This window comes from Microcebus murinus, chromosome 11, assembly GCF_040939455.1.
Source record: "Microcebus murinus isolate Inina chromosome 11, M.murinus_Inina_mat1.0, whole genome shotgun sequence".
Classification (NCBI taxonomy): domain Eukaryota; kingdom Metazoa; phylum Chordata; class Mammalia; order Primates; family Cheirogaleidae; genus Microcebus; species Microcebus murinus.
The window spans coordinates 12,786,330-13,074,687 of NC_134114.1; the positions used below are offsets into that span (position 1 = coordinate 12,786,330).

General features: G+C 43.1%; 1 protein-coding gene across 1 annotated transcript; it reads right to left on the bottom strand.

Annotated features, from left to right (window-relative positions):
* Positions 1 to 4,110: 4,110 nt before the first annotated feature.
* On the bottom strand, positions 4,111 to 225,473 carry MYO10 (myosin X). Its single transcript, XM_076007942.1, has 41 exons — positions 224,997 to 225,473; positions 177,116 to 177,214; positions 129,101 to 129,259; positions 110,222 to 110,409; positions 100,614 to 100,748; positions 98,943 to 99,067; positions 98,293 to 98,306; positions 98,082 to 98,166; positions 97,063 to 97,166; positions 89,606 to 89,735; positions 87,815 to 87,933; positions 86,411 to 86,557; positions 86,126 to 86,226; positions 85,953 to 86,019; positions 85,325 to 85,417; positions 84,821 to 84,889; positions 84,442 to 84,524; positions 82,161 to 82,269; positions 79,746 to 79,826; positions 42,518 to 42,642; positions 42,307 to 42,421; positions 36,060 to 36,166; positions 34,558 to 34,791; positions 33,858 to 33,903; positions 32,283 to 33,164; positions 31,300 to 31,423; positions 29,508 to 29,751; positions 24,512 to 24,607; positions 21,902 to 21,995; positions 20,737 to 20,792; positions 18,368 to 18,510; positions 17,560 to 17,754; positions 16,346 to 16,503; positions 14,311 to 14,434; positions 13,431 to 13,728; positions 12,271 to 12,478; positions 10,963 to 11,099; positions 9,988 to 10,108; positions 9,093 to 9,548; positions 7,061 to 7,252; positions 4,111 to 5,604 (listed from the first exon to the last, which is right to left on the bottom strand). The coding sequence occupies exons 1-41, from the start codon at positions 225,015 to 225,017 to the stop codon at positions 5,503 to 5,505; spliced, it is 6,186 nt and encodes a 2,061-aa protein (XP_075864057.1). The 5' UTR covers positions 225,018 to 225,473; the 3' UTR covers positions 4,111 to 5,502.
* Positions 225,474 to 288,358: the final 62,885 nt, after the last annotated feature.

Sequence of the window (288,358 nt, forward strand, 5' to 3'; positions counted from 1 at the left end):
CCTTTAACACATATGCAGATGGTCCACACACTCTTGCTGTGTCAAAAGTGCCTTACTGTTTCCTAGATTTATATCTTTTACTCCCAGCTAGGCTCTGAGCAACTTAATAAAGATGATTGGTGTTGATCCCTGGGGTTATCTGATCTCCTGTTAAGAGGCCTATTAAATTTCCTCCATGCCAAGTCATTCATTCAGTGAACTCACAGAGAACCATTCCCCCGGGAGATCAGATTTATAGGACTTATTCATTTTTCCCCAACATGTCAGAAGGGAATGATGAGAACTCCAATCTAGTGACTGGTTCCCACCATGCAAATGTCTGGGTGGCTCAGGGGTAGCAGACCATATTTATGTCTCAAACTGCGTATTGACTGTAATCCTGCTATTACTTGAGAGGGAAAATAGAAGTCCCTGGGAAAACTAAAGATAGGAACAGATTCTATACTTTGAAGACATCTTCAATTTTCCCACATTATATTTCCCCCCACGCACAGTGCTTAGGGCTTTCTAAGTGTCTTCTTTCCACTTCATTCAGAGATTTTCTTCTGAATAAGCAAATGCAGATTTTTGATTGAAATGAAGGTCATCCCCTCCCCATCACGTGTCTCGTCAGAGGGTGTGCAGGACTTGGCACCTACCAGCTTGCCAGTGGGTCTCGTGCCATCTCCGTATTCAGTGGTACCAACTTGGAGCTTGAAATTGGCCATGGTGGGAATATTTACACCATGCAAATCAGCAAACTCTGCAAAGCAGCACCCCTCTCCCCGGCCCCCTGTCATGCCCCTGGAGAGCCAGTTGATAAACCTTTGCCAGCACGGCACTGCCAGAGCTCCAAGTGCTTAGGAATCACTGCTGTGGTCTTGTTGAGCACACGCACTGGGTGTCACCAGGAAGCATCCGTCACTTTCGTCACTGCTGGGCAGCAGAATACTGTAAGTCGGGGGACTGATGACACAGGGACTCAGCGAAAGCATGACCAAGATGAGGCTGCTGGGCCACACAGGCAGTACGGCTGACATGGGGTGAGGTGGAGACTGGCTTGGGACAAGGTGGGTGTGGCACAAAGGGGCAGAAAACACAGGGCTCTACAGGTATAGACATTTACACTTCCGTGGCACAGGAAGTTAGAGGAATTTTGCATGGGAGAGGGATATATGTTTATATAAAGATCTCTCTGGGTATCTAGGCTGCGGGAAATATATAGGTGTAGGTGGGACAAGGGTGGACGTAAGACTGATGAACACGCTATTTTGGGCTAGGACAAAAGAGCCCTTAGCACAGCTCTGACCTCCCCACTGCCACCTGCCACCTGCCCACCTCCACCTCCATACCTGTGCTGCGCTCCTTCCTCCCCCCAGCCCAAGTCCTGCCATATTGCAAGATCAGCTCAGGGCCTACCACTTTCCACTTTGAGCCCTCCCCTGGCCATCCCAGCCACCTGCCTCAGGCACCTGGAACATTCCTTCCTGATACGCCCAGGACTCCACCTTCTGTGTTTATTTAGCATTGTCATGTGCATTTGTCTGATCACCGTAATAAATCTGCTGAAAGTTGGGGCTGTGGCTTATTCACCATGACTAAATTAAGCCCCTAAAATGTTCCAGGTTGGCAGGATGCTGGATTTCTTGGGGCATGTGGAAGGAAAATAGAATGAATCTCTGTCTTGGAGAAGCTTTACTCAATCTGCTGATGGATCAAATAGAAATGAGAGGTGACACTCAGCCAGTTCGTGCTGACAAGGAAATGCAGAGGGAGGGAGGGAGGGGACTCATTCAAAATAGGGGACAAAAAACACAGCAAGAACCTCAAAATGGGACTATACTCCTTGCATAAAACATGGAATCAAAATTCTAACCATAGCTGGCAATTGGTTATAAAGGAAACATTATACTTCTATAATTATCTAACAGGGATCAGCACTTTCTATAAAGGACCAGAGAGTAAATATTTTCAGCTTTGTAGGAGGCCTCTGTTGCCTCCTACTCTGCCATTGTGGTACAAATGCACCCACAGGCAAACAATGCACAAATACATGGGAACAGATCTGTTCCAATAAAACTTTATTTACAAAAGCAGGTGGCAGGCTAGATTTGGTCTCTGGACTGACCCCTGACCTAAAAGATTACATACCTTGAAAATGTCAAGGCCAAACCTAGAATCCAGGTCCAATATTTTTGCAGCACATCATAATGCTTTCTCTGATCAATTGAATGAAACAGCCATAAATGTGCTGATTGAATTCAGTTTTGTGTATTTTTGTTTTGTCCTCCTTTTATAGTGTAAGCGCTTGATGGGTAGGGATTTTCATTCTTTAAAGCACTTACTTTTACACCCAATTGGCACAAGTATTTCTAGAATTTAGCAAAGACCCCAATGTATGATGTAGTTATTACAGAACTTTATTATGATATATTTTTGACCTCAACTCAGTGTGCTATCTAAATAAAGTCTGATAACTAAATAATTGTTTGTTTGCCTTATTCAATTTCTGAACTATTTTTAGAGAGAAAGTAGGTGGCCTATTTTTTTCCCCACAAATCTGTCCTAGGGACTGTATAATAGTTGAAAAGAATAAGGCAACTCTATAGGTACTAATGTAGAATGAGAGCTAAAATACTATTCTGGGGAAAAAGCAAGGTACAGGAGTTTATGCTTTTATATATACAAAAACATATTTTTAAAAAACAAGGACAGGGATATATATATATATATATATATATATATATATATGAGTATATGCTTGGACAGTTTAAAACATTTCTGGAAGAACATTCAAATGGCGAAAATAGCTGTTTCTGGGGAAGGAAACGGGTAATTGGGGAGGCTGTGGCTGAGAGGAAAAGTAATTTTTTACTTCTAGTATTAGAATTTTTTGAAAAAAATTACTGATGTGGATTCCCTTCCAAAAGAATGAAAAAAAAATGAAATGAAAATACAACTGGATTGTCCAAGTTTGAAGTGATGCCACTGTTTACACTGATGCCTTCCTCAGTAATAAACATTCAAAATTACACTCAACCCTCCTCTCCACAGGGTCTGTACGCAAGTGCACATTGAAATGTTTAGAAAAAATAAAAACAATTAAAAAAAAAAACAAGAAAAATACAAGTTAGAAAAAAGTACAGTATAACAATTACTTCCATAGTGCTAACACTGTGTTAGGGATGACAAGTAATCTAGAGATGGTTTGTAGTATACAGAGGACGTGCACAGGTTCTATGCAAATATGAGGCTATTTCGTCAGGGACTTGAGCATCCCGGGATTTTGGTAACCATTTGGGGGAGGAGGGAGGTCCTGGAACTGATCCCCCATGGATACCAGGATGGCTGTTACCGCAACAGCAATGCAGGCTGTTACCACCTGGTGAGACCAAGCCAGCCTCTTTGTGCATCGTTTCGACTTTCTCTGAATCTGTAATTTCTAAATAAAAGGCTAAAACAAAACCGAAGCTACTGCCACACAAAAGCTCACATGTAAATCTATGTTCTAGCTGTGGTGATTATGGACAGGGAGTGTCCACCAAATTCTCTCTGGGCCTAAAATGAAAACAGGGACAACAACACAATATCTGAGTCTTTGCCTGCCTTCCTTCTGGTCCCCGGAGGCCACAGGTTCCTGGAACGAGCAGAGGTGGCAATCAGTGATTTGCAAGAGAACTGGTGCTCGCTTATGCCTGATGCCTCCACAGGTCCCTAGCTCCTGGGCTGGTCCTTGGGGCAAATTGAAAACCAGACCGCCTACCTGTATGTTCTACTCCACAGGGAGGTTGCGGGCAGGTTCTAGGATCACAGATTTCAAGAGCAGGCACATTTTGGGGATAGGCAATAGGAGACTGTCTGACATAACCACATTTCAAGTTCTCAGATTTGTGATCCATTTATACCAGTCCTTCTTTTACCTTCTTGGCTTTCCTGGAGTCATACTCAGCAGCTAATAGAACAATCGAGACCACTACAGGTCTGTGTTTAGACATGGTGAGCAATTACATGAAATCCAATACTCAGACACTCTGTGAAACCACAAGTATTAACACCAAAACACCAAAAGCAAAACAAGCCCCCATCCCATGGTATTCGCAGCCACCTCTGATCAAGGAAACACACGGCATGTTAGCTAATATCATTTATTGCCAGACTTTCTGTGAGCCAACAATTTCCCATGGTTGTGCATAAGGGATATAAGGCAGATTTCTTTTTTTCTTTGTGGGTAGACTTAGTTGGCCCAAGTCTTTACAACTTTCCATATAAAAATAAAAGTCCAAGACCAGGTTCTTCTTCTTCTGGTCATAAATGCTGACTTATTTACAGGTGTCTTATTCAGACCACCATTATAAACCTGGAATAAAATATGTGTGTATTGTATTAAAGCCTCAGCATTTAATGTCAGGGTCCTTTAAACATTTGCTCGCACGTTATACCTTTCAGGAATGAAGCATCTTTCCCCATAGTCAACATGGTTATATCTGTAACCCATCCAGGGTGATGATACAAGCTAACCTTCGAAGAAACATTTTTGTTTTTAACTTAAATCTTTCAGACATGAAAGACTCCAACATGACTTCATTATTCGTCTAAAAACAGCACTGGAGCCAGGTGTTGAAGAGTGGTTTATAAATACAGTTTATATTGTAGGCCACATATCTGTTTATCATACAGCAGACACAGATCGCAGACTTTGCTACATGTAAAACAAAAGTATGAGTCAAAATATGTTTTTCGAAATACAGCAAAGACAGGAAAATCCAGGATTCCGGGTTGTTAATAAAACCACCTTATAAAGTAACAACCGAGACTCTTAACTCTGGCGCTATTAAAAATATACAGACAGACTGTTTACACCATTGCACATCCTTTTTCCCTTTGCTTTTTAATGCTCATGAAACCATGATTAAAGTGTTGAGTTTATGAACACATGCACGCACAGGCAAGCACGTACACTTAAAAGATGAAACAAAGAAAAATGTCAATACACGTCCGCCAGGAAGGCTGCCAGCAGCACTCCCACTCAAACACACTGTCCCCTCGTGTTCTCGGCCCCCTCCGCACTCCCTCACCTTCCCTCACACTCAGGGAAATCGGGCTGGGAGGTTAGTGCATAATAGATGAATAACGCCCCCCTTCCAAGCTCTGTAAGTCCCCCCAAAGCGGGGGCAGCAGTCCCTTCAGTAGCACAGCGAAGGTGGATTAGTATTGGTTCCACAAGTTAAGGCACTTCTGGCTGCTTTGGCGGCAGCGTGGTTCTCCCCCTCTTTCTTTTTTTAAGGCATGTGTCATCTATGAGAGTAGTAAAGCTTTGGAAAATTGTGCAGACTGTTAAGGTTGACAGCTTAATACAGGATCGCTGAAGTTGGCAGGGCGAAAGGACCCTGGGAGACACCTCCCTCCGACCAGGGGCCTGGCCAGAAAGCCTGGGCAGCTCTGCCCCTGGCTGGGCGCGGCACAGCAGAGCCATCGGAGGGCGACGCGTTGAGACAGCGAAGACACATGGGCGCACCCCTGCCTTCACCTGGAGCTGCCCTGGCTGCTGGCGGAGCGCGTGGTGCTGTAGCGCTTCTTCACGATCATGCTGATGTACGCCTTCATGAGCTTGGCCACGTCCACCACCTGCAGGGCCGAGCAGAACAGACGTGGTCAAGAGCCTCCACCCCCGTCCAAGGGCCCAGCCTAATAACCGGACGTTCTCTGTCCGTCCTCCACGCAAAAGCCAGCGGCCTTTGATGCTGATCCCCAGCCCGAGTTCTGTATGAAGCTGAGTTGAGCTGCTTCTCCCTATCCCTGGCCAGATAGAAGGGGAACTGTGGCTTTTCCAAATAACAGTGTGCACCACCTGGTGGTTCTTGCACACAAAAATGACAATTTTGCTTGATGTGAACTGTCAGATTTTGCACATTAAAAAACAAACCTACCTGAGGACACTAAAGTCAGTTGGTATCCTGAGGGCTGGGATCACTATTCCCACTAAAAATCAATGTGAAACGATGGTCCACAACTTAAAGACTGGACCATCCAATGCTCAAGATGGTGCTGAAACCACAGGGAACTGAGGCCCTCGGGGGCTGGGAGAGCTGTGTCAGCTCCCTGGATGCCAGGCCTCCTCCTGTTCCATACCAGCCACCTCCTTACGCCTGGCTCTCCCATTAGTTCCTTCTAATGATGCCACCATCATGGCCACCCCTTTGGCCCACCCTCCCCATGGCTGGCCTGGGTCCTTGTGAGAGCACCACAGCCGGCTTCCGTTTCCCTGCTTTCTGTTTCCATCCAACCCGCCCCACGTTGCTGTTCATAAAACCACTGTTGTTACATCACGCGTGATCAAAGATCCCATGGTGAATCCCTGTTACCTACTGGATCTGATCAAATCCCGCATCCTGACACCTGGGACCCTCTCGGTGCACATCGCCCGGCCAGCCTGGCGAGCCTGCTGCAGCCACCCTCCCAGCACCTGAACGCCCTCCTTGTTCCCCGAGTCACGTAGCAGGCAGTGGGCAGCTCACTTCCGCTACCACCTGTGCGTGCCAGCAGCTCCCTTTGTGTGGCCACAATAGGCTTCTTGTATTATTGCATTTTTTGAATATTGGAGCTGACTGCCCACATATTTAGAGGCTTTTTTAGTGTGTGTGATTTTGCGACCCAGAATTAGCTATGCCGGGGGTGGCCAAGCCCCTCAGCTCCCTCCTGCTCCGTGGATGCCACCAGAGCTCAGTCTCGGAGCCGCGTCTCTGCCATAACCATCAACTAACTTCCACAGGTTTCGCTGCCAAACTACACACTTCTTCTTGGATGTCTACATCATTTCCCTTTCTCTCCTTTCCTCTAAGGCTCCCTGATCCAGGGGAACCGAATTTCTATGCTGCACAGGTATACAGAAGAAATTTGGTGTTATCGGCTTTTGGCTTTTGAGGAACTGGAACCTGGGGAGGGACAGCCACAGCGTATTTTCATGTTTTAAAGAGAAATATTCAAAGAGAGCGACTTGGTCAAAGGCAAATGGAAACGGGGTGTTGTTTTTCTGTTCTGTCAAGGCCGTGCAAGAAAGGACTACCTCGCTTTTGCCTCTTACCTCGCTGGTTTCAAAGAGCAGCTCCCTCTCGTCAACCACGATCTTGTACGTGTTTGCCAGGGGCGCCCCGAAAGACAGGATGTGTTCATACTGGAAGACTTCTAACGGCCGTCCCTCCCCACGCTTGTAGACAGAGACGGCGTCCGCGCTGACACCCAGCCAGAGTTCCTGGGGGAAGCCGCCTTCCTTGCACTGGTGGGCAGGAGTAAGAGTTCAATCACAAAGCAGGAAGAAACTGACGCATATAAAGAAATTGACTCAAGGCAGGCTTTGAGTCAAGCACAGAGTACCGAATGTAATCAACGTGCACACGTGCTTGGAGGGGATTGGAAATTGAGAAATGGCAGCTCTCTATGTGGGTTGACCTTCTGACTATTTAATTAAATTAGTGAAAGTCTTGCTTTCACTATCCACTTCTCGGTATCATTCCACTAGTCATCTGAATTAGCTACTAGGAAGCGGCCTAGGAGTTTAACAAAGACCCCCAGCAAACCTGGGCCAGGGCTACTCTTCTCTCCCTTGTTCTGCCCCCAATCCTGTTTGGGATGGCTACTCTTCAAACACAAAACCTGGGAGCACAGAGAATTCTCCAAATTGGTCTATGCCGAGTAGTGCTGGCTGCTCTTCGCAAGGACCTTGTGGATACAGAGTAGGGACAGGGATGTCACTGGTTTAACTACAGGCTTCCTTGTGCAGACTGAGGGAAGAAAATAAGAGCCCATTTGCAGGGATAACAACACAGGGCTGATCTGAACCAGTACAAGCAAAAGGGGCGTCAATCAGGGACTCTGAAAAGAGGAGGTGAGTTATACAAAGCACCTGAATTTTTCATACCTAAAAACAAATATAATTGAAGCAATCAGCCGAGCAAACCAAAAATGGCAACCAACGAAAAGTCACTAAGGGATCTTAGAGTCTGTAATCAATATTTAGATTTATACGGAGCCTCAATTTAAAGTCATCAGATAAATGCTGAATTATTGTGATCATAAGAAAAATGGAGCTAATCTAGACCAGGGACTGGCAAACTTATCTGTTAAGGGCCACATAGTCAATATCTGAGGCTTCAATATCTTGGCCCATACAGTCTCTTCACAACTACTCAACCCTGCAGTTTCTGCATGAAAATAGAGAAAACACCTAAAGCAACGAGCTTGGCTGTATCCCAATAAGACCTGATTTATAAAAAAGAAGGCAGGAGAGATTTGACCACAGGCCACAGTTTGCCAAACTCTTATCTAGACCATCAGCAAAATTTCTTTTCAGTAAATGGTCTACTTAAAAAAAAAAAAAGTCAGTAGTGGGTTGATGCTAATGGATAAATTCCCATTATAAAATAGAAATTCTTCCCTTCGAACAGGGTTGCGGGGAAAAAATAAAGAGGTAAAATGCAAGTATATCCAAAGTTTCTAATTTGTATATAGAGTTCTAAAGAGGTTTTATTTATTTATTTATTTATTTTTTGAGACAAGAATCTCACTCTTTTGCCTGGGCTAGAGTGCTGTGGCGTCTGCCTAGCTCACAGCAACCTCAAACTCCTGGACTCAAGCAATCCTCCTGCCCCAGCCTCCTGGGTAGCTGGGACTACAGGCATGTGCCACAGTGCCTGGCTAATTTTTTCTATTTTTAGTTGTTTTGGCTAATTTCTTTCTATTTATAGTAGAAACGGGGTCTCGCTCTTGCTCAGGCTGGTCTCGAACTCCTAAGCTCAAGCGATCCTCCTGCCTCGGCCTCCCAGAGTGCCAGGATTACAGGTGTGAGCCACCGCACCTGGCCTTTATTTTTTAAATGAAGAATAGATGACATCTTAATTTTGCATTCATTCCTAATATTACAGAAGCATTTAGTACAGAGGATAAAAACTCTGGGGAGACGGGGGGGGGTGTCTCAATGGAAAAATGTGGGGGGGCTCTAACGAAAGAGGGCGAGAGAGCAAAGCTCTCCATCTCGCCTGCCCTCCACACGGACCTGGGCGTGAGCCACGTCCTCAGACGCCGGCACCCTGCCCTCCCCGACGACCAGCCGTTCTCACCTCCACATCGAAGAGCGTCGAACCGTAGCCAGGCCACTCCTTGATCAAGGCCATGTACTTGGCCATGGCCTCTTCCTGGTTCATTCCCTGAAATTTCTTCCACTTGTCGACGATACTGGCTCGGGCAGAGGAGACCTCCTCCTTAATCCACATGTCCAGCATCTGCTCCTCCTCCGCCTTCTGCCGGCCCACGGCCGACCCCGTCCGGAAGCTCCGCCGCAGGGTCCCCTCCAGGAAGCTCGTCCGCCTCTTCTCCAGCCGCTCGCACGGCGTGAAGCTTCTGGTGGACTGGCTGACGCGGGCCTTGAGCCTCTGCAGGGAGTAGACGTCCTCCAGAGGCGGCATGGCGGCGTGCGGGGTGTGATCCCCCTGCAGGTACTGCAGCCGCAGGGCAGCGAGGACCTGCAGGTTTTCCTCAGGGGCCGGGTGGTGGCCGTGGATGACAGCTTCGTGGGCCTGAAAGGAGCGGACGTCAGCTTTCAGCTCAAGGCACTGCTGTGCAATGGGATGCCCGCGTGGCTTCCTCACCCCGCCAGGGTTTCTCTCGAATTGTCGCTTTCCCAGACTGCCCTGCTGCAAAGTGCACCCTAACCCCTTTTTGCTGCTTCAAATTTCAATTTCTCCCCAGCATAAATACTATCTGACCCATGTTCTGTATTTTATTCCTTATGGTCTCTCTCCCACCAATTAGAACACCTCCTAGCATGGACGTTCAAATAAAATGTGTAGAAGTTTCATTCTGCAAAACAGTGAAAGAGCAGTCAGCTTTGTTTTTTGCTGGGAAATCTAAGCCACTCCCAACTTCTAAGGAATAGCAGTAAATGTCTAAGGTGTGTTAATGGGATTCATTTTCTTTTGCCGGCAAAGAAACCTGTCTCTAAACGTCTTTTTTTACCTGTTCAAACATAAATGCGAATTCTACACTGTCTTTTGGCACGTTGTCTGTGTCCAGGAAGCAGTAGAGTTTGAAGTAGAATTTCCACGGCAGGTCCCCCGCCTCTGACGTGGCCGCCAGCCTACGGATGAAAGTCAGGATAGACTCAGAAGGCAAAACGAGAGAGGGGCCTTCAGTGACCCGCAGGGAGCTGACTTTCTGTGGCATATTCTCTATAAGGGTACAGACGCTCTGTCCAGGCCAACAGCGTGGACAAGCGGATGGAGGAACAAATGGAACAAGAAAAGGGAGGCTTATCAGAGTGCCCAGAAATGGGACCTAACCTTGCATTCTGGTCTCAACTTAAGAAAACAAACAGGCAGCCTCAGTTAAATGCTGAGCTAACAAGGGCCAGTCTAATTAGCACTAGCTAAGCACTATGCTGAATGTGTAAAAAGAAAAAAAACAAAGCATATTTCTTTATTTCCTTTACCAAGCCTCAAACAAATTACAGTAACATTTATAATAAATGACATGAATATTCTTTTATGGGGGCTGTGTTCACACCAAGCAGAAGTATCTTTTGTGCTACACAGGGGATGTGAAATCGTAGATCAAATAGTGCAGGTCCATTTTACATGGTAGATAAAAAAAAAATGTAGTTTGAAGAGTCTGTTAAGTTGGTTTGAGTCCATTAGCTCAGTTTCAAAGCTAATGATAAGTGGAAACCTAAAAATTAAAGAAATCCCAAGAAAATGAGGACTACGGGAGACTGGGAGAAAGAATGGGGTACAGGACTCCTGACGAGTTAAATCATGATCAACTATCTAGGAATCAACAGAGAGAAACAGAAAATTATATAGGCTTCAACATGCATAAAATAAAACTAACTCCAATACACGATGAAGCCAAAAATGGAACAGAAGTTCAAATTCTCAACCTGGTTGTTAGTTTCTCTTATTTTACTTTTCTGGCACTTTAGGGAAAGGAACTTACTTTTCAAACTTTGCTAAAACATCAGCCACAATGGTTCGGCTTTCAATGGCCTTGTCGACGTGTCCATTGTACTCAAACAGGGCGAACATGTTCCTGCTGTCCTCCATGGCGAGGCCCCGGATCAGCTTCTCCACCACCTGGAAGACATGTGGGGGGTGGGGGTTCAGTGGCTTCTAGAACGTGCCTTCATCTGAACCTAGATGGAGCTGCCGCCACAAGTGAGGCTACAAGCAGTCCCTGAAAACCGTCATATGTGGTCACCCCAGACTTTCAAAGGTTCTGTTTTTCCCCCGTTCCCTTGAAATTAGTCCTATGTCTTTCTTGTCAAGAAAGAACACAGAGTATTTTGCTCATCAGTAGGGGAAGAAGCTGGGCTGATATCTTGCAAACCCATATTAGCAGGAAAAGTAGATGAAGAACTGAAGCCCTGTCTTTTATCTGATAAATTCACAAACTCCAAGAAACCAAAGTGATTTCAGACGACATTTCTTCTACACAAGAAGCCTTTTGGGATGATTTTATTGCACTATTTTTTTCGGTCAGTTAATTTTATAATAATAAGTTTAAATGTAAAAAGAATACGTGCATTCTGATCCAACATTCTAGATAATCATGTGGCAAACCTTGATGCAGAAGCAATACAATGAACTCTCATTAAAGTGGGTATATCCGGGCCGGGCGCGGTGGCTAACGCCTGTAAACCTAGCACTCTGGGAGGCCGAGGAGGGCGGATTGCTCAAGGTCAGGAGTTCGAAACCAGCCTGAGCAAGAGCGAGACCCCGTCTCTACTATAAAATAGAAAGAAAGAAATTGGCCAACTAATATATATAGGAAAAATTAGCCGGACATGGTGGCGCATGCCTATAGTCCCAGCTACTCGGGAGGCTGAGGCAGCAGGATTGCTTGAGCCCAGGAGTCTGAGGTTGCTGTGAGCTAGGCTGACACCATGGCACTCACTCTAGCCTGGGCAACAAAGCGAGACTCTGTCTCAAAAAAAAAAAAAAAAAAAAGTGGGTATATCTGAGTCAGGTCTGCAATCACTACCAGATACTTGGGTGCTTCTCAGATTAGCAAGATTATGTCTCAGATATTTCAGCAGGAGTTTAACTCTGTGTTTCCTCTCATCTTAATACGTACCTCTATCTCTCTATACGTGCGGTTAGTTGCAGGTTACACTTACTTCCTTGTTCACTGAGCAGCTGTACTCTGTAAACAGCAACCGTGCATGCTAGCCCAACAAATGACATGCAACCTTCCTGACTCAGGCGTACAAGCAGTAACGCCCCAGACGGAATGAGCCTGCCTCACCTCCCCGGCCGTGGTGTGGGAGTTGATGGTGATCTTGCAGGAGCCTCCGCCATGGCAATACACCGTGGATGTCATTTCCTGCCTGTGGATCAGAGCTTCTATCTCATCTCGGGAAGGCACAAACTCTCTGCATTTGGTTTTCTTGAGAGATTCGTAGATGAAGAGGGCATATTTTTCCATTTCGGTTCCTGGAAACTGTTCCCGTATCCTAGGAGACAAACACCGGCTGTTAATGGCTAGGTCGAGGAGGGCTGGCTTCCGGGGGCCGGGGGGCTGGGCCGTGTCAAGGTGGTGCAGAACAGGACTGTGAACGGGGCCCCCCCCAGCGGTGAACAGAGCACTAGTGACTTCCTGGCAAGGGCCCAGTTCAGTCTGTGCAGATTCAGTTTAAACACAAAATAAACCCCTCAGAGCCAGTGTCTGACTGAGAGCATTTTCGATGCCAGCTCGCCTCTGCAGCACTGTTAATATTTGAAAGAACCATGCTTCATACTGTCGTATGAACAGTGTCTTCCCAAAGCTAATCAAAATATCAACCAGATTATTTCCACCTGTTTGATTTGGAACAACTATCCAAGCTGTTTTGTTTTCTCCCGGTAATTGAATGTATCCAATGTCCTACACATTAGGATGTTACAACCAGAAGTGACAGGGTCCCTGAAAATAACCTTGTGTGGTTTAAAGAGAAAAAGGGTGTTTGCATTCTCTAAGCTTGCTCAGGTAACCTAGGAGTGTGACCCGGAGGTCCCTGCCCCATTGGAAGTATCTTCTTTTTTTCTTTTCTTAGGCAGAGTCTTGCTCTGTCGCCCTGGCTAGAGTGCAGTGGCATCATCATAACTCACACTAACCTCAAACTCCCAAGCTCAAGCGATCCTCCTGCCTCAGCCTCCCGAGTAGCTGGAACTACAGGCATGCACCACTGTGGCTGGCTAATTTTTTCTATTTTCAGTATAGACGTGGTCTTGTTCTTGGCTCAGGCTGATCTCGAACTCCGGAGCTCAAACAATCCTCCCACCCTGGCATCCCAGAGTGCCGGGATTACAGGTGTGAGCCACTGAGCCTGGCCTCGAGGTGTCTTCTGTTTAAGAGCCTCTTTATCTGAATGAGGACCCATCACACCACCCCTTGCCCAGCTCACCTCACATCCCCGCGTGCTTTACCTTTTCAGGTGAAACTTGAGATACTTGAGAATCCCCCGACTTGGTAGAAAGGTGCAGCTCAGGCACGTCAGGATCTGCCAGCTGTACAGGTTGCCCACACTGCCGGGATGGGGCACTTTGTTGGTCTGTTTGATGAGCTGGCAGTAAAGCTCATCTCGCAGAGGTCGGAGGTCATGCCCCGTCTGTAGGATGCCCTGGATTATTGGAATAGGGTCAGACATGGACTCCAGCTGCTGGAGGGAATTGAATATCTTGATGGCTTCATCCTGCAGGGTTGTGTAGCCTTTGTCTTTGAGCACTAGGACAAGCAAATAAACACAGACGTCACACGAGGGCTTTAGAGAGAGTATAACCTGAGCAGTGGATAAAAGGAAGAATAAATGGGGAAAAACAGCCAGTTCATGAGACAGTGCCCACCCATTCCCTACACATTTAAATCAGCTGAACAAAGCTCTAAAAAGGCAGAGGAGGGTAAGTGACAACGTTTTGTTATATAATTGAACTTTTTACTATATAAAACGCTTACTTACAAGCTAGTCTGTTGCCAGATGGGTTCCATATTTGGAACACAAAGTAGTTTAGGTTCTGGGGGTCCAGTATACTAAAGGCTACTCTGAGTTCATGGGCAGTGCTGATGTTTTCTGACTTCCCTTTAAATCTTTTCTTTCACCACAACAATCAATCCTTGCATGACTGCAACCACACTCTAAAATCCCTGCTTCGGTGATAAATAATAACCATATTTTATCTTTTTCTCCCCATTCACGAGGACTAAGAGAGTCTTTGAATTAAAAGAAATGCTACTATGTTCGAGCTCAAGACTCAGCAGGGAAAAGGGCGTCACAGCCTCTGCAGAGCAGTGCGGGGACCGCGGACTCACAGTTGAGGTTGATGTCCCCATACGGCAGGGGCAGGAGTGGGGAGTGCAGCGGGTGGTGGGTGTATCGGAGGATGGGGTTCCGCTTGTAGATCTGCTCCACCACGTCCGAGTTCAGGCAGTTCTCCTTGAAAATTACGAGCCATTATGAGAGAGAAAGCAAGCTTACCGTGAAAAACCTATACCGACACGAACAAAATCAACTGTATTTTCCTACATATGGATACAAAGTCTCGTGTCCCTAAGCCCGGTGGAGTAACAGCAGAGGAATCTAGTGCTGGTAATTTCAAGCACGAAGATGCTCACAACCTGTGTTTGCAGACAAATCACAAAAATACATTCTTCCCATAGCTCATTCTCTTCATTGCATGTTCATGTATTTCCCTAAGTTATTTAAAAACCCGCCCCACCTCGGGAGGTTTATATATACTTAAGAAAATTTATTTTAACTTCTTTTAGTCAGCAATCACGTCAATCTTTAATTCACTTAAAAAATACATTTTGCCATCTCTTTAACTGTCCTTTTGTGCTCTCTCTACACCTGAAAACTACACATGGTAGGAAGTCATTGGGGAAGACTATTCTTCCGTGTTGTGTGCCTTCACTTCCACCCTTGAAATTTAAGACAGCTCCTCACAGGATTGCATCATGTATTTATGCTCCTAAAATGTTAATCTGGGATATGAAAAAGCCAAAGTTACTTTTAGACCTTTAAATAAACAGAAAAGTTGGAGGAGAGGCAATGAATCATTCTATCACGCTAAGTTCATTTCCACTATAAAACTTTTTCAATAACATCCAATGGAAAGCCAAAAAAAATTTTCTGTTAATTACTTAAAGAAATTTTGTATATCCTTCTTTAGAGTAACTTGACTCATTTCTTAAGATGCAATGTTTCATATTTGGAAAATTCTGTTCACTCTTTTAAATGTCTGAATTTCAATCAAGTAGAAAATACAAAAACAGATAAAATATAGCTTTGAAGAGAAAGTTTGCTGTTATGTGAAATTCTTATTCCTTTCTCAAAAGAAAGCTTCAAAAAATCATTTTTTAAGGGTAAAAATGAAATTGTTTGTATCTAGCGCCTTGGGTTCCATGGAAAGCTCTGGAGTATTGGAGAACCACCGGCTTGCTGGAAACTGGCTCCAAATACCCAGAAAACGTATCACACTTTGGCATCCGGAGGCCAACTTGAATTTGGTGGGAAATGATATACCACTGATATTAGACCCTCTCCCACCTCCACAAAAGCAGGGTTGCCTCTTGGATCTGATTAGCTAATTTTCTTTGATGTCCTTCAGTAAAATACCTGCCTCACTATCATTCTAGTATCTTCTGTCATAGCCTCAGTTCTGTCTTTCGCCCTGAGAAGCTGCCTGCACAGGAAACTTGGGGAAACATCAGCAAGAATAATTCCCTTGACTTGGATCTGCACGGGGACCGAGCTGTGTGAGCAAGACAGCCGGAGTAGCCAGCGTCTCCAGTTCCATCCCTGGAAACCGAGGGCGACACCTCTTTGCTCGTGCCTGCCACCGAGCCGTTCGTTCATTCATGTAACATACACTCACTGAGCGACTAAACTTTCCAGGAGTCTGGAGGTGCCAGACGGAAACCCCAAGTATTCTAGACCCATCTGGGTTCCTTCTGAATCCACTCTCGTGGTCTGGAAACTGTACAGAAGAGTAGAACTACTGTGTGATGCCTAGAAGGTCCCCAGCTGGGGCTGGGGTGAAACCTGCGGCAGGGCAGGTGGCTCCCGACACAATTACTACATCCCCGTGCGTGGGCAGGGCGTCCTACACCCTCAACTGCAGACCAATGTCCTCTCGCCTAACACCTCCGCAGAGACAAAACACTTTTAGTATAAAATTTCACCTCAGTTAGATTCCTAAAAGCAGGGGTACCTCAAGCCCCAATAGAACCAAATACTAGTTTTCATTACAGAATAAAATTTAAGCTCGACTAATGCTGAGGTCTTGATGCTCCAAGGGTAGAATCCAGAGCGCAGGGCCACCCCGGTGGGCTTGTCTTGTCTTACCTTGATGTCTTGAATCAGCTGCTGGGTGGGGGTGTCGATCGGAGCCTTGGTGTCGGTCACGTTTTGAATGGCGCTGGACCACCTGGTGGCCTCGTTGAGCAGCTTGGTGTAGAGCCGGTAGCAGTGCTTGCGCCCGTACACGGTGACGTTCCAATAACCTGCGATGGCAGCACACACATCCATCAACCTTGGCCTCGGGGACCATGGGGATGTTCTTGTACCAGAGTCCCAGACACTCAGCAGCATTAGAAGCCCATGCTGTCTCTGACCTTCGTCCCTTTATGCTAATCATTCAGTTAACAAAAACTTGCTGAATTCCTATATGGGTCCTGCCCTGTACCAGGTATCCTGTGACGAGCAAAAATCAGGTGCCCCTTGCCCTGTGGAGTTTACAGCTGAGAGGGGAAGACAACCCTTGTTACAATAAAGCCAGAATTAGACGTATAAAGGTAAATTGTAAACGTCTGCTCTGCAAGAAAATAACGGATATAAGCTAACATCTCTGTCTCTCTGGGCCTTGGAACAAGAGTGAAAAGTCTTCCCTCAGATTTCTGACTTCCTGTTCCTTCCTTTCCTTTTCTTAGTCTGTCTCTTCAGAAGAAAACACTTATGCAAGGGAGTCCGTGTGTTCTGAGACAGAACCATCACCCATACCTAGCAGGAATGGAGCAACTATGCTAATATGTTATTACCTATGTTAATAAACAAACAGCACTAGCAACAAAAATCAAAATAAACAATCTTCTAGAAATACTTGTATAGTACCACAAATTGAAAAAGAAAAACCCTCTAAGCTCACATGTTTCTTTTTATGCTACTAGGCTAAGTTCACTGACAGTCAGGATTTATCTTCTGTGGGTTGCATACGACCCTCATCATATAATGGTGAAAAAGACAAAAACACAGGTATGTAAAAATAAAAGCCTCCTGTAGGATGACCTGAATCTGTTTACATTTTCCTGTCCTTATAAGACTCTACTTACAACTCCATAAATTACAATCTCTCTACTGTGGTTTAAATACTGAGTGTTCATACAGCTAACCACAGTCAGTCTTGGAAGATAAATCAACAAGGAAAGGGCTTCGCTGGGAAAACACAAAGTGCACACACAAGGTGGGACTCTTAATCCTTTGCTTGGAATAAGCCCGGGCCTTGTAAGATTTGAGGCTTGGAGTCTGGGGCCCAGCTGGCTATGCACACATGGCCTGGTTACCTGTCTCTTTGAATATCTTCTCGTCCGGGGGGACGACCGAGCAGAGGCTGTTTAGGACCAGGGTGCCGAGTTTCAGGGCGTTCTTTTCTGAGCTCTTGTAGTAATCCAGGGAATTGTGGGTTAGTACAAACCACCGTTTCTTCAGTTTCAGGGAAGACATCTTTGGACTGTTCTTTACTTCTTTGTGCAACCATCCTAGAAAGGAAGATTAAAGAGTGAATTAAAAAGTTCAAAGAGGCCGGGCGTGGTAGCTCACGCCTATAATCCTAGCACTCTGGAAGGCTGAGGCGGGAGGATCACTCAAGGTTAGGAGTTCAAAACCAGCCTGAGCAAGAGCGATATCCCATCTCTACTAAAAATAGAAGGAAATTAACTGGCCAACTAAAAAATATATAGAAAATATTAGCTGGGCTTGGTGGCTCATGCCTGTAGTCCCAGCTACTCGGGAGGCTGAGGCAGCAGGATTGCTTGATCCCAGGAGTTTGAGGTTGTTGTGAGCTAGGCTGATGCCACGGCACTCTAGCCCGGGCAACAGAGTGAGACTCTGTCTCAAAAAAAAAAAAAAAAAAGTATGAAGAGAAACCCCAAATATCACACAATCACTTGCATCATGCTTACAGATGGGTTGCATTTCTACCTACTTGCCAGGAAATGGCGAGGATCATTTCTTATCTGATTATTTTTAAAAAAATGTCAAGAGTCTAAAACAGACTTCAAAAAGCTGCTCAAAATAAAAATCCTGCAGATGTCTATGCAAATGAAAATAAGACTTTAGGAAATGGCAGAGGAAGCAATGGGAGCTACTCACCTCTCACTATAAACTCCTGGCCCTCCACCCTGGTGTCCCCCTTGGACCTCTGCAGCAGCGTGATCCAGTGGTGCATCTCCTCCGGCGTGTCTGCGTTGCAGTGTAGCACCCGGTTGGCCGTGATGATCACGAACGAATTGGGTCTGCGTGACAAGGTGGGAAGGAAGCCTCTTAGCTCTGCTGTTGGCATCACCTCCGTCTGAACCAAGACTAAATGCCCCCTTCCAGGGAAAAAGGGTCACGGGGATACACGCTGCTATGCAATTCGTATTTTATATCAAGGCAGACCTTGCTCATTTCTGCAGGATTTGTTTTATGCATCATTAACCTTTAAACTTGGAGCAACACATTCGTTCTGAAGGTCCTGGAAAGGAAAACATTTCTTCATGCAAAACTTTCCAGATGGAACTCAGTTCCCGGAAGGCTAAATAAGGTGACCACAGGGGAAAAGTTTTTTTTGATGTTTCTCCAAAGTCAATTTCTTTCCGCCTTGGATAATATTTCTGTGGGTGGGTAATGAAATGTCTGACACCAGCAATAAAAGAAGATCAGCAAATAGCTATAGGTGGAACATCTTAAACAGCTGATTATGCCTTGTATAAAAAGCCGCCTGGGTCTTTGTTTCCAAAGCAATTTAGCAGGGGTGCATTTCCTAGTCACGGATGACGTGATCATGGAAATTTACTCTCCCTCGCCTTTTTTGTCTGGCACTGGCTGAACTTCTCATGGGCCCTCGTGTGTACTAATTCCTCTATCTAAATGCATAAGCTGGTGAATGTGAACTTTCTTGCAAGTCTTCAAATAGTCAAAAGTCTTGCAAGACTTCAAATAGTCACTATAGTTAAGTGCTATGAAAGTTCAAGAAAAAGAAGAACTGGACCACAGGAGACAGGGAGAGCTATGCAAAAAAATTGGACTTGAGGTGCCCCTTAAAATTATTTTTTTTAAAAAGGGTTTATCTATAGTTGGGAAGGGATAAAGGTGGGCAGTTGAGGATGAGAGCAGATTCTAAGCATGGACCATCACATGCCTGGCCGGGAGGAATGAAGGGGGTGGGAGAAGAAAGATGTCAGGAAGGTAAGGTAGAACTTACATACCAGGATATGAGAAATCTTTGGCTTTGATTATCGACATGACATGTAAAGATTCCTAAGCCAGGTGTAAGACGGTGCAGGCTGACTACTAAAACCAAAGGCTCCATGGGTTGGAAGAGCCTTTGCCTATGGTAGGGTGACAGAAACCTCCAAACCCTAATTCTGCCAAGTAGGCACTAGTTTTTGTTTTCCCTGTTAATGCAGTCATTACTTTCTGGCTATCTTACTGAGGGCAGAAACAGAATTTACAAGCAGGATAGAAAAAGAGAGATGCTAAAGACAAAGCTCACTGGGTATAAAGACTCCTAGACCATCTCTGAAGACGATTTGCCTTCAAAAAACAAAACACAGCTTTTTGGATAAACACATCTTTTTAAAGAAAAACATCAGCCGGACGAGGTGGCTCACACCTGTAATCCTAGCACTCTGGGAGGCTGAGGTGGGTGGATCGTTTGAGCTCAGGAGTTCAAGACCAACCCAAGCAAGAGTGAGACCCTGTCTCTACTAAAAATATAAATATATTACTTGGACAGCTAAAAATATATATAGAAAAAATTAGCCAGGCACGGTTGCACATGTCTGTAGTCCCAGCTACTCAGGAGGCTGAGGCAGGAGGATCGCTTGAGCTCAGGAGTTTGAGGTTGCTGTGAGCTAGGCTGACACCACATCACTCTAGCCTGGGCAACACAGTGAGACTCTGTCTCACAAAACCCCCCCAAAAACCAAACAAATAAAAAACAAAACAAACAAATAAAAAATAAAATAAAAAACCACGCCCAACACGCTATTTTAAGGGCACAGAGAAGGTAGAAATATCAAGGAAAATATGTGTGGTTTGATTTACTAATATCCTGCATATACATTATAATCAAAATCCTTTGCAAGCTCACTATTAAGTTCAGAAGGGGGCACTACACCCCCCTCCCTGCTGCATCACCATTTTCCTAAACAGGCATTTTCTTCCCATGTGAATCCCAAGTTTGTGTATCCAAATAAAAAATATTACTTTGATGCGTTTTTTTTTTTAAATTGTCTAAATTAAGTTTCCACTGTTTTCCCCAGCACTCCAAAGATGCCCGGAGAGGAAGACGTCTGGGTGATGTCAAAGTGAGTCCCGAGCAGGAGGGCTTGGGATCCCCGGGGCTGACGAGGTAAGACACGCGGCCTGGGGCGATTTCACAGCCCAGCGAGTGGGAGTGGGCCCCGCAGCACGGACACCGGGTGGGCACCTGCAGGGGCTTAATCACCTCTGCTCAATGCCGTATCTGAGCTTACCTGTCGGGGCTGTCGGAGGCGCACACGGAATCAATTAGCCCCACGTCCAAAGTACCCTGGAAAGGAGCAAAAGGCAGATTTGAATGCAGGACCACTAAAGTAGGACGTACATTATAGCAACATCTCTAGCTTACAACTCCATAAAAAGCAAACAGAAAAGGCTCTTTCTTTTTTTCAGTTAACTGCAAAATACTAGTTATCTAAGAAAGGTCCCCTTCATTTAGGAACTACAAACAGCCTCCAGACAGGGCAGAATCCACAGTCCATTTATTTGAAAAATTATGCATTAATCATTTGCTCTTGTTCCTAAAATGTCTTCAGTGAAGAGTGTTTATGAACTTCTTTCGATAGGGCAAATTTTCTAATTTATATTGTGACCGTTCATTAGATTTTTATACTTATTCTGCTAAGAAATTTTATTTAAGCTTTTTTTAATGAGGAAATAAAAACCTTATGTCTAAAAGAGAACTTTATGACTTTGTATATGTGTTTTGGATAGAGTGAAGATAGAAAGTATTCAATGTAGAATTCACCAAGTCCTTTGAAGCAAAGTGTAATGTGCTTCCATGACTGCATAGAAACTGGGGGCCGGGCGCGGTGGCTCACGCCTGTAATCCTAGCACTCTGGGAGGCCGAGGCGGGTGTATTGCTCAAGGTCAGGAGTTCGAAACCAGCCTGAGCAATAGCGAGACCCCATCTCTACTATAAATAGAAATTAATTGGCCAACTAATATATAGAGAAAAAAATTAGCTGGGCATGGTGGTGCATGCCTGTAGTCCCAGCTACTTGGGAGGCTGAGGCAGGAGGATTGCTTGAGCCCAGGAGTTGGAATTTGCTGTGAGCTAGGCTGACGCCACAGCACTCACTCTAGCCTGGGCTGCAAAGTGAGACTCTGTCTCAAAAAAGAAAAAAAGAAACTGGGATCTTTTGTTTTCTTTTAAAGGTTTGAGATGGGAGAATTACCAAGTATTACTACTTATAACCTTTTATAATTTATTGTTTTCATGCATGATTTTTAATGCAAATGGTCCTGTTTGTCTCCTTTATCATACTTTTACTTAACAAAAAACATTGGGAATTCCCAGCCCCGTCCTTCTTGCTGTCACCATTCTCCTGCCCCCGCCCCCTTCGGCCGCCCCCTTGCACCCAGCCACGAGCACGCACCACGGCATTCTGGGGGTTTGCCTGCTCGTCGTGCATCTCCCGGATCTCCTGGTCCGTGGACGCGTGGACCTGACTCAGCACGCTGAACCACTGGCTGCGGGAAAGACAGAGCAAGCGACAGTCAAGGAGCGGCCGTCCTCGGGACTGCAAAACAACGCGCCCTTCTCCACGTCCTCTGCAAAGTGAGGTCTCCTCCGAGCACCTTTGCTTTCAATTTGCCTAATTCTCGTGGGTGAGTGTGAGTTCTATATGACCAAGGAGTAAAGTTAGAAGTAGCCAAAGTACCTACAGTACCGTATGTTCCAATGGAAGAACTTGCCCTCCAGGTCCCACAGACCTTTATAGACGTTTGATGATGAAAAGGAGTTCCTTGAGAAATGAGCAGCACGCAAATAATGAAATCCTGAGTTCCACCCAAATACTTACATCAAGAATCTTTACTGAAGATCCTATTTATAACTTAGGGGACATTCAGTCATTTTTTTTTTTTTTTTTTAAAAAAAAAAGAAAAGTAAATTTCAAAGTAAGAAGGTCGACAATGTAAGTATCATCTCAGAACAACCATTTGATGTCTATTTTTCTACGCATTCTCAGGATGGGGTTTCTAACCACTTGACAAAATTGAACAACTATAAAATGTGAGAGGTACCAAATGTGAGAGAGGCTAGTGCATCCTTCTCCTGTGGGGGCTTATAAGACATATATATACATGCCCACTATTTAAGGCAGAGGGAAAGCACTTGGTATGCAATGGGATATTCAAATGAAAAAATAGCACACATATATAAAGGTATGCCATATAAATTATTTATAGCAAAGTGCTAAAATCTATCTCCTGTGATTCCTGAAGGAGAAAAATATGACCAAGAGCTACAAAATATTCAATATGTACAGACTCTTCAGGAGACCAAGGGAAATATCTTATTATGAATTTGCTCCAACAATTCTGGTTAACCAAAAGACAAGACTTCATTGTTTCACTAAGCTCAAAACTATCCCAAATTAAACATACATTGAAAAATACATACATTGAAGATTTGGTCACATGAAATCACACACACAAAGGCATAATATTTGTTGTGCTTTCAATCTGTATAGATTATACTCTTAAATTTCTAAATTTCTTCTCCTGAATCAAGTATCACTCAGAATCTGAAAGATATTTTTAAAAAATGTGTTCTGCTAGTCAGGGGAAAAAGTGCTTAGATAAATATTCCAAATGTTAAATTTAGCAGGTTCATTATGGCACAAAACAGACAGGGCAGCTGCCAAATGCTGGGCCTATAATTCAGCAGAAAAGCTGTGGGCATTCCCCACACCACAAAAAAACCACATGTGGTCTCTAGGAGTCCCAGACGGAATGATGGGCTGTAATTTCCAGGTTTGCTTGTTTTTCCAGTTTGTGTTAGAATTTATGGGCGCAAGCAGGGTTTCAGTTTGCTCCCATGAGAAGAATTATTTTCTGGCGTCTTCACCCTTAACATTGCTACCATGGTGTCGTATCAACCCAGAAACATTCAAAGGGCAAAGGGTAGCGAGAGGTCCTGAGAACTCACAGGAAGGTTCTAATGATTTCTGGGCTGAGAATTGAAGAATATAGGCCATTGGATGTTACCCTCGTAAATCAAAAGATATTCCCTAGAGTTGCTCAGAGCAGATGACTGACACCTCAGATATAACCCTCCAGACTCACAGGGCAGCAGGAACAGACACTCTAGTATGTCATATCCACCGTATGTGTCACACTGAAGAACAAATAACAATCCTCCTTAATTATATGCTGTGTCTCCCTGTACTCCAACATGGAAACCTTAGGTCCGGAAAAGTTAGACACCTTTTCTTCTTAGCTAATGAAGGACCCCATTTCCTTAGTCAAAAATTAAAGCTCTTTAAGAAAGAAATGTAAGACACTAAACGTCTCCACTCAACTGAATTGAGCTTTCAAATTATACTCTCCTTTCTCTGTACTCTAGTCGCCTGTTCTGCAGATGCAGATAAGGGTAATAATATTAACACTTATCCTGTAGGACTGTCATGAGATGTAAATGTGTTAATACATGTGAAACATTTAGAGCATTGCCTGAAATATAGTAAGTTCTAGGTAAGGTAATAAATAGCTCTTCCATTGAATCCTTCAATATTGAGACCCTGAAAACTCTCCAAAGGCCATGTAGCACTGTCGCTTATTTAAACAGCCACCAGTTAATGCTCTCTGCTCTTCTGATCTTTATGCAAATACAAGCTGTCCACTTTCAAAGCTCAGAAGCTTCCAGAGGGTGGGCTTTCAGCTTCCCGTAGCTGCATAGTTTGCACGTGCTGCCAGTGACAACGAGTGCCTGAGCTGAGATAGCAAGGCATCTGTCCAGAGGCGTACGAGGCCGGAAATCCTGAACCTTGTGCTGTACCTGAACACATCTGCCGAGGGGAGTATTCCCCAAGGGACAAGCACGTATCTCATGACCCTCAGTTCTTCAACCTTCCTAACAGAAAAACCCAACTAGAAAATCGATGAAAATCTTTTCAAAGCCAAGTAGGGTAAACAGAGGCGCTGTGTGGAGCTCGAGTCTCTGGAGGATGTGGTTAAGAAGAGGTCAACAGCGCAGACCTCACCTGGCATCTTCGGGAGACTCCGCGATCAGGTGGAAGGTCCTGTCGGCCATGACGATGTCGATCCCGTTCTCCTTGCTGGTGTTGTCTATGATCTCTCTGCGGAGGGGCGAAAGCAACAGGTGCACGTCAGGATCACGGAATTCTGAATAATAGCCAAGGAAGGCAAGTTCATGAAACTAATGACTGAGTTGGAAACGGTTACAAAAGAAATTACAAACAGGCCGGCACGGTGGCTCACGCCTGTAATCCTAGCACTGTGGGAGGGTGAGGCGGGAGGATCGCTCAAGGTCAGGAGTTCAAAACCAGCCTGAGCAAGAGCGATACCCCTTATCTCTACTATAAATAGAAAGAAATTAATTGGCCAACTAATATATATAGAAAAAGTTAGCCGGGCATGGTGGCGCATGCCTGTAGTCCCAGCTACTCGGGAGGCTGAGGCAGGAGGATTGCTTGACCCAGGAGATTGAGGTTGCTGTGAGCAAGGCTGACACCACGGCACTCACTCTAGCCTGGGCAACAAAGTGAGACTCTGTCTCAAAAAAGAAAAAAAAAAAGAAATTGTATATAGTCGGCTTCTGTATCCGTGAGTCTAGCATTTGTGGGCTCCACATCTGTGGACTCAGCCAGCAGTGTGGCAAGATATAAAGCCAAGAAAAAACCCACAAATTAAAAAACAATACTGCATAACAACTACTCACATGGCATTCACATCATACTAGGTCTTACAAGTAATCCAGAGATGATGTAATATACGGGAGAATGTGCACAGGTTATATGCAATTACGCCGCCATTTTATATCTGGGAAATGAGAATCTGAGGATTTTTGGTATCTGGGGGAAGTAGGGGTTGAGGTTGTGGTCCTGGAACTACACAGAAGGAGGACTGAACCTACAATTTCTTCTTTTAGAAATAATGAAGACTCCCTCTAGGGGGAGCCAGGCTCCTCTCTGGCGTTCCCTTGCCTTCTCTAGCGATGGGCTTCTCTTCCCTCATGCTGCCCCAGTACCCGCCCCTGCCCAGGCCCAGAGACACTTGGGGCAGCAGCGCCCACTCCTATGCAATGGAAAGGAAACCCCAAAGGTGACCTGGTCTGGTGTGAGTTCTTCCCCCAACTCATCACAGCTTTCCATCGCAGTTTAAGGCCTTGGCCAGGGTCTGATCTACTCTGCCTGATACACACTCATGATTCTCATTAGGGGCTCTGGGGGTGAAGAGAAGGATTTAGATGTTTCTGGTTCTCAAGACCATCTTGATCTCATCTCAACCCTCCCTAAACACTAGAGAAATAAAATTGGTGGATCCAGTTAACAAAATCAGGGTAAAACACTGGCAGATGTTAGGATCAGATCAGAGACGGTACCGTATATATATATTTTTAATTCTTTTTTTTGAGACAGAGTCTCACTCTGTTGCCCAGGCTAGAGTTCCGTGGCATCAGCCTAGCTCACAGCAACCTCAAACTCCTGGGCTCAAGCAATCCTTCTGCCTCAGCCTCCTGAGTAGCTGGGACCACAGGCATGTGCTACTATGCCCAGCTAATTTTTTCTATATATTTTTGTAGCTGTCCAGCCAATTTCTCCTATTATTTATTTTTTTTTTTGGTAGAGAGGGGGTCTCGTTCTTGCTCAGGCTGGTCTTGAACTCCTGAGCTCAAACAATCTGCCTCCCGTGGCTTCCCAGAGTGCTAGGATCATGGGCATGAGCCACCATGCCCAGCCATGAGATGGTACTATATTTGATGAAGAAGGATCTTACGGATAAAGCCAGCTTGCCTTGATAAGTAAAGTAGTACAAATAGTACAAATGGTCACAATGAAACATTTATAGCAACAAAACTAAAACAGTCTAACCAGCCAGAAAAAATAAATACTGGACTGAGATGAAATAAAATATTTGTTTAAAAAATTGAGATGGAATTTGAGGAGGAATGGTCTGTGGACCTCCTCTGAGTGGAAGGAGGGAGGTGACCCCAGGGTCTGGCCACGAAGCCTCCCGAGCAGGTTGATAATCCTCAGGGAAGACTGTCCTCACTGTGTCATGTTGGACAAGCCACTTTCCCTCTCAGGAACCCGGCACCTCATGTGCAAAAGGAAGAGGCGAGACATTATAATCTAGCCGTAAGGCTGTAGTTCTGAACCACAGTGGCCCTTCAGAATCCAGGGAAGGTCCCCTGGGGCTGGGGCCAGGGCCTTGTATTCATAAAAAGCTTCCCTGAGATAGGGAAGGGAAGGATGATGGCCTTGCAACGGCTACAGCAAACGCATCTGGGCCCTAACTCAGGACTCCTCCCCATGCCTGAAGTTCAAAATAATAAAGCAAACATTCTGGAGATCTGTTTATAGTGCCTGAATCTTAAAAGAAGGTAGGAAACATCTTGTCATATCAGAAAGCAAAGGAGATATCAAAAACCACCAGGATTACGTCGAAAAGACAAAAGAACGTGAAAAGGCTCCTCCTGGCCAAGAATGGGGTTAATGAGAGCATCCCTAAGAACAGCTGCCAGGGCTACACACCATTCCATGTGATAACATGTATAAGCTCCTGGTGATACTTGGAAAAACAAATACATTAAAACAGCCAGGGGGTATGAGGAGAAGTTGATTAATGGGTAAAAATATAGAGTTTGATAGAAGAAACAAGAACTGGTGTTTCACAGATCAATAAGGTGTCTGCAGATTACAATAATCTACTATATATTTCAAAATAGCTAGATTTCAAGGGAAATAAACTAGAAAGAGGAGCATGTTAAACAATGCTCCGATATTCCATCAGTGACGTCTGGCAACCCCTGGATAAACGAGCTAGCATCTTCAATTATAGAGAGCAAGTGAAAGAAAACGTGGAGGGCGCATCTGTAAACAAAAGAGACTTGAGTATCCGAAAATCAATTACTAAGCCTAGATCTTATGTGGATTCCTGAAAAAAGAAACTATAAAACCAACCCAAACCAATAAGAGCGCTACCACCTCCATTTCTAAGGCAAATGACTGGAGTGTGGGTGCTATAAGATATTTACATTATTTTTAAATGTAATGGTAATGGTATTGTGCTTACGTGTTTAAAAGAATCTCTAAATGAATACTAAAATGTTTCCAGATGAAATTACATGATGCCAGAGGCGTGCTGTGAAAGGTTGTTTGCCTGGTTGCCACGCTGGCTAGCACAGCGGATGCCACACTCTTGGCCTCTGGAAGCTGCGTAATGAGTACATGGGTTTGGTTTTGTTCTTCTACCTACTCTTGCACATGATTGAAGTTTTCTGTAATAAAATGTCTCAAAATATAAAATGGAAAAACAAAATCTTAATGGGTAAAACCTGTTAACAACTCATTGCCCCTGTTCCACAGCATGTGACAGCAATGGCAGAATAAGAGCTAATGTCTCCATAACGCAGTGTAATTTTGACAAAGTACCTGGAGAACAGAGCTTTATCAAGCAGCACACAAAGCCAGTTGCAAAGCAAATATACATCAATACACTCTAGTGAGATGCAATACCAATCCCGCCACACGCTGCCTCTTGGCGTTGGTGGCCCCTCTATAGGATGAGTAAAGAGGGCATTACGGGCCGGGCGCGGTGGCTCACGCCTGTAATCCTAGAACTCTGGGAGGCCAAGGCAGGCAGATTGCTGGAGGTCAGGAGTTCGAAACCAGCCTGAGCAAGAGCGAGACCCCATCTCTACTATAAATAAAAAGAAATTAATTGGCCAACTAATATATGTAGAAAAAATTAGCCGGGCATGGTGGCGCATGCTTGTAGTCCCAGCCACTCGGGAGGCTGAGGCAGCAGTATTGCTTGAGCCCAGGAGTTTGAGGTTGCTGTGAGCTAGGCTGATGCCATGGCACTCACTCTAGCCTGGGCAACAGAGTGAGACTCTGTCTCAAAAATAAAATTAAAAAAAAAAAAAAAAAAAAAAAAAGGACATTACGGAATGTGGGCTGAGAGAAGGCGGCAGGAGGTGACAGAGCTGTGCCTCACTGTGAACACGTGTTACTGCAGGATTCAGACCTGACTTCCCACGAACCCACTCCTGTGCCTAATGACCCCACCGGGGCAGCCTGGAAAAGCCCAATACTCCGCTGTCTGCACAGACGTGATCTGCACTTAAAATCAAATACATAAAAGACTTTCCTGTCCTCATTTAACTTTCCAATGAATAATTTTCTGAAGTTGCTGATGCTGGCTGATTAGAAACATTTTTCACTTTTGAGTCTCATGACTTCAAGCATCTCAAATTTATTTTACCAGTTTTCTAAATATTTGTGGTCACTGAGTCTTGAGTAGAGTATGGCTACAGGTTATCTCCAAGTAAGTTTTCAGACTTATTATCTGGGTTGCCCAAGAAAACCAGCTGCTTCTAACTCTAACAATTTTCTGAAAACATCACTTAATTTTTAATAAAAATAATAGGCTGTCAATAGTCCAAAGCTTTGGGATGGCAGCAAAAAGGGTTGTGTTGGATTCAAAGACCAGTCCTGTTTCTCTCACTGCTGGGAGTAGGAGAGGCTACTATAGTTAACATTGGTAGAAGACAAATGATCCTTTCAAAAAACACCTCCAGACTGTCAGTCTGCTTCCAATTTAGCTAATTTATCTGTTGGCAATTGCTGGATTGAGGAATTGAAAGTGACACGTTAACCCGTAAAAAGGCTCTCAAACAGGTTGTTCCATATTCACACCATTTTCTTCCTGCAAAAACATACAATCCCATTTCCAATGGGCTACTTCTGTGTCCAGCTGGCCACCTTCCAAATGAAAGCCACATGTCTATGAGTGTAATCACAAAAAGCAAGTCACTCGCAGATTAAGTTTTGCTTCCAGGTTCCCTAATAATTCAATCCACTGGGCTAAATTCTCAGGACTCGCTGAATACCTCCTCCAGGCTACTGTCGTAAGGAACCGGCGCAGCTCTGTGACCATGGGCATAAATCATAAATGATCAAGCCACCCAGAGCACCACCCCCACGGAGCCACACCCAGGCACCAGCGACATACTTGGCCGTCCGCACTTCTAAGGTGCCCTTGAGCTTCTCCTCGCTGTCGTTCTCAAAGTACATCAGCTTGGACTGGCGGAGGACAAACCAGCGCCTCTTCCAGTTTCTCCTGGACAGTGTGGAGGAGCCGCCGCCTTTTTTGTGAAGCCACCCTTGCTTGAGGGCCTCTTGCTTGGAGCGGAACCACAAGAAGGTTTCGTCCTTGAGGACGCACCAGCGGCGCTTCCAGGAGTTCATCAGGCCACCTGTTTCCCCCAAAGTTGGGTAGAGAGAGGTTTAAGAAAAGTCAATCCAGTCAGATGACAACAACATCCAGAGCAGGTCCTAAGGCCCATCTTTAACTTTCCCCGGTTGAAGCATCACTCAGAGACGCCCCAGTGAAGGATGCACCCCGAGCTCATCTTCAGGGTGCACCGGACAGATAATCATGCCAGGCTGGCTGATCACACAGAATGTTGTCCCTTCCTTATACCCAAGGCAGCTCCTACTCAGTTAGCTGAGACATTTTTGTAAGGAGCTAAAACAGAAAAGAGGCAAGTAAAGAATTGACACTCTGGGAGGCCGAGGCAGGCGGATTGCTCAAGGTCAGAAGTTCAAAACCAGCCTGAGTGAGACCCTGTCTCTACTAAAAATAGAAAGAAATTAATTGACCAACTAAAAATATACATACAAAAAATTAACCGGGCATGGTGGCACATGCCTGTAGTCCCAGCTACTTGGGAGGCTGGGGCAGGAGAATCACTTGAGCCCAGGAGTTTGAGGTTGCTGTGAGCTAGGCTGATGCCACGGCACTCACTCTAGCCTAGGCAACAGAGTGAGACTCTGTCTCTTAAAAAAAAAACAAAACAAAAAAAACTGACACGCTAACCCAGGAATGAGTCAGTCATTTCCATATGTACAAATCATGCATACTTCCAAATGCCCCAGGGAGGGGAAATTATTTTAAAATGCTGTCAAAGTTTATGTTTCCTTCCTATTTGGATCAATGTGGGAATAAGAATTATCAGTGATTCCAGTGTTTAGCAATAAAGCCTAACTTATATAGGAAAAGAAAACACAGCTTTTTGGATAAACACATCTTTTTAAAGAAAAACATCAGCCGGTGGTGATGTTTAAAGAAAAACATCAGAGGTGGCTCATACCTGTAATCCTAGCACTATGGGAGGCTAAGGCAGGAGGATCACTCAAGGTCAGGAGTTCGAGACAAGCCTGAGCAAGAGCGAGGCCCAGTCTCTACTAAAACTAGAAATAAATTATCTGGACAACTAAAAATATATAAAGAAAAACTTAGCCGGGCATGGTGGCGCATGCCTGTAGCCCCAGCTACTCGGGAGGCTGAGGCAGAAGGATTGCTTGAACCCAGGAGTTTGAGGTTGCTGTGAGCTAGGCTGACATCAAGGCACTCTAGCCCGGGCTACAGAGTGAGACTCTGTCTCAAAAAAAAAAAAAAAAAAAAAAAAAAAAACATCATTATCAGAAAATGCTTTATAGGTATAAAGTTTAAGATTGAGATTATGGAAAAAAAAGCAACAGTCTAAACTGCATTGTGATTGGATTAAAAAATAGAAAATTTAGCTGCAATTTATGTGGTGGAAAACTTCTTTCAGTTGAGAGAAATTAGACAGGAATACAGATGTTATAGGATAAAAAATATTTCTATATTCTAAGTGGCCCAGCACGGAGCTGAGTGGTCGGTAACTTTCTCGGTCCCTGTCACTCAGCTCAGGGAAACAACATCTCAGTTTTCCATTGCTCTCTCCCTAACCTGGGCTCAGGGGCGGCTGCAGTCCTACCTTTCATGTACAGAAAGCTGTGGAAGTACGGCAGCGTGACACAGCTGTACACAGAGTCGCGCCGGTAAGAAAGCTCATCGTCCGTATCAAACCTCGAATCAAAGTCCTCTTCGCTATCTTCAAACTGGACAAGAGAGCAAGAACCAACAGTGAGCAAAAAGGATAGGAGGCAAATAATGAGACACCCAGCATATATCACCATTGAAAAAACAAACATAACTGAAAAGAAGCAATATTTCCAATCAGTAACGACACTATAGAGTGTGGCAGTCAAAGGAATTCACAATTACAAAATACCAACCTTTAAGGTCAAATGCTCAGTTGAACTGATACATAAAACACAAGATGCACTTTAATCCAAAGGCTATCTATCCTAAAATACACACTGCTCTTTAAGGCTATAATTTTAATCAAACCATGCAAGAGTTCATCTCTTTTGAACTACTATGCTAAAAACATTTCCAAGTCTTTGAAAGACAAGAGAGCATTCAACGTACGACCAAAGGGAAAAAAATAAAAGTAAATGAACAATAAATAAATCCAGAAACTGGAAAGAGGGTATTTAAGCCCTAAAGATCCCTCCCTTACAACCAGTGTAAGAAATAACATTCTGAGCCATGGATGGTGAAGTTACTGTAAGGAAAGTTCTCCAAGATGCCCTGAGCCACCCAGGCTAGTTCCAGTTTGGTGCGTGCCTCGTTTCCCAACCTGCCACACTGGGAAGCCAAAGGCTCTAGGTAAGGAGCTGACAGGGTCAGGCCATGGGCACAATTCAGTCCTGGGCTTTGTGCTCAATGGGCAAGTTCCACTCACGAATGCGACAGCTTTTGGAAAGAGAAAGGTTATTATCTTAAGATTATCTCCAAGACCACGACTTTGAAACATTTGTACACCCCAGGGCAGATGTCTTAACTCCCCGGGGGTGCAACAGGCGTAGGGAAGACTGACCCCACGTCCCAACCGGGACCCTCAAGGGTACTCACCGAGGACTGCGCGCCCTCAGAGCTGAACCGGTAGGCGCCCGAACTGTTGTAGGTCCCCACGGAGCAGCGGTAGTCGGGGGACCACTGGCTTCCGTAGGAGTTGGAGAAGGTCACGCTGCTGCCAGAGGTGATGGCGCCGTCCTCGTAGTCGTCCTGGTCGTAGTCGCCGTCGGGGGAGGGGAGGTCGCCGGCGCCCTGGGGCAGGCAGTAGGTGGACTCCCCGCCGCTGGACGAGTCGTGCAGGCTGGCCGAGTCATGCGCTGCCGGGGCCGCGAGCACCGTGCCATCCGTGCTGGGGCTGGCGGCCACCACCGTGTCGTTCATGTACGGGTCTTCCTCGGACGAGTCGTCGCTGGTCCGGATGCCGCTGGTGCGCTGGTCCGAGTGGCCGTGCTCGCTGGGGTTGGGGGAGTCCTTGAAGGCGTCGTCGTCGGCCTCGAAGCCCTCGTCCACCTCCTCCTCCGGGTAGGGCTGGCTGAAGTTGAAGGTGGGCTTGTCCCCGCACGCGCTGCCGGCCAGCTCGCCCAGCGCGCCCGAAAACTCGCTGCCCACCGACAGCGAGCGCTCGATGTTGCGCACGCACTCGTCGATCTCGTCGAAGTTGAGGGACTCGAGGAACTCCTGGGCGGCGCGGCACGCGTCCTCCTCCAGCCGACGGAGCTCCTGGTCCCGCAGCTGCTGCAGCTTCTGCAGGGAGGCCTCGGTCAGCGACAGCTCCTGCCGCTCCTTCATGCGCTGCAGGTCCTCGATCTCCTTCTCCAGGCGCAGGATCTCTTCCACCTGCTTGTTCTCCTTCTGCTTCTCCAGCTCGCGGGTCAGTTCCGCTTCCTTCCGCCTCCTCTGCAAGGCTTCCAGCTCTTGCTGCTTTCTGGCTGCTTCCTCCTGCGTCCAAAAGGGAAGGCAGATTTGGAACGCTTCATGACAAAAATGCAACGAGCATCGTTCCCCCAGGCCACCTTTGCAACCGGGATGAGATGGGGCTGCTATGAGCTGAACTGTGTCCCCTGACACTCACAGGTTGAGGTCCTAACCCCCCACACCCCCCCCCTCCGTACCCCAGAATGTGGCTGTATTTGAAGACAGGGCCTTTAATGAGGTGATTAAATGAAGCCATTAGCGTGGGCCCTAATCCAAGCTAACTGGTGTCCTTATGAAAAGAGGTTAGGACACAGACACCAGGGACGCATGTGCACAGAAGACAGACCATGGAAGGACCCAGTGAGAAGGTGGTCTCCTGCAAGCTAAGGAGAGGGGCCTCAGAAGAAGCCAAACCTGAGGACACCGTGATCGTGGACTTCCGTCCTCCAGACTACGAGAAACTCAGTTTCCATCGTTTAACCCACCCAGTCTGTGGTATTCGGTTATGGCAGGCCTAGCAAACTAACACACTCGTTATACTGGCTTAGAGAAATTATGCTATTGTGATTCACACTAAAATCTTAGACATTCACAAGCTTTACCCAATTGCAATGGATCAGAAATTCCACCATAAACATTTCCTCTCCTAGAGTCCATGCATTTGAAGCGGGAATGAAGCAGATAACTGAGAGGCCGAGTTGTCACAGCATTCATTACCTGCCGGGCACGGAGCTCCGCTTCTCTTTGCAATCTCTCTCTTTCTCTAAAAATAGTAAAGAAAAAAAAGTGAATATCAATAATAACAATAATCCTAGAACCACTTTTCAGAGAGATCTAACCTCTTTCTTAATTATTACTTTTTTTAGAGACAGGGTCTCACTCTCACCTGGGCTGGAGTGCAATGGTGCAATCTTAGCTCACTGTAGGCTCAAATTCCTGGACTCACACAATCCTCCCTCCTCAGCTTCCCTAGTAGGACTACAGGCGCATGCCACCACACCTTGCTAAATTTTAAAATTTGTTTATAGAGACGGGGTCTTGCTATATTGCCCAGGCTGGTCTCCAACCCCAGCCTCAAGTGATCCTGCTGCCTCAGCCTACCAAAGTGCTGGAATTACAGGCATGAGCCACCACACCTGGCCAGATCTAACTTTTTAAAACAGCTCTGCTAAAGACAGAAACCATGAAGGTCTAGAGCCTCTTCCTGGGCTTATTTTAATCTACTCATGAATAAAAATATACAGAGAACTTAGTCTTCCAGGCTGCCAAGGAATTTTATATTCTAGCTGCCAAGAGTTACTGTTTCAAATGATAGGTTCTACAGCATCCAATGGGAATTCTTGCTGCATAGACAGATATTGAACATAAAACTCAAAGTGTATCCTTTTGTTTCTTCCAAGCAGGAGATATACTGTACCTTTTTTCTTCCTCCTGTTTCTTTTTTTCTTCTTCCTCCCGTCTCCTTTTTTCTTCCTGCTCTCGTTTCTCTGCCAGCAGCTGTCTGTAAACTCTGCGCCCAATCTGACCTCTGAGTTGCTTCTGGAAAACTATGGCCGCTTTTTTCAGGTGCAAAAATCTCCTCCTCAGAAGGAATGCTCTGTAATTCTTCTGTATGATCACCACACAATAAAGGACCTTTCGGTATTGCTTTCTGAAGAGGAAAAGAAAAAAAACGAGAATAGCTGCTGAGGTAATGAGGCTCTGGGCTATTCAAATGAGCTCACAGCAAGGCCATAAGACAAAGGAAGAGGACCTAGTTTTTGAATGATACCCTCATTATGGAGACTGGAGAAAACAAGGAGGCCCCTCCGGCCAAAATAAAACAGAAGAAAAACAAAAGAATAATAACAAACAAAAACTAAAGTAAGAACCCTATCACTATCTTGGCTAAATAAACACACAACCTCTAATGTGGACTTTGAACAGTCTTGGCAGGAAGTTGGGTAAACAAGACCAAAAGGGATTTGAAATATTCTTCTGTTCATATGAAAAAAAAAAAAAATAAATCACAGCAGGATAGCTTCGTACTTCAGAAAATGTAAGTGTGGGGTTTCACGTGGTATGACGTTCTCTGCACAATGGACAGAACGAAAATGCTAAACTAAAAGGAAAGGAAGCTGCCTCGTTCTGCAAACAACTGGAGAATGGGCCTCTAACAGACAAATGTGAACAGTGGGTCTGCAGCAGCTTCAGTACGTGATGCATAGGAACTACCGTGTTTCCCCGAAAATAAGATAGGGCCTTATATTTATTTTTCCTCAAGAAGACACCCTAGGGCTTATTTTCAGGGGATGTGTTATTTTTTTTTAAGTACGGTACAACAATCTGCATTTATTCAAATAGAGTTAAGTCGTCTTCTTCTGGAACATCATCATCACTCTCCCAACCCCGAATTCCATCCTGAATTTCTTGCGACTCTTATTTCCTTTAGAACCATTGGCCCCAGTCTCTCATGTCGAGCAATAGAGCTCTCATGGGGCAGATGAGAAGGGCTCTCGTCTTCTTTACTGCTCTGCAAGGAAATGCATGGGTTTTGCAGATGCGCTGCACAGCCACGCCTGTCACTAGGTCTTATTTTAGGAGTAGAGCTTCTATTATGCAAATGCTTAGAAATCCTGCTAGGGCTTATTTTACGGGCAGGTCTTATTTTCCGGGAAAGACTGTAGGTAAAACGATTTAAATATCTCGGTAGAGTTCCCGAATGTAATCACTGTTCTAACTGAGGTGTCGAAAAATGCTGAGCACTGTTTCCTACTACTTTGTGCCTGGGTCAGGTTAACTGGGTTTCTGGCTTGGCTACTTAGGAGGCCTGGCCTGGGACTCCTCTCAAAGCAAACGACTCAGGCTACTCTGCTGGGGATACATACGGGAAAGGACCTCCTGGTGCCTAATGCCTTGTCCCCTCAGCGAGGTCCTTACCGTGCCAAGTAGCCTAAGATGTGGGCCCGAATCACCATGGCCGCGCGGGTGACCTCCTCCTCCCGCTGTTTCTCCAGTTTCTGCTCCAAGGATTCTCGAAGGAAGACCTGCCCAGGAGGGAGTCACATGTCAGAAGCTAAGAACGTGGCTGGTAGAAGGAAGGCATTTCTGAGTCAGAGATATCTTTTGGGGGCAAGGCTTTGTTCTCTCCTTAAGTTTGCTCCAAACTCACATAACTATGCTTTCTAGAATAGTGCTTTTTAAACGTCCTGTCTGCCATATGCTAAAGTAGCTGCAAAATCCGATAAAGATACATTACAAGATAGGCCAGGCACAGTGGCTCACGCCTGTAATCCTACCATTGTGGGAGGCCGAGGCGGGTGGGTTGCTCCAGGTCAGGAGTTTGAAACCAGCCTGAGCAAGAGCGAGACCCCGTCTCTACTATAAATAGAAAGAAATTAATTGGCCAACTAATATATATAGAAAAAATTAGCCAGGCATGGTGGCGTATGCCTGTAGTCCCAACTACTTGGGAGGCTGAGACAGGAGGATCGCTTGAGCCCAGGAGTTTGAGGTTGCTGTGAGCTAGGCTGATGCCACGGCACTCACTCTAGCCTGGGCAACAAAGCGAGACTCTGTCTCAAAAATAAAAGATACATTACAAGATAGGAAAAACAAAAAAAGATATATAAAATAAAATTGCCATTTTTTGGTTATTATTATTACTAGATTCAAGAATGCCAAATTGCTATCAAAGTTTCTAAACATTTATCTCATTGTGGGCTGAGACAAATATGAATAGCTCATGGGCCAGTAGTGGTCCTACATTAAGTCTACCTAATAAGAGATTCAGACAGAAAGAAGAGGAAGGAAGGGAGGGAGTCCAGGACATTTCTAAAATGTTATTTTGCTATCACTTGGAAACCCTCTCTTCCTGCCCGCTAAGTGAGCACCATCAGAGAATTCTGGATTCAACAACTTAAAAGTACCTAAAATACTGATGTTAAGAATGTAATTCTGAAAACTGAGTTTGAAATGAGAACTGAACTATTTCAGCCGCATCTTGGTCCAGCTGTGATAAGCACACCAGAACTGGGACTAAACCAATTGCAGCTGTTTGCTTGCCTGTCTCTGGGAAGGGGCACCCCAATCTTATGCCTGTCAAATAATGTAAGTATGTCTGATAATTGGCACTTAGTATCAGAATTCCCAGATTTTGAAAATATGAAGACCCTCCCTTAATCAAGGTAGCTTTTAGGCCAGGCGAGGTGGCTCACGCCTGTAATCCTAGCACTCTGGGAGGCCAAGGCGGGCGGATTGTTCGAGGTCAGGAGTTAGAAACCAGCCTGAGCAAGAGTGAGACCCTACTATAAATAGAAAGAAATTAATTGGACAACTAATATATATATATATAAAAAAAAAATCAGCCAAGCATGGTGGCACATGCCTGTAGTCCCAGCTACTCGGGAGGCTGAGGCAGTAGGATTGCTTGAGTCCAGGAGTTTGAGGTTGCTGTGAGCTAGGCTGACGCCACGGCACTCACTCTAGCCTGGGCAACAAAGCGAGACTCTGTCTCAAAAAAAAAAAAAAAAAGGTAGCTTTTAATTCTGCCATTTCAGATTTAATACATGCATAAGAAGTTTTGAATTATTCCCTAAAAAAAATAGTGACCAATATTTTTGTGCTTTTTTGTTAACAGCATAGAGGCATTTTGGTGCCTCCACAATTTTTTACTTTATGCTCCCGTGAGCTATTGGTGCCTAAGATGGTGCACTATGTTCCATTTTTCTCCATGGCACATTTTTCCAAACTCTCTGCTCTGTCTCCTCCATGACATTGGGCAAAAAAGCAAAAAGAGAGTCCTACCACCTTGTGACTCACAGAAGCCACACCTCTTCCTGCTTTGGGTAAAACTCTACTACAAATAATTCTGCTGGGAAAGCTTTTCATACAATCCTCTCCCTATAATTGCAATTAATATGTTCTGTTGATACAAGTAAAAAGCCTGCTGGGCGTGATAATGATTAAAGATGGACAGAAATAGGAATTCTCTGTATTTATCATAACCGGGTATCAAAAGCAGTTTTCAAAGACTGGACTTTAAAGAAATATGTAAGCCTCTGAGATGATTTTTTGGTATTACATATTTTACTCTAATGCTTTTTGCTCTTGTGAGTGTTTAAAAGGAAAAGAAATAAAGTCAACCTTGGGGAAGAGTTGTGGAGGTGACACAAGGCGGCAAGAGTGTCGATTCCCATGAGCGACACACGTACGAGGTGGGCAATAGAGACCTTTATGAAGGAGGCCATGTGTTCTCTACCAGCACAAGTCAAAAGAGGGTCTTGGTTGGAATCAGAATCACAGAAATACTTGCTTTAGTGTAAGCTCTAATTTACAAGATAGCTCTTCTGCTCTGCCTGTTACGTCATATTCCACACCTTTATCTACAGTCTCCTTCACAGGGCAAACAAGGAGAGAAAAATGCTCTTAGAGATCTGGCCTGGGTTAATTAAGAACATCCATCCTGACCTGGGTTCATTAAGAACAATCACCCTGCATTTGTGCGACAACACGTGGACGGTGTTGCAGTGAGTCCTTGTGTCATGTCACCACGTGCCCAGGACTCGGCCAAGACTGAGTCAGTGTGACCCAGCAGCTGGAAGGAGGCACGTTGAGCAACTTAGGTAAGGGCAGGGCCCACTAGGAGCTGCTTGGCTGAACTTAACTCAATATCCAACCGGAACAATTTTATGTGACTCTTCTTCACCTTCATCTTAGACGGCGTTAACAGCCTATGGACTATTCCAGCACTCTGTCCTTATAAACATATTAACCCTTTGCACTTGTTTGCTTTTTTCTCAATTCCTTTATTCTACTCGGGATTTAATTTTTTAAACACCCCAGATTTTAAGAAGCGCGGCAGAATAGAAAACTGGAGTTACTTTTCATACAAACTTATTTGGATTTTTTTATATTTCAAATTATTGATGCATTCAAAGAGTAATTTTAATCTCTATAATTTTTGCTAACCGTGTTGAGTCACACTCGACATCCGAGTGCAAAGGGTTAATACTGCCCACAGGCCTTACTGCCATAGAATGTAGGAGGTCTGGCGAAGCAGTCCTGAGGGTCAGAAAAGTGAAAGTCTCGAGTCCTGAGGAGTCCCTGAGGCCGAGGGAAAAGTCAAAACCAGGGAAGGAGAAGGGAGCGGCTGCCCACCTCAGCCACCCTAAATGCAACGTCTCAGTGGGGAATGACATCACAATCTCGGGCACAGGCTGTTCCCCTTTTCTAGAAATGCTTCCCAGTCCTCCAGGTACGAATTCTTGCCTTGCAAGGACTATGTAGGTCTGTATCATCCAGCCAATTAGGACCTGCAGCCATGTTTAATTTGCTGCCTTTGACAGGGGCCACATTTCCCTTGGTTGTGTAAATGCCACAGAAATTCCTTAGCCAGAAGACCCGGAAGTTTGTGAGGGGTTAAAGGCCTTAAATGTAAAGACCTTCGGGTGGCAAGCACACTGAAACAAATGCTAGCAAATAATTAAGTGGAATGTTGGTCAAGGTCAAAGCAATCTAGAGGACACAGTTCAAATGCTTTAATGTTTGCATTTACTTCCCAATGTTCCTGGGACTGATAAGCTTCCATCCAACTTCTGCTTTCAACTTTTCACCAGTTAAAACTTAACTCCTCTTTAAAGATTTCCTCTTCCTGAATACTTCCCTGATCCTTTCAAATCCACGGGGATTTCTCTTCTGGGGAAGCTGTCTCCTTACTCCTTAAAGAAATGGTGCTGTATGATTTAGCTGTCTTATCTTCCAGCAACACGGTAAGCCAGGGGTAACACCCATATCTGCATCCTCTGTGCTGGAAATGGAGCTGGATGGGTACTTGGAGCTCAGAGAAGAGACTGTTAATGTCCGGGGTGCGTCATAACGATCTTTGATGTCACTGCACTGTGCAAGGCAGTGAGATAGGAGGGGGGTTATGAGCTTATAGAGAATGCAATTTGTTTTTGATTTTAAAAAAATCAGAGCAGACTATATTGCACCGGCAAGAGCTCTACTTGAGCCATTTCTTTAGAACGTTTTCCTTGAGTGAATAAATATACAACAAACATCCTTGCGTTACCCCTTATGGTTTTTCAGCACTTAACAGATATTGACTGCACTCCTACTGTGAGCACTGTGTAGAACGAACAATTAACTCTATGTTCCCCACTGGGTAACTACAGAGAAGTCGACAGCAAGACAGAATGACAGCATATGAGGTGTTGCAACAGGACTAAGAGGAAAATGGCCTGGGATGACAGAGGGGGCTTAACCCAATTTGGGGGTGCACTGAAGAATGTCAAAAAAGGATTCCTGCCAGGTGCAGGTGGCTCACACCTGTAATCCTAGCACTCTGGGAGGCTGAGGTGGGAGGATTGCTTTAGCTCAGGAGTTCTAGACCAGCCTAAGCAAGAGTGAGATGCCATCTCTACTAAAAATAGAAAAATTAGCTGGGCGTGGTAGTGTGCACCTGTATCCCAGCTAATCAGGGGGCAGAGGCAGGAGAATCGCCTGAGCCCAGGGTTTGAGGCTGCAACGAGCTATGATGATGCCACTGCATTCTACTCATGCAACAGAGAAGCTGTCTCAAAAGAAAAAAAAAAATAGGATTCCTGTCCAAGTCTGTGTCTAACCCAAGACCTGAATGATGAGTTGGCTCAGGCAGGAGTGGAGAGCAGATCCCAGGAGAGCCCTATCAACCTGGGACGCGTACACCCTCAGCTGACCCCCAGTGCCTTCTGCCCTCGTTCAATCCTCCTGAGTGTGGGTGGAACCTGTGACTTGCTTTTAGCCAATTGAATATGGCAAAGGCTATGTGATGTCACTTCTGTGTACATTATATTAAATGAGACTCTGTCTGTCTTGGACTGGAGCAGGAGATTCTCCTGCAGGCCTTGAAGAAGTGGCCTGCTGTGATGTGAGGTGGCTACACGCACAAGCAACTTAGGCAGCCTCTAGGAGCTGCAAGTGGGCCCTGGACGACAACCAGAAAGAAAATGGGGCCTCAGCCCTGCAAACACAAGGAACTAAATTCTGCCCACAACAAGTGAGCTTGAAAGAGCACCCTGAGCTCCCGAAAGAATGAAGCACCAAGATACAGAGACTGAAGGCTCATGAGACCCTGGTGAGAGGACCCGGCTCTGACCCTCAAATACAGTGAGATTATAAATGTGTGTTGTTAGAGCCACAAAGTTTGCAGTAACACTTTACATGGCAATAGAGAGCCAATGCAGTGCGTCTGCATGCCACCTCTACCCTGTGAAATGTTTGCATCTTAAATCCCTTGGCAGCTCAACGTATGCTCTAGATCCTCATGCCTTTCCCTTGCTGAGTGCTCGTGGGTGATGTCTAAGTACACGTCGTCCACCTCATGTTGGTCACACTGCAAGATACAGGTTTCTCTCTCTCTTCCTCCTGCCTTCCTGCTTTTCCTGTCTCCTTCTCTCTCTCTCTTAAACAAAGAAACTCCTTGGTTAAAAACAACATACTGTAAATGAAAACTTTAAAATACTTCTCAGACTTCGCATTACTACACGTGGGGCCCCAAGGATCAGCTCTTGTTTTTCCGGACACAGGTGTACTCAAAGGCCAAGCCCAGCTGCCTGCATTTCTGTGTCCAGAGTCACATTTCTGTCCTTCCCATGTGATAAGTTATTAGAGGTGGCTGGGGAGCAAGAGGGAAAAGCCAAATGAAATTTTTGGTAGTTCCCTGATGTAGGGAGAAGAGGTCACACAACTAATTTTATGGCTAATGCTTGGTGTTCCGGCCAGATTGCCCACTACCCAGCCCCCATCTGGAATACAGGGGTTAGGGGCTGCCGTCACTGCAGCATGTTCAAAAGTGGACTTTACTTCTCACGTTCTGGACTGAGTTTCTGCAACCTCTAGGATTTTAGACTGTCTGCTGGTCTCTCACTCAACAGTTGCTGTGGTTGCAGGGACAACAGCCAGCATTTGAATTACAGAACGTTAGAAGGGTCTGGGTTTTCCCTTCATAGACCTAGGGGGCTGCCTAGTACTTGCACGACACTGAGTCACTCATCTGTTAACACTTGTTGACTGCCCGAACACACATACACACACACACACACCCCAATTAGGATGAGACGTTTCAATGTGTTCCCTAATGCAACAGAGTCCCCGACAAGTCAAGGACTTCAAATAAAACAGTAACCGGCACACAAAAGGTTCGAACCTTGGTCTTCCCCAGCTGCCACTCGCTGTTGGAGGCATCGTAGAGCTGCAGCAGGGCCGTGCACTTCCCCCGGACGTCCTCGGGCAGGGCCAGGTTCCGCATCAGCACTTTATACCTGTGGCACAAAAACACACCAGTGTCACCTTCTGCTACGGTTCCATCTTCTCCAATCCCTTTGAAAAGAGAAAGGATCCATTCAGCTCCCACTTGCCTTTTGTAAAAATCCTGAAAGGGTCTTCGGACCGCATACCCAGCTTTGCGGATTCTCACGGTCTCCAGCATCCCTGAGTACCGCAGCTGGTTTAGCACGACTGCCTGGTCAAACTGGTCTGGCATCTAAACCGTGCAGAAAAGGTGGGACACAAATAAGATGGAATTAGATACCGAGAGTTAATAAGGCCACCCCCACCACTGCTTTAGACCCCCTGGACACGTACAAGAAATCTGAATCTATACAAAAATACAGAACAGAAACTGAATTCCCGTGGACCCATCACCTCCATCTAACACCATCACCCATGGCAACACTTTCCCATCCATGCACCTAACTCACTCCTTCCCCATATATATATATATATATATATTTTTTTTTTTTTTTTTGAGACAGAGTCACTCTTTGTTGCCCAGCCTAGAGTGAATGCCGTGGTGTCAGCCTAGCTCACAGCAACCTCAAACTCCTGGGCTCAAGCCATCCTCCTGCCTCAGCCTCCTGAGTAGTTGGAACTACAGGCATGTGCCACCATGCCTGGCTAATTTTTTTCTATATATATATTAGTTGGCCAATTAATTCCTTTCTATTTATAGTAGAGATGGGGCTCTCGCTCTTGCTCAGGCTGGTTTCGAACTCCTGACCTCGAGCAATCCGCCCGCCTCGGCCTCCCGGAGTGCTAGGATTACAGGCGTGAGCCACCGTGCCCGGCCCCCCTTATATTTTTTGAAGAAAGCCCCAGCCATCACATCCTCTCATCCGTAAATATTTTAGTATATGTCCTATTTTAATATAACCACGCCATTACCATATCTTAAAAGATACCAATAATTCCTTCATATTAATATCTGTGTTCAAACTTCCACCTTACAAATATCATAAATGTATCACCATCTTTAAATAGATTTTTCCAAATAATCTAAAGTGTCATATAAATGTCACTTTATTTTACTTTTTAAGCTTCACTTTAAAGGCATTTTTTAGCTAAAGAATACAGTGCTCCATTGAGGGGTGGAAGGGCACACACACACACACACACACACACACACACACACACTCACACACACTCACACACAGAAGAATGGAGAATGGGGGTAACAGGGCTAGCCCCGGTGGAGAAAAGAGACAAAAATGAAGAATTTAAATTTGCTCAATTTTTAGTCAAATATCCCATTTATTGTGAGTTTCATACTATGATCACTAAATAAAGTGAGCACAAGAACATACACATTGAAGACAGAGGAAATCGAACCAAGACTTAACGTTCTGAAATGTATTCTCTATCTACTCAGTGCTCAAACAAAGTGGCATTTGTGCCAGGACAAAAGTTTTTCAGGGCAAAGCAAAAAAGTGGGCCATTTCCCATTTACAGCTTTTTGGATGGTGACTTGTTATTTTAATCCACTCTTTGATTGATCTGTATTTTGTTATCCTACACAACTGTGAATAAAATAACTGAAAAACAGTGCCAAAGGATGTCACTGTTAAAAAGTACAAAAAAATGCAAAGTGGCTTAATTTGTGACCCTTAAAAATGCAGTCAGTCATTAACACAAAATTAGGCTTAAAGCCATGTCACTCTGCCCACTTTCAACATTGGCAAAAAATAAATTTAAAGAATGCTTTGCAAATCTCCCTCACAACTTTTGATGGAATTGCTGCCATCAGCTCTAGCAGGCTGACTTCTCTCATATTTAATTTCTTCTACAAACACTGTGGTCAAATTGTCTTTACTTAGCAGTATTCTAACAGAGTGCAGCCAACAAAGTAGGGCAAACATCCAAAGAACTGTGGCTCTCTGGTTTTTAAGTCTTGAGCATTTAAACTATCCTTAGAAAAGAAAAGCATAAAAACATGAAAACAAAATCACCCTTGGTGACTCTTACACTGTATCTCTGGATTAAAAAATAGGGATGGGTAACTGTTCTGAAAGTATTTGGTTACAATGCTTCTGTTATATTTATTTGCAAATATAATCTGACCAGTAGCAATCTACGAAGACTAGTGTAGAGCTAATATAAAACGAACACCGAATAAAGTATCAGACTTATTCAACTTTGTTAAATTCATAATATCAGAGAAACCCTCTAAATTTAATATTTAATCATTTGATGCTCAAAGACTTTAATCTACATATCTCCATCTCCAAAGCTTTCGCTGTTCCTCACCCACTCTTTTTATTCCTCGTTTCTTTTCTTCCAGTGTCTATTTAACAGAATCTGCACGATCCCTTAGCCTGACACTTGAGTTCTTAAAACATTCTAAAAGATATTACCAAAAGGGCCTCCCCATCCAAAAAGTTCAGCCACACTCACCATCTTCCCGTCTCTCTGAGGAACATTCCACCTTCAGTTTGGCTCTTGGGCCAAAATTCATATGGAAAACAACTGCCACACTGACCTTTTCCCCACAGCTAAAGACGTGGAACAATAATGAACACCATTCCTGTGCTTTAAAAAGTGCCCGGTCACCATGACAACTCCTTCCATTCTCGGGCTAATTAGTGTGGTGTGGTTGTAGGATTTGATACAGCCCAGGGAGGGGAAGGAGAGAGCCACTGGGAGAGGCCATGAGTTCCAGGCTCCCATTGCGATTGTATGTCTGCCCCTTCCCAGTAATTTAACCAGGGGAAGGGGATCTATAGGCTGATTGTTGCCCTGGGCAACACCCCACCCACCCACCCCCGCCATCACGGGGGTGGGGGAGGACGGACCTGGATTTCCATTGGTGGTTCTCTTTTCAGTTGCAATTTACTTTTCGGGTGAATTGAACGTTTAAAGATGACACAGCTGGAGGTTGGACAAGGAATGACTTAAAGGCATTTTGCTTTTCAAAACTTCGCTAAGGCACTCCAGTCTTGACTGATAACTAGTTTTCCAGAACTCCAATTCCCTCCAACAAAGACTGCCTGCGGTGTGCTAACAGTGAAGTTTTGATGGCAACAAACTAGTTAGAGTTAGATTCTGGAAAGAACAGCCTTAACCCCGGGCAGTTATAGTCAATGGAAACCTGAGCTTGATCAATTTACTGAATATTTATTAAATACCTGCTACATGTAAGGTTTCAGGATCCATGCTCAGGGAAAGATTTAAAAAAGCTTGGGGCCAGATGTTGTTTCCAAAGACCCTGAAGTTTAGGAGGGTGACAGGTACACCAAACATCACTATTTATATGGTAGAAAGCCTAATATTAAACCACATTCAAGATTAAGTTCCTTGAGAACACAGGAGAGAGAAAAATACTGAGGGAGATGGGAACAGCAAGGATTCAGACCAGAGCTTGGACTCTTAAAATGCTGGAAAGAAGAGACATCCCATGCAGAGAAAAAGCAGGACGAAAGCCATGAGGTGGAAAAAGAACCTGGCAGGTTCAGTCCTCAAGCGGGGACAGAACAGGGGGAGGTGGGGGGAGGGCAGAAGACAGACACAGTGCTTGTTTGATGGTCGTTGTGTTCAGAGAAAGAGGCTTGCAGCAGGAGATGCACAAGCTTAAATGAGGAGCCCCTTGGTGGCAAGTGCCAACACTGGAAACAAGACCGTGCCCAGAGGGACGGCCGAGTATATTCCAGTACCACGCCATGAAGTATTATGCAGCCATTAAAAAATAAGACCAAACTGAAGACACATCAGTTGACTCTGGGACCTTTCATAAAGTATTACTCAGTGAGAAAAGCAAGCTACAGAAAAGTATGTACACCAATCTCATTTTAATTAAAAAAAAAAAAAAAAGATCTCCCCACAAAAAGCCCTGCTCTATCTATGTATATGTGTATGAATATAAAGTCATGTGCCACATAATGACATTTCTAATCAACAATGGATTACAAATAGGACAGTGGTCCTATATGATTAAAATACCATGTTTTTACTACACCTTTTCTATGTTTAGATTCACAGACACTTACTACGGAGTTACAATTGCCCACAGTATCGTACAGTTACGTGTTGTACAGATGTATAGCCTAGGAGCGCCATGTAGCCCAGGTGTGTAGCAGGCGATCCCACCTAGGTTTGTGTAAGTACACCCTGGGATGTTCGCATGACAACAAAGAGAACATGGGAGAACATACAGGCTAGGTTGTCACTGAGTAGGGGGGACACTGTTTTGGGTGATGGAGGGGGGGAGGAAGAGCCAGTTCAGAAGAAAGGGAAAAAAATCAGATTGCACTAAAAGAAGGAGGTAGTCACATACATAACATGAAAATGTCTGTAGGACTATATATCTTTGAAGACATAAAAATAATATTTTTATAAGGGGGAAAAAATCAGACACAGAATGGCTTCTGGAGGTCTGCAGGGAGAAGAGACAAGAGGCTGCTGTCTGTGAGGGTGCTTGAAAGTGGAGACCACCCCAAGCCATCAACTGGTGCATGGAGAAAACACATGTGGATATATCCACACCGTGGAATGTTATTTGGCCATAAAAAGCAATGAAGTCCTGATACCTGCTACAACTTGGATAAGCCGTGACATCATCGTGCTGAGTGAAAGAAGCAGTCACAGTCACAAAAGACTACATGCCACGTGATTCCACTCATATACACAACGCCTGGAATACAGAAGTCTACGGAAACAGTAGATTCTGGTGGTTGCTTCGGGCTGCTAGAGAAGGTGGGGATACAGGGCCCGGGTGGCTAAAGGGTGAAGGGGTTTCTTTTTGAGGTGATGAAAATGTTCTAGAATTGACTATGGTAATGGTTACACAAATCTGTGAATATTAAAAAACCCCACTGAATGGTATACATATTTTATTTTATTTACTTATTTATTATTATTATTTTTTTGAGACAGAGTCTCCCTTTGCTGCCCAGGCTAGAGTGAGTGCCGTGGCATCAGCTTATCCCACAGCAACCTCAATCTCCTGGGCTCAAGTGATCGTCCTACCTCAGCCTCCTGAGTAGCTGGGACTACAGGCACGCGCCACCATGCCCGGCTAATTTTTTCATATATATATATTTTTAGTTGGTTAATTAATTTCTTTCTATTTTTAGTAGAGACGGGGTCTCGCTCTTGCTCAGGCTGATTTCGAACTCCTGACCTCGAGCAATCCGCCTGCCTCAGCCTCCCAGAGTGCCAGGATTACAGGCGTGAGCCACCACGCCCGGCCGGTATACATATTTTAAACAAGTCAATTATGTGGTATGTGAATTATATCTCAGAAAAGGTATTAAAAGTAAAAATACAGAAGATTCTAGGTTCGACTCCTGGCTGGCTCGCCAAAAAAAAAAAAAAAAGTAAAAATGAGTATATCAAATGCCAGGCTGACAGTGAGGCATTTAATATGGATGAGAAGTGATGGATGCAAGAGAAAGCTTGTATCATGGAGATAGGATGAAATATATCTCATTTTAATTGATGAATTAATTGATGAGACAGGATGAAATATATCTTGTACACTTTGGATAATTTAATGCTACCAAAAATAATTAGACTGGAGCAGGAGGATCACTTGAGGCCAGGAGTTCAGGGCCATCCTGGGCAATAGAGAGATCTGGTCTCTACCAAAAAAATAAAAAAATTAGCCAGTGTGTTGGCCCTGCCCGTAGTCCCAGCTACTCAGGAGGCTGAGGCATGAGGCAGGAGGATCCCTTGAGCCCAGGAGTTTGCAGCTGCAGTGAGCTATGATGATACCACTACTGCCCAGGCAAGACTGTGTGTCTAAAAAAAAAAAATCCAAAAACCAACAAAACAAACTTCTTTTACTACAATCTGAAAAAATAAGATTTCAGAATGCCTAGATAAAAACCAATGATTAATAACAGGGCATGCAAAAGCTTCCACAAAAATTAATTATGTGTACACCTCACCCACCTCCTGCAGCTTAAAAGTTAAATAAAGGGTAACAAAGGTGATGACAACCAAGGACACAAAGACCAGGGAGGAAGGGCTGTCTTTACAAACAAAGACAGAAATACATGCATTTACCCGTGAAGGAATCCCATTGTCCTGAACTGTTATCTAGCCTTCTATAATTGCATAAATACTTCATGACAATAAGAGGTATGAGGGTGGACTTGGAAATAGCCACCTGTCTGAATGCCAGACATTCAATCTGTGCTTATTTAATTAAGGAAAATAGAGTGAGAGTATCATCTGTGGATCCTTGAAATTCTAAGGAGTTTCAGCATTTGAGAATCTCATAAAAACTAACCAAGGAATCCTGAGAAGAGCCCAGAAAGGGGTGGGAATGGGGGTGGAGGGTGGGAATCCAGGCACTCACACAGGGGTCACTGGGTTTGGCCAGGGCCAGCCAGGGCTTGAGGGAGGAGGTTATTTTCTCCACTCCCTGAAGGCAAAATCATGCACATGCTGATTAGGCCCTGCAGCCCAAGGCAATCCCACACCACAGCTCTGGTGGGAGCTTCTACACATCATGAAGTCTCCTGGAGAGAACAACAATAGTACTGTTCACCACACTGAGCAGAAGTGCAAGCTTAGTAAGGAGGTGAGGCTGGCACATAACTGAGTCTTATTCAACTCTACCATCCTCCATTGCTACATGTCACTCCAACATGGGTCTAGGAGACCAAATTTTTTTTTTTAATTGGTTCGAAGGGAAATAATAATTCTCTTTAGCAGAAATGGCATGCTTTATCTGACTGTGATTTTGTAGACTTAGACCTATGTAACTCTCTGTAATTTACTATGCCCTACCTTCCTTCTGCCAAAGAAGAATGAATTCAGGCAAGATTAAATAAGCCAAAAATAAATACAGTAACCAAAAGTGAAAAAGAGGGTAGAATATGCACCAGACTCCCTTTTGCCTTGGCTGATGGGAAGGAAGCTTACGGTTAAATTTAATTCTCAACAGTAACTATCGTTAACCAGGTATTTAATTAGCCTTCATTTTTGAATCACTTTTTATAGATGTTAATCAATAGATCTCAATTCCTTCAAGAAACATGAGAAATATATATTATCTTTAAAGTCTAAGGTAACAACCATCAAAATGTTTAAAGATGATAATTTTTTTTTTTTTTTTTTGAGACAGAGCCTCATTATGTTGCCCCGGCTAGAGTGCCCTGGCATCAGCCTAGCTCACAGCAACCTCAAACTCCTGGGCTCAAGAGATCTTCCTGCCTCAGCCTCCTGAGTAGCTGGGACTACAGGCATGGGCCACCAGGCCCAGCTGATTTTTTTCTATATATTTTTAGTTGGCCAATTAATTTCTTTCTATTTTTAGTAGGGATGGGGTCTCACTCTTGCTCATCTTTCTGCCCTGGCCTCCCAAAGAGCTAGGATTATAGGTGCGAGCCACCGTACCCGGCCTGATAATTTTTTTTAAAAAAATCATTCTATTATTCTATCGTCAAAGATCTGCTGTTGATTATAGACATCGGATTTCAAAGCCTTGCTTATTAGCAGCCTTGCAGCAATCACATACCCTTTACTCGACAGAGGAACGGATAGCAATCCTTCAGTTCATATGGCATTTTAACACAGAAACCCTTATGGGGTGGCTTAGATGGGTAATATTATTCCATTCTGTAGATGAGGAAACTGGAAGTGAGCGAGTTTAAACAAATGACTTGTTCAAACCAGTTTTAATATTTGCTGAAATAAAGCATGTAGGAAAGTAAGCCACGGACAACTTCACATTCCTGAAAACTAGTATGTGAATCAAACTTGTATGCACCAAACTTATTTTCCTACTGACATAAAAAACTGGGATATTTACGCAGCATATAATTCTGAGGGGAGCGAAAATTTCTTTAGGGAAAAGATTCAGATGGAATCCAGGCACAGAATGTGTTCCACGTGGTATCGTCCCAGTAGTAAGCCATCTTCTGGAAACACAGAGATGTTCTCTGAGTATTTCACTACTAGGAGGGGTCTTCAGAACCAATTTGGCAGGTGCTGGCCTCATCTAATACAAGTGATTTAAAAATCACAATTCTAAGGCCATGGCCACACAGATGAGAAACTAGTTTGCTACATTGTGAGGTCAGCCAAGTATCTGCCTATGGACATGACTAGCAAATGAAGGACACCTAGAAAATCAAGTAGCAAACTCTGAGCAAATCCAACCTTGGTTACTTCATAGACACAGACAATCACAGGCTGTCTAGTTTGCATCTCAATCTCAGATAACTGATCAAGAGTTCAAATGTCGTTTGACCCACTCGGGGTCTGACTCCCCTTGTGTCTCTTCCCTCCTCCTCAGGTGCCTGCTAAGGGGGGTGTCCGAGCACCATCAGACAGGGGACCCATTCACAGCGTGTCACAATGAGCCCACACAGGACAACATATTTCATAGCGACCACTTTTGCTTTTATAGCAAAAACCAAACACAATGTGGCGACTCATCTGGGTGCTTCTGAACATAAGTTAAAATTTATTTCTAGAATGGGTCCTTTCCTACCCATTTTGGAGATAATTTATTCAAAGTCTGAAAACTTGATATAATCAAAATGTCTTGGAGACTATGTAAAACTAAGTATTATGATTTTAATCAATTAAAAACATCCTTAGTACATTTTCTTTAAAATGTTTTAAACTTTGTCTTGTAAGACTTTTAAATGGATCCTGACCTGTTTTACATGAAATACTTTAAACTTTATTTACATGTATATTATTAGGTCTGCAATTGAGAGACTCATTACAGAGTTATCATATTATAAAGGACTAGTCCTGGTATTCTAAGAAATATTTAATATGCTGATTATTTAGTAAAAAGAGCCATTGCACAATTCGTTATCTGGTAAGTTAACTATTTGGGGGGAGGGGTGGGAATTGCAACTAGCCTTACAGAGAGGATTTAATATGTTAGGTATATTTGTATTTGCATTGCCATTATGGGGTATATCTCTACCTCATTCAACTTCAAACACAAACTTTACCTTCTGATAACCCCTCTTCAACTTTGAGAACTTAAAGATTCCATAGGTGCTTACCCAAAGTCAATTATGTTATGCTAATAAAATACCATTCCCAGTCCTACAGTTCCTGAGAAAATCTTACCACGGGACTCCCATGCCCACCTTCTTACTAATCCACAAAGAGGACTCTGCAAGTTATATCAGTCTTTGCTTTCTTGGCTACAACAAACTCTCAAGAGTGGAGCATACATATCACCGGGATAAGAAGTCTACCATGCTTTGGACAGTGTTCAAAAGCACAGTCACTAAAGCAGCAGTACAATTTTCCTGACTTTCAACAGGCAGTAAACAAAAGTCAATAAAACTACTGACAAAGGTTCTTTGTACTTACATCAGTCGTTTCACTCTTGGGCTGTTAAACATTATACACAGTTGTTGCCACTTGCTAATTTTCACAGTTTTAGAAAATAGGCAGAAACTAATTTCTGCTGGAGAAGAGGCAACCCCCCTCGGGTCAGGAACACGAAGCTAAGCAGTTACATGACTTGCCATTCTGGCGAGGTGAGTCAGTTCTGAAGGCCAGATTATATAGAGTGTGGAAATTTCTCACTCACCAAGGACAGCCTTCAAACCACACCCCTCCTGGGACTGGGCACGGTTAGCACCCTAACCAAGGAAAACTCACACTCTGGAAAAGCTGGGAGCTGTCGTGCTTAACCGCAGATCCACACAAACCTCAAATGCTTAATGGGAATGGAAAAATTTGAAAATGAATAGACCCCTCCTAGTAATGAAATACTCAGAGAACCTCTCTGTGTTTCCAGAAGATGGCTTGCTACTGGGACAATACGATATGGAACACGTTCTATGCCTGGATTCCATCTGAATCTTTTCCCTAAAGAAATTCTCATTCCTCTCAGAATTATATGCTGCGGAAATATATCCCAGTTTCATAATATGTCAGTAGGAAAATAAGTCTGGTGCATACAAGTTTGATGCACACACATACAGCGAATCTTTCTCAGGCTTTGCCTTGGTCCTATCATATCCTGTTCACAATCTTCCAGCATATGCTAAATTAAGACAAAGGCTTCAATTTCACATTCGATGTCCCCGAAATATGGCTCCAATTTACCTTTCCCGTCAATACACCCCTACACAAACCCTATGTTTTAGTCCAATTATAGATAATTCTAGTTCTTTCTTAGCTAAAACGATCACGTCCTGTCTTCGCCTCAGCTAGTCTCTCCACTCGAAATGTTCTCCTGCGATCTCTAACTGTTGAGTCTGATGGATCTTTTAGGTGTCCCCCAAATGCTCCTTTTTCCATAAAACTGTTCCTGATGCATCAGAACGGTGCCATCTGTGATGTCCTTCTCCCCTGGGTTCCCAGCACATGCTGTGACAAGCCTTATGATGTGACCCTGATCACTCTCTTCTTCACATCACATATTTCTGGACAGCCATTAGGCATATCCACGTGAACTCCCCATCAGATTACAAATTTTTTCAGGGTAGGAGCTGACTTTTATGAATTTCTGAATTCACTAAATTGCCTGGCATTGGGCTTGACATATTAGATACATACTTATGCTGGTGTATTGCATAAATAAAATTGTTCTGTTTACAGCTGTTTCTAACATATTTGTTTAATTAACATTAAACAGGTTTGCCTCTATTACAGACTTTCAAGAAATGAAAACAGTTTTTGATTTAAAAAGCGCATCTATATAACTATACGTATACATAAAAAACTATAATCAACTGACTTTTGACAAACAAGCAAAGGCAATTTAATTGAGAAAAGATAGTTTGTTTGTTTTTAACAAATGGTGCTGGAATAATTGGACATCAATATGCAAAGAAATAATCCAGACACAGACATTACAACTTTCACAAAAATTAACTCTTAAGTGAATCATAGACCTATGTATGTAATGTAAAGCACAAAACTATGAAACTTCTAGGAGGTAATTTCGGCTACCTTGGGTTTGGTGATAACTTAGCTATAAAACCAAAAGCATGGTACATGAAAGGAAAAACTGTTAAGTTGGATTTCATTAAAATTAAAAACTTTTCCTCTTGGAAGGACACTGTAAAGACAAAAGACAAGCAACAGACTGGAAAAAAATTTGGAAACTATATACTTGAAAAAAGACTATATCAAAAATATACAAAGAACACTTAAAACTCAACAACATGAAAACAACCCAGACTTAAAATGGGCAAAAGACCTGAACAAATGTATCACCAAATAAGATATATAGATAGCTAAAAGCCACATAAAAAGATGCTCAACATCAGTTGTCATTAGGGAATCACAAATTAAAACAATAAGGAGGTACCGTTATATACTTATTAGAATGATTAGAATACAGGAAAGTAATGATACCAAATGCTGGCAAAAATGTGAAGCAACAGGAACTCTCATAGTTGGCGGGAATGTGAAATGGTACAGCCACTTTAAAACACAGCTTCTTACAAAGCTAAACATAATCTTAACATAAGATCCAGCAATTGCCCTCTCAGCTATTTTCCCATTTAAGCTGAAAACTTAGGTCCACACAAATACCTGCACATAAATGTTTACAGCATCTTTATTTATAACTGCCCTGAACTGGAAGCAATCATGATGTTCTTCCTTATAGGTGAATGGACAAAGAAACTATGGTATATCCTTACAATGGAATATTATTCACAGATTTTTCTTTAAAAAGCTATCAAGCCACAAAAAGACATGGAGGAACCTTAAGTGCACAGTGCTAGGTGAGAGACATCAGTTAGAAATGGCCATATGCTATTTGATTCCAATTGTTTGACATTCTGAAAAAGGCAAAACCTCAGAGGCAGTAAGGAGAAAAGATTAGTGGTTGCCAGGGCACCAGGGGACGGATGAACAGCTAAGCACAGGGGAATTTTAGTGTGGTGCAACTCCTCTGTACAAGACTGTCATGGTGAGTGAACACATGATGTTTGTCAAAACCTGTAGAACACTGGTGAAAACCAAGAAATAATACAGATCATCACAAGAGAATCTAAATGTATTATAAATGTATGAGTTCACCTCACTGTAGGGTTTGGGGGGAAAAGATCCTGACCTGTATAACTTTGGGAATGTATGGGGTCTATAAGACTAAAAGCAAAAAGAACTGCAGCTAAGCGTTGTGCTGTATGTCATTGATTAAGTTGTTTTCTCTAGGGGTACGAGTTCATAATTCTGATACTACTGTACACATATACTGTAATTCAACAATTAAATAAATGCATGTCAGATGGCAGGAACCACGTTTCTCTCTGTTGAGAATGAGAATTTTGCAGGAAAACCTAAATGAAACCAATTCTATCCTACTAGATTTGATTTACTTTCATGAAAACGGCAGCAGAAAACGCCAGGGTCCCAAGCCTGGCTCAACTGTAATTCTAAGGGTGCCAGTCGGAAGGTCCGAGCGGTTCTCGAAACATGTTTCTAGAGAACATGTCCAAATCACAGTTCAATACCTGTTTTTTTTGTTTTTTTTTTTCAATTACTGACATGACTGGAATGTGTTTCTATGAGAAACGGGTCAGCTGTAAGACGTAGTAATGAAGTAACCTTTCAGTACAGAGTTTAATGAGGTAGATGCAAAAGAAATTGGCAGACGACAACGATCTCTTTTTCCCCATTAACTAATTTGTTGTTGTTAAAAATCCCACAGCTCTCCTGTAGAAAACCACTCTTACCAGCGTCCTGTGCTTTTTTCCCAGACACATTTTATGCATGTACAGACAACAGTGTGCAAGGTATGTGTGCATACATGCTCACATGTACGTACAGATAAGCACAGTTTTTATAAAAATGCAAATGAAACACGTCTCACATTTTGCTGCTTTCACCTAACAGAATCTTAGCGATAGTTCTCCAGGACATAGAGCTCTCTCACCTTCTTTGTCACAGCTGCACAGTCTGTCATTACCTGAATGCATTTAATCAGACTCCTACTGATACTGAGCATTTAGATTGTTTTCTAGTCTTTGCTATTTTCTCATCCAACTTTTAGTGAATGAAAAGAAATAGGCCGGGCGCTGTGGCTCACGCCTGTAATCCTAGCTCTTGGGAGGCCGAGGCGGGCGGATTGCTCAAGGTCAGGAGTTCAAAACCAGCCTGAGCAAGAGCGAGACCCCGTCTCTACTATAAATAGAAAGAAATTAATTGACCAACTAATATATATATAAAAAAATTAGCCGGGCATGGTGGCGCATGCCTGTAGTCCCAGCTACCCGGGAGACTGAGGCAGAAGGATCGCTCGAGCCCAGGAGTTTGAGGTTGCTGTGAGCTAGGCTGACGCCACGGCACTCACTCTAGCCTGTGCAACAAAGCGAGACTCTGTCTCAAAAAAAAAAAAAAAAAAAAAAGAAAAGAAATAAAAAAGCAGAACACTGTACCCGAGAGTTTTCTGTCAATACCATCCCCTGTCCCCCAAGAATCCTGTCCCGTGGTGAACGCAGTCCTGTACTTTTGACGGCCACTGGTTTAGAAGATGATCACTCCAATGCAAAGCGTTAGAACCTCCTCCTGTCTCCCTCCCACCTCTAAGGAAACGCTATTATCATTAAGGTGCCTCGTGTGGGACAGGCTTTTCCTCTGTAGAAACATCTGCGGGACTCCCTCGGCTCCCAGTTTATCAGGTGTCAACGTCCAATCGATATTAGCTGACAGAGTAATCAATCGGTCAGGAAGTACTTATTGACAATGAGAACACTAGTGATTTAAATCTGACAATTTTCTACTATGTTCTAATAGAACATAATAACATAGCTATCAGTATTTTCATTAAATAGGGTCAAAGAGTATGAGTGATCTGAGCCACATCACACAGCAATTACTAGGACAGAGGAGCAGCACGCACCCAAGCCTTTTAATATCAGAATCCCTGCAAATCCTGCCAAAGCTCCCCTAGAGTGCAATAGTGCCTCTACTGTCTGACAAGTTCAAGTCCAAAGTGACACCATATGACTGGCCCCTTTGATCATCTGTAGATGGTCCATCAAGTCAACATGCTTCTGTTCTGGTACACGGATTGGTCTGTATGTGTGAATCTCTGTGGTGGTGTAGTAACAGCAGTACTACTACTACTAGCAGTAACAGTACAAGAAGTACTTACTACTGGCAGCAGCATTAGTGGCAGAAGGAATAACAAAGGCTAACATGCTCAGGACAGACTACAAGCCACATGCTATGCTAGCTTTTATTTAATTTTAGCTACTCTGTGAGGTAGGTATTATTATCATCCCCATTTTACAGATGCACAGACTGAAGCACAGGGAGGTTAATTAACTTGTCTAGGGTCACAAAGCTCACACTCAGCAGAGCCAAGCTTCAATACCCAGGCAGCGTGCCAGCCAAGGCAGCCCTATACGCCCGCTAGCTACGCTGCTCTTCCTGCAAGGTCAAGTTCAGGAGTGGGGCAGTCTTCCTGCAGTTCCAAAGTACTCGTTATTTAACAATGGAGTTTATTTCCTGGTACATGTTTCCTGTATATTCCTGAATGAAATTCCTCACAATAGCTATGTTGGTAGCAGACCAAAATAGAAATCAACTTCTAAGGAATAAAACCCACGGAAGATAATACCTTTAGTTAGAGCGAGGGTTTGCAAACCACAGCCAGCCAGCTACGCCCAGCCTGCCACCTGTGTTTGTGCGTAAAGTTTTACTGGCACGCAGCCACGCATTGTCTACAACCACTTCCACGATACAGCAGCAGAGCCTAAAACATTTACTATTTTGCCAGTTACAGAAAGTTTGCCAATTTCAAAAACTCAGTGTTAAGAAAATAACAATATCTCATTGATCATTTTGAAATATAATACCTGTTGAAATAACAATATTTTTGGTATACTGAATTTAAAAACCTATTCTGTGAAAACTAATGTCACAAAAACTAATTTCTTTGTATACTTTTAAATGTGGCCCTGGAAAAAATTTAAATTATGTGGCTCACATTATACTTCTACTTAATGGTGTTGCTCTAAGAAATTAGGGCCTCTACATTCTAAGGATGTGAACAGTAAAAGAAAAATGAGGCTTAGAATTATAATTCTATTTGCATTTGTAAGATACCTGGAGCATGCTTCATATAAAGGAACTGTCAAGTTCTCTTTAGAGACTAAAACATATTACTTCTCACCAAAATAGTTATCTATTGCACTCTGGGAGGCCGAGGTGGGCGAATTGCTCAAGGTCAGAAGTTCAAAACTAGCCTGAGCAAGAGTGAGACCCCATCTCTACTATAAATAGAAAAAAATTAATTGGCCAACTAATACATATAGAAAAAATTGGCCGGGCATGGTGGCACATGCCTGTAGTCCCAGCTACTCGGGAAGCTGAGGCAGCAGGATTGCTTGAGCCCAGGAGTCTGAGGTTGCTGTGAGCTAGGCTGACGCCACGGCACTCACTCTAGCCTGGGCAACAAAGCGAGACTCTGTCTCAAAAAAAAAAAAAAATTATCTATTATTCAAAGATGAAAAACAATGTTCACGGAAATAACGTGAAGCAAAAAAGCCCCATGAAGAGTTCTCATGAGGCTAATGGCTCTGAACACATAAATCAGACATGAAGAATTTCCATTAATGTCAAATAAAGTATGAAATAGCTTTCAAGATCAAGACATTAATTCTCAAGCAACATATATTAATTTTATTTTTCATAACGCATTCATATTTAATTTCCAAAAATATCCCAAAGATTCCTAGGACATTAGGTTTTTGGTTTTTTTTTTTTCTTTTCTTCAACTGTCGAAGCAGCATCTTTGGTGCGCGTGGGAACGATGAAAAAGAGCCACGTTGGGCAATCTGTAACAACGCCAGATGAGCTAGACAGGCCCAAATGGGGCACATACACACCGATCCTTTGTTCCCCAAGAACTGGCAAGGACATGCTTGGCAAGGCTGTGCCTAACAGCTCTCCAGGGTTCACTACAAGCCCTTCCCTTGAAGTGTCCGGGGGACACACACTCATTTGAAACTCGGCTACCATTGCGCCCAGCCACAGACTTGTTTCCAAAACCCACAAATGGCCTGAAAATCTAAATACTTGGTCCAATGCTTCCTTGAGCTCCAAGAACACAAGCCCGCCCTCCTCCTACAGTACCTTCTTCCTTCCATTCTTACCCCTCCCCTGTTTCCTGCCTTGAACACCCCTGCACCTGGCTCTGCCTTCCTCTCCCCATGGCCATATGGGGGGACCACAGCTCTCTGCTGGCTTCCCTTCTCCCCTCCCAAGCCCCTTTCTTGGGAAGCCCTGAGTGCAGGCCCCCAGCTTCCCTCCTCAAACACCAACTCTCTCTTTGGAGAGAAGGCACCTGGGGGTTTTCCTGTGGCACCCACCCCTGCAACGGGGGGACCCCTGGATCTCCAGGGCTGGAGCTGAGGTTTAATCTTTGACACTGAAATGAAAGCTCTGGTCTCCTTCCTGAATCAAAAGTGAAACAGCATATCATGGCACCTAATTTTGTTTTTTTTTTTAAAGGCAGGGTCTTGCATGGTCGCCCAGACTGGGGTGCAGTGGTGCAATCATAGCTCACTACAGCCTCAAACTCCCGGGCTCAAGCGATTCTCCTGCCTCAGCCTCCTGAGTAGCTGGGATTACAGGCAAACACCACCACACCCAGCTAAATTTTTAAAAAGTCTTCTGCAGAGATGGGATCTCGCTGTGTTAATCCGGGCTGGTCTCAAACTCCCAGGCTCAAGCGATTTTCCCGCCACAGCCTCCCAAAGTGCTGGGATTACAGGTGTGAGCCACCACACCTGGCCGCACTTAATATCTAAATATGGGTTAGAATGTGCCAAGGATTTTCATTCATCTTCATTAAATCTCAAAGAGCCCTATTAAGGGTAGTGGGCAAGACAGCAATATTATTCTATTACTATGCGGAGACACAGATACAAATGGAGTGGCTTGCCCAAGGTCACAGTAACCCTTGGGCACTAGGACCTGTGTCCTGCTTCCGTGATCTTCGTCCTTGCAGGAAAACCAGAAGAGGACTCCAAGTGTGGCCCCGGATAGGTGCCCATCTATGATGAGTGACAATAAGCACTAAGGAACTTTTACGGCCATCTGACATGGCTGCATTGTTTATTGTATTTTTCAAAAGTACCAGTCCCCCATGAACTGGTAATAAAAAATGAAAAACGGTTCTTTCGCCATTTTTTTGAGAAGTGTTCTAGAAGTTACCGATGTCAACTTTGCGTAATGCTTGTAATGGTATTTCTTCATATTAGTGTGTATACAAATCTACCATTACAATAATATTATTTGGTAATTTTGCATAAAGTACTATACTTCTTTCTCTTTCTGTTAACATAAAATCAGGCTCAATGCATAAGGAAAGTGTATTTATCTAAATCCTTCCTCGAAAGTGTCCTAAGCATAAAATGTCTATTCAGAAAACCTGATATCATGTCCCTGTTAAAAATTCTCTAAATTGTACACAAGATAAAATCCAACATTTTTCTATAGAAATTCTCTTTCCATCTCCCACCACTTCTCTCTTCGTCTGAAGTTTTATTCCCTCGTGGGGGCCACCAGCTGCCCCCTATTGAAGGAGGTACAACTGGACCCAGGGCAGCCGTCCCGGGGACGAGATCATTCCAAGCCAACCCTGCAAACCCATTCACCTGTGCCAGGGATTCGCTTTCTTAGCTTCCTGTGGAGCAAGACAGCCACAGGATCCAGTCCTGGCCCCAGAACCAAGCAGAGAAGCCCAGGAAGATTCAAGGCAAACCTGCAAAGGGGCTCCTGGGAAAGATTTTCCTTCCTCATAAAAGAAGAGGAACCTCCTAGAGGAGTCCCTATTAGCCCAATCCCGATTCTTTCCAGGATTAATGTTTACTCTAAGAGTATAAGATCATTGCTTTACTCAGAGATGTGTCCCAAAAGCATAACAGGTACTCGAAAAAGACTTGTTGAAAAAAACCGAGTGACAGTGTTCTGTGAGGATGTGATGGTTGCAGCTATGGCAGCCACTTTGCAACCTGGAGGAAGGACCAAGAGAAATGCAGATGCCATTGACTTGAAGCCCTGATACTGTGGAGCCTCCAAACACATGTTTCTTATTAAGTGTGCTATACACAGGCCACCGTTGTCAGAGTTATTCTGTCCTACTCCTGAGAGTTGGAGCCCACCCAGACGGAGACTGAGGGTGTGTGTGACATACCCACACAGCCTGTTGGGAGATGGAAGGGGTCCTGTGGAGGAAGCCTTGGATTACCCCTGGGAAGTAGGGGACCCTGTGGTGAAGGAGCTTAGCCCTCAGTAAGATCTAGATCCACAGAGACACTGCAAGGCTGGTGTACAGTTTAAAATTCTTCAGGCCTGGTGCGGTGGCTGCTCACGCCTGTAATCCTAGCACTCTGGGAGGCCGAGGCGGGTGGATTACTCGAGGTCAGGAGTTCGAAACCAGCCTGAGCAAGAGCGAGACCCCGTCTCTACTATAAATAGAAAGAAATTAATTGGCCAACTAATATATATAGAAAAAATTAGCCGGGCATGGTGGTTCATGCCTGTAGTCCCAGCTACTCGGGAGGCTGAGGCAGGAGGATCGCCTAAGCCCAGGAGTTTGAGGTTGCTGTGACCTAGGCTGACGCCATGGCACTCACTCTAGCCTGGGCAACAAAGCAAGACTGTCTCAAAAAAATAAAAAAAAACAAAAAAATAAATAAAATAAAATTCTTCCAGCAGTTAATACTGTGAGCTCAAAAATATTCAGACAGCAAATCAGTACGGAATGAGGTCAGCAGTGGTGACATGAGCTGGTACGTGACACCAGGGCCAGACAGATATCACGGGGCAGTGGGCAAGTTCAAACCCAGGCCGGATAGGTCAGAACCAAAGACAGAATACAGAAGCCCAGGTTCCCTGGCCATGGTGAGAGTCAGCAGGTGATGTGCTCACCTGAAGCAGCCAGTGCCCAGGCGACCCGGGGCGGGGTCAGGAACACAGAGCTCAAATACAGTGAGATCTAACAAAGGGGGAGCACTGAGAGCAACGGGAGGGCGAGTTGGCTGACGGCAGGTGAGGTCACGGGCTGGCGTGGGAAGGCTGATGTCAGGTCCAGGGGTGTGGGAAGGGGCCGGGGGAGTTAATGACAAGTTGGGAGGCCGCCTCCCAGGTATGTCCTAGAATCGATCACAGCGCATTTCTTGGCATTGTCCAGCAAGCCGTGAGACAGAGAGAGCGTGGACGCTGTCCCAGGAAAGGTTGGCAATGGAGGAAACAGAGGCCAGTGAGCCCTGGGATTTTACAGAGGCCGCCAGCTCGGGGCTGTGCGGCTCCCCACACCCTCCCCAACCGGGGACACGGTTACACGTCTGTGTTCACTTTGGGATCATTCAATGCCGGGCACTTAACAACTGGAGCACTCACTTTTTTATGTGTGTGTGCTATGCTGCAATTAGAAAACAGTTCTTGGCTGGGCACGGTGGCTCACGCCTGTAATCCTAGCACTCTGGGAGGCCGAGGCAGGCGGATCGCTCAAGGTCAGGAGTTCAAAACCATCCTGAACAAGAGCGAGACCCCGTCTCCACTATAAATAGAAAGAAATTAATTGGCCAACTAATATATATATATAGAAAAAATCAGCCAGGCATGGTGGTGCATGCCTGTAGTCCCAGCTACTTGGGAGGCTGAGACAGCAGGATCGCTTGAGCCCAGGAGTTTGAGGTTGCTGTGAGCTAGGCTGACGCCACGGCACTCACTCTAGCCTGGGCAACAAAGCAACACTCTATCTCAAAAAAAAAAAAAAAAGAAAAAAAGAAAGAAAGAAAGAAAACAGTTCTTAAAGCTCACCAATAAAGCAACTGAAGCAAGGAAAAAAATGTAATTCCAAAGGGGAGTGATGGGAACGCCAAGAGCACCTCGGGGCTGGGAGGTCCGCGTGAGGAACGGAGCAAGCCCACTCATCCCGGAAGGGTGAGAGGTGGGATCCGAGGGACAAGCTTTGCATTTGGGATCGGCTGTAGGAATTTAAAATCAGGGGTTTAGTAACTCAACATTTAAAAAAATGGACCATAGCATCCATTAAAATATGTTGAGAGAGGCTTTCAGAAAAAAGCCAGAGAAAGAGAAAGGCATGGAGGGACCGAAGATGTGTCCCCAATCAGACCGAAATCCCTGGCCAGACAGCAGATGGTTCAGGCCGCAGCATCAATCCCATCTGGACACCCTCACAGAGCTGCCCCTCCTGGGTGTAATGTGTCACCGTTTTATCTAATGAACCTAATGAGACCTTTCCATCTCGATAAATTAAACCACAATCTTGGCTCCATTCGTCGCTGCTCTATTTCCACTTCTCCGTCCACCATATTGAGCAGGTCACCACCCCCTGTATTCACACTCGCTCCGAAAAACCGTGCTGAGAAATACAAATTAGGAGGCCGGCTGTCCCTCTTTGCAGACACAGGCAAGGAGGCCCAAATCCGTCATTAAAATGCTAAAAAGGGCTGTGGCGCTGACAATCACGGGACAATGTCACCGCAGTAAGGATGCTGGGCGAGCAAAAGAGCAGGAGAGGAGGAGGACAGCCAGAGTCCCTGAGGTCCAAAGCTGGGAGACTCACAATGCTTTGCCAGAACAACTTTTTTTTTTTTTTTTGAGACAGAGTCTCACTCTGTCACCCTGGCTAGAGTGCCGTGGCGTCAGCCTAGCTCACAGCAACCTCAAACACCTGGGCTCAGGCGATCCTCCTGCCTCAGCCTCCTGAGTAGCTGGGACTACAGGCATGCGCCACCATGCCCGGCTAATTTTTTTCTCTATATTTTTAGTTGACCAATTAATTTCTTTCTATTTTTAGTAGAGACAGGGTCTCACTCTTGCTCAGGCTGGTCTCCAACTCCTGACCTTGAGGGATCCTCCCGCTTGGGCCTCCCGGAGTGCTAGGATTACAGGGAGTGCTAGGATTACAGGCCGTGAGCCACCGCCCCTGGCCTGGAACAACTACTTTTATAATGCTACGCTAACGCTAACAGCACTGTGAGATGTGCCCCCAGGGGAGTGTAAGTCTGTGTCTAGATAATAATCACCAGAATTTCAGTTATGACACAGAGAAAAACAAGGGTTCTCCAAGACAGATAAAGAAGAAACCAAACTAGGACTGAGGAGTCTAAATTGTCACAAAAAGTATGAAAATGGCAACTCGGAAAAATATGAGTCCAACACCCAGTCACCAAACGTGTCACATATTAGAAGGAGCACGAGGTCATTGGGTTCTGGCTAGTGGGGTGCTAGAAGGGGCCTGAGAAATCACCCTACCCCATCGCCCCATTTCTACAGGAAGGGACTCAGATGAAGTGGCCACTCTCCATTTGCTTAAAAATATATAAATAAGAAAAGAGTGAATTCTGTGATCACACAGATAGAGTGGATCATAAATATTCACAAATATATACCGAGATACCAGAAAAATTATAAATATTCACAAATATATACCGAGATACCAAAAAAAAAATTGAAAATGGAGAATTTTCCTTGAAAACTGCTCAGTGCCGTCTGCTCTGAGATAAATGATAATTTATTGGCAAGTCCTTGGTAAATTCTGCTTTCCAGAAGGCACGAAAGCCTGGGGGGACGGGGCTACTGGAGAGCTCAGCTTCCTAGGAGTCCTTTCTCTGGTTTATTCATGTAGTAAAGTGGCTGCCTGCAAGTCATAATGGGAAATTAGCCAGCCTTAGATCATGGCCAATATCTTTTAAGTATAAATTAGAAACACCACAGAATATTCCACTGAGCAGTTGGGAGTTGCTAGGAAACGGGAGGTCAGGCGACACTCAAAGGCCAGGTTATTCCCATCCTGGGGGCCCCTCCAGGACTCTTCACACTGGACCCCTGGAGAGGTGGGAGCCGGGCGGTGAAGGCTCAGCTTCCTGGCGTCCAACCCAGACTGTGAGGCCAGGCTTCTGAGCCCCGTGACGCCGGCTGCTTAAGTCTGGGCGCCCCTCCCCCACCCAGCACCCCACTTCAGGAAAGGGTCCAACATGTGCCACGTCACACTGGCTTCATCTGCAGCCTGGCACTTTTCTCCAAGATACTGGAGCCCGAGAGTTACTACAACAGAGTTTTAGGTTTAAGACTATGCAACAGATGAATCACGATGTTAAGAAAATAAGAGGGGTTAAAAAAGAGAGAAAGAGAATGAGGGCGTTTATGCTCCTAAATCCAAGATCTAGGAAATAGAAGGCTGTACAAGTGGTAGTTTTCTCCTCATCTGCCCTTAGAATAACACATTTTATCCACTCCCTTTAGTGATCCAATTTGCTTTATTTAACATTTACCATGTCCTTGGATTTAAAGAATAGTTTTCAGGGTTCTGATAATTCTTTCTCCATGAATTCGTCTTTCCCTACATCTACCCTTAAAAGGGACAATATGTCCCCAAACTCTATTTGAGGATGTGCTGCTGGATTCAGTAAATGAAAATAAGTTCAAATGACAGATCATGAGAGACAATGAACAGCTCTTTTGCTGGGATAGCCACACACTGAGCATCAGGGTTCTCTACCAAGACTCCTGGGTGGCTTCTTGCCATATGATGACTGTGACAACTACTGTTTATCAGCCACCATGGCCGGTCGGTGTGACGACGTGCCAGATCTGAGCCAGGAGTTTCACAGACAAGCTCACAGTTAATCCTTGTACCCACCCCACAAAATGGGTGACATCTGTCCTCACTTCACTGATGAGAAAGCTGAGTACTTAAGTGACAGGCCAATGACCCGTGGCGGGTGAAAGTCAGGCAGCTCTTGCTGTACAACTCCGTTCAGTCTGCCGTGATGCACGGCTTCCAGATACAGCTTCACCAATCACTCTACTCCAGAAATGTTTAAGGGGTAACCTATTGTATCACCTTGTTAACTATGTATGGTCCAAAGGACAGGCGGCTTTATTCACCAGGCAAACAGAATCAACCTGTTCTTTGAGAATTATGAAAATACGCCATTAGCCCTAGAACAGGCTAAAAAACCCCAAAACAGGCCCTGCTAAATGAATTGCTATAGAGTCACCCTGCTAGTGGGGATATCTATAGGGTAGAGTTTAAATTTTGTGATTTACATGACAAAATCTCAGGACAAGCCACAGTAGTGAACACTGTTTGGCAACGTTACTGTGACATATCACACGCTGGTGAATAACCCGGGATCACTCAGTGCATCTCCCCGATCGATGTTTTGGCCTCATGAACCAAGATCTGAGGCCAGCCGGTGACGTATGAATGAAAACCGAACTTAGATATGACCTGCTCAGCAATTCACTCCTGCCTATATTTTTTTGCACCCAACTGCTCGATAGAATTAACTCTCAGCTTAAATGTCTCTATTGATCTACACACACACAGGTTAGGGCCATTTCTAGTTCCCACAGCGCCCAATAGAGCGCGATCTGTGTTTCAGGCATGCAAACTGCCCCTTTCCCAAAATGACCTGCATGAAGAACAAAAAAGGCTTGTGCACCCTGGCTAGTTCCTAAAGGCTCTCTGAATATTTCCCACCCGCTTTCTCAATCATAAATGCTTTATAGCAACATGCTGGAACAAGAAGAGTGGGTGAGCTGTGAGCAGGCAAGGTGAGCAATGAACAAGTGGCAATTGTACTGTGGTTAATTTTTTTAATTAAGCATGGGAAGGAAAAGGCTTTAACTCTGTGGATGTTAGCAGAGCCCCCTAGTTTGTGGAAACCAGGAAATACCTCTAGCACGCCCCAGACAGCAGGAGCAACTGAACAGAAGTGGCCCATCTGCTGATGCAATGAGGCTGCGAACAGCAGCTGGTCTAAGACACAGGCAGTTGGAGCTTTGCAGCGTGTGCACCTCTTTGTTCCTTTGATATCTGGCCTGAGTGCTTGCAGGCTGTGTTAGAACCCTGGAAATCCAAGTGAAATGATGTCACAACCAGGTCCAACCTGCCCTTCCACCTCCACAAGAACCTCATTGCCCTAATTTGCAAGGTACCTCTGATTTAAAAGCCTCTAGGAGCTGCAACTGTGTGTACTTGCAGTAGGAATGTAAACTGACTAGCTCAAACTTTGCTGGAATCATGATGCAGTCAATGAATCGAGTGCACAGGCCAACATTTCAGAGTTAATACCAGAAAAAGGAAAAGAAAAAGAAAGACAAAAACAAAAAATAGGTAGGTTAATTTTCCTTCTGCAATTCCTCAAACCACAATTAACATAGCAACAATGCCTTCCATTTGGCTCTCCTAATCCGGTGGGATTTCTTTCTTTCTTTTTGGCTCAGCAAACTTTGTCTTAGTCCTCTATTTAAGTATTATAATAACCTCATTTAAACTATGCTGTCCCCTAAGAAAACAACACCACAGTATGCCTAAAAGAGTTCATATTCAAACCCTGGTCCTTCCCCTACCGGCTCAAAAACTGAAATCTCAGATATCCAAACTTATTATACCTATTCATACTTCGTGTTCACGTTTATCTAAAGAGATCTAAAACATCTGTTTGCTAGTGAATTTTTCACCAACATAAATGTGGAGGGGGAAAGATGCCACAATATCTTAACAGGACCACTTTTCTTTAATTTTGGAGAAGCAAACTTTGAGTATATCCCAGGATAGTTCCAAAGCTAAACAGTACTCCCTTTTAAGTGAAATACTGACAAATGAAGCATCTGGCACACTTTAATGAGCTGTTTTATCCTTTCAGAGTGGCTGAAACTAGGACAGCCATTCATCTGAGAAAGTGGATAGCACACAGTAATCACACAATGGTGCAAGACAGACTGATAATGCCCACCCCCGATTTTACATTTCCCAACACTACTTACTAGGAAAGGAAACAATTGATGTTTAACCTAATGATTACATACATCTGGAAAATGTTAAATAGTACACAATTTTCTATTTTCATCATATGTTTATTAGTAAAATACATGGTTAAGAGCAGTCACAAATGCTATAATAAAAGTTTACTTGTATGTAGATGCTATTTTTTACTGAGAGCAAATGAAAAATAAGAATAAAAACCATGAAATAATCAGCATTGACACCTTAACCCAGTGGTTTTGAAGAAGGTACAACTTTGCTCCCAGAGGAAAACAAATGGAAACGTCTAGCGACATTTGGGAGAGGGGCTGTTACTGGCATCTAATAAACATCCTACCAAGCACAGGATAGAGCCCAGCAACAAAGAATTCATTCTCCGGTCCAAAATGTCAGTAGTATCAAGGCTGAGAACCCCCTACCTTAACCTGATAAATAAGAAAATGGTTAAGCAAGAATCATCTCTTTGAGAGGTGGCTGAGTTGGAAGCAAAAGGGAGTGAAATTTCATTATTCACATTTCAATTCAAAGGGCCGGACAGGTGAAGCAGACCAGAGCAGAACCAGAAGATCTAGAGGGAAAAAAGTAGGTTACTAATTAAAGTAGGGTAAGAGGGCAAAGCTCAGAGGAGAGTCTGGGGCTGGAAATACGCAGGGAAGAGGCACTCACCTAGCTCAGGGCTGAAGGAGAGCAGTATTCCTTTAGGAGCCGGCAAGGGAGGAGGCGAGGGCAGAAGGAGCCCATGCCCACATCTAGAGGAACCAGTGAAGAGCGGGAAGGGGAGGGGGGGGATTGGTCAGAGAGGTGTCAGGAAGGAGGGGTGGTTGCAGAGTCCCAGGCCTGGGGGTAGGGGGTGGGGATTAAGAGGGCAGGGCAGAGAAAACTGCACTGGGAAGCTTTCAGCAGAAAGGTGGCAAGGGCAGTTTTGATTGCACAGCATTACTGGAAATAAGAAAAGAGTCACGGACTCCTTTTAAAAATGCTTAGCAGTGAAGAGAAGATCGCTGGGGGGAGGGGGAGAACCCAGCCACATTCCTTTTCACCCTGGCTTCCCCTCCCTTTGCAGTAGGGTGTGTGTGTGTGTGTGTGTGTGTGTGTGTGTGTGTGTGTGTGTGTGTGTGTCTATAACTCTGTATTATTTCCCAGAGGAGGCAAGAAAAACTAAAAAATAAAAGGTGAGATTGTCCTTTACAAAAGGCTTCAACAATTTAAACTCCCAGCAGCAGAGTACATTACTGACAGTTTGTTCAAATAGTCACAGGCTCCTAGAAGTATTATTAAAAAGCAACACCGAGCCAAGAGTGGTGGTGCATGCCTGTAGTCCCAGCTACTATGAAAGCTGAGGCAGGTGGATCTGCTGAGCCCAAGAGTTCGAGGCTGTAGTGCACCATGATAGTGTCTGTGAATAGCCAACTGCACACTCCAGCCTGGACAATATAGTATGATCGCATCTCTAAAAAAAATAAAATAAAATAAAAAGGCAACACGAAATTAAAAATCCCTTTCAATCCTCACATTGACAAAATTACCTCACTATTTTAAGTTTCACTTCTTTGATTATATTATTGAGAATGAGAATGGCAGGTTATTTTCTGCTTGCATTTTACCTTTTAAAAATTTCTTGTTTATGTGTTTTACTTACTTTTCTACTAAAACATCTGCCATTTTCTTATTGTTCTGTAAGGGCTCTTTATATATTAAGGCTACATATTCATTGTTATATACACTGCACAAAATGTTCCCTGTTTGTTGATAGCCTTAACAAGAGCAATTTGGCTATGTCTATATGTATACAAAGTCATAACAATGTGTACACCCTGATTTGAAAAATAAACTTTCAAGAATTTACTTGAAAGAAGTAAACAGTATTTGTGCACGTGAATAATACAGCAGCATTGTTTGCAACAACAAATAAAGAAACAATCCAATACTAGAAATCTTACTTGAAAGTATAGCCACTGACAGAATCCTATAGCCATAAAAAATGCATAAGAATGTTGCAAGATATATTAAGCTAAAAAAATAGGTTACAAAATTAAGGTAACTATGATCCCAATTTAAAGAAAAAAGTATATTTACAATAAATGTCAACAAGACTGTCTCTGGATAGGGAAATCATGGGCAACTATAATTTTTTAAATATTTCACATAGTTTCCAAATATTTTTTAAATCAATAAGCCTTTATATATCAGGAAAGAGTGGAGGCAAAACCCAGTAACTATGTGGTGTCATTTTTATTGTTGTTACTGTTCCTTGTAGTGTATTTTGGGGTGTCAGGGAAAGAAGCAGCCTGAGAAAGGAACAAGAAAACTCCCCCAGGTCAAAGGAGAACACAGTGAAAAGTTGAGAAGAGACAGAGGCTGAGGGGACCGTCTACAAGGATGAGAGAAAACCGGAGGGAGCTTTCGACCCTGAGCGGAAGTCACAAGCCCCGCCCCCCCAATCCTACCATCCTTCCTACCGGCTCAAACCTGGCCCCTTTACTCCAGAGGAGTCTTCCAGGGGAATAATACTGGGAGGCTGATGGGGATTTGGGAATTAATTGGTCCTTTGCACAGCTGCTGGGTGAGCAGCACGAGCTTTAGAACAGTCACTACCAGCAATCACACACCTAGGGGGCTGCCAGTGACAATGTTAACGCAGGGCGACTTATGCTGGGGGACCAAAAAATCTCAGTCTGCATGTGACAGAGGGGAGGCGGGGACCGGGTTGGCTCAAACGTGGAAGTGGGGCTGCCATTCCGACTGGACACTATTCCAGAAGTTCGCCACGGTCAGTCACAGTAAAAACACAGCGCCAGGGGCTGCCAGGGGCTGCAGAGACGGGGGACACCATTTTAGCAAGTGGCACCACCCAGGAGGGAGGGGCTGGGGTCTCCTCTCTAATTGTATCATCTTCCCAGCCCCGTCCTTTAACATGCTGTGGCGTTCATCAGAAAGAGGGAACGATTTCTGTACTGTCGCCCAAGCTTTCTTGCCAACAGCAATGGGGTTCTGCACCTGGGGATCCACATATTTAAACAGAAGGGAGGAATGAGAAAACCCAGTTCAGTGCTATCAAGGAGGTAGGAATACATGGTAGGTGACCATAAAATGACTTGCACTTCACCTTTCTCTTAGGAGGGTAATAAGTGTATGTCAGATTAATTACTTTTAAAAACTGATGGCAAAAACCAAAACATTCAAAGCACTTGGTTTTCACTTAGTACCAGAAATCTTATCTATTTAATAAAAGCAGATTTAGCCACACGGCAGTCAGCCACATGATTATTCGTTCTTTCAAATGTAGCTCAATTTCATATGAAAGGCGCCCTTCACAATGAAAACATCTACTCCCTCCCAGGGCACATTTAGCAACTGAATAGACATCAACTGAACGCTGCTCCTGTGTGTTCGGGTAGAGACAGAGATTAACATTTCAGTCACTATTTTGTTCTTTTTTTGGGGGATCTCCACTTTGGGGAGTAAGAGAATCCCAACAAAATGTGCCTCATCAGGTTTTTCCAGGCTGATTACAAAATTCTGACATGTGTATGCATGTGTGAAACAAACCCATAATATTCAACAGATGACCGTTCAACTCCTGCAACTTCTCACATTTCCATACTTGTATATAAACCGGTTTACAGCGTAATTTTAAAAAGAGATTATGCTTGTGCAGATTTCTTTAAAAAGTTTCTACAAAGCACCAGGCAGGGGAAAAGCTCTATGATTATAGTTCGTAAGCTTTTAAAGAAAAATACTATGGGATAACAAGTTCAAACAAAAGAAACCACCACTAATTTCCTTCTTTGACCTGCTAGTAAAAATGATTTTTCCTATAAAAGGTGATTTCCATCTCAAAATACATTCCATTATCAATGCCTTAACTCATCAGTGGATTCCTTCATTTTTACAAAGGATTAGCAGTTCAAATTTGTACAGAAAATCAAAATCAGCACTTACCCATCTGTTTAGAAACTAAACACCTCAGCATCTTAGAGAAATGGCAGTCAGTTCCTCTCATGTTTGATCTCTGCAGAATTTTACTCCACCACGATCGTGGCAAGGTATGTGAAACTTTTAAGTAGAACAAACAAGATAAAAACTCCTACCTTGGGTTTCGTCTCCCCCCTTCAGTTTTTGTCCACTGTAAACGGCTGCATCTTTAGCAGTCGGGGCTGCAAGCATCTAAGCTGACAGACACAAAAACGGGCTTTCTTCGGCTCGCTGGTGATCCCAGCCTTTTATGTGGTGTCTTGGGCTGTGTTTGCTTAATTCATTCCTGATTCTGCTCAAAGGAAGTCCAGCCTGGCAAGGCTGGCGGGATAGTAATCGCTGAAGATATTTTTGACTGTGGGAGCAAACTAAGCATCTTACACACACCAACAAATGTGTGAATACATTTGAGGGCCCTAAGATTCTTGATTTTAAAAGATAATGTACTATTTTTTTTTTTAAAGAAAATGTTCCAGGACAAAATCAAGCAGTTTAGTGGTGAGCTCGGAAAATACACCCCCAGAAGGAGCACAACACTCCGCCCCCGAGCTGAGCTTCATTGATGGCTATTTACCCTGATCTTTACAGAGCTGCTGAATAGTTGCCATGCCAACTCCGCAAACAGGATGGAAGTGACCACTGAGGGGTTGACTGGGATTGTTTTGTTTAGGCAGAAGAATGGTTGCTTTAATGCTTCCCTTGCTAAAATTTCCTCCAAAGGTAAAGCTGCCCTTTTATAGGTTCTGTAGGAGATGTTTTCAAAAGTCAAAGATGATGCTGGTCATGGGTGCTCGAGTTGCAGGACATGGCCAAACCAACTGGGAACTGAAGAATGACCAAAGATTCCTGAATGCCAAGTGGGCACGTTCCAATAAGTTTGCAGAGGAAATGGAACCATTCCAAAAGAGTGAAAGACTCCCTGAATGGGGGAAGGAGTCAAAGGAGCTGACAATCTGGATGATTCTAAAAAGTCTTAGCTCCAAAGTTGATGCTTTTGCCCACCTTGTTCTTCCATTCATCTTTTCTACAGCACTCACATTTCATTGCGTGCAAGAGAAATTTCATTCTCAGTGCTTCAGGCTTTGGCCAATCAGAAACTACCCCCGTTCTTGCAAAATACAACTCCAAATAAATGTTCATCACATTATGAACAGATTATGAACATTTGGCACTTCGACACATCATGACAATATGTCTTTGTCAAAACCCAAAGAGCCGTGTAACACAGACAGTGGACTCCTAATGTTAACTCTGGACTTTAGAAATGATGTAGCAATATTGGTTTATCACTGCTGCAACAAACGTACCACACTAATGCAAGATGTTAATAAAAGGGGAAATTATGTATTGTTTTTTGGTGTGGGTGGGGAGGGCAGTAATGCTGGAACTCGCTGTATTAACACATGCTCAAATTTTCTCTAATATTTTTTATGTTCTAAAAATTAAAGTCTTTAATTTTTAAAGATTAAAATAAAAATGTTTATCTCATAACGATCTCAAAGACTAAAGGAAATTTAAAAATTTTTTAAAAGACTCTTTATGGCAGTCTGTCAGAGGGATATGATTTAAAAACTGAACTCAAAAGAGAAAAGGTTTGACAACAGTCTTGGGTTTTCTTGTGATTCAGCTTAAATTTGAGGTTAAACTTATGAGGATGAAGTAAGCTCTAAAAATGCTGGGTGTGCTATCCACCCTAAACGTACAACGTAAGTATGCATTATTCCATATAGTAACATACAGCTGTTTCTTGTCCACATGATCTCATCTAATACACATAACCATCCTCCTATGTCAGTACTGTCAATATAAGCACATTAGAGACGAGGAAATAATCCCCTGGCCACACAAGGCTGTACACCTTTGATCTGTTTCATCCCATGCTTTATAGGCTTCTGCACCTGGGCAGCTTTGCAACCCCCTTCCCACGCCAACAGGACTATGGTGTATCAGAATGTGCTGGACCCAGAGCACCCCCGACTCCCTGTGCCTTGGTACAGGGCATGAGTGAGTCACCCGGGCTCTGTGAGTCACCTCGAGAGCTCTCCTAGGGAGAGCAGGGAGCAGCTGGGGCTGGGGACAGATAGGGTAGCTGTCAATGCCGCTGTGGGAAAATAGTCACAAAGCAAGAAACAAACAAACAAACAAAATAAACAACGTGAAAAAAAAAACACATTCAGTAAAAAGGCAAGCAAAGCTCTACAAACCCCAATCACTCACAAGAGCCTTGAGAACATATTGCATAATGCACCGTTTGAATGAAAATTCTGAGATGAAATTATGCTCTGGAGGCTACTTATTGGAGCAGGGAAATGTATTCTTATTAAGAGCTTTAGAATAGTTGACACACTCATGTGAATGATTATCTGACATTTTCACTTTAATCTCAAATGGCCAGTGAAAACCAGTGAATGGAAGATGTGGAAGATGCAGAAATGCAGATTTCATTCAGTGCGAGTAAGACCTTTCCCATAAATAGTAAGGGCCTTAAAAAAACAAAGAAAGAAAGCCACAGGCTGCCATTAGGTGTAAAAGGAAGAGTAAATTCTCTGTCTCTAGGGGTATTTAGGAAGAGGAAGGGTGATCCCTCTGTGGGACACTTAAAAGAGAGAACTAGACCATATTTCATGAATTGTTAATGCAAATATGTTCCCACGCGGACATGCCTGAAATCCGACGCATCTCAGACTCGACTCGCTGTCATCCAAGCAGCCACCACTGTCACCCAGCACCTGGATGTGAGTGAATTTCATCACAGCTTTTCATACTATCTTTGCAAATTATGGACACTACCGGAACCACTCACACCAAGTCCGGCTGTCCTTTAAGTGTAGCCAAAACACTACACTACAGATCCATCAGTGAAACAGAAAGTTATTTTATCTGCAGGAAGGCCTGGAAACAGAGTGGCAAGGTGTACATTTGTGGTGGAGGAATGACCTCCATTTCACCCTTTTTGTAAAGCAGCAAGCGAGAGTGATAGGAAAGCACTGTGTCCTAGCCTGATAGGTGGAGCCTTCGCTTCTATACCAACAGGTAAACGACGGTGCAATTTATATTCGGGGAGTTTTAAAGTCAATTAAATACAGCAATAGATAATGTTCGCACTGAGTAAATGATCTATCATTCCAGAATGTTCAAGCAAAATGTTAAAATCCAATGTTTGACCTTTCAGTTCAAGCCCTTGCCAAGTGGCAGATCCTCACACCCAGACTTCCTCACCCGGTCATGGCAGAGAGTGAAGGCCTTCGGGGGAACACCCCATTTAGACATGGGTATATTGGTGTATAAGGCACCAATCCCCGGATGGGATGAAGAGGTGTTTGTGAATGAGCCCCTGGTGCTGTTTAGCTTTTCCAAAAGGGCTTTGACCCCTAGGGCGGCCACATCTGAGAGGAGGTCAGCTGAGGAGGTAGATAGGGCTAAGTTACCTGTTAGCATAAAAAGGTCTGTACAGATTAAGGACATCGTCCCAATACTAACCTGTTGGTATATCCCTAGGGTAACTCCCAACTAAACAAATCAAAGATGATCAAAAGAGAAAAACACACCCAATACATAATCAATTAAATAAACTAAAATGGAACCTGTGGCAGTAAGAATTAAAGACAGGGCACAAGTCTTTATCTTTAGCAAATTGAGCACTCATGCCCCAGGAGCGTCTCTGCAATGTATTAATACCTTTAGGAGCAATTCCGCATCTACTGAGCGCTGCAGCAGCTTGGCTGCTGAGCTAGGCAGCAGGCACAAAGGAAAAGACAGCTCTGCAGAGTCGTACTTGGCCAGGACTTCTGTATTTGTGGAATACCTTATTTACCAGTAGGATTAGGGCAGAGAGACCTAATCCTAATAAGAAATGTGAAGGGTTGCTGAAAAGAAAGCCTAGCAAGGCTAATGAGAAATAAGATGCATAAAAGGAGATAACAATGTCTGGATTACACAAACACAAATCCATAGGATTAAAAGTGCTAGATTCATTAAATTCATGCATCAAGGTTTTTATGCCTGTGGAAACAAAAGGCTCTTGTCACATTACAGAAACACTGTAACGTCTTACTACGCTAAAATGTCTGTGTGGCCAGGAGTCGTCTAGGATGTTGTCGAATGAGGGACTGAGCAGCACCGTGAAGGAGGGGGACACAGGTCTCGTTTAAGTGAAAGGAGCTGACATCCTCTGACGTCCTCGAAAGTGGGCCTCTGTGTGAGACAGTTTACCCGTCCTCCTGTCTTGAAGCACAGCGACAGATGGGGCTTCAAGATCAAAGCCGACAAAGCCCACTGCGGTCTGGCTAATTCCATGGCTCCAGCTTCGTCCCCTCACTTGATATTCCACTTGCCAGCAAATGCGGCTAAAGTGCAACCACAGACCTCCTGGATTCCCGCCTCTGGGGCCTGGTTTGCAGCTCTCCTCAGCGCAGACATCCCACCCTCTTCCCTTAGATCAGCGATCCCCAACCTTTTTGGTACCAGGGACCGGTTTCGAGGAAGACAATTTTTCCTGGGATGGGGCAGGGCTGCTGAGGGGGGAGGTGCGGTGAGCAATGGGGAGTGGCTGCAAATAGAGGAAGCTTCCCTTGCCCGCTGCTCACCTCCTGCTGTGCGGCCCAGTTCCTAACAGGCCACCGACCAATACCCATGCACAGCCCAGGGTTTGGGGACCATAGCCGTAGATAAACCTTTCTCCAAGAGGCCACTTGTGCTAGAAGCCTTCTTCTATTGGCCCCTAGTCCTGGGGAAATTTAGATGACCTAAGCCCTTGAGTTTTCAGAGAAGAGTGAATCTTTGAGGGTCTTGTTATGTCAAGTTAAATATAAACATATATTTATATTGCATGTATATACATATATATACATGTATTTTAATACAGGGTCTCACTCTGCTGCACCGGCTAGAGTGTTAACAACGCAATCATAGCTCACTACAGCCTCAAACTCCGGGGCTCAAGTATCCTCCCTCCTCAGCCTCCCAAGTAGTAGCTGGGACTAAGGTTCACACACCTACACCTGGTTAATTTTTAATTTTTTTTTTAAAGATGGGGTCTCACTATGTTGCCCAGTCTGGTCTCCAACTCCTTACCTCAAGCAATCCTCCTGCCTCAACCTCTCAAAGTACTGGGATTACAGGCGTGAGCCAGTGCGCCTGGCCCTCAAAAATTTAAAGATGCTGCTGCTGGAACTCGAGATATTTCCCTCCCAGAACCCAAGTCCTTGTCATAGCAAACCCAAAGACAGAACAGGGAGGAAAGCCAAGAGACAGCCCTGGCTGACCCTGTGGGAAGCAGGTCCTGGGCTCACAACCGTTCTCACACCCAGGGAGGCTTCCCTGATATTTATCAGTCCATTCCCCTAATTTTATTCTGTCCTGAGCCCCCCCCCCCCCCAGGGCTTTTCTGAGGAATGTTAATGAGAGACTTTTCTAACTAGAACTTATTTGCTAAAACACCAGGCAGGGACGCCCTTGGGGATGAAGAGAGATTCTGAGGCCACAAAGCAGGCTGTCTGTCATACAGAAATCTGCGGTTGGTTGGGGCTCTTCTGTCAGGCTACTGCTACTGCCTAAGCACATCACTATGGAGAAAAGCTAAAAGGCCTCGTTACCAATTAAAACGCCTAATGGAGAAGTCTGCCCTTTGTGAACTCTGAGAATTCTGAGCTTGGAGGATTCCATCCAAGGCCAAGGACTGGCTGCAGACTAGGGCCTCTCAAGCGGAGTGCTTTTCTCTCTGCTTCGTAACCGGTGCCCAGGGACACCCCACTGAGGCCACTGACGTCTTTTATCAACACACAAGATTAGTAAAAGGCTGTTTATAAAAAAAGAAAAAAAGCCCACATATTGTGATGGCTGACTTCACATGTGTTCCCGCATTCCAGGTATAGACTTCCCCTTTGGACCTCCTTTTCAAAACAAAACACAGACAACTCACATAACAACCAAAAAAAAAAAAAAATTTAACAAATAACCCCCAAATAACAAAAAACCACAAAGGATTTCTAAAAGGTTTAGGCCCAGGGCCAGAGGCCCATTCTGGGGTTAAAACAATTCCCAAGGAGAGTGGCAGCCTGTCCTACCAGCCCTGGGGGGGTGTGTTCTCATGAGAGTCTCAGATATGCGTCTAAAAAGCACAAAAGCATCTACAGGTACTTCAATTTTTCTCATGCCACAGTTATCTAGGTCAAGGATTTTATAGCTGCTGTTCTTATCTTTTTGGTCACTGAATCTGAAAAATACAAAAAAAAATCTCTAGAATTTTCCAAAACCCATGACCCATACCTACTTACACACAGATTTCAATACGACCCCCCAAGCCCTCCTGATTAACTAGCTGGAAAGGAAAATGAGGCGAAGAGAGATTGTCGCATTCCTCTATGCCAGAAACAGGCATTTCCCATCTCTGGGGAGAAAGAACGCAAGATTTTCCCTGTGGAATTTCTAGAAGAATCTATTATTGGACTGAAGAAAATGATACCAAACTCTAAATGAGGGTTGTTTATCTACAATTCCTAGCATATCATCAGTAATCCGATATTTTCAATGGAACCAAATGAATGCTAATTGATTCACAACAATATTTCCATATTCTAATTAGCATCTTGACACTTAAAATCACACCTACATCTTAGGCCTCAGACAAGTCGGCTCTTGTTCCATTGCCTTTACTTTCTGAGTGCCTTTAAAATGGCACCAAGACATTTTCTCCACGTCTTCAACTGCCTGTCTCTTGTGTTATTAATTAGCATCTGCCGTAATCAGGAGAAGCAGAGGGGCCAGTACAAATGGAAACATGAGGCTGAACTAGATGGTTTTTAAAATGCAAAACCCAAAGCAATTAGGTACAATCAAATCTCAGCATGGCAAACAAACATCAAAAAGAGGTAATTTCTTCAATATTTTGGCTGCTGAAGTGTTTTCAGGCCAGCTTAACTTCAAAAGCTATTACACTTGACTAAGGAAGAACTACCTCTCTGCCACCCAAGAAAGAAAATAAAAACACTGGACACTGAGTTTTTCAAGGTGGAATTTCCATTCTTCTCATAGCACTGCTAGGGTGGGAATCTAAGATGCCCATGATTGCAAAAACTGCACAATGACATCTCATACCACGAAGAAAGGGGGGGGAAAAAGCTTCCAATTGAACTATGGCTTGCCAGAAACTGTAAGGTGCATCCCAGTACCCAAGACTTTAAATTGAAAAAAAACAAAAAAACCTGTGCATTTGAAGGATGAAACATGGCAATTATTACCCCTATTGTAAAAATGGAAAAGAACATCACCAGAGAGGTACAGCACCCCCACACCAAAAGCCCATTTATATTGCCTGGTAAATACTGCCCACTGGTATTTCTACAGCGCAGCAAGTGGAATATAAACCAGTTTCTGTGACATATTGTTATGTACAGAAAGAGATCTTCCAATTATTAATTTCCTACATTGTGTCAAAAAAAAAAAGCTATGTATTGTTTATATTGCCATTTTTTGTGATAGATAACCTTAAACATTTTAACAGAAATTTGAAAAATGGAACGACGAGGTACTTTTAAAAATACGAGAATGGTGCATATTAAGTCAGCACAGATATTCTACAGAAGACCAGTCTTATCCACTCTATGTCCCACAAATGCCAAATTCTCCCCACCACACCTCACAGTAAGTAACAAACTGAACAGGTCAGTTTTGCCTCTCTGGGAGACAGAGAATTCCCTACTGTGGTTCTTATGAGTACACATCTTTAAATTATAAATGAGGAATTCACGTCCTATTAAGTCAAAGGTAATTAGTAAACAATATAAAATATAAGATCTAACATTAGGGAAGTTGCCAGGATATAACCCAAGTCTCATGGGAACAGCGAAGATCAGATTTCTCATCTTAATCCTTATGAGGGTAGCATCTAGCTCTTCCACATGAGGGAGTTCCTGAAATGACTATTTCGTGGGGGTTTTCTCTCATAAGAAGGATTCCCAAGAGGCTAATGTTTGCCAAGTCAAAATAATTTAAATTTACTAACACTTTAAGGTAAGTTATCCATTTAGGCATGGCTTCAGCAACTGCGTATATCTAATACTATTATTTTGTTTAGGCAGCTTCTCTTTTTTAAACTCACATTGTTTCTAATCAGGTTATGACATTAAAAAGCTAAAATCAAAGAGCCTAGACCTTAAAACTACTACAACTATCTTCTAATTAGTTACAATCAACTATAAAGTACTTAAAATTCAGCCTTACTATTCAGATCAAAGCTTTTTCATCATGGTTAACAACAAATCTGAAAAAGAAAACTTAAAAAAATACACACACAAAAACACACCAAATATTTCTTCTAAAAAGGTATATCACGCTCTGAAACTGGTTCCAAGAATTTTAAAACACAAGCTTAAAAAAAAAAAAAAAAAGTGAAAGCCTCATAATGTTTCCTTTTAAAGTAGATTTCCCTATGGCTTAATGATACCATTCGAAAGCAGACTAAAAGTCTAAAGGGACAAAGGGAATTTTTTCATTTAATGTCAGGTTATAATAATGTCATATCCATTTCTAACCATCTACAATGAAAGGACTTTGGAGAAACCAAGTCTGTGAGTAACCACCCCCCAGGAGGCTGTGTCCTTAAAGACCAGATCTTAGCTGACTGTCATAAATCTTACCTTCTGCATGTTTGGCTTGATACAGCGAACAAAGAAAGGATTAGAGGAGCTTAGTGTTGCCATTAAGGAATGCAGCGAGTCCTATTAGAAAGGAAAAAGTATATGTTGATTTAGTCTCTTACTATGTCATTCTTTAAATTTCTCAGCACCCTAGGCACTTATCAGAAACAAGAATAAAAAACAAAACAACATAAATCATAGGAATAATAACTTAGAGTTTTTCATTTTAAATTATCATTCTTACATAAAACAAAGCAAAAGATATTATAATTTCTTATAATTGAAATTATTCCACAATATACAAAACTCATTTATCACTTCCTTTATATAGTACCTTTAAAAAAACCCATTCTGTTAATAAATGAAAACAACCCTAAGATATTTCAATGTTTAGTACAGAAAACCTGAGAAGTATCCACTCTTTCACTATAATCATTCCTCCTAATTCATTATTTCCATCAAAACGACAGCCTATGCCAGCACTTCATTGGTTTCTGAGCTGTAGTCTCTCACTTTTACCTTCAAATCACCAGGCCCACAGATACCAGATCAATCTATAATACTAGTTTCTTTTATTTTTCAATTTTTTTTTATTATGGAGACTTTTCAACATTTACTAAAGCAAACATAAGCCTTGTCACCAGCTGTGGCTCATGGCTAATCTCATTTCATCTGATCTCTGTCCCCATATACACTACACCTTCACCTCTTGTGGAAAAGCAAATCCCAGACATCATGTGATTTCACCCATCAATATTTCAGTATATATCATTAAAGACAGCACTTTAAAACTCATAACCACAATACCATCACACCTGCAAAGATTTAACATTAATTCCTCAAACTAATATTAAAATGTGCGATGGTTTCACATTTCATATTAAAGTGCTCAACTGCTACAAATTTCCTAATTTTTAAATGGTTTGTTCTTTTGCATCAGAATGCAAATATAGTTCATGAATTGGAGGTGGTCGACATATCTTTTAAGTCTTGTTTAATCCATTGGTTTTCCCTCCATCTCTCTCTTTTTTTCTTCTTATAATTTTGTCACTAAAGAAAACTGGATTGTCTATAACACTACATTGATTAGTTACCTCTTCAGCTCAGAAAGCTTTAGGATTTCTCAGACAACAAAACGTCTTGGCATTCACAGCCCTTCACATTCTGGTACCAACTTTAATTCGCACATGGTGTCCTGTCTTGCTGTTGTCCTGTAGTCTATTGACAGCCCTTAGAAAGGGGACTCGCACTTCTGTCTCTAGACTCTTCTCCTGTCCTTGGCTCTGCCTGGAAGGCCTGCCCACCCTTTGTCATTTCCCTCACCCTCAGCCCAGTTTAAACCTCAAATGCTCACAAAACTCTTCAGGAAAACTCCAGGTAAAACTGACCTTCTAGAAAAAAAAGACTGAACACCTCCACAGGAAGATTAAGAGCCTGGGTTTTAGAATCTGACACACCTAGGTTCATTTCAAACCCTAGATTCAGTTCTTTGTGGGACCTGTCTCTAAACCTCAGTTTCCTCATCTATAAAATGGGGACAATATGTACTCACAGAGTTGTGCGGGAAGTGTGCAACACCATGTGTATCAAGTGATCAGCCCAGTGACTGGCACACAATAAGTACTAATAAATGGTAGCTATTAGCAGGATGTCCTAGCAGGGTCAAGTCACCCTTCATACTGCCTTGTCCAGCACCACCAGCTACGGTGGTGAGACTGGTTCATCTCCCCACACCACAAGACAGGCCTCCCACAGAACGTACCCCCTGAACCCCCGGGAGTAACCAATGACAGACAGCCTCGCAGAGGGCAGATTTAATAAGTGCCTGCAGACGGACATGACTCCGTTTCCCCTTCCTATTGGGATTTTTCACTTGAGGATAAAACAGACAAGTTAGGGAAATGGACTTCTTATGCTTTACCTCTAAACTACATAAAACATTTATGTATTTAAAATGCAAATAAGAATGTTGCTTATTTTCCCTGAATTCTGAACCTCTGGATGAGATAACTGTCATCGATCTATTTAATTACACGCTTGGTCAATATTCCCAGCTATGGCACTATAAATACACCTGGGAAAAATGCAACCCTCCATACACGGTTAGAAATACACCCTGTGAGCTTCTAAATACAAGTCAGAGGGCTCTCAAATGGCCTTAAGAAGATTGTTATTCCGAAAGCTTAGAATAAGTAACTATTTCTTATTTTTTAAAAACGGATCTACAAGTTTTCCTCTGATTCAACAACAACAAAAAAAGTCTATTTTGTATCTGGAGCACTGTCTGGTTTAAAAGCATGCTATAAAACAGAATTAAATAAATATTCTCATAGACCTCACATACACCCAATCCTCTTTTCAGTCTGTAAAATCACAGCAACGATGGATTCCTCAAAGCCAGCCGTGGAGACTAACCTTGAACTGCGAGCTGACCGTGGGCCGCCGATGTTTGCTTCCACATTTCAAGGTGTCCTGGTTGTTGCGGCTTGAAACGTGTTCAAAAAGGTCATAGATGAAGTCGAATCTGTGTGAGGCCAAGGCAGGAGGATAATGAGGTGTACACACCCATCATTAGGTGCCAGGTACTGTAATTAGGGTGCACTTTCCCACTGATAATTGAGAGTAACACACCGAGGCCTGGAAGAACTTAGATGCTTCCAAAGGTTTCAAACCGACCATTGCCAAAGAGCTTCAGGCACTGAAAACACGTGCCAGTGTCAGAGACCAGAGTCCTGCAGGGAAGCAGACCGGCATGACAGTGACCCAGGGTAGCACCCCGCTTAGGAGTGCTGTGCCTCTTAGAATGCCACCTAAGCCTCTGTGGCCTCAGTTTCCTCGCCTGCAGAAGCCAGATATCTGCTTTGCTCATTTCAGTATTGCGGAGATCCAAGCAGTTAACCAACAGAAAGGTGTTTCTGAGGAATACTTTAACTCTGGGGTAGGGAAGACTAGGGTTTAAATCCTGCCTTGCCTATTTCCTAGCTGTGTTGCTGGACAAGGCACTTCATTTCTCTGCAGGTCTCAGTTTTTTCATCTGGAAAATAGGGCTAATTTTCCAATGTATCCCTTAATGCTGGGGTGAGAATGAAATGAGAAAACATATACAAAAGGCTGAGACCTAATATGCCCCAGTTCATAGCTAGCTAAGTGACAGGGTGGCCATTTGGTATTTACATTTATTTCTAAAAGAATTACAGCTTTCAGCCGGGCTCCATAGCTCACACCTGTAATCCTAACACTGTGGGAAGCTGAGGTGGGAGGAATTCTTGAGGCCAGGAGTGCAAGACCAGCAAGACTGAGACTTTGTCTCTACAAAAAATAGAAAAAATTAGCTGGACGTGGTGGTGAGTGCCAGTAATTCCAGCTACTCAGGAGGATGAGGCAGGAGGACTGAGCCCAGAGTTACAAGTTACAGTGAGCTATGATGACATCACTGCACTGTAGCCCCGGGTGACAGAGTTTGGAAAGCCTGTCTCCAAAAAACAAGCACCTCCTCCTTCCCCCAAAATCCCAAGAGCCCCCCAAAACAAACAAAACATGATTACAGCTTTTTTTTTTTTTTTTTTTTTTGAGACAGAGTCTCACTTTGTTGCCCAGGCTAGAGTGAGTGCCGTGGCATCAGCCTAGCTCACAGCAACCTCAATCTCCTGGGCTCAAGTAATCCTCCTGCCTCAGCCTCCCGAGTAGCTGGGACTACAGGCATGTGCCACCATGCCCGGCTAATTTTTTTTTTTTCTACATATATTAGTTGGCCAATTAATTTTATTTCTATTTATAGTAGAGACGGGGTCTCGCTCTTGCTCAGTGTGGTTTCGAACTCCTGACCTCAAGCAATCCACCCGCCTCAGCCTCCCAGAGTGCTAGGATTACAGGCGTGAGCCACCACGCCCGGCATGATTACAGCTTTTCAACAGTTTTTCTACTTTCCCTCCCTAGATACTAAAAATTTGTTTTTGTCATAGATTCCCATTGGATCTGATGCAGATATTGAAAGCTTTAAGGAAAGGGTTTTTTCCAAACTCTCTCTCTCTCACAAAGCCTCCCCAAAATAGGACACTTCCTGGATACATACAAATAGCTAAACTAATCATTAAAAGTTTCTGAATGTTTTCCTTAACTATTGATTTAATGGTGTGATTTTATAATTCATGAATGAATAAATGAATGTTGTAATGAATCTATAATTTTAGCTGAATTTAAGACTTATTTATTTTCCTTGACATCCTTATACAAACTGGAGATGCATGGGTCCTATAACACCAAAGCTAAAATCAATTTAACATATAGTGCTAAGCTAAGCTTTTTATAAAGAAAGTAGGTTATACTGATTAAGACCTTAGGATCATGAGCCAAGCAGACCAGATCAAAACTAAGCTCTAGAGCTCACTGGTCACCAGTTAAGGCTCTTGGGCAAGTCACATAACTGCTCCAAGCCTCAGTTTTCTCATCTGCATAATAGGATTAATAACAGTACCTTACTTGTGAATGTGCTATTTATTTCAGTAGTTCATTAAATGGCAGTCACCATTACTATTATTATTTTATAAATTTGAGTCATTTTATTGATGAAATATTACTTGCAGACCACATCAAGTTTCTCAGATAATAGTAATATGCACTATGTTTTTGAATTAAAAGCATTTGCACAAACATTAATTTGTTTGCTAATGACTTCTTGGCAATGAGGCTGACATACCGGCTTTCTCTAAGCAAGTTGAGCAGGTCATCTCGAAATGTATCTCTGTTCTTTTCCAAGATACCTCGGACATCATACTGCACCTAGTTTGATAAAATAAGAAAGAGGTGAGAATTGATCAAAAGAATAGTTATAGGTCATAAGCAACTCCTTTCAGAGCTAGACCCCTGATAAATCATTTTTATGATTTTTTTTTAAGAGACGGAGTCTCAGTACATTGTCCAGGTTGGACTCGAATACTTAGGCTCAAGTGATCTTCTTGCCTTCAGCCTCCTAAGGAGCTGAGCAAGTTAATAAATTTATGATTGGCCTTTGAAACTACTATTTTCTCCGAATACCAAACAGGCAAATATGAGTAAGTATCGTAATAAGAAGTTACCTCTCCAGCGTAGTGTTTCACTCCAAAATTGTTGATTGCAACTCTGGGTTTCACATAAAAGTGGTTATTCTAATTAAAAAGAAAAAAAAAAAAAGACTTATTTCATTCACTGATTGACTTCCAAAGAAAACTAAATATGAAGGACAGTGAAAACAATTTTAAAACTGGCCATGTATCAGAATTTTAGGATATAGCACACTTAGGATATGGTACACTTTATCAAAACCATGGAACTCTTGACAATGTCATTACAATACATTAAAAATTTAAGCTCTCTGCTCATCCAATAAACTTGGGCATTTTCCGTCCAGTAGCCCCGAATCTAACCCTTTGTTTCAATTTAGCTTTAGTAACAGAGAACAGCTTTGGTTTGGGAAAAAAATTAAATGTGGGAGGCACAGTTTGGCCAACAACACAGCACTGACAACAGCACATCTTGTATATAATCTCAACCCACAGATTTGCTATTCAGACAGGAGTCAGAATTGGCAGGTTTTGACTTACAGCATGTTGACTGTGTAGCTTCTCCAATAAGGTGCTGTCTGTGGCTTGAGGGAAGTGGCTTTCTTCATTGATAAGGGCCAGGAGGCCAAGTTTCTAGAAGAAGGGAAGAAAAGACTAAATGAATTAAAAGGTGAATGTCTGCCTCTCAAAGTATTTTGGAGCTCCTCCTTCACTCTCTATCAAGTGAGTAGTTAAAAGAAAAGGTACAGTAAGTTCTTGGAATAAAAAATTCAAAATGATAGACTCTAAAGAAATCCAATTCATTTAAATGTTATATAAATCTGTTTTAAAAGCTGAACCCACTGCAATTTTGTGGATAAGACTTTTACAACTGGCAAACCTACTATTGGTACTGGCATGGCTTTGCTGTTGACTTAAAATCTAAGGGAAGCCAATTCACACACTGGCGAGTCTAAAAAACTGAGTTCAATGAGACAATAGGCTTGAAGCAGCCAAGTATTTAAATTCAACCTTGCACATTTACATTTATGTTTCCAAATGGCCCATTGTGTTCTAAACATTCACATCTTTGATGTACGTGTTCGCACAAGTTATTTTGTTCCCATAAATATGAATCAGTCCAGCTGGACACCCTTGGGATTGTACCCATTCTTTAGAAATACATTACCTTCTCAATCAAGTCTAGGCATTCTCCATTGTCTATCCAGTCAATATCTTCCCACACTAATCCTTCCCTGTATAAAGATTTAGAAGGGCCGAGTTAAATTAAAAAGCACTTAAAAATTAGGAGACTCAGTTGCTGATTTTTTAAAGATTTGAAATGGAATCCTGAGTGCTTACCGGCTATACTCTAGTTGTTCTAATGAAAAAATATGCTTGTTGAAGTATTCCTGAAGTTTTTCATTTGCATAGTTTATATTGAACTGTTCAAAGTGATTAACCTGAGGGGGGGAAACATTCAAACAGGAATCTTTAGTGCCCTCATAATTACATACAAAAGTGAAGAAAAGACAAAAAGAAAATTATTCTGCAGAGAAAAATATCAATGTTTGCAAGAGATCAGTTTAACAGCAACTCATAAATGGACAGAGCAGAATTCACGTGTCCCAGTCTTTAGAAGCCTACCTCAAAGTTCTCGAATCCGAAGATGTCAAGGATGCCGATAGACTTGAAATCATCTTTGCCTTTGATCCGACTGTTGATCTTCTTGATCACCCACTCGAAGCAGCGTGCGTACAGGGCCATGGCCAAGGAGTCTCTGCTGTCTGCTGCCTGTGGGACAGGAACGTGCAGGCCCAGGTGACCACGGGCACCCCAGGCAGGCAGGTCCATCCCTGCCCTACCTGGGAGACACACATGAAACTAGGGTAGCACCTGGGCCCCTGATGTGAAGTAAATCAATATAGATATCTAAAGAAAGGATAAACTGGAGCTCACTTACTTACGCTCAGAGTCACCATGAATTCCTTTAAATACTGGGCTTCCAAATTCAACTATCTTTTTTTTTTTTTTTTTTTGAGACAGTCTCACTTTGTTGTCCAGGCTAGAGTGAGTGCCATGGCGTCAGCCTAGCTCACAGCAACCTCAATCTCCTGGGCTCAAGCGATCCTACTGCCTCAGCCTCCCGAGTAGCTGGGACTACAGGCATGTGCCACCATGCCCGGCTAATTTTTTGTATATATATTTTTAGGTGGTCAATTAATTTCTTTCTATTTTTAGTAGGGACAGGGTCTCACTCAGGCTGGTTTTGAACTCCTGACCTCGAGCAATCCGCCCAGCTCGCCCTTCCAGAGTGCTAGGATTACAGGTGTGAGCCGGCCCAAATTCAACTTTCTATGTTGAGTTATACGAAAGAATCTGAGCCTCTATATATATATACAGGTATAAATGTTATCAGGTTTAAAACAATAATTAAGAACTGAGTTTTTTTTAATTGTCATCCTCTCAGTTCTGTTTTGTACACATAAAGGTTTTCTTCACGAGAAGGTTAGCATTTTTTACTTATCCAATTAAGAGACATATTAGGAGGGCTCACACACAGAAATTGGCTCAAGGCAGTAGCAGAGGTAAAAATAAATATAACATACTGTTGCATTGTTTCCATTCATTATAATAATGACAATTATTGTAGCTACTGTTTACTTAGTGTTTATTCCATATGAGACATTAAATACCTAGCATGTATTTACTTTTATCCTTACAAGAATCTTATGAATTAGGTATGATAATTTTCCTAGTTTTACAGAGAAAGAAACTGAGGCACAGTGAATAAATAGACAGTAGTAAGCGCAAGGATCAAGAGTCAAACTCAGGCAATCTGCGTTAGACAATCACCCCCTTACACACCAGGTTACACTGTCTCTCAGACCGTAATACAATGGTGTTGTCTATTCCCAATACTGCTATATTTTGATCATGAACCAAAGTCATTGGAACAATTCACCGTAGTTACTTTTTCAGATCCAAGCCATGGACCTGAAAACCCAGGAGTGACTTTTAAGACAAGCTTTGATGACAAAGGGTGTGCACCTGCTGAATGTTGAGGGGCGTGAGGATCTCTTCTCCCCTGAGGAACATCGATCTCTGGGTCAGAGCATCTGTGAGCCGCGCTGGGTCCAGCCCGAGTAACTCCGCAGACCTGCCCAAAGCTGAAAGTGAGGAATAACCAAGGGTGAACACACAGCCCCCAGGAAGCTAACCACACACAGCAACTCCTACAAGCAGAGAACATTCCTGAATCCCTCAGGCAGAATTCACAGGACACACATTTTATTGCTAAGCTATTCACTCCTGCTGTGACTCTAGTTAGTAGCACAGAACCTGGTGCTTGGACAAAGAGTGTGATCTGGTAACCCCATGGGGTCTCCAAGACCCTGTCACAGGCTTGCAACTATTTTTCATTAGTAACAATAAGATGCTATTTGCTTTTTCACTCTCATTTTCTCACCAGCATACAGAAGAGTTTTTCAAAGGCTACACAATACGAGATATTTGAACAGATTAAATGCAGAGGCAGATAATGAGAACCCAGCTGTTTTTGACAATGTCAGGCATTAACAAAATTTGCAAAAAGATAAGACAATCACTATTCTCATTGACTTTTTCTGTTTTGGAAAATAGTCTTTTAAATGAAAAATAATATTTATTTTAATAGGCAATGGGTTTATTATTATTTTTTTAAATGATGAATGAATGTTTTTTTAAAATATCTCAGCTTTAACTTCTAATGCAGTAAACATCAACAGATACGGCCCACATAAACAAAAGTTCTTTGGGGACCCTATGACTATTGAGAAGATTAAGACATACTAAGTGGAACCAACCGTTTGAGAACTACTGACCTACAGTAATGGGTTCCTCTAGAACCATTTGGAACTTGAACTCATCGAATTCTCAGATGCCATGACCTCCTATCTTGCTTCCATCAAAAAAGTTTTAAAAATAAATACATAAGTCACAACTGGAAAATGACAACTGACATAGCCATATGTGTATCAACACATTTTACCTTGACAACAAATCGGTACAGGTGAGCAGTCACTAGTGTCTAGGGGATAAGTAACACAGGAAACAGCTTGTGGCCCGGCTGGGCTATGAACCCAGCATTCTGGCTTGCAAAGCTGAGGGTCTTAACCATTATACTACGCGCCAGCACTCAGTAACTACGAAAAACTATGGCAAAGCACTATGCCACCTGATGCACATTTTTTCTGACATTAAATCCTCGTTGCTGGCCAGGCGTGGTGTCTCACGCCTGTAATCCTAGCACTCTGGGAGGCCGAGGCGGGAGGATTGCTCGAGGTCAGGAGTTCGAAACCAGCCTGAGCAAGAGCGAGACCCCCATCTCTACTATAAATAGGAAGAAATTAATTGGCCAACTAATATATATAGAAAAAATTCGCTGGGCGTTGTGGTGCATGCCTGTAGTCCTAGCTACTTGGGAGGCTGAGGCAGCAGGATTGCTTGAGCCCAGGAGTTTGAGGTTGCTGTGAGCTAGGCTGACGCCACAGCATTCACTCTAGCCTGGGCAACAAAGGGAGACTCTGTCTCAAAAAAAAAAAAATCCATGTTGTTCATATTTCTACTTATTTGGCCCTTTTCCCTTCTTTTCTTAGTAAGAACGAGAACATCGCCACTATCCCAATTCAGGGGTAACTTTTCACATGCTTTGACCCTTTACATCAGATACAGTTAAAGTTCTATAGATCTCTATTCCAGGGGTCAGAAAACTTCTTCTGTAAAAGGCCAATCACTCAGGTTTAAATTTGCTATGAGAAAAAAAGCCAAGGGAGGGAGGGAGGCAGGCAGGCAGCGTCTTACCTGTTTTGAAGGAAACCTGTGCCCCTCCAGCAGTGATGAATTCTATGTTCCCGAGATGCAGTATGCCAGCCAGCAGCCTCAAAACCTCCCGCACCTCCTCCTTGCTGAACTGCATCACTTCCATTGCCGTCTGCAAGAGGGTAAATATGTTTAAATGACAATGAAGAAGATAAAGAATGCTCGTGACAATAAAAGTATCGGGTGTTGTTCTAAAGGCAAGGAAACAAGAACTAGATGCATAACCACTCGCTTTTAAAAAGACTTTATGCAGATAACACAAAAAAAGAGAGATAAAGAGCTGTAGGGTGCTCAGAGATAATCTAAACAATGAAATAAAAATAAGTATCTGCCCTATGCACAAATATATTTATGCTGTAAAACAATTTACTTCAGGGAGTCACTGTAATAGCAGTGATAAAGAAATATTTTTTTCTATAGCTATCAAAACATATGGAACATTTATTATTTTCTTTACACATAAAAATTCGGAGGCAGGGATTTGAGAAGGGGAGAAGGGTAGCACTTCCTGAGACTTATGCAGTGTAAACTTTGGGGTCTTGTCTTGTGGTTAAATGAAACAGGGACCCAAACAGGAGGAACAGAATTCTGTCAGGGACTCCAGGGAAAGGACAGCCTTCTGCTCCTTCTAGAATAGGCGCTGATGGAAAATCTGAATAGATCCGGCTCTGTCTTCCCTAGACATTCATCACAGATCTCTTTTAAATTTCTCCAAAAGATTTTTAAGGTCTTATCTTGGCCTCAGGATACTGAGTGGAAGTTAACATAATGCTGTTCAGGGAAAAATAAAAATAAACAAACACTTAGAGGACTTTGTTACCAACAAGAAGTATGGAAACAACTTAAGCCAGGTGTTTTCTGAATCATATCTAACATTTCCTCATTTTCTATTGTGATGGAGGACACGTTCTTGTGAGGAAAAAAGCTATTAAAAAGAAAAAGAAAGCCACCCACACACAACGGAGGGCAGAATTGTTGGCAATGTTGATGAAAATGACCCACAAAGAGCACTTGCACCCATACAATGACCACAGGAAACTGGGAAGAAGGAAACCATGCCCCACTTTGAAGCAATAGAAATTGCAAAAGGAAACAACTGCAGATTTTAAAATGTGAAAAGTTTAATTTCTTTACAAGGAAAAAGCAATAATGCCAAAAAAGGGGCAAACAATGGAGAGAGAAACAAGTAAAAGCTCCACGAGAAGATGCATGAGCACCAAAAATAAAACAGGCACTTGTCATAGGCAGAAATGCAAATCCACAGTAAATGCATTTCCTTCCTAGAAATCAAACAGTTGCAAATTAAAGTCAATCTGAGATCACTTCGATTAAATTAGCAAAGAACTTCTGAATGATAAATTTAAAGATGGGTGGGAAAGGGACATTTATACACTGGTCAGTACTATAAGTTAGCATAATCTTTTTGGAAAACAACATAATTATGTGACCATATTCTGCTAGGTCACATATATATAAGTTGTAATTTTAATATCTGAAAAAACAAAACAACCAAGGTTCATGGAGGTTAAAATAACTTTCTCAAGGGTTGCCCAACTGAATCAAAATCTAGGAAGTTATTAGCCACCTAAATCTATTACTTTCTAAGGACATAAAAAATAAATCTATAATTTCCAATCATTTCAATGCTGGAAATTTGTTCCAAGGAAAATCTCAATAGCAGAAAACAAAAGCTTTATAAAATATTCACTACAGTGTTAGCCTAATAACACTTTCAAAGGAAAAAACAATTCTAACTATCCTACCACCATAAGACAACAAATATAGTAAACATAAGAATATTGTATAGTTTTTCAAAAGAAATTATGAACATTACATAGAAATAGAATTGTATCTTTGGTAGCTTTATATAAAAAGTAAAAAATTATATTTTTGTCTCTATAATTATTTTACAAATTCAGGCTGGGAAGAAAATTTACAAAATTGAATGTGGTTATAATAGTTACTGTGAGGATTAACTGTGAGTTAATGGTATTGGTAGGCTCGTGAACATTATGGTCTATCACGTCTTTTAATGTTGTTGGCAATAATTTTACAACAAAAAGTGAGACGATTAATGGGTGAATGGATAAATAAACTGCTGTCTATTCAATGGAATATCAAAAAAAGGAAAGAATAGTGATATCTGTGGTGTGGATTACCTGAGGAAGCTAGACGCAGGAGAATACATACAGTATTATTTCACTTACATGAAATTCCAGAGAAGACAAGCCTATACTAGAGGGACTTAGGTCAGTAGTTTCCTTGGGTGGCTGGGATTGCCTGAGAAGGGGCACAGAGGAATTTTGGGGGGGTATAGAATTGTCCTTTATTTTGATCATAGTTGGGGGTATGTGGGTGTATAAATTCAAAATTCACCAAAATGTATACTTTAAATGGGAATATTTTATTACATGTGCTTTATATATCAATAAAGTCAATTATAAAAAATTAAAAGACCATGAATTACTTAATTAAAGGTGCCAGACTATCATTTCATGGGTACAAACAGAAATGGATGCAAAGAGTAAGAATTATTTGTCAAGTGCTTATGAATTAAGAAAAAAAGCCTATGGGAAAAATCATTATTTAAATTTAAAGGTGTTTATCAGTGACTTACTCTAAAAAGCTAAAAGTAAAGAAATATGGCTAAGAAGTATTGAAGAGCATGTTTGACATCAGCGAAATAATTACAAAGTAACTATGTTGTGTAAAAGTTAGTATTTTCCCTTTCCATGATTAAAGTGTTCCTTCTATATGATAAGACATATTCAAAGATAGTTTATAAAAATTTTCTAAGCCGATCTTACAATGATCCCAGAAATGAAAATCTTTACTAAGTTACTGACCTGGACTTTATATAATACTAAAAAGAAATAAGATTTTAAAAAATAAGTTTATAAGAGTGGAAAATTTTTAACTGTCCAATAAAAAGCACTGACACATGCTCCATAAAAAAAAAATATATTGGTTAAGTTCTTAAAAAACATACAAAGCTTGCATAGGGAGATGTGAAAGCAAATGAACAAAATTAATGTGATTACTATATTAATATATTTGTGACTGCTTTGCTTTCAAGTCTAATGCTAAGTGATTGGTTAATTAGTTAGGAGTGTAGTGATAAGTGGTGATTGCATTAATCCTACCAGGGGGTAATTTAATGTCTGCAACCAATTATCACCAGCGCAGGCGTGTGAGCTAAAACCACCAGCAAGAGCCTCCATTTATTGTTTCTTACTGTCCTATTTACAATCTTTTTAGGCAAGCAATCTCCACCTCTTTGGCAAGGGTAGCCACTTTAAGGCTTACTATAATTATTTTACCATCTGAACAATATGGCTCAAGGCTGAAAAAACCCTGGGAAATAATTCTCAGTATGGTTCAGAAGTGCTAAGCAGCAATTTAGTTATAAAACTGGCACAAAGTCATAAAAATATTTGCAATAAACGTCTTTATGAAGCACATAAAAAATAGATGCTTGTGAATGTGTGTGTGTATGTGTGGGGGTGGATTGATGAATGAACATAAGTTTTTATAACAAAACTTGCTTATTATGTTCCCAAGTTTTTCAAGACTAAAAGAGACTGATGTTTCCAAGTTTGGCAAAATTGAAGTACAAACTCAGTCCTTTAAATCTTAATAAAATCTAACTTGTGATGAATAAATTTACACATACACACACGTGGCCATGCACCATTCCAAACCCATGGATACACTCAGTAAGGTCTATGGAGTCCGAAAATCCCAGCCCTGGTCCACGCCGGGGAACACTGAATGTAAACATTCACTATTTGTGGAGTAAGAGAATGAATAGATGATCACTCAGCACACACTCCTGTTATCGCATACACATTTCATCAGCCAGCATCCTGGTGGGTCAAATGCAGGCAATAAAACAAATTCGTTGTCATCCTGACCGAATAACTTATGGTGTGATTTGGAAGGCTGTGTTAAAAATGACTATAAAATTTAGTGTAGGTTTACTGCCTCTGCCCCAGGAAAAACCAGCTTTCTCCCCAAACTGCTCAGGTATCCCAGGTACTTCTATATATTAATGAACTATAGAAATGATCCAAAAGTAGAGTTTTTACTTCTTTATATCACTGTTAATTGTTGCCAATGATGAATTTTAAAAATATTATACATAAAGCAAATTCTCAATGAAATAATCAAAATTCTTAAAAGGTTCTATTACCAGAGTATGTTGATATTAAAATTGATTTTAAAATAATGATTTTTTTTAGTAGCTAAAAATGAACACCAAAAGTGACATTTTCATACGTAATTCACACAAATAATTTATCTCCACTAACATTTCAACATATTCTGCAAACAAACTATCTTTGAGCCCCAGTAGAATGTGGTCTCTTTCCTTTGATTCCACCACATTTGGGAAAAGGCGCTTTATGAAATTTAAGTATGAATACATAAATTTAAGTGCCATTTAATATTAGAAGGAAATATTGAGACAAACTACATAAAACACAACAGTGGAATGTAGTTTAAGCCTTTCCATTTCTTCAGCAGAATGCGGGGATTGTATCTGATTTGTTCACTGTGGTCTCCCAGGTGCCTAAAACAGTGCCTGGTACACAGCAGGTGTTCAAACATGCCGAATGTATTAAAATCAACCTCAGCAGAAGAGGTTAGTGTTGTTTATGAGCCATATCTGTGTCACTCTTGGCTGCAGAACACTGCATACTATAGGCTGGCTGGTATTGATAATGACACTTGTGATTATATTCTTGTACTATGCAAATCATGATTTAAAGAATGTAATTGTATAGTAATCACATAACCATCAAAGTTGATATGTCATTGTAAAAATATTATGACATGGAGATGATAAGGAATAAAATAAAACTCTCAGAATTCTGTCACGAGATAACATGTTAGGCATATATTTGTTCCAATCTTTTTTCTGCACTTATAGTTGCAATATAGACATGATATAAAATGATTATTTTTTAAATAAAAGGATTATATAGTGTTGTCTTCTGCCTTTCTCTCTTCTTACATAAATGAGCAAAGTTTTCCATATTATTAAACATGTTTTAATAATATGTGTTGTACTTGCTACAATGGATTTCATTTTATGAGGATAACAAATTATTTAAACTATTCCCCAATTGTTGATTCTCATAGGTTTGGAAGGAGAGAATCATATTGTACATAGAAAGGGATATTTTTTCCTCCTCCTTTACCAAAAGTTGCTTAGTTATTTTTCTTTCTTTTTTTGCTGCACTGCTTAGAACTTATCATTTAAACAGTACAAGGTTAAATAATAATCGCAAAAATGTCATGCTCAGGATCGTAATAAATACCAGCTAAGTTTTTACTGATATTTCTGGGGAGCCAACACTAAAAAAGTAACTGCAAATTAAATGTTTAAAAATCTATAAATTATAGATCTATAATGTATTCTGTGAATAGGATACATCAACTAGAATAAGTTTGTTAGGTACATTTGTTATGTCAATTTCATGCATAGATCTCTCTTCCTTTCTACATAATTGCCATATCCTTTTGTCATAAGATCAAATTTGAAGTGGCAAAACCTATTATTTCAATTTAACAATAAAAGCTATAGCAATGACCGAATCTAAGCCAAGCTCCAAAAGTGTACTTGTAGCTAACAAAAAGGACAGACAGTTCTGAATTGGAGAATGGTGCCCCAAGAGGAAAAGAGAGTAGTAACACCATCCGGTGTGTGATTCCTCAAGGCTCTCCCAGGACAAGCATCCTTCACTGCCAAGTGCACCCTAGTGGCCAGAGAAGCAAGCTCATGGCTACGGGACCTGCAGTGAGGCAATGCCTTGGATAATTAGTCTTGTCTGAACCCTTTCACCACAAGTAATTGTGTTCAGCTTCAAGAAAGAAACAAGAAAAACAAAATTGGGGAAAAAATCCTGAGACAAGTCTTGTTTTGCCCTGATCATGAAAAATACAAATGAGTATTTATTCTAACACATGATTCTTTTCGGCATAGATAGTAATAAATGAACTGCGAAGGTAGAAGATTCAAGCAGTGAGAGAAGTCTAGGGGGCCAAAATTAAACTGGGGCAGATAATTCAAAATATTTGGAAGAACACTTCATAAAAAAATCCAATTTTGGCCAGGCGCAGTGGCTCACACCTGTAATCCTAGCCCTCTGGGAGGCCGAGGCGGGAGGATTGCTCAAGGTCAGGAGTTCGAAACCTGCCTGAGCAAGAGCGAGACCCCATCTCTACTAAAAATAGAAAGGAATTAATTGGACAACTAAATATATATAGAAAAAATTAGCCAGGCATGGTGGCGCATGCCTACAGTCCCAGCTACTCGGGAGGCTGAGGCAGAAGGATTGCTTGAGCCCAGGAGTTTGAGGTTGCTGTGAGCTAGGCTGACGCCACGGCACTCTAGCCTGGGCGACAGAGTGAGACTCTGTTTCAAAAAAAAAAAAATCCAATTTATAGGGCCAAATTCCACACCTCTTCGGGTATACACCAAATGGCGCTGTCTGTAGGAGATTTTTTGTTAACAGCTTAAAGAGAGGAGAGACGGTGGGATTTGGAGTTAGACTGTGTGTAACTGGTTATGGGGTGAGGGGAGGCTGATCACCAACTTCTCTGAGTCTTAGATAAAGACACCCACACTTCCTATACTCAGTGTTGGCAAGAGCAATCAGAGAGAAAAGTCCACGTAAAGTTCAGAAAAGTACTCAATAAATCTTAGTTGCATTTACGACGATTAGGATTACAATGATGATGAAACAGCCCTGGCTGCACTGCATCCCACTGTTCTAGTAGGACTCTGGCAAAGGAATTAACAGCACAAGGATGAAATCTCCTGGCTACCCTCAGTCAGATGGGGCTGTTAATAATGTTCATGACCAGGCTTCTTAAATGCAGACACCTTGTAACAAAGCCCTCGTGACATATTCCAGAACTGCAAGAGACCGAGGCATGCCGTGCTTCAGAGTCTTAAGATGACCACTGCTCATACGGTCAGAAATGGCTGTCACAACGAGGGCATGAGAACAGGATGAAAACCCAGTGGTCACCTGGTCCAATGGCTAACAGATTTGTTTTTAGCCGTGGAATCCATTTGTCAAAAGAAATCTTACTTGTAAGCTCAAAAATGGAAGATCTGCTTGCTCCAGTGTGAAGCCTGTGATATTTTTGTTTCTTGGGATGGAGGCTATATATTCTGAACACAATGTTCCCAGTGAACTACCCACCTGCCCTGAATGACACAGACATTCACTCATCTTCTAAAAAAGGGGATTCCTCAAATTCCCTTCCAGCCTGGAAGAAATCATGATTTGGAACAAGAAGGAAATATCTATTATTACACACTGGTCTAAATGTAATTAGTTCTGTTTTTTTTTTTTTTTTTTTTTATTTTAAGAGAAAGAAAATGAAATCAGTCACTCTTAATAAGGAAAACTTAAAAAGTAACTTACAATAACATCCCTAAAGGATTCCTGGTCACTGATTGTCTTGTCTTCTATACACCCAGATTGATTCAAGTAGTGGTAGTTTTCTGGCACAGATAAATAAAATTCTTCTACAGAAGGAAAGAAAAATGTAACATCACAGTTGGCAAAGATAAGATGAAATACAAAAGACTTTTCACTCTATCATGTAAAAAAAAGTATATACATAATTCTATACCCCTAACAGCCCACTATTGAGATAGTAAAGTTACCTCTTAATTATCATTTATGTAAAATAGAAAAAATTAAGTTAAACTAAACAGGATGGTAGAAAATATTACTGCAGAAAAAAATCACTGAGGAGGCCGGGCGTGGTGGCTCACGCCTGTAATCCTAGCACTTTGGGAGGCCGAGGCGGGCGGATTGCTCAAGGTCAGGAGTTCGAAACCAGCCTGAGCAAGACCCCGTCTCTACCAAAAATAGAAATAAATTAATTGACCAACTAAAAATATATATACAAAAAATTAGCCGGGCATGGTGGCGCATGCCTGTAGTCCCAGCTACTCGGGAGGCTGAGGCAGGAGGATCCCTGAGCCCCGGAGATTGAGGTTGTTGTGAGCCAGGCTGACGCCACGGCACTCACTCTAGCCTGGGCAACAAAGTGAGACTCTGTCTCAAAAAAAAAAATCACTGAGGATCCAGTTTTATTGTTTTTTTCTTTAAAGATCAAACTTTTAGAAATTAGCTTTAATTGGGTGTGGTTTAACAGTCAAATCAGCTATAATGTATTTTTCATAAATATCCTTTAAATTAAAAATGTACCCAGACTCCAAAAAGTTCAAGATTTTGTTCTATTGATAATTTTCTCCCTCTATTATTTGGCCCAAAAGTGAATTTAGCATCTTGTGGTATTCTCATATACATTTCACAGCAATTGGTGGAATGTCAACATCATCAAAAACAGATGTCTACTTACTTACTGATGTTTTTTAAACGGAAAATGAGTTGCCACTTCATATTTCTCTGCTGTTGTCCCCCTCACTCACCTTTCTCTTCATGTTTCAGCCCTGCCAGCAGTGCATAAAATATGTGATAATTCCTTTCCCCAGGATTTTGTCTTACTACTCGGTTCTGTGGAGATAAATCAGATTTCTAGTCAGCAACGTCTTCTTTGCTTAATTCACACAAACCAGTAATTTCTGAAAATTGTTTTTGTGGAAGAAAGAAATTAACTGTGAATTAATCACATCTACTTACTTTCTCTAATAAATCTTCATGTGAAAAGTAATGGTAAGTCAAGGAACAAAACGAGGACATGCTATGCTCAATTAGTCTTTCATTTTCTATCCTTTGTTACCCAAATAATTATAGCTACTGTTCCTCTGGCACCGAAACTTCCAGAGTCAGAAGACAAACAAATCATAGACTATTTCATCTAAATCCAAGCCCAAACATGACACTCGGTACCCTATCAGCTGCCAAACTATTTGACAGAATTGATTACAAACAAATATCTGACGTTAATTGAGGCATTCAATTTTTCAGATTATGGACATGATATCAGAGATATCCAAAAGAAATATGGTTTCTTTGTCTCACAGAATCATTTTCAAATATTTTTATTTTATTTTTTCAGGAGACAGGGATCTCGTTACGTTGGCCAGGCGGGCCTCGAACTCCTGGGCTCAAGCTGAACTACCGCCTCAGCCTCCTGAGTAGCTGGGACCACAGGCGTGCGCCACCATGCCCGGCTCACAGAACACCACACAGGTCAAGTACACTGAGATCAGAGCACTAACTGGGCAGAATTAGGCACAAAGAAACGTTTCACGTTCTTTTTCGGTCCTTATGATAAGCGAGCATAGTTTCCCCGTAGAGAGTCGCAGGAACTAAATGAAACAGGATACAATCTACGATCTTCCCGCCCTGGATGTTTCCCTTCTGACAGATGTTCAGCTGAACGAACTTCCCGAAGCGACTGGAGTTGTTGTTGTACACCGTCTTCGCGTTGCCGAAGGCTTCCATGACGGGGCTGTGGAGAAGCGGGGGCACACACCGCGTTAGTCAGGGCGAAGGGAGGCGGCAAGCGCCTTTCTCACTAACGTCAAATCACACAATTGCGGGAAAAACCCGAAACCAAAGGGACCTAAGGTGACCACTTGTGATTTCTGAAGAGACGGAGTTTCAAAACACTTGCCAAACGGGCTTATCCCGTGTACCCACGTGGCGAGAGAGCGAGGCTGTGCGGGCAAAGGACGTTCTCAGTCAAGGAGGCCGCGGCGGGGCTCCCCCCCACGTGGGCGATCCAGGATCAGCACAGAAACAGCCCCTACCCGGATTCTAGAAACCGACCAAGTCCCAGTCCTGGAAATGTCACCGTTTGCTCTATGCCCTGGGGACACCTTATTTAATGCCTCTGGGTCTTTTCCAACTATAAAACGGACTCAGGCTAGATCAGGGGTCGGCAGACACGTTCCGTAAAGGACCAGAGAGCGATGGCTTTAGGCTTTGCAGGCCACGCCTCTGCCGTAACTGCTCAGCTCAGCTCTGCCGCCGCAGCTCGGGAGAGCTGTGAACGCCACACGTGAGTGTGGCTGGGCTCCGACTAAACTTTACATACAAAAACATACAACAGGAGGGAGATGGCGTCCCATAGATGGATGGCAGCGACAAAAACATACAACAGGAGGGAGATGGCGTCCCAAAGATGGATGGCAGTGACAGCTGCACAACTTACTGCCACTGAGCTGTACACTGAAGAATGGTTAAAATCATAAACTTTATGTTGAGTATATTTTATCACAATTAAAAAAAAAAAAAGAAGTGTCTGAGTGTTAAAAACAAACGAATAACAGGATATAGGATATAGGCACCAGGCTGTAGTTTGCCAGCCTCCAAACGAAACTCTGAATAACAGAATCTGTTATTTAGGTAAGTCTCTATCGGTTCTAAAGTATTATAAGGCACAAACCATGTATCAGGCAAGTATATATTTTAAATAACAACTCAGACAATACCGAGTCGTCTTTGAAAAGCTCTGCTAGATCGTTGAAAAGATCTGCTAGATCGTTGACCTTCTGCCGTGTGAGGCCACCCTGCTCACATTAAGCCTCCAAATGGCTGGACGGGGAACTGAGCCCGGCTGTCTCCACGCTGAGCCTTTCGTGTAGTGGCCAGGGTCGCATTCCTGCTGCCGCTGGGCCTCTGGTCAGCTTTATCCCTTCCCACTACCTCCAACAGCAGCATTCAATCTGACCCCGGCCCTACAAGCGCACGTGACACTGCAGTCAAGGGGTCTCGGGTGGGGGGAGGCTGCAGACCACCCCTGGCACCACTCAGCCCCACCTTGAACCCGGCCCAACGAGGAGGGGTCAGGGCACCTCCAACCGCAAGGAGCTGCTGCTGAGGCTACTAGAAAGTGCTATGTGCACGTCGAGACCTCTCCTTTAAAAACCGTAAAAGAGAAATCCAGAAAAAGAGAAACCAGACCGACTAATTTTAACTCCTCCTTAAGTAAGCCATGCCGTGAGGAACGTGACTACTACCAGGTGGAAACAAGAACACGGATAAAGAAATACCTGCTCTCAAGAATAGCTTGTTCAACACAGGACGTCTTCTCCTTTAGGGACAATTCCAAAGACTGTTGACTGATGACCGAGAGAAACTTGAGGATCAGTTTAGTGCTTTCGGTTTTGCCTGCCCCACTTTCACCACTGAAAGACAAAACACAGAAGTTTGTGCTTCTGAGTATAATTAAAAACAAAACAAAACACAAAGACATCTTTGGTCAATGGCACTGTAATTCCTCAATAGAACAACTGTTGAAAAAAAGGAAAGGGGAAATAAAAATGCCTGTTGTAAAAGAGTGGAGTTAACCCTTTGCACTAATTGCTTTTTTCTCGATTCCTTTATTCTACTTGGGATTTAAGTTTTTAAATACCCCAGATTTTACACAGCACAGTAGTAGAATAAAAAACTGGAGTTTTTTTTTCATACAAACTTATTTGGATTTTTTAATATTTCAAATTATTGATATATTCAAAGAGTAATTTTAATCTCTATAATTTTTGCTAACCGTGTCGAGTCACACTCGACATCTGAGTGCAAAGGGTTAAAAATCAAGTAAAAGTCTTTTTTCCTGTGGGCCACCCCGTTTCTGGCCTCCCACATACCTCTTCTGGCAAAGGGGGAAAACAGAATTACTAAGGGAAGCTTGTGGGACAGATGGAGCCACCCGTGGATGACAAGCCGGGCGAGAGTCGGGGTCTCTGTGCGTCCAGACACCTCAGCGGTGCCCGGCTGGTGGCAGGGACTCGGCAAACGTTCGTTAAAGGAACAAGCACATTCACAGCATCTTTCTGGGAGACTTAAAGCAGGTAAACACCTGTGAAAATGTGATCATTCATAAACATGACTGAGGGCACGAGGCAATGAACCTGCAGGTAACATAATCGCACTAAATTATTTCATTCCCGCAATAACCCGACGAGGGAGGCAATGACTGAGTATCCAGGTCGGATCCTAACACCAGGTCCGTCTGACTCTGAAGTTCTGCAGAGATCGAGCATTAGTGATAGTTAAGGAAAAGTGATAAAAGCAACTCAGAGGGAAGGGAGTCTAAGGAGAGACATAAGGGATGAGTTACACCTTTAAAGACCAGCAAACATCAGTCAGGCAAAGGGGAAGGGGAAGGGGAAGGGTTTTAGGTAAGGTGATAATGTGAGTTAAAGCAAGAAGCCAGATAAGCTGGAAAGACCTTACTGGAGAATGAGATCTGTGGCTGGTTAGGTCGGTGGGCTGGGCTTAGAGGCAGCAGAGAGAGATGGGCTCAGATTGGGATGGATGGTTCAGGGGCAAGTGCAGGAGGCAGCAGGCTAGGACTGACCCCACCCAGGTCCGCTGTAGAGAACGCAGCTCCTGGGTAACACTCTAGGAGGACCCCAGGGGTCTCCAGTGGATGCTATCATCTAGGGCTATGGCGGCCGGGTCCTGGGCACACCTAGCCGGGCTGGAGAGAAAGATGTGGGCACGCGAGAGAGTTGGAAAGAGAAACCCAATCAGTTTCACAGTGCCATGCTCCGTACTATGAGGAGAAAGAAGCAGCAAAAACAGCAGGAACTTACAAGGAAAGTGAACTGATGGGATGAGCAACAGCATAGCACGCAAACACCATCCCCGGGGAGCACGTTAATAATTGGCAAGTGGTGGGAGAAGCAGACAGGCCCCGTGAGTCCTAAAGAGAAGGAGCTCTGTGGGGCTCCACGCCCTAAGATGTTATCAGTAAAGAGGAATTTTACTGAAAATGTGGTGACTGATTAATCGCATGTAATAAAAGAGAGAAAATGACTCAGAGATGACACCGAACATGCCAGGCTGGGTGCCAGGGGGCACATGGGTATCTCTGCCAGTCTAGGCCAACCACAGTCATTCTCTGTCTTCCTGCAAGCGACAGGTGTGGCCCTGGGCTGGTGTCAAGATTCCAGCTAGAGAGCCGTAAGTCAAGGGAGCTGTGGGCTCCCGGGGAGGTTTGTGTGCAGATACCTACATGCACATGCTCCCACACAGACCAGGCAAAAATGTCCCCTTTGCGGCAGGCAACCGATACTGGAGAATCCACACCTATCTTGAGATCATAAAGCAAAAGCCAAGAAAATCAGAGACAAGCCCAAGGGGAGTGGCTGAATCCACAACCCTACAACTGCCCTGCCCTGTGCTGTCTGAGATGATATAACCATCTGGCCTGGGTAAGTTAGGCCAGCTTTGGTTCGAGGTTTCCCTTATCAGCAACCAGAATCTTCCTAGCACAGGGCTTAGCTCTCATCTTTCAATAACCTGTACTGGCACAGCCTGGCACCTGGCACACAGAGGGACTCAACAACGAGGCACTCTATGAGTAACATCGAAACTAACAGAGAGAGTTTCAAGGACAAATTTAAATAATTCTCCATATTAAAAAAAAAAAAATATATATATATATATATACACACACATATACCTAGCAGTTGTTGGTCACTGAATTGTTCAACACAAAAATGAAAGGGGCAAGTTCTGCCGGGCGTGGAGACTCACGCCTATAATCCTAGCACTCCGGGAGGCCGAGGCAGGCGGATCACTCAAGGTCAGGAGTTCGAAACCAGCCTGAGCAAGAGTGAGACCCCAAATAGAAAGACATTAATTGGCCAACTAAAAATATATAGAAAAAATTAGGTGGGCATGGTGGTGCATGCCTGTAGTCCCAGCTACTCGGGAGGCTGAGGCAGAAGGATCATCTGAGCCCAGGAGTTTGAGGTTGCTGTGAGCTAGGCTGATGCCACAGTACTCTAGCCTGACCTACAAAGTGAGACTCTATTAAAAAAAAAAAAAAAAGAAAAAAAAGACAGGGGCAAGTTCTCTGGTTAAAACGGATGAGGCAGAAACACCGTTATGTGTTCCCCAAACCCAACTCTGTACCCCGAGGCACACAGAGGCAGACCACGTTCCAACCTCCTTTGCAGGAGGGACAGAGCAGTGAGGAACAGGGGACAGGATGTGGCCAACTGGACAGCTGAGCAAGAAGGATATAAACCACTTCTATGTCTGGTGGCTGAAATCCCTTCATGGTCCTCTGGGCTCTTCACCTTCCACACGACTTCTGCTTGCCCCAGGGATGGCACATCTCCCAAACAAAGAAGCCTGCAGGGCAGAATCAAGTTCCTCCACTCCCCACCAGGGGCTGCTAGAGGAACAAGAAACAGCCATTCCTCTGTTGTGCCCCTGAGGTCTGGGGCTGTTTGTTACAGCACTTAGCCTACCTTGACTGACTCAACGTGGATAAAATACAATCTTGGAGAACATAGTGTTCAAACTCTACAACAAAGACTTGATCAAGGGAAAGAAAACCCAGGATTCTCATTGACATAATAAAGATGTCCCTAAAGCAGATGCTTGAAGAACGTATGATACAACGAGAAAAAGTATGGCTGGGGATGGACAAAGTCATGGATATCAGCCCCTGCCAAGCTCTCATACAGGCTGAGTAGCCCTTATCCAAAATGCTTAGGACCAAGAGTGTTCTGAATTTCAGATTTTGACTATTTGCAATATACAAATTGAGTGCCTCTGATCTGAAAAGTCGAAATCTGAAATGGTCCAAAATCTGAAACATTCTGAGTGGCAAGATCATGTTCAAAGGAAGTGCTCATTGGAACTGCTGCTCTGGAAGGCAGTTTCACATAATTCAGATAAAATGGCACCAGGAAATGAATGGTGACTACCCATATACTGGGCCATGGAAATGTCACATAAACAAGGCAAAGAATAGAAATAATTAAATAACTTACAAACTGCCAAAACCTAGAAATATACCAAATGTCCCAGACGTTAAGGTCAAGGTAACAGGACTCTCTGCGGGCAGCACACTTTCGTCTAACCTTACCCCCTCTTCCTCCTCCCCTGCACTCTACCTCTTTCTCATCAGCCCAAGGCAATTACAGCCCTACGCCTCAGGGCGCCAATGGACAAAAACCAAAAGGAGCTTATACGGTATTAAAAAAAACCAATCTTTGTAACTACAACAATGAAAATGGAAAAGAGAAAGAAAAATAACCCAAAGCACTGATGTGGGGCCTCATAGGCCATATTAAAATTTTTGAGACTTTTTCATAGGCACGAGGGAAAGTCACAGGACAGGTTTTAAGCAGAAGAGTGTCATGAATGGGTTCAAGGTTTTTATACTACATGTGGAGAAGGGACAGAGGGAGACGGGGGAGGAGCCAGGGAGCGCAGAAGGGTGATTCAGGATGGGGTGTGAGACGACAGAGAGCAGGGACAGGCCAGGAAGACAAAGGGAGGATGGGCAGGAGGGTGGTCAGGGAGTGATGAGGTCCGGGACGACTCCTGGGTCCTCAGAGAGCCTGTTGGCATGACGACCCAGTGTCAGTAGCACAGGTTTTTGCACATGTATCAAAACTCATAGAACTGGACACGTAAGATCGGCACACTTCACTATATCTAGGTTTACCTTAATTTGAAGAAAAAAAGAGAATGAATTATCTTCCAGATCAAAGAATGACTTCCAGACCTCGGGCTTGGGGCAGGGCAGGCTGCGGGGCCCACTGGCTGGGCACAGGAAGCACAAGGCAGGAAACACATTTCTGGGATAAAATTACGCCGAGTGTAGAACACACCACCCTTGAGGTGCCTGTGACACGTCTCCGTGAGGGTACCTCAGGGGCCTGTGGACATGAGTCTGGGACTGGAAGAAGTTGGTATATTGGGGGAGGGCACATAAATTTGGGGCATCAGGCAAGCTCAGAGGAAGAAAGGGCAGGTTGGTCAGAAAAGGCAGAGGTGAAAAATAATCAAGGAGCCAAGGAGTGGCCAGAGAACTCGGACGAAATCCAGAAGCAGAGCGAGGTGGGGTGAAGGAGGTGGGGGCAGCTTCCTGAGACAAAGGGTGTTTTGGGGGGTTTTTTTTACAACTGTGCAAAAAATATTCTTTATGTCCTTATATGAGTTATTGCAGAAGGCATTGTTATCATGGGAAATGTCTGCTCTATGCATCTTACTGCCCCAAAGAACTTCCAGTGGGACAAGGTGTGGAGGTGGAAGACAGTGATATTGATGATCCTGACCCTGTGTAGCTAGAACGAGGCCAATATGTGTGTTCCTTACTTTGCAAAGCTCAAGGAGTAACATTCTGGGGAAAGAGAGGGGCAGTCCAGAACATACTGGAAGGAAAGGGCCTCTGATGTGAATGGGGCATTTTCTGCACCGGACAGGCTAGTCTCCTAGCGGTTTTCTAGATCCAGTGCAAGTGTCAGCAAACCATAGCCTTCAATTCTGACCTGTTGCCTGTTTCTATAAATAAAGTTTTATTGGAACACAGTCCAGCCCATCGCCTGCATACTATCCATGAGTGCTTTCGCACTGCCAGGGCAAAACTGAGTAGTTGTGACAGAGGTAGTCTTGCCACAAAGCCTAAAATACTTATATTCTCTGGGCCTTTACACAATACTCTCTGTTGTCACCCAACAATCAAATATTCCTCTTCCTGTGAATCAAATTTCTGTGGTTCACATGATTTTTTTTCAAAATATTAATATAAATTAGATCACTCTCTCACTTGCTAGAAGACTTAGGAAACTTCTCTATTGCCTAAAGGACTAAGTCCAAAGGTCTCAGCAAGCCAAACAAAGCTCTTACGGTATAAAGCTGTACCAGGAAGTAGGAATCTGTTCTGAAAATAAAGACTTTGCTGTCAGAGAGATTGAAGTTGAAATCCTGTGTTTATTAATAACAGCTAAAGTCTCTTTAGCAAGTCATTCGAGAGTTGTGCCTCAGTTTCCCCAAAGAAAATGCTTCTTGGGACCTCCCTGAGGATTAGACATGAATGAGTCACTCAGTGAACTTCAGTGCCCCTTCTTTGCCTTTCCCACACCGTCTCCTTCATCTGCTGTTTTTCAGGACAGCCTGAGCCTGTCCCATGCCTTGTTGTGCTCAGTACCTTTCTAACTGAGGACCTAAGTTTTGTTTAGTGTTCCAATGCCATCACTACTAAATATATTTCTAGAAACAGAAAAAAAACCAATACTCAATTATTATTCCAGGGTATAAAAGAAGAAATTGCTCCAGTTTTGAAGAACCTAAACACACATAGCAAGCAGAGATTCTAAACCAACAATCACTCTATATATTTGCCCTTTGATTGGCAGCTGCTTAATGCTGGTCCCCTGCCTGACACTGTCCTGGTACCGGGCTGCAAAGACTTATTAGTCACAAGCCTTGCCTACACTGTGTACCTTAGAAGGTCATATATACTGAAACGACCATAGTAAACTAAACCCTGTCTACTCTAGACAAGGTATGAAAAACTAAAGTCAATGTCAGATATACTAGATCAACAAAATACTGACCTTATTAGATAGGAAAAAAATTCTCAAGTGAGTTTTAGCTTTCTATATACTTATATGTTTTATATATTTATATTTGAAACTATAATAGCATACGCATGCATTTACGTGAGCACAAAGTGATGAAATAAAATTAGAGCTTAAGAGGCTACAACCTTGAAAACGAGATCAAAGACAGAGGCTTAGACTAGAAGCCTAGAGACCTAGCATTGCCACCAAGCAGCTAGAGACCTTAGCCAAGTGATGTGTGCTCATAAAGTGAGAGAAAAATTAATCTCCGATGTCCTGCCTAGTTCCAAATAGGCTTATTTTCTGATTTTAAAGGCAATGGCCTAAGAATGTTTTAAAAGTAGTAAAACACATTGTATCCACCAGGGGGCAGATGATTCCCAAGGAAATCTAAACTGGGCCCCTGTTCCTGGCAACTCTTACTTTTACACTCAATTTTCTCTTAATTCCCACAGCCCCAACCCCCACTAAAAATAAACTACTGGAGAGATATTTTAAAACCAAAACACAATTTAATGAGAAATCTATTCTTAAAGTCTCTGTTTCCTGAGTTAAATTAGATAAATACAGCTACTCTTCACATGAATGTTACATATAATGGGGACTTTCTGTTTGGGATTCACCCTGCCCCCCCTTACTTTTAAATACCATGAAAATGCCAACCCTCTTCCGTTTTATTACACACATATATATATTCACACACGCACAATGATCTCATTTGATTTTTCACTTTCTTCCTAAGCTGCTCTGTCTAGCAAGTGATATATTAGTCATGCTCACATTTTTTCCACTGAATGTAATAAACACAAGCAATTATCAACGGCAAATATCAAGTACCTTTAAGTGTGGACACCAATTTGATCCTCTTAAAATAGATTAAGTTCTCCCTCCCTCTGTTAATCTCGTTAAATTATATTCTGTATGCTGAAATAACAACCTTAAATTCTAACTCCTGAACTTTTTATGAAGTCTTCTAAAAGAGCCCACAAATGCTGCTTCTGGTCATAAATCAAGTTATTTTATTGGGCATGTGAGTCTTAAAAGCTCTGTTTCTATATTAAGCAAGTAGCTTCGTTTTGATTCATTGCAGGTTTTAATGACCCCTATTTGCTTAACAGAATACACTGACAATCCCATCAAGTTGTTTCCACATCCCAACATATTAGCACCCTTAAGGTGATGGAGTAGTGAGTGCACTGCCCATGTTTCCCTCCCCTTAGAGAGAGAGAGAATTCAGCTATCCACATACATGTAATTGACATTTGTTAAAAAAGCAAGGAATCATCCAAAGGATAAACTGCCAATAAGAAGAACACAATCGCTGAAAACTGTTTTCTGTGTGTGACGCCTGTAGATATCATAATAGAGCACCCACATCAAAGGGCTGTCAGAAGGTTTCCGGTGGCTCACACCTGTAATCCTAGCACTCTTGGAGGCTGAGGCAGGCGGATTGCTCAAGGTCAGGAGTTTGAAACCAGCCTGAGCAAGACCCCGTCTCTACTATAAATAGAAATAAATTAGTTGGCCAACAAATATATATAGAAAAAATTAGCCGGGCATGGTGGCACATGCCTGTAGTCCCAGCTACTCGGGAGGCTGAGGCAGGAGGATTGCTTGAGCCCAGGAGTTTGAGGTTGTTGTGAGCTAGGGTGATGCCACGGCACTCACTCCAGCCTGGGCAACAAAGTGAGACTCTGTGTCAAAAAAAAAAGAAGGTTTCAATACGTTCATGCCTGAGAAGTTGTTGGCACAGCGTCCAACACACCATAACCCTTCAGCAAGCCTTAGCCATTTTTAAATAAAGCCTAAGCCATTATTTCTTACCCATCTTCAATGTGACACCATATGGGACTGTGTGAACACTCTCCACTTCTCCTCCCAGGGTTTCAGCGAGGGGCTTACTAGGGCAGGTCTCCTCCACCACAATGGGAGGGGGGGCTTCTCTAAGGGGCGCTGGGAAGGAAGGCTGAGCAGGCTCACTTGGACCCTTCCGGCTTGCTGTTCGCCATCTGGGAATTGGTTTCCCACAGTGATTGTGGCTACAGGTTACCTGGCTGTCCCCATGACTAGGTGGGTCTTTGTGTCTATCTAATCTGGGCTGTAATGGTTGTCAGCCCACTTGGCTGGAAGTCTGAAGTTGACATATGGCTCCCCATATGTCTTCTGTGCCCTCCTTCCATGGAAGCAGAAATCTGGAGGGGACATAGGAAGGGTCTTTTTTTTATTGTCCTTCCCCAAATCCAAACAACCTTTTCCTCTTGAAATAACATGACAATTATTTTGCCAGAAGTTGGAGTAGAAAGCCATCTAGATCAGATGTCAAAATCTTCTTTCACACCTGCTTTGAATATCATCCAGGGGTGTGATAATCATCTCTAGAACATGATTCCAATATAAATAATTAATAAAAAGATCCAATAGGATGTCAACTGGAATATATGTGATGAGGTCAATTTGAATAATAATAAAAATTAAGAAATACTTAAAAAATACATATTCTATTATTTTTTAGATAGTTCCTAGTAATAAAGGTTTTGACAGTGGGGGCTTCTAGTAGTTTATTTTAAAAACTGAGTAAGACTGGGCTAAAATAGACATGCCAAGTACCTTTACCCTATCAAAAGGATTAACTGAAATAAACACACCCATATATATATTCCCTTTACTATATACATAAAAAGCTCCTGTTCTGTAGCTCATTCAAAGGAAAACTTCTGGAGCACCCAATTATTAAAAAGTCTTAAATCTGAGAGATTCTATCTAGAGTAATTTTATTACATTTAATACTAGTGAAAAAAGAAGCCTTGTTCAAATATACAAGTGCTTTGACTGGCCTTCTAGAATATACAGAACATTTAAATTTGAACGAACTGCTGTGCAAGCTTTCTTTAAATAGACAGAAGGACCTTGCTTCATAATCGAACAAACCGAAGAATAACAACTAATGCAAATGAAAAAGTTGTTTAAAAAGGAACAGAGTGGGGTCATTATTCTGAGGACAAGAGCCAACCAAGGCGGTCCACCTGCTTTGCTAAGAGGGGGCTCCTGGTGTCTTCTGAAAGCTATCCAAAGGGACAACCCCCTCGGAGAAATTCAGGCAGCTATTAAAAAAAGCAAAAAGCTTTTTGTCACTAATGCTCTAAAGCAGGTTCAAGCTGGGAGTGGCGGAGGCCTGGGGGACCCCCGGTCTGCAGCAAGTCCCAACCCCCACCCGCCGCTGCATTCGGCTGTCGCCACCGTCCCAAAGCGCCCCTTGCAGCTCCGCGCCTGCAGGCGGCCGCGGTTACCTGATGAGGACGCACTGGTTGTCGTGGCGCTTCCACAGGCAGCGGTAGCACTCGTTGGCCACGGCGAAGATGTGCGGGGGCAGCTCGCCCAGGTGGCGCCGGCTGTAGCGCTCCATGGTGGCGCGCTCGTACAGCCCCGCGATGGGCTGGTAGGGGTTCACCGAGGCGATGATGGAGCCGATGTAGGTCTGCAAGCACAGGGGGACACCGGGCTGGTGACACGCGCGCCCCGGGCAGGGGCCTCGCGTCACCGAAACCCACCCACCCGAGCGTGCACGGGCGGGAAAGGGGAGGTCGTCGTCTCTTCCCCCATACGCGCTGTCCCTGCACCTCTTGGGTACGAACTCTTTGACATTCTGTAGAAATGAATGGAGCCATTTCAAAAAAGGCCCTTGGGGAGAAGTGTGTAAGAGAAGGAAGATGGCACGGCAGCCCCGGGCCCAAATCCCTGCTCCACGCTGACCACCCTAACCCTAATCCCTTCTCTAAAACAAAGGGCTGTCCGGTTCTGTCTCCTTCCTCAGCAAGGGGCTATGATGAAACAGTAGGGTTAAAAAGTGACAATAGGGCCGGGCGCTGTGGCTCACGCCTGTAATCCTAGCTCTTGGGAGGCCGAGGCGGGCGGATTGCTCAAGGTCAGGAGTTCAAAACCAGCCTGAGCAAGAGCGAGACCCCGTCTCTACTATAAATAGAAAGAAATTAATTGGCCAACTGATATATATATAAAAAATTAGCCGGGCATGGTGGCGCATGCCTGTAGTCCCAGCTACTCAGGAGGCTGAGGCAGGAGGATCGCTTGAGCCCAGGAGTTTGAGGTTGCTGTGAGCTAGGCTGACGCCACGGCACTCACTCTAGCCTGGGCAACAAAGTGAGACTCTGTCTCAAAAAAAAAAAAAAAAAAAAAAAAAAGTGACAATAGGCCGGGCATGGTGGCACACTCCTGTAATCCCAGCATTTCGGGAAGCTGGGGTGGGAGGATCGCTTGAGGCCAGGAGTTCAAAATCGGCCTGGGCAACATAGCCAGAGCCCATCTCTACAAAAAAATTGAGAGAGAGAGAGGGAGAGAGGGAGAGAGGGGGAGAGAGGGAGAGAGGGAGAGAGGGAGAGAGGGAGAGAGGGAGAGAGGGAGAGAGGGAGAGAGGGAGAGAGGGAGAGAGGGAGAGAGAGAGAGAGAGAGAGAGAGAGAGAGAGAGAGAGAGAGAGAATGAATGAATTAGCTAGGCATGGTAGTGCACTTATAGTCCCAGCCACTCTGGAGGCTGAGGCATGAGGATCATGATCCTGTGAGCTCAGGAGTTCCAGGCTACAGTGAGCTATGATGGTACCACTGTACTACAGCCTGGGTAAAAGAGTGAGGCCCTGACTTAAAAAAAAAAAAAAAGTGATAGGAGAGACAAATTAGAAGAGAGATAAGCAGGGGTGGGGGGAGGACAAAAGGAGAGGTGTGGTTTAATGGGTACAGAGCTGCTGTTTTTGGTGATGGGAAAGTTCTGCAGGTGGTTAGCAGCCATGGAGGCGCAACACTAAATGTACTTAATGTCATTGAACTGTAAGCTTAAAAATAGCCAAAATGGCAATTTTTATGTTATACAGAGTTAGCTACAGCTTTTAAGACCATTTTGAAAATGCTAAGTATTCTTTCAGTAATCTCAACAGCCCATGAAGTACCATATAATTTATCTGGAACTTAAGATGACTGACAATCTTACTGATCTGGGACAAAACCAGGCTAGCAATTAAGCAACATCTTCAGAGCAGCAAAACCAAGACAACAGAGTTACCAAAGCTTAATGCCTGGGTCCCTCTCCATATGAACATAACTATTAGCTTGTACTTCTGCAAGAAATGTTAACTCGGTCTGGATACCTGGTTTCTAGGCTCAAACACAACTAAGAAAGTAAATGAGAAGGGTAGAAGCAGAGTGCTGCAACCACCAAGCCACCTTTTATGGAGCTCGTGCACTGTGCCAAGGGTCTTGCAGGGAATGACAGGCTGATGTGTGTTCCCCAAATTTGCATGTTGATGTCCTAACCCCCAGTACCTAAGAGTATGACTATAATTTGGAGATAGGGCATTTGAAGAAGTAACTAAATTAAAATGAGGCCGTTCAGGTGGGCCCTAATCCAGTCCTTATTAGAAGAAGAAATTTGGAAACAAAAAGATACCAGTGATACACATAGGGGGAAAAGAAATCAAAAAGCAAAAGCAAGCAAATGTAGACAAAAAGGCCAAACATCCTGTGAGTATCTGTCCCATATTATAGCCATTTGTAATAATTTATACTCATAGTAACTGCCAGGAACATCAAGCAAAGTACTATATCTTCAGTATAACTTTTCAAAATGTAAATAAGTCTATACAGGTTGAGTATCCCCAATCCAAACATCCAAAATCTGAAATGCTCTAAAATCCAAAACTTTTTGAGTACCACCATGATGCTCAAAGAAAATGCTCATTGGAGTAGTTCAGATTTTCAGTATTAAGCATGCATAACCAGTAAGCATAATACAAACATCCTAAAATCCGGAGGGGGGGGGGACACACCCAAATTCAAAATGCTTCTAGTCCAAGCATTTTGTATAAGGGATACCCAAAGTGTAATATGTTTTGGAAATAATCTGAACCCAAAAAAGTTTAAATACATAAAAGATATCACCATATGACCCAGCAATTCTATTCCCAGGTATATACCAAAAAGAACTGAAAGCAGATACTCAAAACAAATTCTTGTATGCTTGTGTTCATAGCCCCACTATTCACAATAGCCAAAAGGTTGAAAGAACTCAAATGCCCATCATCAGATAAATGGATAAGATGTGACATATCCACATAGGGAAATAATATTTAAGTGCATAAAAGGAATAAAGTACTGATACATGCATGCTACAATATGGGTGAGCCTTGAAAACATACTAAGTTAAATAAGCCAGATACAAAAGTTCACATACCCAGAATATGTAAATCCATAGAAACAGAAAGACTGCAATTGCTAGGAACAGCTGGAGGAAGGAATGGAGAGTGACTGCTTAATGGAGAGAGGATTTCCATTTAAGGTGATGAAAACATTTTGGAACTAGACAGAGGTTGCTATTGTTTGAATATTTGTCCCTTCCTAAACTCATCCTTAAATTTAATTGCCATTGTAACAGTATTAAGAGATGGAGCCTTTAAGATGTGATTAGAGCCCTCATGAGTGGATTAATGCCATTATTGCAGAAATGGGTTAATTATTGCAGAGTTGGCTCCTGATAAAAAGATAAATTCAGTCCCCATTCTCTCTGTCTCAAACCCTTCCTTGCCATGTGATGCCTCTTGCCATGATGCAGCAAGAAGGCCTGACCAGATGCTAGTGCTATGCTCTTGGACTTCCCAGTCTCCAGAACCACGAGCCAAACAAACTTGTTTCTTATAATTACCACTGTGGGTATTCTGCTGTAGCAGCAGAAAATGGACTAAGACCGAGGTCCTGATTATACAACATTGTGAATGTACTAAATGCCACCGAACTGTACACTTTAAAATGGTTAATTCTATGTTAAGTGAATGCTACCCTAATTAGGAAAAAAAATGTGATACTTTCATGAGTAAATGTTCACGTCCTTAGAAACATCCATTCTCTAGAAAGACTATGTCAGAGCACTGTGGGGAAGACTTAGCCAGAAACAAAGAGGGAAGCTGCTCCTTTCCCTGCAGAAGGAAAGTGTCCTACGCTTGAGGGTACCACACACCCTCCACTGATGCCTGGACACATATATTCCAATACCTCCTTTTATGTCAACTCTTCTCAGAGGTGAGGGGGCAGGCAGGCAGTGCTTGAATACTGGCCCCTTCCTCTACTTTGTTTAAAATGTCAGGCTTGTTTTCTCTCTCTTTAATAGTTGTATACGTTATTATTGTTTTTATTGTGTTAATGTCAAAAATGTTTCTTTTTACTGTGAAATATATTATTTTTTGCCCTACTGTAGCAGAAGTCAAGACAGTCTGGACTGTCACTCTTTATACCTGGTGTCCTCAAACTATGGCCCTTGGACCACATGTGGGTCTCCGGGTGTTTTTGCCACCACTGCCTGCCATGCTTAGCAGCCGACTTGTCCCGGGCCCACAGTACACACTCTCCAACGGTCTGAGGGACAGTGAACTGACCCCTGTTTAAAAAGTTTGAGAACCCCTGGTTTATACAGACAGGTAGGGCAACAGTCAACAAAGCCAACAATCAATGTGGTGATCTGAGCTACGCACACCCCAGGCCTCATCCTAAGTAGAATGTAAGAGCCACAGTTAAAGACATTAAGTTGACTATTAAATTTACTTAATTTAATTTAGTATTAAGGATATTCACTCATCACTAACACATTTTTTTTTTTTAAAAGATACACCTATGCCTTGGAAATTTTGCATGCCCTGTTCATAACATGTTTGTATGGTTACTATAAAATTCTGAGATGAGCCCTTTTTTCTTAACATATTGATTTACCCATAAAACCGTCATTAATTCTAGACTCCTTTTTACATAAGTCCTCTTTGAAAGAATGATCACTTCGGTTAAAATCTCACAGCCATGTTACCTCCTCCTAACTGGGGAAATTCAATACCTGCAGAGTAGCCTTTTAAGACACTGCCGATAATGACAGTGTGGGTGGCACAGGTTCTGAATGTGGGGAGCAGACACAGTGGCATGAAGCTTGTCAGCGAAGGTGAAGATGCAACATCCAAATGGTTGCACACCTAATTTCATTTTTTACAGTAATTCGCATTGCACCTTGCCCAATTAAACAGTTTTGAAGCGTTTCAGAACGGCAGCTGCAGACACAGCCCAGAAACCAAAGTCCACGTGTCCTCTCCACCCCATCACGGTGCTACCAGGGCAGGGAGGAAGCCGGGCAGCTTAACAGCAGAGGCTCTGTGTGGAGGTGGCTTGCAGAATTTGTACTTGGTAGCGGCCATGCATACTAGACCCCACGAAAAACTTCACGATGCTCTTCCCTGCTGAGTCCAGTCACTGCCACACTGCACCAGTGCCACCAATCTGTTTGGCAGCAGGGGCCAGTTTCATGGAAGACAATCTTTCCAGGGAACAAGGTTGGGGATGGCTGGGGGTGCAGCTCAGGCGACGATGAGAGCCATGGGGAGCACCCACAGACGAAGTACAGAGAAATACCGATGAAACTTCGTTCTCTCCATCACCAGCCCCTCATCTCCTGCCGTGCGGCCCCGGTTCCTAAGTTTCACGGGAGAATATTTTTCCGTGGACCAGGACTGGGGACTGGGGGTTGGGGACCGAAGTACTAAGTCACTATCTTTCAGAGGAGAAGAAAACCATGCGTAGCATGAAACGGAACACTTTAACAAGCGGGCTCAAAAAGCACATAGCTTGAGGGTGAAAAGACCAAAACTATCAAAATTGGATTAGTTATAGGAAGACGCTGGTTCCGGCCAACGAGCACCACGCTCCGGCGGCCGGGCACTTTTCCTAAACAGCACTGACCTTCATGTGTGGCTCTCACTATAAGATGTTGAAGACACATTCCTCATCTGCCAGTCAGTCGAGTGAGTGGCCATGAAGAAAACACAGTCCCTTATCATTACACATTGTCAAGAAATTAAAACTTGCACATAAATATTGTCTATAACAGACTTTTAGTGCTTTATGTAAGAAAGCCTCAATTTTGCTCATTTTGATGGGAAACTTCTGAAGGGCACAGCACATGCCCTTGAGTTCTTAAACTCAGATAGGTGTGCCTGATTTAATCTTTTTTGAGGGCTGTGGACTCATCAGGCTCCCAGCCCATAAACACGACGCCACACACAGCAAAGGAGGAAGGCACTGTCTTCTAATCTATGCTAATTCCACCCCAGGTTCCTCAGCTTCTGCTGTTCTCCCATCTGCCTCACTGTGCCTCACTGCTCCTTCTCAACCTTGCCTGTATTCTCCACCATGGCAATGTTTGAAGAAGGCCCCAAATCTCCTGTGGAATAAAAGGCTGAAGGCTTTTCCTCCTACGGTCTGCTCTGTCAGGGCAATGGCTGAAGGCATTGAAAGTGTTTGCAGATGAAAGGTGGTTTTGCTGCATCATTTAATGGATGGTCCCAAGCCAGGCTTTTACTTTATTTTTCATTTTATACACCATACAATGTATCTAATGAAAAAACATTTTTTCCCAAAATGATTTGCATTTCAAGTTTTAAAACGTATCACCTTTCAAGCTAAGTAATAAAGTATGAGCACCTTAGAAGATGCCTGCCTTAAATTCATGACAATCCTTCATGTCCCATGATCTACTTTTATAGCTTTAAACCAGACCATGAGTTGAATTTCCCCAAATTCCTTAAAAACATTCAGGATACTTCTCCTTGTTGGGTAGAGAGACAGCACTTTTGTATAAAATAAACAGCTGCACCTGATTTTAAAAGATCAAGCATTTAATGCTATATGGCTATATTCCAACATGACTCTTCCAAAGAATGTAGGTGCTAATATTGTGGTCCTTCTCATTTTGTGACTGGGGCTTCCAACATAGAAAACTCATATTCTTAAAAAAAAAAAAATTCTAAACCTGTAATTTAGACCATATGTAATACTCTAAACAAAGTAAAAACTAACATACACTCATAAGATGTCCTGGATCTGTTGTTTTCAAGGTTTTCCTTAAATCCGTGTTCTCCAAGCATTTTCTTGTTCTCTTTTGCGTATTTCCACTTGAGCCAAGAATGCTTTCTCAAACTTTCTACAATGTCTAAAAAATATTCTGTATAAAATAGCCAAAAGGTGGAAGCAGCCCAAGTGCCCATTGAAAAATGAATGGATGAGGCCGGGCGTGGTGGCTCACGCCTGTAATCCTAGCACTCTGGGAGGCTGAGGTGGGAGGATGGCTCAAGGTCAGGAGTTCGAGACCAGCCCGAGCAAGAGCAAGACCCCCATCTCTACTAAAAATACAAAGAAATGAATTGGCAAACTAAAAATATGTAGAAAAAAAATTAGCCAGGCATGGTGGCACATGCCTGTAGTCCCAGCTACTCGGCAGGCTGAGGCAGGAGGATCGCTTGAGCCCAGAAGTTTGAGGTTGCCGTGAGCCAGGCTGACGCCACAGCACTCTAGCCCGGCAACAGAGTGAGACTCTGTCTCAAAAAAAAAAAATGAATGGATGAATAAAATGTGGTATACCCATACTATGGAATCATTCAGCCCTAAAGGAATTGAAATCTAGACACATGCTACAATAGGGATGAACCCTGAAGACATAACAGTAAGTGAAATAAGCCAGTTACAAAGAGACAAATATTGTCTTATTCAAGGTATCTAGGCTAGTCAAATTCATACAGACGGTAGAGTGGCACTTGCCAAGGGTTGGGGGAAGGAGAATGGGGAGATATTGTTTTTTTTTTTTTTTTTTGAGACAGAGTCTCACTTTGTTGTCCAGGCTAGAGTGAGTGCCGTGGCGTCAGCCTAGCTCACAGCAACCTCAAACTCCTGGCTCCAGTGATCCTTCTGCCTCAGCCTCCCCAGTAGCTGGGACTACAGGCATGCGCCACCATGCCCGGCTAATTTTTTTTTTATATATATATCAGTTGGCCAATTAATTTCTTTCTATTTATAGTAGAGACGGGGTCTCGCTCTTGCTCAGGCTGGTTTTGAACTCCTGACCTTGAGCAATCCGCCCGCCTCGGCCTCCCAAGAGCTAGGATTACAGGCGTGAGCCACAGCGCCCGGCCGGAGATATTGTTTAATGAGTATAGAATTTCAGTTTTGCAGAGTGAAAAGCATTCTGCAGATTGTTACACAATAATGTATATGTGCTTAACACTACTAAACTGTACAATTTAAAATAGGTAAGACCATAAATTTCATGTTACGTGTATTTTACCACAATTAAAATTTCTTTAGAAAAAGGAAAAAAATTACTATTAAGTAATACTGAGAACTTTGGTACTGGATAGAATACATTAATCTGTTTTTATAAGTGTGAAGAGAGATTTAAAAGCAAGCACAGGCTTGAAGGGTAAATAACGAGAAGCATTACGCTTCTTAACCTTAATAAAAAGTTTTAAGATACATACTTCCAAATTTTAACTCAAATTAAGAAACAAGAATGCTCTGATGACAAATTATAGACCTCTCAGTACTGGGGAGAACAAAAGGCATTGAGATTTTCAGGGAGAAAATAATCTTATTAGAGTTTAAACAATTTCTAAATGTTACATCAATGGCTAGCATTAAATTCAACAAATGAACTTCCACATACCAACAGGGACATCAACCAGACGTAATTGGAGCTAAAACTCAACAATCTGAAATCTCTTCTTTATAAAAGACAAAGACTAATGTAAAATGTGTGGCTGGTATGGAGAGAAAACCTGATTTTTTATTTTTATTTTTTAAGATTATAGGAAACTTTGCCTCCCTAAGTAATTAAAATGTCTCCCTTTAGAGTATGTACCTATTATTTACTACTGGGGGTAAGTAAGGCTCTTAAATCACGAATGCACAAAGTTTTGCTATTTCACCTTCTCACTAATGACCTAAGTCACTGCTTAAAAGTTTCTGAGCTTCAGAAAGTTCTTCCTTTTCACAGGATTTTAAATGATAATTAAGCCCACAAGCTTCCAAAACAACTTTAACTGACAGTTGGTAATCCAAGAGGATTGTTTACAGACCAGCACACCCCTCATTCGTTCCTCTTTAACCCTGTGATGGGCAGGCAGGGTCACTGCTGCTGCCTCAGCTGACAAAGGAACACAGGGACAGTAAAATGCTGTCCCTACAAGTCCCAGAGCTGGTGGGGAGCGGGAGGGCAGGAAGCTGGACTGGACAGTGAGGCGCGCCGTGAATGCACGCTGCACGCCTTCACCACCCACCCACCCACCGGCCCAGCTCTGCCAGGCTCCTCGCCAGAGGCCAGTGTCGTCCGAGTCCTGTGTGCTAATCTGGAGCCCAGCCACCCTCTCCCTCCATCCACGCTGCCCTGGTCTGCTCAGGGCCTCGCCGACCTTCCGCTGGATTTCCACAAAGCCTGTTTCCTCCACGATCTCCCTCATGGTCTAGCCACCTCAATCCAGTCACCAAAAGGGGTGACAGAACAGCGTACGTCCTAAGCAATTATTCTCATAAACAGGTTACCCAAGGGGGTGGGGGGAGCCTCAGCCCATGTTAGGATCTTTACTCACTACTGAGTTTTTGCTGTGTGTGCCCAGTGGCACTTCGGAACCTGCTGAAACAGAGGTCTAAAATAAAAACAGCAACCACAGGAATAGTTCCCAGTAGAAAGGACAAAAAATAAGGACATCTTATTCCCCCACCCCCTGCCTGCCCCCACTATCCTAAATATCCCACCTCACCCTTCACTTTGCATGCGTGACTCTGTCACTAAAATGCAGGCTGCATGTTTAGGGGGCTCGTGGAATCACAGGCAAGTTCCACACGCACCGTTCAGCAGCAGTGGCAGTTGGGGAGGGGGAGGGGCGAGCCCGGCTGTCAAGTACCAAGTGAAGGGAAGATGAAGTGTGGTGACAAATCCTAAGGGCTTGTAAGACAGCATTTGCAGTGCGCTTACATCATCTCTCACTCTATAAAAAGGTATTATTACTGCTCCACAAATGGCCATGGCGACTCCATGCAGCTCGAGACCGCCGGCACACGCGGCAACCCAGCGCGAGGCGGGGCCAGGTACCGGTTTCCTCATGTTGCATTCCAAATTCCACAAGAACAAATAGCCCGGTCATTTCAACGGCTTTTCTCAGAAATAGGAAGCGCATTCTATTTTGAAGCACATTTTCTAGTCAGAAAAGTTCCACATAACTCACCCAAGAATACCCATTTCCTTGCCCATTTTAATAATTTGGAACAGCTGTAGCACGTACTGCTTAAAAAGGTTGGGAGAAACTCATTGCACTTCTTCAATCCATAATCCACCCATTCAAGGTTTTCAAAGGGGGGATAATATCTAGTATCTAACTTAGTATCTAACTCCCTATCAACCCCACCCCCAAAAAATCAAGTATCATTTGACTTCACTATGCATATGTATGCCAAAACACCATGTTGTACACCTTAAATACCCATGATAAAAATTTTTTTTTAAATCAAGTATAACTAAGAAAACTTAAAATGACCCAGTGGCTTCTGAGACAGTCTAATTGTGACTATAAAAGGACCCATAATGCCGGTGGGACGTCACATTTCTGTCATAGGAATAGCTCACCTAGACGTGGTTTGGTCTGCAAAGTCCTCAGCCCTCAAACTATTAATAGCTCCCCTGGCACACGCTGGGCCCACGATTCTGATCAGTGGTTACAAGGCATCCTCTGTTACCCTACATGATTACTATGCCAAAGTGCCACATAAATCAGAGGTATTTATTATTGTTATTGTTAATGAAGATAAAACCACAACTGCTTTTCATCATGTGGTCCTGAAAAGCTAGACACAGATAAGTGACTTGAAATGCACTAGGGAAACTGATTATTTAAAGTCAGCGCCATGGCAGACTTTCCTAAGGGGAAACATTGTTAGGAAGTGGGAGTCACAGTATCCAGATTTATCTCCCACCCACCATTCCCCTCTTTCCTTCTCTCTCAATCATCTTAGTTAAATACAGCAATGACGGATTTCCTAAATCATTACCCTGAGTGCAACTTCGGCTTTAAGTTACAGATCCGTATAGTCGATGGTCCACTGGACATCTTCCCTTGCTTGGATGTCCCTTAGACAGCTCAAACTCAGCATGGCGAAGACTAACCTCCCCCAAACACCTGTTTCCTCTTGACAAATGGTCAACCCAAATGGGTAATCCAGTAATCCTATAGAAATTCAGCCTATTTGCCCCCCAAACCCAATAAAACACATGGATTCGACCTCTTAATGTCCCATACCCTAACTCTCCCTGGCTGGGAACCTCTCATTTCCCACATCCTGGTTTACTGGTCACCTCTCCTCCCGGACCCGATTCCTCCTGCACTCATCTACCATCATGCGGCCGAGCGAATTTCCCCAAAACTCATGTGTAAGGTTGTCCCCTACAGCTTTCACGACCCAGCTCAAGCTCACTAACTTGCACAGAGCAAGTCCTTCCTCTCTTGTTCTCGACCACCTTACCAGTGGCCGGCATGCAACCTTCGTTCCAGCGTCCACAGTGTCCTGCACTAGATATTAAATAACAATGCATCGTGTTGTTTCATGTCTTTCCACAAGACGGTCTCTGCTACCAAGAGAGACACCCTCCTTCCTGGCCAAATTCCCCCACAAAAGCTCAAAACTCATAACTGCTAGTGCCTTGGCCGGAATCATTTTCTGCCCCTCTCTTCCCTTCCTCATTCTGATGTTCATTCTTTGTGCTCCCAAGTAAGTATTTTTATCACACTCACTGTTACCCTGAGCTATTGTCAAGGGTTTACTTGCGTCTGTGTTCACCAATAAATTGTCTTTCATTTATTCAATCTTTCCACAAACTATTACTGTGAACAAGAGTAACTCTGCATCCTTGAGCCTCTCCTAGCATGAGCCCGGTACCAGGCAAGGCAGCATCGGTGTACCTTATAACAAAATTGTTTGCCATGGGCCAATTAAATGATCACAAACATTTTTAAACAATTTTTAAAAAGCCATTAGGCATTCGAGTTTGTTGAAAAGAAAACCATCACAGCAGATAAGCTGTTAGCTGAAGTCAAGCTCTTAAATTTAGAAATGTTGGCATTTCCATTTCCTTTGAGTGAATTTCTGACTAAAATTTCCTCCTTGTTGAAAGGAATCTGAGCCCAAGGAGAGACAAGAAAGAAAAAAAAAAAAAGAAAATCCACAGAAAACAAAGTTCCTAATTGCCACTCTCGTGTGCTGATGTGGAAGTCACCACCCCAGTGCATAAATGTTTGGTAAAGTTTAAAAATACGTGTAGTCAGACAGATGGTTACAATCATCCTTTGGCAACACGAGTCTTGATTTCATGTGAAAAAAGAAAAAAAATCCCAAAAAACAAGAACCCCCTGACAAACCGCACGGCGTTCAGCTGTTCCCGGTACGAGTCCCAGGCCAAGACTGCGCTAACCAACCATCCAGACTCCAGGCCATCCTCCAGCCACGAGAAGCACGCTGTTACCTGACACTAGCTTCGGAAAGGGATGGAAACGAACCAAAAAAAGTCTACTCTGGACTCAACCCAAGGAAATGAGACACAGATTTCGATTTGCATGGCCCGCACACAGCACACTCCAAGGCAGGGGTCTATGCCCAGGCTTAACCCAGCCAGCAGCCCACGATTTCCCCACAGGTGAACTCACTCCAGCCGCCTGCTCAAATCAATAAGCCTCTGGCTGGCTGGGGCCCGCTCACACGTTACGCTCGACAGAGGCGGCCTTCAAAGTTAATTTAGGAACAACATCAAACACATCTGCAGATTCGGGCTGGGATGCCACCTCACCAAAGGAGGATATTTTTGAAACACCTAAAAATACTTGAGCTGTGAAGCATCCTCTGTGCTTACAGAAGCATTTATCTTTAGACACAGCCCCAACTGCTTAAAAATGGGCTCCTTTGATTCCGATCTCTGCATTGTTTGTTCCATAAAACCAACAAACTAACCAAAGGGCTGGGTGGAACAGAGAACGGCTTCCTCTGGAGCCATGCTCGACACCATAATTGCAGGCGAGCTCTGCCGCTCCCTGCGGCTCTCCCGTGATGTGGTTTGGAGCCAGTCCTTGGAGACTGGCACAGGAGACACACGCAGCTGACCCGGAGCTCGACGATCCCCGGGATGGAGGGAATGCGCTTCTCCCTGCCACCGGGCAGGAAACAAAGCTGCCACGCCTCGGAGGTTGGCAGCGCCCGCACTCTGGACACGGAGCTTACCTTCAGCACAACAGAAACCTCATCTGCCCTTGTCCACGCTATGTTGAGATGCTGGGCACATAACAATTTGAGACGATCAAGACGCCACAGAACACAGGCACCCAAAACGCACTCGTTTGTCTCACGCCCCTTAAGAGCGACCAGGTCCGTAAGAAGCTTGTTTGCATGGCCACTGGGCTTGGCAAGGCCAGGCACGAGCAAAACTAAGCGTCTTCACCCCCCTCCCCACCTGCTCACGACCTGCTCTCTCACTCCTCCCATCTCTGCCCTGGGCTCAGACCCCCTTCTCCTCCCCACGGAATCGCTGTGACACTCTCTTGGCCTGTCTGCTCCTTCTAGTCCCATCTCCTATCACCTCCCTCTTAACTCTTCTAAAATTTTCTTCAGGAAAGTTCTCCCTTCAAAACCCTTGAATAAAGACAGTGGGATCTCTGTACTGTTAATATCAACCCCAAACTTTCCAGATTAGGTAAGGGAGAGCTTCTCCACCCAGCTACACCGACATCCTGGAATGGAGAGTTCTCTGTCGTGGGGTTGTCCCCAGGCACTGCAGGACGTCCGGCCGCGCCCCGACCTCTACTCGCTGGACGCCGTTAGCATCCCGTGACTCTGGCCATGACAACCAAAACGTCCTCAGATAATGCCAAATGCCCACAGGGGGCAGAATCATTCTGGTTGAGCACCAAAGCTTTAAGGTGTTCTAACCCCACTCTGCCCACTCATGGAAGGTTCCCCCAAAATCGTCTGATTCCATGAGCAAAGGCGACCTTCTCCTAAAGCAGTGGAGCCATCACACCAAACTCACAATCTCCATCTTCGTGGATGGGGTTCCACTGGCCTCTTCTCCTAACCAATTCTTTTTTTTTTTTTTTGAGACTGAGTCTCACTTTGTTGCCCAGTGCCCAGGCTAGAGTGAGTGCCGTGGCATCAGCCTAGCTCATAGCAACCTCAACCTCCTGGGCTCAAGTGATCCTCCTGCCTCAGCCTCCCAAGTAGCTGGGACTACAGGCATGAGCCACCATGCCTAGCTAATTTTTTCTATAAATATTAGTTGGCCAATTAATTTCTTTCTATTTATAGTAGAGACAGGGTCTCGCTCTTGTTCAGGCTGGTTTCGAACTCCCGAACTCGAGCAATCCGCCTGCCTCGGCCTCCCAGAGTGCTAGGATTACAGGCGTGAGCCACCGCGCCCGGCCTCCTAACCAATTCTTATCCCGCCTTCGTAGTGTCATCACTGTCACCCCCTCCACAGGACTTTCTGACCCACTTATAGGCTATGTCTTGGCACCACAAACACACACCTGCCCCCCTCTCCTTACGTCTTTAGGAACTTGCAGGTGTGAGCACTGGTCCTCGCCAGGTCTTATCAGGTCGCGGGAAGAAACAGAGGAGGCTGGGACCCTCGTCAGATCCTCTCCAGGGAGGGGCACAAAAGGAGAACCTACCTCCCCTCTGGCAAGGGGCTCAGGGTGGAAGCCCGGGGTTGGGGCTGGAAGCCGGAGTGCTGAGCTGGGCTCAAGTCGGGAAGTCCCCAGAGGGTGGGAAAAGTGGACAAGAGCCCGGGGCTGCAGGAAGGGACTCCCGCTGTAGGGCACAGGCAGTATGGAAAGAGTGGCGCTGCTCTAACCCTGGTTGTTGGATCCACGCTGGATCACTCGGCCCTAAGACTAAGACGCCAACATCAAAGTCTGCGTGGCATCCGTCCCCTCAAGGACAAGCCTGGGGCAGGGGTACACCCATAGCAACAGCGAAGGGCCCAGCTGCAAGGTTTCAGGGCTTCACGGGCAGGGTCACAACCACACCTGTGTCACCCTCGCACAACTTGGCACTCAGTGGGAGACTTTCTTCTATTGTTCAAGGCTATGTGCCGGGAGCTGGCCTTGGTTTTATCTCGATGCTAAGTTGAAAGCTTTGAAGGAGACATGATGTTATAAACCTGTGAATCCCCCTCAACACGCACCAAAGCCAAGCAGAAACTTTCTAAATAAGCTCTAGTTGGTATGAGATGAATAAGATGGAGAGAAAGGTAGAAAAGGTTAAAGTTTCTAGAGCAGGCATCCTCAAACTACGGCCTGCGGGCCACATACGGGCCGCCTAGCACATTTATCCAGCCCTCCGGGTGTTTTTGCCACCGCTGCCTGTCCTGCTTAGCAGCCCACTCGTCCCGGGCCCACAGTGGCACTCTCCAACCGTCTGAGGGACAGTGAACTGGCCCCCTGTTTAAAAAGTTTGAGGACCCCTGTTCTAGAGCTTCCACTTATTTTAAAACATCCTTGTCAGGTAGTGGGGTTATGGTATCTGACCTTTTAAAAAACATAAATTTAGCCGGGCGCGGTGGCTCACGCCTGTAATCCTAGCTCTCTGGGAGGCCGAGGCGGGCGGATTGCTCAAGGTCAGGAGTTCAAAACCAGCCTGAGCAAGAGCAAGACCCCGTCTCTACTATAAATAGAAAGAAACTAATTGGCCAACTGATATATATATAAAAAATCAGCCGGGCATGGTGGCGCATGCCTGTAGTCCCAGCTACTCGGGAGGCTGAGGCAGAAGGATCGCTCGAGCCCAGGAGTTTGAGGTTGCTGTGAGCTAGGCTGACGCCACGGCACTCACTCTAGCCTGGGCAACAAAGCGAGACTCTGTCTCAAAAAAAAAACAAAAAAAAACACATAAATTTAACAAACAGATTTTCAGAAAGATTACATTATTAACACAGAGCCAAAGAGGAGGTTAGGAGAGAAAAAAGGCAGATCGACTCTGATTTGTTTATTCTGAGTGCTTTTACCTTTCTATCACTTTTTATCCCATTTCAACGGAGGATGCCAAAAGCTAGGGAAAAAAAATATATTTTACTAGGTTCTAATAAAGTCCTTAGACAAAAAGACTGGCCCTGAAGGAGAAAAAGCTAATGTTCCTTCTTAGGAGAGGACAGGAGACCGCTCTACCTGGTGATGAGTCAACTCACCAGCAGCCAGCTCACGGTCCCCCTGCAGAGACACCCACACTCAGCCCAGAACCTGTGACGAGGTGCTGTTACGAGACCAAGAGATTTTACAGACACGATCAGGTTATGAACCCTAAGTTGGGGAGATTACCCAGGCCGCCCAGGGAGATTGCCCAGGTGGGCCCATTCTAATCACCTGTCCTTAAAAGCTGATAACTTTTTTTTCTTGGCTGCAGTCAGAGAGCAGGAAAGAGGAGAAGGAAGAGAGATTTGAAGCTATAAGAGGGACTAGATCCATGGTGACTAGCCCTGGAGATGAAGGAAGGGATCCATGTATCAGGGGACCAGGGAATACAGGTGGCCTCTAGATGCTGGGAATAGGCCTCAGGTGACAGTCAGCAAGAAAACAAGGACCTCAGTCCTACAACGGTGAGTAACTGAATTCATCCAACAACCAGAATGAGCCCGAAATGGATCCCACCCCCAGAGCCTCCAGAAAGGGACGCAGCCCTGCCAGCACTTTGATTTTGGCCTCCAAAGACCCCTGTCGGACTTGGGACCTACATAAGTGTAAGAGAATAAATTTGTTGTTTCAAGCTGGTATATTTATGATAATTTGTTATGCATCAATAGAAAACTAATACAACACCTCTAGTACCATGCAGTTAATTTTTGTCTTGTAAAGATACAGACAGGCATCACTCGGAGCCGGGATACGAGGTGGGGAGCTGTGGCTCCTGACAGGTGGCAGTCTTGTTTCCATGCCAGCAGTGTCTGGGAGGTACTGGCAGACGCAAATACCCCTGCAAATAGCTTCAATGGTCATAAGAAAATCGTGGTGGCTGCTCCATAGATAATAATACAATTATGTACGTCTCAAAAGGAAGGCACGTCTCAGTTCATAATTAACTGAACTGAGCTGCAAATTGGATGCACAAAATTCCTGTGGTTTTACCTTAAAAGTGAGGAAAAAGACTATCACCCCAAGACCAAGATCCTATTCATAGTATTTATTGGGCAATTTAGCTATCAGGTTTAATTTAATAACATTATCATGGAAAGAGGAAAAGCAAAAATTTTTTAAAAGGCTCTGTCTTTTAAACTCAGTGAGTAGTTGTTATCCTTCTAATTGACTTTTTCTTGATTACTGAAAATATATAATAAGAACTTGTGTCTAGCTGTGTGTGGCACTACACACTTATAGTTCCAAATACACAGGAGACTGAGGTGGGAGGATCACTTGAGTCCAGGAGTTTGAGACCAGCCTAGACAACATAGTGACACTCTCTCTCTCTCTCTCTCTCTCTCTCTCTCTCTCTCTCTCTCTCTCTCTCTCTCTCCTCAAAATGTTTTGGATCCTGCAGCATTTCAGATTTCGAACTTTTGCATTAGAGATACTCAACCTGAACTTACCTACAAGAGACAAATACCAACAAACATTTTTAAAAATCTAGCTTCACATTTTATTATCAACTACAACAGACTATCTGTTATACGAAAGGCATTTATTTTACGAACATTTATTCCATAACTACCAGGCACCTGGCATTGTCCTTGGCTCAAAGAAGACAAAGTAAGTCCTTGACAAACCTAGCAAGGAAACTGCTATGTAAACAAACAGTTACATGACACTGTCAGATTCTTAATAATAAAAACACACACACAGGGCGGTGGTAACATGGATACCTGTGTACTGGGTGTTCTATGGGAAGAAGATGGTTAGTTCACTAGTCACGTACAAGGAGATTTTTGAGATGGAAACAGAGGAATAAATAAGGCACATTCTGCCAGCACATGCAAAACACAGAATACAGAGCCACTTTTACATAAACATGTATAAACATTACCTTTTTCGAACATATGGAAAATATTTTAATCTAAAGACTTAGGGTAAGCAAACTCAGCATGTCAGAGGACTACAACACGATTGAATTTCTCTCGACAGGGCTGTTTGAAAACATTTGGCAAGCATTATCTGGCAAAAATGACATTTTCACAATGTCAAAAAAAAAAAAAAAAGGCAACTACATTCTCTTTTTTAAGCTGAGGAAAACTAAGCATCAAACCCACAAATATCTAATTTTTCTTTTTGCCTAACTCTTCTTTCCCAGTCTAAGGGGAGATAAGTTGGAGGCACCTGAACACTAAGCATGCCCTGAGTTTCAGCTCCTACTATTCAACTTTGAGGCTGATATTATTATTAATCGTAATCACAAACACATTGGCAAATCTAAATGTAACTCCTAAAGCATAAAAATTACTAAAAGATCAAGGGTTTTGAAAGTACTGTAATTTTGGATTTTTAAGAAAACTATCGGTTTGAACTTGACAAGAAAAATAAACCTATAAACAGTTGCTCCAGTTTATTATAAAGACTTGCAAAACAAGCAGATGGAAAAAGGGATAGAATGTGCAGATCAATCCATCTCGACAGGGAATGTAGTATCTGTACTTTAAAGTCAAACGGGTTATTATGGAAGTGATTTTTAAATGTGACTTTATAATATAGGTATGGTCACATTTCATAAAAGTTGAGAGAAAAATGTGCATGGCCACTTTTTATGGCTAGTTCTCCACTCACCTAGCAAACCAGGAATCCCGTGACTTAGAATGACAGGTTTCCTTGAATGCAAATATCTCCCAGGGTGGGCTCCAGAGCCAGAAAAATAAATGAAAATCCATAAAAAGAGAAAAGTCAAGAAAAATAAAAAAGCTCAAGCTCAGGTACTCATGTCTGCAAGTCAACATTTTCCCTGAAGCTCTAACTTAGGAAATCAAACAACTCCACAGGACTTCTTTGTGTCACAGAACACTTACAAACGCAATACAACAGAGTGTATTCACAAGAAGAAAGTTCCAATTACCTTTAGGTGCAGAAGAACCTTCAACAGAAAGTAAATCCCCTGTAATGAAATCTAGGCAATAAACACTAGGAAAACATGAGTTATTGAACCAAGTTCCTAATTTGGCAAAACTCTTGAACGCATAGTTTTATTTAGATTAACTTGAGGTTCTCGAAAGGCAGGAAGTACTCTCTGAATCCAAAAATATGCATTCACTCAAAACTTCAGGGATTTTTTTTAAAGGCGTTACAAAGGGAACTTACATAGATTTGATTTCTCTTGTATCTCTGGAATAAGTTATACATGATGGAGCCACCATGCAGCTCTGTCAGGGAGGCCATGTTGTCCACGCCCTCCTCGTCTGTGGCGTGCATGGCAGTCACCTTCTGGTGGGTAATCGTGCTCTGCTTGTAAGTGAATACCTGAGGGAGAGAAACGAATTCAATTTATTTAGTTGTTAGCCGTAAGTGATTCTCCTAGAAGTTTCCCAAACTTGACGATATAATCTCAGTATAATCTCAGCAAAAAGATCCTGAATTGGGCAATACAAAATATACTGCAAAGAACTTTTTCATTTTCTTTATGTCACCTATATATTTCTTTTTTTTATTTTTATTTTAGCGTATTATGGGGGTATAAGTGTTAAGGTTACATATATTGCCCGTGCCTTCCCTCTCCCCTTGAGTAAGAGCTTCAAGCGTGTCTATCCCCCAAATGTTGCACATCTTACTTGTTGTGGTTGTATATATCCATCCCTTCCTCCCTTCTCCCACCCTTCCGACATCTGATAAATGTTACTCCTATATGTCCACCACTTAGGTGTTGATCCGTTAATACCAATTTGCTGGTGAGTACATGTCGTGCTGGTTTTTCCATTCTTGAGATACTTCACTTAGTAGAATGGGTTCCAGCTGTATCCAGGAATATACAAGAGGTGCTATATCACCATTGTTTCTTAAAGCTGAGTAGTATTCCAACTGATCCACTCATGAATTGATGGGCACTTGGGTTGTTTCCACAGCTTTGCAATTGTGAATTGTGCTGCTATAAACATTCGAGTGCATGTGTCTTTTTCATAAAGTGACTTTTGATCTTTTGGGTAGATGCTCAGTAGTTCACCTATATATTTCTAAAGGAAGAAATTGTTTTGACAATAATTGTATGTTCCTAAAAGACATTAGTTCAAAGACTAAACATCATTTGAGAATCGCAGAAATTATACACTTCTAGTTCACTTCTCTGACTATTTCTTCAATTTACATAAATCATTAACAGTTAAGAAAGTGGTCAAGTTTTTAGAAAGTAATTTGGTTTCCCTACATGATGTTTCACATTGGATCATATGATAATTTCAAAGTTTCATGACAAAGTTCTACAATTTAAGGGTTAAATAATTTAAAAGCATTAAGCATTTTATTACATAAATTCATATTTATAGTAGTCCCTATATCTGCTCAAAGGCTGGAGCACATCATCACAGGAATGTTTAGAAAATATCCTTGAACAATATTCCCTCTCAACTGTGATACACAGCATTCACGTATGTGCTCTTCAAGTGAAACAAATCCTTTTTCAGATTTAAAACAAAATTGGTTTCTTTGTCTGCTCGACAACTTATCTTCCTTAAAATTCCGAACACCACCAACGAGCGCTACATACACGCTGCAGCACGCACATGCAGTGACTCCAATACTGTCGGATCGATTACTGAACTTAGCACACTCTTTTGTTGTCAGTGATTTGGGACAGGATTAACCATATCAAGTGAAGCTCCATCTGGTGACCAAGCTTTACATCAGGGGTCCTCAAACTTTTTAAACAGGGGGCCAGTTCACTGTCCCTCAGACCGTTGGAGAGTGCGCACTGTGGGCCCGGGACGAGTCTGCTGCTAAGCAGGACAAGCAGCTGTGGCAAAAACACTCTGCGGGTCGGATAAATGTCCTCGGAGGGCGGCATGTGGCCCGCGGGCCGTAGTTTGAGGACGCCTGCTTTACATACAAACTGTGCAGTGACAAAATCATTTGATTATAGAGTTCTACTCCTTATTTACTTACTTACTATTTGGTAGTTTTTCAACTAGTTGGATTATAATTATCCTTTAAGTAAAATAAAAATGCCAAGAGGTTAAAAAAAGCAAGGGTATAAATAATATGAAAAATGCTCCACCTTCACACACACACACACACACACACACACACACACACACACTTGTGTGTACATATGCGCACACAAAATAACTTTCTGGAATCATATTTGCAGCACTCTTTGATTGAGGATTCTATTTTTAAATATCGCCCAGCTGCCTACATGGCAACAAATGGTATGTTATTGCAAAGGAGAATGACACACCAAGCAATGCAAAAGTACCAATCCCAAGGTTTTCATAAGCCATGACAAATGGCATATTTTGTTCTTCTAGAGAAAAATTAAAACTTCAGCAGTGGCATTTCTGCCACATAAACCACAGGAGTTGTCAAAACCAACCCTGAGAAACTGCTCAAGGCCAGGGCAGGGACACCCGCCCATCTCTTCTGTGGAAGAGCCACTGTCCCCAGCTGCTTCCTGGGCTCAGACACCCTCCAGGAGAGGAGACAGCCCCAGTGGCCTGGCCTGCTGGCAGAGAGGCCCAGAGCCCTGCAGGGCGGGGTGGAGTGCAGGTGGGGGTACCTCACCCCTAGATTAACAAGGTGTTAAAGAAGAAGGCACAGGACATTCAAGAGTGAAGAAACACACAGACCTTTCCTTTTACTTAATAAACACAAAGAGAAAAAGTTAAACAGAAACTCAGACCGAGAGCAGAAGTAGCCTGGGGCAGCCTAGAAAGTCCCAGAAGCCAAAGAACTGAAACCCTCGGCCCTTCCCCAGCTAGCCACATTCCTGGGATGCCAATCCAGGTAGGTTTTTTTAGAAGCAATACAACTGGGCAGGGTACTTGGGACTTCATAGAAAGGGCTGATGAGAGTGGGCCAGAGGCAGGTCGTGCCTGGCCCCGCCAGCTCCTGGGCAGCTCGTGAGCGTATCCCAGGGCCCATGTGGCCTCCCTACTCCTGCACGCACCTGGAGGGTCTCGTCCTACCTGTGGCTCAAAGCTCCTGCCAACACAATTCAAGCTCACCTCCAAAATGTTCTTCCAGATAAGACAGGGCACCAAAGCTAGCACAACTATCACCTGGCTCAAGTCTTTACCAACGTGAAAACAAACAACTTCTACCAGCATCAGTCACTGAGTATACTGAGAAATCTAGAATTTGAAGACAGAAATGATTTAGAATATTTGTCTGTACTTATATTGATTCTGCTTTCTGGAAATAATCACACACATCCTATAATACTTAGACACTACTATATGGTACGTATGGGTATGACTTAATATTTATGTGATTTGTGAACATTTCATTGTCTTTTTGAATGCACTTAGAATGGCAAAACGATGCATAAACCCAAGCAGACAGCTCAGAACTGGGCACACAGTCACTGAAAAATATGGCTATAAATAGAGTTCCCCACCTTCGTACATTTGACCTCCTTTCTGTACGGCTGAAAGGTGGCAGGCCTCCCTCCCCTCCCTAGATCAAAAAGAAAAGGCTCACAAGACCAGACCCGCCAAGGACAACTGCCAGGCCCCGCTGAAAACAACAATACCTGGATGTGCACCCTGATAATAAAGTTTTCGTTTCCTGGATTCCGCAAATACCGCCAGCCCCTCCTATTTCTCAGTGACCACCAAAGTGACATCTCGGCACCCCCCCACCTTGGGACCCTTGAACCTCAACCGGCAGCACACAATAAAGCCACGTTGTTTGGCCCCACTCTCTCTCTCTGTTTCTTTCGCCGCCGGAAAACTTTACACTTTCATCCTATTTTCAGGAGCGCACTGCATACAAGATGTGGGCAAGTGCCCATTCCAGAAGTGGGAAAAATCAGGAGAACTACAACCATTCCCTCTCATGGCCTTGTGGAGACAGAATCATGATGGGAGATAACAGTTACGCCAACAAAACAGGAGACTATGAACAGAAAAAAGAAACATTATGTCAAGATGGATATAGGATTGCAGCTGCTCGAAAACAATGATTATTTCAAGGAAAACGACTGGAATAGTGGAGAAAAATGCATTTGTGAAGGAAAGGCGAGGATAACCATCCGTGCAGTGATGGCCTCTTGTTTGTAAAGATATTCGAATAGTGTCTGACACTCAGAAGGTGCTAAGTAAGCGTCTGATAAATTTAAAAATTTAGAAAATCCACACATTCAAGCAAATATTTATCATGCTAGTGTATTATGGGCATTGGGATAGAGCTTACATTCCAATTCAGGGGCAGAAAGTAAAAGGCAAATATACAAGTAAATACAAAGTATTACAGGTGGTGATGAGTGTCTATGAGAACCTATAATGAGGGTAAGGGGTGACTCAGGACTACTGGGGGAGGTGTTTTTATACCAGGTATTTGGGGACAGCCTCACTGGCAGGGTGACATCAAAGGAGAAATCGTGCAGAGGTGAGGGACAGAACCAGCCCCCTGCATTCTAGTGTCTTGGCGCATTAGTGGTCGAATGAACACCTGATTTAATTTGGGATGATTTCAAAGGATTAGTAAGACCCACAACCTTACTGAAGAATTTTTAAAGAGAGCCTCTTAAACTATCAAAAGTCATTTTCATGTGCAACAATCAACAGGGTATTTGTTGTGCAAGATTATTCCCAAAGAGCAGGGAAGAAAATTCTAAGTTTAAAGAGCAGAATTCTTTTCACGGGACTTTTCCTAGAAGAAGCAAGGGCCACAATACTAAAGTAAGATGTCTTTCTAAAAACCGAACTCGGAAAAAAAACTGGGTTACTTCAGTGGAGCACATGCCAGGCAAAAGGAGGCAAAGTTTAGAAATGAGCAAAATATGCAAGATTAATACACAGGAAATCCACTTGGAGAAGGGGGGGGGGCTCAGAACAAATAGCTCCTGTTCTAGAAATACAAACCACTGATCACAAGGTGGATGGATTAGCGTGGTCGGGGAGGGGGCAGAACAAAGGAAACCAATCAACACCAGGGAAAAACAATGGGAGAAGGCATGACCAACAGGGGGGTCCACTTGTATAGGAAAGATGAAAAGACACAGTCAATTAATTAGATTAAAGAAACAGCCAAGCCATCATCAATCCCTGGTTATTTTATTTATTTATTTTTCCGACAGGGTCTCCCTGTATCACCCAGGCTGGAGTGCAGTGGCTGCTCATAGCTCACTGCAGCCTGAACTCCTAGGTTCAAGTGATCCTCCTGCCTCAGCCTCCCAGGTAGCTGGAACCACAGGCATGCACTACTCTGCCTGGCTAATTTTTCTATTTTTTGTGGACATGGGGTTTCTCTCTTGCTCAGGCTGGTCTCGAACTCCTGGCCTCAAGTGATCCTCCTACCTTGGCCTCCCAAAGGGCTGGGATTACAGGCGTGAGCCACTGCACCTAGCCAATCCCCTTTTGTTTCTAACCTTAGGATAGTACGTATGTTGCAAGGAAACCCCCACCACGATTATGAGATAATACTGAGTGATGTATGTGAATTTCATTAAACTTAACAGAGAAATAAAAATGAAAAAAAAAAAAATCCTAAGATGACCAACAGATGGGAGACAGAGTGTTCTCAATCGAGGCACCTTCGTCTCACATTAGTCTGGAATTTCTTCTAGAGCAACACTTTTCAATTTTGCCCCTCAAGAGTCATTTGGCAATTTCTGTAAACATTTTTGGTTGTCACAACTTGGGGATGAAGAGGAGGGTGCTACTGGCATTAAGTGGGTAGAGGCCAGGAATGCTGCTAAATAAACATCAACGTACTACCCAGCCCGAAATGTCAACGGTGCCAAGGTTGAGATATCTTGTTGAGAAATGCCCTGACATGCCAAAGAGCAAGATGTCTATGTAGATATTAGAAAAAATGATAATAATAAGCCAGTGCCTATAAGCAAAGCTTTATATAAAACATAAAAGCATGTCTTTTAAAAACAATCAAAGACATAAAAACACTGACTAGAGGAAAATAAAAATCACCATGACAATATTATGCAGCTTTTGATTCTTATTTGATCCAAGTTAAGAAGGGTGGTGACGATGGTGATGATTTCTAGGCAACCAGGTAAGCTTACACTTTTGTTAGTATTTTCTGTTATAATTACACTGCATCATGCTCAGGCAATATGGTCCCTACTATTTCTGCTTCTGAGAATACCCATTTGCTCCTTCCTGGCTCAGGCCCTTGCACCCTTTTCTGGGCCACTGTGATCCTGCTACTCTTCAAAGTCTCAGCCCAAATGTTGTCCTCTCAGAAGACATGAGTGGTCTTGCCCAGGACTCCCTGCCACTCTCCTCCTTATTAATGACAGTTTGTAATCACTTATCCATTATCTTGTTTTAAAACCATTGCATCCCCCCCTCTGGAACCTCAGGCTAAGCATCTTTCAAACTCACACCCCAGAGTGAGAAGTATGTGTTTCGCTTTGAAATACTATCGTTTCATAAAAGTTTCCTACCACTTTCACAATGGCCAAGGCATCCCCCTGTTTCCCATTCTATTTCATGTCTGTTAAATGCTGGCTGTGACCCTCTCAACTGATGTCACACCTCCCTACTCCACGGGCAGGAACCACATGCCCACCTTGTCCTCCGGTGCCCAGCCCTGGCCCCTGTACAGACTAAACACATGCTGAAGAAATGGTTAGCAGATTACATGGATAGGCAGAGGGGAGTGAGAACCAAACATGGCCTTAGGATCTTATCTAGCTGGGCTCATTTCTTCTAGATCTATGCTGTCTGTAACTCAGGGACAATGAACAAGACACTTAACTTCCCTGGCCTGCAATTTTCCCCATCTGTAAAATGAGGATAATGATCACAGATAATTCAGAATTATTATGAAAACAAAGAAAATAACATAGGCAAAAGTTAGCCCCAAGAATCTGATGATTAAAATCTGTACCCCCATAATATGCCAAAAAAAAAAAAAAGAATCTGATGAGAGTGCCATAAAAGGTAGCTATTCTTATCAGGGGGGCATACTGCAAGGAACAGCACAGAACATTCTACAAGGAAATAATCAAGAATCTTCAGGAGGGAGGAGCCCAGGCTCTCTAGATAAGAGAACACTCCACATCTGCTGTGCAAGAGGAGGAAATGAGCAAAGGGAAGGGTGTGTATTCAGGTCTACAATTTTTTATGACGATCTTGCCCTTCTAGTCGATGAAAGACTAATTGATGTTACCCTTTCTTCCCCTATTTTAATCCCTTTTGCACAAACTTGGCTGGCCTAAGTTTATATTTTCTCTGGAATTCTACATTCTTTCTTTCATTTATAGGCTTGTTCCTTTATGAATTAAAGTAACAATCAATGACAAAGGTTGTTAAGACATTTGCCTCCTGACACGTGGCTGAAATGAGCAATCGTGGAAACAGAAATGAGCTTCCTTATGTTAAGCTTCACTGACCCTAGGCTCTCCGTGGCTCCTGCTGCACCCTCAAGCTCCGCCATAACTCTGCACTAAGTAATGCACACGTTTATTATGAACTCGGTTTCTTTGCAACTGAGAAGAGTCCAAGAAGACAACAACCCACTTAACTGAAAATCAGCCTTGTCCTGCTGTTTTTGCTGCTGCCTCATGAGACTTGAGAAAGTATTTGGGGCACGAACACGTAAAGTCCGCCAGAAAGTTGCATTGGAACCTCATTACAAACAAGCTCATACACGTCTACTCTCCCAGTGTGCAAGGGAAAAATGCAACAGCACCTTGCTTTGAGCTCGAAGTTGTCAGACATTTCGCATTCTGATTACTGTGGCACAGGGCATTGAAATTGTCTTTATACAAATAAATGCTCTGTTACTTTAATCTCCCTGGGGTGAGTTTGTTAGATAACCAACTATTAAATGTAGGTAGATAAAACAAAGATTGTGATTTTCTTTTTCAAAGACTCACTTAGCACGTGAGACTAAGTCATTTACATTGTCATCGGGTTTTCAATGCCCAGTGTGGCATTTGGGTACCAAAACAAAATAAGAGGGCCAGGTAGAGGAAACGGGCACCTTATTAAGTGCTGGCTGCATGCATCAGGCACACTGCTTGTTGCCTCATTTGAACCTCACAAGGGGAGGAAATACTGTTGCTCATTTTTTTAAGGATGGATTCACAGAGGATCAGAGATGTTAGGAAACTTGCCCCACGGCACACAGCACAGGCAGCATTCGATTCCTTGGTGCCACAGAAGAGCATGTGTGTTGGAATTAGACCCAAGGGGTACACCTGTTCAATGACAGCCTTTTGAATTCCAGCTCTGCCACTTACTGGCTGTGAGCCCCTCGGCACATTTCTCAGCCTCTGAGTTGATTTGCAAATGTGTACATGAAAAGTATTATTATTCTTTCCAACTGCAGAGATACTATGCAGATTAGAGTCCATGGGGGGAAACTCAGCTCACCCAGGGCCTGGCCCGCTGGGCTACTATGCAGTTAGTCCTCCACTTTTCTTCTGAACTGACAGGGAGAATGTGGTGTGATGAAATCACAAACATGGGGGACAAGAGATCGCCCAGGGTCAAGACCCTGGGAATGGAGTCAAAGGGGAAGAATGCCAACGGCCCTTTGACAGAGAGAGAGGGGAGGGGAGGGGAAGAGGAAGCCCATTCTGTGTCGCCTTTCCGGTGCGCTAGGCTTAATCTCACTAAGTTGTCCCATTATTTTTCATTTATTTATTCTCTTTGAAGTTCCCTCAGCCATTTGTGCCAGGCTGGGAACTGGACCCCGGGAATGAGAAGACGAAGAATTAAACGGCCCCTCCCTTCCGAGAGTTGACAGTCCCAGAGGGATCCGAAAGACAAGCAGGCCAGCCTGACGGCGTGCCAGGGGCTGTCAGGGGAGCCGTGCCCAGGGTACGCTGGGGACGAGCCTGGGGGACAGGCCACGCACGGCCAGGAGGACAACAGATGCAAAGGCGAGTGGGTGGCGCGGGGCATCCTGGAGCGTGGCCGCGGCAGGGGCGGGGGCGGGAGGGACCCCTGTGCCCTGCCCTGGCACCCAGCCTCTGACCTGAAAAAAGGGAAACCCACATAAGCGGTTCAGGAGGGGACATCTTCTTCTCTACCTGCTCATCGCCATGGACAACTGTAATGTCACAGCCACAAGACTGAGACTGTTTTCCTAGAGACACCATATAAAGAATAAATCTCACTGAAAAATGCAGTTCAATGAAACCCACTTGCTACAAACTCCACAGGAAGGCATCTTCTCGACCCCTTCTAAATGCAATCACGACAGACACTGTGGTCCCCCAAATGGAGGGTTTCTCCCTGAGGCCAATAACACTGATACGACAAAGGTATCAGTGATGACACGGGTGACACCATAACGCTGCTGGCAGATCAGTCACTAAGCCGTGATTCTGAACCAAGGATCTCAAACCTTTCTGATGACACTGCAGGGTTTGCAGGCAGGCAGACTGATAGGATTAGGAGTCTGAGACGTCTACAACACCCAGGAAGCTGACGTGGGGGCAACCGTCTGCCAGCGGAGGTGCAGAGCCGTGCCACGCAACACGATTTGCAGAATGCAACCAACTCACTTGCTTGGCAACTGCTCGCGGACCAGAGAGATGATCCACAGGCCCTGACCACTCTTGGAGAGTTTGAGAAAAAAGTTAGCTGTTACGACTTGGCACAGTTGGAAGGAATGATTAACACATGTACGCTAACATATTAAAGAATATACGAGGAAATTTGTATATTAAGGAAAACCAGACCTCAAATCTGCATTTATATGCAAGGCCAGGAGTTGTAATTTTATGGGAGGCTTGGGTACAGATCTCTCTTCAGTGCTAAACTACTTTTTTATTCACAAAAGAAAATTATATGTGCCATTTTGGGGAGGGGAAATCTACTACACAAAGAAAATCACCCTTGTTGTTCCAGTTCTGCTAAGAGGTATTATAAAAAGCTTTCTTGTTCCTTATACCACTACGTGGGCCAAAACTATCAAGAAAAAAAAGATTTTCAAATCCTTTAAGCCAGTCTTTCCACATTTAAGAATTTACTGTGCAGAAAATGATCACTATATATAAAAATGTTTTTTCATTACAGACCTACACTAAAATAAATTTATGGTAAAATTACACTATGCACACACATAGTATAATCCTAGGTATATTTTTAGAAATACACACACACACACCACCAGTAGTTGTGCTCTTGGACATTCATTCTGGATAAATGAAAACTTATGTTTATGCAAAAACTTGCACATGAAATGTTCTTGGCAGCTTTATTTGTAATAGTCAAATGCTGTAAAGGCCAATTCCAGAAAATGACATTCTAGGTGATTCCATTCATATAATATTCTTGGAATGACAAAATTACAGAGAATGAAAAAGAGACTGGTGGTTGCAGGAGATTAAAGAGGGGCTTGGGCAGGAGGGTAAGTGGCTGTTTCAGGGACACGGGAGGGTCCTCTGCTGATGGGAATGTTCTGTATCTCCACTGCATCAATGTCAATATCCTGGTGGTGATATTGAGGTCTACTTTTGCAAGATGTTATCATTGGGGGAAACTGAGTAAAGGAGACATGGAATCTTTCTGTATGATTATTTACAAAGGCATGTAAATCTACAATTATACCAAAACAGAAAGTTTAATTTAAAAAAGTTTTGAAATACACATAAACAAAGACTAGAAGAAAACACACCAACATCCAATAATGGGTTGCAAGTTTGTAGGTGTTAATAATATTTTACATTTTTCTATGACACTTTCCCTATTTTCGAAAGCTTTTAAACATTTCTAGGCTTAAGGGAAATCGGTCCAATCAAAATCACTATCAATGAATATATCTGGGCAAGTATAAGAGAATTGATAAATTTTTAAGAAATAAGCATTGTAGAACAGCTTTGAAGAAAACAACAAAAACAAAACAAAACAACCAAGAGTCGCAAACTCTTAGAAGTAAAAACAGGGCTTCTCCTGTAATCCGCTGGTTTTAAACATAGTAATAAGCTTCAACCTAGTGAAATTCTACTAAGCAAGAAGCAGGGACAGGACTGAGTCATCCCAGGAACCCCGATTCTTGGCTCCTACCCCTTAACCACTGGTGGATGATCTCTCATTTCTGGGGCTCCTATATCACCGTCCCAATATCCCAGTCCTTGTTCTAATTTTAAGTTTCCCTTTCAGATCCCTCTCTTCCCAATCACAAGCCCAGGCTCCCTCACGGAAGAACGAAAATAGCATGAACTTGAACTCTGCTATAGAACCTCTATTCCTGTGACGCCTATAATTCCTATATCATCATTCTTTGAAATCAAACTGAACCTTAAAGTTCCACAAGCGTCTCAAAACAAACAAAGGAGCAAACAGAAACAGAACTCATCTCCTCTTCTTCACCCTGGAGCTAATTCAGGGACTGACACCTTCACTCTGAGCTCCCCAAGCCAGAAATGGTCCAACCTAAAGTCGTTCCCCTTTGCCAGTCATCTGCTTCCCCGGTCCTGGTGACCGGACAGCCAACACCACCGAGAATCCATCTTCTCCCCCTTTCTTCCTCCTGCCTGGGACGCGGCTGGGGTCCTCACGCTTTCCATCAGGACCCCTACAACTGCCTCCAAATTCGTTTCTCTGCTTCCAGTTTCCTGTGGAATGAATCCAAAGTTTCTCAAATTCAAGTCTAAGATAGCTTTTTTAAAAAGTTTTTAATTTTAAATGACATTTAAAAAAAATATTGCACTAGTTTTAATGACAATTTTTCTTGGCACTAATAATTTAGAATGGAAAGGTATTTCCAGAGATGAGAATGGTCTCTTTGGCTAGTATTTCCCAAAATGGGATCCACTGGAAACTCTTCCCTTTTAATCGGAAACTGCTCAAGTTCATACAACATGAGCTTTGATGGCAATGAACTCCACTCTGAGCCTCACCCGCTGAGCGATCTTAACTTGCCCCAGTTACTCCGTGCTCCAATCCTCAGCGTCATCATCTATAAGGATAAGCAAAATACCCATGCTTCGTAGTGACAATTTAGCACAGTTCATGGTAGTGAGTAAGCAACTCAAGTATTTCAGTTAGTTGAGTTACTGTCATTAGTGATGGAATCTGATCATACACTGAAATTCTATCACAGTTTGTTCCTAATCACTAGTGCTATAAAGTACCAATTCTCCAACACGGTTTCTCTACAATGCCCTCTCTGGGCAGCCCTGCAGCCTCTCTGGCCAGGCTGACTCCGGCTGTACCAGGCTGACTCAGGGCCCTGCAGAGAGAGACTCTCCTGGGGTGACCCCACCCTTCTGTGCCTTAACCCCCCCAACACCTGGCCAGAGCAGGGCACCCTTCTCCCCCACAGCACCTTGGACAGAAACCTCTCAGACCATTTATCACCCTATATTGTACTTTTGCCTGATAATCAATCAGGGGAGGCAAAACGTTCAGCTCAGGTATCCAAGTGGCTGATTTCCTGGGCAGCATGCATGATGAGGATCTCGGGCTGCACCTGGGCCGAGGGGACAACAGGCACAACTGAATCCTGGTGTGCAGCAGGCAAGGGGACAGAGGACGCCTCTCGCTTGCAGTCCTTGCACTGGTCCAGCCCAGTCTGTGAGGACCAGGACGTGTTTCACAAAACCCTCTGGGTCCTCACTCCCTCCTCAAATGCCTCCAACCGGTAGCTGCTTAGTATTAACAATTGTCTGCTAAAGGGATGAACATCAGCTGCTCATCTATGGTGCTGAGATCATAGAATGTGGACCTTCAATGCATCATCTAAAACTTAACTCCAGGCCAGGCGCAGTGGCTCATGCCTGTAATCCTAGCACTCTGGGAGGCTGAGGTGGGTGGATTGCTCGAGGTCAGGAGTTCAAAACCAGCCTGAGCAAGACCCCGCCTCTACCAAAAATAGAAAGAAATTAATTGACCAACTAAAAATATATATACAAAAAAATAGCTGGGCATGGTGGCACATGCCTATTGTCCCAGCTACTTGGGAGGCTGAGGCAGGAGGATTGCTCGAGCCCAGGAGATTGAGGTTGCTGTGAGCTAGGCTGATGCCACGGCACTCACTCTAGCCTGGGCAACAAAGTGAGACTGTCTCAAAAAAATAAATAAATAAAAATAAATAAAACTTAACTCCAAAGGCTGAGTTGTAAATCGAACATTTTCCATTTACTGGCTGCCTTGAAATTGTCTTAAACTGAGCAATAGCACAGTAATTCCTTGGCTGCCCTTGTGTAACATGAAAAATATATATTCAAACCAAATATGCATCCATATATCTTTGACTTTTAAACCAGAGTCAAAAATCAAGCTAGGCATAAACCCTGGCTTTAAGCACTATGTTTTCCAGGCCACCCATGGCAGAGGAACACATTTCCAAATGTCAAGTAAGAACAAAGAGATAACATGCACGGTATTTATTAATCCAGTGAACAAAAATAGAATCCGAATGATTCTGGATTCCAAGCTGAAACCAAAAGTCGTATCTGGCTGTTTGGTGAAATATATACAAAACTGTCAAGAGGTCAGCTTGGCTCAAACTAATGACATAAAAACTAGGAGAAACTGTTATCCAGGAGCTAACCAAGCACAACAGCTTAGAGTATGAAATAATTGTCTCCCACATTTTCCTTGTCCACCAACCCCATTCCCACTGCCAGGCATATCTGTAGAAATATCAAGATAATGCTACTTGAATTAATGGAAGAATTAAGAAAAGGCAGAAGGCTGGAAAGAGGAAAGACTGAAAAAAAGTAGGTTACTATGTAAGGAGGGTAAAAGTCTCTTTTTTAAAAAGGGTATCAGTATGTTTAATAAAGTACAAAAAATGCACTGAGACAGTTTTCCTAGGACATGGACCATGATCAACATAAGCTTGTATGGTGCCCCTCCTCACCACAAAAGTGCCAACAAGGAATTGCTATTTCTCTGTGAATATCTATGAATGCAAAGGATATAAAAGCTCTGCACACCCTGCACTGGAAGTCCAGTCTAAATAGCTAACAAACAAAGTACTTGCGTGTTGAAGAAACTGATGAGAATGCTGTTGAAACCTCCTAAGAGCAAAGGTTAGGAGAGATAAACAGGGGCATATTTTCGTCAGTATCATCATTCTTTGCATAGCTTCCCATCCCACAGGGAGCTCTCCCAAAGGGAGTTTGAAGACCCTTTCCTTCTGGTGCACCCTTATGAGATTCTATCTCTTCAAATTTCCATTTTACATTGCGACAGAATCAAAACACAGTACCAGGACAAAAGGACTTTTGCACACTCTCTCACTGGCTACCAAATGGTCAATATTCAGATATTGGTCAATATTCATCATCAGAGAGCATCTCCTCCTCCACTGTCGAAGACAAGAAATGCTACACATTCAACTCCCCGCTACTACTTTCGTTATAACACACCTACAACGGTTTGCATCTTCATCCATCAACACTGCCCCACCTTCACTGACTTTCCAGGGTCAAAGACAACGAGGAAGAAGACGTCATCTAGGACTTTCGTATCTAGAGGGGAGGAGAAGTCAAAGCCTGGCTTCAAAGTTTCAAAGGACAGGCTGACTCTCTTACCGGGGGATAAAGCAGTTAGTGACCTTAAGTTGAAGCAAATGCTCATTTGCCATTCAGAAAATCCTAGGGCCCTTGAGAATTATGCTAAATCTACTCTGCCTGTGCTTTATAAATGGGGCATCAAAACCTAGATGACAACACAGTTTACTGAATATTTTAAGCCCACTATTGAGACTTACTGCTCAGAAAAATGTTACTGCTCATTGGTTACCTTGGGCACCTGCTTTCCCAAGAGCTCTGTACAAGGAGATTCATGCTGTTCTCATGCCTGTGAACACAACATACATTCTGCAGCCCTGGGAATAGGGAGTAATTTCGACTTTCCAATTATATTGTTTAAGAAATACATTTCACGAGGCTATAACTAGTGCCATAGATAGTGATTCCTCTAATGGATCTGGGCAAAGTACATTGAAAGCCTTCTAGAAAGGATTTGCTATTCCAGATGCCATTAAGAACATTTGTGATTCATAAAAGGAGGTCAAAATATCAACATTAACAGGAGTTTGGAAGACAACGATTGCAACCAACATGGACGACTTTGAGGAGTCCAAGATTTCAGTGGAAGTAACTCCAGATGTGCTGGCAATAGCAGGAGAACTACGGTCGGAACTGGAGCCTACAGATGGGGCTGAATTGCTGCACTCTCGTGATAAAATTTGAATGGATGAGGAGCTGCTTCTTATGGATGAGCCAAGAATCTCAGGTTTCTGAGATGGAATCTACTCCTGGTGAAGATGATGCGAACATTGCCGAAACGACAACAAAGACTTGAGAATATTCTATAGACAGTTAATAAAGTGGTGGCAGAGTTTGAGAGGACTGTCTCCAATTTTGGAAGAAATTCTACTGTGGGTGAAATGCTATCAAACAGCACTGCATTGACTCTTCCTTTCATGAAACACTTCTCATGAGTCAATCGATGAGCAAACTTCATTGTTGTCAGTCTTATTTTAAAAAATTGTCACAGCCATTCCCACCTTCAGCATCCGCCACCCAGATGGGTCAGCAGCCATCAATATTGAGGCAAGACCCTCCCCAGTAGAAAGATTATGGCTTACTGAAGGCTCAGATGATCTTTAATATTTATTTTAGCAATAAAGTCTTTTTAAATTAAGGTATATACAGTATTTTTTAGACATAGGGTATTTCACACTTAATGGACAACAGTATAGTACAAACATAACTTTATGCACTGGGAGACAAAAAAATCTGTGTGACTGTAAACCTGCAGTATCTCTGTGCCTGTGCTGAAACTCACCAGCTGGAGTCCCCCCAGGTGTCACGCTGATTGATACTCCGCTGATAAAAAGGCAGAGGCCAAAGGGGCATGAAGGAACCAGAGCAGAAATTAGGCAGAACTAGAACTTCCAGAATGAGGAAGGTCAGCTTGAGTGGGAAATGAATCTGCCTCATAAAAATCAGAGGTTCAGCTGATCAAGATCAGCTCAACCCAAGGCCAGGAAGGTGGGAGTGGACGACAGGTGGCGCTGAGAAGAACAGGCTGAGACGTCCAAGTTCACCTCAAACAGGACAAGCAGTGTCACTTCCACTGTGCTCCTCTAACTTGGGGCCTTCCCTGATTCCTTGGTCCCCTGCTGGTCTTCTCTATTAACCACTGATGCTCCACCATCTTGCCGCAAACCCAATCCCTTCTGTTTTTGTACCTATTTGAGTAAAGAACTGAAACACTAACAAGGGAGCCTCCATCTGGAGCACCTATTCTGAAATACAAGTGCACTTCTAGCGTCAGGACAAGGGAGTTCTTCATTGCTCATATGCAGAAGCCAGGCCCCGGCACCCAAATGCTGTTGGCCTCAGTTTTTGAATCCCCCACACATTTCCAAATGCCCTGGCCTAAAAGCTGTCAGCTCAACAAACATGGGTGTCTTTAGTGTGGCCAAATCAGGGGGGTACACAAGGCTACACTGCAATGTAAGCAGAAAACTTCGAAGTCTTAATAAGTCACTAGTAAATCACTTGCTCAACCTACAGTATATATAGTAACTGTGATGAGTCAACCTCATAGCTAGGAGGTGGCACATGCCCACCATCACTGTTAGGACAAGGGTTGTTGGCATCCCACTGAGTTCATATCAAAGCTGCGTGGCTTTAGGAAAAATGCCTCTCTGCTCTGTGCCTTATGCCACATCTAGAAGGTGCGGAAAATACGAGGACCTGCCTCTTGGCTGTTGTGAGCTAAGTCACGCAATGCACTCAGCACAATCCCTGCTGCACAGAAAATGCTTGCTGAACTCTTCCTATTCCTGACAGCAAGAATGTCTCATTGGGCCAAAACAAGAGCAGTCTGCAAGACCTCCTGCAATTCAAAGTCCATGTTATAATACAATAAGTGTTTTGCAGAGTCAAACTGCTTATGAACCTCAGGCTTCATGTAAATCAGGCCAGCATTCGACACAAGTGCAAATCAGTGCAGGTTACTGTTGTCCCGTGTCACCCAGGCGTGAAGCCACAGTGTTCCATCCACCACTTTTCTATTCTACACGCATGGTCTCGTGACATCAAGAGGCAGGAGGCAGAGACCGACGGATGTTCAGAACGTAAGGTGAATGTGCACCGCTACAGGACTTCTTTCAAATCGCCCCAGCACTCTGACTCTTTCTTTCCATAATGCTACTCCGTGGAGACAAAAATGCAAAAAGGGACCACAGCAGGAAAGGAAGTCCGTGCCAAACAAGTAGCAAGCGTGTCTCTCCACCCCAGGAACATTTTCCCTTGAGGCCACTGGCAGGAGTAGGCGTGGGGTCCAGCCGCTGCCACTGGAAGAGTTTATCCTGAACCCACTATCAGGAGAAATCAAGAGGGGAAAAATGGTGGATTAGAAGCAGCCCACGAACCTGCAGCTCCCAAGGAAAGAGGATTAGACAGGAAGCAGGTGCCAACCTACGGACAGCTATTCTTGCAAGGAACACTGTGGACCCACAGAGAAGCTGCGTGGGACTCTCAAGTGTGTGTGTGTGTGTGGGGGGCAGGTGACAGGGCAACACATTTGGTAATATCAAAGCACTCTTGGGGAAGATCAGCAGGATCGAGCGCTGGGGCACCACGCTCAGCCTGCAGGCACCGCGACCAAGTTGTGAGAGGTCACTCTCTCCGTTGCCACAGATCGGGGACCTGCCTGGAGTCTGTGCAGAGTCACTGTAGCAGACAACAACAGGTGCAGTGGGGATCGGGCAGCAGCGAAGGCCATCCTGAGCTTGCGGCTGCTCGGTGCCAGATCAGCACGGGACTTGGCTTTGCAGCCGTGGCCTTCACGTTGCCCCCACCGGGCTGGGGAGGGAACGGACCAACAGAAGCCCCCTCTAAGCTGTACCTGGTGACTGGAAGCCAAGCGCCCCTCCCCCAAAAGCGCAACAGAATCTAAGAACGTGCACTCTGGCCAGGGAGGCTTTGGGCAATTGCTTCGGTGGGCCCGGGGTGGGGTGGGGTGGGGTGGGGGACAGGGAGAACTCCGTGGTTCCTGGGCAGCTACAACTGACCCCTACCCATGTGACTTGGCACCCGGTTCCCCAGCCTTCAGAACAGCCTGCCACCTGCTTGGCCCTGACTCCACCCTCCAGGTCCCAACTGCCTGCTGCCTTCTCAGCCTGACCCCACCCTCCAGGTCAGATGAGCCCCGCCGCTCTCTAGGCCGGCTCTGAGGCCCTGGTCAGAAGGACCGCTTCTCGCTCCTTCCCAGTCCCGGCTCTGAGGCTCACACACCAGAGCCCAAGTTCTGCCTCTGTGTCTCTAGAGCTTCTGCCAGGCCTGGGACCCCGGACCCCCCCCCCCCCGGGATTCCAGTGCTGCATCTGGGCCCCAAGACCCCACCCCAGATCCTACACCACTGCCGCAAGAACTGCTCCAAAGTTCAATGCCTGCCAGGGACCACACCCTGTCTCCCCAAGCCTTGAGCTGCCAGTACACTGGGACCTGATTTGAGCAAATGCCCACAGCCCGGGAACTAACAACCACTGCCTGGATAGCCTCGCCCAGCTGCTGCTGTCACCTACAAATGGTAGCTATCATTAGTCCTACTGATGCTATGCTTAGGTACTCGGGTGTCAAGGGTCTATGAATCAGTTGTCATGGGCAAATGTGGATCTGAAGTTAGGACACAAGTCAGTGTGAAAAAAAAATAGTATTTGTAGGATATTAACCAACAGAATATCAGAGAAGAAGGGTTTCAGGATTTATGTGCTGGGTGACTCAGCAGTGCATGCGAAGAAAAGAAAAAGCCTAGGAGAAGGGTTTTAGGTGGCTATCTAGGTACTGACAGTCCTTCACTTACAATGTTTTGAACTTACATATTTGCCTTTCTAATAGTACCAAAACAATATGATTTTAAAGTTTTCAATAAATAGCAGGGGTTATTCAACACTTTATTATAAAACAGGCCTTGTGTTAGATATTTTGCCCACCTATAGGCGAAATGTAGGTGATCTGAGCATGTTTAAGGTAGGCTAGGCTAAGCTATGATGTTCAGTTGGTTAGGTGTATTATTAAATGCACTTTCAACTTATATTTTTGACTTAATGAGGGGTTTGTCAGGACAGAGGCCCCATTGTAAGTCGAGGGGCATCTGTACTTTAATTGCAAGTTTAGTGGAAAAGGAAGGAAGAAAGTAAAAGTCTGGACAGCCAGGCAAAAGATGGGCTGAGCTGTACACATACAAGATGAGATGGGCTAGGGGTGGTGGTGGATCATGCCCATAATCCCAGCACTTTGGGAGGCCAAGGCAGGAGAATTGCTTGAGGCTAGGAGTTTTTTTTTTTTTTATTTTATTTTATTTTTTTTTTTTATTTTTTTTGAGACAGAGTCTCACTTTGTTGCCCAGGCTAGAGTGAGTGCCGTGGCGTCAGCCTAGCTCACAGCAACCTCAACCTCCTGGGCTCGAGTGATCCTTCTGCCTCAGCCTCCCGGGTAGCTGGGACTACAGGCATGCGCCACCATGCCCAGCTAATTTTTTATATATGTATCAGTTGGCCAATTAATTCCTTTCTATTTATAGTAGAGACGGGGTCTCACTCTTGCTCAGGCTGGTTTTGAACTCCTGACCTTGAGCAATCCGCCCGCCTCGGCCTCCCAAGAGCTAGGATTACAGGCGTGAGCCACAGCGCCCGGCCAAGGCTAGGAGTTTAAGACCAGCCTGAGCAACAGAATGAGACTGTCTATTAGCTGGGCATGATGGAATGTCCCTGTAGTCCCAGCTACTGGGGAGGCTAAGGGAAGAGGACTGCTTAAGCCTAGGAGTTTGAGGCTGCAGTGAGCTATGAAAGCACCACTGCACTCCAGCCTGGGTAACAGAGAAAGACCCTGTTTCCAACAAAAGAAAAAGAGAGAGATGAAAAGGAAGAGGGGTAAGCACAGGTCTGACAATCTCTGGCCAGGTTTCCTACCAGTAGACTGTAACATGGCAATTAAAAATAAAGAACAAACAGAAGAGTTTAAGCATACCTACTTTTTATGAAATCCTTTGCTCTTCAGTTTACTAGTAACATTTGCATCTTTCCATTCTCAGAAGCCTTCGTGCAAAATACGAAGTTCTAGCACGTATGACTACCAGGAACAGAGAAGCTACTGGAAAACTGTTCACTCAATCAAATATATAATCAATGCATATGCATCTTCAAAGTGGATGTTATAATTGCTTATTTAGTGCAACAAAAACAAGCTGTAAGCCCTTTTGGGGGCAGGTAAGGGGACAGGATCTCACTCTGTCACCCAGGCTGGGGTGCAATGGCACAATCACAGTTCACGGCATCCTTGAACTCCAGGCCCAAGTGATCCTCCTGCCTCAACTCCCAAGTAACTGAGACTATAGGCAGGCACCACCATACCCAGCTAATTTTTTATTTTTCATAAAGATGGGGTCTCACTATGTTGCCCAAGCTGGTCTCAAACTCCTGCCCTCAAGCAATTGCCCAGCCCTGTAAGCCCATATTTAAAATGACTAGTTCCTACAAATAAAGCTAAAACCAATATATAGGGGTGGGGGGGGCGGACAGAGATTCAACATACAGAGGGCTATCTTTGTTCAAAATTATTTAAAAAGTAGCCAGGCACAGAGGCTCAAACCTGCAATCCCAGTGCTTTGAGAGGTCAAGGCAGGAGGATTGCTTGAGGCCAGGAGTTCCAGACTAACTAGGGCAACATAGCGAGATTTTATCTCTACAAAAAATTTTTGAAAATTAGCCAAGTGTGGTGGCCCCCGTCTGTATTCTCAGCTACCTGGAAGGCTGAGGCAGGAGGATTACTTGAGCTCAGGAGTTCAAGGGTGCAGTGAGCTCTGATAGTTCCAATGTACTTCCACCTAGGTGACAGAGAGAGACCCTTTCTCAAAAAAAAAAAAAAAAAAAAAAAAAGTTTTTTAAAGAGGTGATTTAGAAAGCTGCTTATATAACCCTGAAGACAGATTCAGAAAAAAAATATTCAGAAACAATGCACATTTTCGAATGAATTCAGTTTTATAGTCATTAAGGCCTTTTCACTGTGTTAGAAGAACTGAGAGATTAACAATAATTATTTTGTGAGTCAAGCTACTCCTATTAAAATGGAGGCAATATTTCTGTACAAAGATCAAAACGAATTACTAACAACTTGAAAAATTCTGTTAAGCAGGCGCAAACTCGATAGTTTGAAGGATTTTCCAGATTTAAAAAAAAAAAGGCTTAAAATGTCTTTTACTTAATACTGACACCCAAATTTGTCTCTGCAAATTTAATACCCTTTAAATTATGCATGAAAGAGCATAAAACAGCAAAGCTGGAGATTAATTTTCATTTGAAAATGTTTAATTTTTAACATTTCTCCGAGATAGAGAGGACGGTTATGTTTCACGAGCTCCGTAGACCATCAAAACTCGGCAGCCTTTGTGGTCTGAGACACTAATAACTAATTCAGACTCTCCTTCAACAAAGCCACGTTCTATTTGAACTTTTAACAATGGCAGCTGACTTGTTTGCCAACTCTTCTCGCAAACTGTTTTCCATTAATAAGCTTTCTTGTAAGTGTGTCTAATAATAAAGCCCATGATCTCTTTGTCCTGGCTTCATTATTCCAGACTCGGGAGGGTTCGGGGGCTTGGAGTTTCTTCAAACATATTAGCTTAAGTTCCCCACACCCAGGCCCAGCCATAATATTTCCTGCTGAGATTAGCACAATATCTGATAACTGGACAAAGAGGACTCGATCATAAAAAGCATGACACTAGTCTTGGGGAGGAGGGGTTGGAGGGATAATAGTAAGCAGAAAAGCAGGTGGAAAGAATGTTCTTGGTTTCACGGTATAAAGTAAAACTTCAGAAAACAGCTCCTTATAGAAAACCTTTCACGTGGATAAGCACATTTAGATAATGCGTTTCCAGACCTGTCGAAGTTTAGGTAAGAATGTGATTTTTTGACTCTTGTGATGGGGGTTTATGTGTCTGCATGCCTGCCTTTTGCTAAAAGCTCTTTTGTTCAAAATGTACTGACTCCAGGCAGGCACTGCGGGTGAGAAGCTATGGACATAGAGACAAAGGAGAAACAGCATTGAGAGGGAGTCCAGGAAAAAGCGGATGGGGAAACTGATCCTCGAAAGTGCCTTTAAAAGATGCTGCAATCAGGCCGGGCACGGTGGCTCACGCCTGTAATCCTAGCACTCTGGGAGGCCGAGGTGGGAGGATTGCTCGAGGTGAGGAGTTCGAGACCAGCCTGAGCAAGGGCAAAACCCCGTCTCTACCAAAAATAGAAAGAAATTAAATGGCCAACTCTAAGAATATATAGAAAAAATTAGCTGGGCATGGTGGTGCATGCCTGTAGTCCCAGCTACTCAGGAGGCTGCGGCAGGAGGATGGCTTGAGCCCAGGAGTTTGAGGTTGCTGTGAGCTAGGCTGACGCCACAGCACTCACTCTAGCCTGGGCAACAAAGCGAGATTCTGTCTCAAAATAAATAAATAAATAAAATTAAAATTAAAAAATAAAAGATGCTGCAATCAAAGCACAGGTGCTCCAGGCAGAGGGCGACCAACTCTGCCCGGGAAATCAGCTCCGAGTCAGCCCCCGGCTGCAGCAGCAGCCCGTCACTGTGGGATAAGGCCTGCCACACCGCAGACCTCTTCTCGGAACCTTCTTTTTCCCAAGCTGTCCGAGGGAAGTACGGCTAACTCCCTGTTCACTTGTTCATAAGGCTGCCGTAAGCAGCAGAGGAGTGGTCACAATGCCCAGGGATAAGGACCTTAGAGACGCAGGCTGCTGTCAAGACGAGACAACTGCCTCCCAGGGGACAGTCAGCCCGCTGGTTCCATCGTGAAGCTGTCAAGGCTTGTTTCCTCGGAAATCCTGCTATGGGTTCTGCTGGCCCTGCTTGGTCCTTCCTGTTCCCCTACACTCTGAGCCCCTCACCACACTCTCACCTGCCCCTCCCCTGCCTGGCCTCGCAGCAGCCAACACCACCCCCGGCTAGCCCAGGCCTCCACTCAGCACAGAATCTACTTTCTAGCTTTCCAGGGCAATAACCTACTCCAATATTTTTGTGTCTTGTACATGTGTGCGGGTGTCTATATATACATATATGCATAAATACATACATACATGTAATTATGGCAATTTATTTATTTATTTATTTATTTTTATTTTGGCATATTATGGGGGTACGTAATTATGGCGATTCTTATCTGTATAACCTGGCAAACACCTATGTTGTATCTGGCAAGCAGTCTTCTGGGAAAAGGTGCTAGTCTTCTCCCAATTTTATAAATGGGAAAATTGAGGCCCAGAGAGCCTAAATACCTGGGCCAAGGTCCCACGGTCAACACGTGGCAGGCAGGGCTGACAGTCAACCGCCCATCTATGGGCATAGGCCAAAGTGCAGGCCAGTGGGCACCTCCAGTGCATGTTACAGCTTCCTGCTCCAAAATACGTTTTGCTTGTTTCCGTAAGGTCCTGGACTCCCCTGCCTAACTTACAATATGAAGTCAATCACTCTTGCCTGTCCATTGTTAAAAATCCAGTTAAAATGTAATAGTACTTTTTAAACTGCATTAAGTATTTGGACTCTGGCACAGCAGTTGCCAACCTTTTTGGCACCAGGGACCAGTTTCATGGAAGACAATTTTACCACGGAAGGAGGACACGGGGTGGTTTCAGGATGATTCAAGCGCATTACACTTATTGTGCAGTCAAACCTCTCTGCTAATGATAATCTGTATTTGCAGTCGCTCCTCAGCGCCTGAGCTGCACCTCGGATGACCAGGCATTAGATTCTCATAAGGATTAAGCAATCTGGATCCCTCTCATGTGCAGTCTACAGGAGGGTTTGCACTCCTACCAGAATCTAATGCCACTGCTAACAGGAGGCAGAGCTTATACGGTGAAGCAAGTGATGGGGAGTGGCTATAAATACAGATGAAGCTTCATCATTCCAGGCTTGGGAGGATTCAGGGGCTTGGAGTTTTTTCGAACATATTAGCTTAAATTCCCCACACCCAGGCCCAGCCATAATATTTCCTGCTGAGATTAGCACAGTATCTGATAACTGGACAAAGAGGACTCGATCATACAAAGCATGAGACTAGGCCAGGCGTGGTGGCTCACGCCTGTAATCCTAGCACTCTGGGAGGCCGAGGCAGGCGGATTGCTCGAGGTCAGGAGTTCAAAACCAGCCTGAGCAAGAGTGAGACCGCGTCTCTATTATAAATAGAAAGAAATTAATTGGCCAACTAATATATATAGAAAAAATTAGCCGGGCATGGTGGCACATGCTTGTAGTCCCTGCTACACAGGAGGCTGAGGCAGCAGGATTGCTTGAGCCCAGGAGTTTGAGGTTGCTGTGAGCTAGGCTGACGCCAGGGCACTCACTCTAGCCTGGGCAACAAAGTGAGACTCTGTCTCAAAAAAAAAGCATAAGACTAGCCTTGGAGGTGAGGGGTTGAAGCTACACATGAAGCTTCACTTGCTCTGGAGCTGCTCTGTGCAGCCTGGTTCTCAACAGGCCTTGGACTGGACCAGAAGGCTGGGGACCACTGCTCCAGCAGAACAAGCACATCAAATATACAGTAATGGGTAAATTACAGAAAGATTTTTTTTTTAAAAGAAGTGACCCACAATCCTGAGAAATGGAAAGGTAACACTTCACCAAAAAGCTTCTAGGTCTTCTGAAGTTCGTTAATAGCATTTGCACACGTTAACCTGGGAAGGTTAAGTGCAGACACTAATAAATGATTGCATAAAGAACTTCAAATACTTAACCTATATTAAGTATAGGTTAAGTATAGAATGGTTGCATAAGAACTTCAAATACTTAACCTATATTACATCATTATAATTTAGCCCAACAAGCACAAAGACTGACACACAAGTGGGAAAAGTAGGCACAAGAAGTAGTCCTGACACTCAGTGACTCTCCTGCTGACTAGTTAGTGACATATCACCATCAACTCACTTTTTCTTCCTATGCCCACGCCTGCCCCCGCCCCCCCAATTAACCTGGAGAACTCTGTTCCATTTTTCCATCCTGCGTCACTAAGTATCCCTAAATCTCATATTACTAAGTAAATAATTTTCTTCCAAACAATTTTTATCCACTCTTCTTCCTTTGAAAAATCTTCTTCCTTTGAATTATCTAATTCAAGATAAATCTCCGAGGATTTTACATGAACCACAGGATGAAACTATCATTTCCTACTCTCAGGTCCACATTACACGCTAGCACAGACCTTTAATGACCTCAAGATCTATCCAGGAACTTTCTTCAAGAATGTATCTGATTGGTTCTTCTCTTTTTCTACAGTCACAAAGTAAAAAGGCAAAGAGCCAGTTGTGAAAGTAATTATAGTAAGAAAAGAAGAATATTAAAAAATTAAGCAAAAAAACCATATTCAACGTAACTCTTTACTAATTAAATTAACCTACCAGAACTGAATGTCTGGCTGTTTTCTGAAAATCAAAGGTGGCCTTGGAGCGCCTTAGAACACAAAACTGGGATAAATAGGATTCTAGTACCTAATCCACATGCAACTCCAGACTCTAAGTTTCACTTTGTATACTAATTTTTGTTCTTAAAACTGTGTAAAGTCCACTGTGATATTAGGTGAAAGTCACAGCAATGTGAAGAACCAATGCTATAGATTATTCTCAAGCAACAGTTTTCAAACCCAGACCTACAGAACTCTAAAAGTTTCACAGAAACCACAGGTAAGAAATATGGGGTACACGGAGGGATTTCTGTCCACTTCTTCCTACACTCCCTGTAAAATGTGTAAACTCTCCAGCAAGATTTTATGCAAACAAAGGAATTCCAGATACACATGTATTTCGTTTTTCAAATACAACTGATCTAAATTATCTTATCAAAACCGATTCCCTGACACTTTAACTTGATGTATTAGAATGCTCAAAAACCTTATCCCTTTATTAAAGTGCCAGCTACAGAACTAAACCCTTCCCTGAGACAAGCCCAGGACCTGTACCTAGAGCTGGGAGCTGGGAATATATTTTCTCCTGGTAGGAGATAGAGCCTATATTGTTGAATTATCTGCAGCAGAAATTTCCCAATGCTTAACTGAGACTTATTTTCAATAACCAAATGAGAAATATAAGACAACAAAGAGAGCTTTTCATAAAGTTCAAAATTTCTTCAAATTTAAATGGTCGTCCTTTATTATTCTGAGATTATGTACTTCCCAATTTCAGGGTGTTAAAATTGTCTTTTAAAATTAAAGTGATGGAGAGAGTTATTAAATGCCTTTGCCCGATAAAATTAAGAATGGGACAGCTCTGTATTAGTCTTCTAGAATTTCTGGATGCAGGAATCCAAAGGTCTGGGAACCACGAAGCTATGGTATCCAGGTGTTGAAGAATATCAAGTGCTGACTGATCTTGGCAAACTGTTTTCGCGGGCTGGACATTGATTTTGTTTTCAAAGTGAAATGAGACCAAACAGGAAGACAAGCTACTGGCAAGACAAGCTACTAATTATAACATGACTGTCTTCAAGTGTCATAAGACTAAACAGGATTTGGATGAAGTTTCCTTCACGCCAAGCTTTCTGCAACATTAAAAACCACCTTGAACTCGCTCAAGGGTGACAGTCATTTCTGGGTGTGAGACAAAATGTTCTAGAATAGACTTGCCAAGTCCCTTTTCTTCCTTCTCTCCCACACCCAAGCATAAAGGCTAACACCTGGCTCCACAAAGTCTATCATCATAAAAAGAAAATCTCCCAGATTTGGGTCACCATGAAAGAGCTTCACTGATTAACGCCCAAAGCCTATATTATCTTGGTTCTTTGCTGTCAAAAGTAGCTAGAACAGGATGGAGAGAAGCTGGATAGCCATGAACAGGTCCATAGCATGGACCTGTTGGCACAGTTGGTATCAAAACATGGGGAAGGTCATTCTCACTGTCTAGTGCCTGCCTTTGGATGGCCAGTCCTGACACATGGCAGGTGGTGTCTTCACAACATCAAGCACATTCCTAAGCACTCTCTTGTGCTTCTATCCCCTATCCCTCAAACCAACCCCAAAGGGTATTACCATCACATTTCACAGATGTAAAATCAGAGCATTAAAAGTTATTTAAACATCGCTAGGCACAGCGGGGTGAGCCTATAGTCCCACCTACTTGAGTGGATTGCCTGAGCCCAGGAGTTGAGGCTGCAGTGTGCTGTGATCATGCCTGTGAGTGGTCACTACCCTCCAGCCTGGGCAACATAGCAAGACCCTGTCTCTAAAACGATAAAAAATGCTATTTAAAAATAATAAAACATTTAAACGGTACTTATATAGGAGTCATATCCTAGAGAAGACAATGTTCGCATTAGCTGATCAATCTTTTTTTTTTTTCTTAAGAAACAGAGTCTCACTATATTGCCCAGGCTGGTCTTGAACTACAATCGATCCTCCGACCTCGGTTCCCTGCCCCTCCCCCAGTGGCTGGGACTATAAGCACATGCCACCAAACCCAGCTTAGCTGATTAACATTGATAATATGAACCCAAATGAAAATAACCACCACAAAAAAGGAAGCATCATCTAGCCCAGTATTTTCTAGAGTGAATGCATGTTAATGGGCATTAATTTTCTGAACAGCTTCTCTTGCCATTTGGAAAGCATGATTAAGCAAAGAAGTGAACACATTTCTTTTCTGATGAAATTAAGGTTAAATTCCTAAAAATAAAAATGATGATGATGATGTAGCCTTTCCCAAACTTTACTTAACCCACCCCCACCCACTTCTCCCAACATCATTTGGGAAGCACTTGTCTTTGGGAAGCACTAGTAGCTGTGGCTGCCATTAGTGAAACACCTGGAGTTGATACGCCCCAGTTAAGGACAGAAGGGCCAGTCCCCGGCAGACAATTCAAGAGGCAAGTGTCTACATCAGCACCATCCCTGCCACTGTTGGTCGCAGGTCCCACGGTTGGTAATGCTGCCTTAGTTTGTAAGTCCTGGGGCGGGGAGGGTTCAGTTTTGCTACATCAGCATAATTTGTGACCATGTAAGTTTTTTCAACTACACATTTGGAAATATGAATATTACTCAGGAAGGTCAAAATAACAGCAACTAGAAAAGCAGCAAATGATTCTTTATTTGGTTTGATTATTTTTAAAGTATATATTCCCCTACCATTTTGAAACCGAAAACTAGCCTCAGTCCATAATCTGCACATGACATGCATTTACCGATTGCTGCAGCCTGATCTGCTGCTGGACAACAGTAGAGATGTAATCCTCCCCATTTCTGTAACGTAAGGGCTTTTCCTGCAGGTAACTAAAAATAAATTCAAAAGACGGTTTCTAGGCACACTCTTAAGAGTAGCAGAGTCACGAGACAGCCAGTTATGACTAAATGCTTATTAATCGCAGAGTCTGCGTCTATGCTGCCAGAACAAAGTGCATTTATCTACAAACGCACAGGTTAGCAAAGCGAGGTAAAGCGGAATTAGGAGGCTCCATTTCCAGAATTTGTTGCAAGGTTTTGTGATTGGGAGAGGAAACGGTATTCCACGACGTTATCCCCCATCTCACATTAATATAATGCCAAGATATTTCAGGTTCTGACATTCTCTTCTTACATATGCTGAAACCAAATCCCAGCTGCACGATTCAGATGTAAGAGAAACATCTGGCCAAAGAAACGGATTAACAACAAACCTGGAGAAACATCCGAATGATATTAAATAGATGCACTTATTTCAGAAGATACCTGTTTACAGAATATTTGAACTAATACCCTTAATTATGGGGGAAAAAAAAACAAAAAACTCATCAATTTATTTTGCTCTTCCCCATCTTGGCCTGAAATCTTTTCAGCATTTCAAGGCAGCTAAAATACATGCCAACCCATACAAAAGACATTAAGATGGCAGGCTGTGTACATCTGCTTTGACCCAAAAACAAAAGCCATTTTGCCCTGTCTGTAGAGCCAGCACAATAAAAGCACAAAAAGCCCAGATGGCTTAGATTTTCTTTACACAAAGTAACGTAGAGGACGGACATCTAAACCATTTATTCAGCGAGTCTGATCCTAATGGCAATTTTAGACCCGGAATCTCCATAAGACAAAAAGGAATGCTTTTAGGCAAGTAAAAAATTAATTGGTCTACACGGGTATCCCTCAGCTTATAGTCTGTTCTGCCCGGCCCAGCAATATTAGAGAAAATGTCTTCATCGAAGAGCCCCATAAATTCATACGGCTACTTCTTATTTATACTGCCTTGATGTATTCAATCTGACACTCCAACCTCCAGCTGCTCATGTATTTTTTTTTTTAATTTTAGAAAGAAAAAGAAAACATTTCTCAGTTAAAGAGTATAAGACAGGAAGTGGATGTTGGCAGGAGAAAGGGAGGAGGAAAAGGCCATGTGTCGGTAAGTTCCACCTAATGGCAATTCTGAAGCTTTCAGGTGATCTGGAGGCTGGGGAAACCGAGTAAGTAGCTCACCCTAGGTTTTTCCTGCCATGGAAACTGTCCTCTAACCAAAACAGCAGATAGCATAAAATCTTTATTTTTACCCTGGGTGCAATTATACATTTCCAAACTTGAAGTCCTTCAGGGAGAGAATGAAAAAGTAGCCATTATGTGCTAGTGGCTTTTTTTATTGTTTGTTCTTCTGTAGGATTTCACACTTTTCAAGAAGAAGTTGTACTTAAATCCAGAGCCCTGGCCTTGAGAATGTCACCCGCAGCCACGCTACTTAGCTTCAGGTTTTGCGCTGGGCAGTAAGGTCTCCGGCACCGAGGGATCCTGAAATTGCCTGTCTATGCAGCAGAAAAGTGGCAATCAACAGATCTTTACAAGTAACATTTGAAAACTCAGAAACTTGGGTCACATGGTTGTGAGGCGGATCAAAATCAGATCAAACAAACGAAAAATCTTACGAACAGCAGAGAATTCTATAAATGTAAGGTTTAGGAGAAGCGCTTCTATACAAGTGATCTCCTTTTAGTGCTCAAGAAGTAATTTGGGGGTCAGTAACCCTTTAAGACTATTCAGATACGCAAAACTGTCCTCCCAATTTCTCTTTTATTTGCTACATTGGGTCCACTGGGAAGAGCAAACCACATAATGCAAACTTAAAAGAAAACAATATCAATTAATAAGTGAATGATGATATTCCTGGTTAATTTAGTTGAAGAAACCAGGAAAGATTTGCTGATCACTGGTGTTAGGATGGCTGGATGGATGGATGGACAGATACGCTGAACAAGCCCAGTAGAAAGAAAGTCTGTACATAACTTAAAAGGATAATACAGTTGAAAGCATAGGTTAAAAAAAAGTCACAAAGTAACAAAAAGCTTTATTCTCTAGGTCACTGTGACATTTATTTATTGCTGTCTATGAATATTGTGTACACTGCCTTAATCATGAATGTATAAAAAAAGTCCTGTTCTTTATGCATATGTAAATTAACTCATTCATTAGTTAGGGTCTTATTTTCAGTTTTATCTGAAATGCATTCATTCACAGGAGTTTACTGGGATGCAGATACAAGAAAATTAACTTACTTTTTTGCCTCTGGCTTTCAGACACTAACGAAATTTCTTAATGCTATTGTGAATTCCTGTCGGGATTCCCTAAGCAGCTGGCTGACTAGGAAGGTCTCTCGTTTGTATTATTTCCCAGGCATGGACTAGCTGGTCCTCATCGCCCTCCAGCAGAAGGGAGCCCACAGAACTGAACAAGGCCCGATGCATAAAGGAAGAGACCTCATTTCTCCCAATTCTGTTTTCTCTCTCATGTGACCTGGTTCAAAGTGCTCTGGACCAACTCCGGTCACATGTCAAATGACATAGCAAAACTAAATGATCTGGCAAGTATTTTCCTGCCCCAAATTCCCCGAGTTCAACAGATACCCTATAAATCCTTCAATTAAAATGACCCAAGTAAATCTCCCGGGAATTTCTTCCAGGAATTCTTCAAAAGCTGTTGTGAGGCAACCATCGAGGAGCCATGGAGTAACAGCAGTACACTGTCCACATGGGGACCAGCAAGGGGAGACTAGAAATGAAATGGGATGATCCTCAGCCTAGACCTGGCATAAGCCGCCACTAGACACCAGTTAAAAAGAGAGCTTCAAAGATCCGCTATAAAAGCAATTCACGGCTGGTGCGGTGGCTCACTCCTGCGAGCCTAGTATTTTGGGAGGCCAAGGCAGGAGGATCCTTTGAGGCCAGGAGTTCAAGACCAGCCTGAACAACATAGTGAGACCTTGTCTCTACAAAAAATAGAAAAATTAGCCAGGTGTAGTGGTGTGCACCTGTAGTTCCAGCTACTTGGGAGGCTGAGCCAGGAAGATCGCTTGAGCCCAGGAGTTTGAGGCTGCAGAGAGCTATGATGACACCACTGTACTCTAGCCTGAGTGAGACAGCAAGACCGTATCTCTTAATAAAACAAAAAAAGTCATGATCATACATCATGTCATTCTCAAAGTTATACATTCTCTTTAAACACTGCTACATTTCTGAAGTGTTGCCAAATAAATGTTGAAGCAACCTGCAGTGGTCACCATCTGTCCCTCAGGGATCAAGATGATAACACATAGTCTCACCCATGCAAAGAAATATTCATGACAGTTTAGAGAGAAGAAGCAGGAGAAAAATGAGCCTGCTTAGACAGAAGAGGCAGGAGAAAAATGAGCCCTGGCAACCCTCAGGTGTAAAACCGATGGCATTACTCTTTTCCCAAACAGGTGAGAGGCTAGCTATTTATCGTCAAAGGCCGTCAGCCCATTTGCTGTCATACCATCCTGTACTTGAGGTCCGGGAGTTTGAGACCAGCCAGAGCAAGAGCAAGAACCTGTTTCTACAAAAAAAAAAAAAAAAAAAAAAAAAAGGAAAAATTAGCAGGGTGTGGTGGCACACCCCTGTAGTCCCAGCTACGCTGGAGGCTGATGCAGGAGGATTGCTTGAGCTCAGGAGACAGAGGTTATATATAGTGAGCTATGATGGAGCCACTGTACTCTAGCCTGGGCAACAGAGTGAGACGTTGTCTCAAAAAAAAAACAAAAAAAAAAAAAACCCTATTCCTTTTCATTGCAGACCCCAGCTCAAATTTACGGAAGTTATTAACTAATCAAATCTTAGGTGCTAAAATGTGGCTTCAGCTGCTTTTGCTCTTGTAGCTAAGAGTAACATCTGCAAACTATTTTAAAATCTCCATCAAAGATAGCAATGAGCCAATAACGTATCCTTTGAGTATGGCTTTCCTCAAAAGGCAGGAACTATTTTCTCTATGGTATTTACATCCTCCTACCATTGCAGAGAATGTCCCAAACATGGAACATACAAGATACATGAGGGGACGTGGACGCTGACACCTACATTCCCTAGTGCTGCCTCCAAGTGTCCACAAGGCCCAGGGACCATTTTCCAAGGCAAGTTGTGACCTTTTGGGGGTGGAAAAATAAATAAAGCAGAATGAATGTTTTAAATGAACCGTTTTCAAATTTTAATTACAAATGTCTTATATCATAAAAAAAAATGCTAAAGTTGAAATGGCTGCAATTTTAATCTCCTTGGTTTATCACTGCTTGGGAAAGGAAATTAGGTTAATCGGACAGGATTTGCCCTTTACAAAGGCATGCTGGCAACATTCCCTGGAGGGCTGATCTCTTTTGCGTCCTTTGCTACAAAGGCTTCCTGAAACTGGGGGCAGCATATGCTTCAGCCCATTGTCACAGGAGTGACTGTCTCTCTGCTCAGCCAGTTAACATCTGTCATTAGCTCTGTTTGCACAAGCCAAAGCAGATGCTTGGAACAAGGCAGGATGAACTCTGACATGGTAGGAAGATGGATACATTTCAGAACAGCAGATCATTCCAGGGGACTGAAATACTTGCTGAATTCTCAAGGGTTAGCTACCCTGTTACCCTCGCTGGAAGACTTGAGACTCCTATTCATTATTTCAAAATGATTCCCAGAACCATTTGGAACGCTCAGACAGCAGCTAGATGAAAGACTGATTTCAGCCTCTGAAATGAAGCAACTGCACTGGGAACTTCTAATACAGGCCACAGGCTGAATTTACACACACACAGGATTATAGTTTTCTGTGCGATTGCACAAGCCTGCTATAAAGTCTTCTTCTTTTTTCCCCTCAAAAATTCACTGGAACAATCAAAGCCATCGTATTCCACGTGGCAAAGAGCACTGCAGCCTTCTCGTCCTAAACACGTTCACGAAAGTGTGTTGACACAGATATCTGAAAACATACCAAAGACAGAACTGTTTAAAATGAGTCCTTCCTCAGACTATGTGTTGCAGGTATGGGTCTAAACGTGCAAGCAAAGCGAGTGGAACAGGCGAGCTGGGTTCCTCAGATGGGGCCTCTTATCCTAGGGAGTCTTGTTCAAGCTTCCAGGTTCTGATGGGCAAGGACCTAGGGTGAGGCACGCAGGTGCAAACACCCACAATTTAAAGATGCACGCACGCTGGGGGTAACTCTGACCCTCAAGGAGTGTTTCTTTACATTTTCCGCCCTATGGCCTCACTTGCCTCGCCCTGGTATCCTGGGCCCCTCCCTGGTTCCTTTATGCCAGTTGGTCCAGACAAAAGAATACAAGAGCATATTGCACACCTATGGCAATTTTGGGAGTTCCAACAGCAGCTTCTAAATATTAATAGAAATAAGGCTTAAAAAATGAGGACTGTGTATTAGCCTAATACCGAAAATGATAAGTTTACCATTTAACTGCTCTTCCATACTAAAAATAAGCATTATGGGCATCAGCATTTCTGCAGCAACTTCTGGAAGTGCACAAGCACCATCAACTCGCTCTCTGAAATACTTCCAGAAGGCGTAGACCTTCCTTGGAAACGTGTTGGGCTGCAATGAACACACAACACACAGGCTTGTCCTATTTTTGCTGTGCCTGGGAGCGGCTCCCCATTAAGCCAACCCAGAAAACAACACCCGGTTACAGACTAAACCATTGGCAGGTGTTGGTATTTACAACTAAGCTCTCTGTTCTACGTCTTGTTCCTGACACACCAGCGCCACCCAAGAACGATTCCTTTAAGGCTGCGGCAGTCGAAAAGGTACTTGGGCTGTGTGGGTGACCCTCTGTGTTCTCAAAGAATTTGCTTTGGGAGGAAGACGGTGTATCAGATGTTTTTATTTAGAACATGGATTTAAAAAAAAAATCCACACACAACCTGCCAAGCCCTACAAACCCGTTTTGAAAGTGTGGCTTCCAGACCAGCAGGAAGCACGCACCTGGGAGCTTGTCAGGAATGCAAATGTGCAGGCTCCACCTGAGACTTGCTGAATCAGAAACTCTAGGTTGAGGCCCAGGACGCAGTGGTTTAACAAGCCTTCCGGGGGTATTCTGACCTCAGCTCCACTTTGAGAGCCACTGCCCGACAGGTGGCTCACCTGTAAGAGTTTTGCCACTGACTGCAGACTACTTTCACCCTCTTGGGCAAGGCACTGCCCCTCACTGGGGAAACAAAACAACAGGGCTTAAGAACGAGTGGATCATTTAGCAATCCATTCCGGTTCAAACACAGACTCCTGACGGCTGGTTGCACTGGCTGCAAAGACATCACTGGGCTCACCACCAGGGAAGTTGTGCCATGTGGCATGGCACAGTGGCCCAGGAATCTCACTTAGTAGCTCCCCAAGTGATTCCAATATGTAGCCCAGACTGGGAACCCTCTGCAAGGCCCCCTGCAGCGCTAAATATCATCTCAGAAGTAAGTGGGGGAAATGAGACTTTAGCTCAGGCTTGGCAAACCTTTTCTGCAAAAACCCAGATGGTCAGTACTTGAGGCTCTGCTAGTCCTCAGCTGTGTGCAATAGCATTTGGGGGACACAAACACTCAGGCCCTAGCAAAGCCCTTCTGGAAGACACCAATGGATGTGAACGCAGTCTCAGACAAGAGACCAATGAATGGCATGGCTGTGTTCCAATATGACTTTATTACATTTGAATTTCATATAGTTTTCATGTGTCATAAAATCTTCTTGTGAGTTTTTCCAAATAGTTAAAAATGTAATAAACCATCTCAGCTCGTGGGCTGCACAAGTCAGGCTGTGGGCGAGGGCTGTGGCTCGCTGCCCCTGTTTCGTTAAACACTGGAACTGTGACATAAACTTTACCCAGGGACCTATGCTGGTGACATGTGTCACTTCACAGACAGCTGCCTTCAGAAAAGGTAGATGTTACTTTTGTTTTAAAGGGAGGTTTCATCTGCATACAGGAAAACCTACAGCCTTGATGCACCACACACAACAATACCCTGAGCATTTCCAATACCTGTGAAAGTTTAGTCCCTCCAAAATAACCACTGAGTTCAATTTTGTACACGTCTGTTAGCTTTAAAATGGCAGCACAATCAGATGGTGTGAAGTAAAAGCCATTAAGTTCACACTTTCCCTGCAGTTCTAAGTAATGTACACTCTCTGAGCAGAAGTTACCAGAATGGGCATCCCCTGGGCTTAAGCTTCCTTCCCTCCCCAGTTTGGGACTGCAGCCTGGGATTTACACACCAGTTCTCCACCCTGCACCCTCCTTCGGCCCACAGTGGGGGCTTTAAAGCCCAGGAGGGCAGATGCACCACGGGAAGAGAGTGGAGGAAACAAGTGGGCCTTCGTCTGTAACAGATTCCACAGACTGGTGGCTTCTCCACAGCAGAAATGCATTTCTCACAGTTCAGGAGACTGGGAAGTCCAAGAACGAGGAGATCTGGTGTCCGGGGAAGGTTGATTTCTGGCTCATAGATGGCACCTTCTAGCTGTGTCCTCATGTGGTGGGAAGACAAACAAGCTCCCTCAGGCATTTTTTGTAAGAGCACGAATCCCACTCACGAGGGGTCTGCCCTCATGACCTAATCACTTCCCAAAGGCGCCACCGCCTAAAACCATCACACTGGCGGCCAGGATTTCAACACGAGAACTTAGGGGGACGCAAACATTCAGACCACAGCAAAGATGCCACCCTCGCCTACCACCCTCAGGGCCCGTCCTCTCCTCAACAGTGTCCCCGTCCCACCTGCGCCCTAGGCCTTGCCCTTCCTTTGGGCCCTAGTCCCCTTTCTCTCCTTGAGACACAAGCAGGCCAGGTTCCCCTCAGAAACACGGATAGAACTTCACCGAGTTACCTGAACCCAGAGACCACCCCACTGGTGGCCGGCCTTTGGGAAGCTACTTCACCACATGAAGTAGGGATGTCTCTAAACACAAATTGGGAAAACCTTCACACTCTCTCCCAAGACAGAAGAAGTGTCCAGACATCAAGTCCTGTTTCAGACACAGAAAGAAAAGGGGGCAGGACCCTAAGACAGAGAGGGGGAAAAATGAAAGATTCAAACCTCTCTGATTTATACCACGGGGAAGGCTGGCCTCCTCCCAGAGCCCCCACTGCTCGGGCAGGGAGGAGCCCAGTTTGAAGTAAAAGCAAGTAAGTGAGAAGCACGGCTGAGAAGAGGAGGGAGAACTTTCCAGTTCACCTCAGATCAAGGTACCCACTGAGTCAGTGTGAATAAAATCTGGGCAGCTTGTTGAATCCAGGTTCCGGGACCAAATTTACCAAGAGCTGGATTCGGGCAATGGTGAGGGGCCAGGAGACTTTTCAACAAGGGCCCCAGTTTTTCTGACGCAGCAGGTAGGAGACTCACACTTGCAGAAATAACACTACGTTAGTGTCTGGGACACTTAAACCCAAATGTCCCGCTCAAACAGGGTCCCATGGGAAAGTGGGAGAAGGAAGGGGGAGATGGGAAGATCAAAAGCAGGCCGGGGCTCTGAAGAGAAACACGGATGAACGCCAGGGCCCCTTGCGGACTAGAGCCCAGTGATGGATGACAGATGGAAGGGTGGGCTGGTGGACAGACAAAAGGACAGACAGAGCTATTTCACAGAAAAGATGGCCAAGAAAGAAGCTCCCCGGGAGAAACCAAGGCCTAGCTATTAAGCAATGATAGGCACTTTCTAAGGCCAGCCTGCAAAAGTTGTGCTTTTTCAACAATTTTTAAGGTCATGTTTTGGTACAATGATCATTCAGTCTATGACACAGTTCTGCACCTGGCTGCTCATTAAACAGCACCCAAGGAAGCTTTTTTAAAAAACACACCATGGCCTGAGTCTCACCTGAGATTCTGATGTTTTGGTTCTGGGCAGGGCCGAGGCTCTCGGGAAGAGTTTCCCGGTGAATTACAACGTGCAGCCGGGGCTGGGAACCACATGGTGGATGCGAGATCGTGAACACAAGCCTGCGGAACCCTTGTATTTCCCTAAAGCAGGGGTCCTCAAACTACGGCCCACGGGCCACATGTGGCCCACCAAGGACATTTATCTGGACCGCCGGGTGTCTCTGCTCCCGCTGCCTGTCCTGCTTAGCAGCCGACTCGTCCCGGGCCCACAGTGCGCATGTGTGGAATGTGCACCGCACTCTCCAACGGTCTGAGGGACAGTGAACTGGCCCCTGTTTAAAAAGTTTGAGGACCCCTGCCCTAAAGCAGTAAAACAAAATGAAGGGGAAAAAAAGCTACCACCAAGTAGAGGGAAGCAGGGAGGTGGCATGGGAACCTGCCAATCTTGAAGTGTAACTTTGAAAGAGTATAAATGTCATGACAAGAAAGCACAGGACGAGTACACTACATGCCTGGGGCCCACAGAGAGAAAAGGCATGAACACGGCAAAGGAGCCAACAACCGCCGTCAACAGTCTGACCCTGTCTCACTCACACCCATCCTTAGGCGCGAACGTGATCAAGTGGCGATGACACACTCGGGATGCAAACCCAGCTCGGTCCCTGACCGCTGCTGGCCAAGTGTGGACTCTTGAGACCTGTTATCACACCTAAGTTCAACTGCTATATCACTGCAGTATGGCTGGCTCAGAGGGTAGTTCTGAGGATTAACAGGACAAACAGACTGGCACGGTGCCCGGTGGAACAATGTCACCCTGCAAATATCATCTTCTTCCCTTTCCCCATCTGAAATGCAAACCCCGACGAGGCCTTCATCCTCATTAACTAGGAGGAAGATATGGTTTAGAACTGGGGTGCCCCTTTTCCCACTGCTCATCAGGGAGGGCGTCATGGCAAGGAGGGGATTCCTTACTGTCACACGGTGTCACCCCAGGCTGGAATCTGAACAGGGTTAAAGTTGGAATCAGGCAACAGAAGACTCTAGCATCAGCCCTCCCCGGGCATGTTGTGGATGCCCGAGGAGGTCTGTGTAGACCAGCTGGATAATCGATTCATCATGTATATCTGAGTCTTTGGAAAAATTTGTTCCAAATAACAGGCCTATAAATGAATTTTTAGAATGGAATGCAACTCATTCCCAAACGGACAACTGCCGAAATCTAACAAATTGCCTCTGCTTTTTCTACTAAAATCACACCCAGCAGTTGGCAGTAAACGATGCCATGTCTGAGATACTTTGAGTTGGTTCTGTTTCCAAACAAGGTCTTCACAGTTATCACAAAATGGTATTTATAATAAAGGTATAGTATTTATTTAAACATTCAAAATAAAAGACTTGAGTTTGATTTAACCAGTTTTCCATTTCATGTCTTCCAGTCATAAAGTGCTACCTGGCCTGAGCTTAGCACCCAGCATTAATTAGCTGATTATTTTCAGTATTCCTGGGTACTAAAAATACATGATAGTATCCCACTTCCTTTCACATGTGGGCAATTTAATTTTTGAAACTAAGCACAAAATCAAAAACAACAATAGGACCGATGGCACCAAACGTCAGTGCTTCTCATTGTGCCTGGACACCAGCATTGCAAGACCAGGCATCTCGCTGGTTGCAGGAAAGATCTGGATGTACCACAGGCCGACAAAGGCATGAGTGGGCCAAGCTACCCACAAGCTGAGCCTGGGATCTGGACATCAAACAAAGATGGGAGGCTCAGGCAGGTCAGAGGCATGCTTGAGTCCGGATAAACAGACCAACCCCTAAGGTTGGGAAGAAGAGGTGCATTCAATGGACGCAGGAAGGAAAAAGGAGGCCAAAGTCCAGGAAAATGCACTAAGGAAAAAAATCAACAAGTGGGTCCAAAGGAGGGCAGGAGGTCAAAGAAGGTCACGACCCAGGGCAGAGGCCATTTGCTCTCCTTGCAAAAGCAGCTAATGTGTGTGTGTTCAGCTAGATCCTTGCCCGGGCCAGTAAACACTGCCAACAGAGATCTAATCCCCTTCCCCACCCCATCCACCCAACCCTCTGGGGAGGCCAGGCAGGGAAGAACCCACCTGTTCAGTCCAAAGGGACTGAGATGGGAAGACAAAAGCCATGTTCTGGAAGAAAGGTCAAAAATAAGCTGGATTCACTTAAAGAAGCAGGGAAACAGACCCCAGAGACCAGGAGGTCTTACCAGTGGGTTTTTCAGTGGTGCTGGGAATACAGTGTGCATCTTTGGCACGCTAAGGTCTGCAATACCTCGCACAGCCACATTCCTTAGGACACAAAGGTAACTTACAATGTTTGTCACTGTTTCCCATTTCCATGACTGTTGAAGTATACGGAATAGCAATCTCAGGTTTTGAAAATGCCAAACTTTGAAAAATGACCCTGAACCAAAGTCAACACACCCTCTCACTCCCCCAAGAAATGAAAATGCAATCTCTATGTTCCAGAGTCTATCAAGGAAAAGAATCCCCTTGAGAAAGCTTTTCTTCCACTCTCTTTATTTCCTTCTGGTCCTGTGGTCTGTGGCGGTCTACACACTACTAGGATAGAAATAAGGTAGTGAAACTCTCACCATGATTCTTGTGATATGCAGCTTTTTTTTTTTCCGGTCATTTGTGGTCCCCTAAGACTTGTTAACTGTTTTATCAAAATGTCATATGATAACATGCTTAACAAAGCCCACAGCATTCCAATGACTTATTTGGCTTCGTGCTGATTACAAATGGAGCTTCATTCATCCATTCAGTATTTACTGAGGGCATTCCCGGGCCAGGCTCTGGTCCTGGGTGCCAGGAACATAGCAATGACAAGTCCCCTTTCTCAGAGGCCTGAGTGAGGAGAGACAGAAAAAAATCAAATAACCACATGTGATGAGGTGGCTCTTTCAAGTGGAGGTGGTTTCTCTGAGAAGATCACATCAGCACGTTCATCCCTGAACGAAGGCCGGGGAGATGGACCCACCTTTGCAAGAACCAGGTTCCCGGTGGGAGAAAGAACAAGGGCCTGGCCTGCTTGAGCTAAGTCTCCTCCCAGATCGCATGAAGCGAGCTTTTCCATGCAGAGCCGCGCAGGGATTTGTAAACACGCACGTGTTTTTCCTGGAGCTAAGTACACTAATAAACAAGCAAACTTTTTTTTTTCTATAGTCCCAGAGTGAAAATTAATGGAAACATTGACTTTCCATCTTTGAGCCACAAAATGCCAAACCAAATTCTTGGAAGAGGTCTAGAGAGTCAGAACCACATGGATTTCAGAGCATAAAAAACATTTTTCAGCTCAAAACTAAATTAGTTGGACAAGCTGCATGTTAATTGGTCTTGAAAGCAAGACTGAAAGTCCCAGTGGTGGTGTCAGTCTCCGGGGCACAGACCTCTGACTCTAAGAAACTCCACAAGCTGGTGTGTAACGTCCATCGCAGAAAGGGTATTTCCAGGAGCAATGGCGAAACGTGGGAAAAACAGAGAATTTAAGAGCTTTCACAGCTCGGTGCTATCTTTTTAATACAGCTGCACTGTTTTGATTGAAGTGAATTCCAAGGAAACAGATGGAGCCCTACTAAAGTTTCAACAAAAGAAGCCAAAGAGTGTACATCGAATTTTTAAAAATTATCTGTCACAGTCCGGGCGCGGTGGCTCACGCCTGTAATCCCAGCACCCTGGGAGGCCGAGGCGGGCAGATCCCTCAAGGTCAGGAGTTCGAAACCAGCCTGAGCAAGAGCGAGATCCCATCTCTACTATAAATAGAAAGAAATTAATCAGCCAACTAATATATATAGAAAAAATCATCCAGGCATGGTGGTGCATGCCTGTAGTCCCAGCTATGTGGGAGGCTGAGGCAGGAGGATTGCTTGAGCTCAGGAGTGTGAGGTTGCTGTGAGCGAGGCTGATGCCACGGCACTCACTCTAGCCAGGGCAACAAAATGAGACTCTGTCTCAAAAAAAAAAAAAAGAAATTATCTGTCACTTGTCACCAGCATGTCCCTCTTTCCCCTTGCTTTTAGGATGGCTGTGCAATCCGCTTTCCTCTAGAGAAAGACTCCTCCATCCACCCCCATATGCACAGCAAGTGGCCGAGGCTGAGCAGCAGGGAACCACCGGATTCCCCATCCCAGGAATCCAGAGCTGGGTCTCAAGTGATCTTTCTTGACCTATTCCTTAAGAGAAGATACAAACCAGAATTTCCAATGTGCTGTTATTTTTAACAGCAGCACAAGAAAAGACATGCAAGAGAAAAATAGTTTAAAAATAAATTACAAAGGGAGTTATTGCTTAATGAGTTCAGAGCTTGTGTTTGGAGTAGTGAGAAAGTTTTAGAAACAGTGATGTGATAGCACAACCTGATGAATGTCATTCATGCCGCCAAACTGTAAACTTAAAATGGTTAAAATGCTAAGTTCTATGTAATGTGTATTTAGCCCAATAAACACACACAGAACAGTAGAGGGAAACCCAAGTTCCAGTCCAAAAAAATTGTGTATTTATTCGTTTGTCTTTCAACTCAAATTTGGGTATTTGCAGAAGAGACTAATCATAGCAAATCCTTTAGACGCCCACTAGAAAAAGTGAAAACCCCAGAAGGAATACCAAAGTTGCAGCTGCCAGCAAATGTACACACACAATAGCAACAGCAACGGGATGAAAGCTGGCATACTATTTTAGGGATATGCTTTGCCACTCAACTAGACTGCAAAAAAAATCTGCTACTTTGTTGAGCGTTCCTGTAAGCCATCAGAAAAATCCCATCTTTAAATCATAAGCAGATCAATGATAAGCTAAATCACAAAGTTAAAATGAAGGGCCATTAACATGCTATGAGGCTGAACCACACATAACCGCCGACATCGAACTCTTCAAGACCTCTAGAAGCTGCAATTTCGCACGGTCCAGGTGAACCCAGAAGTTAATTTGATTGGAAGCAGCAACTGCCATATATGGGACACCTGAGACTTGAGAGGCACCTTGAGCCCAAATGCAAATGATCCCACATTCCCTTCCTCTAAGAAAAAAACGGGTACGATGTCCCTAATAAGTGAAAATATTTCCCGTCACATACACAAAAAAAAGGAGATTAAGAAAAAGCTGAGAAGGGGATAGAATATACATTTAAACAAACAAACAAAACATAAAAGCCAAGAAATTATGTCCAGGCCAGCTGACTAGAAAGAATCTCTCTCTTCTGTGCCAGAGCTTGGTTCTAAAGAGCCACTATATCCTAGGGACATTTCTTTCGCATTATAAATGTTGCCCCCAAATTCCTTCTCATCCATCTTCACCAGTTTAGCTGCCCAGATGCTGGTTCTCCAATGCCCTGCGCAATTCAAAGCCCAGCCAATCTTCCCAGGAGTTGGAGCTCCCCTCTGGACCCCAGGTGGTTGGTCCCCTCCTGCTGGCTGCCCGACTTGGGGGGTCAGGGCAGCTGCTTGCTCGCTCCCCCTTGGGATCCACGCAGGAGTTGGTGGGATTGTGCTTCCTCCACGACTGCCCACCCAGCGGCTTTGCATGACAAGCCTGGAAGGCAGCTTCCCCGGCTGCTGGGAAGCACAGGCCTTCCTGGGCTTGCTCAGATGCGATTTTTCACTCTGCTCAAATATCTAGGATCCACCACTTCCCCTCAGCAGTCAGATCTAGCTTCTCTGGCCACTTAGAGTTGGGATGTAAAAAGTCAGGTTCTAGTTGCCCAATTCCTGATGCTTCGGTGGGCGTCAGCTCTGAAGCGGGACGCGTGCTGGGCTGTCCCCCACTGATCACTCTCCTGCGTTCAACGCGCTCGGGACTTCTCCAGAGACAGGAGTGAGCAGAGGGTAGATTGAGACGGCCGTTGGAAAGAGGTCAAAAGGTGGCCTGCATGTACGTGACATTCAAAGGACAAAAAAGACACCACTGTGGGCCAAGTGGAAGGAGGGGGGAAAAAAGCCAGAGAAAAACAGCTGGACAGGGCAGAAAGTGTGTGTAAATGACCAAAAAAAGCAACGAAAAGTGAAAAGTCACCACACTAACTAACCCCTTATCAAGTTTCACCAAATTTGGCCCATGGCATTAACTGCCACAAGCCAAAACCAGAATGTCAACCCAAAGGGGTCAGAGATGGCTCTAAGCAGGAGATGTGACTAAGTAACTAGGACTGTGTTCCCCGTGTGGCTTGAAAATATCTGACTTTCTTAGGGGACGGGGACAAGTTGAAAGTACGGGGCAATCCAATGGCCTTTTTGTGAATTAATAAAATGAAAAGAACTTTTAAAGCTAAGTTTAGTTGTACTCGTTGCAAATAAAAAAGAGAAGGGCATGGAGAAGGACGATTAAATTCCCAACCAGTAAATATTTTGGAAGACCCCATATAGAGAAAAGTCAAACAGAAAACCAAATGGAACCATTGTATGCTGTAATCGCCTTGATTAAATGTACTGTGGTAAATTGAATAACCACTCCTTAAAATACAATTAGGTAAATTGATATCATTCTGAGGCTGTTTCAGAGCAATCAAATTAGACTCTTTCCAGAAAAGGATAATAAAATAGTTCACACTCTCAACGTGAAAAGTCTAATGTAGAACTTATTACTCAATTCTACAAAGTTCTTAAAGGGTGCTACAGTGATTGTTCGTGCACCTCCTGAGTGTTTCGGAAAAGACAAAAAGTTCGGTGCTATCTTCCCTTTCACAAGAGTTGATCTGTCGGCTGTGTCTGCACCCAGCAGAACTATGTATGGTGCTTTTAAAAAATCTGCTCTTCACCCAGGCATGGTGGCTTATGCCTGTAATCCTAGCACTCTGGGAGGCCAAGGCGAGTGGATCGCTCGAGGTCAGGAGTTCGAAACCTGCCTGAGCAAGAGCGAGACCCCCATCTCTACTATAAATAGAAAGAAATTAATTGTCCAACTAATATATATAGAAAAAATTAGCCGGGTATGGTGGCACATGCTTGTAGTCCCAGCTACTCAGGAGGCTGAGGCAGGAGGATTGCCTGAGCCCAGGAGTTTGAGGTTGCAGTGAGCTAGCCTGACGCCACGGCACTGCCTGGCAACAAAGCGGAGACTCTGTCTCAAAAAAAAAAAAAAAAATCTGCTCTTCTAAAACTCTGTCCAAAGGGTGTTGTCCAAGAAGACAACTAATCTCTAACTTGCAGGACATGTGCTGACCTGCCTGTGTGCTGTGGCCTTCGGATTACCTACAGAAATTTCAATTTCAGAGAAGAATAAAATTTTAAATTAACATTAAAACTTAATTGGATGTGGATGTGTAAAATTCTCCTACAAGACTGAATGGAATAAGAAAGTGTGCCCTTTTGTGATCTCATGCAAAACAAAACAAAACACTATTATCTCCTGCCTACCTGGTATCCCTGCAAATCCCCTTATACTTCAGGATTTTAGTTCTGCATAGCTCTGCTGGACCTCTAACTCTAAAAAGGATTTTTTTCTTTCTTTTTTTTTTTTGAGACAGAGTCTCACTCTCTTGCCTGGGCTAGAGTGCCGTGGCATCAACCTAGCTCACAGCAACCTCAAACTCCTGGGCTCAAGCGATCCTCCTGCCTCAGCCTCCCGAGTAGCTGGGACTACAGGCATGTGCCACCATGCCCGGCTAAGTTTTTCTATTTTTAGTTGTTTGGCTAACTTCTTTCTATTTATAGTAGAGATGGGGTCTCCCTCTTGCTCAGGCTGATATCAATCTCCTGAGCTCAAGCGATCCTCCCGCCTTGGCTTCCCAGAGTGCTAGGATTACAGGCATGAGCCACTGTGCCCAGCACCAAGAGGATTTTTTTAAACTGCTCTTTAATGCACCTGAGAATTATTATATTGCAGTTAGTCCAACCCCTGGCCACACTCGAGATGAAACAGTCACTGGCAGGGAGGGCACAGAGAATGGGAAAGAGAGGAAAAGCTTCGAAAGGCCAGAAAAAAACTTTCAAACTTTGCCCAAAGCCCTCCTCCTTGTGGTTATCTTTGCTTCCTCCAAAGCAGAAGTACTGGTGATGTATATAGGGATTGAGTGCTTCCTACTCTTCACTTGAGGTAACCATGACCCTAAGGCATTTTCCAGGAATATCTCCTAAATCCCCACTACTCCAGTGTGGTTTATCCAGGCACATCAATGCCACCAAGAGCTTGTGAAAAATGCAGACCCTCCAGCCGAACCTCAACCTGCCTGTCAGAATCTGCACCTTAACAAGTTCCCCGGGTGATTCATGTGCACTAACATTTCAGACGCACTGCTCTAAATCAAAGGAAAATTACACTAATAGTTTTGTAAACCCGTTATGGAATCTAAGAGGTCATATTTGGGTAATGTAAAAACTTCACAGAAATTGTTTTTAAAGACACAAATAGCCATTTGACAATTTCTGCCAGTTACCATTTGACCTCAAACCCTGACTGACATCCTATAGTGAGTCTGTGGGAGGCGGAAGGAGGTAAAAAAATACATATACTAACATAAAAATGTATCAGGTTAAGCATGTTTCGGTGCACAGTTTAGTGGCATCAAGTACAATCACACTTTTGTACAGCCATCAATACCATCGTCAGAGATTTTTCATCTTCCAAACTGAAACTCTGTACCCATTAAATACTAACTTGCCATTCGCCCCTTCCTCCAGAAATACTAGTATCTTAACATCCTTTAATAATATACCAAACTGAGTCAAAATTAACCAATATTTCAAAAAGTAACCAAAGATGGGCTTGATCAGAGAACAAGGCCATGCTCTAAATCTTTGACCCCGATTCCCTCAAGACTCTCGCCCAGTTAAAGCACAGGTGTTCCTGTCCCAGGCACCAGGACCAGCTATTGAACTTCTCCTCATTCTGTATGTTCTACAGTGAGCGTGTGAGGTAAGTAGGGAAGGACTATGCAGGTCAGTAGAAAAAGAAACTAGGGTATTTTGGCCAGTGCCAGTTCTTGATCCAAGCTTGACCCCGATTTTTAAAATCTGGCCTCATTTTCCCTCTGTAAACCCTGTAATTCCTACACGAATCACCAGGCTGATTATTCTTGTTATGTTTGGAAATGACAGAGTGGACAACATGAAACCAAGTATTGGATGACCAACTGAAGATTAGAGGTCAAGGTTCAGTGCTGTTTTTCAAGTACATGTTATTCCGGTTTAGTTCTTCCCAAAGCCACAACCTATATATATAATACTGTTGAAAATGAGCAGAACTACTGACCTAGCCATCTCATTCCACTCCAACCTCACTGAGAGGTCCCATCGACCGTGGCCAGTGAGGGCTTCACGTGGCGCAGGTGGCTGACCGAGAGGAAAAGGCAGTTGCACTTAGGGACTGGTGGAGTCGTTGCATTAGGAACCTCTGCCAACCAAGGCTTAGACAGAAATAGAAACCCTAAAGGACACAAGGACACAAGGCCAAATCCTGTATAACGCCACCCATATGAAGTATCTAAAGGAATTAAAATCATAAAAATGGAAAGAATTGTAGAGGGCAGAGGGAATTAGTGTTTAGTGGGCACAGAATTTCAGTGCTACAAGATGAGAAAGTTCTGGAGATCCACTGCACAACAATGGGAACTATACGCTTAAAAATGGTCAAGATGGTAAAGTTAATGTTGTATGTTTTTTACAAAAAAAAATTTTTTTAAAGCAAAGTTAAAAGAGTAAGAGGAAAGGCTCTGGGATTAAAATATTATATAATTCAACAAGAAAGGAAAAGAATTCCATTTAAAAATCTATTTTACAATGCTTTGGGGAACACAATTTTGTTGCATGAATTATATCGTTATATATTGTGTTCCCTTTTATTTTATTGTTATATACTGTGTTCCCTTCACGTTTATTTTCAGGGAAATGGGTCTTCATTCGTTTTACACAGAAGAGTGGGAACAGGAGCAGTGTCCTTCCCATACAGAAGACACTTCCTCAGCTGCTCAGCAGGGCATATAGCTGAGCTCAGCTTAACTGGGTGAGTCAGTCTTGTTGTGACAGTGATCAGGATGCCACCACCCTAAAGTCCACTGGCATGCCAGTATTTCCAAAATTCTGTGTGATGGACTGAGTGTTTGTGTCCTCCGCAAAATTCCTGCGTTGAAATCCTAATCCCCTATGCAACGGTATTAAAAGGTGGGGGGCCTTTGGGAGGTGATTAGGTCGTGAAGATGAAGCCCTCACAAACGGGACTGGTGCTTTTATAAAAGAGGCCTGGGAAAGCTCCCTGGCCCCTTCTGTCACACGTGAGGGAACGGCGAGAAGTTGGCTGTCTGTGAACCAGGAAGCCGGGCCCTCACCAGCCACCACATTGCCAGCGCCTTGATCTTGGACTTCCCAGCCTCCAGAACTATGAGAAATAAATGTTTGCTGTTTACAAGCCACGCAGTTTATGGTATTCCGGACTAAGGCACTGACTAAGGCACTATGGAAGTTTAAGAATTTTAAAAGAAAGTGATAAGGTATAACCCTAGCACTCTAGGAGGCCGAGGCGGGTGGATTGCTCGAGGTCAGGAGTTTGAAACCAGCCTGAGCAAGAGAGACCTCATCTCTACTATAAATAGAAAGAAATTCATTGGCCAACTAATATATATAGAAAAAATTAGCCGGGCATGGTGATGCATGCCTGTAGTCCCAGCTACTTGGGAGGCTGAGGCAGGAGGATTGCTTGAGCCCAGGAGTTTGAGGTTGCTGTGAGCTAGGCTGACGCCACGGCACTGGCTCTAGCCTGGGCAACAAAGTGAGACTCTGCCTCAAAAAATAAAAAAAGAAAGTGATAAGGTAATCGATTGGCAATTATCAATATATTGGAACTTTTTCTCAAATGACTTGCATCCTACACTTCTGATTCTTGAAAAAGGTGCAAGAAGGTGGAAAAGATACCCAGGGAGGAAACCAGGCTGGTGTGTGCTCTTCTGTCCCTACTGGCTGGAGCCCTTGCTGTGCTCCACTTGGGAGAACTGCATTGTATCCATCTCACACTCACAACATGTGCGTCCTACGTTCCCACTGGGATTGTGATTTATCACTTAGAAACACGACTTAAGGTATTTGGGGGTGGGGTGGGCAAGCACGTGTGCCCTTGGGTAAGACCGTCTACAAGGCAGAGCACGGATGTCAGGAAGCTGCAGGGACTTGCTCTCACCTGACCATAGTCCGTCCGGAAGACGACGACGCCTTCTGCACAGGAATTTACAGTACTTGGAAAATGCTGGCCATTTTCTCTCAGCCAGACCCGTGTTCCCTGTAAACAAAACAAACAAGATTTCACTATGAGTTTGGATTGCATTCTGTGGCAACACACCACCCTCAAAATTATCATGACTCCTACATTCCTTTTTTTTTAAAAAAAAAAACATTTTGAGAAGCAAATGTCTCTCTCAAAGAAACAAAGAACAAATCTTCGGGAAGCATCATCCACAGCCTTTATTTACTATCCACAAGGGTGACACAGAGAGAGCCCCACCAGACAGAGAAAGCAAAGGCAGGACTAAGAAGATAGTAGCCCCTGTGTTCCTGCTATGTAACCATTTTAAGTGGATCACTCATTTGAGATAGTAAGGCAGGCACTATTATCACTCCCATTTTACAGATGGAGAAGCAGAGGCCCAGAGGTAAAGTAACTTGCCCAATATCACCAAGACTGGGCAAGAACTTGAAGGTGAATAGGCAGGTGGGCTCCAGAAGCCACAAGTCTAACCAGATCTCTGCACAGTGTCACCCTCTTTGAGAACTGTTTGGGACCTGGTGGCTCCTATCCTCCCAGGTCAAAGCCCCATACACTTGTCCACCTGGCGGACATTAGATCAAGTCCACTGACATCCTACTGTACCAAAATCCACACGGCTACTGGAATCTCCAAAAGAGAGACTAAAGTTTCTAACAAATATCAGAATTCTGTCTGCCAATATGAATGAGCTGTGCTAGGATTGATTATGCCAGACACCTAACGACCTTCCAAATTTAGGACTATAGCCCAAAAAATATAATTTCAATTTCGAGATTGCACTGTTTTAACCCTGGGCATATTTTTTTGGCATTGATTCTATTTCCATTTTCCACTTCTTCACTGAACAGTGAGATATCATAATATTTAGCTTTTTGATGCTCAATTTCCTCTTTCTTTGGCTTCACAGGACGAAACCATTTTTTCCAAAGACAAGTGATAAAGTTTGAAGAAATTGCGGGGTGTTCACTGGTCATTTGAATTATCAAGAATTACCTTTGAGACACCTGACGTATACCCATATGATGGAATGCAACACCGAGCTTTAGTATCTCATTAAACTACTTCTGCTCTGCACAATTTCATCAACTCCAACAAAAAGGACCCTAACTGAGCATATCCTCATGAATCAGTGTATCGATGTGGCTGTATTATAACAAAATTATCACTTGAAATGGCATTTCGATTGAACTCATTTTTTTTTATAATTTTCAACTTCATTTCATTTATTCCTGTTTTATTTCCATTTTCATTTGAAATGAGTGAAAGATTTGAAATGTAATGGTTATGTTCCATTTCTAGTTGAAAAGTCTACCACTGCACTCTTGACGTAGAGTGGCAGGTGAGAAATAACATATGAGTAAACCCATCACTTTATGGGACTTTCCACTGTGTTGATCAACAGCAAAAATAGTAGCTTCCAGTAAAATGAGCTCCCAGGATGTATCACACTCGTGTGTTAAGAGCCTCAGCGACATTCTATTGAACACTAACCTTCACTAAGACAGGAACACCCCACCTCCATGAGGAAACTGAAGCTCAGAGCTTAGCCTTGCCCAACGCCCCACAGGCAGTGAGGTGGGCAGGTCTCTACGATTCCTAATCCCACATTCTTTCTACACATCATGCTGACTCTATTTGTCTCCTGGAAATAATTCATAAATAAATGCATTCATACATCAGTCAACAATTAAAATCTAACAACACAGAGGTCACTTTAAATGGCCAGTTATCACACACACATCATGAATTTGCTCCCTCTCATCCTCCCAGGAGGGAAAATTTAAGATGATATAAAAATGTGACTTAAAAGTTACTCCGTCAGTGCCGGTTACTCCCTCAAATCCACCAGCCAGGGCTTCCAGCGCTGGCTGTCCCCCCTTGCTGCTTGGGAACCCCTAGTAAGTCGACCCTGAGTTGGATGAAAGCACTTGGGGACAGCCAGCTAGACGCTGTGGCCCCAGAAGGAGGTCCTACAAGCATTTCTAAGATCAAGGTGGCTGGAGACCCCAAGACTGAAATGGAACAGACCCCTTTCCCCCACTGAACAACTCAGGTTAACTTCCCTGCAGGTTCCACAGCTCGCCGAGCAGCCCCATGACAAAACCCTATACAAGGCCCTCTCCACGTGCACTCATTTCCCCCACATCATGGCGATTTCAACTTGTTGACCCCATCCATAGTTCTTCAACCATGTCCCCAAAGTGGAAAACAGCATCAAAGATGAATATGAAGTGTTCTATATAAATGCTGAAGCCGCCTATTTAAAGAACACACATCAACACCACCAGGGGCCAAGTTCCCTTTCTACACAAGTCCAACACGATCCCTCTGACTCCCACTTTGGGAAGAGATGCCGGTGGCACATGGAAAGAGTGACACTTAAAACCGCCTGTCAGTCCTGATTTCTTTATTAGCAAACAGCTGCTTCCAAAAAGAACATCGACTTCAGGCATCCGCCAAGATTGGTCTCTCAAATATAATTCCATACCCAAACCACATTATTTGTAATGCTCTAGAAAAAGACTTCCGGGTGCCTAATGACTTTTTCATCTTCTTTTTAACCATTTCGGTACGGCGCTCACTGGCCGTGAAACCTTGCCCACGGCCGGCACTCACAGTCCCCACGATAGTTTGTGCTGTGCATTGACGACGAGTCCGTTTTGCTCTTGTGTGATGAGGAAAGCTCTAAAGCACTGGAAGCTTGTTTTACTTTACAGGCAGCTTTACTTGTAATGTAAATCAGACTAGGTAACATATACATATATGTTATATGTTTTCATTACGTTATTTTTTAAATGTTCACAATTTTATTTTGATAAATGAAAGATTAGAAAAGTCATACCACGGCTGTCAGCTAAAGTCGCTGTGTGTGTTCATTTGTGGCTATCGACTATAGTCTACACTTGTACCGAAGTGGTTAATTCACTTATCAGACTGCGACATTTGAAAGCTTTGAAATATGTACCTCCAAACATAACATGGGCACACACACACCAATTCAAATGAATATTTTCAAAGCCATATAAGGTGAGAATTTTTACTCATTAGGTTAAAATCAGAAAAAAAAAATTCCCAGTGTACCTCCACTCCAGAATCCTGAGCCCAAAGCTTTCTGTTCTTCCACTAACAACACCCCTGTCATTTTCATCAAAAAGGATTTTGATAAGAACATTCTTATACTGCTGGTGGGACTGCAAACTAGTACAACCTCTATGGAAAATAATATGGAGATACCCCAAAGAACTAAAAATAGAACTACCATTTGATCCAGCAATCCCACTACTAGGCATCTACCCAAAGGAAAAAAAAAGTCATTCTATAATAAAGACATCTGCACTTGAATGTTTATAGCAGCACAATTCACAATTGCAGAGATGTGGAAATAACCCAAGTGCCCATCAATATGTGAGTGGAGTAATAAAATGTGTTGTATGTATACCATGGAGTACTACTCAGCCACGAAAAACAATGGTGAACTAGCACCCCTTGTATTATCCTGGATGGAGATGTAGCCCATTCTAATAAGTGAAGTATCACAAGAATGAAAACCAAGCACCACACGTACTCACCATCAAATTGGTACTAACTGATCAACACTTAGGTACACACATGGAAGTAATTTTCATCGGGTCACGGGCAGTTGGGAGGAGGGTGGAGGGGATGGGTAAATTAATGCACAACCAATGGATGTGGAGTGTGCCGTCTGGGGGATGGGCATGCTTGTAGCTTTGGCTTGGGAAGTGCAAATGCAATATATGTAACCAAAATGTTTGTACTGCCATAATATTCTGAAATTTAAAAATAAATAAAATAAAAAGAAACAGACAGAAAAAGGATTTCAAGTACCTGTTTCCCAATTTATTAAAACTGTTTAGTAAAAATGAAATTAGGATTGTGCAACATTACCGAATTAATATGAATTGTCACCAGGATTAATATGAACCTCCCAACTTCCAGAGGCCACCCAGAGCATATTTTCACTCCAGCATGCAGTTTCTTTGACTGGCTTAGTGTCTAGTTGGGGCTCTCTTGGCCTTCTCGTTTGAAAGTACTACAAAGCCCTTTGTTGACACAGTGCTGCATGATCAAACACACAGTCCAGCTTCTGTAGTCCAAAGGTCTTTTCCAACAGGTGTGAAGAGCTGCTGATAAGCGAGTTTTACAAAATCCAGTCCAGATTTCAAATCTAGAGGCCACGGGCCAGTTTTCTTAGATCTGTAATAATCAGCTGTCTTCTACAGGTAAGAAGGGAAATACATTCAAAACACTTCCTTTGTTCTTTGAAAAAGTATAAACTGGCAATTTTCATAGAATCAGAATTGCAAAATAAAACCGCTGACATGGATATTTTTACATAGATTGTCCTCGGCGGTTTCTCTGAGCCCCCCCATCTTTCTACTCCCATTCCATTAGAATAGAACACATGTGCCCAGGTCCAAAAGAGGCCACCCACAGGCATCTGAACACAAATCACAGGCAGATATTTACCAGACCATCCAAGTTTGAGAGGGAAAGAAAAGTTTACCCACCATATGCAAACCATTATATTCTGTCATTGTTAAATAAGGCTGATAATTTAATACACAATATAGGCAACCTAACATATGGAGAAAGCTCACAATTTGATTAAAAATTGCCTTTATAAGCAGGTGGAACACGTTTGATCAAAACATACACATTATATTAAAACTTGGACAAGTTATCATCTTATTCTCAGAGTTGGAAACGTGGGTGTTAAATTTCACAGCTAAAATTTTTTTTGCACATAATCACCGTAACATTTTTGCAATACAAAGCACTTGCACATAAATTCCCATCTCCTTTGATCTTTAGAGCAATCCTATAAGACAGAGAGGAAAGTAATACCATCCCTTTCTTCATAAATGAGGTTCATAGAGGTTCCATTTTCTATTGCCAACAAATGATTTCCTGACTATAATAAAAAAGGCTGACCCTACCAAAGGTTGGCGAGGACATAGAGAAACAGGTGGGAATGTAAAACGGTACATCCGCTTTGGAAAACAGTTTGGCAGTTCCTTAAGAAGTTAAACATAATTTTACCATATGTCCCAACAATTCAACTCCTAGATATTTACCTACTCAAAAGAAATTTTTTTCTAAAGTCTTGTATGCAAATATTCATAGCAGCATTATTCACAGTAGCCAAATACTGGAAACAATTCAACTGTCTATCAGCTGGTATAGAGATAAGCACAATGTGGTAAATCCAGACAATGGAACTCTTCAGTAATGAAAAAGTGAATCACTGATACCTTCACCTACAAGAAAGAACCACAAAGACATCATGGTAAGTGAAAGACGCCAGACACCAAAGACTACAAATTGTAGGGTTTCTTTTATAGGAAGTTTCTAGAAAAGGCAAAGCCATGGACACAGAAGGTAGATGAATGGTGGGGCATAGCTAGGTGCAGGGACACCAAATGGGGAAGAAGGCACTTCCGGGGTGCATTGTGGCGATGGCCGCACAACTGTATAAAAGTACTAAAAATCATTCAGCTGGGCACCGATAATGGGTAAATTTTACTATATGGAATTACACCTGGATAATGTCAAATCATTTAAAAAACTTAAAAACATTTTTCAAACATCGATTTTCCAGCCTGTATGCTTCTCAATTGTACACAAACATTCTTAACCATTCCACAGTAGGAAAATCCAATCACATGTCTATAATTGTTTTGATCGATGGATGTGTCAAGAAATATACCTTCCTAAGTCCCCCAAAACCCATAATGATTAAATGGAAGGGCCAAATGCTGTGTTAAAACTCTGAAGATCCTTGTTAAATTCATCAAGTTCCTGCTCTCCTTGAACAAGACTGGGGGGTCTAGGAGACCACACAGGAGACTTGCCCAAGCCAATCCAAGGGTGAGGTTGTGGTAGATGGTATCATGGTGCTCAACGATCCCCCTCCCTGGAAGAAAAGCGTAAAACCCCAGGTCAGGCAGCGCCACCCCAGCCTGGCCCATTGGTCACCTACTGTCGGTGGCTCCTTCCCACCCAGGAGCAAAGGGAAGTCACTGCACAAAGCCTAAAATACTGACTTTGTGGCCTTTTGCACACAAGAAGGTTGCTGGCCCTGCTTCAACGTAAAGAGGATAGTATCATCATCACAGATTTCAACCTACTATTGTCCTTTTAAAAACTATTACATTTCTCTTCTGATTTTAAAGTTGATTTTCTTTCCTGAACTCTGACTGAAAAAACCTGAGTTCAAAAATAAGGTAGAAAAACAACTCTAAAAAGACACATAATGAAGGACTTTAAATACTGTGCCGCAGGGCATGTTCTAATTACAGATTCACGAGAAAGAGAACATTGTTTAGCCGAACACACAACTCCGGTCTCGGCCCCAGAACAGGGCACCATGTCACCTCCCACGACAGCTAGCCACCGCGCCTCCCTGAAATACTGCGGTTTGGGATGCTGTAGCCGCCCACATGACAAGATCACAATTTGCTCCTGAAATGTGACCTGCTTTTTTTTTTACTCTTTTTTTAAAGACACAGTGGTAAAATAATTTTGCAACGCGTAAGATACATTACCACGGCTATTTAAATCTGCAGTAAACTCACCAGCCAAAGGTTAAGTTTTCCTCTTTTTGCCTGCTGTTACTTAGTAAAGAAGTCACCTGTCTTAGAAAATCTGCTGTAGAAGCCCAGGGAGTGTGGGTCTTTGTTCTTGATGAATTCCAGAAACGAGATAAGGATAATATAGCACCAACGATTTAAACAGTACTTTTTCTCCTACTTTACAGTCTTTTTTTTTTTTCCTGTTGGCAATAGAAGAGCCTTTCCAACTTGACAGATGCTATTTTTTCTAATTCTTATTGCTGAAGCCCACTTGAAGGGATGCATGGCTTTTATAACACCAGGTTCTAATACAGGTCTTTCCACCTCGGTGCTATTGACATTTTGGACTAGATAATTCTTTGGGTTTGGGGGGTGAGGGTAAGGGATCATCTTAGTTGAGAACCTCTATTCTAGAGTAACACAAAGTTCTAGAGCCATGTCAAACTTCAGGAGTTTTCCAAAACCAATCATTGGCAGTGACTTAATTAAGTGCAAGCAGACTCCATTATCTAAATTCTATGAACTTCAAGAAGTAGAGGCCAGGTGCAGTGGCTCACACCTGTAATCCTAGCACTCTGGGACGATGAGGCGGGAGGATCGTTCAAGGTAAGGAATTCAAAACCAGTCTGAGCAAGAGCAAGACCCTGTCTCTACTAAAAATAAACAGATTAATTGGCCAACTAAAAATATATAGAAAAAATTAGCTGGGCATGGTGGTGCATGCCTATAGTCCCAGCTACTCGGGAGGCTGAGGCAGGAGGATCGCTTGAGCCCAGGAGTTTGAGGTTGCTGTGAGCTAGGCTGACGCCACGGCACTCTAGTCCGGGCAACATAGTGAGACTCTGACTTAAAAAAAAAAAAAAAAAGGAAGTAGAATCAATCCATATAAAGTATACCTGGGACAGACCTAGTTTCTGGAATCATTAAAGCTGGGTGTGCACGGAAGAGAGGGAGTGGCCTCTGTGGCATGACTCAAACCGTCTGACAAACATACGGGAAGAGGTCGCAGAGGCCGTGGCTTGCCAGTGGTGCCACAGGAACACTCTTGTTTTTCTCCTCTCTGTCCACTGTATTTTTTGTTTTTTTTTTTTTCTTTTAATGGAGAACTGACTTTTACAGTTTTCATGCAGATGATTGCAACTGTACAGAACCTGTCTGCTGTGCTCTTTAACCTCAGGTGCTCTTTCAACCCCCAAATGCTTGCAAGCTCCGACACAAAACTTGTCAGAAAGCCTGGTCACTGTGAGACCGGAATGCAGAGAGGAGCAAAGAGAAGGATAAATTGCTGGGGTTCTCCCCTGCAGAGACAGACACTCTCAACAGGGGACCTGGAAATCAAGTGAAGAGGTGACAGCAGCCACTCTCTCCAAAGCATGCCTGGACACCCAGGCATCTCACACAGCCTTTATATGCCCTTGCCATGCAGCACGCAAACAAAGTGGGGTCCACGACAGCTAATGAGCCCCTCTGACTCATCTCCTGACTACAGGGTTTTTACACCTGAGGCTGGCAAGCATTTCTGAACAACTGTAGCAAGTTCCAACAGGGACAGCTTACACTCTGCCATGGCCACGTAGGCTGTGAATGGAACATGGGCGGTTTCAGTATGTGTTTGTTTTCTACCTAGGCAACCCCAAGAACAACTACCCTGTGCCCACCAGAGCTGACGCCACCATTAAATTTCAGTAGAACACACGTTGCTGCCTTCCTGCTTCAGAACTCGGATGCGATTTTCCCTCAAAGACTGTGCCACAAGTGTAGGGTAACTACCAAGAGAAGATGACAGACTTTAAATACCTTGCTGTTCTAATTACAGATTCATGAACAAGAGAACATTTGTGAGTTCTCTGGCCTACGGAAGACTTTAATGGTACTGCTGAAATACTGTACATTTTTATAAGAAATGTATTTCACTATTTGCAGCTATAACGTTATTTGTAGCTTTCAGCTACATCATTGTCATTTCTTGAGTTGCCAACGGACTTAAGGATCATTTATAACACTATTGCCACAGAAGGTGTGTAGTGTTCCAAACTTACAAACATGGCTAAAAAAAAACCACCGTATGTTTGTAAATTGGGCCTGCCCGCATTCATTACTAAAGTTCACAGACAAATTTGTCCCAGGTCTTTGGTGTACATGATGAGAAGGACCACATGGCAACCCCATTCTTCCCCATTGTCCTGCCCATAATGTCACACTCTGTCACCACTAGGAAGAGCAGCTTCCATCCAGAGGATAACATGAAAAGTTTATGAATAGTAGGAGGTGGAAAGGGAGGGGGAAATGGAACATAAATGGTAAAAAGTGTCACCAAGAATAAACTAACCTTTGGTCAATGCTCCACAGGGAAAGATACAAAGATCCACTGGCATCCACACTCCCAATCAAAAGCAAAAAGCAAAAATAACTGTGCTAAGTGCCAAGATGCCTCAATTATGAATGCGTGATTTCGTAAAGAGTTTATTCCAACTTCCCAACTGACTGATTCAGCCCTGATTTTTATATTCTGATTTTCCCCACCTTCCTCGCAATTCCTTAAAACACCTTTTCAGTTACTCTTAAACTATAGTAACTAGAAATAATCCCAGATATAATTTAGCACTGAAAGAAATGAGACATCTCCAGGTTGCCAAGACCATCTCAAATATTGTAGAAATGTGACCATACAAGGAACAAAAATCAAATTATTAAACCTATTAGTGAACCATCATATAGCCAACACATATGTGTTTAAAAGAAAACAGAAAATGGAACTAAAGAATCAGCCAACATACCTAAAATTCATTTGTTCATCTGTAAATTGCTCTACCCAGCTACCCAGCCACCCATCCATCCCTCCATCCACCTACCCATCTATCTATCCATCCACCTAACCATCCTTCTATCCACCCACCCATCCATCCCTCCATCCACCTACCCATCCTTCCTTCCATCCACCCACCCACTCACCCATCTATCCATCCACCTACCCATCCTTCCATCTACCTACTCACCCATCCACCTACCTATCTACCTATCCATCCATCTACCCACCCATCCATCCATCTACCCATCCATTCTTCCATCCATCTACTCACCCATCCACCCACTCACTCACCCATCCACCCTCCCATCCACCTATTTATCCATCTACCCACCCATCCACCCACCCATCCATTCCACCATCCACTCATCTACCCACCCACCCATCCATCCACCCACCCACCATCCATTCCTCCTCCATCCATCCACCACTCATCCATCCATCCATCCTTCTATCCATCCATCCATCCTTCCATCCACCCACCCACTCATGCATCCACCTATCCACCTACCCATCCTTCCATCCATCTACTCACCCATCCATCCACCCATCCTTCCAAAGAAAATTTTTTAACACCCGCCCCCATCATGTACAAGGCATAAGAGAAGATTTGACAGCATATAAAATAGTTCTAGCTCTAAACATCACAAAGGTAAACTAAGCCTATTCTCCTTCCTTCCCTATCTGGTCCTTTGTTCCACAGGGAATAATTATGTAACATAAGAAGCAGTAGAACAGGCAAGAAAGGGAAGCACGTAAACAGGCAATGGCATACAGATTTTATAAAATGCATTAAGAACTCTCAAAAACTAGTGGGAAACTCTCTTTAAGGGACACAAAACAAAACAGCTGGTTTTAGAACTGCATTCCACTCTTCCTTTTAGTGGAAGCAGTAGGAGGTAAGAAACAGAAAGGGCAATAAAAAGCCCTGCACAAGATGTTTGCACTCTGCATGAAATGTAATGCCAGAGATCCTCCACCTCTTATTTCCTACAGTTTATTGTCCTTTCCTACTCTTGACAAGAATAATGTTTTTTGGGGAAAAAACCCTGCAAATAAAAAAACTGATAAGATTATCTTTAATGAAATGCTGGTTGTGTTCTGGCTACCATCTGTTTTTAGAAAAAATACACAAACTTACTCAGAACAGGAGTTTGTTGTTACTCCATAAAAATGAATGACCCAAGAACACAGTAGGAAATAAATATACTTAAAACAACTATTTCTCATTTCTGTCATATCCATATTAACTCCTTTGCAGAATTCTATTAAATTTCAAAAACAGTTAATGTTTTTTTCATAAAAATCACACTCCTTGAATTAAAAGGTGTGTGGAAGATAATCAAGCCCAATCAAAACGACAGATAATGTGTTGGCAAGAATGTGGAAGAAACTAGAACCCTCTTATATTGCTGGTAAGAATGCAGAATGGTACAGCTGCTGTGGAAAACAGTTTGGCAGTTTCTCAAAAAGTTAAATATAGAGTTACCATATGACCCAGGAATTCCACTGCTAGGTATATACCCAAGAGAAATGAAAACATGTCCACACAAAAACTTGTACACAAATGTTCACCGCAGCATTGTTCACTATGGGCCTGAAAGTGGAAACAACCCTAATGTCCATCAACTGATGAAGAGTTTTCTGTAAGTTCTGCAGTCCATCCATGCAACGGGCTGTTATTCAACCATAAAAAGGAACCTAGGATGTGGATGATCTTTGAACACATGCTAAGTGGGAGAAGCCAGTCACAAAGGGCCACATATTGTATGATTCCATTTCCAGGAAATGTCCAGAAGGTCAATCCACACAGACAGAACGCAGACTGGTGGCTGCCAGGGGCTGGGAAAGGGAAGAATGGGGAGTGACTGCTAACAGGAATGGAGTTTCCTTTTTGGGGTATGAAAATGGGATGAAATTAGACAGTGGTGATGGCCATACAGCTTTGTGAAGATGCTATACAGACCACTAATTTGTACACTTTAAAAGGGTGAATTTCATGATGTGTGGATTATACCACAAATATTACAAAGAGAGGGGGGAGAGGGAGATAGATAGACAGACAACAATGCAGGAAAACAGACACCTGTCTGACCTCATCCCCTCCCTGGATTCAGTTATCCAAGCGCCATCTTCATCCCTGATCTTCCTTCCGCATTATGTTACTATACGCCCACAAAGTCCTCTGTTCAGTTCACACTAGTTATGGTTAAGTGTCCGTCATTTACAAAGGACTATCAGCTATTTTTTTGTCACACACAAATATTACGGCTTATCGGCTATTTTTTGCCACACAAATATTACGACTTTCAGAAAACATCTGGAAAGCAGTTCACTCTCATCAAGAGACCCATTTGGAAGGCCCACAACTAGTTTTTAATATGTTTTGTTGAGAACACCAAAACAAGTTGTTTCAGTGCTTGACTGTATGTTATACTAGTATGCAGATCATGTTTATGTCATTTGTACCATGGGAGGCAGAAGTGGATTTGTTTTACTTGCTGTTGAATCCTCAGCACCTACCACAGGGCCAGGCACATGAGAGGGGACTAAGTATTTCATTCATTCATTCTCAGTCCCAAGTCTTATCTCGGTCTCCCCTGAATGTCGTCTAGTGAATGCTTGGGATCATCTATAGGAATCGTGCTGCTAACACACAGACAGAAAGATTTCAGTATGAGGTTGTGGAGATGGCGCTGGGTGTTCCTTCCAGAAGAGAGGTACTGAAATTCCAGATCTACTACCTATAGCTCAGCACAATTATTAATTTTGTAAGACCTCTCTGTACAAAAGGAGGTGACACCTAGCTTGTCTGACAAACAAGCACACGAGGATCACATGAGATGGGTATCACAGTGCTTCAAAGCCGTAAGGCTCTTCAACCCAAAAAGGCGGTATCTATATTTGGGGTCTTTTGCCACTGGGAACTTCTTGTGTCACACCCAGATGGCTTTCAGCCATGACATTGCTTTGAGCTAACTTTCCTCCGAATGCCTTGCTACAGAACGAAAGAATGCACGGGCCTCGTTTAACTAACCGCATGCACCAACCTTTCCTTCAAACCATGAGAAACTACAACCTCAGCTGCTTTCCAGACACAAAGCATTCAAAAATAACGTGCACATACAAGCCACCCCCAACAGGAAGGTTGAAGAGGATGGCAAACATTTAAATGACATAAATGCCTGTTTGCTCCTCTTAAAACCTACCAAGATTTTACCTACATAAAATCATTTCATTCCTGCACCAACATTCGTTTTCACTTCTCTCCATAGTCCATCTCCTCTTGGGGTCTACAGAGATTTGGGGACAGACTGACGCTGCTTTCAATAAAAGGCAGCACTTCCAACGGCCCCGTGACTATCCCTGGACGTCTCTCTGTCACTAAGGTGCGCTGGCATCCGAGACTCTTCTCCAAGGACATGGCCTCTCTGAGCAGGAGGACACCCAGAGTGTGACAGTGAGGTACAGGGGGTTTGCGGTGGTGTCACTGTTGTGAAGCAAACATTTCATTTCTGAACGGTTTCAGATTTTACAGAGAAGTTGCAAAGATAACACAGAGAGTCTCCCCCATCCCCCCTTCTCCCGGGTTCCCCTGTTGTTAACATCCTACGTTACTTTAGCATGTGCATCACGCTAAGGAACCCCAACGCACAGGCATGTTTATGAACTCAATGCCAGGCCCCTTTCCAGGACATTGCATCTAATCATCATGCGCCTTAGGTCTTCTCTGGTCTATGACAGTTTCTCAAACTTGCCTTATTTGATAGCCTTGATGGTTTTGATGAATATCAGTCAGGTATTTTGCACAAGGTTTTTTTCCGGCTAGACTGGAGTGTGGTGGTTTTCAGTGACGGCCCAACCCAGGGGGTCCCACTGCCTGGCTTTACTACATCGTACCCGTGTGGCCTTGGACAAATTAACCTCCTTGGGCCTCAGTTTCCTCTTCAACCAAAGGGAAACATGAATACAGTCTACCACTTGGAATTATGAAGGTTAAATAGGCTAACCCTGAGAAGGAAGGTGAGTGGACAACCAGAAATTCTTCATGGAGACCAGCGGTGGCCACTGATTCCCAGGTGAGCAATATAGATGCTGTGCCAGAGACACGGCTACAAAGATTCATAGAAAAATCTTACTTCTAGAGTACTGCAGTCTGATGGGGATGAAGTTTAACAGATCATTTAAATGTGATCCCAGTAATTTGGGGCTCCGTACAGAGTACCAGAGCCTGGGGGTGTTGGCGACGAAGGAAGGAAGGACTCCCGAGGGCAGGGTGCAGGGGTGGGGGGTGAGCGGGCAGAGGAAGGAAGCCTCACAAGGAAAGGTCCAATTTTCTGCAAATCAGTACAGTGCCGGCGTAGGCTGAGACACACTGGGAACTGGCTTATGCAGCTCTACTTAATCACCATCCATAAACTATTAACAGCTCTACACAACTAAACAATGAAGGCATTCACCTTTGTCCAGTCCAAGAAAAAAACCGTCTCAGCCATGAACCCGCCAAGCTCTAGAAACCACTAAGGACTGAAATCGCCTCCACCCCTACCAATAAAACGTGGGCAAAATTATTTCGTTTTACAATCCAATATACCTTTTTCAAATTAGGTTTAAAAACACACACACATTCTGGTGAGTTTGAAGAAAGCAAAACACACACACACACATACACACACAGCGTAGCCGAGTCATTTTGAAGGATCAATTTTTAATTGTTTCTCAGTTCAAAAGACCCTTAGTCACTCAAAATTTGGAAATGTTCAAGTAGAATGGATGATGGAGGCGAAGCAGAGGCCAGGGCTGCTGTTAGACTCCACTGGGGTGAACAGAGAACACACGGAGCCTGGGGGTGGAAGTCTGAGGCATGTCCCACAAATCCAGCCCAGCCCGGTGGCAGGAGGTCCAACAAGTGCAGCCAGGTCCCAGGAGGCCCTCAGGCCTGAAGCTGAGGAAGGAGAGCTCCTCCCTGCCCCCTCCCTCGGGCTTCCCTCAGCCTCTCCCCCACCCCAAGGACAGGCCCCCTCCACACCACAGTGGCCGAGGCCCAAAATGAATCAGGCCTCTACTTCCCCTTTCTTGATCCCACGAAGCCTCTCACCACCTGAGGACGTGTGGGAAGAACTAGGAGCACACTCAAGCCAGCAGGGGGGCTCTTTCCCCAGCAAGACGCTGGGGAACCCAAAGAAATTTCCTCAGGGTGGATTCTAGCACCCCCAGCCCTCCCTCCCACCCCACACATCCTTCTCAAACTGCCCTAGTGGCAATTTAAGCCACACGGCCCCAACACGCATGCACACACACTAACTACCCCACTCAGTAAGAAGCCTCGCTGAAGGCCTGCTGCAATAACCTGTAACCCCCTCCGGTGGGGCCGGGGAGGGGCCAGGAGCTACACACCAGCCAGCAAGAGCTCCGCTGGGGAGTCAGGACTAGCTGCTAAACCCAGGGACTGCAGTCCCTGCTCCTGACCCCTGCACCTCAATACCTCAGGGGAGACGTTCTCTCCTTCAGAGGCCTCGTGGAAGGAAAGATGCCACAAACAGAGTAAGGTCATGATTCAGATGCTGAAATCACTAGTGGCCAGGCATACTTCCAATAAACTCTCCGGGGACAGGAATGGTCTAGAAGGGAGGCTTCGTCCCTTCTTTCACCGCAGAATCAACAGTACCCAGGGACCAGTCCAGGTGGGCATTAGTGGACTGACAGGGGCTGGGTCTCCAGCAGCTCCTCCACCGTCCTAGGGCCAGTCTGGGTAGAAAAACATTCCTTCACTGAGCATTCTGGTGTCACCCAAATGAACAAGGAAGGAGAAGAGGGGAGGGGAAGAAGGAGAAGAGGGGAGGAAAGAAGCAAGAGAAGGAAAGGAAGGACAGGAAGGAAAAAAGTAAATCACATACATCAGGAGTCCCCAACTTTTTTGGCATCAGGGACACATTTCACAGAAGACATTTTTTTGATGGGCAAGGGGCAGGGCGGGGATTGGTGAGCTCTGCAGCCGGGTCCCTAAATGCCACGGATGGTACCACGGGTTGGGGATCACAGACACGGATTTTCTGTCTACAAAAGAGAATGCACTGTTTCTGAGTAATGTACTACAAAATGCTGGTATACACCTCTGTGGTTATGATTTACTCCGATAATTAGTGCTCACTGCAATCCCAGTATTTGTTTTGAAATGGCTTAGTTGAAAGGCCAATCATTTTAAAACATGTCATTTAAAAATTATTTCAGACATTCCTACAAGAGTACACTTATAACAAGACGTGTGCTAAATATCATCTGAAATGTACCCTTTGTAAGAGGAAAATGTCCTTTACAAGCATGATTTAGGGACTTCGCCATATCACTACAAGTATTCCAATAAAATACCATAACATCTTACTCCAAGACATATGCAAATGTGCCCTACTAGAGTTGGAAGCAAGCTCCCCAGAGGAGTCCACTGTAAATCTGTGTGTAAGTCCACACCTTGGCTTTTCAAAGGGCAATAAATCTTCTTTGCAGACTTCTATAGAATGCGGATGTGCTGCTCTTTCTTGCTAAAACCGGCAAACTGGAAAGCCTCTTAAGTCACAATCTAAACTTCTTTGTTCTCCATACAAATGCCACAGGGGTCTGTCAACAGACCCTGGAAATCTAGAGAAAGCACCACTCATCTCCGTGGCCTCAATCTATAGGCGAGACTGACCGCTCTCCCTGGGGACACTCTGTCCTGGGCTGCCAGATCTAACATGATTTTAAAAGGGCAGAGCCTAAAAGGGTTGAAACCCCTCGTGTTGAGGAAGCCCCCAAAAGAGGTTTAAAATGAAGGGTATCACAGAAAAATGAGCAACAACAAACACCGCGTAGGTGGCTAACAGAATTCAGAACCATCCTCAGCGACTACCCACTAGCTTACTGTTTGGGAGCATTTCAAGGGTGTGATTAAAACTCCACAGGCCCTTATAATCTCAAGAACTCCTTGAACTCTTTTTGTCCTAAGAAAGAGCTGACCTACAGGCGTGTGTACCCTCTTGCTGTCATCGATCTCAGACTGGGAGATAAACTGAATTCTACAAAGCACTGCTGGCAGGCAGGGAGGCTCCCAGCAGCTGGGCCAAGTCATGAAGGAAGTTGTTCTCCTTGGGGGAACAGCAGCTCCACTGATTACAAGCAGCTCCCAGGGCCCCGGAGATAAAACTTTCTGAAGCTCCCTGCTCAACACTTATCAGTTCCCTAGGAACCCTCCTTGTCTGCAGAGTAAATGCATCTTTAGACCAGCACTGTCTGGCAGAAATAATGCAAGCCATGTAGTCATTTTAAGTTTTCTAGTAGCCACATTTTTGGTGAAAAAACTACAAAGAACAGGTAAGATTACTTTTAATATGATGTTATTTAACCCAACAGAGCCAAAATATGATCACTTCAATGTGTCATCAATATAAAAAAAGGTATCGATGAGATATTTGACATTCTTTCCCCCCCTACTCATTCTCAAAATCTGCTGTGATTTTCCACACCCTGCACATCTCCATTCAGACTTCAAAAGTGCCCCCAAAGCCTCATGTGGATCATAGCTCAAGTACCGTGCAGCTCAGATCTAGACTCTAGAATCTAGAGATGCACTTTTGTGAGCAAAGGCGGCAGTGTATGAGCAAACATACCAGCCACAAATGCAATATTTTCATTATGTTTGCTTTTCTTAATTTTAGGGAACATTTGTACAAAATTCCCCAGTGACAACCAGTAAAGATATATATGAATTACTCATCCTCTTGCCTGCCTCACCCTCATCTACTTTAGTTTAACATTCACCTAAGGAGAAGCAGAAAAACCTTGTCCCTACTTCTGAAATAACAAAAGAATGTGATAAATCAGAATTGCCCCAAGAATGTAAATTCTACATGTCCACTGTATAAGATGATTTAAACAGCTCTGGGAAACTCAGTACATAAATTGCCCCGTGACATTTTTCACCAAAGGGAGGCAAGAAAACATACATGTTTACTGCAGTACAAAACTTATAGCCATTTAAACAGAAATGGTTTCTAAAATTCTTGAACTCTCAATTGCACACGTCAGCTCATTATCTGAGTTACTGGTGGTTCAAGGTTAAGACAAATAAAACTAGACAATTAATTATATACCAAGCAGCAGAATATATGTGCTTTTCACCTCTATACTGCCCTTTCCTCCTCCTACCCATGCTCGGATATTTTTAATGTGATACCAGAAAGAGGAAAGGGTCTTGCAGACTAAGTAACAGTGGTCTAAGGCAAATGTGTTTTTAATTGGTGTTTCCACGGGCTAGAGGTTAGACAGCGCAGTGTGCCTGAACAGCAGAAAAAAAACCACTCTGGAGCCCAGAATGTGGCTGATCTGAACACTGATGGCAGAAAAACTTGTAAATTCCCCCCAACACCCAGCAGGGAGGTGGGCAGCTTTGAGAGAAGCAAATTAGCTTTTCAAAGATGGGGGCTGCTTCATCCGGTGACAATTGGCTGGAGTCTGGCTGGAGTCGCCAGGCCAGCCAAGCCATCTGTTCTCACCAACTTCCCAGGTGGAACCCCTACCCCAGGCCCCCACACACACCCCATCCTGCTTCAGTCTCTGCCACCAAGCCTATACACACCTCCCTTGCTGAAAGGCTTTTTTTATTCTAACCAGGTCCCTCCAGAGCAGCCTATAGACCGTGCAAGACCTGGTCCCTGCACACCCCTCCAGCCTGGTCACAGCCGCCCTTCTGGGGACTTTTCTTAAGTCTCACCCAGGCTGAGCTCGTTCTCACCTCCTCTGGGAGGTCCTTGCTGGCCTGCTGGGCTTCCCACCACAGTGGAGTTGGCTTGCAGCACCTCTGTCTCCCGATGGAGAAATCGGCATGTAAATAAATAACTCCTTTGATGCCAGCCCTCCCTGCTGAACCACCTCTGCTAGTTCGTCCCTCCTCCCTGGATGCCAGCACACCGAGTAGTGCCTAGGGAAGGAAGGAGGCAAGAAGGGAGGGGGGAGAATTTATAATGAAGACCCAAGAACCTGGTGGACTTTAGTATAAACTCCACCCACTTCCGCACTCAGCCAGGAGAGGGTATTAGTCTTTTACCAGCCCTGCCCTATTAACGATGACCTTGACCTTTCCATGTCCAACTCATTTCCCCAAGCTTACCTCTACAGCATTTAAACAGGTAAGGAGACTCCTATTACAGATTCTAAGGCTCACATTTATAAAAACCAATAATAAAGGTGATAAGAGCTGCACCTTAAAAAACACACCCTATCCTGAATTATCTACTGACATCCATTGTCTTTAATGGGTTCCCTTCAATACATACCGGCAGCTGATTCACTCAAGCCCTGCCCTCCTCTGCGAACCCCAGCGCAGAATCTCATTTTCTAGATGCAGAGAAGGCAACAGGAATTCCCACCCCCACCTCTGCTCCTCGGTTCCCTGGCAGCTTCTAGAGCCAGACCGTCATGAAGCCACATTTTCCGCACAGGCATGAGTTAATTTAAAACGACTGACGTGAGAAGCTGTTTGCTTTTTCAGCCCAGGCTAAGGTATGCAGAAGTATTTTCCAGAACTCTAACCTGGGATTCTGCTTCTTTCTTCTTTCATGCATCCCAAGGTGTGTTCTTCTCTTTCAGCAAATTCATTTTACCTGGAGAACCACCACCAGCAAAAATTCCAAATGCATTCATTCATGCTACAAATATTTACTTAGCCCTCATGGCTGACAAAGCACAATGCCAGGGCCAAAAAGGACACAGAAATCAGTGACATGGACGCGGGCTTCAGAATCCAGTAGACCAGGCTCCTAACCCCCACTGGCTGCATAACCTTGGAGAACAATAGTAACAGCAGACACGCGTGTAAGCCACTGTCCTAGCACTTCACACGCACTAACTTGTTTAATTCTTACAATACCCTACAAGCAAGTAACTAATAATGCTCCCATTTTACAGGTTGCACAGAGCAGTTAAAGAACTTGCCCAAGGTCCAGAGCTAACAACAGGTGGTAGAACAGGTTTGGTTTTTCTTCAGTTTTTTCAAACAGCTTTATTGACGCATAATTTACATACCATGAAATTAAATGAACCCAGGGAAGTCCGTCCTCACAACTCAAGGCAGTTCCATCTCTCCCATCAGTTAGCTCTCCTGATTCACAGCTTTCTACTTCACAAAACACAGACGGTAAGCAGGAATCCAGTGGTTAAATGAGGAAATGAAAGTCAGTGAGACCTCCCAGCCCAGAGCCTGGTGCAGGGAGCTAACGGCTCAACTGCCTGCAAAGTGAACAGAGGCCAGTTCTGCTCTCAAAGAGTTTAATATAATCAGAAACAAAACTCACAAATACAGAAAATAGCCATAATAAAATGCAGAGAGAGAGAGAGAGAGAGAAATAACACAAGAAGTACACGTAAAATACAAAGGGCAAAACTGTGTGTTTAAATGGGAGTGAGGACCTATGTTCCTTGAGCCAAAGTATTTGAAAATGATAGGCTGGGTTGTCAGATATGGTGAAATAAATATTTGGTCTACCTCTCTTTCTCCAACTCCTAAGATCCTTGGAATCTTCAAAGTGGTGTCTTTGTGTGCTAATGAATGGCCAATGTCTGGCAGCCCCCAGGTAGCTTCTGGGTGGGGATGGTCACCGGAAAGACCCAGGCAAGATTAGAGATTGGGATCCTCCAGCCCCACCCCCAACCTCCAGGGAGCGGAGCAGAGCTGAAGGCTAAGCCATGGCCAATGATTGAATCAACGGTGCCAGCGCAGGGAAGCTTCCATAAAAGCCCAAAAGGTCAGAGTTTTTGGACAGCTACACACGTGGAAGTTTCTGGAAAGTGGGACACCCAGAGAGAACTGGGAACTCCGCGCCCTGTGCACCTCTTCAGCTGGTGTTCATTGGTATCCTCTGTAATATCCTTTGTAAGAAACCAGTAAACGTAAGTCAGTGTTCCACCGAGTTCTGTGAGCTGCTCTTCAAATTCATCAAATGCAAGGAGCAGGTCGTGGGAATCGCGATGTACAGCCTGTCAGTCAGAGGCACAGGTAAAACAACCTGGGACTTGGGATTGGTACTGGAAGTGAGGGGCAGTCTTAAGGGACTAAGCCTTCAGCCTGCGGGATGTGACTCAAGATAGACAGTGTCAGAACCGAACTGAATTAGAGGACACCAGCTCGTGTCCACTGCAGAACTGATTGCTTGCTTGGCTGCTGCAGAAACCACGCCCATATCTGGTGTTGGAAGCATGTTGTGAGAGAACAGCAGGAGAAACTGAGTCTATGTATTCCTCTATAGTCTCGGAGTTGAGAACGCTGAGTTTAATATTGGGCTAAATCCCTCAAAGTACAGATGACATCAGTACAGTTTGGTGCCTCTATCAACAGGGTGAGTCCTGCATGTGGGGCACACAGAAAGCATTCTTCGTCCTTTGTCCTGGAGATGGTTTGATGATCTGTAAGTTAACCCACACACGTGTGGCTTCCAACCCCACCCGCGCCCCCAGAAACCCCTCCAAGAATGGAATTAGTGTTCTCGGCAGACTCAACCTCACATCCTAGTCTTGTCTCTTTCTGCAAAGCTTGCTGCTTATCTTCTACGGGTAATACTCTCCCCCTCACTGACCTTGAAGCCCTCTTCTCCCGAACCATCTCTGTGTGGGACTGAGCATGCTCTAGGAAGCAGGGCCCTACAGCCCTCGACAAGAGATAGGGCAGGGGTGCAGCTGCAGGGAAGGATAAACAAAAGGAATATTCTCCCACCCTCAAGCCAGTGGCTCTCCCTGCAACCGCCCCTCCTGCAGGAACAGCACCCCAGCCTGCCAGGGCCAGGGACCCATCTCAGACCTCCACTGACTCACAAGTGCCACAAAACTAGAAAGTTCCATTCTAGGGTCTGCCAAAGAAAAAGATGGCTGGATAATTCGGGCTGCATAATTCTTTGTCGTGTCCTGTACACAGTAGGAAGTTTAGCAGCATCCCTGGCTTCTGCTCACTAGCTAACCCCTGCCCTGAGCTGCGACAACCAAAAATATCTACAAACATTGCCAAATGTCCCCTGGGTGCAAAATCACCTGGTACAGAACCAGGTCTAAAGAAAAGATGGCTGCCTCTTCAGGCTCAGTGACACCCCACCTGGAAACTGTTAAATCATTAACTTCCTAGGGCTGGATCAGAAGCCGGAAGCCAGCTCCGCCAAAACCACCTCATTGTCTTCTCTCCAAACGTCCTCCTGCTCTACACCCATCTTGGGGTCTCCACCCACACTGGGTTGGCCAAGCTAGAAAAGGGACATTCTTAACACTCCCTTCCCCCACACCCAAGAGGTGCCAGATGCTGTCCATCCCATCATTGACGTTGTCTCCTGATCCGACCCCTCTCCTCTCAAGCCCCTTGGCTAATGTGAAGAAGAAGAAGAAAAAAACACCGACATTCAAGAACCCTGAAGAACGCGGCCATTTCTGACAGCCATTTGAAAAACCTCACTTCTTCCATTTCTGTTCTTTATTTGCCTCTTTGTAACTTTTATTTATTAAATGGTAGAGCCAGGATTCCAAACAGAAGTAATTCCAGGGCACATGCTCTTGTGATTACGCCAGGCTGCCTCTCCATGAGAGACACAGGATGAGGCAACAAAGGGACCCAGAAAAGGACGCTGTCGTCACGGGAAGCCCGACAGGCTCAGAAGAGCCAAGGAGAAACATCAAATGCCACCGAGAGGACCGAAGAAAAGACCACTGATCGCTAAGTCTGTCACTCAACAGGTCACCAGAGACTGCATTTTCATTTAGAGTGATTTCTTGAAAAAAGAAAAAACAGAAACCGAATAGCTTACGCAAGAGGACAGTTTCCTCCGCCCTGAAATGAGCTCCAAGTACTCCATATCCAAAAGGATTATGCAGACGATATTAAAAAATACTTTGGTACAACATTTACATAGGAAAGACATACTTCCTCTTTAAAAAGCAATCCACAGAATACACAACTCAGTGTGGGAAAAGGCAAGCAAAGTATCTTTATGGTTTGGTTTTGAATGTAACTACTATGGAAAAAATGGGAAATCTATGCTTTGGCATTTCCAGATCTCAGCTGTTGAGAGGGAAATGAGGGTGAGTACAGTGTACACTCAGGTGACTTCCTTTTTCTCAGCTTTACATTTTACTTGAAAATGTATTATAATAACTTATCTTTTATTAAAAAAGCAAAACAGTGGTGATCACTTCAAACCAAAGCAAAAAATCATCTCTGAATGTTCTCTTAAGTTGTTTCAAGAAGAGAGTCTGGCCGGGCACGGTGGCTCACGCCTGTAACCCTAGCACTCTGGGAGGCTGAGGCGGGCGGATCGCTCAAGGTCAGGAGTTTGAAACCAGCCTGAGCAAGAGTGAGACCCCGTCTCTACTAAAAATAGAAAGAAAATTAATTGGACAACTAAAATATATAGAAAAATTAGCTGGGCATGGTGGCACATGCCTGTAGTCCCAGCTAATTGGGAGATTGAGGCAGAAGGATTGCTTGAGCCCAGGAGTTTGAGGTTGCTGTGAGCTAGGCTGACACCACAGCACTTTAGCCCGGGCAACAGAGTGAGACTCTGTCTCAAAAAAAAAAGATTGTCTGTATATTCTTATCAACTGGCACACAGTGAAGGTGAATGACGTAATCAACACAAAGCCACGTGATGGTGCGTGTTAAACCACACACGTGCACATCCAGTTAAGCTGGCCTTTGGAACATGAGCCTCAGGCTCCAGTGAACAGAATTACCATTAAGTTTCTAAAGATAAGGTTATGTAAACTGCTTTTACTACTGGTGTATTTGGGGGGCGGGGGGGGGGGGCAGAATAAACTATTTAAAATAAGTTTGTTAGGTAAACCCATTGCAAATAGAGGTACAAAGTAGAGCCTTTGGAAAAGGTACCATGACATTAACAAAAATAGATCTTTTCCAATCTCTTTAAAGGCGGGTCTTTTTGCCAGATAAAAGTCAACATAAATATTAAAATATATACATTATATACATCAAATGGATAAATAAATATTTTCGTACAATGTGTTTTACACACATTATATAAAATTAGAGCCAACCCTGGAATACTATTCAACTATAAAAAGGAATAAAGTTCCAACTCATGCCACAGTGTAGGTGAATCTTGAAAATGTTATAGTGCTAAGTAAAAGACACCAAGCACAGAAGGTCACCTGTCCTAGGATTCTACTTATATGAATATCCAGAACAGGTAAATACACAGAGAAAAAAGCAAACTGGTGATGGCCAAGGGCTAGGAGGGGGAGTGAATGGGAGTGACTGTTTAATGGGTATGGGGTTTTATTTTGGGATAACAAATTGTTTTGAAATTATTAATAAAGGTGGTAGCTGCACAACAATGACAATGGGCTAGCTGCCACTGAATTGTACACTTGGAAATGGTCAATTTTATGTTATATGAATTTCACCTCAAAAAATAAATAAAGCTTTTATAAATCAGAACTGAAAGCATTCTCAGAGACGATCGAGTCTAGTTTTTCCATTTACACACAGGAAACCTGGGTAGGGTCCAGGAAGACAGTGACTTGTCCGGGTCTGGACAGCTGGTAACTGACAGATCAGAGCCCTGCCCATCTTGCCCTGTGTTCTTTCCCTATAAAAACTAGCGTGACATCTGTAAAATTGAGATAATAATTTGTTCATTTAGTTGTAAAGATCATGTGTAAATGATGTGAAAATGCCTATGACAATGTCCTACTCTAAATGGGCTCTCAAATATTTTATTAAAATATTATTATTATTATCTTTGAGACAGAGTCTCACTTTGTTGCCCAGGCTAGAGTGAGTGCTGTGGCATCAGCCTAGCTCACAGCAACCTCAAACTCTGGGCTCAAGCGATCCTCCTGCCTCAGCCTCCCAAGTAGCTGGGACTACAGGCATGCGCCACCATGCCCGGCTAATCTTTTCTTTCTCTATATATATTAGTTGGCCAATTAATTTCTTTGTATTTATAATACAGACGAGGTCTCACTCTTGCTCAGGCTGGTTTCGAACTCCTGACCTCAAGCAATCTGCATGCCTCGGCCTCTCAGAGTGCTAGGATTACAGGCCTGAGCCACCATACACGGCCATAAAATATTAGTAGTAAAAGCTAATAATATCAATTCCTAATACTTTTCCAGTGCTCACTATGTGTCCATCCCTTCTCCAAGCATTTTAAATGCATTCATTATTTCATTTCCCATCAATCCTATGGTGTGGGTACAGTTAGGATCAAACCCACTTTGCAAACAGGAGCACGAAGCACAGAATCGGGACCTGGCTTCCCCAAGGCCACACACCCAGCAAGCATTCAGGCAGGGTTCAAACCCAGGTGCTCTGCTTCTGGAACCTTCTATATCTATGCTACACTTTGTCAGAGGCACTCTATGGGGGAGGCACTCAGTTGTTAAAAGAATGCCAAGTCATAACAAGTATGGGACAGAATCTTAGAATCACACCCAGTCTTCCAAACCTCACAACTCTGCAAACAAAAAGCTTGAGTAAACTTTTAAAATAGAATAAAACTTACCCCCCTTCAAAAGATGAGATTATCCAACTTCTATCTCAAATTCTATCCCAATTTTTATTACCCAATCAAAAACATAAATGGGCCAAAATACCAAAGGGACCTAAAAATGCAAAAATTTAACCTAGATACCACCCTCTCAAAATGGCTTTACACTACAGTAATTATTTTTCGAAAGCAGGCTAAAACTAACCTAAACTAACCCAAAGGAAAATATAAGCCATTGCACTCCCTCCCTGTGCTGCAAAGCTAAGAAGCAGTATTTCTTCACCATCTAAAGAGAGTTCAAGCCCCAGCCAAGTTTTGTTTGGCCCACTCAGTAAAAACCAAAACATCTTACGTTACTTGTCAACATTTCACAAATTGGAACATTTCACAGAAATCTAGATTTCTGGTCTCTCTTTAAAAATGAGGTGAAGCCTGGCAACACCAAGCCCTAATTCTCCCAGGCCTGTGAACTCCAATTAACCACAATCCCCTCTACTCCCTATCGCCCACAACCTGGTTCAATGCACTCATCTTGCTTAGCTGCTGGCCCCTGTGTAAAAAAGGTAACAGTGCCAGACTATGCAAGTGTAAAAGGTCACAGTGCCTTCCATAGTCTGGGTCTCCATATTGGTTTTTAAAAAATGCATTATTTTGTACATAATGCCTCCATTCAGAGTAAGCTTTTGAAAGGAAGTTTCAGTTATTTAATGGGCTTGTCAAGCAGCGCTCTTGATTAAACTTGGCTCAAATCAAAAGGAAAATGAGTAGGTTTTCAGGCCAGTCTTGGACATAATATATTGAATCATACCTTAATTCTGACCAAATGGCAGAATAAAAACCCTAGCCACCCAAGTAAGTATTCTATTTATAGCTGCCAAGGGGCAAGGTTTCCAGACTTTGTTCACCTACTACCCTGCCCCCACCACCTACACACACACACACACACACACACACACACACACACACACACACCATGTCACCTCCTCGATATTGAATTTCAGCCTCCAGCAAGTCAGACTTTTTCCGTTAGTTTGGTTTGGGATGATTCCTAAGCCATAGGCATGCTGTCTGGCCACCTGCCAACCCAACACCAGAACGCGAGGAAACTCAGTGCACTCCTCAAAAAAATAAAAAATACAAGCTGATTCTATCTCCCCGTAGGTTTTCAATAAAGTTCACCAAAAAGGAGCTTACGCTTCTCACAGTGCTTTCCTTCTTTTGTGATTGACGTCAGACACAATATAAATCAATTTCTTTCTCCCCAGTTATAAAACAAACCATTTCCATACTCAGCATTCAAAAGTGCTAAAACCTCATTAAATCAAAGAAGTACAAGCAGCTATCAATATTCTCTTAAAATTTGTGTCAATTGATTTTTTAAAAAAGCCAAATCTGGAGTGACAGTCAAGTCTTCTTTGACTGGCGACAAAGCAGAGGGCTGCACACTCAGTTACTCTGAAGGAACCTAGGCGTTTAGAATGCGAGTTGCTTGCGAACATCGCAAACTACAATTCTCTGCTTCTCCTCGTATGGCTGTCTGAAAGTCAAGACTGAATGATCAATTTCAAGTTCCACCCTGGTATTGGAGAGTCTCTTTCTTTACCGGTTTGTAAAGGAAATGATCTTTTAATTGCATCTGCAGGGTGATCGTTTAGCTGTAGAAGGACGATGAGAAGACATGTCATTACCAGGACCCCAGGGTGGCAGCAAGTCACAGACTGTAGAGATGACCAGGGTGGGGAGTGCCAGGGAGTAGAGGACAGTCTAGCACAGAAGCAGGGTCAACCCCGGGCAGTGACCAGTGTGGCCAGAGCAGGGCAGGTGAGCGATGTGAGCTCGGGCATGGCCAGGGACCCACAACACCTTGAGTCAGAACAACAGAGTCAAGTTAAAACTATGGTCCACAGGTACACATTGAAGTTCAGAAATAAAGTGGTCAAAAATCAGGGGTCCAAGTACAACAGGAAGGCAGAGCCTAGACTCCAGGGGAACAAAGGGTGCAGGGGTAGGGGCTGGGAGGAGGTTAGGGTACAGTTGCTCAAAAAGACAAAGGAGAGAGAACCAAGAGGCACCAGGAGAAAGAATGGGGACCTTGATCATGTGGGTTACTACTCTCTGTACCTTTTATAAGATTTCAGTACAGGTAAGAAACAATACAACACCCTCAGCTAGCATGAGCTCCTCCCCGGAAGCCAGCACCTGGGGACGCTGGCTTTAGTGGCAAGGAGGGTCAGGAAAGGCAAAGGCACATGAGCATTCTGTCTGATCTTGACCAAATGATAAAGACCTGAATGTTCCAGCGTGGTATCGTGAGCTGGGCCACGTGTTTAAGATGACGCTAGGGGAAGCTGGGTGCAGACCCAGGTGCCTAATCAGACATGGGGGAACATTCGGGCAGCCAGCCTTAGGGCGCCCACTCCTTGAGCCGGCTATGCTGAACCTACCTGCTGGCCATGTGGCCTTCCTTCAGTGCCACTCCATGTGATTCCAACCTGTGACAACCTTCCCAGGACCTTTAGGAGCTTCTGCTGGAATACCCTATGAAGCCCGCAGGACCTACTCTCTTATGAGAACCTAATATCCATTACTGATAAGTCTACATCATCAAACAGTAGCCACCAGAAGAGCAAATCAATACATCCCATAATTGTCACCTCACTGGGACCAGTGACGTGCAATAAAACCAACATGGCCCACCTATGCCACTGGTAATTCTGCAGACCTGTTCTTTCTGCCGAGTCTATTTTTCTTTTTCCTGTGTATAAATAATGAGTTTCTGGCCCAAGACATGTCTGTCCTACATTTGAGGGAATTCTAGACAAAACACGCCCTCAATTGGGTACCCAAGCCATGAAAATAACCTTGAAACATAATTGCTGCCTAGTGTGGGATCAGAGAGCCCTAGAAAAAGTCCAAATATAGGCACCGTCAGGCCTCGGGACGGACAAGCCACACACCCATGAGAGCTGTGATAAGCTCTTGAGATATCAACCTGGGAAAGGAGAAATGAACACACAGGTGCAAGAGGAGCCAAGAGAACTGGAGTCCCATCTAGCTGTGGGACTTTGCAAGGTACTTACAGGTTGTTCAATTTGCACGGGATTAACGATGTTCCTGACATGCTGAGGATTCGACGGGATACTGTATATCTGTATAAATAGGGCTCATTTTGCACACCAAATAAGTGCCCCATAGGTGTCCTCTATTAATCATTGTTGCTGTTATTTGTTTTAGATGTTTATAGTTTCTAGATAAATCTGAGGGACTTTCCAAGGTGCATCGGTTAATCAATTGCACTTCCTAGATGTCCGGCTCCCTCTCCACGGCATCGTAATGTCAGAGAAGGCAGGGGTGAGCGTCCTCCCAGCTGCCAGGACAGCCCTGGTCTCACAGCACACCAGGTCCATCAGAGGTCCCGTGGCACAAGTGAATCACAGCGAATGCCATCAGCATCGGTCTTTAATGAGCAGTGATCGCTGAAGCACAGAAATCACTCGCCATACTCACATTTCTTATCATTAATCTGGATTAACAGAGCTGGTGATAAATACTTGAGGCATGTCCCTTATTGGCAGAATCACTCAGTCCCCTGAGTGTTAAGTCCAAGCCGTGGTAAAGCTGTCATCACTGAGCCCTCATTACCAACCTACCAAGCCCAGATTTCTATCGTGAACTGTCTCTGGAGACCTTAATTCTGCCACATCAGGGTCAGCTAATGTTCAACAAATCATCCACTTAGCAAATTAATTTCACCATGCATGGACAGTATGCAGACTCTTGTTCTAACAAATTAAATATCCCATTTGGAGTCCTAAGGGGTCTTTCTATTTAAATTTTTCTCAATCAACAAAGCGTGTGTGACAATAAAGTTCACCTAGAAAGATGTCTCATTTTTGGTATCTTCCAATGTCAAAAAGCCATGAAGTCAAAACAAATCAGATTAAATTATTTTCTTTTTTTTTCCTCCGCCTGCTAGGAAGGGAAAACTAGGCAAGGAGAAACATGGAAAAGAACTCACTCCTAAATCACAGATTAAATCCAGGAACTTTAAGATGGGCCGACTTCATTTCCCTCCTGCCAGAAGATTTGATGAGAGCAATAAAGGTGTGAATTTATAAGCAGTCGTCAATTTATTTGCAGCAAATAAGAGTTTTGCCTGCTGATTCAACTGCCCTTACCAAGCTTTTAGAGTGATTCATTACTCTGGCTGGCAAGAAAACAACGTGCTTGGTGAAGATTAAGCAGAAAGAAAAATCATACACTTACTCATCAAAATTGGGAGAAGAGAAAAAGAAAAGAGAAGGTGTGGAGCTATGTTGTAAAGATTCACTTACCCCATTCAAAGAGGCTGTCTCTTATATCATCAGGGCGGTGCCCGAGTATTTGGTAATTAACTAAAATAACCAAATGACACGAAGAGGTGCAGAGAATAGAGTATAAGATTGCTAATGCCGGCCGGGTGTGGTGGCTCACGCCTGTAATCCTAGTATTCTGGGAGGCTGAGGAGGGTGGATGATTTGAGCTCAGGAGTTCAAGACCAGTCTCTACTAAAAGTAGAAGCAAATTAATTGGACAAGTAAAAATATATAGAAAAAATTAGCCGGGCATGGTGGCACATGCCTGTAGTCCCAGCTACTCAGGAGGCTGAGGCAGGAGGATTGCTTGAGCCCAGGAGTTTGAGGTTGCTGTGAGCTAGGCTGACGCCACAGCACTCACTCTAGCCTGGGCAACAAAGGGAGACTCTGTCTCAAAAAAAAAAAAAAAAAAAAAAGATTGCTAATGCCAGCCTTCTACTTTTCTTCCATCTCAGAAATATACATATCGAGTTTCTATTGTCTATTCCTTTGCTTCTTAGGATAAGTGAAACTTCATATTCAAGAAGGCCTGGAAAAAAATAATAACTTTATATCCCAACTATTCACTAACGTCACAGAAATCAATGTTGGAATTAATAAAACTAAGAAATATCTACATCTAAATACACGACCATGTTATGCTAAATATAATGAAGATATTAAAATTAATAAAAATCAGATGAATGTATCATTCACACACACACTTCTAAAAGTACACTCCAGGAAATTACTTTGGGAGTAATGATTTTACTTGGAAAACTAAAACAACAAAATACAATAGGGTAGCCTGCTATAGAAACAAGTCAATCTTCTGTGTCAGGGTTTCTCAACCTCGACACTATTGACATTTTGGACCGGATCAATCTTCGCTTCGGGGACTGCCCTGTACAATCAAGAATGGTTAGCAGCTTCTGTAGCTTTCACACTTAGATACCAGCAGCGCCCTCCCCACGCCAGTGGTAACAACCAAAAATGTCTCCAGGTATTGCTAAATGTTCCCACTGAGACAAAATTGCCCTCACTTGAGAACTACTCTTCTATATAAAACATAACTCTAACCCCATCCGTAATGAGGTACCCATCCCTTAGCAACATCCAGGCTACACACTTTAAGGCAAAGAATACACCTGCAGATCTAACCATGCTAGCCATTTGCTTTTTAAATTAATCCATCACCTCTTAAAATCGTACACGGTTAGAAGGCGAGTCCATTTCCAAAATGGCTTCTTAAAATTTTTATCACTAAACTCGAATGAAAATAGTGCGCTTTTATCCATCTTGGGTGAGGAAGATGTGAACAATCCCAAAGCCCAAAGCTGTGACTAGACAGCTGAGTGTCACTTACATCTTCAAGACAGACAGAAGCGACAGCTCAGCAGATTACAAGCAAAATTAACAAGCTGTTCACAGATTCCAAAGCAAACACACTTTCTCTTAACATCACTTCATGGGAATCTGGAGTTTACCAGAAACAGAAAAAGTCCAGAAAAATGATTTAGGACATTCTATGTGACCTTAGCATTCAGAAGGGGTACTCCCAGGAAACATACAAAAATTTCATTGAAAGTCTTCCTTGAATCTTCACCCAGAACAGAATTCATTCCTACTTATTCCGATCACTCGGGAGGAGTGTGCAGTTGCTGCCATCACAAAAACAAGCAGAAGGTCTGTTTTTGCTTTGTCTAATTATAGGAAAATTTCTATTCCTTGTTCTAGTTGCTGGCAAAAACAGATAATTCCTCTTGGGCTTATATTACATGACTTTAGTCTGCTCCATATAGAGAAACACACACACGTTCCTTAAGATTTCCACACAGATAGAATCTTCCCCTCTTTCACAAACCAGCAAGAACCCCTGCCGTCCTCCCCAAATGAAGCCATGCTCCCTAGAGCCAGACCTCTGTGGTCCCTATCCTGGTTCTGCCACTTCCCAGCTGTGCGAACTTGGGCAAGTTACTCAACTTCTCTGCAACTCTGTGTTCTCATATGTAAAGTAGAGATGAAAACAGTATAATTGTGTAAAGACTGCCAGGCAGATTAAATGAATTAATTCACGTAAAAAAAACTCTGTATAGTCCCAGCCTGTGGTAAGTGCTCCATAAATTTGCACAAGTTAAAAAATGGATAAATGAAAATGCAGATGCATAGAGACTGAATGAACAGCACAAGGCAGTTCCACTCATTCAAATTGCTACCAAAATCCCATACTGTATCAAATCCTAAGTGTACACCGTATTTCCTTCCCTTGACAAATAAACCATTAACCTGAATTAGAGAGTACTGCTAAAATACAAAAATTTTATTTTTTTATTTTTATTTATTTATTTATTTTTTTGAGACAGAGTCCTGCTTTGTTGCCCAGGCTAGAGTGAGTGCCGTGGCGTCAGCCTAGCTCACAGCAACCTCAAACTCCTGGCTCAAGCAATCCTCCTGCCTCAGCCTCCCAAGTAGCTGGGACTACAGGCATTCGCCACCATGCCCGGCTAATTTTTTGTATATATTAGTTGGCCAATTAATTTCTTTCTATTTATAGTAGAGACGGGGTCTCACTCTTGCTCAGGCTGGTTTCGAACTCCTGACCTTGAGCAATCCGCCCGCCTCGGCCTCCCAGAGAGCTAGGATTACAGGCGTGAGCCACCGCGCCCGGCCAAAATTTTATTTTTTTAAAAAAAGGTAATTTTTCCTAAGCTGAATTATGATAAAGACAGGATACACTATCTCTTAAAATATGCTTCCAAATTCTGCTTTTCATGAGGGAATAGCTATTCAACTTCATCAGCCATTTTGTAACAAAGCAAAAGAAAACCCTCACATGGGCCTTTAATTCTTCTGAGGGTATCTCATTTCATTGTTTCACAGGCACATGCCAACTCTAAAGAGTCACATTTAGGGATCTGGTGGAGGTTTAAGTGACAGTGGAGATTTTAAGAGACTCGGAGGACATAACAACCTAAGTTATATTTCTGACCCCGTCATTTGATGGCGGATCTTGGGTAAAGTAACCTTGCTCAGGTGGCTCAGAGTAAAAGAAATTTACTTGAAAACTCAAAGATAACATGAGAAGAAAGATAAAGTTACATTCCCTTAAGAGCCCTCTGAACTCCTTAAAAGAGATTTTTTCAATTTCAGAAGCACATTTTCTTAACACTACATACAATCCACAAGCCTAAGGCAGCCGTGCTACAACTGTTTTTGCTTTCCATTTTCACTCTTAGAACTGATGACTCATGTTTTAATTTTTTATGGTAAAACACAGGAAAATAACTATGGTAGAATGACAGCTACAGAAATACCTTTCACAACATATGCAAAATATCATATGGCAGAATCTAATTCATTTAATTTTACAACCAAGAGCTCATTTCATCAGATTTTTTTTTTCTGATTCATACTTTTAAAAACAACAGGAGATTCTATTTTTTAAATATTTTACAGAAAAGATACACTGGCCTTTTCTAAGAGAACCTTTAAGTGGACATGGTTTTAGAAACTAAAATATAGTAAACTAACCTACCAGATCAGCCCAAAGGCAAGAAGGAGATTGTTATAGTTGAAAAGACACCATGAGAAAAATTTCATTGGTGAATTCCATTGGTTTTCAAGCTCTGAAAAAACTAATGCCAGAATTTACAGTCTGCACTTGAACTTCATATCCTTGAAGCTGTACTTGACACCTACTTTTGAGAGAATTCCTAAAAATGAAAATCTTTTGTAAATGCAGTTCCTAGGACTGACAAAGCAGTATTCTCATGACCCTATCCTAATATGGCAAGTGTGTATAAAAAGGTAGAGAGGCTGCTTCTGTCTTTTAGAAAACCATAAGCAACTCAGAAATAATGACTACTAAAGACTCTGTTCACTTCTTTACAGCAAATAGTGTATCTACTAGATGTGGGCAAAAACCCTTAGGCAACATGGCCTTGGTAAGAGACTTCATGTCCCATGCCAACAGCTGTGACTGCCTCAGCCAGGCACCCTAAAACCCCAATGCTAAATCCAACGTGTATGTGTGTGTGGGTGCATGAGGTCTGTATGAAAGATATCCAGCCATTGTTAACATAACAAGAACATATCACATAGCCGGATATAGACAGATCTCGTATACACACACACACACACACACACACACACACACAAGATATATATTAGACTTATCATAAATATACAAACTAGTTTAAACAAAAAGTCTGTATCTCTTTTATACTTGAGAGAACAGCTCACCTACTTGTCGAAACACCAGACACACTTTATACACATGCTCAGTGGAAAAAGACAAGAGCAAATAGGCACGTTTTATATAAAACAGGGAGTTATTAAGAAAGAAAAGCGTGTGGAGAAATTCTTTGACTTGACTTTGACACATAACCTAGTGGTGAGAGCAGAAGATAGGATGTCTCCCCCTAGGGCTCGAACCAATCTCAGCTTAGATTTTAATTATGAAGGGAAAAGGAAGCAAGATGAGGGGTCTAACAGAGACAAAGGAGGACGAGGCTGGTGCAGAAATTGGCAGTGAGGTTAGGGTCAGACAGAGAGTTCCAGGACTGGGACAGCTGGGACAGCCAATCCCTGGCTGGGCAAGTGGCCCCCACCTGGGGAATTTAAAACGTTAGAGTTCTCTTGAGTGGGATGGGTCTAAGTTTTTGTTTTTGTTTTTTGCCCTGTGCCCAATAAACAACTCTCTTTTTGAAGGCATGGGCCAGAAGCAGTCAGAAGTAAGCAATAAGAAAGTGCCCCTGCCCTGTAAGAAAGAACTGGGAAAAATATTCCCCTGGCTTCTACCCCAGGCTCCCGTTCACTGGGCTTTCCTCCCAAGCAGGCAAGTCCCAGGACCAGAGTGACCTAAAGAATCCAAGGGACGTTTTTCCACGTCTCACTTCATAGAGCATCTTATCCTCACGTTCTGCGGAGGCTCCTTCCCAGAGCAGCACATGTTCTCAGGACCGAGTGGCACTGCTCTTTGCAGAGTGGCCAGCCTTTGGGCAGAGTCTGTCCCCTTGCCTACTCTAGTTTTTCTTGTCACTCCTTTTACCGGGATGATCCCCTCACTGCCACCACCACTACAACTAACTCAAAGTCACTTTTTTTTTTTAAATTTCAAAATATTAATTTAAGGGGGTACATGTGTTTTTGTTACATGGATATCTTGTATAATGCTTGATTCAGGGATTTTGGTGTGTCCATCACTAGACCAGTGTTCATTATACCCAATAGGTAAACTTTTACTACATATCCACCCTCCTGCCCCCCATACTCTTGGTTTCTCACGTCCTTTATATCAATTCGTGCCCATGTGTACCCACCTATTAGTTCCTACTTAGTGAGAACACATGGTGTTTGGTATTCCATTCCTGAGATACCCAAAGGAATGAAGTCATTACCAAAGACACCTGCAACCAAATGTTTATCACAGTACAAGTCTCAATTGCAAAGATGTGGAATCAACCTAAATGCCTTTCAATTCATGAGTGGATAAAGAAAATGTGCTATATAAACGCCATGGAGTACTACTCAGACATAAAAAGGAATGAAATAATGTCATTTGCAGCAACTTGGATGAAACTGGAGATGAAAGCCACTTTGGAAGTCCTTAAAAGTCTTGGCTTACGACAAAGAAATCCACTTTCCACTGGGTCCTGCTGAGAAAGTGACAGCTAGAGTATCTTGTCCCATCTTTGTTCGGCATCCTAAGAAGTCTTGGTTATAGTGAACTCCAAAGTCCGTTTGCTCACCTGGCTATTGCATGTGGGGCCGTAACAGATCAGGGTTGTGACATCAACAGCATTAAATGACCTCAAGCCCAAGAGCCCAGCTGTGCAGGCGTCATTTTATTTCACAAAGTTTCCATCTCAGGTAAAGAGACCAGGAATAGGAATCCGCTCACTGGTACAATGATGAGCAAGAGTCCAGATGCACCAGATCTGAACAAATCTACCTCAAAGTGATGGAGAAAAAGAGTCACAGATAAAAAAGCTCCTTGACAACAGCACTAAATTTGCTGCAAGGAGTAAACAAGGAGGGCTATGAGAATTTGCGCTCTTAACAGCAATGGGACAAAAATAGAGTTGTTCATTATGCAAGTGATTGTTAGTCTGAGAAGGACCCTGGGCGTTAGGAAAGGTACTGTAAGTATAGCTGAACAACAGAATAGTACTCAGCCGTAAAACGGAACAAACTTCACCCACCCAACAAGGTAAGCTGGGTTGCAAAGGCACTGACTGAAAAGAGCCAATCTCGAAAGGTACTGGCTGGTCCCGGTTTTATAGTTCTCTCAAATGACAAAATGACAGCAGAACAGGCAGTTGTGGCTGGAAGTTGGAGGGAAGGACAGAGGCTAGGTGGTGAAACAGTTCTGCATGGAGATTGTCCTGATGGTTACACAACTCCATACGTGTGATAATTCCATACATGCATATGTAATTCTAATTACATATGCACACACACAAAGTGCATGTATGCCAAACAGGTGAAATCCGAATAAGGCCTGTAGACTGCACCAAGGTCAATCCTGGTTTCGATACTGCATTACTGTTATGTAAAATGTACCACCAGGGACACTGGGTGACAGGTACACAGGAGGGACCTCTCTGGAATATTTGGGCAATTTCTGAGTCTATGTATTTTTTTGAAAGTATACTGGAATAAAATTATACAAATACACAGAGGGAGGACAGTAGCTGTGACTTACCCTGACATGCCCCCAAAGCTTTATGAGAGAATACAACCTTCTTTTTCCTAGTGGAAAACAACTGTCAGTTTAATTATTCAGAGAAATAAATATTTCTCTAACGCTCTAGGGAGAGGATCTCAAAGAGCACTTGCCGGGTGACGGGTGCCAGAGAGGGGACCAATGACAGCCTTAGGGCAGAGGGTCCAGCTAGGAATATTTTAACTAGGCTGAACAATGTAACATGACTAGGGTAAGTAAACAAGGATTGTCAATGCCGAAACCTCATGGAGAGAGTTTGGATCCCTAATAGAATAAAAATTCAGCACTGACAAATGTGTGGTGTCCCACATATTGCCTAATGTGAAAGACTTGTTAGGAAAGGGTAGAGATGAGAAAGCATAAAAAAGTCCTGTCAAGATCCTAGTTTAATCGGCAGCCCTTAGAGTGCAGACATAGCACAATGTTTCTTAACTGGTGGCGACTGGTTGCCACAACTGGCGGTGGGTGAAGGGTGTGCCTGGCATCTAGTGATCAAAGGCCAGAGATGCTGCCCAAAATCCTACGATGCACAGGACAACCCATCCCTACCCCCACCAAAGCCACAGCACAGACTGACCCAGATGAAAATGTCAAGGGTTCTGGGGTTGAGAAGACCTAAGTAGAGGGCACGCTTGCCCACGTTCAAAAATCTGAGGTTAAAAACTACCAGAGGGCTGCACACCTTGGCCCTCAGCTCTGGCCTCCTACCGTAATCAGACAATCAGATGTAAAGAGAATCTAGCCTGTGGCAGCAAAGGATCAGAGGGACAAAAACAAAAAAACAAACAAAAAAAAACACCACCCCCAAATTTTGGAAGCTAGAAGTCAAGATCCAAAACAATAGGTGGCTGTTTAGAATATGAAGTACAAAGAGAAAGTTGAAACAGCTCAACTTGTTGTCAGTTTAAAAAAAGGTGTGCAAAAGGCCACTTGTTCAGTGGCCTCCATGGTCAAGGACAGAGAGTATGAGCTGCAGCAGGCAACAGAGGAACCAAAGCCAGCCAGCGGGAACCTGGTCACTGTCTTCAGGACACTGTGCCAAGGCAAGCGGTTACCGTGTCCACTCTGGGGTTGCAGTTTTGCTTCTGAGAATAGTTAGCTCAGCCATACCCATAGCAGGGAGGTTTTGAGAACTTGTGCTCTTTTCTGCAACCGTGAGTTCTAGTTTCTTCAGCCTTCACGTTGCTAAATCCCCCACAACACTATAACAATATCACAACAATATCACAAGACTACAACAATACTTGCTTTAAGAACAAAACATCAGTGGAAATAAAAAGAATCAAATCTGTATTAAACGACAATGGTACATACGTTGTCAAAGGTGTAATAAACACTTTCATTTCAAAGTCCATGGACAAATTTCCAGGGTTAATAAATAATCAGCCTAAACACACCTTTACCCACACCCCGTCCCCCCAACTGTTGTATGTTACTTAAATCCCCACAGTGAGAACATCAACCACACACCAACTGTTGTTGCCCAGGCTCAACTCACAAGGATACTACTGTGTTTCCTCGACAATAAGACAGGGTCTTATGTTTATTTTTCCTCAAGAAGATACCCTAGGGCTTATTTTCAGGGGATGTGTTATTTTTTTTAAGTACGGTACAACGATCTACATTTATTCAAATATAGTTAAGTCATCTTCTTCTGGAACACCATCACAATTCTCCAAACCCCGAATTTCATTCTGAATTTCTTGTGATTCTATTTCCTTTAGAACCATTGGCCCCAATCTCTCATGTTGAGCAATAAAGCTCTCATAGGGCAGATGAGAAGGGCTCTCTTCTTCTTTACCGCTCAGTGACGAAATGCATGGGTTGTGCAGATATGATGCTGGGTCTTATTTTCGGGGTAGGGCTTATATTGCGCAAATGTTTAGAAATCCTGCTAGGGCTTATTTTACGGGTAGGTCTTATTTTCGGGGAAACACGGTATAATGCAAAGAAGCACAAATGAAAAGAAAAACCCCTACAAATAATTCTCCAAATAAATGTCCAATGGCTCCCCGGGCAATGCACAGCTGAGCCCCCTGAGTGTACTTTGGCCTTAAATGAATATTGTAACCACTCTGGGATGGGAAGGCTGGGGGTGGGGGGGGTGCAGAGTATGTGGATCAATAGCCTTGCTTGTAATTAACAGAAAAAAACTGCCTCTCTCCTCCACTCTGCCTCACAGAAGACCTAAAAGTAGAAGTATAAATCTAGTGTTGTAAGCTAACTTCCTCCACTAATCAATGCATTTCATTAAGATTCTAATAAGAAGTTACAAAATCCCTGAGATCTTAAATAAATCATGATGGGGGTATCTCAGCTGTGCCTACTACAAGCTGCGCTGACAGCTCTCATGAAACTATTGCTACCAAATAATCCAAGTAAACATCTGCAAACTCTTTGATCAAACATTTCCACTCCTGGAAAATTTTATCCTCAAGAAATAAACACGTGTGCAATGATCTAGGTACAAATATGTTTGTGTGCAATTTTTTTTTTCTGGCAACAACCTAAAATTGTCATATAATTGATGATATATTCCCAGGAAAAATTCACCGAGCTACTCTTAAACCCGGACACCTGGACCTTTGTCCTGGGCTGAAGACTTCAGAGTGCCCCACACATCACAAAGACAAAAAAATAAATAGATAAGCATAAGTTCTTCAAATAAAATGCAAATCATGGTCTTTGGTGGAAAGTGATATTAATTTTGAATTTCCGCTACAAGCAGTAATTAAGTATGAATTACCATTTACTATTAATAATATTGGCAAAAGCTTCCCAAAACCCCAAACAGAACTAATTTGGCCATTTCGCTTTAAAAACATGTTTTTAATAATTTAGAGAAACCTTTTGCCACAATCAAATCAAAAAGGAACTGCATGTGAAACATACAACAAAAGTGATATTTCAAAAAAATAACAAAAAGTCAGAATAAAGAAACAAAATCATCTGCATGACTAGGAAGGAAGAGTCACACAGACATAAGCACAAAACATTTTCATATCGACTGTTTTCTAGTCAATAGGCATTAGGGTATAGGCTCCTCTGAAAACAGAGTTTTAGTGAATTAACTTCTGTTTTCAGTTTTCTTTATAATGTACACAGCCCTGAAAAGTATAAAGAACTCAGGAAATATTTGCTTTAGGAAATGGTGAAAAATTGCATTATAAATGATAGAGACTTACACAAGCTGGGTATCTCTTATCTGAAATACCTGGGACTAGAAGCTTTCAAATTTTGGAATATTTGCATGATACCAGGCTCAGCGTCTCTAATCTAAAAATCCAAAATCCAAAATGCTCCAATGAGTAATTTCCCTTGAGTGGCATATCAGGTGCTCAAGAGAGTAGCTGTAGCTGACATTAATCAATTGTACATTTCCAAATACCTACTAATAAAAGAGAGTAATTTGAATATACCTAGCATGAAGAAAACACAAATACTTAAGGTGATGGATATCCCAAATACCCTGATTTGACTACATGAATATATCAAATCATCACATGTACCCTGAAAATATGTACATCTAATATATATAATCAATAAAAGATAATTTTTTTTTAAGTTTCAGATTTTAGAGCATTTCACATTTCAGATTTTCCAATTGGGTTACTCAATCTGTATAAAGAAATTAAAATATTTTATAGTAATTCTTACAATCAATAACCTCTCAGACACAGTCACCCTTTACTTTTGAATCTAAACATTGCTATATGAATTTTGCTGACAATATCAGCAACTACTACTGGTCTGCCTTAGAAAGGCAGGCCTTCTCAAGACTTAAATTAATAAAAGAACAATCTAAGAACCACAATGACTTAAGAAAGGTTTTTCACTTTGGCATTACTGTCCATAAAACATAAATTATTGTGAAAATCTTGACGATAGTCATATAACTAGTGATTTTGCTAAAATAGGGCAATAAAAATAGATTTATGGGAAATATATTATGGAGTACATATGTTTATTACTCATGCAAATATCACTGGCTCATCAACAGAACAGCCAGACATGTGCAACTATAATTACATTCATTCATCTTTGATATTTGCTGACATTCAGCAATAAAATCCATAACTTTAAACATGTTTTTCAATTCTATCCTAAAGAAAGTTTATTTGTCAAGGTAGAATAGAAAACAGTTTAGTTACCAATTTGTGAGCTTGGTTTATAACTTTTAAATATTTAGATATGTGATATAGGGCCCCTGGCCCCACCAATGCCAGAGGCTGCCTATACTTCTGCAAGTTTCTTGACATTTAAAGCTTTCTCAATCAACTATTAAGGGAAAAACATTGTAAGTGTGTTTCAACAGAAACATACATACAGAGGCATAGAGTCTCAAAGCATTTTCCACAAAACTTTAAGAGCAGGACCAAGAAAGTTTCTTTTTTTGTCTTTTGCTTATGGCATTTTCTCAATTTTCTAAACTTACTACATAGTCTTTGCAGGATTTATTAAGGTAAGAAAAAAACGAATTTAAGAATGACATGGAAAAGTATAGTGAAGAAAATATAGTCTCTGCAGTCTCTTGGATGAACTTTTAAACAGAATTTTAACACACAAAGTAGATCTCATAAACAGAGCTTCTTCACAGAGATAAATCCACCTCCCTCCACAATGTATGCCATTGCCAATGGCTACCACTCACATATTACTGACTGATCGCCCCAAAAAACAAACAAACAAAAGACATTTTAAAAAATAATGAGGCCGGGCGCTGTGGCTCACGCCTGTAATCCTAGCTCTTGGGAGGCCGAGGCGGGCGGATTGCTCAAGGTCAGGAGTTCAAAACCAGCCTGAGCAAGAGCGAGACCCCATCTCTACTATAAATAGAAAGAAATTAATTGGCCAACTGATATATATATAAAAAATTAGCCGGGCATGGTGGCGCATGCCTGTAGTCCCAGCTACCTGGGAGGCTGAGGCAGAAGGATCACTCGAGCCCAGGAGTTTGAGGTTGCTGTGAGCTAGGCTGACGCCACGGCACTCACTCTAGCCTGGGCAACAAAGCAAGACTCTGCCTCAAAAAAAAAAAAAAATAAAATAAAATAATGGAATACTACTGGAAGCCAAAACTGGGTGAAAAGCCAGCTAAAAACCTCCATTCTATTCTAGCATCCCCAAATCTTGTCTTATCTTGGCCCTTAAAGCACCGACAGACAGTAAAGGCAAACATCCCTACCCCAAAGTGCAAAAATTCAACCTTGCCTACCTTTTCTAACATAATCATGTCATTTTTTAAATTACCATAATTTAAAATGCTTTTATATGGAGGAAGTTTTAATCCCTAAGAGCAGATATGGAAGACTGGGTGAGGGAAGAGCTGTTAGTTGTACGCCTCCCACGTTACTCCCCTGCTCTGGCTAAAAGTCAACAGACGTGTCCTAGCTCTGCCCCAAGAACTCTATCACCTTTGCCTGTAACTGGCAGAGTCAGATGACACGATGTCACGTGACATGAGCTGCTAGATTTACTTTAGGCCCAGCAGACATACTTGCTGAGTATCTCTTAGCAAGGCAGCAAAATGTTTTATGCAAGGAATGCTCTTTGAGAAACAATCCAATGGGCTGTCATGATTGCTCCACGGGCATTAATAAACTGACTGATAAGAAGAAACTGGCAAAGCAGTTAGGATCTTTAATTGAAAGAGAAGATGCTATCAGAAAACCTCAAAGAATACAGGAATAGCTGATAGAATTGGGGAGACAAATGAGTCCTACCTTGTCTCTTAGTAAAATAAACACTTCTCAGAAATCTAGTTTTCTAAGTGCCTTATTATGTAAATCTTCCGACTATTCTCATGAGGTTGGAACTACCAACTTTAGAAGCCACAGTTTAGAAGGAAACAGAAGGTATTTATCTTCCCTAAGTAAAAATCAAACCAAATAAAACTTAATGGCATGTTCAAAAGCAGAATAACATTTTCCTGCTGGGTTCTCAGTGTTTCTGGGGCATGGACAACTTGTTTTCCCAAACCCCTATGCCGTTCTCAACTTGAAAATCATTTATTGTTCCTGAATATCTGAAAAAAAAATCATTTATAATACTAACTGCCTACTGTATAGGGGACTTCATCAAAGAACCTATTAATACAAGAGACAATGCATGTTTAAGGCAAATGACACCAACAGGACAGAAAAGCATGGCAGTGAAGAACTTCCCATGGCTCTGGAAACAGCCTGTCTGGGTTCAAATCCCATCATTTTCTAGCTGTGTAACACCAAGCCAGTTACTTAACCTCTCTGTGCCTCACTTTCTTCATCTATAAAGTGGTTATAATCATAGAGCCTTACTCACAGGGTTGTTAAATAGATTAAATGAGTTACTAAATATAAAGTGCTTAGCAAGGTGCCTGGCACATGATAAGTACAGTTGTCCCTTGATATCCCTGGGGAATTGGTTCCAGAGCCTCCCCCAGATACCAAAATCCTCAGAAAAAGTCTGTATATGTTCAGTACAGGCGAGTTGTTTTCCAGTTATTTTCAATCCAAGGTCGGTTAAATATACACACATACAGAACCCACAAATACGAAGGGCTGACTGTACCCAGTAAACATTAGCCATATTTATGATTTGCCTTCAAAGAACTAGAAAATGTTTCAAAATGAAGATTAAAAGCATCTTTCCTCCTCCCATAAAATAATCTGGACTTTGGGGCAAATAACTGTTATACAAGGATTGAATCCCAACCTTGAGGACCTTTCAGTGCAAACAGGGTGATAAAACTTATTTATAAATGAGATATTTAACTTTAATTTACTCATTTGAAATGTAAGGGAGAGGTCTGTAAAGTAAATAAAGCCTCCAGCTAACAGTGGTAAACCCCATCTAACAAGACCAAGAGAGAACAAGGAAAGAGTATAGGGGTCACTGTGAACTAGACCTGCCAGAGACAGTTTCAAAAAGGAGCCAGACAGGTAGGACACCCGATCTAGGGAGGACGGCAGGCACAAAGGATGGAGCGGGACTGGGTAACAGGGCCTCGGGACAGGATCATGTGTGGGGAGACAATAAAGAGTGAGTTATGGGATCAGGAGGCCTTGGAAACCAGCCTAAGGAATGTGAGTTTGATTTCATAAGCAATAAGAACATGCTTTAGACAGAATTCTGGAATACAAAAATCTGCCAGAAGTATACAAAGCGGAAAAAAAAAATAAATGCAATCCAGCACAGCAAACAATCCTGGGGAACAATTGGTCGTAAGGTGGAGACTTGCCTGCACCCACAAGTCCTGGTATTTCATTCACCATCAAAGGCCACTCAGTCTTAATTTCTAAGTACAGTTACCATAACTAACCTTTCATTACTACTTACCTAGTACGTGCCAAGTGTAAATCTTATCTTACATTCTGCTAATAACTATGCAAGGTAGACACTCTCGTGCCCATTTACAGAGCAGAGAACTAAAGCCCAGGAAGGTCAGATAACCTGGCTGTGATCCCACAGGAGGTGAGCACGGAGCCTGGCTCTTCTGCTAAGATTGGGGGTGGGGGTGGCGGGGAGGGGTGCTTTTAACTCAGCCTAGGGCCAGTTAGGCTAGGGGCAAAGCTTAATATAGATTTCACCGGTGCCTCATGCTTGAAAGTCACCTGCAAATTTGTGACATGAAAATGTTACATATCAGTTACTCTGAATCCAAACTATTGAAACTCATTAATAATAAGGTACGCCATGTCCCATCAATCACAACAGCCAAGAGCACATTCAAGGTTCATGTCCTCAAAGGTGAAGCCGCTTAAAGCCAGTGGAGCTGGAAAAGCAAATACTCAGCTCTCTCCCTCCACCACTCTGGTTAAACAGTGAAGGCTCTGCCCATGCCGGTTTGTGCCTGATTCTGCGAGAACAGCAGGCCACATATGGGGGAGAAGCCGTCCCTCCGTGCCTGCCCTGGCCAGGAGCTCATCACTCTGTGCTAGCAACAACTGTCCTGCTGCAGCTGCTCCCCCGGCTTTGCTGTCCCCAACATAGCAGGGGTAAAAAAAAAAAAATGAGTACTTGACAATAGAAATCTTTAGAACTACACAGAAAAGGCAAGGCACTAAAGCTCCATTGTGAGAAAAGGAAAAGGGACCCAGCTAATTTCCTGATAATGACTGTATAGGCGTCAAAGGGGTTGCCTTCAGGATTTGGTGGGACAAGGAAGTCCGTAGCAATTCCCCTCCGTACCTGGAGAGCTGATTGGAGGAGGGGCTGCCAAAAATGACAATGTCTCCATTTTTTTCTAACAAGAAAAAAAATGCCAATAAATCACAAACAAAAAATATGCTACAAAATGGAGAGAAAAATATGCTTGGAAACTCTGTTTCTTGCTTAAAAAGCTATTTGAACAACTCCAGGTAACAACCAAAACCAAGATCTCTTCTCAAATTAAGTGGAGGGGGCACGTGTTTCCACTTAACATCTGTAGAGTTGAGTCTGTTCCAGCCCAGAGTGAACCAGGCTGTAAGAAATAGGTACATCTGGAATATTTTCCACTGACAATTTATCCCTTAAACACTAATACCTGCTTTCTAATTTGTGTTTATGAGTATCTATTTGTGTACATTTTACATATTCATCCTGAATATCAAAGAGTTTATGTCTCACTAATAATCCTCATGTGCTCGAATTAATAATAATTGTGTGCTGGAATAACCATTATGCCATACCTATGCCTAAAATGGAAAACAAAAAAGTCAAGTTCATTTGGTACTTACCGGCCCCTACTGTGTTCCAGGCACTGTACTTGGCCCTGAGTATGTGGGAACAGTGTCCACTTCAAAACCTCAACAAGTTTGCACAGTCATCTTGCCACTTTGCTGGTTGAGTCAAACAGAAAAGTTTGCTTTTTTTTTTTAATTGCTTCTGGTAATTGACATATCTAAACTCAGTCTCTGCCTGAAGTAAACTTTTTAACTTGGAAATACTGAAAAAACAAGTTTTCCCAAAGTGCACACACAGTTAAGTCAAGAGAGGCCATAAAAATCTAATGAAGACCATGAAGAAACTGAAACAGGAATCTGGCACCCTCAGTTTCTCCAGTCCTGGAGAACATTTTGAAGTCGGCAGGCGTCAGCTGACTGGCACACGCCTCGAAAGCTCCCCACTGGCCAGCAGCGAGATCCTATTTAAAACAGGCAAGTGCAGACAAGAAGGCAGTGTCTGCAACATGCACAGGAATTGATACCATGAGGCAACTGCTTCATGGGTCTAGCTCAGTGGCTCTCAACTGGGAGCGATTTCGCTCCCCTGGTTCATTTGGCAATGTCTGCAGACATTTTGGGTTGTCACCACTTTTGGAGGTGGGAAGCATCTCATGAGGGATGTTGCTCAATGTCCTACAATGCACAGGACAGCCCCTCTCACAACAAAGAATTATCTGGCAATGGTACCCAGTTTGAGAAACCCTGGTCTAGCTCTACACAGCAGCTGCAAGTTGCAAGTAGTTTCCATTTCCTTATCATTTGGCTATTCATGCACAAAGCTAATACATGCAGCATCTTGTTCACTACTTCTTTTTCCCAATTGTTAGCACTAGTTTTAAATTGTTGTCCAACAAGCAACAAGCAACTCATGATCGCTAAACCACAATGGGGAAAGTCAGCAAAGAACAGTAAGATACTGCTTAGTGATAAGGAGGCCCTACAATTTAGCTGTCCTTGGGAATACTTCACTTCCATGCTCACTGTTTCTATTCTAACAGGACATTACAATCTTTTCTTCACTGGACAATTTAACAAAAGGATGCTCTATTATAAGATATTACAGAGAGAGAGAGAGAGAGAGAAGAAAGGGGATCTATGTTAGCAGTATGTGTCCAACACCAGTTTAGCAAGACCTGCTTGCTTCCCCTTGAAAGTGATAATGTTTGAGGGTGGAACTTTGGAGGCTGATTAGATTAATACTGTAATACAAATACATCACAAAATTAAAAGTATAACTTAAATAAATGAAACCTTCCCAGAAATACCAAAATCACCAGCGTGGAAGGAAACGGGCTGTGGATTGAATAACAAGCTCTTCAACACCGGGCAAGTGACTTAACATCTTTGGGTTAAGATTCTTTGTCTACAAAATAAAGAGGATAGAGTAGATGATCGCTAACTCAATATTACATTAATCAGTGAAGTAAAATCTAACAACCAGGTTTCATACTAAACTACTCTATTGTGCAAGGAAAAAAAGAGTACTTTGAGACTTCAAAGTCCAACAGGAACGTGAGGTCAGGACGGTGCAACTGCAGCACGTTATCCTGAAGTTCCCGCCACTTGCACTAGGGGGCAGAGTTCTTCCCGAGGGGAGGCCATGGCCCCCCGCGATGCTCAGACCGACCTCAGAAGGACTGGACCCCAATAGACTGAATCCAAGCTCTACGTTTTCATCAGAGTTTCAAAGGGGCCCAGAACACAAAAACAAACTTAAGAATTACTGCCCTAGAGGCAGAACCTCAGTTTCCTTACAGATGCAAGCAATTAAACACCGGAACACACTGGAGCCCCAGGGTGCTTACCGTTAGTCAGCCAACCTGCAACCCTTGCAGAAAGTTCTGGTGCCTTCTTACAGGCATAAAACCAAAGCTCTATGGATTAGAAAATACTAGCGTCTCACAATTATATATATATATATTTTTTTTTAAGAGGAAATATATATTGATGGATGATTAATTCCTTTCCAGGCTTCCACAATGAATGTGGATATCACATCTGAAACACCACTTTGAAAAACTGGGTATTACTATTACACAAGAATATATTTGTTGCTTTTGCCATTATAAATAGTTGTCTGAGAATACAGTACGTGGGTATCCAGAAAGCAGAGTTACCTGAAATATTACACCCCATTAAGAGAGATAAAGCAAGTTGGCTAGCACAGGGGCAAACCCTCACCATCTGATTTGCTGGGAGACTCCAAGACTCTTCTGGATTCACAAAACATTCCCTGGCTTTCAACGAAAAGTCACATCAGACTCTCTAAGTCAACTAGGTTTACTGTGAGCCACTTCAAACCTCAAACTTAAACAGAATTTATTAAATAAACACAACCTAGAAAGGAAAGGGAGCCAAGAAACCACAGTGACTCTCCAACCCAGGGGAGAAAAAAGCGCTCCCAAGTCAAGTTTCGGTGTCCCGCGCTCCAGGACCGTAAAGAGGGCATCAGTTTCATCTTCTAAAATAACCAGTTTGCCATAAACGAATTTTCTTTCAATTCGAATTCAAAATCTGCCAAGGCCAGTCAGTACAAATGCACGGTCTTTTGGTACCACCCTCTGGAATCAGCCCAAACCCTAAAGGCGCACTTCTCTGGCGGGCACAGCACTTAGGCTCCGAGGTCCGGCAGGCGGAGAAATCGGTGACTGATTGAACCCCAACCTCCCTTTCTCACACTCCATTAAGCCGTCTCCTCTGGAAGTGTTTGAACCCCTGCACAGGAAGCCGGCACGGTTTGCAAAGGAAATACCAGACCAGACCTTTCTTGGAGAAAGGCACGTCCCCGTCGAACATTTTATGGGGCTTCCTGCTCCGGGGCAGCCGGGCGGGCAGACGTGCCCCGGCCCGGGCCCCGGGCTCACCTGGCGAGGTGGACACCCGAGACCAGCCACCCCCGCAGGAGGAAACGCACCTCCCACCTCGCCGGGCAAAGTGGGAGCGCGGGACAAAACAAAACCTGCCTCGGCTTACTCATCGGAGACCGCGGGGAGGGGAGGGTGGATTGCAGGCGGCTCCCAGAAAGTCGAGCCGTGTCGGGCGCAGGGAAAGGGACCCGTGCGCGCGGCGCGGAGGGCACATGCCACCCTCCCTCCCCGGGCTCGGGACGCCGGGTCGGGCCGGCGGCGCACTCACCTCGGGGAAGAAGTTGTCCATTGTTCCGGAGCCCCCGCAACTCGCTGGTCCGGCTCCCAGCTCGCGGGAGGCAGCGCGGCGCCAGGTCCGGGGAACCACGCGTGTCACGGCGCGGGCCCCGGGAACGCGAGCCCGCGGGGCCGCCCCGCTGCCATCGCCCGATGCCTCCTCCTCCTTCTCACCTTTTGTTTGCCCAAACCCCAGTCTCTAACTCATCCGTCCCAACTGCAGCCTTTGTCTCTCCTTCCTCCAAGTTCCCTCACTCCTGCGCGCAGCGCTCGCGAGCGGGGAACAGCTGGTGGCACATTCTTCCCCGGGCTGGGGGAGGGCGGCGGGAGGCTGGCGGGCGCGCCCCCTCCTCTGCGCTCCGGCCGGGGCACTCGGGGCTGGCAGGGGCACGGCCGGCCACAAAGCGATCCCGAGGCGCTCTCCCGGTGCGAGCGCCGCCAAGCCGAGCACTCCCGCGCCGCGGCTCAGCCGGCGCTCGCCCGCGGAGACTCGCAGCCCGGCGCCCGGCCCCGCCCCGCCGGGAGCAGGCCACGCCCACCAGCAGGTCAGCCCCGCCCCTAGGAGCCCCGCCCCGCCCCGCCGGGAGCAGGCCACGCCCGCCCGCAAACCTAGCCCCGCCCCCAGGAGCCCAGCCCCGGCCCGCGCCCGGCCCCGCCCCTCCAGGAGCAGGCCACGCCCACCCGCAACCCCAGCCCCGCCCCGCTCGGCCGGCGCGCGCCGCCCCCACCTCCAGCCGGGCCCCGCCCACTGCGGCTCCCTCCCGGCGGGTCCGGGACCAGCGGGGCGGCCCCGCGCGGCGCCGCAGGGTCCCCCGCCTTCCAACCCGCCGCGCGGAGCACTCGACTCTTCCTCTGCTGACAGAGACCAAACAGTCACTGGAGGGGAGGCCTGGGGGCTTCGTTCGAGCCGCCGGTGTGCAGCCGGCCCTGGCACCGGCGCCCCGCGGATCTCGGAAGCGCGGGCCGGTGGACGACGGTGCCGGGAGGGACGCGCGGGCCGCGGGGCCAGATCACAGCCGCCAACGGGGCGCATCGGGCTTTGGGGAAGCGGCCTTCCCGGGTTGAGTTTCTCTCCTGCAGCCGTCTTCGTAACAGCGGGGACCTGTGGGTTAGTACGCTGGGAGGGGACATGGGCCATAGCACCTTTAAAAACGTGACCCTTCTCCGGAACCTCCAGGAAGCGGAGGTGGCAGATGGCGTCGAGATGGATGAATGATCACCCCCTGGTGCGCGTCCTGGCCGCCCCTGGGTCAGTGCTTCGAACTTACGGTGCACAGGAATCGCCTGGGGTCTCGTTAGACCGCAGACTGGGATTCGGTAGGGTGAAGCTTGCTATTAATAACAGGCTTCCAGGTGCCCCTCGGATGGTACCTGGCCCATAAAGCCTGTCTGTAACAGGTAGAGAAATTAAAGAGTAAAGGTTTAGAAACTTTGGTAGCGGTTTAACAATGCCACGACATCCAAGCACATGATCAGTGGACCCTTTGAACCTGGTATAGACCAGTTTGGGTGTTGTCAGACTCGCGTCGGTGAGTCATACCTGCCACCGCAGTATTTTGGTACCTGGCAGATGGGGAACAAAAATGACTGGTTCTTTACCACAAATGGTTTGAGACGCTCCCTCTAGGGGATTTGCCAACTACTGTTCAACCTTTAAAACTCAGCTCAGAAATTCACATCTTCCCTGGGAGACCTTCCCAAAGATAATCATTCCACTCGTCCTACCACAGGCTCCACCTAACCAGTGGGCTGTAATAGCCCATTCTTTGGGGTTTATGTCTAAGACTGTCCAGGAAACTATATCATGTCTTTTTCTTGAAGAATAGAAACCCCATGAAGGAAGGAACTGTGCTTTAAAATTTGTATTCCCAGACTCTCAGGACATGAATGAATAAGTGAATCACCCTTCTGTGTTATTTACATGAAAATTCAAGCATATTTGTAACTTATCCCAGTGCATGTCGTCTGCATTAATATTGGTGCTCCCACCTCACTTCCCTTTGGAAAGAGTCAAGGTGTAAATTAGTTTATGATATTATGCAACACTATTGTTCTGTTTCACAGGTTTACAACACTTAAAGCTCTCAGCCATTAAAGCTTGTGTCCAAGGTTGCAGGGAAAATAAAGATGGAGTCAGGATAAATACTGAAGATCCCAGGCACCAACCAAAGTGCTTAGTCAAATGAGTCCTGCTGCCACTTGTGATCAGATACTGGAGCAGAACAATTACAGTCATTATGGTATTAATCTGCACACAACATCTCTACAATAAAAATTGCCTGGGAGCTTGTTCAAGAGAGTGTATGGGTGTGGCCTCATTCCCACCGGCAGCCCAGCCACTGGTGTATTGGGCAATCTTGCCTGGCGTTTCAAAAGTCTGTTTCCAATATTGGCTCATCAATTGTAACAAATGTACCACACTAATGCCAACATGTTAAAAACAGGGGACACTAAAAACGGGATAAAGCAAGTCTAGGAGCTCTCTGTATTTTCCACTCCATATTTCTGTACACCGAAAACTGTTTCTCAAAAAAGTCTATTAATTTTTAAAAAGTCACTTTCCTGTCAAATAAGATATGCCCAATAATTGCCCCAATCTTGGCTCACATAAAGAATTGTTAGCCAGAGCCAATATATAAAGGTTAAATTTTACTGAATCATTTTATTTCTTTAAAAAGTTTACATCAGGCTGGGCACCTGTAATCCTAGCACTCTGAGAGGCCAAGACAGGAGGATCGCTCAAGGTCAGGAGTTCAAAACCAGCCTGAGCAAGAGCGAGACCCCATCTCTACTAAAAATAGAAAGAAATTAATTGACCAACAAAAATGGCACTCAAGCCCTAGCAACAGAGTGAGACTCTGACTCAAAAAAAAAAAAACTTTACATCAATGTTTTACAAGTTATAGTCCTCAGATCACCTTATCAGGATCCCTGGGGCAACTGTTAAAAAGACAAAACAAAAAAAACCCTAATTCTGAATTTCTGGGGCATGTTGGGTGCCTAAGAACTTGCATTTTAATAAGCACAGTTTGAGAATGGCTGCTTTAGGTTATCAGAATTCATCAGATTTTCTGTATACACCCCTGTTCTCAAAAAGGTGTAAAGATAAACTGTAGCAGTAAGATTCTATTTGCTGAACAAATGCTAAAGTGCATGTTATTTTAAGCACTCTAAATAGAGTATCTAACCCTCGGAGTATTTGGGGTTGAATCAGTTGTTATAAAGAACTATGTTTAAAAAGAAAAGAAAAGGACTGTGAAATTTACAAGGATTTTGACAAGATCGAACAGAGACAGGGGAGTTTTTTAAATCAATAAATTTCTAAGAATATCCACTCTTGTTGCCATTTTTTAGAAGCAAAGTGCTTCCTCCGAGGGAGTCGTGCTACCCACAGGACAAAGCAGTTTAGCCTAAAATGGTTAAACCCTGTCCTCTGAGAGTGACAAAGACACAAGAATGTTAATGCCAGGATGGGTACAGTCCTCTGAGGCAAAGTTCCTTCTCAAATATCCTACTTACTTATCTTTCAGAGATACCAGGCTAATGAAATGTTCCATTTTCAAAATAAAACACTCAAGTTTTCTTAGTTAGTATCATAAATTAATCTATAATTGACAAAATTTAATTTTAAGATAGATTGGATCATTTCCCCACATTAAAGAAGAGTTATATATGTATATTTATGAGTTAAGTAATATAATCTTCCTCTGTTTTTATTCTCCACCAACAGTTTGTTTGTTTTTTGTTGAAATGGGCTGTCTAATTTTCTTCCTAGATTCAAATTTAGTTCCTTTGTTGTTGCTGTTATTGCTGCTGCTGCCATTCCTAATCTTGATGTGTATTTAGGGTGTAGAGCCTTTTCCCTTATCTTTTTTATTAAATACTCAGCTCTTAATTGCTCCAGTCACACTAATGGGTTAATTACTAGCTACAGAAAGGGAAAGTTTTGAAAGTTTCTTTCACACAAATTAGAAGTTAATAACTGACCATTCTAAAATCCTTTCATGCTTAACTAAACATCAGTCCATCCTTGCTGCCCACTTATAGTCTTAGATGTTTAAAACATCAAAAGGTTTTGCCTTTTTGGTTTTCTGTCTTATAAGGATGGCTCTCACCATGTTGCCCAGGCTGGTCTCAAACTTCTGGCTTCAAGTGATAGTCCACCTCAGCCTCCCCCAATGTGGGGATTACAGGCATGAGCCACCACGCCTGGCCTTGTTTTTGCCTTTTTGAACAAACAAAAATGAAGGGACCTTTTTAAATGTTCTTTAAATTTTTAGACAAATATATTTTTACCTCTTGTAACTTACAATTCAAAAATCCTCAAGATTTTTTTTCCTGTGAAACTGAAAACAATTGTGAATGATTTCTATAGAAAGAATAAATTTCAGGGGGAAAATACCTGAAATGTTTCACATTGTAATAGAATTAATTAAGCACAAATTGTAATAGAATTAATTAAGCACAGAAAAATAAACACAGAAATAAAACAGGGATAAGACACTCAAAGAACTCATTTTGCTAACAGTCATTTTTCTAAACAAGACGAGCTTAGGCTAGAGTGTAACTCACCTCATCAGAGAACATTCAATGAGTAGTTAATTCTAACTAAATCCCTGTGCCTTCAAACTACAACAAGAATGCTTTCTAAAGTGATATCCTACACAGGCATGACATGTTATTGTCATAAATTAATCCACTCTGTGCTTGGTGCTGGTCCTGTTGAGTTTAATAAATAAATAATATAAAAACTCTTGAAACACTGAAAAGCTCTGCATTGATATATATTAAGCCCACTTGGAGCTATGTGTGACATCTCCCTTCTCTCCCGATTTCCTTGTGTCTTCATGCCCCTCTCTCTCCATTACTCCAGAGTGATTCATAGCCTATCATCTCTCCACCGCCATTGTTAATCTTGTTTGCCACTTCCACTTGAATGTTTATAGCAGCACATTTCACAATTGCTGTGGAAACAACCCAAGTGTCCATGGATTCATGAGTAGATTAATAAAATGTGGTATATGCATACCATGGAGTACTACTCAGCTTTAAGAAACAATGGTGATATAGCACCTCTTGCATTTTCCTGGATAGAGCTGGAACCCGTTCTACTAAGTGAAGTATCTCAGGAATGGAAAAACAAGCACCACATGTACTCACTAGCAAATTGGTAGTAACGGATCAACACTTAAGTGGACATATAGGAGTAACATTTATCGGGTGTTGGGAGGGTGGGAGGGGGGAGGAGTATATACAACCACAACGAGTAAGATGTGCAACGTTTGGGGGATGGACACACTTGAAGCTCTTACTCGAGGGGGAAGAGGGGCATGGGCAATATATGTAACCTTAACATTTGTACCCCCATAATACGCTAAAATAAAAAAAATCACGTTTGCCACTTCTAAAACTTGTGCCATCATTTAGTCCCCTTGCTTGCATCTTCAATCTTTCCCGCTCTTTATCCAAGCCAAGAAACATGACTGTGACAACTCTTTTGAAAACAGCTGTTCCTTAACCCAATTGCTCTCTGAGCTGCCAGACCATACTTCTCCAAACTCCTAACTTTTCACAGTCTACACTTCATCCCCCAAGCAACCAACCCTTCATCCACTCATAATCTGATTATTGTCCCTACCCCACTCTCTGGAAGGTCACTGTGATCTCAAAATAATCAAATTCAACAGCCTGGTCTCAAATTTCATCCTCCTTGGCATCCCCTTGTTCAAAATTCTCTGACTTCATAGCTTCAGGGCCAACCTCATAGGTGTGCAACCACATGGTTAGTTGCACAGAGCCCTAAGCTCCCCACACTTGGTTTAATACTCTGTTGCTACTTTCTTAAAACACTGAATAATTGTTGAACAAAGGGCCCTGCCTTTTCGTTTCGTACTGGGCCCCACAAATTACAAAGCTGGTCCATCTTAGCTGTTATTTCTCATGCTGCATTTTGTCCAGTTCTCCCATCTCGTTGACATCTTCCTCTCATCTCTTTGCCAGGCTCCTCTTCTCCCTCCCTCCTGCAAAATGTGGTCCATCCCCAGCATGTGTTCGCTCCCCATCTTACATTCTGCCTGTGACTTGTCTGTACTTCAACTGCCTTCTCTCCATACATGATTCCCACATCGATTCCCTAGTGACGTTCTGCTCACACTTCATCCTCTTGAGAGTAAACTTTCTTCACCCCTCCATCAACTTCTACCAACTTCCCTATATCTATTAACGGAATGATCATTATTCGATCATCTTGAGGAGAAAGATGTCTGTCATTCAGAACTGCCCTAAATCTTGTGATGATCTTATCCACATGCGACTCTATCCAAGAACTGTGAATCCCTTTCACCCAAGGGACAATTTCCAAGCCTCCTTTGCTCCAAGTATGTGACTTCAGATTTATTGATTGATCCAGACACTCAAGGTTTGATCTCCAGAACAAACTACATGAGGAAACGGGAGGCTCAGAGCACCAACTTTAGTGGTTCAGGTCATGGCAGAGGCGTGTTTTGTTATGTTTCTTAATCAGATTATGTCTGTCACCAGGTCCCACACACTCAAAGGGAAGCCATAAAGAACAGTACAAAAGAAAACAACAAAATGCTGGCCACTCAAGTGAGGCACCAGGGGGTATGATTCATGGAATACACCAAAGGACCGATTTTATGCAAACATTTTCTTTTTTTTTTAGAGACAGGGTTTCACTCTGTCACCCAGGCTGGAAGGCAGTGGCCCAATCATAGCTCACTATAACCCCAAACTCCTGGGCTCAAGCGATCCTCCCGCTTTAGTCTCCTGAGTAGTTGGGATTACAGGCACACACTGCTGCACCTAGCTAGTTTTTAAAATTTTTTGTGGAGATGTGGTCTCACTGTGTTGCACCGGCTGGTCTCAAACTCCTGGTCTCAAGCGATCCTCCCACCTCAACCTCCCAAAATGCTGGGATTACAGGTGTGAGCTCCTGCACCTGACCTTCTGCAGGCTCTTTTAAGCAACCTGGCAAGGCCTTATTTCCCCCACCTATAATTGCCAGAAATCACCACTATTGATTTTACTTCTTGAATGAGTTGAGAACACGTATGGATTTTCTTTTTCCTAAAGCTTCCATCAAATGTAATTGTGCCGCTGCTGAAGGCATTAGGGGGGAAAAATCAGATAAGTGCAGAGCTGTTTATATAAGAATATCTAGGACAGAACTGTTTAGAATAGCCAAAAACCTAGACACAACCCAAATGCCTCTCTGAAGGAGGTTGGTTAAGTAAACTACGGTAAATGTGCATAGCAGTATAAACTTTGTATTAATTTTTCTGTGTAACAAGTCACCTAAAACCAAGTGGCTGGAGACAACAATGACTTATTATTAATATTTCTCAAAATTCTGTAGCTTGACTGGGCTTGACTGCTGTACTGGGGTCTCTTGGGCGGCTGCCATCAGATGGCCTCTCGCACGGGGCCAGAGCCTTCTGAGGACAGCTGGGACAACTGGTCCACTCTCTCCACGTGTGTCTCTTCACACCATGGAGGTCTCAGATTTCCATTAGAATCTTGCTGCAAGAAAGCTGCAAGACCGTTGAGAACTTGTGCAGAAGTCACAGGTGATTTCTGCCACCTTTAATTGGCCAAAGCCTGACATAAGGCCAGCCCAGATTCCAGACTCTCTTGAGGAAAGGAGCTGCAAAGAATCAGAGAGTAAAATTCACATAACACCAAAGGCACCATTCTAAAGTATGCAGTTCAGGGGCAGTTCGTACATTCACAGTGTTATGTGAGCCATCACCGCTACCCAGTTCCAGAATGTTCCCATGACCCTAGCAGAAAACCCATACTCATCACTCTGATTCCCATCAGCCCTCCAGTAACCACTAATTTCTGTCTATGTGGATTTGCCTATTCCGGACATTTCATACACATGGAATCATGCAATAGGTGACTTTTGTGACTAACTCCTTTCCTTCTGCATAATGTTCTCAAGCTTCATTCATGTTGTAGCATGTATCCCTTCCTTTTGATTGTTCAATAATAATATTCCATTATGTGAATATACTTCATTTTTAAAATCCATTTGTCAGTTGATGGACATATGGGTTGTTTCCACTTTTTGGCTATTGCGAATAGTGCACCTATGAATATTCGTCTAACCTGTTTCTAATTCTTTGGGGAATATACTTAGGAGTGGAATTACTAGGTCATATGGTAATTGTATGTTTAACTTTTTGAGGAACTGCCAAACTGTTTTCCTTCGTGGCCATTTTTAATCCAACCTATCAAGCAGCTAAAATGATGCAGTACATCTACATGTATTGATGTGGAGATATGAATAAGTGAAAGAAAAGTGACAGAATGACATGGTTCATCTGTACCTTACAGAATTTTTTTTTTTTTTTGCAGCACAGTGGCCTGAGGCAGACATTTATTTTTCTCTTACAAACAAAACTGGGGGGACTGGATGTCCCCCAGGTGCTCAGGGACAGCGGCTCCTTGCAGGCTCCCAGCAGTGGTTCCTGTGGGTGTCAGCCCCACAGTTCAGGAAGGTTCCGTCTGCTTCCATGGCAGCAGGAGGGACAAGCCGAGAGAATTTGTCACACCTCATACCTACTCATGTTCTCTTGGCCGGGGAATACCCAGAAATGTAATATTCTGAGTTTTTATTTACTCAGCTACAAACTATTACTTAGAAGAAGGAAAGAAAAGATATTAGGAAACAACTGGCTGTCTCATCCCATATGATAAGATTAAATATGTAGAGAGCTTGAAGTGAGAACACACAATGACTAACAAATGTCATCTCTCGATGGTGGGGATAAGTGCAATTCACGTTTTATTTTTTACCCTTTTCTCTATTTCTCATTTTTTGGTGATACCTATACAATCATAAAGCCATTTTTATTTTGACAATTAAAATACACATTTCTGGCCGGACGTGGTGGCTCATGCCTATAATCCTAGCACTCTGGGAGGCCGAGGCGGGCGGATTGCTCGAGGTCAGGAGTTCAAAACCAGCCTGAGCAAGAGCGAGACCCCGTCTCTACTAAAAATAGAAAGAAATTAATCGACCAACTAAAAATATATATACAAAAAATTAGCTGGGCAAGGTGGCACATGCCTGTAGCCCCAGCTACTCGGGAGGCTGAGGCAGCAGGATTGCTTGAGCCCAGGAGTTTGAGGTTGCTGTGAGCTAGGCTGATGCCATGGCACTCACTGTAGCCTGGGTAATAAAGTGAAACTCTGTCTCAATAAATAAATAAATAAAATACACATTTCTTCTCTAATAGCAGAACTTCATCTGTCTATTCTTCTTTTCAATAATTAGAAAAAATATATTCATTTTGTGTCTATGATGTCAGGCATTAGGAAATACAAAGATGAGTTATACAGGGTCTCTACTATGTTCTTTTTTAGAGACAAGGTTTTGCTTTGTTGCACAGGCTGAAGTGCAGTGGCCCGATCATACTCACAACAGACTGGAACTCCCGGACTTAAGTGATCTTCCTGCCTCAGCCTCACAAAGAAGCTGGGACTCACAGGTGCACAACCGCATGCCCGACTAATTTTTATTTTATTTTTTTGTAGGGAGGACATCTTGCTATGTTGCCCAGGCTGGTCTCAAATTCCTGCCCTCAAGCAATCCTCCTGGACCTTCTAAAACGCTGAAATTATAGGTGTGAGCCACTCTGCCTGGCTGAGTCTCTACTCTTAAGGGAATCGAAAGACCAACTACAGAGAGGTAATTTTAACATGACTATAAACATTTCTGTAATAAAAGTAAGCACAAACATAAGGGATATCAAAATAAAAGGTGATACCTGGTAGAATTTTATGGGCTAAATTGTGTTCCCCAAATTCACATGTTGAAGCCCTAACATCCAGTAGAGCCTTTAAAGAAGTCATTAAGTTAAAATGAGGCTGTTAGGGTGGGCCCTAATCGAACTTGACTGGCGTCCTTATAAGAAGAGGAGATGAGGACATACAGAGTGACACCAGGGATGCTCGTGCACAGAGGAAAAACCATGTGGGGACACATAGAGAAGGTGGCCATCTGCAAACCAGGGAAAGAGGCCGCAGGACTAACCAAACCTGCCAACACCTTGATCTTGGACTTTTAGCCTCCAGAATGGTGAGCAAGCTAATTTCTGTTGTATAAGCTATCAGGTCTGTGGTATTATGGTATTATGGTATTTTGCTGGGCAGTCCTACCGAAGCAATACAGGCAGTCAGAAAGAAATTTCCAGAGAAAGTTGCATTCGAACCAGGGCTCAGTGGATGAGGAGGAGTCCACGAGATGAAGAAGAGAGGAAAGCACATTCTAGGCCAAGGGCATATGGAAAGACTCAAAGATACTATTCATATAAGCGTTTGCAGCAAAGGGTACCAAGATCTGAGAGTGTAGGGCAGAGTGAGCGTGCGTGAAGTTATAGGAGACAAACCTGGAAAGTTTGCTATAAACTTCCATTAAGTTAGTTTACAATTAGTAGTACACTGGGAAATGTTTAACAGCTGACTCTTTGGGGAGGATAGCTCTGATTTACAACATTACCAGTTTCTTTAGGGTAAATACTCTCACCATGGCTGATTTCAAGCTAGCAACAAGAGTCACCAAACACAGGGCTGGGAAGAAATGCACAGTTAGCACACCATCATTTAGCATTTCCATCATAACAGATGCAACAGACATCATAATGTTGACTGCACAGATAATAGCAATGGGTACCAGAATAATTTGCAAACAATGAGTTTTGAGTATTTACAAACTTTGGTTTTAATAGAATTAATTTAACTGTAAGATTATGTAACATAATTTTGAATAATGGCTGTGTTTACCAACCAGCTTGCAGAATTCCTGGAAATTTAACAGTCTGTTCTCATGAGTTGGTATGAGCACACACCTGTTTACATCTACTATTTCGTGGGTTATTGTGCTCGTGCTTGGTGGGTTAGGACTTAAAAAGCATTTGCCATGCATTATTTATCTGGTCAAAGAGATCTTTCTCTCTCACACAACACACACATACAAACACACACACACATGCTAAAAAGGAACTTGATGTGATTGTGATTGTAGTGTTGGTTTCAACCATTACAGAGAGGAGCCTTCAGGAAGAGAGGTAAGAGTAATTTGGGGAATGCAGGAAGAAGATAAGAAAGATGTAGAGCTCCAAAGAAGTAGGGAGAGAGGAGATTGTGAGATGGAGAGAGAGATGAATGAGGGAGTTTTCTAATTGGATGCCCCATATGGTCTCAGCTTCTTAGTCAACTAGGAGATAAGGTGATTTGCATAATTTGCTCGGATCAGTGTACTAGGTTAACTAGTTGTTATCTTGAAAGCTAGAGTAATGCAGCCTTACAGGAGTAAGAGAAGAAAGGATTTCTGAAGTACAAACCACTGGCTGAGAGGGGTGGGGACAGGAAAGAGAGTATCCTGGTGATTCAGGACCTGGTTAGGTACAAAAGGGAAGGTCTCAAGATAAGGAGAAGCAGAAAACCCAGCTGGGGACCCCACACTTCCCTGAGTTCACAGAAGCACCCAGATGGGGGCTCCTCCCCCCACCTTCCCTTTTGAAGCTCCACCAGACACTGAGTCCTTTCTCACTCTAGCATCATCTTCTGCTCTACCATTCTGAGCAGCAGGCGACATGCTCTAGCGGACCCCATCTTTAAACCTCTCAACCAAAGCGCTTCACCCTCCAGCTCCCACCACTGTCTTCACAGCGCGCAGTTCCAAAGTGTTTCCTCTCCCGGCTGTCTCCACCGCCTTCCTGCTCTTTCTTCCTCAGCCCTCCCTCCTCTCCACTGCCAATGGGGGTGCCCCAGGACTGCCACTGCCCCAGGACAAGCAATGATGTCTTTGCTCCACGGCACCTAGGGCGATCGTTTAAAACATGAACCAGCAACACGTTACTACTGCACTTAAACCCTGTAAGAGACTCCCTTGCATTTACCATCGAATGCCAGCTCTTTTTGAGGCTGGCCAAGCCCTGCAGGACCTGCCTCCTGCCTCTGTCTCCTCCACTTCCTACCCATAGAGCCTGATCCTGCCTCGGGGCCTTCGCACAGGTGTTTCCTTCACTTTTGAGTGGGTGCTCAAAAATGTCAGTTCCCTTCCCTCTTTGTTAGGACAATGAGTAGGAAAAGTTTTCCCTTACGCAGAAGGAGTTGTTGAGGCAGCTCTCCTGCCTGGCAGAGGGGGTGTGCTTGTGTCTTCACAGCTGGGCTGGAAACCTAGCCACCTTCCCCCCACCCCAAGCTTTCTCCTTTTTCACCCTGGCCACTTTGATTGGAAGCAATCTCACCTCTTCTACTGCTTTGCCCTTGAAATACAGAGCTCTGTTGAGACTTCTGCCTCCACCTTCCCATAGGAGTACCCTTGCCCCAATCACTGCCCCAGGACAAGCACAGAAATGTAAGCAGAAAGCCATACCAGCAGGCCATACAACTACCTGTGGTCTTGGCACTGGCCTTTGGATAAGTGCAGGGAATGATACAAATGGGGAAAGTCTTGATGAGTTTTGCAGAAATCCTAAAATGTTAAGAATGTAATAAATTTGGGGTTGCCAGCAAAGACTATTGAGTGGGGATGGGAGGGGTTGTGGTAATATATTATGGGTAATATATTATGGGTTGTGGATTAGTCATGGGCTCTTTGAATTATAAGCAAGAAAAACCAACCCTGGCAAACTTAAGCTGGGAGAATGAATGGACGTGCAGCACAGTGGGCAGCTTACAGAACAAGGCTTCCTTTCCCAGCACCATATTGAATTATTAGATCGCACCTCTTCCCGAATACATCTTCATGTGTTGGGTATGACCAATAGGCATCCTTTAAACTTCACATATGTGCACAAATGCGCAAATTGAGGGACATTCTACAAAATACCTGGCTAGTATTCCTCAAACTGTCAAGGTCATTGAAAATAAGGAAAGACCGAGAAACCATCCCAGACCGAGGAGGCTAAGGAGACTGGATGAGTAAATGTAATGTGGGATTCTGGCACAGAAAAAGGACGTGAGTGGAAAAACTAGTGAAAAAAACTAGTAAAATCTGAATAAAGCCTGGGGCTTAGTCCATAGTAACATGCCAATGCTGCTTGCTTAGTTTTGACAAATGTACCAAGGTAATGTAGGATGTCAGTACAATAAAAAGAACTCTCTGTACTGTCCTTGCCACTTTTCTGTAAATCTAGAATCATCCCCCCCAAAGTGTGTCCTTAAAAAAATCCATAAATCTGCTCACAAGAAGGTAAGGGGAATCTACAAAGGCCCAAAGGGAGTCACCACAAAACCCGAAAGGGCGAGTGGTTCCCCAGATGACGAGGAGTGAAAGACCAGCCGGGGCTGAGGTTCCAGCACAAAGCAGGGACCCTCAAGGGACGATGACATCCCCAGAAACTCATAGCACCGGCTTTTCCAACTCTTGTCAAAGGTCCTGACAAGAAAATTTGTCAATGTAGGCCTTGATTTGGTATAAAAAAAAATGGAATCTCCCATAAGAACTCATAAACATAAGCAGCTCTTATTTTGGTTTAGAGCTTGAATTTATACTGTTATGGGCTGAGTTATGTTCTCCCACTCCCCCAAATTCATATGTTGAGCCCTAACCTATAGTACCTCGGAATGTGACTGTATTTGTAGATAGGTCCTTTAAAGAGTGATTAAGTTAAAATGCAGCTGTTAGGTTGGGCCCTAGTCCAATCTGACTGGTGTCCTTATACGAGGAGGAAATTTGAACACACAGAAAGACACCAGGGGTGGCCGGGCACAATGGCTGACACCTGTAATTCTAGCACTTCGGGAGGCCAAGGTGGGAGGATTGCTTGAGGCCAGAAGTTTGAGACCAGCCTGGGCAATGTAGCAAGACCCCATCTCTATTAAAAAAACACCTAAAATCAAAAAGATATGAGATATATATATATAGCCTGTAGTCCTAGCTACTCAGGAGGCTGAGGCAGGAGGATGGCTTGAGCCCAGGAGTTTGAGGCTGCAGTGAGCTATGATTGTGCCACTGCACTCCAGCCTGGATGACAGAGCAAGACCCTGTCTCTTAAAAAAATAAAGAAAAAGAAAAAAACCAGAGTAAATTTCTATTCAATGATCCTGAGATATCCTAAAAACAAAAACAAAAACAAACAATAAAAAAACCAAAAAAACAAAACCCAGGCATTAAGGGTGCTCACACACAGAGGAAAGATTATGTGAGGTCGCAGTGAGAAGGCAGCTGTCTGTAAGCCCAGGAGAGACACTCCAGGAGAAACCAACCCTACCAACACCTTGATCTTGGACTTCCAGCCTCCAGAGCTATGAAAAATAAGTGCTGTTGTACCCAGTCTGTGGTACTTTGTTGTCACAGCTGTAGCAAATTAATATACTACCAACGGTCCCAGGAAAACTCAAGCAAAAAAAAAAATTAATTTTAAGTACGTATAACCCTTTTAGGGGGAGGTCCTCTGGGGAAGAGTCCATCCTCATCCCAATGTCCTGAGGATTCTTCACCTGTAAGAATCCTCAGGAAGAATCCTCACCGTACATGAACACACAATGAAGCAGAACACCCAAGTAATCAGGGCTTCGAGAAGCCGAACCCTATTTCTTCTCTCCTTACGATAAGGTACTAACCATCTAGGGTTGGCGCAAGGGCTCCGGGGCTCTTGGGGCGCTTCTGGTCTTTTACTTCCTATCAAGCTAATTGGAATGGATTTAAGAGACACTGGAAGAAGAAGACTGGACGGCGTTGAGTGCAGATTTGCAAGGAGTTTGGTTATAAAGGGAAGCAGGGAAATGGGGAGGTACCTGGAGAGAAAAGTAAACACAAAAGAAAGGTTCAATTTTAAGGAAGAGAACCCACCCGTGTTTGGGTGCTGATGGGAATGGACTAGTTGAGAGGGGAAGTGGGTAGAGACAAGGGGGAGAAGCATGGGGGGAAGAATGCCTTTGAGTGGGTGAGAGGGAAGAGGATTTGGCCCCCAGACCGCCCAGGGTGTGACCTGTCTAGGAGGGAGGGCCTCAGAGAGGCAAATATGGCCCCCCAGCTTTGGAGGTGGGACAGGATGGAAACTGAACAAGGAGCTCCCCTGCCTTCAGCTCCAGGGCCTCTCCCTGGTACAGTTGCTGCCAGGCAGGGCCTTAGGAATGTGTTCCGATGGTTTTGTAAATCTTTTATGAGCTATTTTCTTTGTAATAGATTTACCTTAAGATTGCTGCATCTTTCCACTCAAAGTTCACCCGCATCCTGGGAGCGCTGGAGTGGGCGGGAGGATTTCGGAGACCTGAGTGAGGGGGAGTTTAGTGGCATATTAGTCAGGGTTTTCCAGAGATGCAGAACCAACAGGATGTGTGTATATATATAGAGAGAAAGAGGTTTGGTTTAAGGAATTGGCTCACACGATTGTGGAGGCTTAGTCAGTCCAAAAACTGCAGGGTAGGCCAGCAGGCTGGAGACCCAGGGAAGAGAGTTACAGTTCGTATCCAAAGGCCCTTGGCTGGCAGAATTCCTTCTTGTTCCGGGAGGCCAGTCTTTGTTCTAGTAAGGCCTTCAACTGATTGCATGAGGCCCACCCCCATGGCAGAAGGCGATCTGCTTTTCCGGAGTCCACTAATTTAAATGCAAATCTCATTCAAAAACACCCTAATAGGTACATCCAGAATAATGTGGGACCAAATATGTGGGCACCGTGGCCTACCCACATTGACCTATAAAATGAACTATCATAAGCAAGATATATTTTTGTGTTTTAGAATATTTTGTGTTTGTATTTAAATGAATGTTAGCTGAGTGTAGGATTTGCTTCAGTGAACATTCCCACCTGGTACATCAGTGACTCTCCCAGGGAGAAGACCTTGGGACATATGGCCAGAGATCTCACCAAGACAGGCACCAGAAGCGGAGGAGAAAATAGTTTGAGATTAACAAAGCAAGTCTGCCGAAAGTTCTTCCAAATCTGACAGCTCCTGTATAAAAGAAATTTGAATGAAGTCTGCCCAAATTTGCCAACCATCCTAAAAATGTACATGACATCCCTATTTATTCTTTGCAGAGAGAAACTCTCCTACACTATCAACAACAGAAAGCAAATTTCTCTTCATTGTGCTAGAGGCAAGACTGAATTGTCATTCTGTTCTCTCTGTAGAAAATGTTATTACAAAACAAGCTATCGTTTGAAGAAGTGGTTAAGGAATATGCAGCCAAAAAATTGTAGGAAAACATTATTATAGATGAGTGTTCATTAGTAACAAGCTTTTTAAAATTTGCCATTTGTGGTGTTTTCTTTATTCATTCTGCATAATACTCACTTTTGAACTAATCTTGTAATTGTGTATTATTTTTTAGAAAGAGTTCCCCAAATTGCATGGTGTGGCTGTGGGTCCCACAAAACGTGGATCTGCCCTGCATAGGGCTGAAGAGGAGGATCCAGTGAGGAATGAGAGAAACCAGCAGGACACATGGAAGCAAGAAAGAGACAGAAACAGATGGAGACAGAGACAGAGAGAGAGGAATATTTTGAGGAACAATGTTGCTCTGGGACTTCATCGAGATGCCTTTCAGATCCACTCTCGTCAGAGACATTACCGTCAAAAATCTCAAATCTGCCTATCAGAAGCTTTCAGGGAGTGGTTAAGGAATGGCTCCATCTCATGAAAACTTAGGATTTCATAGGCGGCCCATCTGCACCAAAATTAGTAGGGATTGAGTTGCGAGATTTAGCAAATAAAGATTTAATGTGTTGAGTTACATTTGCACTTCAAATATGCAATGATTTTTTAGTATGAGTTGATCTCACTCATGCCATATACCTTTCTGCTGGACACAGTGGCGCACACCTGTAGTCCCAGCGATCAGGAGAGTGAGGCGGGAGGATCGCTTGAGCCCAGGAGTTGGAGGCTGCAGCGAGCTGTGGTCACCCCACCACACGCCAGTCTGGGGGACAAAGGGAGACCCCATCTCAGAAAAAAAAAACCCAAAACAAAGACTGCCTTTCAGCAGGCTCCTCAGGGGATTTGTATTAATTTGTATGCATGTTAAAGTGAGTGAACTTTCTCTAGACTTGAGAAAGTGTTATTTTAGGCACTTAAGTCACTGTTCGAAAACAATCCCGTGAACTATCAAAATTGATCTCTCCAAATTTGTTTCCAATCCATGTCCACAAACTTGTTGCACACAAGTCATAACTGGGATGATGAAACTGTGGATCACCTTCCACCTACTCAGTGTCCTCATTCTCTTTTCTTTTTTTATAGTCCTGATGTTCTGCATGAACAGCCACGGAGCGCCAACATGACAGCACCCAAGGCTGGCTTCTTGCCATGTGACTTGTGTACAGGACTCTAGTTGATGAGGGCCCCATGCTTGAATTTCTGTATGGTTTTATCTCTGAACTTGCATTTTGCAAGTGAAGTCTGATGGGGCGATGGAACATGTGAGCAGAGGAGAAATGCACAGCGTGTGTGTTTGCAGCCACCCCTTGCTGCCCCATTTTTTGTGTGGCATCCACAATGCCCGCTGAGCATGGAAGTCAGAAGGACCCAGGGTGCCAAAAGTCAGTTAGGCAAGGCTCAGAGTGAGCACAAGGTTAGCAGGTGATGCCTACGGCTAAGCAGGGCTCTGCCCCAAGACACCCTACTTTCCTGTTCAGATCAAAACTGCTTTGAATGCCTAAAGAAGACACTGGCATTTTTATTAGCAGAAACATGAAAAACCAAAGAGCTTCATCGCATCCCTTTGTAATCATGCTGCTTCCCTGTGTTAGCCAACTGCAGGCTTGTGCTGACGGTGGTATGGAAAGGAAAGATAGGGCAGTGCATGGTTTCTTGTCCTCGAGTCCTTCCTTCCTTGCTCATCCGTAAGGTGGAGAGTGGTGGGGAAAACGTGCGAGCATCAGGAAGTGAACTGAAAAGGATCCAGTGAGTTTTGTGTGGCGCCCCCACTGTTCTTGGAAGAACAAAATACATCCCCTGCATAGACAAGGAAAGGAATACGAAGTGTGTAATCTTGGTGATTCCACATGAGTTAAACGCTCTGGTATTTTCATTTAAAATTGGCATTGCACGCTACAAAGATGAACGATGAAATTCCTGCTAATAACCTAAAGGTTTGTTTTTTCTTTACTTGGAATGACATTAAAGAGCAAATAAAGAACACCATGACAAGGGAAGGGAGTCAGTGCAGAAGAAAGGAAAAAGCTTTTTATTTATAACAGTACTTTTATTGGTGACGTTTCCCCCTGCATTTTGAACAAGGGGTCACGCACTTTCATTTTCCACTGGGCTCTATAAATTATGTGGCGGCCGTGACAACACCCTGTCCTCAGATACAACGACACAGTCCTTTTACGTGCAGTTAGGGTGGTGGGGGAGGGCTGAGGCAGAGTTTGAAGTGCCACAGTGTTATTTTAGGAAAGGTGGGGCTGAGTGGGATTTGGCAAAGGATTGCACTTCAGAAAATAAGTACAAAGATGAAAGAGCCGGGAGACTCAGGCTTTCATTATGAACTGTCTCAGCATTCTCCTACCCAAATGAATGACAGATATCCTATACCCAAAAAAAAAAAAAAAAAAAATTATAAACCAGAGAGCAGGGGACTATGTCAGATGAAGTTTCTTTTTTAGTAAATATAAAGCATCTCACAAATATAATTAAATAATTGTAAATGAAAATAATGATGGTAGACTTTAAATCGGTGATATTGTTAGATATGAAAGATTATAGATATTTCTTTCATCCAAAAATTCAGCACCAACTTTAGTCTGTAGGATATTTAACAGGACTTTATTTTGATGAACTGATCAATGAAATAAAAATAAACTCAATTATCATGTCTCATCCTTTTAGATTTTTTTAACATAAATATTTTATAGAAATTTAAGTAAGCCTACAAATATCAGAAATAATAGTATTCTGCTCCTTTGACAATTTTTAAAAGTTTGTTTTCTTTAAAGGTACTCTAAAAGTAACAATGAACTATCTTGGATTGGTGACTTTGAAAGTTCTTTTTCCTCCTCTTTCTTTTGGAATCCAAAATATGTCTTTACAGAGAAAACTTGGATTCCCTAGAGAGAGAAAACGAAGAGAAATGGGGAGATTTACTGGATTTCTGCAGTGATGGCTACTCTTGATCTCCTATCAATTAAGATAGCCAGGGGACACCAAAGCAAATAATCAAAATGTCTTTGCAACCTGGGTAATGTTGAATCAGTTCCATTTGTCAGGAAGAAAGAATTGCAAAGGCATGCAAACTCACATTTTAAAGGAATTTGCAGCCAAACTCCCTAAGCACTAAGCAACATCTAGACTTAACTCTTCATTATTTCGCTTATATCATGTAACAGTTTGGCAAGAAATAGGTGATCATTTTGTATGTACTCTTGATCAGTAAATTAATTTAGCGATTATCTCTCTCCATGCCCTGCAATACAAGAGGAAACCTTACATAGCATTAAAGACACTTACTTCATTTTGTGCAATTTACCTGGGACATCTAATTTAATCCTCCCAAAACCACTGTGAGATGGGTTTTATTATTATCTTTTACTGATGAGGAATCTACATGTTAAAGTTTGAGCAATTTGTCCAAACTCACAAAACTTGTGAATGGTAAAGACAGAATTTATACCCTGGTACTTTGATTCTAGAGCCCATTGAATTAATCATTGTGCCACACTTGCTCCTCCAAGAGTCTATTAAAGTAGCATAATTCTTTTAGCTACTATATATGGACATTAAGGTTAGAAAAAGAGGGTTCTGCATGGATCTCTCCTCCTTTTCTTCACAAGGGTGACTTTGCCTGGGTACCTTCTATGTTTGAATTGTGAAAGGCAGTATAGAAGAAGGTAGATATGGTAAAGTATGACAAGTCCAATGTCATCTGCCTTTGCTCAAGATTTTTTACTCAAGCGAAAATCATTGGCAAGAACTAGAGTGGAACATAATTTCACTTTGCTGTCCCAAGTCTTAAGAAATGGTCTTATGTACTGTACAGTGGTAAAATTTAATAAATAAATAAATGAAAATAAAAATAAAGAACAACACAAAAGAAATGGTCTTATAATACCTGATGTTTTAGGTAGTCTCAGAAAATACAAATTAGTAATATTTACATGAACCCCTATATAATTTTAGAATGATTATTTAATCAGATGCTCCAAGAGCACTTAGTAAAATATCAGAAACATATCGATTGCTATGAGTTGGCCTGCATTTCTAAAGAGCAAAATTGCCATGCTAAACTAATTTTTTAAAGGGCTACTAGAATGATAATGGAAATATTCTGCCAAACTTTATCATTTTGTGATAAAGAATTTGTATTAAGTATTTTGAAAATCCTGTGGTTATGGCTAAGAAGAAGAAACAGGCCAAATGACAATGCATCCATATGTACCACATCATAAGAGTTTTATTTATTCATTTATTTATTTTAGCATATTATGGGGCTACAAGTGTTAAGGTTATATATATTGCCCATGCCCCCCTCCCCCCTCGAGTAAGAGCTTCAAGCATGTCCATCCCCCAAATGTTACACATCTTACTCGTTGTGGTTGTATATACCTATCCCCTCCTCCCCCCTCCCACCCTCTTGACACTCAATAAATGTTACTCTTATATGTCCACTTAAGCAGTTCAACCTTTGTGGAAAGCAATATGGAAATACTTCAAAGCGATACAAGTAGATCTACCATTTGATCCAGCAATTCCACTACTGGGCATCTACCCAAAAGATCAAAAGTCACTTTATGAAAAAGACACCTGCACTCGAATGTTTATAGCAGCACAACTCACAATCGCAAAGCTGTGGAAATAACCCAAGTGCCCATCAATTCATGAGTGGATTAATAAAATGTGGTATATGTATACTATGGAATACTATTCAGCTTTAAGAAACAATGGTGATATAGGACATCTTATATATTCCTGGATAGAGCTGGAACCCATTCTACTAAGTGAAGTATCTCAAGAATGGAAAAACCAGCACCACATGTACTCACCAGCAAATTGGTATTAAAAGCTTTATTTTTGGATCATTATCAATCTGGGAAGAGTTCTCAAGTGCCATAAGTTAATGCATTCAGCTTTGTCCTAATAAGCTTTTTTTCAAATGAATAATTTTGATAAAAACACAGAGACAATATTTAGCAGATTTTGAAATGATAAAAATATCCATTGTATGTAGCATAATTGGATCAAGATTCCTAGACATTATGAAAGCCTTGAAGCCTTGGTCACTACAAAAAATACGAAATTTAATGGGAATAAATGGGAAATTCTCTGATTTTTAACATTGACTTATCTATAGAAAGAGTTTGTATCAGCCAAGATAGGCTAGATTATGCAGTGGTAACAGACAACTCCCCAAGTTGCAGTGACATAGGCAATAAAGTTTTATTTCTAATTCACCTTACACATCCCAGAAGACCCTGAGTGCTCTGGAACTTTTGCTCCTTATTTTCCTCACTCTAGGGTCCAGGCTGATGGAAAGCTATCATCTGAACGTTGCTGCTCACAGCGACAGAGGGAAATAGCCACTGAGCAAGTCTCACATGAGCTCTTAAAGCTCCCTGTGAAGTAACACAATTCATCTCACATCACATGGGCCGAGCAAGTCACATGGCCACACCTAACTCCATAGGGAGCAGGGGAAGTACGCTGCTCCCCTGTGCCCCACAAGAGAGAGAGTAGCCCTAATGATCATCAAAGGTTAAACCAGCACAACAGCTGTTCATGTCAAAAATAGTGTGGAGGGTTTGGTTTTAGTTGATGGCAAAAACAACATAGTCCATGAAGGACTTGGTTGATGAAAATGGTAATGCAGTCTTAGAGTGCATTGACTGAAGTATCTATGGTTGGTTGGGTAATGTCCCCAAAGATATCCAAGTCCTAATCCCTGGAACCTGTGAATGGTACCTTATATTGAAAAAAGATTTTGCATCTGTGCTTACCTTAAAGATTTTGGGATAGGACCATTACCCTGGATTATCTGGCTGGGCCTTAAATGTAATCACAAGTGTCCTTATATAAGAGGGAGACAAATGGAAATTTGAGTGATGTGCTTTGAAAAGGAAGGAAGGGGCTGAGTGTGGTGGCTCATGCCTGTAATTCTAGCCCTCTGAGAGGCTGAGGCAGGAGGATCACTTGAGAGGATCACAGGGGATCAGGAGTTCGAGACCAGCCTCAGCAAGAGTGACACTCCTGTCTCTACTAAAAGTAGAAAGAAATTAGCCGGATAACTAAAAGTATTTTTTAAAAAATAGCAGGGCATGGTGGTGTGTGCCTGTATTCTCAGCTACTTGGGAGGCTGAGGCAGAAGGATTGCTTGAGCCCAGGAGTTTGAGGTTGCTCTGAGCTAAGCTGACTCCACGGCATTCTAGCCCTGGCAACAGAGTGAGACTCTGCCTTAAAAAAAAAAAAAATAAATAAAAATTGAAAAAAAGATGAAAAGAAAAGAATGAAGGAAACTGCCCTACTGATACCTTTATTTCAGCCCTGTAAGACTCATTTCATACTTCTAACCTCCAGAACTGAACTCAAAACAATGCCTAAAACATATTAGACACTCAGTCAATGTAAGCTATAATCATAGCACAAACATACTAGGTACATTCTCTTGTTTTTGGGTTGACGGTACTCATCTATCTTTTCCATGCTATGCCTCTTACTTTCTTCCTGTAGCACATTGGCCTAGTTGTCTTCCCATGCCTGCTCCTTTTGCTAATGCCTAATTTAGGCAACTCTGTTCAGAGCTCTCATTTTTCTGATATAAAGAAGGTAAATTCTCTGTGACTTGTCTTCTCACCTTTTCTGAGACTTGTTTGTTACATGTCCTTGGAGCTACCAAGGTCTCAATGTTATGCTAGTGAGATGACAGTAGGAAAGAGAGTTCAGTTAGAGCTGACCAAGTGGGTTCTGCTCTCCTGAGTTCATGTTAAATGTCCCATGTCAGGTTCACTCCACCCATTTGGGGTAGCCTATGTTCATGGAGATTTCTGCAGGATGGAGCTCAGCCCCACTGTTCAGTAATAAGCCCTGACAATGGAAAAACCTGACATATCCTTGGCTCTCTGCTAATATCTAGAGTGGTAAGGTAGGACCTTGGTTCCTGCAACTTCTCTCTTATTTTTTCCTTGGACCTACCCTTTCCATCCCCCTCTTTCCAAATTGGGAAGGCTTAATGAACATTCTTAGTGGCTTAGCAAAACTATTCCAGAATCTTCTGTCCCCTTTCTTGGCCTGAAACCTCATTGTGAAGGTAATGGCACGAAGCTATACTTTTTTCCTTATTTGGCTGTTGGCAGTACATTTTTTTTTATTTGTTGACTTTTATTAATTTTCATCCATTCCATGAGGAAATGGGTAAGAGAAAGATTCTGTGCTCTGAGTTCACTACTCCATCTTTCCTAAAACCAGGTTCTTAATTCACTGCTGGACTGGTTGTGGTGCTCTGTAATACAGAAGATTCTCTTCCTTTGATTTCTGTCATCAACACCCATTGTCTTAGGTTGGGCTGCTACAACAGAATACCATAGGCTGGGTGGTTTATAAACAAAACAAATTTATTTCTCACAATTCTGGAGGCTGGAAGCCTGAAATCAGGGCGAAGCATGGTCACCTTCTGAATAATTAAGTCAAGGGCTCTGCCCTTATGACCTAATTATCTCCCAAAGGCTTCACCTCCTAATATCATCACATTTTGGGGTTAGGATTTCAAGCTATGAATTTTGGGGGACACAAACAGTCCACAGCAGCCATGATCTCCCAAATAGACATTAAGATTATTGTCAAGGAGTGGAGTACAAATTCCAGGAGGTGTCTTTCAGAATAGGCAGAAAGTTTAAGCAGTTGCATCCTCCATGGAAAACTGGCAGTCTTAATTCTTATTGAATCTAGTCACATTTAATTGCTGACTCTACTGAATAAGCACTTTCATCATGTACTGTAATACTTCAATGCTTGACCTACTGTTGCTATAAACTCTAAGACTTAATAAAAAAAAAATCTCTCTCCTGGTTTGAAGCAATTAGATATAGAAAGTTTTATGGAAAATTGAATCTTCAAATAAGATTTAAAAAATTATACAATAAATTTCATCTATCCCAAGTATGGAAGAAGAAATAGGATAAATTATGACACCAGAGACCTTGGTAAGAATATTCAAAAGCTTCATTACTTGACATTCGTGCTAGGTAGTCTCTGTAATACCCTCAGAATGGAAATGTTCTAGGCATTTCCCTGAAATCAGCTCTGATGTTGATTGATTAACTCTATAAACAAGGATTTATTTAGCAGCTTCTATGTAACAGACTCTATGGGTGATAATACATTTTTGTTGGTTTAAGCCATTAGATTTGTGGTAATTTGTTATAGCAGCAACAGAAAACTAAAACACTATCTTAAGCAAGTGTTCTTTTGTTTCCAAATGAGACAAGTGAATGATGAAGAGGCTCAATAGCACATCATATATGGAGCCACAGGGGCTGCTGGAGATGTCCAACCTAGAATTGTAGAGCCCAGTTGGTCAGCTCTAGCTGAACTCTCTTTCCTACTGTCATCTCACTAGCATAACATTGAGACCTTGGTAGCTCCAAGGATATGTAACAAACAAGTCTCAGAAAAGGTGAGAAGACAAGTCACAGAGAATTTACCTTCCTTATATCAGAAAAATGAGAGCTCTGAACAGAGTTGCCTAAATTAGGCATTAGCAAAAGGAGCAGGCATGGGAAGACAACTAGGCCAATGTGCTACAGGAAGAAAGTAAGAGGCATAGCATGGAAAAGATAGATGAGTACTGTCAACCCAAAAACAAGAGAATGTGCCTAGTATGTTTGTGCTATGATTATAGCTTACATTGACTGAGTGTCTAATATGTTTCAGGCACAGTTTTGAGTTCTTTACTTATTATATCCTTGCACATGCAAATAAGTATGCTTACCTTAATTTTATAGTTCAACTAAGATTAAATCACTTACAGGCAGAGGTGGTCAATTAACCTACATAGTCCAATCTCAGAGGCCTGGTTTTAAACATCTTTACTATGCTGCTTTGGAATAATTTAAGTAGTTGAATAAGTTGTCAAAAACATAAACACTGAATAAAATAAGGGAGACTACAGCACTGATAAGACAAATTGAGGATCAAATCATTACAATTACAGCATCGATGAATAAAGTAGGAATGAATGAAGAGACCAGGTTGAAAACAAAATTAGATACATGAAGGAAAGTCTTGTGATAATCACATTGAGTGTGAAGGGAGAAGACATACCTTTAAGATTAGTAAAAGAGGAGGTAATAGATACAGAGGACAAACATGGTTCAAAATAAGAATAACTAGTGGCAGAGAACTGAAAAGTGTATAGAAAAAGTATTCAAGATATAACAAAAGAAAATATTCCTGAAATAAAGGAAAAACTAAATCTATAGCTAGGAAAATTACTCTGTTTGCCAGGAAATTTTCATATAAAACAACTAACTCTTTAGAAAAGTTTCTGTTCATGTCCTTTGCCCACTTTTTGATAGGGTTGTTTGATTTTTTTCTTGCTGATTTTCGTGAGTTCTAAGTAGATTCTAGTTATCAGCCCCTTATCAGATGTGTAGGATGCGAAAATTTTCTCCCATTCTGTAGGTTGTCTGTTTATTTCACAAACTAGTTCAACCTCTATGGAAAACAATATGGGGATACCTTAAAGCAATACAAATGGATCTACCATTTAATCCAGCAATCCCATTACTGGGCATCTACCCAAAAGATCCAATGACAGTTTACAAAAAAGACAGCTGCACTCAAATGTTTATAGCAGCACAATTCATAATTGCAAAGCTGTGGAAACAACCCAAGTGCCCATCAATTCATGAGTGGATTAATAAAATGTGGTATATGTATACCATGGAGTACTATTCAGCTCTAAGAAACAACAGTGATATAGCACATCTTGTATTTTCCTGGATAGAGCTGGAACCCATACTACTAAGTGAAGTATCCCAAGAATGGAAAAACAAGCACCACATATACTCACCAGCAAACTGATATTAACTGAGCAACACCTAAGTGGACACATAGGAGCTACATTAATTGGGTATTGGACAGGTGGGAGGGGGTATGGGGGTGGATAAATACATACATAATGAGTGAGACGTGCATCATTTGGGGGATGATCATGCTTGAAGCTCAGACTTGTAGGGGAGAGGGGGCAAGGGCATTATTTGAAACCTTAAAATTTGTACCCTCATAATATGCTGAAATAAAAAAAAACCTAACTCTAAATAATATCTTGATTGAATCATTGCATTTAAAGGATAAAGAAAGGGTTTTATGAACATCCAGGTAGAGAACAAGTCCCCTACAAGGAAAAAATATGACCTGATATTTCTTGACAGCAAATGTAATGTCAGAAGACACAGGAGAAAATCCTGCTAGGTTCTGAGGGAAGGAAAGTAAGACACAGATGTTTTCGGCCAAGTTGTTATTGAAGTCTAAAGGAAGAAGTCTTTCTCAAATATGAAGAATATGCTGGCCTATAAATCCTATGATTAGCATTAAATTCATATAAAGATAGGACTAATACTAAATAATTGTGGAAATTATGCTTACAAAGGCAAAAATAAGTATTTTAAGCCTTTACAAAACAAAATATAATTGTATAACTATGAAAATCTTGGGAGGGGAGGTTGAAGTTAGCGTTTCCCTTTGTTTCATGAGAATCCCTTTTTCTTCTACTAAACTCATGCAAAATACTTTATTATTGTAATCTAATTCGAATAACCATTTAAACCTGCACACCCTTTTCATCGTTTATTGGATATTTCAATAAATGAATACACGAGTCTAGGGTTGTCTGGAATGAGGGCCACCTTCATGTTAACAGTAGTTATTTCTGGGTGTTGTTGGGTGTTAAATGATTTCATATTTTAATCTTTGCATTCTTCTTCATCACTTAAGTGTTTTACAACGAGTGTGTGCCTTTAAAGAATAAAACAATAAAATTGTTCTTATTTAAGAGAAAGAAACATGCCCATAAAAACCTGATCTTGAGAAAGCCCCTTTTTGGCTCCGTAGGAAATGGATCCTAGCTTGCCAATCAAAAAACAAAGCTCTAGCTGGTGTAGTGGTTGATGCCTGTAATACTAGCACTCTGGAAGGCCGAGGCGGGAGGATTGCTTCAGCTCAGGAGTTAGATATCAGCCTGAGTAAGAGTAAGACTCCGTCTCTACTAGAAATAGAAAATATTAGCTGGGAGTCACGGTGCATGCCTGTAGTCCCAGCTACTCCTGAGACTGAGGCAGGAGGATTGCTTGAGCCCAGGAGTTTGAGGTTGCTGTGAGCTGTGATGATGCCATTGCATTCTACCCAGGGCAACAGAGTGAGACTCTGTCGTGGAAAAAAAAAATCCTAGTTCTCCCATGGGCTAATTTAAGTGACTCATCACCATGTGAGTTTTCTTCCTCGTAAAAGAGTAAACAGAGAGTATGCTATCACTTGTCTAACTAACTGAATACCTCTTTCAGAGGCTCAAGCGATTGGGAGTGAGAAGTGATTAATGAGGCAAAGAAGAACTTACACAGATTTTGGAAAGTACAAGGACATTTGGGAAGGGAGCTAGATTTTTCATACTGTTGTAGCCTTGTTTTGATTTCTTCCTGGACTGACAAATCCTCCTAGCAGCTTCATTGCCAAAGTAAGAATTCCTCCTGGAAGTTTAGACCGTCCCTTCCCTTCCCTTGGAACCTCAGTGGGAATTGGCTTGGTGGAGTCCCTCATGTCACTTTTCTGTCTGGAAGGCAGCCACCCTCAGGCATCAGAAGCATTGCACAGCCCTGTCCCTGATTCTGGCTGCGTGGGGCTTAGATGACAAAAGCATTTACATAGGAGAAAATGCTAATGTGACTGTTTAAGACTAAATTCTATTCATAGATAATATAACGATACCATTCTAGGTGGTAGGGTGGATATTCTTTACCTTTTTCTTTGTCTCGCAAAATTTGCAAAATGAACAAGTATTATTTATATGTCTGGGAAAAAATATATAATTTAAAACTAAATCAGAGATTCTGCAAGGGATTTAAAAAAATATTTATATCCCCTGACCAGCTCCTCCCACCCTATAACAACGAAACAACGATGGAATTAATTTTTCCTTTAAAGTTGTTCCATTATAGGAGGCAAACGGGTTAAAACGGAAATTTAGAACAAATGAAAGGAAATAACTTCTTCTTGTGTCTTGTGGTCAGCAAGAGGAATTTGCTGTCACAGAAGGTCAAATGGTCAAATGCAGTCCTTGGGTGGCTTAGAAGGCCAGGGAAATGAGGGCGTTTTCAGGTGGTGATTGCTGGAGGAAGGGAATGTCGCCTCGGGTGGCAGGAAGGAGCCACCCTAATTGTCATCTGCTAGAAAGAACAAAATGTCCAGTTTTAGAGCAAAGAAAAGTTTTAGCTTGAATTGGTAACAGAAGCATACCCTCAACCTTGGTTTGGATATTCAGAACAAAATCTTACTGATGAATTGCTCATTCCAACTGAAGCTACTTTTGTTTTAATGCCACATTTGACCTTTGGTCAGCCCGATGGACTCACACTCATGGGTGGCCATGTGGTGGTCGGGGTTATTCATATATGCACTTGGGCATTTATCAAGTTACCAGGCAACACAAAAACAAGTCAACAGGGAAGAGTCCATCAAGGAAAACCGATACATAAAATCATGCTCATAAGTGCTAGGGGTACATACATGCAATTCATTTTGCTGAGTTGGGGATCAGGAAATGTATTTTCCCAGACTTTCTTAAATTAAGAATCATCCTTAAGCACTTGCTGGAAGAACACATTCCTTAGCTCCAATTCAGATTTACTGAGTAAGTTCCCAGGGAAAGCCCAGAAATCTGCAAACTTAACAAGTACCCTGGGGAATTTTGACCCTGAGGGCCATTTGAGAAACCTGAGTAGGTTGGAGTTTGTCACTGGAAATGGGGTAGGGTTTACCCAGGATAAAGAAGCTTCTCAAACTTCTATGTGTAGATGAATCACTCTGGGGTGTGTTAAAATGCAGATTTTGATTCAGTGGGTCTGGGCCATGTGCATTATTCTGTTTCTAACCAGCTCTGCCAAAGGTGCTAGTTATGCCAAAGGTGCTAGGCAGCTGACTACACCGAGTAGTGGGCTTATACCTCTATAAGAGGACTTCTCATGGTCTTCATCATAAAGTACAAACACTTAACTGGTGTACATAGGTGATACAACTGCTCTCTCCTTTGTTGTCTAATCTTTTGCAACTTTCACCCTGCTTTATGTGTGAACGAACTCAATTATGTTTTTTGTCCATGGACATTGATATGTGTCTTCTTCTACCCACTCTCTTTCTCTTTGCTCAGCAAACTTCTGGTTCCAGATTTAGATCCCTATGCATTCTTTAGCTCCCAGCGTAATGAAGACTTCCTCCAGGATACACTTCCTGACCCCTAGATCCGGGGTAGGCACCTCTCCTGAGTGTGACAGCACTTTTAACTCTCTCCAACACACCAAACTGTAGCTGTGTGTTTTCTTATCTGTCTCTCTCCCACCCAGGATCTTGGTCTCTACTCTGAGGACACACGCATGCCTGGCTGAGAAGGGCTGTTTCATAAATGGTTGCTCATGAATTGAATTGGATTAAATTGCAGGTTCATGTCAAACAGCTTGGAGAGCATTTGCAAAGGCTCAGGGACAAGGAATTTGTGCAAGGTGTTTTGGGGACCCAGATAATAGTGCAGTGTGAGCAGAGCCCATAAATCACAGGGAAAAGTAACTAAAATGCAGCAGAGTGTGAGGGTCCTTGTGTGATTTCACCCTGCGGGCAGCAGCCGGTGTGGGAACTGTGGGTCTCGGGTTTAACCTTTTCTGAGTCACAGAATCTTTGAGAATCTGATGAGAGCAACAGGCCCCACCCACTGAAAAATGACCATACAAACAAAAACATGTATAAACAAAATCTTGCAAATGATTTCAGGCAGAGTTTAGAGACTCCCTGAAGCCTATGGACCCCATGTTAAGGACTTTGACATCAAAGGAGATCTTGTAGAGATAATAGTCTAACCGTGTGCAGTAGAGGGTGGATTAAATCAAGCCCTCAGGCTGTTTTTTAAATAAAGTTGTTGGAACACAACCATGCCTGCTCATTTATGTATTACCTGTGGTTGCATTTGAGCTGAGTAGTTGTGGCAGAGAGTTTATGGCCTGCAAAGCCTAAAATGTTCCCTAACTGGCCTACACAGAAAAAGCTCCCTGACTCTTGGATTAATGTGCAGAAGTGTGACCAGACAGGCAGCTCCAGGCATGTGCAGGTCCAGTGGGTTTTCTACATATATATTCTGCTGTGAAAGAAAGAAAGAAAGAGAGAGAGAAAGAGAGAGAGAGAAAGCAAGAAAGCAAGAAAGCGAGAAAGCAAGCAAGCAAGCAAGCAAGCAAGCAAGCAAGAAAGAAAGAAAGAAAGAAAGAAAGAAAGAAAGAAAGAAAGAAGGAAAGAAAGAGAGAGAAAGAAGACTTCATATAGTTCAAACTGCTTTTCCTTTTCCAGGTTAAAACAAATAAATTAACCAGAAACAAACAAAAACCCAGAAAAGCCTAGTGCCAAGTAGTGGCATGGTCATTTTAAATTTTAAACATCAGAAATTTAAAATTATCTAAGTACTTTATTATTTTTTTAATTATTTATTTATTTATTTTGAGACAGAGTCTCACTTTGTCGCCCAGGCTAGAGTGAGTGCCGTGGCGTCAGCCTAGCTCACAGCAACCTCAAACTCCTGGGCTCAAGCAATCCTCCTGCCTCAGCCTCCTGAGAAGCTGGGACTACAGGCATGCGCCACCGTGTCCGGCTAATTTTTTCTATATGTATTAGTTGGCCAATTAATGTCTTTCTATTTATAGTAGAGACGGGGTCTCGCTCTTGCTCAGGCTGGTTTCAAACTCCTGACCTTGAGCGATCCTCTTGCCTCGAACTCCCAGAGTGCTAGGATTACAGGCGTGAGCCACCGCTCCCAGTTCTAAGTACTTTAATTGGGTTGCTTCAAGTTGGATTGAAAGACTAAAGATCCAGGATCTGGCCTTTCTTCACTATTTCCGGCAAAGAGGTGAGTAGCAGTGAAGGAAGGCGTGGGTTGTGTCAGACACAACGGGGGAAGCTGCCCATGTGACGTTAGGTAAATTACTTAGCAATCCAGTGCCTCAGTTTCCACTTTTGCAGCATAGAATAACAGATGCTCATTTTCCTAAGGGTTGCTATGAATATTAAATGATAATGCAGATAGTTCTCAAATGTTAGTTACTGGCAATGCTGGATTTATTCTTAGCATGGATTTTATGCAACCCAGGTCTCCATAAAAAAGACTCTGATTATAACGTTAATTCCAGCCCACAGCACAGAGCTTGGCATATATGTGGTTCTGTATAAAAGCTTGTCTAATGACGGCACCTTTGGAAGTTTGGTGAGAGCCTTCCAAAGATGACCGTCTTTTAATAAGTTACATGAACATGGGATTTGTGCATGAATGCATGGAATTTGGGGGTGATCAATACAGGAGCAATCCTGAATGAGATTATATTGAGGTGAGGAACAAAATAGGCGAAGGAAAATTAGCTTCCAGGCCTTAAATAAAAAGGGAAAAAGAACTCACTGGCAAGGCGAAGCGGGTGGGGTGGACAAGGAAATGCCGCACTTCCATTTACCTGACATCTGCCCTTTCCGTCCTCCTCCCCCTCTCGTTAGCCATAATTCATTTCATTCCCATCAGAAATGTTTAAAGAACCCTTTGTAACAACTCTACAGTTGTAGATCCGGACACAAGTCCTCTTAAATCCTTCATAGGGCCCTTTTGTTCTCTGCCCGCTCATAATCTCTCAGCATGGATGTTGAAACAATTTATGGGATGTGCTTGCATTTCCTTTTTCTTGTTCTTCTTAGACCCTTTATCCAAGGTTCCCAAGCACTTAACATATTAACTCTTCTTAGAGCATTTTTTTTGATGACACTAAAATATTGAGAGAATAAATAGGATTATTTATTCCCCAGGGCATAGGGAAAAGAGAAAGAAAGTATCAGAAGACAATCGGTCTATTTTCCGAAAGATTCCCTCCCTCCCTCCCTCTTACGGATACATTGCATATAGTTGGGGAGTAGGAGAAGCCTTCAAACTTAAAAGTTACAAGGAAATACAGAAAGAATCACAAAGGCAAGCAAGGCCCTGAATTGCAAAATGCAGACTGAGATAAGGAAAGAAAGGAAAAAGTCCTTCAGGAACCCAGTGGACTGAGTTTCAACAAGCCTGGGAGTCCTGTGTCTCTGAGATTTCCACTGCCAGCCAGAGCGGTTTTCCTGGGAAACTTTCTGGGTCATTCTTCTCTGTGCTCAGAGAAGGTGGGTGGGTGGGTGGGGGGTGCAGCCTGGCTCATTTCCTAGTAAAAGGAAAGAGTGGTCTTATCCACCACCTTCTTTCCAGCACATTGCACAGTTCTGAGGCCACCTGTCACCCTCTGCCTTTACCACTAGAAAGAAAACAGAAAGAAGAGAAAACCAACATTTTGCCTGTCTGTAAGCAAGTATGGTTTTTTTTTCACCTTCAAAAAGCAGATTTGTGAGGCTTAGTTTGTTCATCTCTATAAAGCACTTTGATTTTTTGAGAAGGAAAATGATCCGTGAGTGGGCTTAATCTGGCCTAAAATGGAATTATTTAAAATGTCGTAGTAGTTCAGGATTAATACTTGCTGTTTCTCTTTGGAGACATGGCTTTTTAGAAAGTCTGAGTTACCACCAACTACAGAGCGGGGCTCCTTCTGGAGCACATTCAACTTTCTCCTAAGATTTATTTTAATGTAAACACTTTAGGAAACAGAGGGTCAGTAAAAAGCCTAGCCCAGAGTACAGAGTAATGGATAAGAGTGTATGCCTTCCATGAAAATTTGTTTTTCGGAAGTTAGTGTCATCATTTGAAAACTTGTAAAGCTGCTATAATTTTTTTTTTTTTAAGTGGCAATCAAATTCATGCTCTCCCTGGAAGGAAAACACTTGAGAAATTGTATGGAGCCCATGGTCTGAGTCTTTTGGATATTACAGAAGAGTAAAAAAAAAAATCTATATCTATATATATATAGATAGATAGATATAGATATAGATATAGTTGGGGTGTGTATATGTATGTGCCATAGAATTACCAATTTTTATCTTTATTATGCCAAGAGAAAAGGTTTAAATTAATGAATTTTCAGAAAGGACCTTATTTACTTATTTTCTTGTTTCTTCCTTATAGGAAAAAAAAATGGAGACACATGAAAAAAAATGGAGACTCACTTCAGTTCTTTCCATTCGTTCTTCCTTTTTCCATCTCTCCCCTTAATCTCATCCCCACCACAACCTACATGGGCTCATTTTCAGTGGGGAAAGGCAGGATTTTATGGCTAGATGTGACCACAATGACTCTAACTGTCAGTGGAAGGGAAAACCAGGCCTCCTGGAATGCATTTTGCTTGTTGGCTTCCCAATAGGCTGGTGTTCCACTGAGCTTTGTGACTAATTTGGGGTGTGGTAGTGACATACAGGCAGGACAGGCAGAAATGACCCTTGACACCTGGTACTGACCACTTGTGGGACTGCCCAGGACATGAAGACGCAACAATACATTAAATTAAAAAACAGTTGCATTAAAATGAGAAAACGAAAGAAAAGGAAAATAGATTTTCCTCCCTGGACCAGGACATAATGCTTTTGCTTTGGTAAAACACTCGTGTTTCTCAGTCTAGAACATTATAACATCTGCTCGGATCGTTGGATGTATACAGGAGGCACCTGTGTGGTGGTGGCCTCTTGGCTGCACGAAGTGATTTCATTCCCAGTTGGGGCACTTCACAGAAGTCCCTCTGTTGGCCTTTTGGCCACCGCGCTTGCTGTCTTCGTAGCCCAGGTTGCCCACAGAAGGCTCTTGCTAGCCCCTTAAGCAGAAGATCACCAATTTGTTCCAATTGATGAATGAGTTTTTCCTGGAGAGCTGGCAACTTTTGTTTGGCGTATAACCATTTTTTCTGTCGTTTTTATTTTAGGGACTTTTTCTTATGCACTTGCTCATTTCCTGCAGCTGGGCATGACTGGTCCATTATTTCAATAAGGCAATCCACTCTCTTCCTCTTTGTGCAGGAGAACAGGACAGAGGGGAAGTGCCCAGTCTTCTCTCCCAACAGAATTCCATGTCTTTCCCAAGAGAAGTCCATTCCTCTTTCACTTTTTAGCTACTTTCCCCCTTATTCTTCTGTCTTGGGTCTAGGAGCAGACTCGGATGTATGAATGGATGGCAATTTCATCCACCCGTCAATTCCTTCAATAAGCACCTGCTGGCTCTCTCATAACTAGTCAGATCTGTTCTGAAAGCCCGAGATAATTCTAGAAGGTAGTCAGCTTGTGAAATACAGATTGAAGGAAAAGGGGAGAGGGAGGCGGATGTGAATGAGGAGGATCAAAGGAAGACAGAAAACAGGAGGAAGAACTATGAGATGGAAGGAAGAGAAAAATGGAGAAAATGGGAAAGAAAAGGAAAAGGTTTACTTTGATTTTCAAGAAAAGGGAACAAAACAAAGATTGACTTAGAATACACTATATGAAAATGTTTTTGGCAGTACCCTACAGACCATACAGATCAATTAGTTTGGGTCTCTATCCTTCAAGAATTTATTTATTTATTTTTTAATTGATACAATTTTTACTTTTTTTTTTAAGCAAAGGGTCTCACTCTTGCTCAGGTCTTGAACTCCTGAGCTCAAACAATCCTCCTGCCTTGGCCCCTCAGAGTGCTAGGATTGTAAGTGTGAGCTACCACGCTAGGCCAAGAATTTAGAATTAAGAGTAGAAATCAGATGAAAAAATATAGGAAGACACTTGTGTCTCTGACTAGCCTTGTTTCTTGAGACACTATGAAGAGAGCTTCTAGAAGTGGTTAACATTTTACTTCTCTATTAACGTGCTTCAAGCGAGTGGAATAACTTAAAAATCAAATATGTCTAAAACTTTTGCTTTGTTTCGTATAAATCCCTTTTCTGTCTTGTAGCTCAGGCTGGGGGCTTTGTGAAGATACGAGGGCTTGGGAGACAGTCACTGGGCACTGCTCCCTCCTCTCCAGCCAGAAGGCAGAACGTGTGCTGACAGATAGGGGGAGGAAGAAAGGACATATTTTGTCCTCCCTTCCAAAGCTGTTAATGTTCTGTTCTCCAATAAACTGTTGCAAAAAATCGATCTCTGTGTGGTGAATCAGATACTCATTACATCTTGCTGAGCAAGACATTTAGCAGGATTCCTTTTCCAGTGACCTCTTCTCTCCTCTTAACGGGGCAGTCTTCCCTGAGCCACAAGGGCTTGTTGTTGGCCCAGGTCACGGGCTTCCGGCCTCTAGTGACGCTCACAGTAGTTGGAGCAGGAAAGAGAGGGACGTTCCTCCATAAAAGGCCTCAGTGTGCTCTGCGTGTGGCAGGCAACTGCACGCAGGTCCTTGATGTACTAAAGAAAGTCAGAGAAAGGAAGTTTGCCCGAGGGGTGCTTGTGATATTTTTGGCAGCGATTTTCTCACTACCTGCCCTGTGTGTTTGTGTCTATGACGATGTTTACTGCAGATTGCAAAAGAATAGCTACTAAATTGGGATATGATGGACTTCTCAGCTGGAGAAGAGTGCTCCATCTTTCAGGGAAACAACATTTGGGATTTGAGATGTTGTGTTCTCTTTGTGGTTACATTTTGATGTCAGGATAAGGAAGGAGGAAAAAGAAAACAACAACCACTTCCAGAAGGCAGAAACAGCTTAGCTGCGTCCAGTGTACGGAAGAAACATCGACGTGTTTGAAGTGATGTTTGCAGATGTTTTGTCTAGTGGATGAAGGGCTCTCAGTTTTGTCCACGTTCACCATCAAAGGTTTTCATATTTTTAGTTTGGTTGTTGAGGTTTTTTTTCCTCAAAATTCTGCTTCATTTCAGCCAGTGTTTGGTGGTGCTGGGTAACATCTTTACTCTTTTTTTTTTTTTTGAGACACAGTCTCACTTTGTTGCCCAGGCTAGAGTGAGTGCCGTGGCATCAGCCTAGCTCACAGCAACCTCAAACTCCTGGGCTCAGGCAATCGTGCTGCCTCAGCCTCCCAAGTAGCTGGGACTACAGGCATGCGCCACCATGCCCGGCTAATTTTTTCTACATATATATCAGTTGGCCAATTAATTTCTTTCTATTTATAGTAGAGACGGGGTCTTGCTCTTGCTCAGGCTGGTTTCGAACTCCTGACCTCGAGCAATCCGCCCGCCTCGGCCTCCCAGAGTGCTAGGGTTACAGACGTGAGCCACTGCGCCCTGCCCATCTTTACTCTTATAAACTGTTGGATTTTCATCATTTTTCAAGACCAATGGCTTTTTTGTTGTCACTAGAAAGGAGCTTGGGGGCTCTATACCATTGCTTCTCCTCTCTGCCTTTCAGGGATGGTCACACCACAAATGTGATTGTTTCTGGACTTGTTAAGAGCCCTGAGCAATACAATATGACACAGTCTGGGCCTGGGCATGAAAGAAGTGATGAATGCTGTCCTCAGAGGGAAGAAACTGGGGGTCTGGGTGGAGGGACCTCAGGCAAACCCCACTCCCTGGAAGGATAATTAGTGTGTAGAAAGACAAGCAGAGACTGTTCTGGTAGAGAGTCCCTTGTCATTACCCCATTAGGAATGTGCTCAGGACATCTTTTCCCCTTTATTAAAGGGGTTGTGGGACCGTTGATTGATCAATGTTTGGCCTCTTATCGTAAAGAGAATTTTCCCAAGGCCCAAATTCTCTTTCTTCATATTTTGCATATCAAGAGAGCAATATCCAAAAAGCAGCGGTTCATTTGTTCATGTGTTTGAAGCGATCACGTTTCAGGTCTTTCTTTCTCTACCCACGCCCCATATATAACATGTGTATTATATTTAATGCATTATTTATGCATCATACTTAATGCATTTAATAACACAAAATGCATAGAAAGGTTGTTTAAAGAGTTTAAGCATGCGCATGTACTGTCACCCGGATGAAATGTGGGGGTGAAACGAGTTTCTAATTGTAACAAAAGGTATTTTATTAAATTAGGCTCTTGAGAACTCATCGGAGAGCCACTTCCCCACTAACCCTAGGTGACCTAGGTGATTCTTTTTAAAAGATTTCTACTCTCAGAGAGTTGAGGGGGTGGGAATAGGGATACATTTTACTATTTAAACTCTATTTTTCTCTATTTGCATCAGAAGAAAAATAATGACTCTTTCTTGTGACAGTTGATCCTCAGGACCAAGGTGACATGTGTCCCACTCTGCCTGCTCTTCACCTGCCTGCTGGGCTCCCCCTTCTGTCAGTGCGGCTGGGGCTCCTCCTGAGCGCTCTGCTTTCTGCCCGTGTAGCTCTGAAAACAGAGCTGGAGTCTTTTCTCCCTCGGCACCTATCCTTGGGTGCCGAGAAGTCGCTTTTTTTTTTTTTTTTTGAGACAGAGTCTCACTCTGTTGCCCAGGTTAAAGTGAGTGCCGTGGCGACAGCCTAGCTCACAGCAACCTCAAACTCCTGGGCTCAAGCGATCCTCCTGCCTCAGCCTCCCGAGTAGCTGGGACTACAGGCATGCGCCACCATGCCCGGCTGATTTTTTCTATATATATTAGTTGGCCAATTAATTTCTTTCTATTTATAGTAGAGACAGGGTCTCGCTCTTGCTCAGGCTGGTTTCGAACTCCTGACCTTGAGCGATCCGCCTGCCTCGGCCTCCCAGAGTGCTAGGATTACAGGCATGAGCCACCTCGCCTGGCCTGAGAAGTTGCTTTACCAGTTGCTCATTTTTGGCTTATGTCATTCTTCCTGCCTATTTCCTTCCCAGTTTCACCGTTTTGCCCGTTTTCTGATGTGCCAGCTCAGAGACACCTGAGAAAAAGAAAAGTTTATTATTTTTTTAAGTTGATAAATGAGTAAAAGCTTTTTTTCTGCTGGAGATCAATCAACTGCCTCAAACTTAGAAAATCCTTAATTATCTATGGTTAATAATGTCCACGAAGAGAGATGTCACCAAAATCCATATAATTTTAAAGCCCTCGGTAAACTGATGGTGCAACGTGTTTCTCTAGTGCACTTTAAATTTATTTTTTTAAACTAGGGGCCCTTCCTTTTCCTGCCCAATACTTGATTATATTAAGAACCACAAAAAAATGTACCTAAGCTAGTCTGGCAGACAAATGGATTAAAACAGAGAATAAAAAGTGAGGGTCATTTACAAATTTAAAAAAATTAGAAGTTTAAAAAAATTGAAATTAAAGATAAAAAGATATAGATTTCTTTGTTTTAGCAACCCACCATCCTTATACTGATTATCATATTTATTGAAACCATCAAAAAAGCAAAAGACAAATTCTTAGAGGTGGACAGTAGAATGGTAGTTGTTTTGGACAAGCCCCCAGGGGTAGGGGGATGGGAAGCTAGTGTTTACTGGGGACAGAGTTTCAGTGTGAAAAGAGAAAATAAGTTCTGGAGATGGGTGGTGGCCATGGTTATATAATGAGGTGAATGTACTTAATGCTACAGAACTGTACAATTAAAAGTGGCTAAAATTGTAAATATTATGCATGTATATTATACTACAATAAACACAGGCAAAAAAAAAAAAAAAGAAAGAAAGAAAAAGTAATGCTAGAATTGGCTACAAGAAGCTGCCAGTTGAATTAACTAGAAAGTTTGTTGTTTGAGATTTACTAGAAAACAAGCAATAATCCTCTTGAAAGAACTGTCCAGGCCTATCTCTGCCGAAACAAATGAAAAACGTCTCAACAGCTTAGCATTTATAGGGCATGCAGTTGGGAGTGAAACACATGTGAAAAATATCATGATAGAAGGCCTTTATTTAAAATGTGGTTGAAGGACGCTGACTCATTGGATAACTGAAGTATTTGTGGCTTGAGTAATGGCTGAGCCAAGAATCCTGGAGTCAGTGAGACTCTTTCTTCCTTGGAAAAAGAAAAAAAAGGAAGAATCGAGTAAATCCTGTTCCCTTCTGCTTTGGATATTTTGTTCAACAATGATTTTGGCCAACCCCAAATTCCTCAAGTAAGGGAGGAATGTTCAGTGTTTTTGTAACCTTGACTAACTGTGCTATTATTCCAAGCAAGAAGGAGCACCCCAATGGGGACAAGAGGTGAGAAGGGAAGAGCTAAGTCAGGAATCCATTTCTGCACCCAGTCAGACGATGGATGTCCTATGCACGGGGCCAATGCCACATCTGATCTCAGTGTGAGCAAAGACACCCTTTAACCAGCTGGGCAACATGTCTGGACTGAAGTAGGAAGCAACTTGATTGGCTAGACGCTGGAAAAAATCTTAAATTATTCTGATACGGTATACTGATTTACCTTCCTAAGGATGCCTTTATTTCTGAATGTTTTCCGGGAAAAAGGGATAATTGATAAATCAAGTGCTTGGAACTGACACAGCCCAGAGTTGCTGTTTTCTGTGAAGTCCAGAGTTCCTCTGTGAGCAGGGATCTAGTTTTCTTAGGCCTGCTGTTGAGCATGGTTGAGCAAAGATGTTCTAGAGCCAGACATTGGGCATGAATCCCAGGGCTGCCTCTATAAGATGAGACCCTGGACATTTGCCCACATCAGTGTGCCTCAGTTTCTCATCTCTAACTTGGAATGATCATAATAGGTCTCACGTCATAGGATTGTAGTGAAAGTATTACTTAAAACATGAAATACTCAGAACAGTGCTTGGTATGTAGGAAGTGGGCTATAAAAGTTAGTTATGGTGACTATTGTTGCCCTTTTGGAGGAAGACATGGCTAAACCAGTAAGGGTGAAAGCTGATGGCACAGTTCTATAACTTGTGAATCAGAGAACATTTAGCATTTGCATCGAGGAGTTCAAAACTCCTGGTTGCTATAAGTATGTAGAGTTGAAAACAAAATATTGGTTTTAATGGATTATTCCTGCATTCATTCATTTATTGATTCCCTATGCTGTCAGGCAGTGGAGACATCTAGTCAGTTATGGCATGATTATTGACCTTATAGTGCTCAGTCTAGTGGTAGAGCCACTCACAGAAAGAGATTATTACACAACATGCAGGCGCAAAGATGGAGGTATGTACAAGGTATTACTGAGACACTATGGAGAGGTACCTCAGCTTGGAGTGGGATAAAAGAGGGAAAGAATAGTCAGAATTCCTAGAGGAAGTAATCCCAGAATATATCTGTTTTGTCAAATAAAAATTAATTTAAAAAAACTGTAAACGTTTCAGTCTGTCTCTAAAAGATAAGGATTTTCTCTCTTTTAGCATAACCAAAATGCTGTTATTACTCCTAAAACAAATAACAATTGTTGCTTAACTATAATAAAATTTCCAGGAAGTTTTCACTTATCTTACATATATCATATTACCTGTTAGTTGGTTTGTTTGAATCGGGATGCATATAAGGGCACACCTTGTGATGGGTATACGTCTCTTAATTGTCTCTGAATCTATGTAGATTTCTCCTTCATCTTTTTTTTTTTTAATTCCTTGTAGTTTATTTGCTGAGGAAACTGTTTTGTTTATCTTATAAATTTTCCATAGTGGGTTTTGCTGATTGCATTTCCATGGTGTCATATAACATTATCTTATCCTCTATTTCTCATATTTCTCATAAATATCTAATTAGACCTAAAATCTTGTTCAGATTAAGGTTCAATTTTTCTGGGCAGGTTGGGGAGGATATGGCAAGGCTATTCCATAGATGATGTGGGGCATTGCCATATGTCTGGTGATTTCTCCTTTGGGGATGGTCTCAGCCCTTGGTGTTCAATGGGCCATTCATTTATTGGGGTTGTAAAGTGGTCGTACTCAAATTCTCTCATTTTTTTTCTCTAGCTAGAATCCTATAAAGAGAAATCTCCCTTCCTTTACTCTTTGTTTACTCAATGGTATAGTACTTCCAGGAAAGGCATGACAGTCCCCAATTGAAAATCCACATTAACAGTGGCCCTGTGACACATCAAGACTCATGACTTTTATTTTTGTTTGTTTGTTTGTTTGTTTGTTTTTTTTGCAATCACACAAGAGGAGGTTTATTTTCTGGCTAGCCAAGGTCCAACCCCCAGAGCACCAACGCAGTGGCCACTCTCGCAGGCAAGGACCAAGACTCATGACTTTTAAAGTCAAAATTCTATCCAGCACACAATTTTACTAAATCAGGAAGGTGAACTGATGCATTTTCATAAATATTTGTCATGGGAAGAAGAATGTTTTGCTGTAACATAGTTTTGGTTTGTTGTTGTTTTTTAATTAAAGGCAAGATCTGTGTTCTGTAACATAGCTTTAAAAACACTCAAGCATTCCCCTAAGCTTTTAGTAAAAATTGGGTTTTTTTTTTTTTACAGCAATTACAAAAGATAATCTTGCTAAACTGAAATCCTAGACCACATCTGATATCATTTTAGTTTTCAGTGACCTACTTCCTGCATGGCATGATTTACAGCTGAGGTTTATTGCTATAGCAAAATAACGTTTTGGTCGTTCACTTAGGAAACAAAATCTGTTTTATTCTCTAGCATAGAGTGAAAACTTTTAATGGTCAAAATTTGCTCGTGATTAGGTCACCATTAAAACAATTTTGTACCTCAAGTCTAAAATACTTGTACATCTTAGACCTGATGTATACAGAGTTTGTGTTTGTTAAAAGGCAAAGGAGAATATATTCCCACCACTGCATATAGGATGCGTGAACTACACTCCCCCACATACACAAAAAACTAATTTAAAATGGAACATTTAAGAAACATTATAGCACTCTGGGAGGCCAAGGTGGGCGGATTGCTCAAGGTCAGGAGTTCAAAACCAGCCTGAGCGAGACCCTGTCTCTACCATAAAAATAGAAAGAAATTAATTGGCCAACTAATATATATAATATAAAAATCAGCCGGGCATGGTGGCTCGTGCCTGTAGTCCCAGCTACTCAGGAGGCTGGGGCAGGAGGATCGCTTGAGCCCAGGAGTTTGAGGTTGCTGTGAGCTAGGCTGACACCACGGCACTCACTCTAGTCTAGGCAAGAAAGCGAGACTCTGTCTCAAAAAAAAAAACAAAAAAAGAAACATTAAATTTTAGGTATTTTGTAAAAATCCCTTTTAAATCTAGTTCCAAGTAATATCAGCTGTTTGCATTTGGTTGGTGACACTAAACATGAATTAATAGTAGTAGAAACAAGAGTCACCTCTGAGCTGCGGGGTAGATTCCCGGGTGACCTCAAGTCCCCCATTCCCTCCAATGGGACACGGGTCGCCCTAGATCTTGACCAGCTTTCCTCTTGCCCTCTTCCTCCACATCACTTAAATCCTTTGTCTCCAACTACATTAGATCTATTCAGTGTTTCCCTTTTAATGCCTCCACAATTTCTTAATATCTACAAAGAGCGGATTGATTCCCACCCCCCGAATATGCCAGCAGGAAGCAGCAGGGTGTGCGTATTGGACTGGCCCCAACTCGAGGAGCAAGCCAACAAGGGGAATATTGTCTTTCTTTTCATTCTTTATTTTATTTTCTTTAGAGCATTTTTCTTTCTTATCCAGATTAGTCTGACCTCAGCACAAGACAACCATATATTACTTTTAACGGCAAACTTGAATGTCGCCTGGGTTGCTCTGGTGGTTTTCCATGAATGTAATACGATAATCCCAGCAGAGCCTCTCCGGTCGCTTATTACTCTTACCCTGATAGAAATACTTTGTTGGCGCTATTATGATGTCTTTTATTTTTAGCCCAGCTGAAAATGGAAGCATTACAGAGCTTAGAAATATTAATGAGAAAATTCTCTGCTTCACACGGCGGAGTATCCCCTCACCATGGAATGGAATAAAAGTATTTTGTTCCAGTTTAACTTCGACAGAAACATCTTACTAACTAGGGCTTTCAAGCTAGGGTTTTCAGAATGAATCATGTAACACACACATATACAAAATGGCAATGGCCCGGCACTTAAAATCAACCTCCTTTTATGGCACCTGCAGTGCAAACAGTTACAAAAAGAGTTGCTAAATAATGTAGGTACCCTGATGATTTGAAGTGCAGTTGTGCTCTTTTCTACTTTAGACCTCCTGAGGGTTAGAGCCCGCCCTCATCCTTGCTTTGTCAGAGTTTCTTTCCAATGATAGACCCTTCCAAATGCTTTCCTTCGGGACTGGTTGGTTGTCAGAGAATCTGTCCTGCATTATTAACAGGCTGTCCACCAGCCTCTAAAAACTTTCTGATGTTTGTGCATTAGCAGATAGAAAGGGACGGGCCATCTTACTGTTGTTCCAACTCAATAAACTATGCCAGAACCAAATGGGCGTTGAAAGCAGATGGCTCCCTTTTTTTCCGAAGGAAGTGACTTCCAGGCACAGTCCTGTCAGGGTGATTTGCGAGATGGTGCCGTAATTACAAGTGGGGATCACCTGGCAAATGAGTTTTTCTGGTGTATTGAATGAACACAAAAGAAACAGAAGTCTCTCCTCATTGAGGTCATCCCGTGGAGACACGATGGGACCCCACCCAAAATTCGGCTCGGCTGTCAATACTCACAGCACCGGACCAGCACCAGGGGGGCAGGAAGAGCTTTATCACTCATACAGTGGGGCTTTCTAGGGAGGGCAAGGCAGACATCCGGGCAGGTAGGTCCCAATGGCATGAGAGAGCAGGGAAAGGAGAACAGCTTGGCCATTTTTATGATTGGGAGGTGGCAGGGGTAAGGGTTTCCATGCACATCCCAGAGTTTGTGTGTTATGAACTTCTGCGGGTGTCAAAGAGGGGGTGCCTGGCTTTCTCACCAGCTCCCCCAGGTCTGGGAAGAAAGGGAAGGGGGGAGTACTGGCACTCCAAGCTGTCGGCAGGTCAACGCCAAAATGGGCTCAGACACTTATTATATTAATACCTCTTTTTTAATTAAAGACCCAACACACCCTGAAAGGTGATAAATACTTTTAGAGTAATACCAAATGGTGTTTGAGAATTGAAGTTTTTGCAATATTCCTTGGGCAGCTTTTAAAATTCCGCTATATATTTCCTTTGGGGGCTTTTAGGGGCAAAAAAGAAATGTATGCAGTCATTTTCTGAAAAAAAAAATTCTGATAAAAATGCCATACAATGTCTAGATTATTACTACTGATTCTTAAAAATTGTCCCATCCAAGACAACTTGCAAATTTCTGGAAGTGCTGGGATCTCCTTTGATTCTGTACTTTGCACATACTGTTACCATTGCCTGGTAAATCCTTCTCCCTTTCTCCCTGCTAACTTTTTTGTGTCCTGCAGACTCAAATGTAGGCATTATTTATCTTGGGAGCCTTGCTCGATCTTTTCTTTTTTCCTATTCTCTACTCATTCCCAGGCAAAGGGAATTTCTGTTCTCTTTTCCTTTGTTTACATAGCAATGAATGCATATGCTATTATCATGTCTAATACATATACTCACACACTCACACATGCTAATATAATCATTGATTTCCATGTCTGTGTCTCCCAGGAGACCATATATTAGGTCAGGGACTATAGTTCTTTTTGTTTTACCTTTTTTGTTGTTGTTCTTGGGGTCCTGATCAGATATGGCCTCAAGTAAGAATGAGAGACTGGTATATGCCTTCTACCTCCACTTACAAGACTTCTAATGTGCTTTTTGGGGGGCAGGCAGAATAGATCCATTTTCTGGTTCAGAAAATTATTTAAATCCTTCCACCCCTACTCTAATCCCACATAAACATAGGCCCATGCATTTGGAGTAATGCTGATTCCACATTGGGCAACAGTTGCCTCACGCCACACTGAGTGCTGGAGAGAGTGAGCTGCAGACATGGACCTCCAGGTCTGTTTCCAGAAAGACAGCTGGGCCTGGGACTCTGAGTCAGTGTCCTTCCCACCTGGGAACAGGAAGAGTGACTGCTCTCCACTTGTGGTCATCTGGATGAAGCACTCTTCCCCCCTGCAGGGTAGAAAGAGAGAGGTGGAGAAAGGGTGGACGCATTTGAGGTTGTGAGGTGGAAAGTATTTCCCAATGCTGGTTTGTCTTGGATATGTATTAGAACTTTCTTTCCTCTGTAGAGACCCGTGACTCAGGGTGCTTAGAGTCTCATTCTCAAGCTCTTAGCATATAGTGAAATAGTCACTGGGGTGAACTGAAATCTTGGCATTTATGACTAGAAGGATACTTGTGGGTAATGAATTGGGGTAAAGGACTAGATTTCATAATGATAGAATATACTATGTTCAGCACAAGAGAAGGGAGAAAAGAAGAAGACAAGGAATATTAGAATATAATATCTTGGTGATTGATGGATTCCAGTGATGGCCTCCTTTACTGGGTATCTTACATGGAATGGACATGAAAGTTATTAAAGGAGAAATTGAGGAACTGTGAGACTTGTGTATTAAAATTGTCATTAGCATGAGTATTATTAGAGGTATGAGAAGATGATGGCAGAGGATTGAATAAATGTTGAGAATAAGTCATGTGCTAATGTAATTTGGGGGTCCAACAGAATGTTCTTGAGGCCCATAGATGGTTAGAGAAAAAAGACAAGAGAGGTTTTTATTTTTAAAATAAACACTCCTTCATTATGTTTAAAACCTTTTTTTCCTAATTAACACATGACATTTTCCCCCCTGAAATGTTTGTTTTTAGGATCAGAAATTAAGCTCACACCTTTAGGGACAGTAATGTATTTTGGCTTAAAATAGGAGTCATGTTTTAGAAAGGATAATGCTAGTTTCTATAACAAGCAAATCAAAAATATACAATGGCTCAACCACGATAGAAGTCTATTTCTCACTCATGTAAAGTCTAAAATGGACATATCTGGTCGGGGAGTGGCTTACTTCCAAGAGGGACTCAAGGATCCAGGCTCTGTATATCCTGAAGCTCTGCCTTCTTCATCATGTCTTCTAAGCTCCTGGGCTTAGCTGTATCAAGGTGGCAGACTGGGTGGGGTCAGGAGGAGAAGGCACATCGCCTCTTACCACTTTGGTGAAGAAGTGACATCTTTCATCTCTGCCCACATTCTATTGATGAGCTCCGGTCCCTGGTTGCCAACTACTTCTTAGCCACCAAGTCATGCAATGAGAGGGAACCCAGGTTTGACTGGACAGTTAGCCATTTCTCCAAAAATGGATATTTAGGAATTGTATATAGGTATCCAATATTTCTCAAAATAAATTTCAATAATTGCAGTACTAAATATTACCTAAGACCTTAACAAAAGAGGAAGAAATATGAAGGATAATTGCTTTCAGAGGAATTTGTTTTCCCCTAAACAAGTCATTGAGAAAAGATACATTAGAAAAAGAAAGGCTTCTAGAATGGTCCATTGTCAATCTGTGGCAAGTTTCTGGCTCTTCCTGCTTGCTGTCTTGGGTCCTGTCCATCAGCTGCGCTCCAATTATGGAACCTTGGTTTTCAATGCTGGAAAAATGGTAAAACTTTAATCTGGACAAATGGGGCTAATGGCGCATGTTGCCTGACTCCTGAGAGCATTGCTACGTTCGTAAGAAGACATGATCCAAATGACAAATGACTGAGGGTGAAAGAGGTCTCCCAGAGAGCTCACACTGGCGTACTAGTTACCACTGAAACCAAGAAGATAAGCTATGTGAGCTGCTGAATTCAGCCTTTTCTCAGACCAGAATTTTCTACTTTTAGTTCCATTTTTTAAAGGTCCACCTGAGTAGACTTTTCTTATGTTTAATTGTACTAATGGGCCTGTGTTGTTTTTTAACTTTTGTGGTGCTTCAAAAGTATGGTAATTCATCAATTAGACTGAGAGTTAAAGGAAGAGTTTGAAGAACCTGAAGGAAGCCTATGGTGTCAATTTAGGATCCATTTATATCTGATCCTTCAAGACGGAGGAGGCCAATTGGGTAAATGGGAGTGAGACTTGTTAAATTAAGTTTAGCCTCAAGCTGCCTCCCTGTAAGTTAAGATTGGGCCTAAAGGTTTCTCTGCACATAGTGAGCTGTACCCTAACTGGATGTGTAAATAGGCTGTAACCTACTCTGGTACCCATCACTGAGTTTCAGCCAGTCACAGGTGGCAACAGTTCAGACTGTGTTCAAATAAGGCAAACACCTTTTTTTTTTTTTAAAGTTACATTTTTATTAAACAGCTAAAAACCTTAAGATAAATTTCTAAAGATCATTTCATTGGCAAATATTTTCCAGTGATAAAAGGTGGTATTTAAGGGATTATTTCCAGTTTCTCCTCATGCAAATAAATACATACATTGAAATCCCTAAACCATATTCTCTAGATGTGTACATCTTTTTGGAATAGCTTCCTTACTACTTTTATGCAAGCACTAGCATAAGACATGTGAGATTCTCTGTCCTCATTTAAGACTTGTAGAGAGAGAAGGACTTTAATTATTCCACTGAATTCAGCCTTTTTTTTTTCTTAGCAACAATTGAACTATCCCCAAATTTATTTACAATTTTAAGCATTATTGCTGTCCATGGAGTTACTACTGCCACTTATACATTATAAGTTGTGTTGGAAGGCTTGACACCATGAATAATATTCTCAATCCAAAGATAAATCATGTATGAAAACCTTCCTCAATACTCCTTTCAAATCAGATGCATAGAAACTATGATCCCAATTTCCCTGTAAACAATCCCGTTGTTTTTGTATCTCACTTCCATTTCCTTCCTTCCTTCCTTCCTTCCTTCCTTCCTTCCTTCCTTCCTTCCTTCCTTCCTTCCTTCCTTCCTTCCTTCCTTCCTTCCTTCCTTCCCTTCCTTCCCTTCCTTCCTTTCCTTCCCTTCCTCCCTTCCCTTTCTCTCTCTCTCTCTTTCTCTCTCTCTCTCTCTCTCTCTCTCTCTCTCTCTCTCTCTCTCTCTCTCTCTCTCTCTCTCTCTTCTCTCTTTCTCTCTTTCTCTCTTTCTCTCTTTCTCTCTTTCTCTCTCTTTCTCTCTTTCTCTCTCTTCTCTCTTTCTCTCTTTCTCTCTTTCTCTCTTTCTCTCTTTCTCTCTTTCTCTCTTTCTCTTTCTTTCTTTCTTTCTTTCTTTCTTTCTTTCTTTCTTTCTTTCTTTCTTTCTTTCTTTTCTTGGTCTTACTCTGTTGCCCAGACTGGAGTGCAGTGGTGTCATCATAGCTTAGTGTATCCTTAAGCTACTGAGCTCAAGCAATCCTCTGGCCTCAGCTTCTTGAGTAGCTGGGACTACAGATGCCATGATGTCCAGCTAATTTTTCTATGCTATGTTGCTCAGGCTGGTCTCAAACTCCTGACCTCAAGCAATGCTCCCACCTCAGCCTCCCAAAGTGCTGGGATTACAGGTGTGAGCCACTGTATCTGGCCTCCCTCTTCCTTTTTTCTGTGTCACTTTCCTTTATCTGTCCATAAATCCTCTCAGATAACATGGCAATGTGGAGACTCTCTGAACCTATTCTGGTTCGGGGGCTGCCTGATTCACAAATCATTTTTTGCTGATTTAAACTCTGTTAAATTTAATTTATCTAAAGTTTTTTTTAACACTTAAAAATATAAAATTATTTTCTTTCTTGGCTTACAATTAAAGTTTCTCACCCTTTCCATTAAATCTCTATTTTGCATTTGAGGATGCCTGGGTCCCTTCTTCCCAACTTCTTTATTCATCCTCCTTTTCCCTTCCCTGCCAAATCAGTTTGTCTTTCTTGGCCATTTGGTTCTGTTGTTTCCACTTTCTTGTTCCTCAATTCCAGAGCATCCTTGTTTGTGTGGAATGACATGGCTACAGCTGAGTCACACTTTGGAGGAATAAAGTAATCAAAAAGTCCCTTCCTACCCTTTCTTCCTTTTGGAGGTTGGGGATATGAGAGAGAAAGGTGAAAAGGAAATGGACAGAGATTAGAGCCAAACGCTGGGGAGAATGACTCTCGTGAGTATTGGGTTGTTAAGGTGTTTATAGGACCTCTCTTTTGGTGTGATTGCAACCACACAAAACCAGAGGATATTCATTTAATTGAAGAAGAGGACTAAAGCAAGAAATCTCTCTCTTTTTTTAAAAAAAATTATGTCTAATTATTATGGGTACATAATGGCTGTATATATTCATATGGTACATGTGATGTTTTGATACAGGCATACAATGTGTATTAATCAAATCATGATAATGGGGACATCCATCACCTCAAGCATTTGTCATTCCTTTGTGTTAGGAACAAGGAATCCCTTTTGTTAAAGTAATGCAATTTCTTTTAAACATTTTTACTTAAAATATATATGTGATCTAGGCCGGGCGCTGTGGCTCACGCCTGTAATCCTAGCTCTTGGGAGGCCGAGGCGGGCGGATTGCTCAAGGTCAGGAGTTCAAAACCAGCCTGAGCAAGAGCGAGACCCCGTCTCTACTATAAATAGAAAGAAATTAATTGGCCAACTGATATATATATAAAAAATTAGCCGGGCATGGTGGCGCATGCCTGTAGTCCCAGCTACTCGGGAGGCTGAGGCAGAAGGATCACTCAAGCCCAGGAGTTTGAGGTTGCTGTGAGCTAGGCTGACGCCACGGCACTCACTCTAGCCTGGACAACAAAGTGAGACTCTGTCGCAAAAAAAAAAAAAAAAAAAAAAAAAAAAAATATATATATATATATATATGTGTATGTTCCTTTGCCAATCTCTTGATGTAGGGCCAAGGATTTCTGATTTTTTTTTTTTTTCAGTTTGGGCCCGCTGATTGGAGTACAGTGTCATCTTTTTTGAATAAGTGATATTCCCTAATATATCATCTATGAGCTTTAACTTCAATTTCCTTATAACATAGAATTTAAAGACATCTGAGAAATAATCGAAGTACATAAATCGTCTAGATTTTCATGACTCAGCTTATGTTCTGTCATTTATGGCTGTTTCACCAAAATTTACTTTGACAGCAGTTGTTAATTTTTATTTCATCCTTGAAAAATATTTCATTGTTTTCATAGAAAAAACAATTATTATTCTTTTTGTACTGATATTTCATTGATTTTCATAATAGTTGGATTTGATGAAATCCTTAATCAAAATAACAAGTCATTTCAGATAGAAATACTTGGGTACAAGCATAACTGCCTTTGATAAGTGGGCTGTGTACATGTCAACGTTACCCGTGTCTGTCATGCACCAGCGGGAAGCCTACTATTTTCAAGCTTTCTGCATGTTGTGATCTTGAGCAACTTGGCTTACAGATAGATCAAAGAGTGTTGGTTAACCCAGACGAGCTCGTTAAGTGGCAGTCCACTGGGACAGCTTCTACTTTCACCCTACTCTACGGTTTACACAGCTAATTGTGTTTCCAGATTTGAAATGCAGAGTCATTGGACTATCGTAAAGCATAATGATAGCTGCTTTATGTGACGTGAGGTGTTCTGGTAAAAATACCTTTTAGGCTCCTTTTTTCTGCCTCAGTGATATAAATAAAATGCATGAAATTCTACTACTGAGTAGTTGTGATTTTGGATTAAGCATTGCCTTGTACACGCATTCTACTTAAGTTACAGTGGTCCCCCCTTATCCTTGGGGGGGTATATGCCAACACCCCAGTGGATACCTGAAACTGTGGCTAGTACCCAACCCTATACATGCTATGTGTTTTCCTATACACACATACCTATGATAAAATTTAATTTATAAATTAGTCACAGTAAGAGATTAACAACCATAACTAGTAATAAAATAGAATACTCATGACAAAATACTATAAGAAAAGTTATGTAACTATAGTCTCTCTCTCAAAATATCTTACTGTATTGTGATCACCCTTTTTGTGTGTGATGATGTGAGATGATACAGTTCCCATATAGTGAGATGAAGTGAGTTGAAGGACGTAGGCATTGTACCACAGCATCAGGCTGTGACGGACTTTCTGACTGTATCAGAAGTAGGGTCATTGAGCCGTGATGATGCCGGTTGACCGCAGGTAACAGAAATTGTGAAAATCGAAACTTCGGATAAAAGGCTACTACTGTGATGTATATTTTTACCTGTTAACGCCTAGATCTATCGTTAACATCTTCTTTGAATTTGTTTATTGAATCAGTTTTACTGTCAGGATGAGCCTTGGGAAGAGTAAAATCTTCAAGAAAAAGAAAGAATACACAAAGTAGAGAGTTTCCCAAAGACAATCCTATCCTCTACTTTATAGTATCCCTCGTGCTGAACTTGAATGTGACCCATTTAGCAGTAAATGCGAACAGTTCAGAATTTTTGAGAACGTACCATGTCCAGCACTGTGCTAGCTTCCGGGAAGGAAAGTGGCATTCGCCACAGGCTTAGTAATAAATATTTTTCAGCACACTATGGTCCAGAGTTTTAGGGCAGGCAAACGTGTAACTGTTGTGAGCTTTATAACAGAGGAACTTATGAAAAGCTTGACAGAAATGAGAATGGGGAAGCTAATTTAGGCTGAGGCACTTGCAAAAGGCATTCAGGAGGAGGTCACACTTACGCTGGGTCTTGGAGGGTGAATACATGTCAGAGAAGGAAACTGGGGGGCACCCCAGGCAATTGGCATGGACTACTCAGTTAATTGATATGTTTATAGGATATCAATTGCCTGGTTTACAGGATAAGCAGGGTGTGGGGTCATGTGGTTCAAAATGTTATCTTTGTCTTCTTTTTTGTTTTGAATTAATTAATTAATTTTTTTAATTTCAGAAAATTGTGGGGGTACAAATGTTTAGGTGACATATATTCCCTTTGCACTGTCCGAGTCAGAGCTATAAGCGTGCCCATCCCCCAGACAGTGGGCACCGCACCCGTTAGGTGTGAATATACCCTTCCCCTCTTCTTCCTGCCCAACACCCGATGAATGTTACTTCCATATGTCTCTTGATAAAAATTTAACACATGGGACAGCTCCCTCCAGCCTTAATGCACTCAGCCTCATTTAGACAAGAGATCCATGAATGCCTGTTAGCTGTAGTCAACCAAAACCAGGCAGGTCCACAAAAATGCTTGAAGTGGCCACAACTTCCACTGAGAATTCAGAAATGTTTTGTAAGAACGTGACCTTTGTGGGCTTAGCATCAATCTATGCCATCTGGTAATATTTGTAGTACTAAATTTAGAAAACTAAAATTATGCAGGAACAAAGCACTGACGATTTGGGGGACGATTTTCATACCCTAAGTGTCGATTTGTTGAGTTGTTCTTAGATTCCTACACCCACCACTCCTCAAAATTATCTGTGCCTTTTTGCTAAATATTGCACAACCCGTTAAATAGTTTCTTAACTGCGAATTGTGATCGGTTTGAGCACTTGGAATTTAATAATGGATGGTGGTTTATTTAGTTGAAAACTCAAGGCAGCTGCAAACTCATTCCATATTGTAGAGTGAATGGTAGCCAAATTCCTCATGTGGGCTGCATCCTTTGAACTGTAGGTATTTAGCGAGGATTAGGGTGATGACAATTATAACAATAGCCAACCTTTATTAGTTATGAACTGAACCGAGTTGCTTTACATCAATTAAATAATTGTGCTTATTTTACAGATGGGTAAATTGAGACTGGATGGGTTTTAAACCTCTATTAAATTTACACGTCTAGTTTGCTGCTAGGATGCTAGACTATTTTCATCTACTTTTATCAATGTTAATAGTGACCCTGAATGATTTGTAGCCCAAATCGTTTTTTTTAATATCTACATTATCCATTGTTCCTCTATAGACTAAATAACTCAAATACTACCTAGCAAGATTTCAAAGTAAGTTCTTTGTGGAGGTGAGAGGAGGGCTGTTTCTCAAGTGGTTTGTGGATAGATCTTGGATGAAGACTATTCCTAGAAAAAGTAAAGAGCCAGGTAATTCATTTAATATGTTACTGCTACAAGTCGATGTAGAAAAAATAAGTACATTCTTAAGGAGGAAAGGAACTGATAAGAGTAGGGAAAGGGGCAGAGCGATGTTCACCATTTTGTTAGGGCCATGTGCTGATGGCATACCCAAAGACTGGGCATACCCAGTCCACTTTTAGTTTTAACTTTGAGCCATTTACTGGGAGTTGGGCCCAGTGAAAAATCCCTCATTATAAGCTCAGAGGATGGTTTGGTCACACTGAGATGTGACAAACTCAGAGGCAGTGGAGGAGAATTCTCCACCCTCGGGGGTCATAACATCCTGGTGGCATCCCCTGGCTCTCAGATGCAAGGCCTCTGCCTGTGCTTGAGGGCAGGAAGGTCTCCTCTTGCTCACCTGTGTCTATTCATAATAGTCCACGGAGCTTTTTTAAGGACGAAGAAAATAAAACATTCTGGACTGACTTAGGACAAACATCCATGTTGAATGTGATGATTTTCTTGGGTGTATGTCCAGCATCAACTGTCTTACCTTCAGATGGGAAAATAATGTTCCCAGAATACTTGGGGAGGGGACCGCAAGGGAAGCATAAAGGACAACTGGCACACACAGGCTAAAGCTCACACAGCTGCCCAGTCTTCAGTAAGAATTGATTCATCCATTCATTGACTCATTCTTGCAACCAGTAATTATCAAGCAAACACTAAATGCCAGACACCCTGCTCACTGCTGGGGAGACAATTCAGAAGATTTAATTTCTACCCTCAGTGCATTTATAGTGGAGTGGAGAACAGGGGGAATACCAAGCAACAAACAAACAATGTTGTTTGTAGTTCTACAGAAGAAAATGGCAAGATATCACATGGTCATCAATCAGCATCATAAGCAGCATAACACAGAGTAGAGTTTCTAGAAGGGCTTTTCCAAGGAGGTTGCATGTAAGCCCAGAGCTGAAAAGTGAATCAGGGTTAGACAGGAAAAGGGCGGGCGGGAAGAAGGATGTGTGGAGCTGTTCTGGAGGAAGGAGCAGGGTAATACCTAATTTGGAGTAGGGCTCAATTTGGAACTGGCTGGAAGTTAACTTAAATATAATAGCAAGCCTTTGTGAGCCCTTACTAAGTGCCAAGTTGTGTGCCAAGACCTTTATGTACATTGTTACACTTAATCCTTTATAGCACCTCTGCAGGGTATGCATTATTATTTTCAGATGAAAAACTAAAAAGCCTAGAGAAATTCAATGACAATAAATAGAAGAATTGGAAGCAACATTTAAGTCCCTATTGTAACATTTAAAAGGGAGAAAGAAGAGAGGCAAGAAAGAGTAGGAGACGGTGGGAATTCTTAACCCCAAACAGTGTTAGCTGTCTTTTCTCAGGCTCCACGCCTGGACTCTCTGTCCAGCCACGTGAGAAGTCCATTTGCTGCTGGAGTCTGGAGTCGATGTGAAAAAAGAGATTTCTGTGCTTCTGTCTCTAAACCACTGTCCTAGTTCAAAAATGATGGTAATTTATTTCTCACAGTTCTAGAGGCTGGAAGTCCAAGATCAGGGTGCCAGCACGTCTGGTGAGGGCTCTCTTCCTGGTTTGCAGACAGCCACCCTTCTGGCCGGGTCCTCACATGGTGGGGACCACAAAGAGACGCAAGCTCTGCCACGCTGCTGCTTTTAAGAACACCAATCCCAACACGAGGGCTCCACCCTCATGGCCTAGTTACTCCCCAAAGGCCCCATTTCCAAATACCCTGATGTTGGGGATTACATTTTAATGTGTACATTTGGGGGTGGGGAGACACAAACACGCATGCCATAGCAGCCACCCATTTCAAATTCCTGACCTCCAACGCTGAGTCCTGCTTTTCATGTAGTGTTCATGGCGCAGTCTTTTGGGGACATTTTCCCCACTTGAAGATTGACTTTGATGCATACCAAGCGTCACGTTGGTGAGCAGGGTGTGAGCGTGATGACGATCCAAGCTGGTGGTAGAAGTGGGTGGGATTATCACAGTACTGATGGTGCATCCAAGTCATGGCCTGGTGGAAAGTGACACTTACTCAGCCCCTAAGACACCTGGACTTCTAACTCCTAGAAGGAGGCTGCCACGTGGCTTTCTGCTTGGGGCATCCAGCCTCTCCAAAATGAGTCTCCTAACATCTGAAGTTGTTCATCAAGTCAGGGCTCTTGAAGAGCTGTATTTTTTCTGGACTGTGAATTTTCCATCACTTAGAGTAAGGGCTAGTTGAGCAGAGAAATTTTGTCCAACATATAAAAGGGCTCTACAGAGGCTCTAACCCAGTGAGACAGAGGGTGGCCTGGCTCCCCCCATCATTTATCCAAAAACCCTTCACCCCTGTTTGGTCTGAAGTGATAAGGTCCAAAAGGAAACTCCAAGAGACAACGTTGCTCTTAGCTCTGTGAGAGCATTGATATCTTCAGTCAAACTGGCTTCCAACTCTTTTGGTTGGTGAACTCTTTTTAGAATCTCATGAAAACCATAGATTCCTTTCCGGAAAAAGGTAGTGCACACAAAATTTTGCACTAGTTTTGGGGCACATAGTCCTATCTATGGACCAGAGGTTAAGCACACTTGGTTTTTTTTTTTTTTTTTTTTTTTTGAGACAGAGTCTCACTTTGTTGCCCAGGCTAGAGTGAGTGCCGTGGCATTAGCCTGGCTCACAGCAACCTCAATCTCCGGGGCTCAGCGATCCTACTGCCTCAGCCTCCCGAGTAGCTGGGACTACAGGCATACGCCACCATGCCTGGCTAATTTTTTGTATATATATTTTTAGTTGGTCAATTAATTTATTTCTATTTTTGGTAGAGACGGGGTCTCGCTCAGGCTGGTTTCGAACTCCTGACCTTGAGCAATCCGCCCGCCTCGGCCTCCCAAAGTGCTAGGATTACAGGCGTGAGCCACCACGCCCGGCAAGCACACTTGGTTTATCTGTTGCAATGAATAAGGAAGCCAGGGTAAGTTGAGGGCTGCCTTTCAAAGGAATCTCCTTGGAAACTAGAAAATTCAATTTGGAACAAGGCGAGGAGAAAATAATTGACCAATCACTCTATCATGGCATCAAGCAAACATGACTGATCCTTCTGCTTTGCTTAATTTGGAGGCTGTAGTTATGTTCTATGGAGAGCGATGGTGCAATTTAAATTATATCTTTTAATGTGATGCTCGCTTTTAAAACAACCTAGTAGAATACTTTTGGAGAAAGACAGAGACAGACAGCCTTCAATGGTGTGCTCAAATAACCTCACTTCTCATGAAAACAATAGCAAAACGCTTTAAGACATTTACAGCTGCTAACTCTGTATGAAGTCAAAAACTAAAAACGAAATAGAAGGTCCAGAAGTCCAGTCCCAATTCCTGTAATTGTTAAGGTCTGACACTAAAGAGAAAGAAAAAGGACCAGTAAATTAACCTTTGTTCTTCCCACAATTCTGAGACAGCAATTACCTTTAACAACCATGAACAATAGCCAGAAAGAGAACAGTGCAGGAGCTGTAGCCAGTGTCACATACTTTAATTGAAATTCTTAATTAGCTACAGCCTGAGTCCTTAAGTCACTGTGAGCTGCTTTTAGAGGGAGACCTGCTGGCCTCTAGGGCAGCACCGTCTCTGTGGTAGTGATCAGAAGACACAGCACTCTTTTCAGAAAAGATGTTTTCTGAAAACATAACTTTCATAAAACATACATTAAAAACATAGCAACCTAAAAAAACAAACAAACAAAAAAAAAAACATAGTGACCTGACATTGCACGTCCAGGAAAATGATGCTGTACCCAAACACATCCTTGTCCAAAGGAGCTGTCTGGAATAGTCTGTGTAAGTGCTTGCTGAACACAGTTTTTCTTTTGAAAAATTATCAAATGAAAAGGTGTATTACATTTAGTGAGCTCCCAAGTATCAGTGTTGGGACATGCTATGCTGTATGTCTGTGTGTGTTAATATATGTGACAACTCATCAACTCTGAGCAGGCGTTAAATTGCAAGGGGAGGCCATTAAAATAAACAGTGGGGAATAAAATAAAATAAAATAAACGGTGGGATCCATGAGGAGTCTATATAGGCATGTAACATACTACCAAAGAGGTACGAGTCCTGGGAGTTACTCTCTCCCGGGTGTCTCTCGCCACTAACTTGTTTAATAACACACTGAGGGACAGAGTTGAGCAGCAAGTATTATTAATGGACCCCTGGGTCACACAGAGCATTTGTTGTGATCTCAGTCTACGGCCATACCACCCTGAACGCGCCCGATCTCGTCTGATCTCAGAAGGACATTTTTCCATTCAAGGGTACGTTATTTGATGCTCTCACGGATAATTACTTTACTTTTGACAATAAGCAGTTTCTTATTTAGTTATTTATTTACTTTGCTTTTTTTTGGTCAGTTTCTAAAAAGGAGGATGAAAATCGTGTATCTAGCTGAACTTGGAGGCCAAGCTCAGTGAAGTGGTCTCTTCTGAGCAGTGGACTAGAAACGACCATCTGATACCACAGCCACTCCCCAGAAGCCATTCGTTGTTAACAAATGAAAGTTAACATAACAGTCAGCTATTTTTGTCAGCAGAACTGAATGGTTCCTATTGAGAAAAATTTTAACAGCATTATATTAGAAACAATTCTCCCACTTAAAGTGTATGATCTACTTTTTTTTTTCATATATTCACAAGGTTGTACAACTATTACTACAATCCTGTTCTAGGACATTTTTGTCCCTCCCATAAAAACCCCATACCCCAAAGCAGTCACTTCCCATTCTTGCCTTGGGTTATCTCATGTTGGTAAATATTTCCCATAAACATTTTAGTTTTTTACATTTATTTTTATTAGGAGTAGTAAACAAAATATACTGTGAACAGTATCAACAGTAGTAAATGAGCATGGTGCTGTACTGAGTAGTTTATATAGATTATGCACTTAACAAACATTAATGGAATGACCATTATGTGACAGACTGTTCTGAGGCTTAGTATATAGTTGTGAACAAAACAGACACAAATTACTGCCTCTGTGGATCACACATTCTAGTGGCAGTGGGGGACAGCGAATAAACAAGATAAATATAAAAATATATAATATGTTACATGGAGGTAAGTGCTATAGAAACATGAATTAGGGAAGGGGAATGAAGAGTGCTGTCATTATTGTGAATACTGATACACTGCTAGGAACAATCTATTTGTGGCTGGGCACAGTGGCTCATGCCTGTATTCCCAGCACTTTGGGAGGCTGAGTTGGGAGGATTGCTTGATGCCAGAAGTTTGAGACCAGCCTGGGCAACATAGTAAGATCCTGCTTCTACAAAAAGTAAGAAAAATTGGCTGGGTGTGGTGGCGCATGCCTGTAGTCCCAGCTACTCAGGAGGCTGAGGTGGGAGGATCGCTTGAGCCCAGAAGTTTGGGGTTACACCCTGCCTTGGTGACAGAATGAGACTGTATCTCTAAAAATAAAAAAATAAATAAATAAAAATAATTCCAGCAAAGTGTGATGACCTACTGCATAGCCAGTGGTTAGGGTTACAAACTTAGGAGCCAGATGACTTGCATCTGCATCCCGGCTCTTGACCTTGGTCAACTCCATCACTTTGTGCCTCAGTTTCCTCATTTATAAAATGGAGATGGTAATGATGGTTTCTGTCCCATGGGGGTAGAACACTGCCCTACATAGTAAGTGCTAAATAAGTACTATAGAAGTTTTCTCTAGTTATAGAAAAGAAGGCTAAATTGGCTTAAAATGTGGCCTCAGGGAAAGGAAGAATCCACACCACCATGGCTACTGTCACCTGTATGCTCCTGGAAGACCCCAGCTCGAGGGTGTGGCCAATACAGTTTCCTAGCATTTGGCCTATCCTGATCAGCATTCCTGCTTGGGAGTGGAGAGTTTTTACCTTTTTTGCTAATTCAACCCAGGGGAGGGGTGGGTTCAGTGTGGGGAGAGGAGTACAGAGGGATCTTGAATTTCTTCTCCTATAGGTTCCTATAGGTCAGTACCCTTGTGTTGTTGCTTCCTTTGCCTGATCACTCAATAGGCTTGACAGTCAGGTAGAGATACCACATCCACAGGGCAGGTGAGATCAGGGCAATATCAGGTGGTTCTTCCTGTCCCCTGCCCTAGAATTTCCTCCTGAGAGCAACAAGATTAGATGGTCCCATCCCCCAAACCCCAGCAGCAAATGCCCCTTTGACACCTCCCTCAGAAACCTCTACAATAGAGCAAGACAGGGCTTCCAGTTCTTTCCAAGGCCACCCTTGATTCTAGACTAAGAATTAGTCCCCGACATCATTTCCCATTGTAAATTACCTTTATTCAATCTGTCCAACCTAACCACCAGGCAGAATTAAATGACAAACATTGGCTTATAGAGTAACCCCAAATCAGACAGCACCGGCCATGAAAAGAATGAGCCGTATGAATGATTCCCCTTTGTCCAGTGACTCTCTTACTTCCCTGGAGATGCCAAAGAATCCAAAGTAAATGTGCTGTCATCTTGTTGCCACAGAGAAATTTAAAGTCAGTAGAAAGAAAAGAAGGAAGAGAGAGAGAGAGGAGGAAAGAAAGAGAAAAAGAAAAAAAGGAAGAAAGGAGGTTTTTCTTCTATATGGAAATTAAATTTCAAAACACTCTCTCTTCATTTTTTTTTTGTTGTTGTTGTTGAGACAGTCTCGCTCTGTTGCCCAGGCTAGAGTGCCGTGGCATCAGCCTAGCTCACAGCAACCTCAAACTCCTGGGCTCAAGCGATCCTCCTGCCTCAGCCTCCCGAGTAGTTGGGACTACAGGCACACGCCACCATGCCCGCCTAACTTTTTCTATATTTTTAGTCAGCCAATTAATTTCTTTCTATTTTTAGTAGAGATGGGGGTCTTGCTCTTGCTCAGGCTGGTTTCGAACTCTTGACCTTGAGTGATTCTCCCGCCTCAGCCTTCCAGAGTGCTAGGATTACAGGCGTGAGCCACTGCACTTGGCCTTCATTTGTTTTAAAATTTGCAATATTATTATCCCCATTTTAAGAATTCATACATGGACTGAGAATTCCGAACTGGACCATGCTCCCAGGGCCCGGGTAGCATCTCAGGAGAGCTCATCCCACCTGTCCCCTTCTCTGCAGCAGTGACCCAGGGAGCTGCTATTTCCTCCTGGTCCCTTTTACTGCACCTTTGGGGAACAGCTGTGTCTCAAATTTGGGGTATACCATTATCCCGGGGGATGAAAAACAGGGTTTCAGCACACTTAGTTTTTCTTTGAATACACAAATCATTATTTGATGAACAGCAGAGGCAATTTAGTACTATCTAATTTGTCCTACTTTGGTTTTAGAAATAATCATTCAAATAATATTTTATTAGCACAAAATATATGTTAAAGTTTCAAATTTATAGCAACTTTAGATAAAACTAGCAGATAATAAAATGAGACTATTTGGCTACTCTCAAAAGGGAAACTGGGTGTCATGGATGACACTAGCAATCTTCTGTCAGCCTTGGCAATCTGCTTATCCCCTTTGATTTGTGCTGGTTGCATAGTATCGAGAAAAGTCCTGACTGATATGGCTAAATAAGAGTAAATTACAAACATTTTAAAACCATTTCATTTTGCAATCTCAGGATAGTATCCAGTTAAACTTCATCCAGAAACATGAAAGAGGAGTGGCAGGAACTGTTTGCTTCAAAGTGGCCTCACTGATAATATCTTCTTGATTTGGTTTATATTCATTCACCCACTACCGTACAGCGTTTGTGACCCCCAAGCCTAGGTCTGCTGGACATTTGAGTGTGGAGAATCTGTGCTGTGAGGGCGAACTCCTTTGGACAATTCTACATGAACAGACAAGAGTAAGCTTGGTTAATTTTTATCATTTTAATCATTTTGCAGTGTACAATGCAGCAGCATTAAGTGCATTCACATTGTTGTGCAACCATCACCACTATTCCCGAGTTTGGTTTTAACAGTTTATTCCAAAAGCCTGTGGCATGCAGCCTTGAAATGGTATACGTATATATCATTCATTATGTTAAAGTCACCGTTTATACTAGTGCCTAATTATTAGTACTTTAGTTCACATCAATCCCAACTTTAATAATAAATCTCCTCAATTTGAGCTTCACTTTTTTCCTCCTTAAGGTTATAATTCTTCTGGATTGTCCTTTCCTAGTGGTATTTCTAGAAGATTCAGAACCCTAGGGATGCTGGGTGTTGAAATTTGTAGATGTGGCCTGATCTCTGTGTGTTTTCAAGACTTTAATTAGCTACTTACCCTAATTTCTTTAGTTAGTATCTTACCTGTTCTCTGAACTGATCCCAATGACCTGAATCTCATCAAGTTCTGTCTGAGGAAAACGAGAACATTTTCTATGGCATCCTTTTTTTGTTGTTTTTCCAGAACAGAAAAAAATCAGGAAAAATCTACTATATCTTTTCTCTTATATATAAGAAATAATAATTATCGATCAAAAGGTCACTTTTTTACTAGAATGATCTTCACAACAGCCCTTTGTGGAGGATATTGGTATTATTTCCACTTACAGGGAATGAGTTGGAAGCACAGACTTAACCTTCCGCAGTTGGAAGGTTAAGTAACCTGCTCCAGGTCACACAGCTAGATGGGCACAGAGATGACACCTGAACCCAAGCAGCAGTTTCCAGAGCCCATACCTAACCACCGAGGGACAGTGCCTTGATATTAAGGACAGACTTTTCTGCTGACTCCTCTTCAGAACTCCAATTCCGTGGAAAAATTCATGTCATAGAGGAGAAAGACACAAGTGAACTGGGAACTGGAGGTGCTTTCTCAGTCTCCCTATGTGAGTTGGACATTTCCTTCCTTATTTCAATAAGAAATAATACACATAGAGGGATTCACATACAGAATTCAATACACATTAGCTATTATTGGAAAAAGACAGAACTGGCTGCTACTAAGTCTTATAGAGAAAGTCATCTGGCTTCGCTACATCATGGCGTCCTTCATGTAACCCGGAAGTAATCATACGTACCTTCCGGGGTCATGGTAGATAGTACCTTCCGGGGTCAAGGTAGATAGAGTGCTTAGGACATGGTCTGACAGGTGAGGGAACCTGAATGAACAGTAGCCATCAGTAATATCAGCTATCACGTAAAATCCCAAGTTCCAGAAATAACATTTTTTTAAAAAAATAAAGAGGACCTTTGTTTTCATTAGACAGAGGATAGAATAAGGACCTGGGTCCCCTCCCCCATCGGTCCCCTGAGGGACCGCTCACCCTGAGGCCCGTAGCCATAGCCACGAATGGCTGCACCAAATCCCCTAGAATGGTTTATTCACCCCTAAGCCCTCTGGGCACATCTCACTTCTAAAATGCCTTTATCGCTCACCCTAAAAGCCATCAGACCCATAGGAGAAAAATCAGACAACACAACTGAACAGAAACCAAACCTCTGACATCTGGTGGGCCGGCTCGAAGGCTCAAGGCAGGAGGGAATGTACGCAGCGTGTAGGCAGCGCCGCGGGCCTGTGTAGACACTGTGGGCCACGGCCTGGGCTCCAGCTCGCTGCCGCATCCCTGTCGCGGTCCTACAAGGACCCTAACGGGACCTCTGGGGTGGTGTTTGCAAAATGACCCTGAAACCTGACAGGGAACTGCTGCTTGACAGTCCTGCCTAATATGGGTAAAATTAAAAAGCAAGTGGTGGATCTTAACTCCATTCAAGGTTATTTAAAAACATAATAACCCAAGAAAATACTAAGAGTGAAATTAAGTTTCTAGGCCAGTTAGAAAATGAGGTGATAGTAGTGTGAGCGAGTCAGGGGAAAACAAAAACAAACCCAAAACAACAAGCTCGATGAAGATTATTTTTCTTTGTTGGGTGATTTGATTTTAAAACAATGACCTTTACATCCTGCTTACACCAGCTGTTAAAAATAGCTTTTGTTTTGGGCTTTTGTCTTAATCTCTCCTGGGCATCAGCTATGATACCAACCACCTTTGTACACAGAGCGACTTCATCCCGGGAAAAGGGAAGTTGGGAATTTCAGAGAGTAGCAAAATATTTCAGCAACGTGAGGACTCAGTTCTGACTCCCGTGGACGACCTTGAGGATTTATGCTGCTGGAATTGTGTCTCCCTCGCTCTTTCCCTCCTTCCTCCAACAATTTCACAATTCCACAGATATTCCTTGCACCCCCACTGTGTTCTAGGCACTAAGGAAAGGCAGAAAATAGCTCCATCCTGCATTGCTTGCTGTGCAGTCTCAAGCTATGTCACTGTTCTGTTTGCCGAGGCTGAGGATAAAATGATCACTACGAGAAGGAAGCCAATGAGCCAAACATAGCCTTGAAACTCCTAAAACAAATGTCATTTAAAACTTGATTCTAATGTTATCAGTGCTCTGAAAATTTCATGTCATTCCAAGCATAGATTCTAGACTTTTTATTGCAGACTGTTTAATAAGCAGAGACTGGATTGTTGAACAAAGCACGGTACCAAAAAAAAAAAGTGTTAACAGTTCCCTGTGTGACACGAAACTTCCACCCCAGTTCCATGGGTGGTGTGTGACTAATTTAAACATGCTAGTTATCTGTCACTCCTTCAGGAGAAATATCAGTTCTAAGGCATGTTGTGCA

Excerpts from the sequence above, each read along its gene's own strand:
- MYO10 (XM_076007942.1), bottom strand. The coding sequence starts at position 225,017 with ATGGACAACTTCTTCCCCGAG. Across the intron at positions 42,643-79,745 it reads TCAAGCCAAACATGCAGAAG|ATGCCAGACCAGTTTGACCA; the intron begins GTAAGATTTATG and ends TGCACGGTTTAG. Across the intron at positions 9,549-9,987 it reads TCGCATTTATGTTTGAACAG|GCCCACGAAGCTGTCATCCA; the intron begins GTAAAAAAAGAC and ends CGCTCCTTTCAG.